This window comes from Euleptes europaea, chromosome 11 (assembly GCF_029931775.1).
Source record: "Euleptes europaea isolate rEulEur1 chromosome 11, rEulEur1.hap1, whole genome shotgun sequence".
Classification (NCBI taxonomy): domain Eukaryota; kingdom Metazoa; phylum Chordata; class Lepidosauria; order Squamata; family Sphaerodactylidae; genus Euleptes; species Euleptes europaea.
This window is the reverse complement of record NC_079322.1, coordinates 72,219,403-72,507,760: the sequence shown is the minus strand read 5'-3', so window position 1 is coordinate 72,507,760 and position 288,358 is coordinate 72,219,403. Positions and strand designations below refer to the sequence as shown.

Sequence of the window (288,358 nt, the reverse complement as noted above, 5' to 3'; positions counted from 1 at the left end):
AAGCTCCATGTAAGCTGCTCTGAGCTTGCTCAAAGACGAGTTGGAACAGGGCAGACCCCATTTTCTTTCCATCTGTTCCTCTCTTCTCTGCTCTGAGCCAGCAAAAGAATTCTCATGTACATATAAGTCCCTTCAACTGGACTACAGCAAAGATTACCTTCTTTGTTTTCCACAGCAGCCAGCAGGATGCCCCTAGGAAACTCATCCAAGCAAGCCCTAGAGAGCCAGCGTAGTGTAGTGGTTAAGAGCAGTGGTTTGGAGTGGTGGACTCTAATCTGGAGAACCGGGTTTGATTCCCCACTCCTCCACATGAGCGGCGGAGGCTAATCTGGTGAACCAGGCTGGTTTCCCCACTCCTACACATGAAGCCAGCTGGGAGGCCTTGGGCTAGTCACAGCTCTCTCAGCCCTGCCTACCTCACAGGGTGTCTGTTGTGGGGAGGGGACGGGAAGGTGATTGTAAGCCTGTTTGATTCTTCCTTAAGTGGTAGAGAAAGTCGGCATATAAAAACCAACTCTTCCTCTTCTATATGGTCTGGGGCCATTGTACCATTGGGACCACCCCTCCCCATACAAAGAGCTCTGCGGGGAACAAATTACTGCTCGTCCCTGGCCCAAAAAGCATCCGTCTGTCCTTGACCAGAGTCAGAGCCTTCTCGGCTCTGGCTCAGCCTGGTGGATAGGGTTGCCAGGGCTCCAGCGTGGTGTAGTGGTTAAGTGCAGTGGACGCTAATCTGGAGAACCGGGGTTTGATTCCCCACTCCTCCGCATGAAGCCTGCTGGTGACCTTGGGCTAGTTACTCTCTCAGCCCTACCTACCTTACCCTAGGTTTGCCAGCTCCGGGTTGGGAAAGATTTTGAGGGTGGAGCCTGAGGAGGGCAAGGTTTGGAGAGTGGAGGGACTTTAGGGTTGCCAGCCTCCAGGTACTAGCTGGAGATCTCCTGCTATTACAACTGATCTCCAGCCAACAGAGATCGGTTCACCTGGAGAAAATGGCCGCTTTGGCAATGCGACTCTATGGCATTGAAGTCCCTCCCCTCCCCAAACCCTGCCTTCTTCAGGCTCTGCCCCAAAAACCTCCTGCCGGTGGCAAAGAGGGACCTGGCAACCCTAAGGGGCTTAAGTGCCATAGAGTCCGCCCTTCAAGGCAGCCATTTTTTCCCAGGGGAACTGATCTGTGTCACCTGGAGATCAGATCTCCAGCTACCATCTTACCTTGGCCAGTAGGTTTTTCCTGTTAATTTGTAAATATTTTATGTACTGTCTGTTGTTTTTGTATTCACTTTGCACCTTCTGTGCTTAATATATATATTTAATTTGCATTTGAAATTTTGTGCTGTTTGTTGTTTTCCTCAACCACCTGGAGGTTGGCAACCCTGCCTCACCCGGGTAGGAGAGGAAGGGATTGTGAGTTTAAGCCTTTGAGACTCCTGGAGGTAGAGAAAAGCGGGTATAAAAACTAATTCTCCTCCTCCTCCTTGGTGTTTGAATGCACACAGCCCCTCCCTGCGCATGGCTCCCTCACACAGGATTGTGCCCCGGAGAAGGAGGCTGCCTCCTCAGCCCCACAGGGAAATCCGTGTGGATTTCAGGTAAATGCCTCCCATTTTCCCCTCGCCTTAGGATAGTGTTTTAATCCTTTTTGTTTGGTTTTATGTTTCACTGGATATAGTTAAGCTACTTATAGGAATGAGGGGAAAATGTTTACGGTCAGGCTGTGGAGGCTGTGTGGATCAGGAGGAGAAGCATTGTCACCGGCGATATGGGGGGTGGGTGGGGGGAATGCAGATTTGTTTCAAGCAGAGGCCACAATCCTTTACACAGGTCTTCATTCTACTGAACCCAGTGGGGCTTCGGTGCTAATTCAGTGGTAATCTTGGTAATTTCAGTACTGCTGGCTCTCAGTACTGGAATACACATTACGGAGATTAAATGAAGAAGAAGAAGAAGAGTTGGTTTTTATATGCCCACTTTCTCTACCACTTAAGGGAGAATCAAACCAGCTTGCAAGCACCTTCCCTTCCCCTTCCCACAACAGACACCCTGCGAGGTAGGTGGGGCTGAGAGAGCTCTAAGAGCTGTGACTAGCCCAAGGTCACCCAGCTGGCTTCATGCATAGGAGGGGGAAAACCAATCCAGTTCACCAGATTAGCATCCTCCGCTCATGTGGAGGAGTGGGGAATCGAACCTGGTTCTCCAGATCAGACTCCACCACTCCAAACCACCGCTCCTAACCACTACACCATGCTGGTGGCCAATTCATGCATGGGTACTTTCACTCAAGTTTGCCTCCGGTCTGACTTGGTTATTCCTCGAAATTATGCATGAGTTTTCTGCCCATTGGAGATGACCCCGCGGCCAGCCCTCGCAAATCCCCGTTCCTCCCGTTCCTGTAGTAACCCGATTCTTCGATCTCCTCAGTGGACTATAATGTCATAGTGTCCACCTTCCAAAACAGCCATGTTCTCCAGGGGAACTGATCTCTATAGCTTGGGGATCAGTCAGAGTTCTGGGATACCTCCAGCCACCACCCGAAGGGTGGCAACGGTACCTGTCATGATTCTGTGAAGAGAGTTCTTAACTGAAGTTGTACACCCTAAGTCACTCCTGTACCTGACTAGGGTTACCAACCTCCAGGTGGGGCCTGAGGTTTTCTCAGTTGTAACTCTGGGGGTATTCCAGGCCCACCTGAAGGTTGGCAATCCTAATTCTACTGTCTCCCTGGTGAATAGGGTTGCCAGGTCCCTCTTCACTACTGACGGGAGGTTTTTGGGGTGGAGCCTGAGGAGGGCGGGGTTTGGAGAGGGGTGGGTACTTCAATGCCATAGAGTCCAATTGCCAAAGCGGCCATTTTCTCCAGGGGAACTGATCTCTATTGGCTGGACATCTGTCGGAATAGCAGGAGATCTCCAGCTGGTACCTGGAGGTTGGCAACCCTACTGGAGAACAGGGTGGACTGAATTACCAGCTCCCACATCCTGATAGATCAAATCAAGCCTGAATTGTCCCCAGAAGCGAAAACAACTAAACTGAGGCTATCATACTTTGGTCACATTACGAGAAGACAAGGCTCACTGGAAAAGACAATAACGCTAGGGATAGTGGAAGGCAGCAGGAAAAGAGGAAGACCCAACATGAGATGGATTGACTCAATCAAGAAAGCCACAGCCCTCAATTTGCAAGATCTGAGCTGGGCTGTTATGATAGGAAATTTTGGAGGACATTGATTTATAGGGTTGCCATGCGTCGGAAGAGACTTGAGGGCACTTAACACACACAACGCACACATTGGAACGCATCAGGGGGAGCTCACCACCTCCCTGGAGACCAAGCCCTATGAGGAAAGGCTAAAGGAGATGGGAATGTTTAGTCTGGAGAAGAGGAGGTTGAGGGAGGACATGATTGCTCTCTTTCAGCATTTGAAGGGCTGTCACTTAGAGGAGGGCAGGGAGCTGTTCCTGTTGGCAGCAGAGGATAGGACTCGCAATAATGGGCTTAAATTGAGGGTGGAAAGGTACCAGCTGGATATTAGGGGAAATCTTTTTACAGTAAGAGTTGATTGTCAGTGGAATCTGTTGCCTAGGGAGGTGGTGAGCTCCCCCTGACTGGCAGTCTTTAAGCAAAGGCTGGACAAGCACTTGTCAGGGATGCTCTAGGTTGATCCTGCATTAAGCAGGGGTAGGACTAGATGGCCTGTCTGGCTCCTTCCAACTCTATGATTCTGTGATTCTATGAATGCATAGATTTGCTCAATGTGACCAATCTTGCCTTTACTCTTTGCATTTGCATGGCCCCTTTAGTGTTTCTTAGTCATGCTTTGGGACGAAGGTCCAGACCTCCCGTCCCTGCCGAGGGATCACTTTTAGCCCAAGGTGTCATTTGATAATCCTCGCCGAGTGGGATGCGAAGATTTCTCGGATGCCTCTCGCCTTTGCGGGGAAAGGACAGCTGCGGTCATGCGAGATGGGACCAGCGTCTTTTTACGGATCAATGGCGGTCATGTTGCGAACGATGGCATGTGTGCGTGTGTGTTTGTGTGAGCGTGCGGAGCAATGCTGAGATTCTGCTGAGTCAGACACAACCCTCTGCTTCATTGCTGGAGGCTCCAGAGCATGATTGCAAGGAAAGAGAATATTTGCAATGAGTGAGTCACTGAGTCTTTCGCTCGCAAGAGTACCCAGCCTCAAGCATTTTACTGGTTTAGTCTGATTAGGTAGCCCTCATAAGAGCGTAAGAAAGGCCATGCTGGATCAGGCTAAGGTCCATCAAGTCCAGCAGTCCGTTCACACAGTGGCCAACCAGGTGCCTCGAGGAAGCCCACAAACAAGACGACTGCAGCAGCATTCTCCTGCCTGTGTACCACCGCACCTAATATATTCGGCATGCTCCTCTAATCCTGGAGAGAATAGGGATGCGTCATGACAAGTATCCATTTTGACTAGTAGCCATGGATAGCCCTCTCCTCCATGAACATGTCCACTCCCCTCTTAAAGCCTTCCAAGTTGGTAGCCATCACCACATCCTGGGGCAGGGAGTTCCACAATTTAACTATGTGTTGTAGGAAGAAATACTTCCTTTTATCAGTTTTGAATCTCTCGCCCTCCAGCTTCAGCAGATCACCCTGCGTTCTAATATGAGAGCGGGAGAAAAGTTTCCCCCTGTCCACTCTCTCCAAACCATGCATAATTTTATAGACCTCTATCATGTCTCCCCTTAACTGCCTGCTTCTCGTGAGTAGCAGAAGCAAAAGGAATTATGTAAAGTGAGTTAAATATGTAAATCTGTTTAATTTATACAGAATTCAGCTTTTCTTGGCCCAGAATTACTCAGCTGCAGATGCTCCTGTATTCCTTAAAGCGCAGAGTGAGGAACAAATGGATTTCCTTTCTTCTTCTCCTTTCTCGTTCCGGAATGTAGACACACGCCGTTTTGCTCCTTTGACTACCAGAGATCCACACGTCACTGGATAGTATGCTGTTGTGGATTTCCCTGTCAGAAAACCTGGGAGAAGAATGATTACAAAACCGCTACGTCTTTTGATACACGGATTCCCCCCAGGTCCAACGAGGAGACATTTATAAAATTATGTCCGGAATCAAATCCCTTACTGGTTGCAGTTGGAGATACTGAAACTTTGAAACAAAAGTGACCGACGTTCAGACTGAATTGTCCATTTACATGTTAATTGAACGTCTTCCAGGATCACCTTGATATGTTTGTTTAGATCAAGTACCATGTTGAACAGTTTTGACCAGTAGGGGTACCCCCCTTAAAAATATAGAAAATTGGAGCAGAGAGGTGGGGAGGTAGACCATGATGACAGGGTAGAAGCCCACGGGAACGCATTTTGATGCTGCACATCTGCTATCAGGTCCATAAAGAAGAAGAAGAAGAGTTGGTTTTTATATGCTGACTTTCTCTACCTTTTAAGGAGAATCAAACTGTCTTACAATCTCCTTCCCTTCCTCTCCCCACAACAGGCACCTTGTGAGGTAGGTGAGGCTGAGAGAGTTCGTGAGGTAGGTGAGGCTTTGACTAGCCCAAGGTCACCCAGCTGGCTTCATGTGGAGGAGTGGGGAATTGAACCCAGTTCTCCAGATTAGAGTCCACTGCTTCTAACCGCTATACCACACTGCCTCTCTTAAACGTTTCCAAATTCTGTGAACATTGGTGAACAGTTTGTTGAGTATTGGGCTGTGCTGATCAAGACTGACAAACAGACTGCAAAGTGACCCTGCTTGCTAATTTTTTTAGTCTCTTTAACTCATTTGCATTCTTCTCCTTCTATATTGCTGAGGAGTGTTTATGAATTGCTAACACTGAGTTTTTCTGATACATACATGTGAACCTGAGCATGCACAAAACACCAAACTGAAAGAACCTGGTTTAAAAAAAGAAAAGAATGTACAGTCACATCAAAGCTATTTATTACCATCTTCTATTAGTGTGCACATTCACCAGTAATGGGGTGTGTGTGCATGCATATGAATGTAAGGTTGTTGCAAACTATAAATGCACAGTTTACTAATTTTTAAAATTATGTTATTTTATATAATTTATTTAATTGTATATATGAACACATGAAGCTGCCTTATACTGCATTAGGCCCTTGGTCCATCAAAGTCAGTAGTGTCTACTCAGACTGGCAGCGGCTCTCCAAGGTCTCAGGCAGAGCTTGCTGGGGGTAAAGCGTAGACAACTGGGGAAGGCACTGGCAAACCACCCCGTAAAAAAAGTCTGCCTAGTAAACATCGGGATGTGACGTCACCCCATGGGTCAGTAATGACCTGGTGCTTGCACAGGGGACCACCTTTATCCCTAACCACCCCCCCAAAGCAGGAGAGCACACAAGGCAGGTCTGTCCCCAACTACTAACCTCAAGCAGAACCTGCTGCTTCAGCCACGACGAACTATGCTGAGAAATAAGTAACGGTTGCTATAATGAGAGAGAAATGCATTAATCGTTAGAGAGCTGCCAGCAGCGTATCTTTAGGCCATAGGAAAAAGGCAATTTCAAACGTTGCAGCACCCAATGTGAAGGAAGCAGAAAATAATTTCCCTGCAGTGGCAGCCTATACAGTTGCTGTAGAGTGTCTGAATCCGGGGACTCAAGAAGAAGCACCCTCTTCTCTGCACCAGCATCCCAGATTGCTGGAGGAGGGAACCGCTGCCTGCTCTGCACTATAGCGCCTCCACTGCAGATGGCCAAAGGGTGGTATTGTAACTACTGATGCAACAGAAATCAGGTGACATAAGGTTCCTATTGGGTTCTACCTGGATGTATAACTGCTGATTGTGGCCTGTCCCCTCATTACGAGCTGCTCATTACTGAAGAAGAAGGAGGAGGTTTTTATACACCTCTTTCCCCTACCTTTAAGTAAAAATGGCTTACCATTGCCTTCCCTTCCTCTCCCCACAACAGACACCTTGTGAGGTAGGTGGGGCTGAGAGACTTCAGAGAAAGCTGTGACTAGCCCAAGGTCACCCAGCAGGCTTCATGTGGCAGAGCGGGGAATCAAACCTGGTTCTCCAGATTAGAGTCCACCGCTCTTAACCACTACTCTATGCTGGCTCTGAAGAACGGGTTAAGCTGTTTATGGACATCCTCTTTGGCCTTAACAATACTAGCCCCAACAATAAGATCTGAAAGCTGCTTTCCACATTGTATAGCTGAATTACATGCAGATTCTCAATGTCAGTGCCAGAGAGGCCACGTTGGATAGTGGTTAGAGTTTCAGGGACTGGAGTGGCTAGAATCAAATCTCCACCAGTCATGAAACTTATAAGGTGACCTTGAGCCGGTCCATCTCTTTCAGCCTCACCTTCCTCATAGGGTTGGTGTGAGCAGAGGTTGGAGCAGCAGAGAATCAAGTGTGCAGCCTGGAGCTCTTTGGAGGAAAGGGGTGATCAAATTAGTCGGGGGGGGGGTTTCCAAAGCGTTTCCCCCCCCCATGCTTCCTTGTGAGCCCCCAACTTGTCCAACCACTAAACAAAAGCACTGGAAACTTTGCTGTGTTCCAGGGCACAATGGTGTACCAGGAGAGACATGTGAGTGTGCTGGAGAAATAAAACTAATCCTGCAGGGCTCTGAGCGCACCCCTGCCTGTCAGCCTCCTCTGGGGCCAGGGCATTCTGCCAACTCTGTGCATTGATGGGGCTGCCAGGTCCCTCTTTGCCACTGGCGGGAGGTTTTTGAAGTGGAGCCTGAGGGTTTGGGGAGGGACTTGAATGCCACAGAGTCCAGTTGCCAAAGTGGCCATTTTCTCCAGGGGAACAGATCTCTATCGGCTGGAGATCACTTGTAATAGCAGGAGATCTCCAGCTAGTACCTGGAGTAGGGTTGCCAGGTCCTTCTTTGCCACCGGCAACCCTAATTGATACTAATGAAACGATTCAATCAAAGCAAGAAGAAGAAGAAGAGTTGGTTTTTATATGCCGACTTTAGCTACCACTTAAGGGAGACTCAAACCGGCTTACAATCACCTTCCCTTCCCCTCCCCACAACAAACACCCTGCAAGGTAGGTGGGGCTGAGAGAGCTGTGACTAGCCCAGGGTCACCCAGCTGGCCTCATGTGGAGGAGCGGGGAAACCAATCCAGTTCACCAGATTAGCCTCCGCCGCTCATGTGGAGGAGCGGGGAATCAAACCCGATCCTCCAGATCAGACGCCACTGCTCCAAACCAACGCTCTTAACCACTACGCCACGCAAGGCATCTGTTCCACCTGCTTCCGGAGGTTCCCTGTTGGGTCTCTGCATGATTCCCTCTGTGGCACGCACCTTCTCCTAGCTGTTCCAGGAACAACAGTCAAACACCTCTCCGCTTTTCATTCAGAAAAAGAAAAGGCGTGCTTCCAAATATCAGAATCCGGTGACACAGGGATCGGTCCTAATCCAGACCTGTGGATGTTGAAACTCTCCCGAGTCATTTGTCTCCTGACGGCTGTGTTAATTAAAGCAAGTGTTACCAGCCTAGGCTTACCCGATTCGTATGTCAAGCGACCATTTTAATGGAGACCCGTTTTCTGCAAAGGTGTCGTTTGTGGACTTAGTCTAATTAAAGGCCTGATAGAGGTGTCACTTTGCCTTAGGTGGGCATTGGTAACAAAGCCGACTTCCTGCGGTGGCTGTGAAAACGAGGGCAGGGACCTCTTCCTTCCAGCTCTATAATTCCCCAATTCTCTGAAGTCAGGCTGTGGGGGGTTGGGGTTGGGGGGGGGGGAGGCTTATGGGGAGGAATCCTCTCTAGTTGCCTGGGCTCAGGTCCCAAAGGGTTAATGTAGCGTGGCGTACGCTGTGGCTTGTGGCGCTTGATTGCTTTTAATTAAAAAAAATTAAAGGATTTGTGTCGGGATTAAGTGGGATAATTATTGATTGATCTCTTGCCTTGTAAATTGAAGAGCATTTGGATTAATCACTTTTTAAGTAGGAAATCGCTCTCTGCTCTCTGGACAAGCGAAGGGGCTCTCGTGGGCCGCTTGCTCATTTCGCCGGCGCTGAAAGAGAAATCCAATTCCTAGGCTCCGTCACTGCTGCAAAACCCAGACAACCATGGCCGGCTCCTGAGATCAGGGGAGAGGCTGTGGCTCAGTGGTAGAGCATCTGCTTGGCATGCAGAAGGTCCTAGGATCAATCCCCGGCATCTCCAGTTAAAGGGACTAGGTGAGTAGATGATGGGAATAGACCCCTGCCTGAGACTTGGAGAGCCACTGCCGGTCTGAGTAGACAATACTGACTTTGATGGACCAAGGGTCTGAGTCAATATAAGGCAGCTTCATGTGTTCAGCATTGCTTTCCAATGTAGGGTTCCCAACTCTGGGCTGGGAAATACCTGGAGATTTGGGGGTGGAGCCTGGGGAAGGTGGGGTTTGGGGAGGGGAGGGACCTGATTGGTAGATAATACCATAGAGTCCACCTTTCCAAAGAAACCATTTTCTCCAAAAGAACTGATCTCTGGGGATCAGTTGTAATAGCAGAAGATATCCAGGAACCACCTGGAGGTTGGCAACCCTATTGGCAGCCTTGCTCAACATGACTTTTTGTGAGAGAAAGGATTTTTTTTGTAGTTCTTCCTCTGGCTTGTCCTGGCAATCACAAGATCCTCTACTATCATGACTTAAGTGATGTCTCCTTAAAAACCAACAAAGAAGTAAAAGCCCAAAAAGACGCAGAGGGAATTATTGTTGTTGTTGTTGTTGTTGTTGGTTTTTATTTGCCAACTTTCTCTTTCCCCACTCCTACCCATGAAGCCAGCTGGGTGACCTTGGGCTAATCACAGTTCTCTTAGTGCTCTCTCAGCCCCACCTACCTCACAGGGTGTCTGTTGTGGGGAGGGGAGGGGAAGGTGATTGTAAGCCAGTTTGATTCTTCCTTAAGTGGTAGAGAAAGTCGGCATATAAAAACCAACTCTTCTTTTTCTTCTTCTTCTTCTTCTTCTAAAACCCTCTGTAAATCAACACCCATACATGGCTTGCAAACAACCATTTGAAGTCTACGGTTGGAGAGATCCCCTCCCCTGCCCTTCTCTCAAGGAGCACAGTTCGCTCCATTCCCTTTGCTCTTGCTCAAATAGCATCTGCTTTCGGGCCCTCCTCTGCCTTCACTCCTGGAGGCGCTGTGCCGTAGTTGGATGGAAGCCAGCATAGCCGAGTGAGGAATCTGTCCAATGTCTTTGGCTCCTAAGGGGGGGCCTTCTTCAGTTCAGTTAAAGATAATGTAAGCTTGCAGCAGGCACTGACGGCTCCGGCCCAACCGATCCCAATGCAACCCGTTCTCCCTGGCCCAGGGACACCAGCTCACCCACCAGCTCAACCACCTGCCCCGCCACCAGCCCAGCCACCAGCTCAGCCGCCAGCCCAACCGCCAGCCCCTGGAGCCCCGGTTTTATCAATTCCCGGGGCACCCATGCAACCCATGCACCCATGCAAGATACGCGGCTGTGGAATTACTTTGGGAGCCATCCTTGCCCTGATACATTTCGGCAGCTTTGGCAGAGCTGTTACAAAGCCTCACCCAGTCTGGCTGCAGGGGATTGTACTGGGGAGGGGTTGGAGGTCTTCCACGGAGAGCCCTCGCTCGGGCTGCACATACACATTGCTGCTGGCCCGGCCTTGAAATGTAGAATCATAGAGTTGGAAGGGACCACCTCAGGTGGAGGTCTTTCACATTATTTACTGCCTGGTCCTTTTAACTGGAGATGCCAGGGATTGAACCTGGGACCTCATGCATGCCAAGCAGATGCACTACTACTGGGCCATCCCCGATAACATCTCCCCCCACCATTAAAAGGCACTAAATGCCTAACATGTGACAAAATACCCAGGTCAGATCCTGCTTGAGCTAAGCCTCTCTAATAATTTATCTCCTGGAGGAGGGGAGAGAGGAATATCTGGAAAAAATCAGTGAAATCTCTTGGGAATTTTGAGAGATTTGGATCTCTGCTTATTAAGAACGTAAGAACCAAGGCCCATCAAGTCCAGCAGTCTGTTCACACAGTGGCCAACCAGGTGCCTCTGGGAAACCCACAAACAAGACTACTGCAGCAGCATTGTCCTGCCTGTGTTCCAATGCACCTAATAGAATAGGCCTGCTCCTCTGATACTGGAGGGAACAGGTTTGCATCATGACTAGTAGCCATTCTGACTGGTAGCCATGGATAGCCCTCTCCTCCATGGACATGTCCACTCCCCTCTTAAAGCCCTCCAAGCTGGCAGCCACCACCACATCCTGGGGCAGGGAGCGCCACAATTTAACTACGCGTAGGGTGAAGAAATGATTTGTAATGATTTGTAAGGGCAGAATGAGGGCGAGGTGGCCTTTCCGATGAAAGAACACATAGTGCAATGTTATAATTTGTGTACATAGCTCCGTTTGCACCCTCTCTGCTAGTGCCGGTCACTGCCAGAAGTCCTTCTGCAGATGGGAGGCAAACTCCGGAGTGATCCCCCTTTGGTGTTTCCATCCTATTGGCGCATGAAATCCGAGAACAGCTGCTGCTGTTTCCACCTCCGCAAGCAATGCACAGTGGAGAATCCCTTTTTTTTTTCATTGCTGGGGATGATTTAATCCTCTTTGAACTCCTAAATATCCAATGGCTGCTCTGCGAATGAAGAGTTTTTGTATTATCATTGTTGGTTCGTTGTGGGCTGTTTTATTTTTTTTTCTTTTCCTGCAAGGTGACACAGAAGTCAGGAAACCAATCCTTGGGAGCCGGGGCGGAGGGAGCGAGAGAATGCCAAGCAGAGAAGGTTGGCACGACCCTCAGAGAGGAGGGTGCTAAAACTCGTGCTGTATCAGCTGTCGAAATGGCAGCAGTGCCCAACACATCCTGTGAAAACCCTGGCAGCTGAAGGAAAGGGGTACGGCAAACTGGAGTGTGACAACGCCCTTGTTTCTTTACTAAACAAAGTCACGGCTGCTGCAGCATCCACATGAAGGAGGCGCTCGGCCAGTTCTTGTGACCCTCAGCTGCTCACACGAAGGTGTGGCTTGATTTTTGGTGCATCATGTGCTTAGCACAAAATCAGGAATACTCTGGTGTAAGGGATCCCAAGAGCAAGATCCACCAAGATCAAGTTAATTCATGCCATCGTATTCCCTATTACTATGTATGGGTGTGAAAGCTGGACATGGAAGAAAGCTGATAGGAAGAAAGTAGACTCCTTTGAAATGTGGTGTTGGAGGAGAGGGTTACGGATACCCTGGACTGCCAAAAACAAAAAAACAAATCAGTGGATTATAGATCAAAGCAAGCCTGAACTGACCCTAGAACCTAAAATGACTAAACAGAGGCTGTCGTACTTTGGTCACATCATGAGACGACAAGAGTCACTGGAAAAGACAATCATTCTAGGAGAAGTTGAGGGCAGCAGGAAAAGAGGAAGACCCAACAAGAGATGGATGGACTCAATAAAGGAAGCCACAGCCCTCAACTTGCAAGATCTGAGTAAGGCTGTCAAAGATAGGACATTTTGGAGGACTTTCATTCATAGGGTCGCCATGAGTCGGAAGCGACCTGACGGCACTTCACACACACACACACACACACACACAAGGGATCCCACTGCCTGAACATTCAAGCTTTTGAAAGAGCTAAACTCCATATTGGGGCGGAGCCTGAGGACGGCAGGGTTTGGGGAGGGGAGGGACTTCAATGCCATAGAGTCCAAGGGCCAAAGCGGCCATTTTCTCCAGGGGAGCTGGTCTCTATCGGCTGGAGATCACTTGTAATAACGGGAGATCTCCAGGTAGTACCTGAAGGTTGGGAACCCTAATCCGGTAGCACCTTAAAGGCTAACAACATTTCTGACAGGGTAGGAGCATTCATGAGCCACAGCTCCCTTCTCCAGAACATTTGTAGTAGTGGATTTGTTTCTTAGGCTCACTGCAAAGCAAAGTCCAACCAAAGCACGAGGAAATGGTTGGGAATCCAATTGTAATGGTCAGGATAGCCATGGCCCCAGAAATGGGAATTGGCTGTCTTCAACTGAATGAAGAATGTTGAGAAAGCTCGCGGGAAACTAGATACAGGAACAAACTAACAGCACTTAAGCTCAAAAGAGATGAGATGCGGGGAAAGCCATCATAGGATTTGCGTGAAGTCTTTTTAAGCTGCTTTTAAGGGTGGGGGGTTGCTGATTTGAGCCAGGTGGGACTAAGAAACGAGGCTTAACCCTTTGCACCCCACTCATAAAGAGTTTTGCGGATCAAAACCAGGTTGTCTGTGCGGCCTTTAAAGAAAAAAGACTGGCAAGGACTGCTGCCGGTCTTTTTTTCCTTTAGAAGACGAAGACCCACACCAGGTGTGTGGGGGCAGGGAGGCCAATTTCATTTTGTGTGACCCTGCAAGAATGGGAGGGGTTAAACGTCTTCTACCCTCCCCATATTGAGAGCCAGCATGGTGTCGTGGTTAGGAGCTGTGTACTCTAAACTGGAGAACTGGGTTCAATTCCCCACTCTTCCACATGAAGCCTGCTGGGTGACCTTGGGCTAGTCACAGAACTCTCTCAGCCCCATCACCTTCCTCACAAGGTGTCTGTTGTAGGGAGAGGAAGGGAAGGTGATTGTAAGCCTCTTTGAGACTCCTTAAAGGTAGAGAAAAAGTGGGGCATAATAACCAACTTTTCTTCATATTCCCCAATCCTAATCAAGGGCATGCACTGCTCAGATTTGTCTTTAAAAGACAGACAGAGATCCATGATGAATAGGGTTGCCAGGTCCCTCTTCGCCACGGGTGGGAGGTTTTTTGGGCAGAGCCTGAGAAGGGCGGGGTTTGGAGAGGGGAGGGACTTCAATGCCATAGAGTCCAATTGCCAAAGCGGTCATTTTCTCCAGGTGAACTGATCTCTACTGGCTGGAGATCAGTTGTAATAGCAGGAGATCTCCAGCTAGCACCTGGAGGTTGGCAACCCTAGTCAGAAAGACAAGGGGAAGGTTTATTATTTGGCAGGGAAAGGGATGAGAGGCACTGAGACTTTATCTTGCCATTATTAAAGTCATAACGTTCGCGGAGCTCGATAGATGTGCCAGTCCCAGGTTCTGCGTCTGCAGCCTCCTCCAAGAGAGAGCCACTAAGCTTTCCTCTTATACTTCTGACCAATTCAGGGGCTATAACTCCTTTTCTGCGGACTATTATGGTTTGGGTTCATCAGGGGCTTTCAGAGAGGTGGGTCACCCAACGCGGCAGAGACCTCCTCCTCCTCCTCTCCGAACTATCAAAATTCAATTTCGCCTCCCAGTATTTCTGTAAACTCCAGATGCAGGAGAAAGCCGAACTTGGAGGTGAAAATTGCCGTCTGGCTTCCCCTTTCATCAGGCCCGTTCGTTACTCAGTGTTCTGCGGGGTTATTACCTTCAATATATCGATCCTGCCACAGCACCATTTCCCTACGGCGCAGTTTGCTCATCAAGAAGACGGCACAGTTCTTTCCAATCTATTTTAAACAACACTTACCTGAACGTAACTCCTTGTACGGATCCCGTAAGCCCCTAGCTGTTTACAAATGTTTTATGGATTTCTGGTAGAGCATCAAAGCGCAAATGTGACCCGGTGCATTTTTTCTTCTTCTTCTCCCCGAGTCTTTAAGCTTTAATCAAGTGTCGCAGCAGTGGCTCAGGGAGGTTAGTTTTTAGGCTTAGTTTTTTAATGCGAGGGAGGCCCGTCCTCTGAGCAGAAGGGTCTGCCTCGCTACTAAATAGCCCCTGGGATCCTGTGCCCCCAAAGGGTCACCTGTAGGGTTGCCAATCTGGAGAAAACAGGTGCTTTGGAAGGTGGGCTCTATGGCATTACAGTCCCTCCCCTCTCCAAACCCCGTCCTCCTGAGGCTCCACCCCCAAAATCTCCATGTATTTCTCAACATGGAACTGGTAACCCAAGACACCTGTGGGTATGGCTTGAGAGGTGAAATACAGCCAGCTGGTGTTCTAGGCACCTTTGACCCCTGCTTCCTTCCACTGATTTTTCTCTCAGTGGTCACTTTGAACACAGTCTATAGCAGGAGACCCCACAGTTAGAGCAGAGGACCCCAACCTTTTTGAATCATAGAATCATAGAGTTGGAAGGGACACCCAGGGTCATCTAGTCCAACCCTCTGCACAATGCAGGCAATTCACAACTACCTCCCCCCCACACCCCCAGTAACCCCTACTCCATGCCCAGAAGATGGCCAAGGTGCCCTCCCTCTCATCGTTTGCTTAAGGTCATAGAATCAGCATTGCTGACAGATGGCCATCTAGCCTCTGCTTAAAAACCTCCAGGGAAGGAGAGCTCATCACCTCCTGAGGAAGCCCGTTCCACTGAGGAACCGCTCTAACTGTTAGAAAAATTCTTCTTAATTCTTGAGGAGGCTAGGGTTTGGAGTCCCTTCCCTTCAATGGAGTCCACCTTCCAAAACGGCCGTTTTCTCCAGGTGAATTGACCTTGGGCTAGTCACAGCTCTCTTAGAGCTCTTGCAGCCCCACCTACCTCACAGGGTGTCTATTGTGGGGAGAGGGTGGGCAGGTGATTGTAAGCTGGTTTGATTCTTCCTTAAGTGGTAGAGAAAGTCAGCATTAAAAAAGCAACTCCTCCTTCTCCTCCTCTTCTTCTTCTTCTTTTTCCCTGTTGCTCTCCCTGTCATCTCTGAATGTCGAAAAAGCCAATGAGATTCCATACTAGAAAGATGCCCATCATGCGACGAGGGATGGTAAAGGCACAACAGAGGAGTCTCTCCTCCCCGCACATGTTTACAACCACCGGGCATAATAAGCAAATCTTGATCCACATAGTTCGTTGTCGTGCTCTTGACTGCTGGCCAGAAGCGTCTCTGCAGAATGCGCCCTAAGTGGAGCTGATAAGATTGGTGCTCCAGAGTGTGTAATCCCGAGGAGGCCTGCTGGCTCTCTTTATCAGCCCGCTGAAAAACTTTCCAAAGTTTCCAGGCCATCTGCCCCAACACCCTGATTGAGACCAGATGACAGAGAGACACGATACCCAGCGGCTTTCGTGCCTCCGGGTGATACCGAAGAGGCTGACAAAAGAAAACAATTTATCAGGCTCAAAAGACAGGAGGCAATCAGTTACACGCATATTTTTTTTACTGCAGGGTTTTTTAAAAATATGCAAAATTTGCAGGCAGCTAGCTGAGTGTGGGAATGGCTTGGGATGGGGCGAGGGATTACTTGGCCCTTTTCCTTTCTTCCCTTTGCTCATCTGGAGTACTGTGTTCAGTTTGGGGCACCACAATTTAAGAAGGATGTAGACAAGCAGGAACGTGTCCAGAGGAGGGCAACAAAGATGGTGAGGGGTCTGGAGACCAAGTCCAATGAGGAAAGGTTGAAGGAGCTGGGTATGTTTAGCCTGAAGAGGAGAAGGCTGAGGGGTGATATGATAACCATCTTCAAGTACTTGAAGGGCTGTCATATAGAGGAGGGTGCCAAGTTGTTTTCTGTTGCCCCAGGTCAGACCAGAACCAATGAGTTGAAATTAAATCAAAAGAGTTTCCATCTAGACATTAGGAAGAATTTTCTAACAGTAAGAGCATTTCCTCATTGGAACAGGCTTCCTTGGGAAGTGGTAAGCTCTCCTTTCTTGGAGGTTTTTAAGCAGAGGCTAGATGGCCATCTGTCAGCAATGCTGATTCTATGACCTTCGGCAGATCATGAGAGGGAGGGCATCTTGGCCATCTTGTGGGCATGGAGTAGGGGTCACTGGGGGTGTGGGGGGGTGAGAGGTAGTTGTGAATTTCCTGCATTGTGCAGGGGGTTGGACTAGATGACCCTGGTGGTCTCTTCCAACTCTATGATTCTATGAAAAGCACCTGCCCCTGGTAGTTTCAGAGGGTAGCCATGCTGGTGTACAGTAGAAGAGCTAGATTCGAGTCCAGAAGCACCTTAGAAACCAAGGCCTTTTATGCAGGGACATGTCCCTCATGGTCACCCTCGCTGACTGCTCCGGTACTACATTTTGATTATGCATGCCTTTCCCGACTGTCAGAGGTCGCCTCGCTCTCCCAGTGCGTTTCCACATGTTTTGCCCATGTTTTCCAGATGCGGCTTTAGCCAGAATCTGGAAAATACAGGCAAAACTTGTGGATACACTTGGGGAGAGCGAGGCGACCTCTGATGGTCAGGAAAGGCATGCTGAATCAAAAGGAAGCCCTGAAGCAGTCGGTGGGGGGCGACCATGAGGGACGTGTCCCTGTGTAAAAGGCCCAATAAGATTTTCAGGGTATAAGCTTTTGAGATCTGATGAAGGAAACTTTGACCCTCCAAATCTCACACCCCAAAAACCTTGTTGATCTCTAAGGTGCTACTGGATTCGAATCTAGTTCTGCCCCTTAGGGTTGCCAGCTGCCTCCTGACCACTGATGGGGGATGGGGTGGTAGGGTTGCCAGATCTAGGTTGGAAAACTCCTAGGGATTAGGGGATGGAGCCTGGGGAGGACAGGAACCTCAGGAGGGTACAATGTCATAGAGTCCACCTTTCAAAGCAGCAGTTTTCACCAGGGGAACTGACCTCTATAGTATGGAGATGGGCTGTAATTCTGGGGGATCCCCAGGTCCCACCTGGAGGTTAGCATCCCTATCTGCTCCACAGATAAAAGAAATACAGGGGATGTGGTCCCCTCCAGGTTTGAAAATGATTTGATTTTGGGTACAGAAATGGCAGGAAAAGGAAGAGGTTAAAAATACATGCACACTGTTCTGGGCCGAAGCCTTTCCTGTCTTATTTTAATTTTAAAAAACTATTTGTATGGGTTTCCCAATACTTCTCCCTCTCAGGGAGGAAATTTGCTGAGGCCGGGTGGATTTTGGAGTGGAGAAACAGCAGGGAGGGAAAAACATTAAACGATCCCCCTCTCCCGTCAGTTTCTCAATTTCAATTGCAGCTTCCTAGGATGTAGTGCAGTAAAAAAAAAATGGGGAAATCACAGTCTCGGTATGGTTTACTTTGGAAATAGCTGATTAACTGGCTAAGCAGGAGACAAAAGAAGTTCATGAAGAATCAGGGATTCTTCACGCTCATTCAGACAGCTGCGAAGTCAAACTATGGTTAGCCATTTTGTTTGTGTGTGTTAAGTGCTGTTAAGTTGCTTCTGACTGATGGGTCATCCGATGAATTAAAAAGGTAAAGGTAAAGGTCCCCCGTGCAAGCACCGGGTCATTCCTGACCCATGGGGTGACATCACATCCTGATGTTTACTAGGTAGACTTTGTGTATGGGGTGGTTTGCCAGTGCCTTCCCCAGTCGTCTACGCTTTCCCCCCAGCAAGCTGGGTACTCATTTTACTGACCTTGGATGGATGGGAGGCTAAGTCAACCTTGAGCCAGCTACCTAAAACCAACTTCCGTTGGGATTGAATTCAGGTTGTGAGTAGAGCTTGGACTGCAGTACACCACTCTGCGCCATGGGGCTCCTATGAATTAATTACCTCCAAAACATTGTACTATCTTTAACACCCTTGCTCAGGTCTTGCAGACTGACGGCCGTGAAGTTCTCATCATCCTGACCTTTTTATGCAACTGAAATAGGTATCAAGAACCTTGTTCTCGATGACAGTGGTTATCCTAGCTAAGGTGACTAGGATACATGGCTGAAGTTTTGATTGCACACCAGCTCTCTTTGATGGAAGGCCTGTTTGAATATCCACATAAACTGCCATTTATCATTACTTTTTGTTTACAAGCTTCCATCCAGATCTCAGTTCCTGAGATGGGACTCAGATCCAACCCCATTTGCAGTAATTGTTATAAGATTTTGCGAGGCATTAAATCAATAAAGTGTTTACTGTTTAACTTACTTATCTAATAATATTTTACATTTATATAGAGCCTTTCATCCTGAAAGATTTTGAAGCGCTTCACAAACTATGCTAATACAATTGCAGCACCAGTAAAAATGCAGAAGTAGCTGAACAAACAGGCCGTGGGTTCCTTCATAGAGTGGATCCATCTCTTGTTGGGTCTTCCTCTTTTCCTGTTGCCTTCAACTTTTCCTAGCATTCTTGTCTTTTCCAGTGACTCTTGTCTTCTCATAATGCTACCAAAGATCTGTAGCCTCAGTTTAGTCATTTTAGCTTCCAGGGAGAATTTGGCCGTGATTTGTTCCAGAACCCACTTATTTGTCTTTTTTCATAAAACTCTCCTCCAACACCACATTTCAAAGGAATCAACTTTCTTCCTGTCGGCTCTCTTCACTATCTAACTTTCACATCCATACATAGTAATGGGGAATATTATGGTATGAATTGTCTTGATCTCGGTCGCTAATCACAGCTCTCTTAGAGCTCTCTTGGCCCAACCTACCTCACAGGGTGTCTGTTGTGGGGAGGGGAGGGGAGGGGAAGGGAAGGGGATTGTAAGCCAGTTTGATTCTTCCTTAAGTGGTAGAGAAAGTCAGCATATAAAAACCAACTCTTCTTCTTCTTCTTCCTCTTCTTCTTCTTCTTCTTTGAACAGCTCTGTTTCAATGCTATTAGATTTTAGCAGGACCTGACCTGCAGTAGCCCAGGTTAGCCCAATCTCATCAGCTCTTGGGAGCTAAGCAGGGTTGGCCCTGGATGGGAGACCACCAAGGAAGTCCAGGGTTGCTATGCAGAGGCAGGCAACGGCAAACCACTGTTTGTCTCTTGCCTTCAAAACCCCCATAAGGGTCACCGTAAGTCAGCTGCGGCTTGACAGGGGGGAACAAAGATCATAACAGAGGGAGCTTGCTTTCAGTTCACTCAAAGCGTCCCTTGCCTTCCAGATTTCATACCTCATCTTCTTAGCACGGGTATCAACATTTTGAAAACATTAATAAAATAATACCAAAATATCACATCCAGGAAAAAGAAAAGAAAAAAGCAATTTAATGGAGCTAATCCCCTGCTGCAGATGTTTGCTTGCTTTACTCAGGAACTATTTCCCACATGCATATTCATGGCAAGATGTCTGCGGAATCCGGGGCAGAAGAGACAATGTCTCCGAATGTCAGTTGCCGGAAGGAAGCAGCCGGGGGAAGAAGGCTTTGGCTCCAGCGCCGCTGTTACGAGTGGACTTCCTGAGGCATGCAGTTGGCCCCTGTGGAGAACAGGATTCTGGACCGATCCAGCGAGGCTTTTCTGAGGTCCTGATGATTGATATGAAGAGCAGTCACAGATAGAGCTAACTTCCGTGGGCAGAACTTTCCCATCGCGTGGTGTAGTGGTTAAGAGCGGTGGTTGGGGGTGGTGGATTCTGATCTGAAGAACCGGGTTTGATTCCTCACTCCTCCTCATGAGCAGCAGGGACTACTCTGATGAACTGGATTTGTTTCCCCACTCCTACACATGAAGCCAGCTGGGTGACCTTGGGCTAGTTTCTCAGCCCCACCTACCTCACAGGGTGTCTATTGTGGGGAGAGAAAGAGAAGGTGATTGTAAACTGGTTTGATTTTTCCTTAAGTGGCAGCGAAAGTTGACATATAAAAACCAATTCTTCTTCCTCATCGCCTTCCATCATATCACAAACAATGCACACCTTCAACTTTGAGACATTAAGAAGGAGGGTTGGTTTTTATATGCCGACTTTCTCCACCACTTAAGGAAGAATCAAACCAGCTTACAATCACCTTCCCTTCCCCTCCCCACAACAGACACCCTGCGAGGTAGGTGGGACTGAGAGAGCTCCAAACCACTGCTCTTAACCACTACACCACACTGCCTCCCTTTCTCTATTTTATCTTCAAACCATCCTCACACCATCCAGCATGGTGTAATGGTTAAGAGCAGTAGACTCTAATCTGAAGAACCAGGTTCGATTCCCCACTCCTCCACATGAGCGGCAGACTCCAATCTGGTAAACCGGGTTGGTTTCCCCACTCCAACACATGAAGCCTGCTGGGTGACCTTGGGATAGTCACAGCTCTCTTAGTCCCACCTACCTCACAGGGTGTCTGTTGCGGGGAGAGTAAGGGAAGGAGATTGTAAGCCGGATTGAGCCTTCCGTCGGTAGAGAAAATCAGGGCATAAAAACCAACTCTTCTTCTTCATCATCATCCTCTGTGGTAGGTTAGGCCGAGAGTGCGTGACTGGCCCAAGGTCACCCAGCAAGCTTCCATGGCAGAATGGGGATTCAACCTGAGTCTCCCAAATCCAGTCTGATCCTCTCACCACTACACCACACTGGCTTCCCACCTTCCCTCACAGTAGTGTATCTCTGCTTTCACACACATTGGATAATGCACTTTAGCAATCGTTCGTGACTGGATTTTCCTGTTTGCACAGGAAAATCCATTTGCAAACAATTGGTGAACTGCATTGAAAGGGCATCATACAATGTGAGCGAAAGCAGCTGTAGTTTCCTTCTTGAGCCCTGCACTAAGAACCCCTCCTACATCAGACCAGGTAGGACTAGGGTTGCCTGGTCCCTTTTCGCCACCGGCGGGAGGATTTTGGGGTGGAGCCTGAGGAGGGTGGTGTTTGGGAGGGGAGGGACTTAAATGCCATAGAGTCCAATGGGCAAAGGGGCCATTTTCTCCAGGTGAACTGATATCTGTCGGGTGGAGATCAGTTGTAATAGCAGGAGATCTCCAGCTAATACCTGGAGGTTGGCAACCCTAGGTAGGACCTAACATTTGCAGTGGCAATGAACTGTGCTATTGGACCAAAAAGCAAGAGGGCAAGGAAACCCGCAAGGCACCCATGCCAAGCCTTGGCATCCTTCGACGCTGGCCTGCCCAGCTCCTGCATGCCAGGCCATCACACTCTTACCGCGGCCTGGCAACAACTTGTTTTTGTGAGCCCAGCTCAAGGATGTCAAACTTGACGGCCGCGCGCTTGACAGGCCTGCTTTCAACACCTTGTTACCAAACAGCGCCTTTGCAGAATCTCCCCCCCTTCCCCGTGGCTTACGCCTGACCCCCTCTCCCCCTCTCCCTCCGGCTTGTTCACACTTAAAGGTCACATAACCTTCCATCTCAATAATCACAAACCTTCTCGCAGCAAGGGCCCAGGTGGAGGAAAGGGGCACATTATGCACAGGAGCTGTGGCAATGTGTGTGTGTGTGTGTGTGTGTGCATGAATGTGTGTGCATGGGGATCTTTGCTTTTGTAAAGCATTACTTTTGAGGCGGGACCCCACGAGCCCGGGCATCAGACCAACAAGTTATGTGGCAGGTTCCTCATAAAGCAATGTACCGAAAGTATGTGTGTGTTAAGTGCCGTCAAGTCGCTTCCGACTCATGGTGACCCTATGAATCAGTGTCCTCCAAAATGTCCTATCTTTGACAGCCTTGCTCAGGTCTTGCAAATTGAGGGCCGTGGCTTCCTTTATAGCACTGGTTCCCAACCGGGGGTCCGTGGACCCCCAGGGGTCCGCGAGAACTAAATTAAGGTCTGCGAAACAAAGTTATAAACCCATAATAAATTAATATTTTCAATTAAAATTTCTCAAATATTATTCTAAGTTTAATGTTTAACTAACAGTTATGATTAAAGTTTATTTTCAAATTCCCAGAATTTTTATTTTGAACCTTGGGGTCCCTGCACCGAACAAAGAAGTCCTAGTGGTCCCTGGTCAAAAAAAGGTTGGGAACCACTGCTTTATAGAGTCCATCCATCTCTTGTTGGGTCTTCCTCTTTTCCTGCTGCCTTCCACTTTTCCTAGCATAATTATCTTTTCCAGTGACTCTTGTATTCTCATAATGTGACCAAAGTACGACAGATTCAGTTTAGTCATTTTAGCTCCTAGGGTCAGTTCAGACTTGATTCGATCTATAACCCACTGATTTGTTTTTTTGGCAAACCACGGTATCCGTAACACTCTCCTCCAACACCATATTTCAAAGGAATCTACTTTCTATCAGCTTTCTTCAATGTCCAGCTTTCACACCCATACATAGTAATAGGGAATACGATGGCATGAATTAACTTGATCTTGGTGGCCAGAGACATATCCTTACACTTCAGAATCTTTTCTAGCTCCTTCATGGCTGCCCTTCCTAGTCTCCATCTCCTTCTGATTTCTTGGCTGCAGCCTCCCTTTTGGTTGATGATGGAGCCAAGGAATAGAAAGTCTTCAACAATTTCCGTTTCCTCATTGTCAACCTTAAAGTTGAGTAATTCTCCTATAGTCATTATTTTTGTCTTCTTGATGTTCAGTTGTAGTCCTGCTTTGGCACTTTCTCCTTTAACTTTCAGCAGTAGTTGTTTCAAATCTTCGCTATTTTCTGCCAGTAAGATTCCACCCAGGGAATCTTGAATATTTACAAATATTTTAAGAAAGTGAAATATAGTTTCATTTTAAGGTGGTTTTTAAACTGCCACATGCTTGTGAAACCTCAGTGTCTTTGCACTTAGAATCATAGAGCTGTAAGGGTCCATAGAGGCCATCTAGTCCAACCCGCTGCTCAATGCAGGATCAGCCTAGAGCATCCCTGACGAATGCTTGTCTAGTCTCTGCTTGAAGATTGCCAGTGAGTGGGAGGTTACCACCTCCCTAGGAAGCCGATTCCACTGCTGCTACTCTTACTGGAAAAAAACAACACCTAATTTCCAGCCGGTACCTTTCCACCCGCAATTTAAACCCATTATAGTGAGTCCAATCCTCTGCTGCCAACAGGAACAGCTCCCTGACCTCCTCTAAGTGACAGCCTTTCAAATACATAAAGAGAGCAGGATGCTCAGTGTATCTGGGCACTCCCGTGCTTGCACAATGCATCTTGGGAAAGTGCATGCCATGAAACTGTACACTCCCCCCACCCAGAGCCAACATTTCAATTAATTCTCAAGTTCACCAACATTTCATCATCATCTAATCAAACCATACAGGCATTCTTCTTTTCCCTGTGTACAACAGGCTATAGGGCATAGGAAAAGGAGGGAAGAAGAAGAAGAAGAAGAAGAAGAAGAAGAAGAAGAAGAAGAAGAAGAAGAAGAAGAAGAAGAAGAAGAAGAGGTGCTTTTCATATGCTGACTTTCTCTACTACTTAAGGAAGAATCAAACTGGCTTATAATTGCCTTCCCTTCCCCTCCCACAACTGACACCCTGTGAGATAGGTGGGGCTGAGAGAGCACTAAGAGAGCTGTGACTTGCTCAAGGTCACCCAGCTGGCTTCACGTGTAGGAGTGAGGAAACCAACCTGGTTCACCAGATTAGCATTCGCGGCTCATGGAGGAGGGGGGGGATCAAACCCGGTTCTCCAGATCAGAGTCCACTGCTCCAAACCACCACTCTTAACTGCTACACCACGCAGGCTCTCCCTGTGGGAAGCATCCCTCACAGTGTTTTCCTGCATGCACCACATTTCCATTGTGGACTAGGACGCCTGTCCTTCATAGGTATAACGCCCAAAAGGGCATAGATTTGCCAACTCCCCACTGTTAGCTGGAAACCTCCTGCTCCCCACTGCCTGTGCCCACTGCCACTCAGTTGGGCAGCAGGAGGAAATTGGTGGACGACAAAGGGGTGCAATCAGCATCCCCAGTGTGATGACATCACTTCCTGTGCAACCCAGAATTGACATGATCATATCAGTTGATGCTCTAGCATTTACCCAAAACTCTACAGAAGTCGCCACCGCCACCCAAAAAAAAACATTTAGCAGTGTTTAAGTTACAGGAAATGGTAGCCAGCAGTACTCGAGAGAGCATGCGCAGACATATACCTGCTAGAAGTTTTGCCAGAGTTGCCCACAGGTCCTCCTAGTAATCACATCCCAGGCACAGCACATTATGCACGGAGGCCAGGCAGGCAGGCAGATGATAGCAGGATGCGGGAAGAGACAGAAAGGCATTCAGAGATAAAGAGGGATTTGTAAATATTAAATGTGAATCTTAATGGGTTCGAACTCTGCCAATGCATTTTACAAGTCAGAGGCATCGGCACGCAGCTGGAAAGAAAACAAAGGCCATCACTTGCTATATAATATATACAGACAACAGGAAATCCAATTTAATTCCACTATGACTGTAAAAAGCACTTTATTAGATATTTGTGTGGGGTCAAAGAGATGCCAGTTTAGTTATAAAAAATCATTTAAAATAGATATGAAATTGTTGAAGTATTATTGTTTACAGTATGAGAATGGAACTAAAGCAGGATAGTATCAAAGGGTCATGATTACCAGTCATGGGGTCTGACAGGTACCTGATAATTCATTCATACACATTTCCCAGCATGGTGTAGTGGTTAGGAGTGGTGGACTCTAATCTGGTGAACCGGGTTGGTTTCCCCACTCCTCCACATGAAGCCAGCTGGGTGACCTTGGGCCAGTCACAGTTCTCTCCAAACTCTCTCAGCCGAACCTATCTCACAAGGTGTCTGTTGTGGGGAGGGGGAGGCGACTGTAACCCACTTTGAGACTCCTTAAAGGTAGAGAAAAGCGGGGTAGAAGAAGAAGAAGAAAAGTTGGTTTCTATATGCTGACTTTCTCTACCTTTTTTTAAGGAGAATCAAACTACCTTACAATCTCCTTCCCTTCCTCTCCCCACAACAGACACCTTGTGGGGTAGGTGGGGCTGAAAGAGTTTGGAGGGAACTGTGACTAGCCCAAAGTCATCCAGCAGGCTTCATGTGTAGGAGTGGGGAATCAAACCCATACCGGCTCACGCACAGCTCCACTGAAGTCCCTTCCCTCCCCAAATTGTGCCTTTCCCATTCTCTACCCCAAAATCTCCAGGAATTTCCCAGCCTGGAGTTGTAGGGTTGCCAGCTCCAAGTTGGGAAATATCTGGAAATTTTGGGGGCGGAGCCTGAGGAGGGCAGAGTATGGAGAGGGGAGGGATTTCAGTGCCATAGAGTCCAATTTAGCCAGCGTGGTGTAGTGGTTAAGAGCGGTGGTTTGGAGTGGTGGACTCTGATCTGGAGAAATGGGTTTGATTCCCCACTCCTCCACATAAGCAGCAGAGGCTAATTTGGTGAACTGGGTTTGTTACCCCACTCCTACACATGAAGCCAGCTGGGTGACCCTGGGCAAGTTACAGTTCTATTAAGAGCTCTCTCAACCCCACCTACCTCACAGGGTGTCTGCTATGGGGAGGGGGAGGGAAGGCGATTGTAAGCCGGTTTGAGTCTCCCTTAAGTGGTAGAGAAAGTCGGCAGATAAAAACCAACTCTTCTTCTTCAAAGCGGCCATTTTCGCCAGGTGAATGGATCTCTATCGCCTGGAGATCAGTTGTAATAACAACCCTATGGCAACCCTATGGAGTTGGCAACCCTACTATGAATCCAGAGGAGGATATTGGCCGCCCCTCTGTGGTGTCAGTCCAAGGGCTACTGAGCATATGTCTTCCCCTGCCCAACAAAGCGCCAGCTTCAATCCCCGGCATCTCCAGTTCAAGGGACTAGGCAAGTAGGTGATGTGAAAGACCTCTACCTGAGACCCTGGAGAGCCGCTGATGGTCTGAGTACAAAAAATAAAACACTTTATTACGGCCTTGCCAGAAAAATACATATAGTGCTGCTCTGAGTAGACAATACTGACTTTGATGGATCAAGGGTCTGATTCAGTATAAGGCAGCCTCATGTGTTCATGTGTGTTCATGTGCTTTACGAGTTCCTAGAATAAGCCACTTTGACAGGCAAGCGACTTTAGCATTTCTGCTGAGTCACTGGACTCGTCTCAGCCATATTGCGCATGCAGACACAGAAGATGTTGCAGTAACTTCCCGATCAGGCAGTGGCCCCGTCAGGTTGCTGTAGCAACCTCATTAAGGTCTGCCTGAGTCATGCTGATTAGGTCCTGAGACACCAAGGAAGCAAACGCCCAGCCTGCTCCAAAGGGATCTAGCATGCATCGCTGAGATGATCTCCAGCAACTCTTCACAGCTCGGGTGCAGACAAAGGCTGCCTTCAAGGAAATCCTTACAGTTGTGCCGGTCAGAATCAAAATCACTGCTGCAAAGTCTATCATATTTTCATCTCACCATTTCTCTAAGGAGCACCGAATGGCATATGGGGCTTTTCTCATTTTAAGATCATAACCACCATTGGAGGTTGGTTAGAACTTGATCAGGGTCACCCCTGTGAACCTAAGGGTCAATGAGGATTTGAACCCAGATCCACCAGTTCATATTAAACCCTACGAGTTGTCAAACATGACCTCCCTTATATTACTGAATTTAAAAAAAGGTAAAGGTCCCCTGTGCAAGCACCAGATCATTCCTGACCCATGGGGTGACGTCACATCCTGATGTTTCCTAGGCAGACTTGTTTACGGGGTGGTTTGCCAGTGCCTTCCTCAGTCATCTTCCCTTTACCCCCAGCAAGCTGGGTACTCATTTGACCAACCTTGGATGGATGGAAGGCTGAGTCAACCTTGAACCGGCTACCAGAAACCAACTTCCATTGGGATCAAACTCAGGTCGTGAGCAGAGTTTGGACTGCAGTACTGCAGCTTACCCCTCTGCGCCACGGGGCTCTTACTGAATTACTGAGAAGAAATAGTGATTGTTAAGATAAGAAGTAGTTTTCCTAAACAATCCCAAAAGGGTCCTACGATCGTGCAGCTTTTATAAAAGATGGATAGGGTTGCCATCTCCGGGTTGGGAAATACCTGGAGATTTTGGGAGCGGAATCTGAGGAGGGCTGGGTTTGGAGAAGGGAGGGACTCCAATGCCATGGAGTCCAATTGCCAAAGGGGCCATTTTTCTCCAGGTGAACTGCTCTCTGTCGGCTGGAGATCAGTTGTAATAGCAGGAGATCTCCAGTCTCCACCTGGAGGCTGGCAACCCTAAGGATGGAATATCGACATGTGAGGTGAGGCTCATACATGTACAATTATTACCTGAGGACTGGATAAGGTTGCTATCTCCGCCTGGAGGTTGGCAACCCCCACAGTTGTCAAGGACTTGCAGAGGGATTTGGCTGTCACCACTCATACAGAAGTGTTCATATCTTCTGCTATCATCTCAGACACAACATTTTTCAATGGAAGCTGTTCATACATTCAACTGCAAGTCCCTGACTGATGAAATAATAAGCGATAACAATATCTGAATCAGTTGTCAGCCAAGGAATATAAATCCAAGGAATATACCGAATTAATATGCATAGCTTTTCACAGCTTCACAGAACTGAATTACCATTGGATCATCTAAAGAGATGGGACTTCCGAGATATGAGAGGCGCGCCTCTTGCGCAAATCAAAGTAAGCAAATTGAATGTATTCAGGTCATAGAATCCTGCTTTACTTAGAACCAGGTTTGGTTTACTTTGGTGCAGACTTGATCTCTGCAGAAACCTGGGTTTGCTAAGCAATAAAGCTCAGTACATTTTAATGAAATTCAGCGCAAAGATGTGTTTGGAACCCTGGAGCGGTAAGCTGTTAGAAGGACTTTTTGCCTAGCAGCACGCCACGATAGAACTGTCCCCTCTATTTGCACAACTTGCTATGCCAACCCAAAAATCAACTTCCACAAGCCTCACAGTTCCATGCCGACCAAAGAAACACATATCCCGTGCCTAAGCAAGCTCCAGAACTGCTCCCCCTGGACTGGGATTTCTTGCCATGTCTGTGCAGAGGAGAAATGAGGTGGATACATCGTCCTTGGAAGGTTTAAACTTTGCAAACTCAAAGCTTCCAGTAAACTCCTTAAAGAGGGGAGGGGCCGTAGCTCAGTGGTAGAGCATCTGCTTGGCATGCAGAAGGTCCCAGATTCCATCTCAGGCATCTCCAGATAAAGGTATCAAGTAGTAGGTGATGTGACAGGCCTCAACGTGAGTCCCTGGAGACCTCCCACTTGTCTGAGTAGACAATACTGACCTTGATGGATAGGGCTGCCAACTTCCAGGTAGCTGGAGATCTCCTGCTGTTACAACTGATCTCCAGCCGATAGAGATCGGTTCACCTGGAGAAAATGGCTGCTTTGGCAATTGGACTCTATGGCCTTGAAGTCCCTCCCCAAACTCCTCAGGCTCCACCCCCCAAAATCTCCAGGTATTTCCCAACCTGGAGCTGGCAACCCTACTGATGGACCAAGGGTTTGATTCAGGATAAGGCAGGTTCACAGGTTTATGTTTATGGATTTCCTTGGTGGTCTCCCATCCAAGTCCTAGCCAGGGCCGACCCTGCTTAGCTTCAGACGAGATCTGTCTATCTGTCCAGGTCAGGCCAAATGCACTGTACCTCCTATTAATTACTGGGAGGGATCTTTATTTGGGGTGGGGGGTTATTGATAGTGTTGCCAGGTCCTTCTTTGCCACCAGTGGGAGATTTTTGGGGCGGAGCCTGAGGAGGGCGGCGTTTGGGGAGGGGATGGGCTTCAATGCCATAGAGTCCAATTACCAAAGCGGCCATTTTCTCCAGGGGAACTGATCTCTATCGGCTGGAGATCAGTTGTAATAGCAGGAGATCTTCTGCTATTACCTGGAGGTTGGCAACCCTAGTCGTAATAGCAGGAGATCTCCAGCTGGTACCTGGAGGCTGGCACCCCTGCGGAAGAACCTGGCAACCCTTTCAAGCCACCACCACTTAGAATCCTTACCCTGAGTGGGACGAGGTTGGCTCTGTACCCTTTGTGGGACAATTGAAGTTACCTACATTATGTTAATGGAATATGTAGAAAGTTATGCAGGAGATTGAATGAAGGACTGAAGAAGAATTGCTTTATAAGCTAAGAATCTGAAACGGCCGTATCGTCCACAAACTGATGATCTCTAACTCACTACCTGATATTTGCCTTCAATAAGAAGATTTTGTACTCATTATTGAGACAACTTCGTTAAACAACTTTTGTACATATGTATATATGGAACTTTGTGGGTTTTGATGTACACTTTGTCTTGAACTATATGTGGTAGCTTATAAAGATTTTTGCACTTTTGTTTAAATTGGTTTCGCTCCTGTACTGATTTCCAAATCCCTTGATACTTGTACAGTGGTGTCTATTTCGTTCTCCCATTATCTGGAGGTTGGCAACCCTAGTCGTAATAGCAGGAGATCTCCAGCTGGTACCTGGAGGCTGGCACCCCTGCGGAAGAACCTGGCAACCCTTTCAAGCCACCACCTGGAGGTTGGCAGCCGTACTTACAGACAATATATTGCAATATTCTGGAAAAAAGAACAAACAGGAACATCAGACAAAGGACAAAAGGAGTCTGGGTGCGCTATCAATTGCGTGTGTAGGCCTGCTGTGTTAAAATGGATCCCGGGGCCAGCTGTACCACGGAATAATGACCTCAGGAGCAAATTGAAGATTTTCCTGCTTTAAATGACTATTCACTGTTCTCGGGCGTGGGGGTTATTAGCTGAGCCCAGAGTGTGGATTTGGGTGGGGGGGATAAGGGGGTGCGATCCTGATGTTTTGCTTCAGGTCCGGCAATGTTGAACAGCAACAGAGCGACAACATCGTGCCTTAAGCGGAAAACGAAGTTGGGAACCACAGCGCCCGACTCCGTCCACTAATGGTTCCAGCTCCAGCAGGAGAGAGGCTGCCAAGTGGAAAAGCTCCACCTCAGCGAGGGGGAGAGAAAGGTTCCCGGCGAGAAAGGCTTTTCAGCAATATCTGAGCGGCTTAATAATAAAAAGCAGCGATAAAGCACAGCCCGCAGACAAAGCAATTTTCTCATTCTCTCTACCTTTCCCTCTCCATTAGCACAGTGCCCTGGTCTCTCCCCACTCCTCTTTTTAATAAATAAATAAATAAATAAACACGCAAGTTAATTTTACACCCCCTCACCAAAAAAAGCCCTTCTTTCCCACCCCTCCCTTTGTGAGTTTTGCCAAACGGCACGAAAAAAAAGAAAGCAATTAAAACCAATACGATTTGGAATTACGGGGCCGGGTGAGGAGAGATTAAGGTGTGGGTCAAGGGCCAGATCCACAGAGGGTGTAAACCAGAGTTGGTGGTCTGACTCCTAATTTACATTCTCCGGCCCGACATGTATGTCCAGATTTTAGAGGCACCAATTTCTAAGACTGCCCTCCATGGCCTGCCCTCTATAGTTCAGGTCCCAGCCAACCAATATTTTATGGAGGGCCCAACCAGACGTGACAGTGGCCACGAGGCTGCCCCGATGCCATTTTAGAGGAGAATTGAGCCATTGGTCCATGGAGGCAACATGCTTTCTTGTTTCCTCCCTCCGCACCTTTTAAAGTGCCGAACCAGGGCTCTCCCACACCACCTTCAGAGCCAGCGTGGCGTAGTGGTTAAGAGCAGCAAACTCTAATCTGGAGAACTGGGTTCGATCCCCCACTCCTCCACATGAACGGCGGACTCTAACCTGGTGAATCGGGTTGGTTTCCCCCACTCCTACACATGAAGCCTGCTGGGTGACCTTGGGCTAGTCACAGTTCTCTCAGAACTCTCTCAGCCCACGCAGAGGCAGGCAGTGGCAAAGCACCTCCAAACGTCTCTTGCCTTGAAAGCCCTACGTGGTCGCCATAAATCAGCTGTGACTTGACACACACACACACGAAGTACAAAGTACAAAGAGAGCCAGAGTGGTGTAGTGGTTAAGAGCGGTGGACTCTAACCTGGAGAACTGGGTTTGATTCCCCACTCCTCCACATGAAGCCAGCTGGGTGACCTTGGGCTGGTCACAGCTCTCTCCAAACTCTCTCAGTTCCACTTACCTCACAAGGCATGCATGGAGATGAGGACGATTTATGCTAGGAGATGGAAAATGACAGATATACCAAATAAATCAGAGTGGATTGTAAAAATGATGGAATTAGTAGAAATGGCAAAACTTACGGCGTCGATAAATCAAAAGGATGATAATGAATTTGCAAAAGAATGGGAGGCATGGATTAATTATTGCAGAAATGAACTTAAATGTGATATTAACAAATGTATTTTGATCTAATTCAGAACGGATGTATTGGGTATTGATGGTTTTTGCTATAATTGAATTAGAAAAACAATACAAAGAGAAAAAATGTCAACTAAAGGATCAGAGGAGGGGGGAGGGGAAGTTAAAGAATTATACTTTTTAAAATGTGTAATGAAATGCATAATGATTGTATGGGAAAAAAAATATTTAAAAAAGAGAGAGAGAGAGAGAGAGAGAGAGATGAGGACGATTTGACCAGGGCTGATATCACAAGAGATCGAAGAACCGGGTTTTAACAGCATTGGAAGACCTGGACATTGTGAGGGCTGGGTGCAAGGTCATCTCTGAGGGACAGAATACTCATGCATAACTCCAAAGAACAACTGAGTTAGTCCAGGGGCAAACGTGAGTCAAAGTACCCATGCATAAAGAACGTCTGTCTCCTATCTACTTTTCTCTGTATATACTGGCTACGGAAAACTATATATCATAATGCAAAACAAGATTTAATCAGAATGGTGTGTGTGTGTGTGTGTGTGTGTGTGAGAGAGAGAGAGAGAGAGAGAGAGAGAGAGAGAGAGAGAGAGAGAGAGAGAGAGAGAGAGAGAGAGAGAGAGAGAGAGAGAGCGAACACACACATATTACAGGGCAACATAAAAGAGGAGCATCCAGGCATGCGCACAGGTTCTTATTCAGAAATGCTGTCTTCCTTGTGATTTGCAAAAAAGGCTTTACAAAGCGCCTGGTAAGAGGCTTCCCCCTTTCACGCTATTCAGCTCATTGCTTGAAGGACTTTTAAGGAGGAATTCCCGGCAGGTGGTTCTTGTGCGCTATCGAAAGCCAGGGCTTCAATTAACACCTACATCAGGTCTGCTTGCAATAGGAGACACCCCCTCTGCTGGGTGGAATCCAAGAGATGCTGGGGAGATGAGCTGTCAATCGAATGCCCCACCTACAGATGAATTATGTTCCTTTAGGTCATGCCTACATTATGGACTTTCAACCAGGGAGGAGTTGTTCTAAGGGAACCCTGGGGGGGTCCTCTGGGACAGGAGGCCTAGAAAAAACTGAATGAACCCCTACCAAATTACAATTCCAAGGATCCCTTGAGAGGGAAACCATGCCAAGACAGGTGGCATAAAGCTAAGGTTGTCAGGTACTAGCTGGAGATCTCCTGCTATTACGACTGATCTCCAGCCGAGATCAGTTCACCTGGAGAAAATGGCACCTTTGGCAACTGGACTCTATGGCATTGAAGTCCCTCCCCTCCCCAAACCCCACCCTCCTCAGGCTCCGCTCCCAAATGTCCCGCTAGTGGCAAAGAGGGACCTGGCAACCCTACGTGTGAACACTGTGAACCACTGTGTGAACAGACAGCTGGACTTGATGGGCCTTGATCCGATCCAGCATGGCTTTTCTTATGTTCTTACATAAAGCCAATATACAGTTGCTCTATAGTTGTGCCTACAAAGCAATTGAAGCTTGCTGTCTGTTCCTCCCTCTGCTCCTTTGGGCATCCTCTATGTTCTCAGGTTGACCTGTTCAAAGGCAACTGGGATATTCCCGTGAGGACCATTTAAGGAAGACTGAATAAGCCAAGTCTTCCACAAAAAGGTCAGTCTATTGAATGTGCAGACCACAAAGGAGGATGTAAACCCTCTCCCATCTGTTGTGGCCTATCGGGAGCTTATCTATGCATCGCTGCAGACAGGAGACCGGTTGAACATAGTAGTCTGGGCTGGCCAAGTTTTCATCTATGGCTGCCAAGCCCCCGGTGGGGGCAGGGAAACTCCCACCCCCAGGTCCCTTTGCCTATTGTGGCTGAAACTGGCCGCAGGAGAAAAAATTAAAAAGAAAAACCAAGGTGTTGTCTACATACAGGAAGTTCTTACCATGGAGTTCCTGGTGATTCCTAGAGTGACACGAACATCTGGTTTTACCATAGAGTTTTTGGCAATTCCTAGAGCTACATGTCACTTCCCAGTAACTCAGGCAATCACCAAGAATTCTATGGTAAGAACTTCTTGGAAATAAGTATTCTGCTACTCGTGGAATACAACTTGTGGATCCAACCCATTATTTTAAAAGTGGGACTTGACCCCTCTAGTTGGCCATCTTTTATTCAGGTATACCAGTACACCAATAAGGTTGCCAGCCTCCAGGTGGGGCCTGGAGATCCCCAGAACACAGAGATCAGTGCCCCTGGAGGAAATGGCTGCTTTGGAAACTGGACTCTATGGCATTATACCTTGCTGAGGTCCCTCCTCTCCCCAAATCTCCAGGAATTTCCCAACCCAGAGATGGCAGCCCTGTCAATGGTTCTTAGCCTTCAATCCACTACTGAGTGTGGGGATGAAACTATCATCGAGAGAGCCGGCGCGGTGTAGTTGTTAACAGCAGTGGTTTGGAGCGGTGGACTCTGATCTGGAGAATTGGGTTTGATTCCCCACTCCTCCACGTGAGCGGCGGACGCTAATCTTGTGAACCGGGTTTGTTTCCCCTCTCCTACACATGAAGCCAGCGGGGTGACCTTGGGCTAGTCACAGCTCTCTCAACCCCACCTATCCCAAAGGGTGTCTGTTGAGGGGAAGGGAAGGGGATTGTAAGCCGGTTTGATTCTTCCTTAAGCGGTAGAGAAAGTCAGCATATAAAAGCCAACTCGTCTTCTTCTTCGGCCTTGGTCTGATCCAGTATGGCTTTTCTTACGTTCTTATGCTTATTATATTAGGTGCCGTGGGACACAGGCCGGATGGTGCTGCTGCAGTTGTCTTGTTTGTGGCACCCGGTTGGCCACTGTGTGAACAGACTGCTGGACTTGATGGGCCTGGGTCTGATCCAGCATGGGTTCTCCTATGTTCTTATGCTCTTATGAATAGACTCCAACCATTTTCCATACTCCTTTCTGTAGGTATTTAGATGGAGGTTTCTTCGATGTACACGTGACCCAGAATATTCCAACCTCTTTTAAGTTCTCCCTTCCCTCATTAACTTCTCAGATAACTGCACCAATAGACAAATTTTTTTCTGCCCTTGATATATGCGTGTAATTCCCATCTGAGTTCTCCGAGCGTTCTGACAGGAGAATAGACCCCTATTAGGAAAGGTGGCAGCAAAGAACAACACAGTGATTAAATGCAAAATTGAAATTATAATGAAAATTGGGGCCACTGAAAAGAAATTTAATTAAGTAAGCAACTGCAAATCAAACAGAAATGTATTCATTATTTAATCAAGTAGTGAAGTGCAAAATCTCTTCTAATCAGGAAAAGTCTTGGGGAGCAGATAAAGAAAGAGCGAGAGAAATCAAGGAACCAATTTAAATCCAGGAGAAAATACCACACAGGCACAGTACAAAAGAGCATTTGTCTGAGAAACAAAAGGTTAGCTCCGGGTTTGGGTTGTGTGTTTGCGTGGTGGGGTTTTTTTTTTTTTTTTTTAACCCAAACACCATGTCTGTGCTATTAACCTAGCCTCGCGGGCTTCGGTACAGTATTTGAAAAGCAAGATATATCATGCTACTTGACTACCTCCCCCACCACCACCACACAAATAAGCGAAAAATGTCTTGCCAATTAGGGATGTGCTCGAAGAATGTAACTAATCAAAACCCGATCTGAACACGTGCTGTTTGTTAACCTCAGAAGGGTAACTAATCTGAAAGGAAATTACCTCCACCTTTGGGGAAGGAACAAACAGGCCACATCTGCAGGTTGTTTTTGACAGCGCCACCATTTCTGTGACTAAAGCGTTTAGCTCACATTTTCGTCTCCCTCGTGCTTTGGGGATGTCAGGTGATCCTTGGCGCTTTCCATTTCATCCCCACGGCAATGCCACTGGTGAAACAGCTTAGGATGCGACAACGACCAGCCCAAGGTCACACTGTGAGCTTTGTGATTGAGTGGGGATTTGAACTCAGGTCTCCACGGTCCTAGTTTGACTCTCTAGCCACTCACCACGCTAGTGATCTGCTTTCTGGGAGCCAGAGTGGTGTAGTGCTTAAGAGAAGTGGTTTGGAGTGGTAGACTCTGATCTGGAGAACCAGGTTTGATTCCCCACTCCTCCACATAAGCAGCGGAGGCTAATCTGATGAACTGGATTTGTTTCCCCACTCCTCCACATGAAGCCAGCTGGGTGACCTTGGGCTATTCACACTCTCTCAGCCCCACTTACCTCACAAGGTGTCTGTTGTGGGGAGGGGAAGGGAAGGTGATTGTAAGCCGGTTTGATTCTTCCTTAAGTGGTAGAGAAAGTCGGCATATAAAAATCAACTCTTCTTCTTCTTCCCATTTCACATGAGTGGGTATATGCTGCATGCATAAAAGCCTTGAATGCTTCCTCTACGCCTCTCTCTGCTTTCAACAGGCAGGAATTCAGTAGAGGCAGATCTTCTGAACAAGGAGATGCAGTTATTTGGAATGCTGCACCTGTTTAATTTCTGCCCACTGAGTTTACTTGCTTATTTATGTATTTATTTCAAGTCTGTGGCATACCGGTAGCTCAGTTTGAAGCAGGCAGAAAGTTGGCTGGAAAAGGTACCAATTGGTCAGCAGCCTTGCCATCACCAACCCTAGAGCAGTTTTGCAACTTTTTTGAAAAGTTTTGTTTCTTTAATATCACGAACAGTAAGTTTATAAATAAATGTACATAAAAGACTTTTAAAAGTAAAGGCAAAACATGTCTGAAGCTTTTTGCGGGGAAGGGGGGTCAAGACTGACGGCTAGCCCCACATTCGATTTCCTGACAAGCCTGCCTGCCATGCAAATTGTGATGCCAGGTACACACCGTGGGTGGAGAACCCACGGTAATTGCTCTTTAAATACTATGCCTGTCTTTCCCTTAATGAATGTCTACTGAAAATCAATTAAAGTCACATCAGGCGAACACACCATTTGAACTATACCATATATCAAAAGAATAAGCAGAAGAAATCAGAAAGAAGTGTCAATGTTTAATCTCCAAAGGCCGGCGTGGTGTAGTGGTTAAGAGCGGTGGTTTGGAGTGGTAGACTCCGATCTGGAGAACTGGGTTTGATTCCCCACTCCTCCACATGAGCAGTGGAAACTACTCTGGGGAACTGGATTTGTTTCCCCACTCCTACAAACGAAGCCAACTGGGTCTCCTTGGGCTAGTAACACTTTCAGCCCCACCTACCTCACAGGGTGTCTGTTGTGCGGAGGAGGGGAAGGGATTCAGGGAAGGGGATTGTAAGCCGGTTTGATTCTTCCTTAAGTGGTAGAGAAAGTCGGCATATAAAACCAACTCTTCTTCTTCGACAGGTGGGCTTTATAGAGCTTCCATAAAGATGTAGACTGTCAGAGTTCCTGGGGAAGCTTATTGCAAAGCCTGGTTGATAACACTGGCAGTCGTTCGACCTTTTCTCTCCTCTGCCCTCGGGCTACTTCTCACTAGGAGCAAAGGAGAAGTTAAACCTCTTGCTGAGCTGTACCATTTCATGCTTCAGGTGAGGAATTGCGTGAGAGTGATGCTCACCTCTATAGAAAAGGCACTTCCCTTCGATGTGAAGGGAAATGGTCCCAGCCTACACTTCTCCCAGTGCAGCCCTCCCAACGAAGATCTCCAGGTGGGGTTTGGAGATCTTCTGGAATTGTCAGTGATCTCCAGACTGCAAGGATCAGTTCCCCTAGAGATGACAGCAGCTTTGGTGGGTGGACTCAATGGCATTACCCAACTGAGGACCCCCCCATCCCCATCTCCATACCTCACCCTCCCCAGTCTCCACCCCTAAATCGCCAGGATTTTCCCAGCCCAGAGTTGGTAACCCTACTCCCAACACAAGGGTGGAGGAGTTCATACTTTGCTCTTCTACAGGGTTGTCAACTTCCAGGTACTAGCTGGAGATCTCCTGCTATTACAACTGATCTCCAGCCGATAGAGATCAGTTCATCTGGAGCAAATGGCTGCTTTGGTAATTGGACTCTATGGCATTGAAGTCCCTCTCCTCCCCAAACCCCGCCCTCCTCAGGCTCTGCCCCAAAAACCTCCCACCAGTGGCAAAAAGGGACCTGGCAACCCTACTCGCCTAGTATGTAGGTACCACTTCATGAAGGGCTTTGAAGAGACCTAACCAGGGGGGGGGGGATAGCTACCCCAGTAATAAGCTGGATCCCATCCATATAGATTTACCAACCTCCAGGTGGGGCCTGTTGTTCTCCCAGAATTGCAGCTGATCTCCAGACTTTTCCTGGAGGAAATGGTGAATTTGGAGAGTGGACTTATTGGCATTATACCTCGCTGAGGTCCCTCCCCAAACCCCACCCTCCCCAGGTTCCACCCACCAAATCTCCAGGAATTTGCCAAACTGAAGTTGACAATCCTAATTACAACTGATTAGGGTTGCCAACCTCCAGGTACTAGATGGAGATCTCCTGCTATTACAACTGATCTCCAGCCGATAGAGATCAGCTCACCTGGAGAAAATGGCCGCTTTGGCCATTGGACTCTATGGCCTTGAAGTCCCTCCCCTCCCCAAACCCTGCCCTCCTCAGGCTCCACCCCAAAAACCTCCAGCCGCTGGCGAAGAGGGACCTGGCAACCCTACAACTGATCTCAAGACTAGAGTGATCAGTTCCTTAGTTTAGAGGATTATGACAGCTTTGGAAGATGGACTCTATGGAATTATAACCCTGCTGAGTTTTCTCCCTTCCCCCAACTCCACCCTCTCCCGGTTTAGGGTTGCCAGGTCCCTCTCTTTGCTACCAGCGGGAGGTTTTTGGGGCAGAGGCTGAGGAGGGTGGGGTTTGGGAGGGGAGGGACTTCAATGCCATAGAGTCCAATGGCCAAAGCGGCCATTTTTTCCAGGTGAACTGATCTCTATCAGCTGGAGATCAGTTGTAATAGCAGGAGATCTACAGCTAGTGCCTGGAGGTTGGCAGCCCTATCCTGGCTCCAACCCAAATTACCAGGAATTTCCCAATCCGGAGCTGGCAACCCAAGCAGCCAGTTTTCTAAGCTGCTGTAGCACAGCCTGATGAATTTCACATGGCAGACCGAAACTGCATACAAATCGAGAAAAAAAGGAAAAATCCCATTTCAGCATAACAAACCAGGAGCGCAAAGTCCAAAGAGAATTGGAATCTGTGCCTATACAAGTGAGGGCTTGTTTTCGGCTCAGTCGAGCTGAATGAAAAGATTTTTGGTTGAAGAAGAACGCGAGCAAATAATAATTTAGCGTGCTGTTTAAGTACAGCATGTCTAGAGCCTGAACAAGAAAAAAACACCCATATTTAATTAGCAGCTTAATTTAGTGTTGTGTGAATAGTGAGTCACTGTTATTAAGCAAGGGAAGATGAGACTTGTACAGGCTGCCTGTAGGAAGGAAGATTGACATGGAGAAATAAAGAGAGACAGAGAGAGGCAGATGTTTCTGTCTCGAGCATGGCTGAACTTGAGACCCAGCATGGTGTAGTGGTTAAGGACGGTGGTTTGGAGCAATGGACTCTGATCTGGAGAACCAGGTTTGATTCCCCACTCTTCCACATGAGCGGCGGAGGCTAATCTGGTGAACTGGATTTGTTTCCACGCTCCTAGACATGAAGCCAGTTGGGTGACCTTGGGCTAGTCACAGCTCTCTCAGGGGGTGTGCCAAACAAAACAAAAAATTCTTCTCCTGCTGGCAAAAGACAACCGTAGCAGGAGACTCACCCAGAAGAATATCTCCTTCATTATTTCCCAAAGGTCTTAATGTGCTTTAGTATCTTTTAACAGAGAATTTGCAGCAACCGCCACCAAACTATATTTCCCAGGATTCTCTTGGAGGAAGATGTGGTGAGATGTTCTGTGTGCATCACTTACCTTCTCTTCCCTTCAGATCAAAAGCAAACCCAGAGACTCCTATTCTCTCCAGGACACTTCCTGAATTCCCACAACCTTGAAAGCCAGCGTGGTGTAGTGGTTAAGAGAGGTGGTTTGGAGCGGTGGATTCTAATCTGGTGAACCAGGTTGATTTCCCCACTCCTACACATAAAGCCAACTGGGTGACCTTGGGCTAGTCACACTCTCTCAGCCCCACCTACCTCACAGGGTGTCTGTTGTGGGGAAGGGAAGGGAAGGTGATTGTAAGCCGGTTTGAGTCTCCTTTAAATGGTAGAGAAAGTCAGCAAATAAAAAAACAACTCTTCTTCCTGTTACAAGTTAGAGTGCTTTAACCTTCTGTTGGTAGGGTTGTCAACTCCAGTTGGGATATTCCTGGAGATTTGGGGATGGAGCCAGGGGAGGGTGGGGTTTGGGGAGGACCTCAGCGGTGTGTAATGCCATACAGTCCACCTTCCAAAGCAGCCATTTTCTCCAAGGAACTGATCCCAGTAGTCTGAAGATCAGTTGTAATTCTGGGAGATCTCCAGGACCTACCTGGAGGTTGATAAATCTATATGGATGGGGGTGGGTAGTGGTGGAAAGTGCAGTCAAGCTGCAGCCAATTTATAGCAACCCTATAGGGTTTTCAAGGCAACAGAGGTGTTTTGCCATTGCCTGCCTCTGTGTAGCAACCCTGGAATTCCTTGGTGGTCTCCCATCCAAGGCTGACCCTGCTGAGCTTCTGAGAGATGACTATATTGGGCTAGCCTGGGCCATCGAGGTCAAAGCTTTCTGATTTTACCTTATTAAATACTTAAGGGTTTCATTTTCCCAAGTGCTCATTCAACCAAACCGTCTCAGCCCTGTTAAATAGACAGCAGGCATTACACCATCTCGGGAAACGGTCTTGTTAATTGTTTACAGACAGGATTTGACTGAGATACAAATTGCATTGAGCCTGGGGTGGGGTGGGAGAATCAGGAAAGAAGGAACAGAGCTGAAAAAGAAAACAGGCAGCCGGCAGGCAAGAGGGTTAGGCCAGACAAGGGCTGGCATTACTTGTGGTGTGCAAACACTCGCTTCCCCCAGTGCCTCTATTGTCTTTATTGTCTCTGGTCAAACAGGGCTTATATGTTGTCAGGGCTTATATGTTGTCATGGTGCATCTGGAACCTGCAAAACCTGTTGAGCCATAGGACAAGGGGAGCAGTGTGCTGCAGGGCTACTTCCTGGTGTTTGCTGCCTGCCCGGGATGCAAATGCAAATGTGCTGGCAAGCATTCGATCCCATCTGAAAGGTGATTGGCTGTTGGAACAGCACTCCTAGGGGCTCCTCTGACTGGCTGTTCCTCCCTTCAGGGGCAGGACAGACTCCTGTCCGTCACACTGTGCATTGGGGTTGCCAGGCCCCTCTTCGCCACTGGCAGGAGGTTTTTGGGGCGGAGCCTGAGGAGGGTGGGGTTTGGGGAGGGACTTCAGTGCCATAGAGTCCAATTGCCAAAGCGGCCATTTTCTCCAGGGGAACTGATCTCTATTGGCTGGAGATCAGTTGTAATAGCAGGAGATCTCCAGCTAGTACCTGGAGGTTGGTAAGCCAAAATAGACACCTCTGTGTATAAGTGTAGTTACTCCAAATCTAACACAGAGCAACCATACAAAGTATAGCTTAACAACAGACTGTATTATAGAATAACATTGACAAACACATACAAAAAGTCTTATTTCTTGAGCATAAAGACACAAATATTCCAAGGTTTCCAAAATTCATTATCCTAAAGACAGACAAAAAGTCCAACAAATACCAATTCTAGGTTTTTTTCTTCTCTCAAGGTGTGGATTCCAGGTAAGTATTACTCAGTCCCAAAGCAGGGGATCAAAAGTGAAGAGGAAGACGGCCGTTTCAGTTCTTCATCAGTTCCACCTCACTAACCTTATATATCTCATCTCTTATTTCATATTAAAGAATCCATATCCAAGAATCCTTCATAAGGTTCCTTCCCAGGATACCAACAATTTTATTTCTTAACAGTCTTCCAACAGGTTCTTTCTCAGGATACCATTAAAAACAAGTTATATGCCTTTAAACACTAATGAAATACCTGACTTCCACCCCTGTAGCACATTTGGATTTCTGTAGTAAAATAGGAGATTCTGAGTCAGCAATTTTTAATGGTATCCTGAGAAGGAACCTGTCTTTAGGATAGTGAATTTTGGAAACCTTGGCATATTGTGATGTTTTGTGTCTTTATGCTTAAGAAATAGGACTTTTTGTATGTGTTTGTCAATGTTATTGTATAATACAGTCTGTTGTTAAGCTATTCTTTGTATGGTTGATCTGTGTTAGATTTGGAGTACCTGGAGGTTGGCAACCCTGTGTGCATGCAGATGGCAATGAAAGCATAAAGTTGAGCCTCTCCACAAGGCTGGAGAAAGGTGTTTGCTTTTAGAGCAGAAGGTGTTTGGAAAAAGGAATGGCTTTTCATGGTGGGGAGCCACTGGTCCTCGGGAGCAGCAGATAGGAACAGTGCATTAGGGTTGCCAACTCTGGGTTTGGAAATACCTGGAGATTTATGGGGTGGAGCCTGGGGAGGGCAAGGTTTGGGAATGGAGGGACCTCATTGGTATATAGTGCCATAGAGTGCCACCCTCCAAATGAGCCATTTTCTCCAGGGGAACTGAACTCTGTTGCCTGCAGATCACTTATAAGTCCTTGAGATCTCCAGGCCGCACCTGGAGGTTGGCCACCAGTACTGGAGCCCTGAAGTTGGCTTGGAGTTCTCTGAGGAAGCTGGACAAGACCCAAAGAAAGACGCACAAGCACAGTCTTCGCTTTCACTTTCCTCTTCATTATGACTCTGTGACTAAAGATCTGTGCTAGAATGCAGACTTAGTACACATGACACTGCCTTATACTGAATCAGACTGTCACTCCATCAAGGTCAGTATTGTCTACTCAGACTGGCAGTGGCTCTCCAGGGACTCAGGTTGAGGTCTTTCACATCACCTATTACCTGGTCCTTTAACCTGGAGATACCAGGGACTGAACCTGGGACTTTCTGAATGCCAAGCAGATTATCTACCACTAAACCAGGGCCCCCTCCCTAAATGAACCTTCCTTTTCCTGCATTCCTTTCAACTGGAGATGCTGGGGGTTGAACCTGGGACCTTCTGCACCCCAAGCAGATTCTCTCCCACTGAGCCATAACCCTTCACTAGTTATCAGGTTGCAATCCAGAGATTTGCTTTTCACCCTAAAATCTTTAGCTGTAGATGGTGGGGATTGAACCTGGGACCGTCTGCATGCCAACCAGATGTTCTACCACTGAGCCACGGCTCTTCCCCTTATAACCACAGTCCCTATCCTAATGAAACTGCCCTTCCATTAACATCTCCAAGAGCTGGAAGGTGACATTTCCCCAAAAAAACTTTGGCCCATGGCTTGGCTTGTTTGCATGAGTCAGCAGATTTGGTGATTCTGGGGTGTGCTTTATTTGTCATGCTCCATCCTTGACATATGGTTTAGGGGTTCCCTGGTGGTCCGCCTGGCCTCTGACAGGCAAGTTTATACACAGTTTCTAAAGTCTGCAGCAGCTTTTCAGGATGGAAGAACTATGCACAGAGAGTAGCAACTTTTGACTCCCGTCTAAACTCTTTGGCCATTTATGCATGGGTACTTTCACTCACGTTCACCCCCTGTCTGTCTCGGTTGTTCCTTGGAGTTATGCATGAGTTTTCCCTCCATTAGAGATGACCTCGCTGCCAGCCCTCACAAATCCCAGGGCTTCCCATTCCTCTGTTAACCCGATTCTTCCACCTAGCTCAGCCCAGGTGGAATCCCCATGCATAAGGCAAAGTGTGCGGCATGCAAGCTTGGTTTCTCTCACAGCCAATTACAAAGCAGTGTGTAAAGAGGTGGGGATTCAAATACTTCTAGCTTCCTGAGAGTTCTTTCTGGGCAGAAGAATTGACTTTTAAAACGAGGCTTGGGACCCCACCCCCCACCGGTTCCTTTTAGGGTGCTCCGTTTTGTTTTTGTCTTTTAAAATGCATTTTGGCTGGGCACTATGATTTCCGTGGGGGGGGGGGGAGGACTTCTATGTCAAAGAAATAACTTTACTCTGCTCTGGTTAGACCTCACCTAGATTACTGTGTTCAGTTTTGGGCATCACAATTTAAGAAAGATGTAGGCAAGCAGGAACGTGTCCAAAGGAGGGCAACAAAGATGGTGAGGGGTCTGGAGACCAAGTCCTATTAGGAATGGTTGAAGGAGCTGGATTTGTTTAGCCTGAAGAGGAGAAGACTGAGAGGTGATATGATAACCATCTTCAAGTACCTGAAGGGCTGTCATATAGAGGAGGGTGCCGAGTTGTTTTCTGTTGCCTCAGAAGGTTGGACCAGAACCAACGGGTTGAAATTAAATCAGAAGAGTTTCCATCTAGACATTAGGAAGAATTTTTTAACAGAGCGGTTCCTCAGTGGAACAGGCTTCCTCGGGAGGTGGTGAGCTCTCCTTCCCTGGAGGTTTTTTAGCTGAGGCTAGATGGCCATCTGTCAGCAATGCTGATTCTGTGACCTTAGGCAGATCATGAGAAGGAGGGCACCTTGGCCATCTTCTGGGCATGGAATAGGGGTCACTGGGTGTGTGTGGGGGGGAGGTAGTTGTGAAATTCCTCCCTTGTGCAGGGGGGTTGGACTAGATGACCTGGTGGTCCCTTCCAACTCTATGATTCTATGAACTACAGCCAATCACAAAGCGGCATTTCAAGGGGTGGGCTTCTTGTTTTGAGCTTCGGGACTGCTGGTGCCTAGCTTCTAAAGAAGGGTGGGTCCAGCGAGCAACGAACCTCCGGTAAAACTCCCATGCATAAAGGTCCTTTGTCTCCAGCTGAGATTTTTGTCCCCCAGCCTTTGGAAACACACTTAATGTCAGCTTCCTCTCCAAGGTGGTTATATCGGGAGCCAGCATTATGTGGTCTGGCAGTCCCGTTGGCACAGCCGTACCCCCGGACTTGGCTCGCCTCCCTAGCCAAGGGCTGACCTGGCAGGGGAACAAGAAATCACAGGAAGCAAACAACGATCCTGACAAATGGATGGGGGTTCAGCGGGCGTATTGATTTGAGATGGAGAGATTACTGGAGAAGGGAGAGGCTGGGAGGATACTGTTACAGCCTCTTGGTCGGTGCCATTTCCCAGAATTTGGACACATTTGCAGTGGTGTCCTCTTACTAATCCAAAGGGGAGGACTTGATCATCCTGCAAAATGGGCTAGATCACGTCTCCAGCAGCATCCCTTTACACCCCATGCAGGCCTGGCATTTGGTCAGGGAAGCGAGAAACTTGCTGTTCCACATTATGAAAGAAACACAAAGGAAAGGGGGCAGCGTGATCCATGCGGTGGACTGGACAGAAGCCCTGTTCACAAGTTACAGTGAACGCATTGAACACATAAAGCTGAACACAGAATGCATGAGGAAGAAGAAGTTGGTTTTTATATGCCGACTTTCTCTACCACTTAAGGGAGACTCAAACCTTCCCTTCCCCTCCCCACAAAGGACACCCTGAGGGATAGGTGGGGCTGAGAGAGCCCTAAGAGCTGTGACTAGCCCAAGGCCACCCAGCTGGCTTCGTGTGGATAATAGTCCCTAGTTTCATTTGTACAGTGAACACACATTGGCTCTTTCTAACAAAGGGATGCGGACAGGTACATGCTGGATGGATTGTGGCTCAGTGGTAGAGCATCCACTTGGCATGCAGAAGGTCCCTGGCATCTCCAGTTAAAGGGACTATGCAGGTAGGTGATGTGAAAGACCTCTACCTGAGACCCTGGAGAGCTGCTGCCGGTCTGAGTAGACAATACTGACTTTGATGGACTAAGGGTCTGATTCAGTATAAGGCAGCTTCATGTATTCATGTATGTTCAAGAGATGAGCAGAGGTGGTTTGCCATTTCCTTCCTCTGCATAGCAACCCTGCCTTTCCTTGGGGATGTCCCATTCAAGTACTGACTGTGGCTGACTCTGCTCATCTTCTAAGCTCTGCTGAGATCAGGCTAGCGTGGGCTATTAAGCTAAGGTAATTGATTTCAGTAAGGAAGGGAACACGAATGTTTAAAAATCAATACAGTTGCTTAACTTCAGCCGGATTTTACCTGTTCTCTCTCCCTCTTTTTAAGTGAAACTACTGTAGACAGTTTGGTAACGTACCTGTTTCCGAAGCCGGTGGAAGACAAATGGCTGCAAAGTAAGTATAAGCAGCCTATACGAAAAGGCAGGGATTCCCATGCAGTGGCCCTTGACATGCCAAGATCAGGGGTGTTGGTAAGAAGACAGGAGCACCCCTGTTTTATCTGGGAAATACCATAGGGCATGAACAGGACCATGGAAACTCCCAGGGCCAGCTGTGGTCTTGCCCCATATGTAGAAAATTCAGTGGGGGATGGGGCCATGGGTACATTTGACCCAAGAATCTCAAGCAACCATGCATGGGCAAACGGCGCCCTCTGGCTTCCGGAGAGAGGAGACCGGCTTTGGACTCCGCTTCCCTAAATGCTAGGACGGTGAAACAGAAATCCTCCAGCCGTTCTTTTGTAATGCAACCCTTAATCACTGTGTCAACTGAATCAATCTAGGTCAAATATTGAAGGAAGATCTACATCTCCGAAGCTGGGCCGTCTTTCTAAGAACTCGACAAACACGTCTTGTAAAGAGCTTGGTTGCACTTAGGCTTCAGTTAGTTAAATTCATGGAGGATTGATTGATTGCTAGGATAGTAGTGAGGCTGTGTACTAGATGCTGTCCGGAATCATTAGATTGGAAAGAATTATGAGAATAAGTCCTCTAAAGTCCCCTGACATAAAGCAGTGATATTATACTTCCGTTAGCTCCCCAGAAATCAGCCGAGACAATTCAGTCCCCGGCATGACACAAGCAGAGACATGGTACACCCAGGGTTCCCTCTCTCTAGGTAGGGCCTGGTGATCTCCCAGAATTATAACTGATTTCCAGACGAGAGGATCAGTGTCCCTGGAGAAAATATCGGCTCTGGATAGGGATGCCACCTCCAGGTTTGGAAATACCTGGAGTACTTTGGGGGTGGAGCCTGAGGAGGGCGGGGTGTGGGGAGGGGAAGGACTTCAATGCCATCGAGTCCAGTTGCCAAAGCAGCCAGAACCGTGAGAGGTGGACATACATCATCTTAAGAGGTTGAATACCCAATATCACTTCTGGGCAATTTTAAAAATTAAAAAAGAAGGAAGACCAACATACTGACGAAGTATAGAAACGCGCACCAACCTAGGGTGGCGTCTGAGTTGGACTTCATTACCGCCAATTATTATTTTTTCTGCATGCTGTGGTGCCCTCTTACGGGAGATATCTGGGAGCTCCTGTCCATCGGGAGGCGCCGCGGAAGATAGCGGATTCTGAGAGCCCGGAAACCTCTTCGGGGCATTCTGCCTTTTTCATTCTTTTTTCCTCGTTATGCAGCCGGCTTGTGAATTAACACATCGCGCTGTGGAAAGGTGGTCGCATTGTGACTTTTGATTTGTTTTGAACTTTTTGTGGCTGTGTTATATTTCATTGGGGACCACAGTCAACTCAGTTTGAGTGAATAATTATTTTGGGACATTGCTTTATTTCAGTTGGAACATTGCTTATAAGAAGAATTGAATTCGGTATTGCATATTGTGTGATTCAACACAATGAAATGGTTTCTTTTGTATTTATTAGTAAAATGAACATTCAAGTACCTGGCAGTTGGCAACCCTAGCTCTGGAGGGTGGACTCTATTGCATTTTCTCCTGCTGAGGCCCCACCCCTCTCCAAACTCTGCCCCCCTCCCCAGGCTCCACCACCAAATCTCCATGAACTTCCCTGTCTGGAGTTGGCAACCCTAACGATACACCACATTCAGGGTTTTGCTTTTTTAAATTTTAGCTCAAAGAAGAGGAGAATAGCACATGTTTCTCTATGTCCACAGTAACCGTAGACCCCTCCACAATTCTGCCTTTAGTAACAGGGAAATCGGATCCAGTTTTTCATTGTAATTTTACTATTCTCAGATTTAACTCCCCTCCCCTCCCAACATCTATTTGTCCGTCTGCCTGTTTTTTGATCTCCTTTTCATCCTTCCCCCAAATACCTTCAGGCAGTTTACGTGGTTCTCTCCTCCCCTAACATAATGTATGGTTAGAACAGAACTCTCTAAATAGATAAGAGTCTTGTTATTTTGGGCTCAAGAGAGTATGATTCACAATTCTGTAATACTAATATCTCGTTTCAGCAACGTCTTAAAGGTTGAGCAGATACCTTTGAAAGAAATCCTCCCAACTAGTACATATAAACACCCAACCCCATAACAGTGTTTCTGCGCAGGAAAAAACATGGAGCTCTTCTTCTTAGGGTTGCCAACCTTCAGGTACTAGCTGGAGATCTCCTGCCATTACAACTGATCTCCAGCCGATAGAGATCAGTTCACCTGGAGAAAAAGGCCGCTTTGGCCATTGGACTCTATGACATTGAAGGCCCAAACCCCGCCCTCCTCAGGCTCCGCCCCCAAAACCTCCCACCGGTGGTGACGAAGGACCTGGCAACCCTACTTCTCCTTCTCCTGACCTTCCCATTGAGAGAGAGGCCATCATAGAGAGACGGGCAGTCTCCTTTAATTTCCGATCTTTAGCTTCTTTCTTGCCATAATTTTGCAAACGCCATGGAACGCCAAGACCTGGTTCCCCAAATAATCTTTTCAGAATTAGTCCTCTGGTGGTAATCATCCATTGGGAGACCCTCCATAAGAACATAAGAAAGGCCCTGTGGGGTCAGATCAAGGCCCATCAAGTCCAGCAGTCTGTCCACACAGTGGCCAACCAGGTGCCTCCAGGAAGCCCCCAAACAAGTCGACTGCAGCAGCATCTATCTTGCCTGTGTTCCAAAGCACCTGATATAAATAGGATGCTCCTCTGATCCTGGAGAAAATAGGTATGCATCATGACTAGTATTCATTTTGACTAGTAGCCATGGATAGCCCTCTTCTCCATGAACATGTCCACTCCCCCTTAAAGCCTTCCAAGTTGGCAGCCATCACCACATCCTGGGGCAGGGAGTTCCACAATTTAACTATGCGTTATGTGAAGAAATACCTCCTTTTATCTGTTTCGAATCTGTCACCCTGCAGCTTCAGCAGATGACCCCACGTTCTAGTATTACGAGAGGAGAAAAGTTCCACCGCACCCAAAATAGTAGGCATGCTCCTCCGATACTAGAGAGAATAGGTATGCAGCATGTCTAGTATCCATTTTGACTAGTAGCCATGGATACCCCTCTCCTCCATGAATATGTCCACTCCCCCTTAAAGCCTTCCAAGTTGGCAGCCATCACCACATCCTGGGGCAGGGAGTTCCACAATTTAACTATGCGTTGTGTGAAGAAATACTTCCTTTTACCTGTTTCGAATCTGTCACCCTCCAGCTTCAGCAGATGACCCCACGTTCTGGTATTACGAGAGAGGGAGAAAAGCTTCTCCCCGTCCACTCTCTCCAAACCATACATAATTTTATAGACCTCTATCCTGTCTCCCCTTAACCGCCTTCTGACCCTGACATCTCCTGCAGGAACAAGCCGCGGCCATTTTGTGAGGGACCCCTTTCGGCCAGTTCACAAGGCAACGGCGGTGTCAACTTTTCCATTCTCCCAACAGGCCAATAAAGTACTTCCACGGCACTTCAAGAAGAGGGTGTTAAGGTTGCATTACAACAGCCACCAAACAAGCCACTAATCCTTATCTTTTTGAGATAAGATAACACATCAAAGTGATTGATTCCTAGCTGCATATGTCATAGCTAACCATCATCAGTCGGCCCTGCCAAATGAAAACTCACTCCTCGGCTGAGTGAGACTGAGGGTGGGGAACAGATTGTCAAATTCTCGACGTCCTTTTTTGGTCAACTTTATCTTCGCGCTCTTCACAATAATTCCTATGAAGGAACACTGAGTTCTCCTTCCATGTGCTGAATATTGCATTTATATGTAAGCATGCGTGTGCATGTTTATAGCAGACCCAAAAGAGGGCCCATCAGTGAATGTGCCTTAGAATGACAAATGACAAGTATGTGGTAACAACAAAATGGCGGCCACATGGTTAAACCAGTTAGCCGTTCGTTAAATTGCACGTTCTCTTAAGGTATGGTCTCCTAGGCTCTTTCCTTTTTTCCACCAGGGAGGTTTCTTAGATTAATCAAGGTCAAAAACACCTATTCAACGTGGTGTAGTGGTTAAGAGCGGTGGTTTGGAGCGGTGGACTCTGATCTGGAGAACTGGGTTCGATTCCCCGCTCCTCCCCATGAGCGGCGGAGGCTAATCTGGTGAACTGGATTGGTTTCCCCACTCCTAGATATGAAGCCAGCTAGGTGACCTTGGGCAAGTCACAGTCTCTCAGCCTCACCTACCTCACGGGTTATCTGCTGTGGGGAGGGGAGGGGAAGGGGATTGTAAGCCGGTTTGATTCTCCCTTAAGTGGCAGAGAAATTCGGGATATAAAAACCAACTCTTCTTCTTCTATTAATCCAGAGAGATCATATTAGACCAGGGGTGGGGAACCTTTTTTCCGCCAAGGGCCATTTGGACATTTACAACATCATTCGTGGGCCATACAAAATTATCAACTTAAAAATTAGTTTCTTGGGCGGTCCTAGCTGCTTCATAGCTGGCGACTCTTCTGCAAGGGGGGAAAATGTTCCTTTTCTTGGCAAAACAAACTCACATCTGCCTTGAACAGTGGCTATTCCTGTCCGCAGGAGGGGGTGGATCACCAGTCTCAGATCCTTCTGAGCTAGAGATCTGCCAGGACCCACGAAGGGCCAGACCAATTGATTTCATGGGCCTTAAGCGGCCCCCGGGCCTGACGTTCCCCACCCCTGTATTAGACAAATGTTTCCCTCAAGGTAGTACGGATGTAGCGACGGCAATTTGCCTCACGTGAAGGAGGCAATGAGAACAACATGCCACCACTGGCCTTAGGAGAAGAAATGCTTCCTTAAGGCTGAATCCTGCAATATTAAGCAATTTTGATAATATTAAGAATTAAGCAACTGCATCTTTGTGGATAAGACAATCACACATAATGAGCCTTATACTGAGTCAGACCATTGGTAATCTGTGTGAGGAAAAACTCACCATATGGTGGAAGCTCCTTGCTGCCTTTCAGCGGTGAAACTTGCCTGTGAAGGTACACAGATGTGGCCTGATATTATATTTAATCGCCTTTAGAGGAACAATTTAAAACTTTAGCATGTTTTAACATTGTCATGAGAGCCAGTGCGGTGTAGTGGTTAAGAGCGGCGGACTCTAATCTGGTGAACCGGGTTGGTTTCCCCACTCCTCCACGTGAAGCCTGCTGGGTGACCTTGGGCTAGTCACAGTTCTCTCTGAACTCTCTCAGCCCCACCTACCTCACAAGGTGGCTGTTGTGGGGAGGGGAAGGCAATTGTGAGCCAGTTTGATTCTCCTTGCAAGGAAGAGAAAATCAGCCTATAAAATCAGTGGGGTACAATGCCATAGAGTCCCCCCTCCAAAGCAGCCATTTTCTCCCAGGAAGATAATTCGCAGTGGGTAGCCGTGTTAGTCTGTCTGCAGTAGTAGAAAAGGGCAAGAGTCCAGTAGCACCTTAAAGACTAACAAAAATATTTTCTGGTAGGGTATGAGCTTTCGTGAGCCTCAGAAGTGAGCTGTGGCTCACGAAAGCTCATACCCTACCAGAAAATATTTTTGTTAGTCTTTAAGGTGCTACTGGACTCTTGCCCTTTTCTATATTTTCTCCCAGGGAACTGATCTCTGTAATCTGGAGAATGGCTGTAATTCCCGGGGATCCCCAGGTCCCACCTGGAGGCTGGCATCCCTATGTGGAATTTAGCCTGCGCCTCCTCTGCGTTGTAAACCATCGAAGCTGGAGGATTAGCACCAATTAATCTTCTTGTGACACTGTTGCCCAGTTATTCCCGTCCCCGTGCAATGTCCCATTGCCTGTCACCTAGCACGTGTCAAATCGAGCTTTTCTGAAAGGAGCAGGACGTCACGAGGCCAACCAACCACCCTTCAGGAGAATAAGAACATTCCCTTATCTGAGCCAGGAATGGTGTGGAGAAGGTGCCGGCTGATGGGAGATACCGTAGGAATTGGCTTGTCCCAAAGACTTCTGAAGGATCTTTGACTCGCTAACCGTAGGTGTCGTGGCAGCGGATTTCTCCTTCCCAGCAAGTTGTTTCAAGATTTAGCCTGAGCGATAGCAGCCAAAACAAGCACGGTGGTTTCAGAAAACTGAAGTGGTGAGCACAAAGGATTTATTGACAAGAGTGATGTCCTGTCAAGTCTAGACCACGTGGCAGGCAATATCTGTGTGTGCGTGTAAAGGGCCGTCAAGTCGCAGCCAACTTATGGTGACCCCTTATGGGGTTTTCAAGGCGAGCGACTAACAATAATAATGTTTATTGGTACAGTCAATCAGACCAGTAAAAACTATACATCGAGCGACTAACAGAGCTGGTTTGCCTTCCTCTGGATAGCAACCCTGGTATTCCTTGGTGGTCTCCCATCCAATTATTAACCAGGGCTGACCCTGCTTAGCTTCTGAGATCTTATGAGATTGGGCTATACCATGCTGCCCTCCCTTCACACAGGCAACATCTACTCTTTGTCAATACCTGGGCAAGTATCTGTCCTTCAGGGTGTTACAACTGGAATATGTGCCTTCATGGTTCTCTCCCCACCCCTATAAGAACATAAGAAAGGCCATGCTGCATCAGACCAAGGTCCAAGTCCAGCAGTCTGTTCACACAGTGGTCAACCAGCTGCCTCTAGGAAGCCCACAAACAAGATGACTGCAGCAGTATTGTTAGGGTTGCCAACCTCCAGGTAGTAGCTGGAGATCTCCTGCTATTACAACTGATCTCCAGCCAATAGAGATCAGTTTACCTGGAGAAAACGGCTGTTTTGGCAATTGGAATCTATGGCATTGAAGTCCCTCCCCTTCCCTCCCCAAACCACGCTCTCCTCAGGCTCCACCCCAAAAACCTCTTGCCGGTAGCGAAGAGGGACCTGGCAAACCTAAGCATTGTCTTGCCTGTGTTCCACAGCACCTAGTGTAATAGGCATGCTCCTCTGATCCTGCAGAGAATAGGTATGCATCATGACTAGTATCCATTTTGACTATTAGCCTTGAATACCCCTCTCCTCCATGAACATGTCCACTCCCCTCTTAAAGCCTTCTAAATTGGCAGCCATCACCACATCCTGGGGCAGGGAGTTCCACCATTTAACTAATGCGTTGTGTGAAGAAATACTTCCTTTTATCTGTTTTGAATCTCTCAGCGTCCAGCTTCAGCAGATGACCCTGCATTCTAGTATTATGAGAGAGGGAGAAAAGCTTCTTCCTGTCCTCTCTCTCCATACCATGCATCATTTTATAGACCTCTATCATGTTTCCCCTTAAACACCCATATTTCTCTGGGAAACCCTTAGAAGCTGATTAGGTTGACAATGGCACACAAGATTGTCTGAATGACAGCAAAAGAAATCCTTTTCCTAGACGTGGAGAAAGGAGAGGGGAAGCCAGGTGAGTTAACAAGTGTATTCATTGATTTGTGGTAATGAAAGGGAGGGAATTCCCACGTCCTGTAGATATTTCCCAATAAAGAATGGGAAGGAGGTCTCAGAGCATGGAGCTATTTGTGTGTGTGTGTGGGGGGGAGCCTTAGGCCTTTTATGCATGGCTGTTTCCCTCGCGGTCACCCCTCCCATGGCTTCGGGTCTTAGTGTTGATTATGCATGCCGTTTCTGACCATCAGACGTCTCCTCGCTCTCACCCTGCGTTTCCCCACGTTTTGCCCATGTTTTCAGACACCTCTTTTATCTCAAATTTGAAAACGTGGGTGAAACGCGGGGAAACGCAGAGGGAGAGCGAGGCGACCTCTGACGGTCGGAAACGGCATGCATAACCAACACAAAGACCCAAAGTGGTAGGAGGGGTGACCGCAAGGGAAACAGTCATGCATAAAAGCCGTTAAATTACCTTTCTGAGCAGGGATTTTTGCTGGGAAATTCCATAATCCAACCTGAACCCAGAAGGTAACAGTTGGTGAAGGTGAAGGTCCCCTGTGTGCAAGCACCGGGTCATTCCTGACCCATGGGGTGACGTCACATCCCGACGTTTTCTAGGCAGACTTTGTGTATGGGGTGGTTTGCCACTGCCTTCCCCAGTCGTCTTCCCTTTACCCCCAGCAAGCTGGCTCCTCATTTTACCGACCTCGGAAGGATGGAAAGCAGAGTCAACCTTGAGCCGCCTACCTGAAACCGACTTCTGTTGGGATCGAACTCAGGTCGTGAGCAGAGCTTTTGACTGCAGTACTGCAGGTTAACACTCTACGCCACTGGGCTCCTAGAAGGTAACAGTTAATGTGGATTTTAGTTCTTTCAAAAGCTTGCATGTTCAGGCAGTGAGATCCTTTACACTAGAGTATTCCTGATTAGGTAGTGAGAGGTCCTGATTAACAGTGAGGGCTAGGTTAAGAGGGAGGCATGTTTATCTCGGAGTCTTGCCCTTGTTCCTGGTAAGCTCGATGAAATTGTGCAGAATTACGCACGATCTTTCCTTTGCTGGCTTTCGGCTTCTGAATTGTAAAAGGTCTGGGGCTTGTTTTCTGGTCCTCGTGTGATTGGCGGATCTCAGCACGAAGCTGGAGTGGGAAAGAGAAAGGCCGACAAAATGGAGGCTTGGCGGCACAGCGCAAAATCAATTTTTCTAACGGGCACCAAAATATTTCTTCTAACAATCAAAGCTGCAAAAGATAGAGGGGTCGATCAAAGCAACCAAAACTGGATCATCCAGATGCCTGGAAGAAAGGAAATTTTTTCACTTGACACCAGGTGAGCCAGTGTGGGATGGGAGTGCCAAATTTAGGGTACTCCCATGGAAGAGACCCTATCTCTAGTCACAGGAAAGGAGCGTGGTTTAAACTAAAGAAAGGGGAGGCTAGGGATGGGGCCAGCTAAAATAGCATGTTTTTAGCTCAGACTAGGTTGATTTCTTAACCTGGAGACCCCTGGAGAAGAAAGAACACTTTACCGGCAGTAAGCCCATCTGAGTAGAACTGAGTAAGATTTAGAGTAGAGCTGCGTAGAATTGCCCTTTAGAAAACTAAAACTGTAGGTCATTCCTTGAGAACCAGATGTTGATGTCTCCGTTTAGTTCTAGAATTCATGATATACAAGCTATCGCTGCTCCTAGGAGCAAAATCTGGACGCAAAGTTAGATGTACGTTGAATGGCGTGATTTATGTTCCGGAGAGTAGAAAGGAAGACAGTGGAAAATGCCTAAGTTTCTGAAAGGCATCTGAAAGAGTATGCTCTGTCTTTCTCTCAGGATTATGTTATGGAAAGTGGTTTCAGACGTAGACATGTTGGTCTGCGGTAGAAGAGCTAGATTCGACACTAGTAGAACCTCAGAGTCCAACAAGATTTTTGGGGTATATGTTTTCGAGAATTTCTGAACGAAGGGAGCTCTGACTCTAATCTGCTTTGTCTCTAAGTTGCTACTGGACTTCAATCTACCTGTTATGGAAACTGTCACTTGTTTCCTATTTCTCCAGTAATCCATAAACTGTAGCTGTTAATTAGATTTATAGTGAAGCTTTTGCATCGAGGTATATTTCCCACTGGATTTGCCACTTTCTTTTCACTTTGCCATAAAGTGGCCAGAAATGAGCCCCCAATTATTTAGCAAGTGAAGGAATTAAAGCTGTATAGTTTCCCTCCCATTGAAGGTGGCAGGAAGAAGAAGAAGAGTGGGTTTTTATACCCCAATTTTCTTTACTTTTAAGGAGACTCAAACCGGCTTACAATCACCTTTCCTTCCTCTCCCCCATAACAGGTAGGTAGGTGAAGCTGAGGGAGTTCGGAGAGAACTGTGACTAGCCCAAGGTCAACCAGCAGTAGGGTTGCCAGGTCCCTATTAGCCACCGGTGGGGGGTTTTGGGGGTGGATCCTGAGGATTGGGGAGGGGAGGGACTTCAATGCCATAGAGTCCAATTGCTAAAGTGGCCATTTTCTCTAAGTGAACTGATCTCTATTGGCTGGAGATCAGTTGTAATAGCAGATCTCCAGCTAGTACCTGGAGGTTGGCAATCCTACCCAGCAGGCTTCATGTGTAGGAGTGGGGAAACCAACCCGGTTCACCAGATTAGAATCTGCCACTTATGTGTGATTTTATTATTGCGGCAATAGCCAGATAAACTACAAACTTTATCAATTAAAATCGATTACAAATTTAAATAATTAAATTAAATTAAAACCTCTCTATACCAAATATAGATAAAGTTATGACAATTAATAATCACGATATTCACAAGGCATAGAGCGATTAAAATCAATTAAATTCAATTAAAATAAATTAAAATCACTAATACCCTTCTCCGACTGAATTTTAATAGGAACGGGGACTCAAACCTGGTTCACCGTTCTTGACCACTACACCACGCTGGAAGGGGGGAGATTTATTATTTAAAAAGTGTTATGTTATTGTATAAGGTCACATTGACCTACAGATGATGTGACAAACTATTGGTCAGCTCTTCTGACCAATAATGACGACTGCGTTTTGGGTTCGATTGTTCAGAAACACGAAGTGCCAGAGAAGCGACATATCGAAGGCCGCCTCTTTGGTGCTTCAATCTACTCAGTTAAATAAGGCTCTTTGAAATGGTGATGAAGCCAAGGACCGCCAAAGAACAAAGGAAGGATGATTAATTTACTGAAGTAATTACTGCGAGGTATGTCAATGGCTAACAGCCCTAAAATCAATTCAATGGATTTGTGAAGGATGGTGCTTCCTATGGCTAATAGATATGATAGTTAAATTATGGCACCTCCGTTTTCACAGGTGAATACCACTGATTAGCCCAGGCAGGGCGTGAAAATTAAGACTTTCACCTAAACCCAGCAAGATAATTATTATTCTCTTAACCTCCCACTATACTGAAAGGGAGAAGCACGTCTGTCTGTGGGAATAGCACCTGAACAATGAGGGGCAGAGGGCGTCTGTGTGGGCTTCCTGCAAAATACCAATTATCCAATTGTCATCTAGATCATTTGCTCAATAAGACCAAAGAGGCTCTTTCAGTCTCTGCCAATAGAACCACTTGAAGTTGTAGTAGGAAATCAGCACATCTCCATGCTGACATATCTGATCACTACATCTATCCCACAGAATAAGATACATGGAACGGATAATCCATTTTTTATCCTCCCCCCAAAATGTTAGGGTTTAGATATGGGAAAAAAATGTTTCACACATGGTTAGGATTGCCAGGTCCCTCTTTGTAACCGGCAGGAGGTTTTTGGGGCGGAGCCTGAGGAGGGCGGGGTTTGGGGAGGGGAGGGACTTCAATGCCATAGAGTCCAATTGCCAAAGCGGCCATTTTCTCCCGGCGAACTGATCTCTGTCGGCGGGAGATCAGTTGTAATAGCAGGAGATCCCCATCTAGTACCTGGAGGTTGGCAACCCTATGTCTGGGGCCATTTCAGGAGGGTATGCTGAATTCCCCTCTCCTTGTGCATCATGGTCCCGATCTGAATCACACTTGGGAAGCACACAACTTTCCCACTTCCTCCCTTCCCTCCTTCACCACACATTGGGCCGTTGTCATTGCATGCTGCCCGGCAGCCAATTGTATAAATAAACCGTGAGCAAAGCAATCAGGGCTCCTGCCAAACTACACATTCTGGTTTTTAGCGAGATGGGGCCAGGAAATTCGGGCTCCCCACTGTCACACAGCACCTGCAGGAAATAGTTTTTTAAAAAAATAAATAAAAATGAAGGCGAGCCCAAATGGGCTCAGAGTGCCACCAATGGGGAAAGAAGGGCTCCTTCCCCCTCCCTAGGGTTGCCAACATCCAGGTACTAAGCAACAAAACATAGGGCACCTCCGTGCCTGTACCAATAGGTTTGGAAATTAGCACGGGATTATAGTACATAAATGCATATAAGCAGGTAGTAAATAACAAGTGTATAATAAATGCTGAAAGACAAGACAAGTGCAGAACACAAAAACTAAGCAACTAATTATGTACAAATTCTCAGGTAAATCTGAAACAGTCCTTGACATGTATCTGAGAGTAACAGTCCTCTTCTGGATTTCAAGAATGTCAGTTCCACAGGATATCCAATATCGGTATAAATCCAAAGAAATGGGGGACGGCCGTTGGGAACTTGCTGACAATACTGCTGCAGACTGTCGAATTGGAATTGGATTATTTTTCTATGTAATTGATTTACTTCAACATGGATGACGTATTTTGGGGCTGAAGAAACTTATGTGAAACGGCCGTCCCCCATTTCTTTGGATTTATACCGATATTGGATATCCTGTGGAATTGACTATCTTGAAATCCAGAAGAGGACTGTTACTCTCAGATACATGTCAAGGACTGTTTCAGATTTACCAGAGAATTTGTACATAATTAGTTGCTTAGTTTTTATGTTCTGCACTTGTCTTGTCTTTCAGCATTTATTATACACTTGTTATTTACTACCTGTTTATGTGCATTTATGTACTATAATCCCGTGCTAACATCCAGGTACTAGCTGGAGATCTCCTGCTATTGCAACTGATTTCCAGGCAATAGAGATCAGTTCACCTGGAGAAAATGGCCACTTTGCCAATTGGACTCTATGGCATTGAAGTCCCTCCCCTCCACAAACCCCGCCCTCCTCAGGCTCCGCCCCCAAATCCTCCCGCTGGTTGTGAAGAGGGACCTGGCAACCCTAGTGCCGCCCCCAGCTGCAAAGAGTCTACATAAGTTCATAACAATAGCTGTAGGGCGTGGCTTTAGCTAGGGTTGCCAGATCCCTCTTCGCCACTGGCGGAGGTTTTTAGGGCGGAGCCTGAGGAGGGTGGGGTTTGGAGAGGGGCGAGACTTCAATGCCATAGAGTCCAATTGCCAAAGCGGCCATTTTCTCCAGGTGAACTGATCTCTGTTGGCTGGAGATCAGTTGTAATAGCGGGAGATCTCCAGCTAGTTCCTGGAGGCTGAGAAAAATATGCACAAGTACTACTGGGATAGTAGTGAAAATATAGTACTAGGCTCAAACCAATTAATTTAAATAATACACAAGCAAACTATGCAAACATATATTGTGAACAATGTGTAACATCTACAGACAAGTGAAAACAGCAGTGATAGTATGTACAAGCAAATCTAAGATAGAAAGTCTTTTTCAAGGTAAGTAAGAGTCTTATCTCTAGGTTGTTTTCTTCAAAAAGCAACACGAGGAAGGCTGAAAAAGTCCACAGTAACGCGGCCTGGATGCACACTAGCAAAATTGCAGCTTCATCAGCTGGAATCTTCATACATATTAATTGGTTTGTCTTTGTAGATGCAATAATAGCAATCTAATACAGAGAGAATAATTCAGTCTTGTTGCACCAAAAAGGCTGCTCAAAATGGCTATGGTTCCTGGAGGCCGGCAACCATAATCTGAGTGCTAATAAAATTTCCTCCATACACCACTTGTCTGATGCCAAAGTTTTCCAACACACTTTGTGATGCAGTATTTGTTCCCCTCTTCCTCTCCTACTCCCTGGGAGATTTATTTAGCCAAACTGGGAACTGCGTATACGCTAAACTCTGACGATCCCCTGGAAGCTGTGTCCTGCTTTACACGTGTAAGGGATGCTAGTGTAACCCATGCCATTTGCATGTTGCATTTTATTTCCCTTGGAAGGTTTGGACTTAAAGTTACTTCGGGTTACCAGCTCCGGGTTAGGAAAGACCTGGAGGTTTTCGGGGTGGAGCCTGAGGAAGGCGGGGTTTGGGGAGGGGAGGGACTTTAGTGGGATATAATGCCATAGAATCCACCTACCAAAGTGGCCACTTTCTCCAGGTGAACTGATCTCTGTCGCCTGGAGATAGGGTTGCCAGGTCCCTCTCCACCACCGGTGGGAGGTTTTTGGGGTGGAGCCTGAGGAGGGCAGGGTTTGGGGAGGGGAGGGACTTCAATGCCATAGAGTCCAATGGCCAAAGCGGCCATTTTCTCCAGGTGAACTGAGCTCTATCGGCTGGAGATCAGTTGTAATAGCGGGAGATCTCCAGCTAGGACCTGGAGGTTGGCAACCCTAGGCCCAAGACAGAGAAAGAGCCCCAGAAAAGCAGATGGGGAAGAAGCAGCCAAGCACTTCCCATTAACATTTTGGACGTTCTCTTTTTCTTTGTATTACTGGGCACTGTTTGCTATATGCCATTGTTCTCCTGAGTGTACTTCCTGAAGGGCACTGAAGATCTTGTCACCTTCAATTGTGCTATGTTCATAGACATTATGATTTAGTTATGCCTGGCAAGAGTACCGGCCAGGAGTTTTGATCATTACCAACAATGGTATGCATTGTGCTGGGTAAAGGATTTTTTTTGGGGGGGGGGATATTTCCATCGCAATATTTCCCTCCCTCCCTTTATTATTTATTCTTTATTATTTTCAATTTCTATCCCACCCTCCCCAGCCGAAGCCAGGCTCAGGGTGGGTAACAACATTAAAACCAGCTGACAGGCACAATAAATATTCATTAAAATACACCTATCACTAAAACAACCGTAGATCATTTAAAAACAGCAGATGACACCAAAAAAAAAAGACGGTTATCGCTGAACTATTGCAGCCGGACAATTCCCCCATAGGTCATAAACCTAACTAAAATAACATGGGGGGAGAGATAGGGAGGCCGGCACAGATGACAATGTGGCTGTCCTCAGCTGTAGGCCTGGTGGAACAACTCTGTTTTACAAGCCCTGCGGAACTGTTTCTTGGAGCTCTGGAGGGTCCATATCTCATGTAGGGTTGCCAACCTCCCGGTACTAGCTGGAGATCTCCTGCTACTACAGCTGATCTCCAGCCAATAGAGATCACCTGGAGAAAATGGCCGCTTTGGCAATAGGACTCTATGGCATTGAAGTCCCTCTCCTCCCCAAACCCTGCCCTCCTCAGTCTCCACCCCAAAAACCTCCCACCTGTGGTGAAGAGGGCAAATCTCACGAGTCATTTCTAAGTATGTAACAAAAGGTGTAAAAGCCATTATTCTGATGGCAAACCATATGCGCACAGATGGCTAGATAGTCTATGTGTAAAGGAAGTGGTAGAAACCATTACTATCTAATGGTGAACCATGCACATACAGATCCATGCTTTTACATGGTTTGGAATCAGAACTCTATGGTCAACAGATACTAAATGCCTTCCTGAGGAGCAAAATGTAAATGTTCTAGTTCCCACAGACAAAAAAAAATCATGTACATTCATGGAATTTTTCAGGTGGATTCCTGAGGTAACAAGCTAACCATAGAATCATAGAGTTGGAAGGGGCCATAGAGGCCATCTAGTCCAACCCCCTGCTCAATGCAGGATCAGCCTGACAAGTGATTGCCCAGCCTCGGCTTAAAGATTGCCAGTGAGGGGGAGCTCACCACCTCCCTAGGAGGAGGAGGAGGAGGAGGAAGAGGAGGAGGAGGAGAAGGAGGAGGAGGAGAAAGAAGAAGGAGGAGGAGGAGAGTTGGTTTTTATATGCTGACTTTCTCTTGCACCTTCCCCTCCTCACAACAGGCACACTTTGAAGTAGGTGGAGCTTAGAGAGCTCTTAATAGAACTGTAAGGTCACCCAGTTGGCTTCATGGGTAGGAGCGGGGAAACAAATCCAGTTCACCAGATTAGCCTCCGCCACTCATGTGGAGGAATGGGGTATCAAACCCGGTTCTCCAGATCCAGATCCAAACCACCTCTCTTAACCACTACACCACGCTGGCTGATTCCAGATGCACATGGCATTCTTTCTAAATGAACAAATATGTCACGGGAAAAACAGAAAGCACTTGTGGTGACTATATCATGTAGATACACCAGAGATGGTTGCTTATCCACACCGTACCAGAAGCGTGGACACCCCAATCTATCCACACATTTCCCCTTCCCCACTCAGTGTTTGATCTGGCTGAATTTTTCTCCCCATTTTCAGGTTGTCAAATTAACATTTGCATCCAGTTAATTTCCGCATGAGTCACTGCTAAATGATTCAGTCTCTATTTGAACAGTCTTGAAATGGAACTGACCTTTCTTTTCAGCTGTGGGCACAGGTAGAGGTTTTAAAGCGAGCGAGGAGGGAAAGCTGTTCACACACAGAGCCCGAGATTCAAACAGCTTCAGGAGCCAGCATGTAGCTCATAAGGTGGAGAGCTGCCCATACACCGTTGATCTCTTGCAACGGGCTTTCTGCTTTCAAAGTGAAATTCCTAAATGCATTTTAGACAAACACAATTGCAGGCTTCAGAATGTTAAAAGTCTGCCTTGGACAAGGTCTAGCACAACACAAAGCAAGCAGAATGTAAGATTGGCATCAAATTATGAAATGTGGTCAAAAATTATAACATGGGGCTATTTGTTTCTCCTGCCTTCCCTTTAGTTTGGGGGTGGGGGTTCTCTCTCTCCCTTTCTGAAAAGGCCACTGCATATGAGGTTGCCAGGTTTTCTAAAAATCTTGAGAAGTTGAAGCCCACAGGGTTATTTTTTTTAATAAAAGATAAAGCACCCAAAATTATATACTCCATTGTAAAGTGATTGAATGTGTCTGGGAAAACAGGCAGCAATCGGTTTCGGGTATGAATTGCAAGAAGATGAGCAGTCTAGCTAGAGTGAATAGCTTTCCTGAGGTCACTGTGGTTATGCTGAAAAGGAAGGGATACCTCATCCACTAGCAAAGGTACAAAAAGCATTCTATAAAAATTGTTTTACTAGGGATGGCAGCTTCCAGGTGGGGCCTGGGGATCCCCCGGAATTACAGCTCATTTCTAGACTACAGAGATCCGTTCCCCTGGAGAAAATGGCAGCTTTGTGAAGGTGGACTCTATAGCACTGTACCCCGCTGAGGTGCCGCCCTTCCCCAAACCCCTCCTTCCCCAGGCTCCATCCCCACACCTGCAGAAGTTTCCCGGGCCAGAGTTGGCAACTCTATGAAATAGGGATGCCCGCCTCCAGGTGGGACCTGGGGATCCCCCAGAATTACAGCTCATCTCCAGAGATCTGTTCCCTGGAGAGAGTGGCAGCTTTGGAGGGTGGACTCTGTGGCGTTGTACCCCACTGAGGTCCCTGTCCTCCCCAGCCTCCACCCCCAAATCTCCAGGAATTCCCCAAACCTGGAAGTGGCAACCCTATGTTTTACACATTTTTCATATCCTGTGTGGTTTCCCCTTCCAACGTGGTGCAGTGGTTAAGAAAAGTGGACTCTGATCTGGAAAACCAGGTTTGATTCCCCACTCCTCCACATGAGCGGTGGAGGCTAATCTGGTGAACTGGATTAGTTTCCCCACTCCTACACATGAAGCCAGCTGGGTGACCTTGGGCCAGTCACGCTCTCTCAGCCCCACCTACCTCACAGGGTGTCTGTTGTGGGGAGAGGAAGGAAAGGTGATTGTAAGCTGGTCTGAGTCTCCCTTAAGTGGCAGAGAAAGTCAGCATATAAAAACCAACTCCTCTCCTTCCCCATGTTATCGCCAACCCTGTGAAGCAGGTTAAGATGAGAGAGAATATCTGGCCCCAAGGTCATCCAACAAGTTGGATGGCAGAGTGGGGATTCGAACCCAGAGCAAACCACTCCACCCCACTGGCTCTCCACTCCTTACCCCTACACCGTTCTTTAATGAGAAACAATTATAGCTCCAGCAAGACCCTACCTAAAGGTGCCCTTTATGGGGAATCCTAATGCAAACGTTAGATACTGAGAAAATTCAGTGCGTGTCTTGATGTTGCTACAGCTGCATCAAGTAGATGAAACCAGACCCTCGGGGTGGGGAGAGGTGGACAGAAATGTGCCGTCTTTGCAAGTGTTCCAGACTGAAAACAAAACCAATAAATGTGCACTTCAAGTCTCTCTTCTCCAAGTTTATTGGGGGCCAAGGAGAGTTCAAAGAGACACTGCTGAGTACCTCCTCATTGTCAGTTCAAGCAAGAAGACTTCAGTACTAGTCTAGCCGTGAAACAGATGACATCTGCCTTTTATGCAAGGACGTTTCCCCGCGGTCACCCTCGCCGACTCCTTCGGGGCTTCCTTTCGATTATGCATGCCTTTTCCACCCGTCAGAGGTCGCCTCGCAGAACGTTTTGCCCGCATTTGTGAGATTCTGGCTAAAAAAGCATCCGTAAAACCCGGGCAAAACATGCAGGGAGAGCGAGGCGACCTCTGGCGGGTGGAACAGGCATGGATAATCGAAAGGAAGCCCTGAAGGAGTCGGTGGGGGTGACCGTGGAGAAATGTCCCTGCATGGAAGGCCATCTTGAAGAAGAGGAAGAGGAAGAGGAAGAGGAGGAAGAAGAAGCAGCAGCAGCCTCCAGTTTTTGCCGAGATCCTTTTGGCTCCATTTCAATGCCATTGGCCTTTTACCTCTTGGGCTAGGGTTGCCAGGTCCCCCCTGGCCACAGTGCCATAGAGTTCCCCCTCCAAAGCATCCATTTTCTCCAGGGGTCTGAATCTCTGTAGTCTGGAGATGAGCTGTAATCCCGGGTGATCCTCAGGTCCCACCCAAAGCCTGTCTTGGGCCCATGACCCACCCACCTATTCTGCCAGACTCACAGTCTGGCTTGACCTCAGAGGGTGTATGCATAGAGAACCTTACAAGCCCTGGGTTTTTTTCTTTTCTTTTTTTTGAGGGGGGATTTTATCTCATAGTAAGGTCTACAAAGTAAGCCAATTACAAAGCAGCATTTAAAGGGGCGGGGACTTGATTTGAGCTTGGAGACGGCTGGTGCAGAAATTCCTAACAGGAAAGTGTGGGTCCAGAGAGCAACAAACCTCGGGTAAAACTCCCATGCATAAACGACCTTAAAGACTGATTCAATTTTCAGGGTGTAAGCTTTCAAGAGTCGAAGCTCCCTTTGTCAGATATGAGTAGGGTTGCCAGGTCCCTCTTTGCCACCAGCGGGAGGTTCTGGGGTGGAGGGCCTAAGGAGGGCAGGGTTTGGGGAGGGGAGGGACTTCAATGCCATAGAATCCAATTGCCAAAGCGGCCATTTTTCTCCAGGTGAACTGATCTCTATCGGCTGGAGATCAGTTGTAATAGTGGGAGATCTCCAGCTAGTACCTGGAGGTTGGCAGCCCTAGATATGAGTCCTTATAGCCCAGTCAGAAGGTGGGAGTTCATTCAATTCAAGAATGAACTTGAGTCCATTCATAAATTCAGAACAATGGAACAATGGGATACTTGCAGGAAAACTAGGAGGCATGAGCAAAAGAACAGGTGAGAGGAGGCAGCTTGGAGTGATCAAATCAAGGACACGGAAACAGTGGCCATTTATGCAGGGTCAATTTTGATGCTCGCTCAAAGCTATTTTTTTAATGCGACCTTTAAAATGCTTATTCACGGTCCCGACGCAAAAGGAGAAATTCCACACCCACCCACTCGCCTGCTCCTTTGTTCCTTCCATTAGCAACCTCCGTTTGCATAGCTAATGCGCGGCTGTGAATTTTGCATGCTTCTTTGAGGGAATGCTCCGCACAAGGGCGGAGCAATCACAAAAGGTCACGTTAAAGGGGCTCTTCAGAAATGTGAAGTAGGTATGCAGTCACTTCCTGAATGACAGTTCAGCATGCAAAACTCAAAAAAAGCTGTGGAGCACTTCCGCCTGGAACACGCTGCTAATTACCAAGCATAAACAGCCAGTGCCTAGAACAGGCAAGCCTAGGAAGAAAGGGTGCAAAGGGAAGCCCCAAGAGAAGCAGATGTAATCTTCATCTGATGGCTCTTGCATTATTGCCTAGGATATTTTGATTTAATCAAGGTGCTTTTATGCAGGGTCCTCTGGCTGGCTGCTTTCCTTTCTACTGAAGAGCTCCCGGTGACATCACCTTCTAATTAATAAAGAATTGCACTTTATTGGCATGATCTAGCTGCTTGCCAGTGCAGGTGATGTCATGGACGTACCTTTTCCCTGTCTCGAAACCGACTCTCCTCCTTGATATGGAAATACTCTCACGCCGGGGAAACTCCCCTGGACCAGTCAGTGGCTTCCCTCTGACCTCGCCAGAATTCCCCTCTCTAGCCTGGGAATATGGAATATTTTTGTTCCTGTGAGTCCCAGCTCCGATATCTAGAGCCAGCATCACCCCAACCTGCGGTTCATTTTTGGATGATGAAGAAGAAGAGTTGGTTTTTATATGCCCACTTTCTCTACCACTTAAGGGAGACTCAAACCGGCTTACAATCACCTTCCCTTCCCCTCCCCACAACAGACACCCTGTGAGGTAGGTGTGGCTGAGAGAGCTCTAACTTGCCCAAGGTCACCCAGCTGGCTTCGTGTGTAGGAGTGGGGAAACAAATCCAGTTCACCAGATTAGCCTCCGCCGCTCATGTGGAGGAGTGGGGAATCAAACCCGGTTCTCCAGATCTGAGTCCACTGCTCCAAGCCACTGCTCTTAACCACTACACCATAGCGTACCCTGTGGCCTAGTTTGTTTGCTGCCCAAGTCCTGATCCACATGCCTTCCCCCCACCCCAGAGTCAGGAGTGGGTGGAAAGATGTGGAGGGTTCAATTCAGGAAGGGAAGCGGAATAGGAAAAGGAACGAGCAGCCTCCGCTTGACTTGTCAAGGAAGTCCAATGATCTCATTGTCAGTGGTGAAGTTTCAGGAGCAGAACCAACTATTAAAAGAGGGGTACTGGCAAGCACTTCTGATGCACCGGGATTTACTTGCGCTCAGATAGAAGAGGGGATGCTATCGGGGAGGAAAAGATGTATGTGAATGAGAGTAAATTGACAGTCCAAAACCACAAATCTGATATCATTGCAGTCTTTAAACATCATCTTATTACTGTCCTACAAACTATTTGTTCGTTCGTATTCGTTCGTACTAACACAAGAAATAGAAACCCCCCAATCCTCCTTATGCAGAAAATTTGCTTGCTCAGTTATCTAATGGGGAGCCAGTTTCTTCTCTCCCCCCCTCGCACCCGCACATATATAATCCCCCCCCAAATGGTATACAATTATGTCTTGCAGTGGTGTCATTTAAAAGTAATCCCGTTCTGCTGGAAAGCTGTTAACAGGCCGATCTGAAACAGCACAACTGTTTAAAAATCCATCTGGGAGCAAAGAATCTTAATCCACGGTAATGAAAGGAAAGGTGATGTATTTCCTTTCGCAAATCCCTCGTGTTCGTTGCCCTAATTGTTTGATGCACTCAACTGGACAGCAGCTCATCACCGACTGTCTCCTTGCTTTTCCGTAGGCAGATATTTCAAAGGCAAAGGAAGTACCATTTGGATCAATGTTGCTGCCCAGCATACAATTTGGCATAGACTCTTGACGTACAAGGGGGGATTTGTCGGGGCGGGGGAAATAGGGCCAAGGAAAAAAGAAATCTGGACATTCTTTGGGAATAAAGGAAGATTTCTTTTCTTGTTCTTGTTTTAAAGTGAATATCCTGCCTTATGCTCCGAATACTGAGAGCTTATCAAAAACATGATGGCGAGGGGTCTGAAGACCAAGTCCTATGAAGAAAGGCTGAAGGAGCTGGGTACGTTTAGCCTGAAGAGGAGAAGATATGAGGGGTGATATGAAAACCATCTTCAAGTACTTGAAGGGCTGTCATTATAGAGGATGGTGCCGAGTTGTTTTCTGTTGCCCCAGAAGGTCGAACCAGAACCAATGGGTGGAAATTAAATCAAAAGAGTTTCCATCTAGACATTAGGAATAATTTTCTGACAGTCAGAGTGGTTCCTCAGTGGAACAGGCTTCCTCGGGAGGTGGTGGGCTCTCCTTCCCTGGAGGTTTTTAAGCAGAGGCTAAATGGCCATCTGTCAGCAATGCTGATTCTATGACCTTAGGCAGATCATGAAAGGGAGGGCACCTTGGCCATTTTCTGGGCATGGAGTAGGGGTCACTAGGGGTGTGGGGGGGGGAGGTAGCTATGAGTTTCCTGCATTGTGCAGGGGGTTGGACTAGATGACCCTGGTGATCCCTTTTAACTCTATGATTCTATGAAGCATGGAGGCCCCAATCCCACTTCTTTGCAGTCCCAAATAAGTAGACTCAAGTGGTGTAGTCTTCAGAAGCTCCTTAAATCTGTCCCAAGGAAATTAATTGGACTTCAAAATGTTTAGTTTGGACTGGATCGTATCTTTAGTGAGAGCCAGCCTACCTTCGTTTTTATGGTGTTTGGGGACACCAGGGTACAAATGCCCACTCTGCTGTGAAGCTGATCAGCTGACTTGGCCACTCATAGTGTGTTGGTCTGACCTACCTTACTGGGCTGTTGTGAGAATAATGTGGAAGAGATAGGGTTGCCAACCTCCAGGCGGTGGCTGGAGATCTCCCGGTATTACAATTGATCTCCAGGCAATAGGAATCAGTTAGAGAAAATGGCCGCTTTGGCCATTGGACTCTATGGCATTAAAGTCCCTCCCTTCTCCAAACCCCGCCTTCCTCAGGCTCCACCCCCAAAATATCCAGGTATTTCCGAACTCAGAGCTGGCAATCCTGGGAAGAGAGGAGATAAGTATTTGCTGTCCTCAGAAGAAAGATAAAGCAGGATAAAGCAAAACGATTCACAGAATTACTTGAACAAATTATTAGGGCCTGTGGTCTTTACTAGTGTGTATAGTTTGCTGTAAGTTGGATCCTACTATGTAATTTTGCATTGTTTAATGTGTCGCATTCACATTTATGCTTTGCTTCAGTTCTGTTTTTGTTTTTTGTTTTTTTAGATTTTTGGTCGGTTCTACAACCCAGACCCTATTTCCTTGTTTATCGAATGCCCCATCCTGTTGATTGTATTGAGTCACTTTCTGTAAGCCACCTTGGGTCCCTGTGAGAAAGGTGGACTATAAATAATGTAAATAAATAAGTAGATCAGTAGCACAGGACAAAAACAGAAATTGGCTGCATAGAAAACAATTTTTTTTAGAAGAAGAAGAAGAAGAAGAAGAAGAAGAAGAAGAAGAAGAAGAAGAAGAAGAAGAAGAAGAAGAAGAAGAAGAAGAAGAAGAAGAAGCAGCAGCAGCAGCAGCAGCAGCAGCAGCAATATTCCCGAAAACAGCTAAGGGCCACAAATACATTTATAAACAATGGAGATAGATCACGATGGGCAGCCATGTTTGTCAATCCCAGTAGAAAAGAGCAAGAGTCCACTAGCACCTTAAAGACGAACAAAATTTCTGGTAAGGTGTGAGCTATCTACATGCCTCCAGCTACCATCCCAACCATATCGAACAGTCCGTTGTCTATAGGCAAGCCTTACGCTATGCTTTCTCCTGGATTGAATAGAGATCTGAGATTCCTGTCTCATAGCCAATGCTAATGTCTCCACGCCTACTACCCTTCTGCATATCACACCTAATCCAATCCCGTCTGCTAATGTCATTTACTTGCTTTTGACATTTACATTGCCATTGTATATCTAATTCATTATTCTCTACTTAAGAACAGATGGACTCACATTCTAGCTGTATCTGAAGAAGTGAGCTGTGGCTCACGGAAGCTCATCCCCTGCCAGAAATTTTGTCTTTAAGGTGCTACTGGACTCTTGCTCTTTTCTAGTCATAAAGAATAAGGGTGTTTTAATATGCGTGTGTGTTTGTGTCTGTATTCAGAGGGGGGGGGAGTGTTGTATTTTAAATGGGATTTAAAACAAAATAATAATAAAGTTTCCTTTTCAGCTCTGTCATTGGCATCTGATACAGCCAAAAAAATTCATTACATTAATGCAAAGCTGTTTTAGGAGGGATTTTTGGTAAGGATGTGTGAAATGAACTGGAGTAACTCTGTCGTGAAATTCTTTTTTCATGGATCAGCGTTTTGGGATTGTTCTGAGAAGGCTGTTAATGAACAATTGTTCACTTTAAATAAATTACAGGCCGCAGATACGCTGTGCATGTATATTTCACTCGGTCGCAGTGCATCGTGAGGTTCGTCGTGGGAGGGTTATAAAATTCCCATTCCTGAAGAACGGGAATACTTTGCTCTTCCTTCTTTGTGTGGACTACTTTAGCAACACAGCACTTCGAAGAAGAATGCTCAGCCGACTACAATGCATACTTGCTTAGCTCAGATCCGTGCGACATTCTTTTACGAAGTGCTTTACTATTAATGTCATCTTAACCCTACTAACTCCGTGACACATTCTGACCGCAAGAACTATGTATGGGCAAGAATTGGTCCTTTGCAACCTTGAATCACATCCTGGGTTCACTGTGGTACCCTTCCCTTGTAGAACCGCCCCGTCCCCCTATTTTGCTCCATGTTCTTGTTATACATGGAATTTGCAGCCCCTCCCAGCCTTTTATGACTAGGGTTGTCAGGCCCCTCTTCATCACCGGCAGGAGGTTTTTTGGGCGGAGCCTGAAGAGGGCGGGGTTTGGGGAGGGGCAGGACTTCAATGCTATAGAGTCCAATTGCCAAAGGCGGCCTTTTTCTCCAGGGGAACTGGTCTCTTTCGGCTGGAGATCATTTGTAATAGCAGGAGATCTCCAGCTGGTACCTGGAGGTTGGCAACCCTAGAGTAAACATAACAGCCCAATGTCTTTCCAGCAGCTTAATAATATGCACTCAGATACTACGTGTAACAGTGCAGCGTGCATGTCACACCTCCCTCCGCCTCTGCCTCCAGTTCCCAGATCTGGCATGTTCTTCCTCTTTTCCAGCCACACCCTTTGCACTCCTTAATAAATCTCGATTGAATTAGGCAAGCATTTCATGCCAGACACAAAAACATACGGCTAGCCCCATTTCCTCTGCTCTTGGGTAATCTGATCACAGCCGGGTAATTAACCCTTCTGCTTTCTAGCGTGCGGAGCTTCACACGTGTCCCCATATGCAGAAAAGTCATTGGCTTCCTCTTAAACTGTTTGCAGCTGTACTGGACACTGTCAAGGGTTTTGTGTCTGTGAGCATAATGGTTTATGCCTTTTCTTGTTGTTTTTGTAAATGAAAGCAACACAGGGAGAATTGTTTCAGGTGGGTAGCCATTAGGGTTGCCAACCTCCAGGTACTAGCCGGAGATCTCCTGCTGTTACAACCAATCTCCAGCCAATAGAGATCGGATCACCAGGAGAAAATGGCTGCTTTGGCAACTGGACTCTATGGCATTGAAGTCCCTCTCCTCCCCAAACTCCGCCCCACAAACCTCCTGCCGGTGGCGAAGAGGGACCTGGCAACCGCCTGGCAACAGGCAGGGTATAAATGAAGTAAATAAGTAGCTAAAGGACCTGCCCCTGCTGTACGTTGTACTACTTCCTGCTGCTGGACTGGCAAGAGTCAGGTTGAAGGCAACAATGCTGTTGTTGTAGACACCAGCTTAACATAAAACCAGGGGGGTTGTTCTTTTTTATTCTGCTTCTTTACTACAGCAAGCCTGCCTCTCCCCCTGCCCTATGGCTAGGGCTGCCGGGTCCCTCTTCACCACCGGCAGGAGGTTTGTGGGGCAGATCCTGAGGAGGGTGGAGTTTGGGGAGGGGAGGGACTTCAATGCCAGAGAGCCCAATTGCCTAAGTGGCCATTTTCTCCAAGTGAACTGATTTCTTTCGGCTGGAGATCAGTTGTCACAGCTAGAAGATCTCCAGCTAGTACCTGGAGGTTGGCAACCCTAAATGCAAGGCATGTAGAAATCACATGAATACATATGAAGCTAGAAGCTAAAATGACTAAACTGAGGCTGTAGTATTTTGGTCACGTCATGAGACGACAAGAGTCACTGGAAAAGACCGTCATAATAGGAAAAGTTGAGGGTAGCAGGAAAAGAGGAAGACCCAACAAGAGATGGATTGACTCAATAAAGGAAGCCACAGCCTTCAATTTGCAAGATCTGAGCAAGGCTGTCAAAGATAGGACATTTTGGAGGACTTTCATTCATAGGGTCGCTATGAGTCGGAAGCGACTTGATGGCACTTAACAAACACAACATATGAAGCTGCCTTATACTGGATCAGACCATTGGCCTATCAAGTTTTATCTACTCAGAGTGGCAGTGGCTCTCCAGGATCTCAGGCTGAGGTCTTTCACATCACCTCCTGCCAGATCCTTTCAATTGGAGTTGCCACGGATTGCACCTGGGACCTTCTGCATGCCAAGCAGAGGCTCTTTTGCTAAGCCACAGCCCTCTTCCCTTATGCCCTGGGGATAGGGTTGACATCTGCGGGATGGGAAATACCTGGAGTCTTTTAGGGCGGGGCCTGAGGAGGGCAGGGTTTGGGGAGGGGAGGGACTTCAATGCCATAGAGTCCAATTGCCAAAGCGGCCATTTTCTCCAGGTGAACTGATCTCTACTGGCTGCAGATCAGTTGTCATAGCAGGAGATCTCCAGCTAGTACCTGGAGGTTACAATACAAAATAGGCACCTCCGTGCCAATACCAATGGTTAGAAAATTTGCAACGGAGTTTCCAATACAAAAGTAGCAAAAAATTCTTATTAGGGCTTACACATATGACATCAACAATACAAGAGTGAAAGATACATATAAGAACAATCAAAGTTATATACAGTATGTACAATCTAAGTAAGGTGCAGTCTCAGTGCACCAATTGCCATGTTCTTTCAGGTAAATGTTGTATTTTCTTCAAAAAGTCCAATAGTAGGTACTATCCCAAAAGCACACTTTTTGGGAAAAGGTGGGGGACCTGGAGGTTGGCAACCCTACCTGCAGCTTGTGGCTCAGATCTGGTCATGTAGCTCCACAGTTACCCCTGTTGTTGTTTTTTGACGGCAATGTTTTTCTTCCCATCTTTTCAGCCTTTGGACAGGTGGTTCCCTGCCTAGCTTTTGAAAACGTCCCCCAGTAATCCCCCCTTTGTTAACCGTGCCAGCAATAAACCTGAATGATTGTGCCGCTTCCCAGGCCCTGGCGACAGCTATAATCTGCGAGCTTTTGACATGGCTTTTCTCGGCCTTAGCAGGCCGTACATTTTCAGATGTGATTAAGGAAAGGCCCGTGCAGATGTCCTTTCTGGTTGTGTATTGCTACTGTGGAGTCAGCACGGCAGGGGGGAGAAGGAAGGCCTCCCCCCCCCCACAAAAAGAAATACAATTTAGCAAATTTCTTTCTTTAATACCCTTTAATAACTGCATTATTGGGGGGGGGGGGGGAGTTTGGACAAGAGTCTGAACCAGCCATGTCAACCTGATGGGACTTTCCTGAGGCTGAAATAAACGGTCGGACAATTATGTTAACAATTATGTTAACAGGTAAAGGTTTTTTTCCCAGCAACCTCACTGGGGCGGCCAGCTACTAATGCTTTGCCGCTGGTTGTTGACCGACGAGTAGAGAGAAAGAGAGCCAGGACCCCTAGAGTGGGGCTGTTTGTATTGCTTCAGCCGCATAAAAGGAGCCTGTTTTTCATCACAGCTGGTCAGCGATCGAGGACTTCATCAGAAGAGACCGCTTAGCATGGTATTAAGGCTCTTTCTGCAGCCAGCCATTTGTGATACCCAACAGAGAGGGGCATGGAAAACTACTGGGCTGGACCAGCTCACACCTGGCCTTTGCTGGGGTTATTGTTAACCCCGCCAGCAAAGCTCCTGTGAGAAGAAGCAGGTCTCGTACAAAGTGGCAGTTATGGGTTCTTTCTCGTTCTTTCTTCACATGAACCCATGAAGCTGCCTTCTACTGAGTCAGATCCTTGGTCCATCAAAGTCAATATTGTCTACTCAGACCGGCAGCGGCTCTCCAGGGTCTCAGGGAGAGGTCTTTCACATCACCGACTTGCCTAGTCCCTTTAACTGGAGATGCTGGGGATTGAACCTGGGACCTTCTGCATGCCAAGCAGATGCTCTACCACTGAGCCACAGCACCTCTCCATGGCTCTCCAGGGTCTCAGGCAGAGCTCTTTCACATCACCGACTTGCCTAGTCCCTTTAACTGGAGATGCTGGGGATTGAACCTGGGACCTTCTGCGTGCCAAGCAGATGCTCTACCACTGAGCCACAGCACCTCTCCATGGCTCTCCAGGGTCTCAGGCAGAGCTCTTTCACATCACCGACTTGCCTAGTCCCTTTAACTGGAGATGCTGGGGATTGAACCTGGGACCTTCTGCGTGCCAAGCAGATGCTCTACCACTGAGCCACGGCCCCTCCCTTCTCACCTGTGATGACTGAATTTTAAGTATTTGAATGGCTGTCACTTAGAGGAGGGCAGGGAGAGCTCTTCTTGTCAGCAGCAGAGGATAGGACTAGCAATAATGGGTTTAGAGTAGTACCGGCTGGATACTAGGAAAAATATTTTACAGCAAGAGTTGTTCCACAGTGGAATCAGCTTCCTAGGGAGGTGGTGAGCTCCCCCTCACTGGCAGTCTTTGAGCAGAGGCTGGACAAACACTTTATGGGGAAAGATCAAATGAAGGGTTGCAATCATGGAATCAAAGAGTTGGAAGGGACCACCAGGGTCATCTAGTCCAATCCCCTACCTCCCCCACCACACACCCCCAGTGACCCCTACTCCATGCCCAGAAAATGGCCAAGAACAACAACAAGAAGAAGAGTTGGTTTTTATATGCCGACTTTTCTCTACCTCTTAAGGGAGACTCAAACCGGCTTACAATCACCTTCCCTTCCCCTCCCCACAACAGACACCCTGGGAGGTAGGTGCGGCTGAGAGAGAGGTGACTAGCCCAAGGCTAACCCCAGCTGGCTTCGTGTGGAGGAGTGGGGAAACAAATCCAGTTCACCAGATTAGCCTCCGCCGCTCATGTGGAGGAGTGGGGAATCAAACCCGGTTCTCCAGATCAGACCCCACCGCTCCAAACCACCGCTCTTAAACCACTATACCATGCTGGCTACACCAAGATGCCCTCCCTCTTGCGATCTGCCTAAGCTCATACAATCAGCATTGCAATCCTACATGCAGTTTCTCTCCTGAGTGGGGTTGCCAGCTCCAGGTTTGGAAATGACCGGAGATTTGAGGGTAGAGCATGGGAAAGTGGGGTTTAGGGAGTGGAGGGACCTTGGTAGGGTATAATATCATGCAGCCCATTTTCCAAAGCAGCCATTTGCTCCAGGAGAAGTGAAATAAACATTTTAAATAAATTAATAATCAAGTGAGTTATGTAGTCTGGGCGTCGACTGTAATTCCGGGAGATCTTCAGGTACTACCTGGAGGTTGGTGACCCTACTCCTGAGGTCCCATTCAAGTCACAAGGATTTAAGGAACTCCACCACCGCCTGTTCCTTCTTTCAAGTCAAACTGCTAAGGGAGGCGGTGGGAGTGACGTTAACTCCCCACCTCTCGCTTCTGAGGCCGGCTCAAAAGCCCCGGGGGGGAGTCTAGGGGAAGACCCACTGTACGAGCCTCAGGACCTGCCATGGGGGGGGGGTGAGGAACAGGACGGACCCGACGCCGACAGCCCCACCGTCGCCCTCAGGGCCCGAGGGCGTACCCAGAGCATCACAGGTATAGTCTAACAACGTTCTGGTGCTGTTTTGAGAAATGCTGTCGTCGTTTTCCTCTGGTCTCACAATGTCTTTTGGAGTAGAAAAGGGCCAGAGTCCAGTAGCACCTTAAAGACTAACAAAAATCTTTTCTGGTAGGGTATGAGCTTTCGTGAGCCACAGCTCACTTCTTCAGGTATCTGAAGAAGTGAGCTGTGGCTCACGGAAGCTCATACCCTACCAGAAAATATTCTTGTTAGTCTTTAAGGTGCTACTGGACTCTTGCCCTTTTCTACTACTGCAGACAGACTAACACGGCTACCCACTGCGAAATGTCTTTTGGAGCTCCGCAGCGGGGGGCTTTAATCCAAACAGCTTGGTTGTGCCAGAATCGGCATGGGTGGCACTAGGGTATTTGGGTTTCGTTCTTCCCACACCATGAGTTTTGTGGCTCCTTAAAGAACAGCAGGGCATTACACTTCCATGGAGTAGAGTCTGCTTAATTGGAGGCGTGAAGTATTACACATACAGGTATAAAGAGAAAGGACGTAAACAGCAGAGGCAGACAGTGATGAAATGAAAGAGGTCACGGCCTCCATCCGATGGACGGGAGAATAGCAAAATGATCCTTCACGACAGCAGATAATTAGCAATATCACAGTCTTCCCAGCTTTGACTGGCAGTGCACAATGAAACTACTGTCCTCATTGAGGCCTAAGCCATCCAACTGCCTGATCAATTCTACAAAATGGCTGCTTGGAGGGTAGAACCTACGTAGGGTTGCTAGGGATCCCCCCTTTTGGGCCTGCTTCTCCGGTGCCATTCGGCTGGGTGGCAGGGATCTTACCAGCCCTAAACTGAGCCCTCGGCCTGGTTGCCGTCAGTGCATTGACATCACTACCAGAAGTGATGCCATCACGTCACCGACGATATCGGAGACGCTCTGGTATTCGGGCAAAACTCTATGGTAAAGACAGCTTCTACCATAGAGTTTTTGTCCAAATACCTATTTGGTCTCCTATGTTGTCAGCGACGTGATGATGTCACTTCCTGAAGATCTGGAGATCTGCCAGCTGGGTGACCTTGGGCTAGTTACACTCAGCCCCACCTACCTCATAGGGCTTCTGTTGTGCGGAGGGGAAGGAAAGGTGATTGTAAACCAGTTTGATTCTTCCGAAAGTTGAGAAAGTTGGCACATAAAAGCCAACTCTTCTTCTTCTTCTTCTTCTTCTTCTTCTTCTTCTTCTTCTTCTTCTCCTCCTTCTTCTTCTTCTTCTCCTCCTCCTCCTCCTCCTCCTCCTCCTCCTCCTCCTCCCATCCAAGTGCTAATCCGGGTGGCCCTGCTTAGCTTATGAGATCTGATGAGATCGGGCTAGCCCGGGCCATCCAGATCAGGGCTGGGGGAAGGGAATATACCCCGCCACAAAAATGCTAACGTAAAATCACTTTTCTGAGCAGCTACACAATTTTTAACCAAAGGAAAAGACATACTGTCCCTGATCAAGGTTGGGTTCATTGCACGGAGTGGGACAAAAGCCAGATTGGGAAGGGGTTTGTGTGTGCATTTGCCAAGATGGGAGTTCCTCGTCTGATGGTCCTCAGGGACTTATAAATCCAGCTCTGCTACAGGAAGACAGGATGTCTTGTACTTCACTTGCTGCCAAAACCTAATTTGAACTCAAATTAGACGGGCATTACTAATGTATACAGTAACTCAAATTGATTAGCCAACTATTTGGAATGGTTTGGCTCTCGCTTGGTGGCTTGGGGACACCATGGAGCATTGCCTCAAGAGGGCCTCATATGGGGAGGGGAGAAAAAACAATTCTCAGGTTTATTTTTAACATTAAGACTGAGTTGGGAAGGACGAATTCGCGAGCGCCAAATTCTTCTGCGTCCACACTTACCACTTCCCAATAGAGAATTTGATGCAGTACTTGCTGCAATTGTGGGAAAGGAGAAGCAGCATCTGCAAAAGGTCTGGGGAGCAGTGACAGGCATTTGCCAAAGAGACGCAACTGTCTGGGACTCATGCATAGGGTCGCACTCTGTCTTAAACACAAGGAGCATAGTTTAGAGGGTCAAATCTCATCTGTTCATAGAATCATAGAGCTGGAAGGGACCACCAGGGTCATCTAGTCCAACCCCCTGCACAATGCAGGAAATTCCAAGCTACCTCCCCCCCACACCACCAGTGACCCCTACTTCATGCCCAGAAGATGGCCAAGATGCCCTCCCTCTCATGATCTGCCTGAGGTCACAGAATCAGCATTGCTGACAGATAGCCATCTAGTCTCTTCTTAAAAACGCCCAGGGAAGGAGAGCTCACCACCTCCTGAGGAATCCTGTTCCACTGAGGAACCGCTCTGTTAGAAAATTCTTCCTAATGTCTAGATGGAAACTCTTTTGATTTAATTTCAACCTGTTGGTTCTGGTCCGACCTTCTGGGGCAACAGAAAACAACTTGGCACCATCCTCTATATGACAGCCCTTCAAGTACTTGAAGATGGTTATCATATCACCTCTTAGTCTTCTCCTCTTCAGGCTAAACATACCCAGCTACTTCAACCTTTCCTCATAGGACTTGGTCTCCAGACCCCCCACCATCTTTGTTGCCCTCCTCTGGACACGTCCCAGCTTGTCTACATCTTTCTTAAATTGCGGTCCCCCAAACTGAACACATTACTCTAGGTGGTGGAAAGTACCATTAGGGTTGCCAGGTCCCTCTTTGCCACCTGCGGGAGATTTTTGGGACGGAGCCTGAGGAGGGTGGGGTTTGGGGAGGGGAGGGACTTCAATGCCAAAGAGTTCAATTGCCAAAGCGGCTATTTTTCTCCAGGTGATCTGATCTCTATCGGCTGGAGATCAATTGAATTAGCAGATCTCCTGCTACTACCTGGCAGTTGGCAACCCTATGCACTGGTAACAGCCAGACTTGACTACTAAAATGCTATGAAGATTGCTCAGAAAACGTAGCAGGTCCAGAATACGGTGGTCGGATAGTTGATGAGAACTAGCGTGGTGTGCTTGTGAAATTGAAGGCTCTTCCTCAAGCAAAACATTGGAAAAATTCTGAAGAAAACGATAATACAAAGTTTCAGCATGACTAACGCCATTCCTGAGGGGGTTTCCACACACCCCTAATTCTCTGAGTCGTGTCACAATAGCACTTTTCTTAGGGCCTCATTACAAGTGACATTTCCCCCCAGGTCTGGATACACATGCTGGGAAACACCTTGAGAGCCAGTGTGGTGTAGTGGTTAGGAGCGATGGACTCTAATCTGGAGACCTGGGTTCGATTCCCCGCTCCTCCACATGAGTGGCGGACTCTAATCTGGTGAACCGGGTTGGTTTCTCCACTCCTCCACCTGAAGCCTGCTGGGTGACCCTGGGCTAGTCACAGTTCTCTCTGAACTCTCTCAACCCCACCTGCCTCACAAGGTGCCTGTTGTGGGGAGAGGAAGGGCCGATGATTGTAAGACGGTTTAAGATTCCTCAAAGGTAGAGAAAATTAGGGTATAAAAAAACTCTTCTTTTTTCTTCTTCTTCTTCTTTTCCTCCTCTTCTTCAGGAAGCTAACATGTCTTCCAGCTTTTTTTTTTACAGCAGACGGGTTACCTGGAGCTTTGCTCACATCGTAGAGATGAATTTCCATAAATCAGGGCAATTTGCATAATTTGCACAATTTGTTTCAAGGAGCAAAGAAAAAAAAGAAGGCAAATGCTCCGGCTCCTAGTGTCTCATTGGCTTTGCTCGAGGGGGCTTGTTGCTGCCTATTCGTCTGTGGAAAAGCTCCTTTGCTTCAGCACGATTCCAGCACAGGAGGGAAGGGAACCAGCCAGACGACCTGCCTGCCTTTGCCCCGGGCTCTCCTCTGCAGCCAGAGGTCTTCTCTCTCTTGTCTCACTGTTCAAATGCACCCATCTAGATGAAAGCACCCTATCAGATCTGACCGGCACCTGCTGGCCTGCTTCCCCATTCCTGCTCGGAGCGAACCAGGTCAAATCAGTCTCGCTTGCGCAGGTAAAGGCTCGGCAAGAAGTCCCTAAAGCATGCAGCATCTAGGGTTACCATAGAGTTTCTGGCCATTTCCCATTGTCACGTCCAGGTTTCCCCCAGAAGTGATGTCATGATGTCACATAACACACACCCCATCAATGTCCCTGCTCCCCAGGGTCCTGCCTGGCAACCCTATGCATTAATCTAAATGTCAGCAGAAGTTCAAATCAGTCTCGCTTGCACAGGTAAAGGCTTGGCAAGAAATCCCTGAAGCACGAAGCAGCGCTAGGGTTTTATGAAAGACATGGCCACCTACATTCATCCCTGCTTTATCTTGGTCATTGGGCCAAGGCAAGGAAGATGGATGTTTAGAAAGCCATGTGATGGGACTGGCCATGACCGGCATTTAACCATCTAGGGGCTGGTCGGGATGCTCAGTTCGGGGCCACTGATCCCAGTAGCGCATACGGTGCTTAGCTCAGCTTTAAATGTTGATGCAGGGCGAGCGTGTGCCTTATGGCCACTCTGCAGCAGCTGCTTTAAATTGCTGCACGATGGAACATCCATGGAGAACATCCCCACATCTGTGTGCTAAAGCGCTAGCTTTCTGTGTGCAGTTCTCTTTTTTTAACAGGCAGAAGTGTTCAGACATGTAAATATATACAGATTGTCCTTTTAGCAGGATTGCTTCTTTATATGTTAATAGCATTGCCAGGCATGTAACCATGATGTTACTTCCGGGGAAAACCTGGAAGTGACAGCAGGTAGCTCTAGGAATTGCTAGAAACTCTACGGTTACCAGAGTTTCTAGACATTGCTAGAGCTACCCGCTGTCACTTCCGGGTTTCCCCCAGAAGTGTTGTCATGATGACAGACGACACCCCCACCCCGGGTTGCCAGCTCCAAGTTGGGAAATAACTTGAGATCTTTGGGATGGAGCCTGAGGAGGGCGGGGTTTGGGGAGGGACTTCAATGCCATAGAGTTCAATTGCCAAAGCAAACATTTTCTCCAGGGGAACTGATCTCTATCGGCTGGAGATCAATTGTAATAGCAGGAGATCTCCAGCTAGTACCTGGAGGTTGGCAACCCTGCCCCCCATGAATGTCCCTGCTCCCCAGGGTCCTGTCTGGAAACCCTATGTGTTAATCTAAATCTAGAAACCTCTAGTCCAAAGAGCCTTCTAAATTGCCTCTTGCATCCGTGGAATTTTCCTTGCACAGGAGAAAAGTAATACCACGCTCCTATCCTGATTTGTTTCAGAAACCAGCTATACTAGATACATGTAAATATGAGAAGCTAGACAATGATTGGCTTAATCCAGGGGTTAAGCTCCTTTGCTGTTTCTTCCTATTCCAAGGGGCGTCTGCACATCTAGCAATCAAGCAAAAATGCCATCCATGCTGTCCTTCTGAAGGGTCAACGTGACATCAATTCACTTATTTGCCACTTGGCCATCTATGAGATTTGAAGCAGGTTATAGTAAAATCATTAACACTATTCCAACAAAGCCAGATCCAAATTTAACACCCTTTTTAAAAGCAGCAGGTAAACCCATTAGTTTGATTTAGCTGCAAGTTTTACATCCCGTCCTTTTTATTTTTTTAAAAAGGCACTCAAGATGAAATGAAACAATGTGTGATGTGTGCGCCGTCAAGTCACAGCTGACTTATGCGACCCTGTAGGGCTTTCAAGGCAAGAGACGTTCGGAGGTGGTTTGCCACCGCCTGCCACCACGTGGTCTGAGAGAGTTCTGAGAGAACTGTGACTGGCCCGAGGTCACCCAGCAGGCTTCATGTGGAGGAGCGGGGAATCGAACCCGGTTCTCCACATTAGAGTCCACCCCTCTTAACCACCACACCATGTTGAATAAACCCGGAAGTGACGTGATCACATTGTGTGAAACTGTGTGCGCATGTGATCCCCGCTCCAAGCAGGCCGATGGATTGGCATGCAATTGCCTGCCAATCCAAGCAACCTGGCAACCCTACTACCTGTCCAAATTTGCTGGTGGTACGCTGAATATCTACCCAGCTGCCCTTCCATTATAAGGGAGACTCAGACTAGCTTACAATCACCTTGCCTTCCCCTCCCCACAACAGACACCCTGTGAGGTAGGTGGGACTGAGAGAGTGTGACTAGCCCAAGGTCACCCAGCTGGCTTCATGTGAAGGAGTGGAGAAAACCCCTTCATGTGTTTGGGAGGGGCTGTGGCTCAGTGGTAGAGCATCTTCTTGGCATGCAGAAGGTCCCAGGTTCAATCCCCGGCACCTCCAGTAAAGGGACCAGGCAAGTAGGTGATGTGAAAGACCTCTCTCCCTGAGACCCTGGAGAACTGCTTTCGGTCTGAGTAGACAATACTGACTTTGATGGACCCAGGGTCAGATTCAGTATAAGGCAGCTTCATGTGTTCATGTGGAAACAAACTCAGTTCTCCAGATTAGCCTCCGCCACTCCTGTGGAAGAATGGGGAATCAAACCTGGTTCTCCACATCAGACTCCACTGCTCCAAACCACTGCTCTTAACCACTACACCATGCTGGCTCTAACCCTGTCCCCCAACTAGACCAGGGGTCTCAAAACTGCGGCTCCAGAGCCGCATGTGGCTCTTTGGCCCGTTGAGTGCGGCTCTCCAAACTTGGTTCGGAGCCCCTGCTCTTGCGCCCGCTCAACTGTTGGGCGGTGCGGGCTTCCTTTGGTAGACCTGGCCTCCGGCTGAGTCCTATTGGGAGGCCATGTCTACCCACTGGCTTTCTTGGCGGTAGACCTGGACTCCGAGGAGGGGAAAAAGTCCCCCTTCAGAGGCCAGGTCTACCAATTGGCTTCTATGGGCCTCCGGAGGCCAGGTCTACTGCCAAGAAAGCCAATGGGTAGACCTGGCCTCCCAATGGGACTCAGCCGGAAGCCAGGTCTACCAATAGGCTTTTATGGCGGTAGACCAGGCCTCCAGACAAGGACTCCGGACGGGGAGGGGAAAATGGCAGGGACTTACAATTTAATTTTTATCAATAAATAAGATCACTATTAAGTATGATATCAAGTTTTATTCAGTGTTCCTATAGTTTAATTAAGACTTAAAACTTTAATTAAAGTTTATTAAGTTAATAAACAGTGTACCTACCTATATAGTTTAAGTTTAAGAAATTTGGCTCTCAAAAGAAATCTCAATCGTTGTACTGTTGATATTTGGCTCTTTTGACTAATGAGTTTGCCGACCCCTGAGCTAGACAAACTGAGTGGGTTGGATCCAAAACACCTGAGTGGAGCAAAGCTCTCAGAACGGGACGATTCTGGCATTTCCAAAGTAGCTTCCCAAGCAGGGGGCGGGGAGGGCGCAACTGTTCACCAAATGTTAGTCTAGGAGCTGGTTGGAGGTGCCGGTTCCGTGACGCCTGGGCCCCTCCGACCCAATGCCCGGCTCGGAGGCGGTATCCTTCTGCCGTGTCCTTTCCGCTCCTGGACGCGGATGTGACTCGGGCTTTCTAGTCTCGAAGTGACTCAGCAAAAATGGCCGGGTTTACTGGAAAAACCGCTCTTGAGGTCTTTCCAGGAAAGAAATGGTCTATTGAAAGTTGCTGCAGCCATTAAGGGTCAAATTACATGTAATGGCTGCAGGCCCGGGTCTTTAAGCGTGCAAGAGCGGGCTGGGGGGGGGGGAGAGTTTAATTTAAACTGGAAAAGGGACGTGAGGACAAGGGAAATCCTGCCATTCCCTGCCTCTGGCAGTTTCTCCCCCAAGGTCATTTCCTTCCTGCGGTTCTGACACTGGAAGCTGAGGAGTGAAAAGGGGCAGGAAAAGGAGGGTGCTTTTGCACCCCTGTTTGTTGCAACCCCCCAGACTTTTCTACACAGAACTGACACAGACCTGTATTTACTTTGACCCAAGATGCAAAGGATTTATTCCAGGTTAGGGTTGCCAACCTCTAGGTAACTAGCTGGAGATCTCCTGCTATTACAACTGATCTCCAGCCGATAGAGATCTGTTCCCCTGGAGAAAATGTCCGCTTTGGCAATTGGACTCTATGGCATTGAAGTCCCTCCCCTCCCCAAACCCCACCCTCCTCCTGCCAGTGGCGAAGAGAGACCTGGCAACCCTATGCACATGTGAAGGAGTTGTGGTTTTATGGAATTGTTTTTACTTGTAACCCCCCCCCCCCCATGCAAGACTCTGGAGTTGGATTATCCTCCAGGTGGGGCCAGTAGATCTCTTGGGATTACAACTGATCTCCACACAACTGAGACCAGTTCCCCTGGAGAAAATGGCTGTTTTGGAGGATGGCTTCGATGGCATTATGCCCCCTGAGGTCCCACCCCTCCCCAAACCCTGCCCTCCCCAGGCTCCACCCCCAACTCTCCAGGCATTTCCCAACTCAGAATTGGCAAGCCTACTCTGGACACGTGGCATATACATTTTGGAAGGAAGGAAGGAAGGAGGAAGGCAGGCAGGCATTGGTCTTCTTCCCTTTCCCCCAGTTGGCAGTATTGCCTGCCTCTATAGCCTGATCTCTGAAGAAGAAGAAGAAGAAGAAGAAGAAGAAGAAGAAGAAGAAGAAGAGGAGGAGGAGGAGGAGGGGGAGGAGGAGGGGGGGAGGAGGAGGAGGAGAAGAGTTGGTTTTTAGATGCCAACTTTCTCTTCCACTTAAGGAAGAATCAAACCGGCTTACAATCACCTTGCCTTTCCCTCCCCACAACAGACACCCTGTGAGGTAGGTGGGGCTGAGATAGTGTGACTAGCCCAAGGTCACCCAGCTGGCTTCATGCGTAGGAGCGGGGAAACAAATCCAGTTCACCAGATTAGCCTCCGCTGCTCATGTGGAGGAGTGGGGAATCAAACCCGGTTTTCCAGATCAGAGTCCACCGCTCCAAACCACTGCTCTTAACCACTACACCATGCTGGCTCGCAGGGTTGGCCCTGGTTAGTACTTGGATGGGAGACCACACAGGACGTCCAGGACTGCTATGCAGAGGCAGCCAATGGCAAACCACCTCTGCTCTTCTCTTGCCTTGAAAACCTTACAAGGTCACCGTAAATTGGCAGTGGCTCGATGGCCCTTCCCACTATCTACGTTAGAGCCAAATGAATGGACTATGAATACAAACAAAAGTTTCCCACACCCCTTGTATCTAGATGGGCTCTAAGAGTTGGGCGGGGGGAGGCTGTGGCTCAGTTTGTAGAGCATCCGCTTGTCATCAGAAGGTCCCAGGTTCAATCCCCGGCATCTCCAGTTAAAGGGACTAGGCAAGTAGGTGATGTGAAAGACCCTGGAGAGCCACTGCCTGTCTGAGTAGACAATACTGACTTTGATGGACCAAGGGTCTGATTCAGTATAAGGCAGTTTCATGTGTTCATGTGTTCAAGATGGCTTCTGATATCCATGTAGCACAAAGCACAGCCATTAGCAGAGACCCTTCGCTCCTCCGTCTTCTGTCTTGGTTTCTCCATCCGGACCACCTGCCGCTCTTCTGCCTCGTGTTCTTTGCTCTCTGGAGTGGCCCTTGAGCCAACCTCTTGGGGCGACCGTGTGATTCATCATTATTTTTAGCTGTGGCTTTGCATTTCTCAAATTCTCTGCATAACAGCCACCCTGGGTGCAAAAGGCTTATCTCTGACGCCCGGTGACGCATGGGTGGCACTGGCAATGCCTACGCTGTAAACATTTGACAAGGCTGAAGTGTGTTGTGAAATGATGGGCTGGTTGTGCCTCAGGAATAACAAGGGTTCCCGGCTGCCCCACCATGACTCTTTACAGCACATCTCCTTTCTTTAGGTTTGCCAACCCGGTCCTAGCTGGAGATCTCCTGCTGTTACAACTGACCTCCAGCCGATAGAGATCAGTTCCCCTGGAGAAAACGGCCGCTTTGGCCATTGGACTCTATGGCATTGAAGTCCCTCCCCTCCCCAAACCCCACCCTCCTCAGGCTCCACCCCAAAAACCTCCTGCCAATGGCGAAGAGGGACCTGGTAACCCTATGTTCCACACACACACCATTTCAGAATATCGAAACCAGCCTACAGAGGAACGAAAGACGGAACGGTCTGTCACATGCTGTTTGGCCCTCAATTGGTTCAAATTCTCCCCCCAAATTCAGGGTGTTCAGTAACCCTGTTTAAAAAAAAAAAAAAAAAATATTTGGAAATCCATTCCCTTTTCTTAGATCAGATCAGATCACACAAACCCTGCTTCTGAAATGACATTTGGATATTGCCTTGCAGGTCTCCGAGACACCTAGCGACATGGTTTTCTTCCAGCTTTCTTGACGCGATTATTCCGGGACTGTTACGGCTGCACAAGCCCTAATTTTGTCCGCGCCAGGCGAGGAAGCACCTCGGCGCAGCTGATTGAAGCGCACGGCGGGGGGACACGCCACCTTTCGCCACGACGCAGGACCAGACCGTAGAGAGCAAGCCCCTGCGTGCCTTCCTGCGCCACCCTGTCGGCCTAATCCGTCCAGGTGGACACCGGAGGTATTTTTAGACAAAGACCTGAGAAATCATTGTTCGGAAGGTTCTCGCAAACGGATGCGAACGCCGGGCAGTCCATTAATTACATCGGTGGACGGCTATTAGGAAACGGCACCGCGAGAACGGTGCGTAGGCGGGGTTGATTAGCCAGACCTGAATCGAAGGCGGCGCATTTGCTCCTTCCCCGCTGATTGCTACACTTCTGCAGAGTGGAGAGGAGAGCTTTTCCCGGGCACGGGCGGGAGGAGCTCATTCAAAAATAACACGCCAAAGAGTCTCTCCAGCATAGAGCACTTTTGGTGTGTGTCTCTCTGTGCGTGTATGCATAATCTCATGTACACATTGCTAGGCAACAAGCACCGCCACGGGAAGCACTCTCGAGCGATGCACAGGACACTTCGGTACAGATGTGCGGCTCAGGCTGGCAGCCTCTTGCTAGGGTCGCCAACCTCCAGGTGGTGGCTGGAGATCTCCTGCGATTACAACGGAACGCCAGGCGACAGGGATCAGTTCCCCTGGAGAAAATGGATGCTTTGGCAATTGGATTTAGGGTTGCCAGCTCCGGGTTGGGAAATACCTGGAGATTTCTGAGGCGGAGCCTGAGGAGGGCGGGGTTTGGGGAGGGGAGGGACTTCAATGCCATAGAATCCAATCTGTGCATCACACTGGCTGCTCATATTTAACTTATTCCACCGTTCGGTTTGGCAAAGTTGGAAGCCTTCCTGCCAATGGTCTCTTCCACCAGAGGAAAGTTTGGTTGTTTATGCATGGGGACTTTCACTCATGTTCGCCCCCGGTTTGTCTCGGTTGTTCCTTCGAGTTATGCAGGAGTTTTCCCTCCATTAGAGATGACCTCACTGCCAATCCTCACAAATCCTGGACCTTCCTGTCCCTCTGTTAACCTGACTCTTCCCTCTCCCCTGAGCCAGGCTGGGTGAAATCCTCATGCATAACCAAGACACCCAAGCTTGGTTTCTATCACAGAAAGCATGAAGCCAATTACAAAGCAGCGTGTAAAGAGGCAGGGATTCAAATGCTTCCTGCTTCTTTGGAGCTCTTTCTGAGCAGAAGAAAGGCTTTTTAAAAACGAGGTTTGGATTTCTCCCCCCCCCCTTTCAGATTGCTCCGTTTTTTGTTTTTACTTCTTAAAATGCTTTTTTATTTGGCAATTGGATTTGGGGGGGGCGGTTTCTCTCACAGTAAGCGCTACAAAGTAAGCCAATTACAACGCAGCATTGTAAGGGGTGGGGACTTGATTCAAGCTTGGAGACTGCTGGTGCAGAGATTCCCAACAGGAAAGTGTGGGTCCGTCCAGCAGCGAACCTCAGTTAAAACTCCCACGCATAAACACCCTTCCTTGGGGTGGAGGAAGGCTTCCAGTGCCACTGAGTGGTAGGATACAAGCCTGTGAGTCTTTGCTCGAGTACTGGTTTCTCTTTCTTCTCGAGAAACGTTTCACATTTAAAATTAACATATTTCCCCGACGTCTTTTGCATCAGTTGTTTTACCCAGCTTTTTTCCCCCGGAGGGGTCTCCTGCGGCTTGCAGCATACAAAAGTACAATTAAAACGGACAGACGGAAAAACAACAGTGGCAGCGCAATAGACCACTTCCTGGGCTAGTCCTCAGTTCTGTTTCTCAGCTCGCTCGGGGCCACGGGCAGCAAGCGAGAAACCAGGAGCCCCTTGGCATTCATCCAAGGCTCACGCTGCTCATATTCAGGATGGATCCCTGCAACGGAGGAAGACCTGAAGCTTAGCCCAGAACTCACCTACTTTCCCTCCCCTGCTAAATAAACAAATATATTGGAAAAGATATTATGAAAGAAGGGCACACAAATGTCACCCTATATTAATTTCACAAACAAACAAAAATACCCCCTCGGGTGCCTTCTCCGTGCTGCCATTTCGACAGAGTTGCTGTCGAAATGTGAAGCTCTGCCTGCCCGGCCCCCAAATCTGACCAACAGAGAAAGTCTCGATTCCTTTCGAAGGAGCCGCGTTTGAAGCCTTATGGTTCTAGAAACAGATTTGAAAGCGGGGTGTGTGTGTGTGTGATAAAATCTCACAAATTAGATGCCAATAGAAGAAGGTATCGTTCCATAATTCTCGTAAGCCTTACAGCAAACCTGTTGAATTAGATGCGAAGAAGAAGAGTTGGTTTTTAGACCCCGGTTTTCGCTACCTTTTTAAGGAGACTCAAGCCAACTTACAGTCACCTTCCCTCCCCCCCCCCACCAACAGACACCTTGTGAGGTACACATGAACCCATGAAGTTGCCTTATACTGAATCAGACCCTTGGTCCATCAAAGTCAGTATTGTCTACTCAGACCAGCAGCAGCTCTCCAGGGTCTCAGGCAGGGGTCTTTCCCATCACCTACTTGTCTAGTCCCTCCTCCCTCTCTGCCTTTCCCCCTGCCCAGCTGGGCTCCCCTTGCCCACATGAATGCCATGCCCCCACCCCACCGGTGAGGCTTCCCTCTCCTCATCCACTCTGGCTTCCCTCCCCACTCCTGCCTGACCATTTGCTTGCATCTCATAGAATTGAATCATAGAATTGGAAGGGACCACCAGGGTCATCCAGTCCAACCCCGTGCACAATGCAGGAAATTCACAAATACCTCCCCCACCCACCCACATACACAGTGAGCCCTACTCTATGCCCAGAAGATGGCCAAGAAGCCCTCCCTCTCATGATCTGCCTGAAGTCACAGAATCAGCATTGCTGACAGATGGTCATCTGGCCTCTCATTAAAAACCTCCAGGGAAGGAGAGCTTATTACCTCCCGAGGAAGCCTTATTCTTCCTTAAGTGGTAGAGGAAGTCAGCATATAAAAACCAAATCATCATCATCTTCTTCTTCTTCCTCCTCCAGTAGCACCTTAGAGTCCAACAAGATTTCCAAGGGCACAAGCTTTCAAGAGTCAAACACAAGTAAGAATGGAGATCCCTGATTCCCTAAGGGTCCTTTGACTTTCAAAAGCTTTTATCCTGGAAACCTTGTTAGCCTTTAAGGTGTTACTGGTTTGGAGTCTCAGACTTTGGGAAAGCCCGTTCTCTGCCTGACACTCTGGAGATTCACCGCCAGCTAAGAGTACATGATGCTGAACTAGAAGGAACAGGGATCTAAATTAAATAAATAAATAAATAAAGCTGCTTCAATGTTAGAGGAGCCCTGTGGCGCAGAGCGGTAAGCTGCACTACTGCAGTCAAAAGCTCTGCTCAAGGCCTGAGTTCGATCCTGACAGAAGTCTGTTTCAGGTAGCCGGCTCAAGGTTGACTCAGCCTTCCATCCTTCCGAGGTCAGTAAAATGAGTACCCAGCTTGCTGGGGGTAAAGGGAAGATGACTTGGGAAGGCACTGGCAAACCACCCCGTAAACAAAGTCTGCCTAGTAAACGTTGGGATGTGACATCCCCCCGTGGGTCAGGAATGACCCAGTGCTTGCACACAGGACTACCTTTACCTAATGATAGAGGAGATGTCACATCTCAGTTATAGAAAAATGGTAACGCTCAAATCCCTGGCATTTCTAGTTAGGACGATTTATAGATTTGGGAAAGGCCCTTGCTCTCCCCAGGGCCTGAAAGTTCTAACAGAGTGGTTCCTCGGTGGAACAGGCTTCCTCGGGAGGTGGTAAGTGCTCCTTCCCTGGAGGTTTTTAAGCAGAGGCTAGATGGCCATCTGTCAGCAATGCTGATTCTGTGACCTTAGGCAGATCCTGAGAGGGAGGGCATCTTCTGGGCATGGAATAGGGGTCACTGTGTGTGTGTGTGGGGGGGAGGAGGTAGTTGTGAAATTCCTGCATTGTGCAGGGGGTTGGACTAAATGACCCTGTGGTCCTTTCCAACTCTATGATTCTGTAAGTACCACTGCTAGTCCAAGCAGCCGATGCTGAACTTGGCGGCCCAGTAGTCTGATCTGGTATAAGGCAGCTTCGTATTTTCGTACGTCTCCTGGTAACGTTAATTGAAGATGTGTGGAGTAACATCCCATTTGGCATTCCCCCACCTTCCCTGGCAAGTGGCAGCTAATGGGAACGGAGCTGGTGCAGGGAAAAACTGAGAATGACGCGGCGTTATGTCATGCATCTGCTCGGAGGAACATTGCTGGGACTCCTGCACCGAGCGTTGAAGCTAATGGCCGGTTTGGTCCTGGAAATTGTTCCGACGGGCACCCTAAAACAGATAGTGGAAAGGGCTCCTAATTACTGCAGTTCTTGTGCGCCCTCTAAAGGCCAAGTGCGTGAACTTCTCACAAAATGGCAGGGGGAAATTCGTCTTAACTTTTTTCGGCCCGAGCGGCGGCACTTTTAAATTTATTAAGGAAGTGATGATTTATTAAGAAAGTGATAATGCAATTTTTATTGAGCTGTTTTATAATCCAGTGTGGAGCCAGTGTGGTGTAGTGGTTAAGAGCGGTGGTTTGGAGCGGTGGACTCTGACCTGGAGAACCAGGTTTGATTCCCCACTCCTCCACATGAGCGGTGGAGGCTAATCTGGTGAACTGGGTTTGTTTCCCCACTCCTGCACACGAAGCCAGCTGGGTGACCTTGGGCTAGTCACAGCTCTCTCAGCCCCACCTACCTCGCAGGGTGTCTGTTGTGGGGAGGGGAAGGGAAGGAGATTGTAAGCGGGTTTGAGTCTCCCTTAAGTGGTAGAGAAAGTCAGCATATATAAACCAACTCTTCTTCTTCTAATTTTAAGTGTATTTTGAATTGTTCAAATGTTCTAATGTGTGTGTGTTTTTTTTTAATGTTTGCTGCCTTGGAAACCCAGATTGGATAGAAAGGCGGAACAAAAATGTTTTAAATAAATAAATAAATGCACGTTTAAGAATATGCACAGGCTTACCGTTGGAAAAGAAGAAGAGTTGGTTTTTATACCCCAATTTTCTCTGCCTTTAAGGAGTCTCAAACTGGCTTACAATCGCCTTCCCTTCCTCTCCCCACAACAGACACCTTGTGAGGTCGGTGGGGCTGAGAGTTCATAGAGAACTGTGACTGGCCCAAGGTCAGCCAGCTGGCTTCATGCAGAGGAGTGGAGAAACCAACCCGGTTCACCAGATTAGAGTCCACTGCTCCTAACCACTACACTACACTGGCACTGAGATATGGGACAATTTCACAAGGGTAGCTGTGTTGGTCTGCAGTAGAACAGCTAAATTTGAGTCCGGTAGCGCCTTAGAGACCAACAAGATTAAAAGAGCTTAAAATCCCCAAAATTGAAAGCATACAAAACACAGTAAAACCCCGACTATTCCCCTTGCCAATGAAATGCCAGCAGGCTTAAACCGCATTAAAAGCCCTCGCAAATAAAACTGCCATACGTACCCTCTTAAAAAGTTGTGAAGATGGCTCCCCCCGCTCACCTTTTCAGGGAGTCTGTTCCACGTGGTAGGAGCCACGCCACAAAAGGAATGGACCCTAGCAGATGCCAAGCAGGCCACCTTAACCAGGGGAATGACCAACGGTAGCAACCAGCAGACCATAGTTGACAAACAGGGATGTATGGGGAGAGAGACCTTCAGATATGTGGGTCCTAGGCTGTAATATCTTTCAGAGGTCATAGGCCTTTGAATTGAACTCAGAATCAAACTAGCAGCCAACGTAGCTATTTCAAAACGGGCAGCATGTGCTCCCGTCGGCTAACCCCTGACAATAGGCTGCCGCATTCTTGTCCAGCTGCAGTTTCCAGGTAGTCTTCAAGGGCAGCCCAACTTAGAGTATGTTACAGTAGTCCAACCGCAAGGTTAAAAAATCATGGATTAGTCAGGCTGAACATAAGAAAGGCCCTGCTGGATCAGACCAAGGCCCATCAAGTCCAGCAGTCTGTTCACAGTGGCCAACCAGGGGCCTCTAGGAAGCCCACAAACAAGTCGACTGCAGCAGCATTATCCTGCCTGTGTTCCACAGCACCTAATACAATAGGCATGCTCCTATGATCCTGGAGAGAATAGGTATGCATCGTGACTAGTATTCATTTTGACTATAAGCCATGGATAGCCCTCTCCTCCATGAACATGTCCAACCCCCTTTTAAAGCTTTCCAAGTTGGCAGCCATCACCACATCCTGGGGCAGGGAGTTCTACAATTTAACTGTGCGTTGTATAAAGAAAATACAACTGAACATCAAGACCAATAATAAGGGCATGCTTAATCTTTCCAGAATTAAGCAATTTTATTCTGCATGCTTTAGCAGGAGATAATTTGTCCCCCTGACATTTCTTGATGAAAGACAAGTCCTTCGACCTTTGAAAATCTCAATTTTTATTAATTATTAATAATAATACAGGCAAGTGGTGCTAACTTCTGAGCTTTCAAGTTTCTGGAGTTTGACACGAGGTAAATATCAGTCAGTCTCAGTAATCTTTGCTATCTTAAATGAAGTGTTCCAGTTTTTGAACAGTTTAAATAGCTTCCTAACGTGTCAAGATGAGACAGATGAAAGGTATTTTAAGGAAGGCATTTTAAGCTCTTAGTGGCCTTGGCATAAGACTGTTTTATGACCTCCTCTTCCCCCTCCCCCTAAATTTAAAGTGGTGGTTTCTAAACCTTTTGTAATGATCTGCTTCATTTTCCAGCGGATAAAAAAAAAACTTCTGTTCAGTCAAGACATTCTTAACACAAAAAAACAATATGTTATTATTTTAAATGTATTAGATGTATTCTGTATTATATGACTCTGTCAAGAGGAGAACGTATTTTCTTGCGTTACCATCGGGATGCTTTCTCTACATAGGGCAGAAAATAAGTGGCCCTTCCCGTGCAGTCCTAAGCAGAATTACACCCTTCTAAATCCATTGAAACCAGCAGGCTTAGAACAGTGTGACTTTTCTTAGGACTGCAGTTAGTCCTGGGATTTAGGATGCAAAAGTAGGTTGTACTAACAAATCACTTGAACAAAAATCCAGCTGCCAGTCTTGGTTCTATTTAGTTTTATTTAATTTCCTTAGTTTATACCCCATTTTTTCTCCCAACAGGATCCAAAACGGCTTACATCATTCTCCTCTCCTGCATTTTATTTCCATAACAACCCAGGGAGGTTGGTTACTGGGAGAGTGTGACTGGCCCAAGGTCACCCAGCAAGCTTCTGTAGCAGAGGGGGGATTCGAACCCAGGTCTTCCGGATCTCGTCTGACACTTTAACTATGCCGCCGCTCTGGTTTACATGGTAAAATGTGTTGAAGAAAAAGTGTTTTCAAAAATGTATTGTTGTCTTGGAATGTTTCCTCTACAATATTTGAAACTCAAGCACAGAATGTGTACACAAGAACCGAACAGCATAGATTCAGAAGCATGCAGGGCAGAATTTGAACACACAACAACTCCTTTTCCCAAAGGATGACTTCCAGTGCTCCAGCATAAATTTATAAAGCAACCTGAAACGTGGCAAGAGGGTTGCTCATTGAGCAGGTGCTCTGCCCTAAAAAAAAAAGCTGAGGCTATATTTCCTAAGGGGGAGGAGAGGTACAAACCAAAATCAGAATTAAAGCCTTGGGAAAAAATGTTCATTAAAACTCACTTGAAATAACTGAGACTGGGTTCTCACCCCATGATCTGAAAACGAAATCTGAAAACACCACTTCCAATTCAACGGGTTTTTAAAATAAAGATTATGAATGAAAAAATAAAAGTACTGATAAGCTTGAATGCCAAGGGGCTTTCCCAGTGCAACAGAGAAACTTTATTTGAAAAGCCAAAACCTTTCCAGAAACAATTTCGTTGAGTTGTCAGGAGGTAACAGGGCTCTTTTATAACATTAAAATTACCACTAGCCTACAGATAATGAGAATGTTATTTAGGAGTATTATTTATATACTGTTATGCATATCCACACTGGTTTCAGAGTGCTGTCACTTTTGCATAGCAAGATTATAATGAAGACAATTTGAAGCTGTGCTGAAGGAGAACAGAAAATTAATAGAAAGGTATCAGAGAAGTTAATTTTATTTATTTCTAACAATAACATCAGGAGGAAAACAGTTAGTCATGTACTTCCAATATCTTAAGAGCCCAAAAAGAAAATGGAATATCACTTTTAAAGCACCATGTTAGAAAAGAGAAGTTCCCTCCAGACCAGTTCCACTTGTATCACCCCAAGGTAACCATTTCCAATGTTTGCAGTATCCTTAGAAGCAATTGTGAATAAACTGGTTTCCAAAAGGGCACAGATCAGTCAACGTACGCTCTATTGCCACCCTGTACCAAAGGGGATATTATAATTCTCACACCAAAGAACCAGACTTCTACTCCAGGAGCTCCGTCACTGCAGAAACCTGACCAAATTAACCAGCTTTCCCTTCTCTGGCTTCCGTCGTCTTCTGCATTGCTAATTCTTCCTCTTTCTTCTTGTAAACCTTCAAGAGATATTCATCGGGCTCGATCCCTTTCTCCTGCAGCTCCGACATGATCTTCCCCAACCTTTCTAGCGTCCGAGCGCTCTGCAGCTTCCGCGCGGCGATGTACAAAGTGAACTCGTTTAAGCTCATCAGTCTGCACGTGTCGATCTCACAGATATCCCTGACGTCCTTGTCTTTATTCACCCGCGGGAAGAAGACGAGGCCTGACATTTTCTCCAGCTCTTCAATGCCGACTTGGAATTCCGGCAGCTGATGGTCGAAGCCGATAGGATTGTTGGGTACGACGAAGGCCCCTAGCCCCAGAGGACTGGGGGACGCCGCACTTCGCCTGGCGAGGATCACTTTGTACAGATGCGAAGGAACGGCCACGTTGTCTTTTCCAATTACCTGTCAGCAGAGCAGAGAGATTGTATCACTCAAACTCGTACAAAACTAGGCCATAATCCCCCCACTTCCACAGCTAACACTTTCTATGTAAAGAGCAAGCACCGAAGGATCTGTTGCACCACACCAAAGACTCCTCGGCTCCAGCATCAAGCCAACTGTGGTTTTCTCGTGCAAGCTGTCAAAAACAGGCACATGCTAACTGACTACCAGTGGCCCATTCTCTCTCACACACACACAAAGCACACACATGCAGAAACACAGCACAGAAAAACATAACAGCTTTCATCCTTGCCGACAATCTGCACAGAGACCAGAACTGGCTTTCTAGAAAGCCTGTAAGGGAACGTATTTCTTCCTTTCCTTTTTCAAGCTCCCTTGACCCAAAGGTCTTGAGCAGTAAAAGGGGAGCCTTTATTTCTTTAAAGAAAGTATGGTGGAGAGATACTTGGCTACTGTTCTTGGATCTCTATCCACCAGCAAAAAGGGGAGTATTTTATCTTTTGTTACGGTGGCAGGTAATTTGATTAAAATAGGGGAAATCCATTGATCACGATAAGAATTGTACTAGGAACATTCCAACATCGTATGAAGTAGTACGTCAACTCTCTTCGGATCACATGGATAAAGTCTATCTGAATAAGGTAGCGTATCTTCCATTTAACACTGCCGAAGGAGCGGCATTCAAACTAGCGAGCATAAAAGCTCTGCAGTAAGAAGGGACTGTTAGGTTGCTAAAATAAGCTGGGTTTCGCAGAGATGGAAGGACACCCAAAAATTGGGTAGAGCATACTCTCTGAGCACGCATTATAGAGCTGGAATAATCTATTTTTTAAATATAATTCTTGATGGTTAATACAGATTCTCTTTTTCCCATACTTAATAAGGTATCCTTAGATAAATGTGTTTCTTCTATGAAGGAGTGACTGAGCTGAAAACTGAATTCAGAGTTGGATGGCCACGCTTGCTGAGAGCCAGTGTGGTATAGTGGTTAAGAGCAGTGGTTTGGAGCTGTGGACTCTGATCTGGAGAACCGGGTTTGATTCCCCCACTCCTCCACATGAGCGGCAGGGGCTAATCTGGTGAACCGGGTTGGTTTCCCCACTCCTCCATATGAAGCCAGCTGGGTGACCTTGGGCTAGTCATAGATCTCTCAGCCCCACCTACCTCAGAGGGTGTCTGTTGTGGGGAGGGGAAGGGAAGGTGGTTGTAAGCCGGTTTGATTCTTCCTTAAGTGGTAGAGAAAGTCGGCATACAAAAACCAACTCTTCTTCTTCTTCTTCCAGGGAACCCTGGCAGACAGTGCTTCTCAAACCTTCTGAAAGGGAACTCGCTTCTAAACTTACTCGAGTTTTTTGGAAGCCGTTTGCAATGTCCCTCCATGCTTGCCCACTATTTCACCCCACAATGAACAAGTTTATATTTTATTTTTTTCACTTTTAGCATTTTTAAATATTATAGCATTTATGAAGAATGAACAGCTTTGAAAGAAAACAGCAATTCTGGGGCTGGTTTTAAGGTAGCCGGAGCAGTTATACCAGTGTGAAAGTGATTTATGTTTGTACCATATGTCTTGGTGAAAACATTCTATCAACAGCCAGTTAAACAGATGCCGGACAAAAATGGCTTTGATGACTTTTGCTGAAAGATTGTCCCAGAACCTCTGATTACTCAAGTTCCCTCTTGAGCCCTATACAACTGATTTGCCATTAAACTGATCAAAACAAACAGTTGTCAAATTTACTGTGATTGCAAGAACAGAAAATATTTACTAAAAAGAGATGGATTTTAATGCCTGACACACACATACACACACACACACACACCGCTTTCTTTACAATTGCAGAAAGGTACTGTGAATTTCTTAAAAACAACCATTTTTAAACCAACACCTCAAGGGCTTATGACCAACACACGCCCTCAGATTTAAGCCATGGTGATAGATCACGATGCGTAGCCGTGTTAGTCTGTCGACAGCAGTAGAAAACAGCAAGAGTCCAGTAGCACCTTAAAGACTAACCAGATTTCTGGCAGGGGATGAGCTTTCGTGAGCCACAGCTCCCTTCTTAAGATACCAAAGTGTCTGAAAAGCTGTGGCTCACGAAAGCTCATACCCTGTCAGAAATCTGGTAAGTCTTTAAGGTGCTACTGGACTCTTGTTCTTTTCTACTAGATTTACCGTATTTTTCGCTCCATAAGACACTTTTTTTCTCCTCAAAAGTGAGGGGAAATGTCTGTGCATCTTATGGAGTGAATGTGCGTCTTATGGACCCTAGCCCGGTCCATCTGGGACTCCCAGAGCCGGGCGGAGGGACCTCCGCCCCTCCCGCCAGCCAGCTGGGCGCACCGGAACAGCACAAGCTGGTGTTCCCCGCCCCGACGGCCAGCTGGGAGGCGGGCGGGGCGCACAGAACTGGGAGCGTCGGGACGGCGCGCTGGGAGGCTGGCGGGGCGCACAGAGGTGGGTGCGTTGGGACGGCGCGAGCCGGCGTTCCCCGCCCCGACAGCCAGCTGGGAGGCAGGCCGGGCGCAGAGTTGGGCGCGTCAGGACAGAGCGCTGGGAGGCTGGCGGGGCGCACAGAGGTGGGTGCGTTGGGACGGCGCAAGCCGGCGTTCCCCGCCCTGACGGCCAGCTGGGAGGCGGGTGGGGTGCACAGAGCTGGGAGCGTCAGGACAGCGCGCTGGGAGGCGGGTGGGGCGCACAGAGCTGGGTGCTTTGGGACGGCGCGAGTCGGCGTTCCCCGTCCCGACAGCCAGCTGGGAGGCGGGCGGGCCACACAGAGCCCGCTGGGCGCGTCGGGACAGCGCGCGCCGGCGTTCCCCGATCCGACGGCCAGCTGGGGGGGGGGCGTCTTATGGTCAGGTGCGTCTTATAGAGCGAAAAATACGGTAAGTCATATTAGATGTTGACAAACATGGGCTCTAGTTGTTGGCTCAGGTCAGGAAAATCCTTTTATCACAGCCACTGTATCAAGCAGGTAGTAGACAGAGTAGATTCAGACCTGATAGATTGAAGTCCAGTAGCACCCTGAAGATCAACTAGATTTTCAGGGTACAAACATTTGAGAGTCAAAGCTCCCTTTGTCAGATAAGCTTACATCCTGAAAATCTTATGGGTCTCTAAGGTGCTACTGGACTCGAGTCTCCCTGTTCTACTACAGAGCAACACGCCTACCCTATGAAACTAGATTCATACAACTCTGTAATGTAGCTTCTGCAATGAAATCTTAACTCCATGTTATATGTATGCTGTAGATTTGTGTGCATGGATATAGAGCAGTGTGAAGAGGGAAGGAGCGCACACACTTCTTCCTAAGGGAGGATTCAGCATTGCCCTGATTGGTTCAAACTGCCTGTTAAAAATTCACTCAGGTCGATCTCTCTTATGGCGGACTAGTCTTGCAAGTTTGAATCCAACACAGGCCTCTGAAGGTACAAGGATCTCCTGCTCTCTTCAATGTTACAGAACGTGTGTGTGCGCACTATGTGAAATCACAGCTGCAAATCTGGAGAATTCCCAGGCTCACAACAACTGAACAGCTGCTATTTGCACAGTGCTACAGCTCCTTGATGGAAACACCAGAGCTTTTGGATTTGGGGCAAAGGTGACTATGGATTAGGTCTTACAATCTTGTTTTAAAATTAATTTTTAATTTTTAAAATTACAAATTACAAAAACACCAGCCTAACACACAACATACACTACATAACATTTAACATATTACAAACTATGCCTTGCTTTAATCTTTAACTAACCATCCATTATAATTTTCATTTCTACCGTCTACTCCACACTATATCTTGTTATCTCCAAGTTTTCTACTTATGGCTAACCATAGGGCTTATATTGTATCCGCCTAGAAGTATAAAAGAACTTTAGTTATAGTATACCTACAGTTCTTATATTTCTATATTAACTACCAATATTATTTCTACATAATAATCACCTATATTTCTACATAATATTCACCAGGTTGGCCACTATGTGAACAGACTGCTGGACTTGATGGGCCTTGGTCTGATCCAGCATGGCTTTTCTTATGTTCTTATATATTTTTAACTTACAATCTTAATTATTTAAAATAAACTATTCGTCTGTTCTCTAGATCTTACGATCTTTTGATTCCCCTCTACAAGTGGGGCTGTAAAGGGAGGGGGCAGCATCAGTGCTTAGGAGAGGAGAATCTAGCTACTAACATACTGACCAATGCGGCAGCGAGAAACGACTTTTCCATCACAAGAACACAACTAAAACGAACTTTGTTGATTATAGTACATTCTTCAGCCTGGTAATAAGCTATGTCTGTATTGGTTTGAAAACCCTGTCTTCATTCTGCAAAAATGATAATATACAAAGCACCAAATAACTGATGCCCTAGTGCCATCTAGCGGAAGAAGGAACCTCGCCCCTCCGCGCTCCCACATCAATCTCTATTATTTCGCCCTGACACACATTTCTCTCCCCGCTTGCCTAAGAAACACCGTGAGCATGTGCCCTTATTGCAACTGAACAGAAACCATCTGAGGGCTATCCAAGTGCACATGTCTCCTTTGATTTGTGACAGCCTCTCCGCATGCGGAGAATGATCTTTAAAGAGCTGGTGTGAGCGGAAGCAGCGACTCGTCCCTTCTCTGAGAACAGCAGTGGCCCTTTTATGGTATCGCTGGCACGCTGTGATTAAAAGCCGGCACGCTTTTAAGGAAAAGGCAGCGCTACTTGGTACGAGTCAGGGGCACATCGTGCTCTAAGAGGCACACCGGAGTTCAGCCGGGGTTAAGCAACCAAACAGCATGTTAAGATTCTTGTTTCACAAGAACTTGAAGGGGTTTTGTTTTGTTTTTAGGACCATAGCTAGTTTGAGAAATTTTGAACCCAGGCAGAAATGACCGGCATATATTAACCTAAAAATAAATCTTTTTATTATCTTTAAATGACTTTCTCTCTCTCACTCTACAACTCTGAGGTGTTTGGGATTTCCAGCCAATTTGAATTCATGCCGCGCATCTCTGCTCCAAACCAATCTACATGTCAGCCTAACCAAGTGTGTAGCATTGAGATGTCTCTGAACTTCTGATTATTCACATATCTTGGATATTCTGATAGGTTATTAGGAGATACAAGGCTGCATTTATTCTGGTCTCCTATACAAAAAGATTCTACATTTACGGCAAATCAAAAACCAAAACACTGTTAGCTGAAAGGACAAGTTCTGCACATCTGCCATACACAGAATAAACTGGGCATTATCTAACTTATACATATTCCATGTGGATGTATCATTCTGCATTTTAAAAGGTGAGTTTCAAGAGATTGTCCTCAGTCCTGGTAGTTATTTACTTGTGTTCTTCAAGCAAATAGTGGTGTAGTGGTTAAGAGCGGCAGACACTAATCTGGTGAACTAGATTTGTTTCCCCACTCCTGCACATGAAGCCAGCTGGGTGACCTTGGGCTAGCCACAGCTCTCTGAGGACCTGTGACAAATAAAGTAATCCCTGGATCACCGAATCTATCCCCAGGTGCCATAAGAATCAAGATCCCCCTTCTACATCCTTGAGGATTAGAATCAGGTTCCCTTGGGATACAGAGTTCCCAGGTGCCCAGTTTCCACTTTGGAAACCACAAACTGAAATTGGTGGAATAAGAACGGCCACGCAGATAACCAGCACCCCTGCCTGTTCTTTGCATCCAATATGGGCAGGTGTATTTGTAGAGGAGGGGAAGGTACCTAGCATAACATCAAAGTTCCAAGTTGAAGAAGAAGAAGAGTTGGTTTTTATATGCCAACTTTCTCTACCTTTTAAGGAGAATCAAACCGATTTACAATCGCCTTCCCTTCCTCTCCCCACAACAAACACCTTGTGAGGAAGGTGAGGCTGAGAGAGTTCGGAGAGAACTGTAACTAGCCCAAGGTCACTCAGCAGGCTTCATGTGTGGGTGTGGAGAAATTAGCATTGGTAATTGGTCTAATTCACTCTTCTCTACTTAAGGATAGATGGACTCCCATTCTAGCTGTATCTGAAGAAGTGAGCTGTGGCTCACAAAAGCTCACACCTTGCCAGAAATTTTGTTAGTCTTTCAGGTGCTACAAGTCTCTTGCTCTTTTCTACTGCTAAGAACATCTTGTGACGGAGGGGAAGGTTCACCGTTTAAAACAAACTGTTTCCCAAAATCCTAAGAGGCTGTGTGGGTCCACTCAGTGGGTAGAAAAGGCCTGTGACAAACAGGTACGATAGAGGAATGGCGCACTGCTAGAGGCAGCCCACTCAAACTGAGTAGGTTGATCTACAAAAATGAAATAAACAGCCTTCAGCTGCTGCTAAATTGTACTTTTTTGCACTCACGGAGCCTTCCAAAGGCTGGTGCGGTGGTTGAGAACAACATACTTCCTCCAGGAGCGCCAACTCCATCTTTAGCCACGTCTCCCTGAAATCGGCTGAGAATTTAATACATGTTCTGGCTCTGTTATGTTCTGGCTCTGCTTCTTGCTTTGAACACACTCTTATTTCCATTTTTCAGCTGGCCCAATTAAAATAGCTGCAGCAACTTAGTGGATCAATGAAGAGAGGGGGGAAAGCCAATCTCTTATGACAGATAAGTTTGCAAAGCAAATAATTACAATGCTTGGGAAACAGCACTGTGTCTGCTTATCAGCGCCACTGCCAATTATTGGTCGCGTACATGGAACAAAGGTTAAGTGTAATTGCTTCTCCCACTTCTGCTGTTCCTGCGGGTATCTGGGGCTGATCGGGTTTAATTTATTTGGCGATGTATTTCCAGCTAGTGTAGTGACCGAAATTCCTAACTTTAAAAAAAGAATGTGCTGTCAATCACCAACAACTCATGGTGACCCCATCCACAGGGCAAGAGATGAACAGAGGTGGCCTGCCATTGCCTTCCAATACATAGTAAACCCAGTCTTCCTTGGTGGTCTCCCTTCCACGCTGAGTAAGCATGGAGATTGTAAGCCGGTTTGATTCTTCCTTAAGTGGTAGAGAAAGTTGGCATATAAAACCCAACTCTTCTTCTACTACTACTACTACTACTGATCGTGGCTCTATTTTTCAAAAGATTATTTTTAATATGGTGAGATGGGGAAGAGAAGAAAGGCCACTCTGGGTGACTCCTTTTCCTCCGTCCCTTTCCTAAATAAAAAAACCTTGGTGACTTTGCCAGCAATCCAACCAGTATGACGAAGCAGCTTCGCTAGTGCCAGACTGATGAAAAGAAAACCAATACTGACCTGGCTGATATTAGTAGGACGCAGGGGACCGAGACAGGCAAAGTTAGACTGTGTGTCCACCTGGGTTCTCAGTGACAACAAAGGCTAGACTGATAGGCTCCACGAGTTATGCTCTAATGAGAATTTATCCTCCTAACCATGTGCCCTGCCCAGCCCTGGTTACTCTTAACACAGTTTTTAAAACTGACACAGTTATTTCTACCAGGATGATGATGATGATGAAGAGTTGGTTTTTATATGCTGACTTTCTCTACCACTTAAGGAAGAATCAAACAGGCTTACAATCACCTTCCCTTCCCCTCCCCACAACAGACACCCTGTGAGGTAGATGGGGCTGAGAGAGCTCTAAGAGAGCTGTGTCTAGCCCAAGGTCACCCAGCTGACTTCATGTGGAAGAGTGGAGAAACCAACCCGGTTCACCAGATTAGTCCCCGCTACTCATGTGGAGGAGTGGGGAATCAAACCCGGTTCTCTAGATTAAAGTCCACCGCTCCAAACCACCGCTCTTAACCACTATACCACGCTGGCTAATAGCAAGTTTGTTTAATTTACGCAACTTATCCCAGTTACAAAATGTGTTTCTAAGCGGTCACCTGGGGTTGTGGAAGATATGGGCAAAGAATACACAGACCTATTCAAAGGAATTACGTTTGGCCATACAAAAACCCCTCTGGGTCAAACAGGTAAATGGTGTCACCAACTACTACGAAGAAAGGTGAAAAGCCACAGAGAAACTTATCCTTCTGACCTTGGAGAGAAAACTCATTTTTTACCAAGCCGTTTCCTAAAATTGGAGAGCTCGAGCGTGGCAGCAAAGCTTTGCCTGACAATCTTCCCCAAGATAAAGCGTTTTTGGCATTTTAGCCACGGTACGCAGCAATATCTGATAACCCTTCTCTGCGGAGGGTGACCTGAAAAAAGACAAATGAAGAGCGCAGCCTTAAAAGAGACGTTTTGGCTACCTTTTCAATAGCAGAAATGAAGAAAGGGAAGAAACGTGCCAAGGTCTTAACGGAGTCAGTGCCCTCTAGCGACCGGACAAGGCAACGTGGCCACGGTCAACAAAATCAGAGGAAAGCACGTGCCTTTTGTCACAGGGAGCTCTGCCCCAGAGACGGCAAATTACCTGAGATTCCTGCAGGATACGGTCAATAGAAATCAAATTCCATCAAGACTTAGCTGCTAGCACACATTACCCAGCCCTGCACAGCTCTCCTTGCTTCAGAAGAAGAATTATCAAATTCACCGCAACGGCAACCACGAAATGCTCTCTGTGCCGCGGCAACCCTTTCCTTCCGGAGACAGCATCAGAATCCCAGAGAAGGGTTTTTTCCCCCATTATTTTTATTTATGTTATTTATAGTCTCGCCTTTCCCACTAGGACTGAAGGTGAATGTGCACAGAGTGAGTCAACACAATCAACAGGATGGGATGTTCGATAAACAGCGAAACAGGATTTGGGTTGTAGAACCAACCAGAAATCTAAAAAAAAGCAGAACTGAAGCAAAACACAAGTGTTAACAAGACCCGTTAAATGATGCAAAATTACATAGTCTGAGCCAACATACAGCAAACTATACATAGTAAAACAGAACACAGTCCCTAATAATTTGTCCAAGTATTTTTGTGAATAATTTTGTACAGTGCTACCCTATTGCCTGCGTAGAAAACCCTTCTTGAATAATTCAGTTTTGCACGTGTGTGTTAAGTGCCGTCAAGTCGCTTCCGACTCATGGCAACCCTATGAATCATAGAGTTGGAAGGGACCACCAGGGTCATCTAGTCCAACCCCCTGCACAATGCAGGAAATTCCAAACTACCTCCCCCCACCACATCTCCAGTGACCCCTACTCCATGCCCAGAAGATGGCCAAGATGCCCTCCCTCTCATGATCTGCCTAAGGTCATAGAATCAGCATTGCTGACAAATGGCCATCTAGCCTCTACTTAAAAACCTCTAGGGAAGGAGAGCTTACCACCTCCCTAGGAAGCCTGCTCCACTGAGGAACCGCTCTGTTAGAAAATTCTTCCTAATGTCTAGACAGAAACTCTTTTGATTTAACTTCAACCTGTTGGTTCTGGTCTGACCTTTGGGGCAACATCGGCACCATCCTCTACAGGACAGCCCTTCAAGTACTTGAAGATGGTGATCATATCCCCTCTCAGTCTTCTCCTCTTCAGGCTAAACATACCCAGCTCCTTTAACCTTTCCTCATAGGACTTGGTCAGTGTCCTCCAAAACATCCTATCTTTAACAGCCTTGCTCAGGTCCTGCAAATTGAGGGCTGTGGCTTCCTTTATGGAGTCCATCAGTTTTGCATAGTCGGAGGAAAGCCGGGAGAGCAGGTGCCTTCCTGACCTCCTCAGGCAGACCATCCCACAAGGTGGGGGCCACAACAGAGAAGGCACATCCATGAGCAGTTACTGATTTTCCCTGTTTGCAGGTTGGCACCTGCTCAGGTGAGCGAAGCTGTCGCTCATACCCCCCAACATCTTGTTGGTCTCTAAGGTGCTACTGGACTCCAATCTAGCTGATGTTCAGCTGTAATCCCGCTTTGTGGGAGCAACGATTGAATTGAAAATACGCGGCCTAGTAAGGAAGCAGAGGAAAAGGCAGACAGGCTACTGGACTCAAATCTAGCTGTTTATCCAGGACAGTTTTTCCTGAGAGGCGTCACGGATCGAGGGAGAGATCAATTTTTCAAAACTAATATGACCTTCAGAAATTGATGGCACCCGAGAGGCTTTGTGAGGCACACATTTAAAACAGCAGATTTTATTTTCAACAGCAACATAGGACGAGGTTAAGAGCAGGCAAGCTAGGATTCAGAAAAGGTATATGGCTGGTCACAGACAAATAAAGAGTAGGCACTTCATACATAAGTGGAGATAACAAGAGATATTTTGTGGTTTCAGATGGTACTGCTAAGTTTCACTTATAGCTGCTTGACACTTGATTCCACACCGAGGTCTTTTGGTTGACAGTTTTGGGTTGGTTTTCACTCAAAATTTACTTAAGCACAATGTTTCTTCAGTTTTTAGGAGTTAGGAACTGTAAAAAGAGAACAACACTTCACCAGTTTATTCCTTAAACTGGACTGGGATCACTCTGGACTCCAGAGGTATTTCTCCGAAACCTTTTAGGGATCAACTCCTCAGGAGAAAATCCTCTCCAGACAGCTCACGGGTCTACCTAGCTGCTTCAAGCTCTTTCTGTGCTTCACGGACTCTCAGCTCACTCTCTCCGTTCCAAACTGTTTCAACAGCCCCTCTGAGGCCATTTATGCAGGTTCGATTCTGCTCCTCGCTCAATGCTGCTTTTTTCAATCCGACCTTTAAAATGACTATTCACGGTCCCGATGCAAGAGGAGAAAAACAAATTCCACCCCCCCACCACTCGCCTGCTCCTTCATCCGCATAGCCATTCACAATAGTGGTTTGCATAGCTAAGCCGTGGCTGTGTGATTCTGCATGCTTCCTTGAGGGGATGCTTCGATGCGGGGGCGGAGCAAATACAAAAGGTCTCGTTAAAGGGGCTCGTAAAAAATGTGAAGCAGGTATGCGCCGGCTTCGCGGTGACGTCTGGGATGAGGTTCAGCGTGAAGAAATCTAACAAATATGTGGGGCACTTCAGCCTGGAATGCGCTGGTAATTACCAAGCATAAACGGCCCCAGAAGTCCACAGCTGTCAATCAGGTGGCTCCAAGGCCAGAACAGCTCCCTGGAATTTAGCAGTTCTTCAAAAGCTGTTACCTGAGGGATGACACCAACCTCTCAGTTGTCTTCCTACAGAAAACATTATCCTACCTGATACCACCTCAGGCCTAGCTCACTTGCTGGAGCTTTATTACAACCATCTTTTATGGAACGAGGAATAGCAGCAGAGCTGTGCAAAATTCTCCACCTCATTAGACTTTGTTGCTTTTAGGTTGCCGTTCTACGCGGGAGAGCCAGCGTGGTGTAGTGGTTAAGAGCAGTGGACTCTGATCTGGAGAACCGAGTTTGATTCCCCACTCCTCCAGGCGAGCAGTGGAGGCTAATCTGGAGAACCAGGTTGGTTTCCCCACTCCTACACACGAAGCCAGCTGGGTGACCTTGGGCTAGTCACAGTTCTCTCACAACTCTCTCAGCCCCACCTACCTCACAGGGTGTCTGTTGTGGGGAGGGGAAGGGAAGATGATTGTAAGCCGGTCAGATTCTTCCTTAAGTGGTAGAGAAAGTTGGCATATAAAAACCAACTCTTCTTCTTCTTCACTCTTTTCAGCAATATATGGTGTTTGCCACGGCAGACCCATTATGCTACCGATCACAGTTGTTCTCAGGTGCTTTGTACAGTGTACCTCCTGCTGATGGATGCTCAGCGTTCCCATCTGAGAGGGCTTTGTTGGCAGATGTCTCTGCTAAGCTCCAAGTTAACACCTGGGGAAATCCAAGTCCCCAAGGGGCTTCTATATTCTGCTTCATGAGTGTTCTCATCAAAGCTGAAGCAAAGGCATGAGATGTATAGAGACAAGGAGACAGTTCCCTGACCTGGATGGTCTCAGCTAGCCCAATCTCATCAGATCTTGGAAGCTAAGAACATAAGAAAAGCCCTGCTGGATCAGACCAAGGCCCATCAAGTCCAGCAGTCTGTTCACACAGTGGCCAACCAGGTGTCTCTAGGAAGTCCACAAATAAGACGACTGCAGCAGCATTACCCTGCCTGTGTTCCACCTCATATAATAGGCATGCTCCTCTGATCCTGGAGAGAATAGGTATGCATCATGATTAGTATCCATTTTTACTAGTAACCATGGATAGCCTTATCCTCCATGAACATGTCCACTCCCCTCTTAAAGCCTTCCAACTTGGCGGGATTGGCCCTGGTTAGTACTGGGATAGGAGACCACCAAGGAAGTCCAGGATTCCTATGCAGAGGCAGCTAATGGCAAACCACACCTGAACGTCTCTTGCCTTGAAAACCCTACGGGGCCACCATGATCAGATCATGCTTAGTGAAAAATGGCCATAGCCGACCTATCAGTCAAAGCTGACAAAAGACACAATGGGCCATGGAGGAGACCTGATCCTCCTGCTGTAGGCAAGGATCCAGCCACAAAGCTTTTCCTTCGGGAGAAAACAACACCCCCCCAGGACAGACTGATGCCTCAGTCCTCAAGAAGATCTGTCACTGATCAGTAGCACCTCAGTCTTGTCTGAACGGAGCTTCTGTTGGTGGTTTGAAGTGATGGACTCTAATCTGGAGAACTGGGTTTGATTCCCCACTCCTTAACATGAAGCCAGCTGGGTGACCTTGGGCTAGTCACAGTTCTCTTAGAGCTCTCTCAGCCCCACCTACCTCACAGGTTGTCTGTTGTGGGGAAGGGAAGGTGATTGTAAGCCAGTTTGAGTCTTCCTCAAATGGTAGAGAAAGTTGGCATATAAAAACCAACTCTTCTTCAATCATCTACAGGAGTTCCACATTTTTAAAACTTAGTGAATTGGCTAATTCAACATATTTGGCACCGAAAGACGAGCTTAACTGAATAGCTATAATTAAATAACAGGGCAGAAGATATTAATTAATGTGTGTGCTTAATAAGCTAATTCAAAAACTCTTACATTCAGGCTCTTTGTTATGGAGAACTACTAATTCTAAAGGTAGTGTAGCAACAGAATAAACCATCCACAGAGGCTGCAGAATTTCCTTTTTTTTATATGCCTTGTTCAGTGAACTTTAAAGCTTCCAGGAAAGACAGGAAGAGGCAAAAGGGACAGATGTAGTGAATCAAGGCAACCTCTGGCTAACCCCAGAGGAAGAATAAGCAGTCTGATCCTTGATTAGTGAAGAAATCCAATCTAGGAAGGCAGTTTTTAAAGAAAAAAATGTTTTCTTCAATGTACCTTCATGCTGTTGGGGAACCTCTGAAAACTTGGATTTGGCTTGCATATTAAAAGCCAGATATCGTAGCAGTAGGGTGTCATCAAGAAAGATATTTACCAAGCAAAATGAACAGGTTAAAGTCACTTGATGGTGCTTTTCCATGCCAAATGGAAATGTGAGAATCAGCCTTAGGATACTATAGCAGAAGTATCTGTAACAATGACCTGTCTCTCCTCCAAACTGCATTGTACATGGTGGTGGAAAGTGCCATTAAATCACAGCTGATTTATGGTGACCCCATAGGGTTTTCAAGGCAAGAAACAAACAGATGTGGTTTGCCAGAGTGGTGTCATGGTTAAGAGCGGTGGTTTGGAGCGGTGGACTCTGATCTGGAGAACAGGGTTTGATTCCCCACTCCTCCACATGAACGGCGGAGGCTAATTTGATAAATTTGATTTGTTTCCCCACTCCTACACATGAAGTCAGCTGGGTGACCTTGGGCAAGTCACTCTCTCTCAGCCCCAACTACCTCACAGGGTGTCTGTTGTGGGGAGGGGAAGGGAAGGTGATTGTAAGCCGGTTTGAGTCTCCCTTAAGTGGTAGAGAAAGTCGGCATATAAAAACCAGCTCTTCTTCTGCCATTGCCTGCCTCTGTGTAGCAGCCCTGGACATCCTTGGCGGTCTCCCATCCAAATACTAAGCAGGGCTGACCCTGCTTAGCTTCAAAGATCTGATGAGATCAGGCTAGCCTGGGCCATCCAAATGCTTACTGAGAATGAACCATATATTAAAGCGATCCTGTTAGCTTTATTAAACACTTTCTTTTTAAGTCTTGATCCAACTACTTGCAATTTTTGTTGACTAGATTAAACATGGGTAGCTAAAAATGCCCCTGGTTGTCCCTTTAAACATTCCAGCAATTTAAAAAAACAACATTTTTCACTGAGGGATAAAGCAAGCACAGGAAAACTCGACATTGTGGCAACTGCTGGCGATAAAGTTCTAAATTATGCATTTAGTCTGTGTTCAATTTGAGTATTGCGTAGGAGGGGGGGGGAATGACTGCGAAATGATGCATATAGAAACAAAAATCTGCTAGCGGACAAAAGTCTCCAAACTGACATTCTCTGGAGAACCGCAATGTACAAAACATGACGCTGTCATTTTGATTTGCCCTGGACAAAGATGGAGAATCTGCTTCTACCTCTCCAGTGACACAGAACAGATTCTTCCTGCTGGCATTTTATTGCACATTTCCGGAACATATATTTATATTCTGCAAATGCATTTCTTAAATTATCAACCTGCGTTTGCAACCAAGGCCTTTCCCAAGGCAGACAAACGGACAGCATGTGACTACGGAGATACTGAATTTGAGCAACAGATCAAATTTAGATCCACGTATATGAAGCTTTAGGTTAATGCCCTTAGCTTTAGTGCAAGAAACAGAAAGGAAGAATACTTTGATTAACAGTGTATCCCAGGGTCTGCAACCTTGTTAAGCCTATGGGCGCTTCTGGATTCTTGAGAAAGTTCATCACCGCAAAATGACTACTGAGGCCGGCAACTGTTTAATAGTTACTATGGGAGGACGGGAGCCAGTGTGGTGTAGTGGTTAAGAGTGGTGGTTTGGAGAGCTGGACTCTGATCTGGAGAACCGGGTTTGATTTCCCACTCCTCCGCATGAGCGGTGGAGGCTCATCTGGTGAACTGGATTTTTTTCCCCACTCCTACACACAAAGCCATCTGGGTGACCTTGGGCTAGTCACACTCTCCCAGCCCCACCTATCTAGGGTGTCCAGGTCCCTCTTCATAGAATCATAGAGTTGGAAGGGACCCCCAGGGCCATCAAGTCCAACCCCCTGCACAATGCAGGAAATTCACAACTAGCTCCCCCCTCCACACCCCTAGTGACCAGAAGATGGCCAAGATGCCCTCCCTCTCATCATCTGCCTAAGGTCACAGAATCAGCATTGCTGACAGATGGCCATCTAACCTCTTCTTATACACTCCGGCCACTGGCCGGAGGTTTTTTGGGGCAGAGCCTGAGGAAGGTGGGGTTTGGAGAAGGGAGGGACTTCAATGCCATGGAGTCCAATGGCCAAAGCAGCCAGTTTCTCCAGGTGAACTAATCTCTATCGGCTGGAGATCAGTTGTAATAGCTGGCGATCTCCAACTTGTACCTGGAGGTTGGCAACCCTACACCTACCTCACAGGGTGTCTGCTGTGGAGGAGGAAGGGAAGGTGATTGTAGCCAGTTTGGTTCTTCCTTAAGTGGCAGAGAAAGTCAGCATATAAAAACCAACTCTTCTTGTTTGATTTGGGGTAGAGGGGCTTTTTTCCTTCAGTTTCCCAAGAAAAGGGAAGACACTTTTGATTTTACCCCCAAAACTCAAGAAGCAAGTGGGAACTAGGGAACATATCGGTAGAAAAGCTACATTCAAGTCCAGTAGCACCTTTGAGACCAACAACATTTCCAGGTTAAAAGCTTTCGAGAGTCAAACTCCCTTCATCAGATTTTGGTATCAAAGGAAAGGAGCTTTGACTCTCGAAAGTTTATACCCTGAAAATCTTATTGGTCTCTAAGGCACTACCGGACTCGAACCTAGCCACTCCAAGTAACACGTTCATTCCTAGTTCACAGGGTGTCAAGCACTTGCCTGATAGGTGACTCTTTTCTTCCCATCCTCATCAATCTGAGGTAACGTCAAAGGCCCCGAAACGATCCACACATCTTCAAATCTCTCTGTCAGTTCGCGGCAATACATTTCCATTCTGTAAATATTCCAAACAGGCAACGTCAATAAAAGGATGGGACTGCGGAGAGGATAAAATGCAACAATCCCAGAAACAAAGGAGGACATGCAGGCATTTTGTAGAAAGTGAGCCTATTTTCCTACATTCATTACATTTAGTTTAATGGATAAACATATGGCAGACATCAGTAGAGAAGTTCATTTTGTTTTGTTTTTTTCCTACTAAAGGGACGCACACAGCCTCCTAAGATTTTTGGGATCTGGGTTCGTTTTGAACTATAAACTTTCCCCTCAGCTTCCAGGTGTTCTACAGGTAGGTAGCGAGTGTATAGGCTATGGGTTTGCAGCTGTGAGGTAAATTTTGTGGCGCACGAGGACATTACTGAGATCACTGAGGCTGGATTAAGATAACTAAGAAGATTTATAGGTTGGTTTTAAAGGAACAAACTGGCAGCACACATGAATACATGAAGCTGCCTTATACGGAATCAGACCCTTGGTCCAGCAAAGTCAGTATTGTCTACTCAGACCTACAGCAGTTCTCCAGGGTCTCAGGTAGGGATCTTTCACATCACCTACTTGCCTAGTCCCTTTAACTGGAGATGCTGGGGATTGAACCTGGGACCTTCTGCATGCCAAGCAGATGCTCTACCACTGAGCCAGGTAGACAAAGTAGAAACTTGGCCGAGGCACAAAAATTTAAAATGGTAATGACCCTGGAGGGGATTTTTTTTTTTTGCCATCTTCTGGGCATGGAGTGGGGGTCACTGAGGGTGTGGGGGGGAGGTACTGGTGAATTTCCTGCATTGTGCAGGGGGTTGGACTGGATGACCCTGGGAGGTCACCTGACCTACCTGGGCAAAAAAAAGCTCCCTTAGCTAGGGTGTAGTTGGGTGGCCAAGAGCCAGTGTGGTGTGGTGGTTAAAGTGTCGGACTAGGATCTGGGAGACCAAGGTTCGAATCCCCACTCTGCCATGGAAATTTGCTGGGTGACTTTGGGCCAGTCACACACTCTCAGCCTCGACCCTGGCAAGTATTTGGATGGCTGACCTCCAAGGAATACCAGGGGCGTGACATGGAGGAAGGCAATGGCAAACCGCCTCCGAATGTCTCTTGCCTTGAAAACCTCACCAGGGATCGCCATAAGTCAGATGTGACTTGACAGCAAAAAATAAAAATGCTTGCACATCAAAGGAAGCCTTGAACAAGCAACTTGCTACCACCAGGTAAGTTCAAATATATTATTCTTTAATGGTCACAGAGTGATTTATTCACAATGGCACTTTCTCTTCTACGTCTGCTACTTCCCTCGAGTGCTTCATGCTCGTATTAATGTTTTGGTTTGCAATTTGGTGGCGTTATCAGTAGAGATTTATCATCTATATCTTGCCGAATTGCTGGATTAGAGAAGACAGGGCTTTATTTGGCGATCTGTGGGAAATGTGTGCTCTGTTTGCACCAGGCCAAGCGCGTGAAGGTGAGAATATTTGCGAACAATGAGTGGGAGGAAGCAGGGGACTCATTCACAGGACTCGCCCACCAAAGCCGCCGCAGAATTAACAGAAACTATTATCATATGGTGCACTCTGATTGAAGTAAGCTAATTTTATTCCTGTGGCAGTGTGTGTCTAATTAATTGAATTTTATTCAATTTCACTGGATTTGTGCTTTAAATTGTTATCTACCCCCAACCTTCAGGAAGGGACAAGTTATAAATATAAATACATATATGAATGCCGTGCGGGCTTCTGCACAGCCAGGCTTAACGTTCCTGCTGCTTGCCCTCCCGCTGCATAAACAGGTTTTGGGATAGATCTCCTGAGCAGCAATTAATGTTGTGCTCGTTCTCTGCTCCCCTTTTGCTTTGCCTACTCTATTTCTTCTGCTTCAATCCGTGGTTTTCAATGCTCGTTTTTATTTTCTCCAGTTTGGGATGGATCATAACAGAAGGGCTGTGGACTGGTGTAGGATTATATTTAGGGCTAAACCAGATGTGACGTTCTACACGAGTTCGTTCAAGTGTACAGAATTCCACGTCGTTGTCCTCCTCCGGCATGCTAAGCACTCACTCTTGTGGTCACACGGCTATCACACCCATGCATAAGCAGATGGGGATGGGGTCGCACTCCTGAAAAACAGGTTTGCCATTTGGGAGCGCTCTGGGACTTTTCTGTGTCATGTGCTTGGCATGCAGAAGGTCCGAGGTTCAATCCCCAGCATCTCGTTAAAGGGACCAGGCAAGTAGGTGATGAGAAAGACCTCTGCCTGAGACCCTGGAGAACCGCTGCCGGTCTGAGTAGACAATACTGACTTTGATGGACCAAGGGTCTGATTCAGTATATGGCAGCTTCATGTGTTCATGTGCAGCCATCTCTAAACTTTGGAATTCCCTCCACCTGGAGCTTCATATAGCCTGCATATTGGATACCATTGGGCCTAATTCCTGAAGGCCTTTGAATAAGCATTTTAACCTTAGGTTAACCTTAGGTTTTCCGATTTATTAGGCTGCTGTTTTGATAACTGAGGTTATACTGAATTTATTGATTTTATTTTGTCAGCTGCTGTCTATATATTTTTTATTTACTGAAAACATTCATACACTTGCCGTCTCCCAAACTTCTCAGAAACTAAGGTGGGCATGTTTTTCCTGGAACAACAATGTTAAAATACTCTAAATAAATAAATGTTAAAATATATTGTAACACTGAACTGGTTTTGACATTGTAATAAGTGGCTCTGGTGACCACGTACCTATTCCAGAATCCAGCGTTATTCTCATAGTTCTGAGGTACAATATTGGAGAGGTAAAATGTTTCTGCCATGGCTTTCTGCAAATCAAAGAGAATTGTAACTAAATTTTGGATGTGTGCCTAGGACAGCTTAAACACTCATAAGCAAACAAAATCAAATATCCAACTATCAACGTATTGCTGTTTTGTAAGCAGCAAACACATTGAAGAACAATCTAGAAGAAGAAGAAGAGTTGGTTTTTATACCCCGGTTTTCTCTACCTTTAAGGAGTCTCAAAGCGGCTTACAATCGCCTTCCCTCCCCCAACAGGCACCTTGTGAGGTAGATGGGGCTGAGAGAGTGTGACTAGCCCAAGATCACCCAGCTGGCTTCATGTGTAGGAGCGGGGAAACCAATCCAGTTCACCAGATTAGAGTCCACCGCTCATGTGGAGGAGTGGGGAATCAAACCTGGTTCTCCAGATTAGAGTCCACCACTCCTAACCACTACACCACACTGGCTCTCTAGCCCATTTACACACAAAACAATAACCGAGCCATCATGCAGGCATAGTACATTCTAAGACCCGAATCTTAAATGTCAGTCCCCTGTTTACATTATTTATTTAGTGCATATTTGTGTGTGTAAAGTGCCGTCAAGTTGCAGCCGACTTATGGCGACCCCTTTTGGGGTTTTCATGGCAAGAGACTAACAGAGGTGGTTTGCCAGTGCCTTCCTCTGCACAGCAACCCTGGACTTCCTTGGTGGTCTCCCATCCAAATACTAACCAGGGCTGTCCCTGCTTAGCTTCTGAGATCTGATGAGATCAGGCTAGCCTGGGCCATCCAGGTCAGGGCAGTGCATGTTTACCCACTCCTTATTCCAGAAAGCTAAGGGCAGCATGTCTCACTTTCAGGGGCAAACTGGGAGGAGAAAATGGCCTTGAACCATCCACCCACCCACATACACCCAGGCTTCAGCCTACAAAGGAGGGAGGAAAGGAGAAAGAGACAGCTAGCCCTGCATCTTCCGTGGTTCGGCTGGGTGCCTCTTGCGGCTCTGCCTGGCCCGGGTACGGCCATCTGCAAGCTGCGCCCAGCACATGAACACATGAAGCTGCCTTATACTGAATCAGACCGTTGGTCCATCCAAGTCAGTATTGTCTACGCAGACCGGCAGCGGCTCTCCAGGGTCTCAGGTAGAGAGGTTTTTCACATCACCTACTTGCCTAGTCCCTTTAACTGGAGATGCTGGGGAATGAACCTGCGACCTTCTGCATGCTAAGCAGATGCTCTACCACTGAGCCACAGCCCCTAGGCGCAGCTCGCCTAGGCCAGGAAACTCCAGGATGCTTATTTACTTTTAAAGTATCTACCCATCTCTTGGAGGTTAACCGATGGTCAGTGAAAATGGACCCTCCATGCTAAAAGACTTGTATTACAACACGGGAGAGATAAATCAATGGACTGAGGGCCTTGCAATTTTATAAATATTTGAATGTATGGCATATAAACAACAGTTGCAAACTGACTTACTTTTAGATCAGAAACCTCTTATAGAAACTTATGGGTAGATCTGCCAACACTATCGTTACATTTCTGTTTCTACTTTTTAAATACTTTTTTCATAGTTGCTGGATTTTGATGTTTTCCTCCCCTTCCCTGTTCCTTTTTTCTGACTTTTTAAAAAGAAATAATTTTTAAAAGATGGAGGGGGGGGAGGTTAGGCATGACCCTTCTACCTCGGGCTGGACTAGCCTAAGGTGGGAGGGAGGGTCACTGGCCCAACAGGAAATTCCCCAGTGGCTATGATGGTCATTCTTCCCGCCATCATTTGCCTGTCATTCATTTGGCATGCAGAAGGTCCCAGGTTCATTCCCCAGCATCTCTAGTTAAAGGGACTAGGCAAGTAGGTGATGTGAAAGACCCTGGAGAGCCGCTGCCAGTCTGAGTAGACAATACTGACTTTGATGGACCAAGGGTCTGATTCAGTAGAAGGCAGCTTCATGTGTTCATTTTACCCTCCAAACAACCCTGTTGGCTAGGTTAGGCTGAAAGAATGTGACCAGCCAAGGTCATAAGAAAGTAAGAACATAAGAAAGGCCATGCTGGATCAGACCCAGGCCCATCAAGCCCAGCAGTCTGTTCACACAGTGGCCAGCCAGGTGCTTCTAGGAAGCCCACAAGCAAGACGACTGCAGTAGCACTATCCTGCCTGTGTCCCACAGCACCTATATAATAGGCATGCTGCTCTGATCCTGGAGAGAACAGGTATGCATCACGGCTAGTATTCATTTTGACTAGTAGCCATGAATACCCCTCTCCTCCATGAACATGTCCACTCCCCTCTTCAAGCCTTCCAAGTTGGCATCCATCACCACATCCTGGGGCAGCGAGTTCCACCAATTAACCATGCGATGTGTGAAGAAACACTTCCTTTTATCAGTTTTGTATCACCCTCCAGATTCAGCAGATGACCCTGCGTTCTAGTATTAAGAGGGAGGGAGAAAAGCTTCTCCCTGTCCACTCTCTCCATACCATGCACAACTGTATAGACCTCTATTCTGTCTCTTTTCCTTGCTCTTCAAAGACACAAAGAACCAGAAATTAAGCGAGAGTCCTACCGGAGAGTATTTGTTATCTCCTGCCGGTGCCATATGGCCACGCGACCAGCCGCTCCCAAGGTAGTCTTCATTCATGGCGCTGAAGAGAGGAGGGATGCCAGGATCCGGTCTAAACTTACAGTGTTTCCTGTCTGCTTCGCCTGAGGAACGGAACAGCAAATGGGAGACGAAAGGGTATCTGGACAATAAATTGACTAGAAACACTGTACTCAAAGCAACTTGCAAAAGGACAAAACAAATGAGAATGCTGGGACGTACACTCAGCGTTCTGCCAGGCCTCTGGAGGAGCACCTTCATCCTGTGCAAAGTGAGAATAGCCTGGCTATATCATTGCCAGCGTGGCGTAGTGGTTAAGAGCGGTGGTTTGGAGCAGTGGATTCTGATCTGGAGAACAGGGTTTGATTCCCCACTCCTCCACATGAGTGGCAGAGGTTAATCTGGATTTGTTTCCCCACTCCTACACATGAAGCCAGCTGGGTGACCTTGGGCAAGTCACACTCTCTCAGCCTCACCCACCTCACAGGGTGTCTGTTGTGGGGAGGGGGAGGGAAGGTGATTGTAAGCCGGTTTGTGTCTCCCTTAAGTGGTAGAGAAAGTCAGCATATAAAAACCAACTCTTCTTCTTCATATGTTAATCATAGAATCATAGAGTTGGAAGGGACCACCAGGGTCATCTAGTCCAACCCCCTGCACAATGCAGGCAATTCACAACTACCTCCCCCCTCCCACACCCCCAGTGACCCCTACTCCTTGCCCAGAAGATGGCCAAGATGCCCTCCCTCTCATGATCTGCCTAAGGTCATAGAATCAGCATTGCTGACAGATGGCCATCTACCCTCTGCTTAAAAACCTCCAGGGAAGGAGAGCTCACCACCTCCCGAGGAAGCCTGTTCAACTGAGGAACCGCTCTGACTTTTAGAAAATTTTGATTTAATTTCAACCCATTGGTTCTGGTCCTACAAAGTTAACTTTGTTTTCACTGCCCCATAACTTCGTATTACCAGGCTGGTCCCAAGACTTGCATGAGCGGTTGTGCTGGTAGGCCGTGCCACTATAATGGCAAACAAAACCAGGAATTGACCCCTGCAGTGACTTGGGGGGATAAAATACCTGCATTTAGAAGCGCCATACATTTTGCCCATGAAATCAGGGCATAAGGACAGCAAGATGAAGTGCGTCCTAGCCACATCAATAGGATCAAAGATCTCATTTTAGTGGTACAATGTGGGAATCACAACACATGAAAGGACGGGGCTGGGGCTCAGTGGTAGAGCCTCTGCTTGGCATGCAGAAGGTCCCAGGTTCTATCCCCGGCATCTCCAGTTAAAGGGACTAGGCGAGTAGGTGTTGTGAAAGACCCTGGAGAGTCGCTGCTGGTCTGAGTAGACAATACTAACTTTGATGGACCAGGGGTCTGATTCAGTAGACAGCAGCTTCATGATAGTTATTCACTCCCCTCCAACTGGCAAAGTTCTTAGCTCAGATAGCTTTAACTGGGAGCAGGACGGCACAAAAGGGACAATCTTACAACTCCAGGCCAAACCATACATTACGCACAAATGCAAATTAACAAGAGTTGGCACTTTGCTTTAGAGAACAGCTGATCAGGATGGCTATTGTGGGCAGAGATGTGGAATGCAAGGAAAACACTGAGCCCCTCTCTCTTTTCTGCTTTCAGTTGCCCACTCCCGAAACGGTTTATCACTTACAAAACAACAACCTAGACATGAAGGCATCCACTGGTCAGACCTGTGGATGCCGTCACATCTAGTTTCACCCTAAATGATCCCTGGAAGACTGGGAAAGATCTTTAGAATTACGTCAACCACTCAGGCATCACTTGTGAAGTACCTCTAACCCAAAAAGAATTATAACACACACATCTGGAGTTTACTTACCCACAGTCTTGTGTTTGGAAATGTGTTCAATCACCCACTTAGGTACCCGTTTTGCTTGGTCATAAGACAGCACGTGATTGGTATAATATCTTGTTTGCGTTCCATCAACGGGAAATCCATACTTTCCCAGCACAGACTCAGTCGCTGGTTCTAAGAGAAAAACAAATACAACATAACGCAAGAACAGCCCTGCTGGATCAGACCAGTGGTTCATCTAGTCCACCATCCTGTCTCACACAGTGGCCAACCAGCTCCTCTGGAGGGCCAACAAACAGAGCATAGGGGCCGAGGCCTTCCCCATTGTTCCAAATTTCTGGATGCCACCATCATATTTCTGTGTGCCCAGGCAGTTAAGTGTATGAAAATTTTAAATAAAGGAGACAGGCTGTAACAGATCATATTCAACTAATGTGTTGGATTGGAATCCAATGTGTAGGGCTGTCAAATTTCTTTTTCTGGTAAGCAGAAATCCAATAGCTGTATTTTCTTCTTCTGTGTTGGGTGTCATGCCTTGCTTGCATGCTTCCAGAAGCATCTAGCCCAAGGGACACCAACACGTTTCTTATGGATGCTATGGTGACATGGGAGGGGCTGTGGCTGTGGTAGAGCATCTGCTTGGAATGCAGAAGGTCCCAGCTTCAATCCCGGGCATCTCCAGTCAAAGGGGCCAGGCAGGTAGTTCTGCGATAGACCTTCTGCCTGAGACCCTGGAGAGCCGCTGTCGGTCTGAGTAGACAATAATGACTTTGATGGGCCAGGTCTGATTCAGTATAAGGCAGCTTCATGTGTTCAAGTGTTTTTTTAGAAAGTGGGTGGGGGTTTTGCCCAGCAAGGCTTCTGATTGGCTGCCCAGATATTTAAAAATGTTGCTTTGGGAGTAGCTGCAACCACAGCACAAGGATCTTCACTGAGTGAAAGAAGGAGCTGTGCACATCTAAGAATATATATCCAAGAGGCAGCATGGTGCAGTGGCTAAGAGCGGTGGACTCTAATCTGGAGAACCGGGTTGGTTTCCCCACTTCTCCACATGCAGCCTGCTGGGTGACCTTGGGCTAGTCACAGTTCTCTCTGAACTCTCTCAGCCCCACCTATCTCACAAGGTGTCTGTTGGGGGGGGGGGAGAAGGGAAGGTAATTATAAGCCGGTTTGAGTCTCCTTGAAAGGTAAAGAAAGTTGGCATATAAAAACCAACTCTTCTTTTATTTTAAAACAGTACATTAATTTTAAGTCATTCTGTTAAACAGAGCTTCTGCCTGAAGTGTTGAAGAGTTAATATTAGAGTTATGTCTGCGGGCTTTAAAACGTTGATGATCCCCGATCTACCCAATCATTAGATGAACCCCTGAAGGTCTTAACTAGAGTTTTTTACAATGTAAATAGCAGCTGTGGAGCTCCCAATTTCGACTGCGGCTGCCTAGCAAAGGGAGAAGGAACTTAGCCACATCCTCTGTGCCATTTTAATAATCTCACAGCTCTTACCTTGCCATCATACAAGTAACTTGCTATCTATGTATTTATTATTTTGTTTTCATCCTGATCCTCCTCCAAGGAGCAGGGTGGTATACATAATTCTTCCTATCTCCATTTTTATCCTCACAACAGCCTTGTGAAATAGGTCAGGCTGGGAGAGAGCAACTGGCTCAAAGTCACTCAACGAGATTCATAGTTGGGTAAGGATTTGAATACAGGTTTGACCAGTCCGTGTCCACCACTCTAACCACTAACCACACTGGCTATGCGTTTTTCTTGGCTGGCGGGGGATTAACACAGTGAAAATTAGAATTGCTTCGAACAACACGGAGCAAACAGGAAATGGCCCTAATCTGAATACTAATATGCATAATTTTTAAAAAGAAGGTGTGTGTGTGTTAAGTGCCATCACGAAGCTGCCTTCGACTGAATCAGACCCTTGGTCCATCAAAGTCAATATTGTCTACTCAGACCGGCAGTGGCTCTCCAGGGTCTCAGGCAGAGGTCTTTCCCATCACCTACTTGCCTGGTCCCATTAACTGGAGATGCCGGGGATTGAACCTGGGACCTTCCGCATGTCAAGCAGATGCTCCACCACTGAGCCACAGCTCCTCCCACTCCTCTGAATCAATGTCCTCCAGAACGCCCTATGGTCAACAGCCTTACTCAGGGCTTGCAAACCGAGGGCTGCAGCTTCCTTTATAGATGGTACGGGTAAAGGAAAACACGGTGACCTTAAGAGATTGCCCAAACACAGATAATTTGAAAGAGAAAGCTTTATGAGGTCTCACTTCATTTATCATGTACCCACATCCAGAAGCATTCAACGCTTGAAAGCGGAAAACAGACAACGGGCTGCATACCGTAACCTTTCGCCCACCACTCCAGATTGATTTTTATGATAACAGTAATACAAATACACTTAAGCCACTCTAAAATGAAAAAATATGACACTGCTAGCAATTAACTACTGGTGTGATAAAGCCAGGGGGAAACCACTTTCTCAATACAGTGCTGATTGATTTTCATTGTGTGTGGGGAGAGCGAAGGTGGATGTTATTTTTAATTCAATTTGTATTTAACTATTTATGAACCAACCACAGGTTGCTTTGCTGGATTCCCGTGCCACAGTAAAAGGTTTTGTTTGAGCTTTTTAAAAAAGCGTACATTATTGCATAAGCAAGGGCGGGTTAAAAGTAACTTATTTCAATAGTTAAAAACAGAAGGAAATACAAAGAAGAAAAGGGGGGAATTATTCTATTATGCACAATTATTTCCATGTATTTGGTAAAGCATAACTACTTCAATTCCCAAGAGCCTAAAATGCCATTTTAATGCAAGGAGTAATAACAATTGTGTTTTTTTTTAAAGTTTGTTTTTAATCTTTGAATAGAGAAGCCGCAAATCTCCTGCATTGCATGGCCTCCTGGCTTCCGTTATTTATGGTTTTTATCCTTTGTACCCATGTTTGCACGTGTTTATAAATCTGCCAATAACTCTGCATGCATCTGCTGAAGCAGACCCCAGCCCACCAAAAGCTCCTGCCACAATAAATGCAGGAGGCCTGATTTCATACATGCGAGGTCAGAATAAACAGACTATGGCTGCCAACTCTAGCGTGGGAAATTCCTGGAGATTTGGGGGCAAAGCCCGGGGAGGGATCTCAGTGGGTTATATTGCTATCGGGTCCACTCTCCAGAGCAGCAATTTTCTCCAGGGGAACTGATCTCTTTTGTCTGGCCAACAGTTATAATTCTGGGAGATCTCCAGGCCCCACCTGGGGGTTGGCAACCCTACAGTGCAGATGGAAGGGGCATATGTTGCAGTCTTCCCCTCTGTTAAATCTCTCTGCAAACAAACAAACAAGAAAGCCCATCACTGTAAAAGAGGAGGAGAGGGGGTCCTTTCCCCCTATTGAGTAGTATTCTACTTATAGGGAGGGGTGTTTTTTTTCTTAACACAAAGGAACATTTGAAGCTAAAACTCAAGTAACAGGGGGGAAAAACACGGAAATGTTGGGGGGAACTGAAATATGTGCAATACACGCTGACCTATCAAACCTAAACTAATTTTACTGCTTTAGCAACATCAAATGCATCATTTATAATTTACTGAGCATATAAAACTGCAATACTTGAAATGTTTATGGAATTTAAAAGTTATAAATGGCTTAGTTTTCTATAAGCCCTAAACTCGACCCAGTGCCCTAAAAGAGAGAGATTGCTGAATTATAACTAATAATGAGACTCAAAACTGTGCATTCTCCTGGACTGAATAGAGACCTGGGATTCCTGTCTCATTACCAATGCTGATTTCTCCATGCCCACCACCCCTCTGCACATGACACCTGATCCGATCACACCTGCTAATGTAATTTGCTTTTGACATTTACATTGCCACTGTGTGTCTGAATTCACTCTTCTCTACTTAAGGTCAGATGGACTCACTTTCTAGCTGTATCTGAAGATGTGAGCTGTTGCTCACGAAAGCTCACATCCTTTAAGGCACTACTTGACTCTTGCTCTTTTTTACTAACAACATTTCTGACAAGGTATGAGCTTCTGACATCAGAAACTACAACACTCAGAAGCTGGGGGAGGGGGTGGCATTTTAACCTTCCAGGACATTCAGTTGCTGACTTAAGAGAAGCCCTTCTCTTACAAAAGGATTTCAAAGGGAGACTAGAGAGACTGCTGAATTACAACTAAAAATGAAGCTCAAGACAATGCATTCTCCTGGATTGAACAGAGACCTGGGATTCCTGTCTCATTACCAATCCTGATTTCTCCACCCCTATTACCCCTCTGCATAACATACCCAATCCAATCATGCCTGCTAATGCCATTGACTTGCTTTTGACATTTACATTGCCACTGTGTGTCTCAATTCACTCGTCTCTACTTAAGGATAGATGGACTCACATTCTAGCTGTATCTGAAGTGAGCCACGGCTCACGAAAGCTCACGCCCCTGCCAGAAATCTTGTTAGTCTTTAAGGCGCTACTGGACCCTTGCTCTTTTCTACAGTGCCCTAAAGACCGTGCATGCTCATGCTCCAAGACTCTCGCTGCTCCTCTGAAAGCTCGCTACCAGCCCTTCTAGTCTCTAATAAGTGGGTTGCAGTCCCTGCTGGGGGGGGGGACTTTTTTCTTCTGCCCGCTTTAAGAACATAAGGCCATGCTGGATCAGACCAAGTCCAGCAGTCTGTTCACACAGTGGTCAACCAGGTGCCTCTAGGAAGCCCACAAACAAGACGACTGCAGCAGCACCATCCTGCCTGTGTTCCACAGCACCTAAGATAATAGGCATGCTCCTCTGATCCTGGAGAGAATAGGGATGCATCATGACCAGTATCCATGAGAACATAAGCCCTGCCGGATCAGACCGAGTCCAGCAGCCTGCTCACACAGTGGCCAACCAGGTGCCTCTGGGAAGCCCCCAAACAAGACAGCTGCAGCAGTGTTATCCTGCCTGGGTTCCACAGCACCTAGTATAATAGGCATGCTCCTCTGATCCTGGAGAGAACAAGGATGCATCATGACCAGTACCCATGAGAACATAAGAAAAGCCCTGCTGGATCAGACCGAGTCCAGCAGTCTGCTCACACAGTGGCCAACCAGGTGTCTCTAGGAAGCCACAAACAAGATGAGTGCAGCAGCACCATCCTGCCTGTGCTCCACAGCACCTAAGATAATAGGCATGCTCCTCTGGTCCTGGAGAGAATAGGGATGCATCATGACCAGTACCCATAAGAACATAAGAAAAGCCCTGCTGGATCAGACCAAGTCTGTTCACACAGTGTCCAACCGGGTGCCTCTAGGAAGCCCACAAACAGGAGGAGTGCAGCAGCATTTGTCCTGCCTGTGTTCTAAGCACCTAATATAAAAGGCCTGCTCCTCTGAGACTGGAGAGAGTAGGTATGCAGCATGACTAGTATCCATTCTAATTAACAGCCATGAATACCCCTCTCCTCCATGAACATGTCCACTCCCCTCTTAAAACCTTCCAAGCTCCCACCCCTCTCCAGCCAGGGAAAACGGAGAGAGAACCCCCCCCCCGCGCGCGCGTGCGCTCTCTCTCTCTCCCCTTTGTGCGGCATCTGCGCCTGCGCGCGGATCCTTACCCTCCCGAGCGGGCTCGGAGGGGCCGGCCGGGGCCGGGCTGAAGGATCCGGGCCCATCCCGGCGCTGCGCGGTCGCCAGCCCCGCGGCGGCGGCGCCCAGGGCCGCCCCGCACACAAAGCCGCCCCAGAAGCGGCCGCGGGCGAGCCGGGAGCGCAGCGCCTCCGCCATCGCCGGGGCAGGAAGGGGAGGCCCGGCGCCGCCGCCGCCTCCTCCCCGCTCAGGCCCGGCGCCTTCTTCGGAGCAGCAGAGTCGCGAGCGGCTCTCCTTGGCGCGCGTGCGCGTGCGTGCTTAGCAATCAAAGGCCCTGCAGCTGGACGCATGCATCCTCCCAGCTAGGGTTGCCCCAGGTCCCCCTCCACTCTTTTTCACAGGCCAGATAAAAAGATTGCTTTGCTCTTCCGTGCTCCTGTGGACTGACCTTAATTTCTCTCCCCCACTTTCATCCCTTTTTTTCTTTAATATAAATTTTTATTGGTTCTCGTAGGCTATCCGGGCTGTGTGACCGTGGCCTTGGTGTTTTCTTTCCTGGCGTTTCGCCCGCTGCTGCGGCCGGCATCTTCAGAGGAGTAACACTGAAGGACAGGGTCTCTGTCCTTCATATCGTGAAAGCCTTCAGCAATAAAATTTTTATTATTATAACATCACACAACAAACAAATACAACAAAAAGAAATAACATAAAAAATACAAGAGTACCTTATATACTTATCCATACACTTATGATTAGAATAGTATATAAATCAAAAAAGATACCCCTTCGACCCTCCACCCACCTTAAAAAAGCGACCCATCACCCGACTTCCGAAGAAGTGTCTTTTAACAGTTTTAAAAATATCTATTAACAATAAAATATAAAAATATTAAAACTAGTTTCTATAATTCACTAATTAAAGTAGTGAAATCCATTTTTGCCAGTTTATCCCAATATGTGGCGGCCTTTGCCCAAGTTTTTTTATATTCTTCCATATCGTTTCCATGTAGAAATTCGGTTAGTTTGGCCATCCTCATATACATCCATAATTTCTCTCTCCAGTCCCCCCCCCCTTTCATCCTGTGCTGTCATACTCTCGTTATTCAGGGTTTTTTTATATTGTATTCTTTTAAAATCATGATTCATTATTGTAAGCTGCATTACAGAGGAAGACCCAACAAGAGATGGATTGACTCAATAAAGGAAGCCACAGCCTTCAATTTGCAAGATCTGAGCAAAGCTGTCAAAGACAGGACATTTTGGAGGACTTTCATTCATAGGGTCGCCATGAATCAGAAGCAAATTGACGGCACCTAACACACACACACATTACAGGTTTAAATAGAAGGGGGAATGTAACTGTTTAAATAAATAGCATTGTAAAGGAGAATTGTTTGCTGATGTTTCCCAAATCACAGATAAAACGCGTCTCACCAAAGACTTAGACCCAGAATTTGTTTTTGTTTGAAAATATGTATAGCTCGTGCTCCCTTAAAAATGCCTTGGGTAGCTCAGATTATCATCTGAGTAGCCTTAGAAATGAAATGTCTCTGAGCGCATGCAGAGAAACTTATAACCGAGTAACTACAGTTTTTACCAACACACTTGGGACTTAAGAAAGACCTCAGAGTAGGTCAGATTCTGAAGTGGAAACGACATTTGCAAATGCCAGCTGGGTTCACCATATCTGTTTTCTTTCATAGCTAACTTCCCTCTTCTGTTTCAGGTGGGAAATTATTCCTTTTCTTTATGTAGCTGGTGCGTAGTATATAGCGAGTCCACCCTGGACTGTGGAGCAAGAACCAGGCAAATCCATTTTAAATTAGCTGGGCAAGATTTACAGTACAAATATTTCTCTTCCAGGCAAGTTCTGTGTGCAATCCATAACCATTAAAATTAATGGGGGATTTCCCATTAACTTCTCAGTGAAAACAAACAGATTATAGATGATGGTTGTTGACTGTGTGGAGTTAAGTGACGGACCATCTCTTGCATTTGTTCGGGTCAGCTGTAGCAATACAGAGGAGCATTTTATGCTGCCACCCCGTCTCTGGGTACCTGTTCACCCCACACAAATGCCCAAAGCATAAATGCAAATGGGTGTTTACAAAGCATTATGGCTGAATGGGTCAGAGTCACCCTTCTCCCCACCCAATCATTTTCTGCCAAAAGGCAACCACTGGAACAATGTGCAAATGTATCACCCGGATCACACTACACCTTCTGCAAGAGGGATATTTCAGTTAAGGGTTAAAATCTTACCAGGGCAGACTTCAGCATGTATACTTAGAAGTAAGCCCCAACTTCAGTGGGACTTACTCCCTAGTATGTGTGTTTAGGATTGCAGCCTATAGCTAAGTCAATGCTCAGATTTTGACCTTTGTTGGCTGTGTAGCCCATGAGCCATTCTAGAAGATATAGGAAGCAAGGTTACCTTTAGGGTTGCCAGCACTGTTGAGAAATTCCTGGAGATTTGGGGGTGGAGCCTGGGGAGAGCGGGGTGTGGGATCGGGAGGGACGTCAGCAGGGTATAATGCTATAGAGCACACACCCCCTTCAAAAAGCAGCCATTTCCTGCAGGGGAACTGATTGGTCTCTCTTGTTTGGAGATTAGTGCAATTCCAGGATATATCTAGGCCCCACCTGGAGGTTGGCAACCCTAGACTTACCTCTGAAACTCATAAAGACACACAGTAATTGTAATTTATTGTTTATTTTAATATACAAAAAAGATAACTTTGAAATAGTTCTTTCTAGTCCCACCCACCCCGCCCCCGATTTGTTGGAGTGGAGGCTGCTTCAACACAGGGCAAAAATACTACATTCATACTGGTTTATTCAGGTACCCTGTGCTCAACTGAAGCAACCGTACCCAACCTTGGCAGATCTAATTTCAAACATGAGATTCATTTCTAAAATACCACAGTAAAAAGGAACAAAGATCCCTTGCAAATGTATGAAGTATGATACAATGTCTCAAAACATTTTCATTTCATAACTGCAGTACAGTGGATGTCTTCTTTAGGCCATCTTACATATGTATATATATATTTATATATATAATATATATAAAAAATCAGCACACTTTTTCAATCAAAAGGGTTACAGCAATGAGCTCAACTCTGTATACTTTTTTTCTTTTAACTGGATACTTAGCATAAGTTTTGTTAACTCAGTAGTACAAGCTATGTCTGGTCTACCTTTTTTTTAATAGCTACAAGAGTGAAATATAACCCACAACATTTACATTTCACATATCTTGGTATACAAACAGTACATTGGAATCTGAGCCAGGGACCAATAATCTTTTAAATCATTTCACCATCTGATAGAGCTTTCTGCATTTAGCATGTTCCCAAACTGGTTTCTTGCACCTCAAGGTCTTGAGTTAATTGAGAATTTAAAATGGAACTCTTGCAGAAAGCTGGTTACTGCAAACTCCTATCTTTACCTTCTATGTACAAGTTAAGGAACACAGCTTGAACACGACATAGCTATTCATCCTAAAACTGATACAGACATCTCACTATTCTAGAACAGTTTCAGGACTTTACTTCAAATTTTCTTGTACAAAGCGTACCATTTAGAAGTAGCTGATAAAACAGGCAACGTCCCAAAAGAGGGTTTTTTATTTCCTTTTTGTTATTGGCAAAACATTTCATTTTCCTGAATTTTGTCCTGTGCTGTGTTGTTTAACTATAACCATCAAATGGTATTAACAATGCAGAAAGCTCTTTCCACAAGAACGGACAAACTGTACTGAAGTCAACTTTACAGCAGAAAACTCACCAAACCTAAGGACTCAATGTGACAAGTATTCACAGGTGAAATAGACTGCAGGGCTTTGCTTCCCACTGTACATGTATGTGGTGGGGGGGGGGAGTAGGTCATTACAAATTTAACAGCAGGTAAGATTGGTGAGATGAATGCCACAGCACAGTGCAAATTTGGGGAATATAACTAGCGACCAAGAAACATATTTTGAAGTCTGCAGTGACCACCTTTCTTAAAATATCTCAAGCATCATTAAGTTGTTTCATGATACCACAGGACAGGGGAGAGATATCAGGGTCCCTCTATAGCCGCCAAGAGCTTCACAACTATTCGGACAAACACTGATGCTTTACAAAAGAGGAGTTACTGGGAAGGGGAAACTGATCTCCGCCCAAGTCTTAATAGAAAGGTCACTCGTGGTAAAACTGCAGACTTTTATTTTGATCAGTCAGGTGCCAGGAATAAAAGTTGAGCGACCCAACTTTTTTTAAATCCAGTTTTTCCCAAATAATGAGTAAACAAAAATATCCAAATTAGTTTTTAAAAATGCAACCAATTCACATTTCAGAGAATGTGATAGTGCTCGAAATCGCTGCATATAGGGTAAAGGGGAAGCTCCGCCTCCATTTGGGGGCTCAGTAAGTAGTCCTGTGCTCTGACCTTTGAAATGACCCTTTCTGTAAATGATCGTGACCACCGTTCGCCCCTATTTTGCTTAGTCAGAAGTTCAAAGTGACGTTGACCAGATCATCGTAAAATCTCTCAATAAAACACTGAAAATATAAAAAAAATCCAATGATCAGTGAAAGGAAGCACTTTTTTTTTCAGTTAACACCTTCTTGCTGTACATACATCCAACACGATTCTATAAGAGAGCTTGTCAAAGAAGCTCTTTTGGTTTAATCTTTGAAACAAAACACACAAGCATTTTCTTTAATTATTACTTAACTTCAGTCATTGGGGTTCAATTTCCACATATATATATATTATATATATAAACACACCCATGTTGTGTAGCATGGTTCCTTTTCTGCGCATGTTACAGTCTTGCAGTACGAAGAAGAATCCGGAGAACAACACTGTTTTAACGTGACATTTGAGGTAATTGGTTCTTGAAATACCTGGATTACAGACTGCATCCAGAAATAACAACTGGGTAATGAAAGCATTCCCACCCACCCCGCACTGGAAAAAAAAAAACACAGTTAAAAACCAAAGAGTTTACAGCAGTTGCTTTGCATGAAAATAAAGAAAGGCACAAACAAACAAGTGTTCGACTTCAGAACGAGAGGGACCTAAAGATGTCCTAAAGATGTCCAGAGAGACGTGCCCTTGCAGAATGAATTTATTTAGGATTAAAGGGCACAGGATCCAGAATCAGTTTTCTTTTTTTAACGGAGAAGTAAAAAAAAAAGTGCTGTGTCAGAAAGAAAGCAGAATGACAAGGCTGTTTTAGAAAATGCACAGGGACCCTTCTAAATGATGGATCGGTGAATGCTGACGCAAGTTAATGCTCATTGCTTAAGGTTAGCAGAAAATGGAGCACCGGAGGAGCCCAGAAGAGCACAAGGGGACTTCTGAGCATCAGACCCAGAGTACTCTGAGACTGAAGCACTTTGTTATGCTGGAGAAGGCGAGTTCAGCTTGGCAAGGACCAAGTTCTCTAGACGGCCCTCTGAGCTTATTCATACAGAAACAGGCAATAGGAAACCACATCGCTTCTCCAACTCCCTACTGCTCTTCAAGCCTGGTGACAATTGCGTGGGGAATACTCGTAGGGCTGGCCCCACTGCATCCAGGGGTGTGCTTTGGACTGCATTATGGGGGTGGCTACCCTGTCTTAGGATGTTGAGCAAGAATGGCCAATTCACCTCGGAATCCCACATTTACCTAAAACAGGATTCTTGATTTAGGAACGGAGCGTTGACCCAATAACTCCAGATATCCACAATAATGAAACCAACCACCTTGGATTGGAAAAAACAACAACTCCGGGGTAATTTATCGGCCACAAAAGCATATGCTAGAAGAAAATCATTACTTTTCAAAATGTGACAAGATCACTGTGTATTTTTGACTCCTTAACCATAGACGAGAGTGGGAATGCCCACTGGCTTGCAAGATCTCTCCTGCTTCTACATTAACCCCTTTTCCTTTTTCATTATTAACCATGGTGTGGCATTACATCTGCGCCGAGGTTAGAGTTAGCTACGGTTAGCTTAACCAAGGTTTGCAAGCCAACTTCCTACCTGGGTTTCAAATGGTTTTCAAGCTAACTATACAGGGCAAAAATGATATTGCACTATAGTTAACACTGAAAAGGGAAAGATGAATTGACACAGGAGGCAGAAGCAGTGACCGTATGAATATATAGGATGCTCTTATAAACACGGTTAGGAGATTAGGAGTACCCCACAGACTTGCATGCTCTTGGTCTCCTAACCATGGTTAAGAGACTGGAAAATGTCACCATCACATCAGGAAACTGAACAACCTAAAGCCAATGTGCCATTTTAAAGATCTACTCATTTCTTTCAAAGGGATTGCAAGATTGGTAAAACCACATACGAAGGCAAGGTTTTCAGCACCTTTTCATTTACTACATGGTTTGAAACATGTCAGAGACCCATTAGCATCATCTGAAACCGAAAGAAATGTCCTTTACATTACCTACCAAGTTTTAGTTCAGGAAAAAAAAAACCAGCTAACCCAATGAACCTCAATTTGCAAACGCACATTTCAGGAGGAAAAGAACTGTCAGGGACCTGTTGCCAACAGAATGCTAACAAAGCAGCTCTTTACAGATCATATTGTCAATGCAGGACACACGGTCGGTATAAGCAGAGCCATTCCTAAATTTGCAAAAAGAACTCCAATTTGTTACAAGATTTCTGTAGATAGGTCAGGCTCCACAATACATCAAAGAACACATCCAAATACGTTTTCTACAAGGAATTTGTATGAAGATGAAAAGTTTTTTTTTTTTGCAATAGAATCTTAGGATAGCCATGGAAAAGCAGTCAAGCTTCTGTTTTGGAAGGGATTGTATTCAAGATAACTAATTACAATTACCCACTGCAGTTCCCAAAGCATGCTGCAATTCAAGAGTTCAGGTCAAACTTCAGTGTGGCGGACAGTTAATTTAAAATCTGATTATTATTATTATTTTTGCTGAGGTTACAGCACATCTTTTTTTTTCCCTGCAGAAACATATTAGCCTTTACAAAAATAATCTGTGGTATAAAAACAATTTTCACACAATGTAAAAATTTTACTCTTGACGTGTAACTAAATATATATATATATATATTGAAAAGTAAAAAAGTCAAATGTCATTTCCCCCTTCATTTATATAGATAATATTTTAGTTTTAAAAAATATACATCTCTAAATGATAATGCTCATTATGCAAAACCGATGGATAGGATTGGACATTTTCTTCCCAACCTTGCAAGTGAAATGCTCTTAGGAGAGAACTGCAGTGGTATTGTGATCATGCTTTTCAACTGCTGGAGCATCCTGCAAAATTTGGATTTCTTAACTTCATAAATCAGAGAACAGAAGGCAGACCACCAGGAAGGATAAATGGATGAACAGATTATGGAATATCCTTAGACAATTAAGAGCCCAGCCTTGCAGCAGAAGTTAATTCTGCATTTCCACAGACGGCGCACATCTGGCTTGATCTGCACAAGTCTGCCACACCCTTGATACCGGTGCTCAGTTTGAGTTCCATGTGAGCAGAGGCTGCCTGTACTCCTCGACATTAAATAATACATTCACAGAAGCTTCTCTGATGCTGAAAAGCATGGTTTAGCCCATGTATGCATGACGCTCCATGGATACATCAGAGCTTCAAACCTTTAGAGGTGTCTGGAGATTTTAACCCAGACCAAATCCATGCTCATGCCAAGATGCATTCTTTTCAGTGTGTACCAGGAACAGCCTACGGGGCCATATATAGAATATTACTTCCACCAATGCATTATATTTTGTTTGTTTTTCTATACACCTTAATCAAATCCCAAGATTGAAAACAGGCAAGGCTGAAAAGACTGGGTTGGATCCAGTGGTTCGCTAATAGAAGGGTGTGTGTGTGATTTTCACTGATTCCTCCTTTCCCTTTCAGATCTCTAGCACACATTTAACAGATTTTTAATTTTGTTTCAGGGGTCAAGACTGGATTACGGACTGTGATTCAATTCCCCTAAACTTCTAGGGTTTTGACTGAATTAACTCAGCACGGGATTGCACTGTTACGTTTCCTTCAACACAAACCGCAGTTTACAGTTATATCCACACCTGCAGCAGCAGAAGGGAAGCGTGCAGCTCAGTCACATGTTCCCGACTTATGTTTTGACATTACATCTGAACCCACACGAAGAGACACTGATGTGAAGTGGGGAAGGCTGAATAAAATTAAACGTAGGTGACTTTTCAGCAAGTGAAGTATTTCAGAATGAACACACGGGTTGACTTATATGTAGGCAGCAGGTAAACCAAGCCATATTGGTGGTGGTGGGGGAAATACTTTTATGCATAGCTACTGCCTGGGTAACAATCTTATCGCTACACCAAGAAGCTTTGAATCTGGAGTATGGAGCCCATTGAGGGCTAGGAAGACTGCAAGCTACCAATGTGGATTGTGAACTCTTTCAACAGAGAAGGAAATCTGCCAGGACTCCACCATTAGCCAGCTGAGAAAGCTGCCTCGATCGAGCTTTAACACAGTTCAACATCATCTGCTGGTAAACGTGGAACCCAAATGATCTGAAACATGGAACCCAAACAGCAGATAGGCAAGAGTTATAGGCAAGAGCCACTCCCAGATAAGTGGGCACAGCAGTAAAGCTACATTGACTTGTGATCTGCCAAGTTTTGTTTGCATAACAAAATGATCTGTAAGGATCTGTGAACGAGGAGAGGTGATCAGTAATTGCAAGAGAGTTAGCATTCAGTTGGAAATTGGTAAAAGACATTTTAATGCAACCAGGAGTAATGTGTAGGTGTGTTTCTTCCCACCCCTTGTAAAGGGAAGGTTGAGGAAACTCTCTAGCAGGCTATAAAACTCATATGGCACTTTCAATACATACTTTTAAAGCTTGTTAAAGAAACCAGGGGGTTGTGTCTGTTTCTAAGAGAAGAACAAAGGCAACTGCTGTAACAAGCCAGATTTAGCCATTACATCAACAACGCCGCAAGAAAGGGGGGGAGGGAGGACATATTTAAAAGCAGCAGAGCTATTACAATAATTAAAAGACCGCACATCTTTCCCCGCCCTCCGCTAACTACCTGGATTGTTAAGCTTCACATTGAAGAAGATAGATCACCATAGGTTTATTTGAATCTTTGTTGTTTCACGTCAGCCTCCCTGAAGCTTGGCAGCAGTCCTCTTTCCAGCATCCTCTTTTTCAACATCAATCACAAAGACGAAGTTGTGTATGTTATCACCAAGTGTTAGAATATCCCTAAGTGAAGCTTGCCTTACTTGGGACCTACCAAGCGCAATGAAGTCTGCCAGGCACGTGTGGGGGTCTAGCAAGAAAACAACCTCCAGTTTCCACTAACTCTTGGAGACTGCAAAAACCAGGGGCAAGCCATCATTTGTCTTCAGCTTGGGGGCCTGCCCTCATGGGAGACCTTTGCCGAGCGCTCTTAATTCATTCAACAAATCTCCGTCCAGCATAAGTGCTCTTTTTGTATTTTTTTGTGTTTTTTTATATGTGATTATAATGTGTTGTTGTTTTTTATTATAAAAACCTATATATATATATATATATATATATATATATATATATATATATATATATATATATATATATATTACTTATTTGTCACCATGGGTTTTGGCCTTATTTTTTATCTCCTATGACTGCTGCGGCTCTTTTATATCACCTTTTAAAGCCAGAACAAACTCTAGACTCTCAAAGGAACCATTAAAACCTTATTTCTTCAACACAAATTCAAAGAGGTCTGCTTGTTTCTTTTCCCTCATCCTTTTTCTCTTTTGAAACTCTCCCCCACCCCCGCACTTCTCTTTCTTCCATTTTGGGGAAGAAAAACTAAAGATTGAGAAAATAAGGTTCTGCATAAATGTGTATTATTATTAATAATAGCCATTTATATATGAACTTTTAAAAGCCAACTTCAAGAACAGTTCTATCAAAAATGATCGGCCATGTTGGCTAAACTGAACCTTCATATTTAGAGGCAGTTTACCTCTGAATACCAATGGGTGGGGAGAAACAAGAAAGAAAGGCTGTTTATGGGCTTCCCAGAGGGATCAGGTTGGCCACTGTTTGAAAAGGGATGCTGGACTGGATTGACCCTTAAACTGATCCAGCTTGCGGGCTTACCTTGCTACAGTCCTCACAACAACCGTGTAAGGTAACTCAGTATCATTCACTATATTCAAGAGTGGCTTGCTTAAGCCATTTAGCAAGTTTATGACTGATTCAGACCAATGGTTGTCCAATCAGTGCGTTAGCTAATAAGGCGAAGTTGCATGCCCTCTGTTTTCAGTTCCTGAAGCCAACCCATTTGCATGGTTATCAGGATTTCTGCTTTGCTTCTCTAGTGAATAATGTTGTGCTTCCCAGTGGCATCTGACTGGGACATGCCCTGCTCCTGAATCCACTATTTATTCCAAGGAACTCTGTGTAAAGGAAGAAATCTAAAGTTCATTTTTTGCCGTAAGCTTTTTATCAGGGCCGTGGCTATCGGGTGTCACGAACAGCTGCAGCCTTTCAAAATTTACTACTAGACAAAGGAGGACGCCGGTTGCTTGCGTCTCTTTGGCATGGTTTCTTTCGAACATCAAAAGCGATTCCCTGCTGCCTTCCGAAGGAAAAAGGCCGATCCTTTCGGGAACATCTAATCCAACACAACCAACCTGTGATCTTCCCCCACCCCCAATAATATCCTCTCTTGATATTTGTAAGGACTGTACCCAGACTATTGTAGACTATACCCTGGTGCCAGGAGGCGATATCAGGGGAAGACCTTGGCCTAATCCAGCACAGCTCTTTTTGTGTTCTTATCCCATCTACTCCAGAGAAGTCCAACCATAGTTGGCAGAATTACTTTGGAGTAAATGGGTTTTGAGAGTGGAAGTGTCAGCCTTTGCATGTTTCTTGGAGGATCATTTTTACCACATTAACTGTGGATAATTTTGTCAATTAAAGAGATGGCAAGAGTTTCAACGAAACGAAATGGGAAAAAAGGATAAAAGGAAGACTTGGAGGGGTTACAAAAGACTCCTTTCTTCTGTCTTGCTGCCACGTGCATATTCCTTTGAAATCTGTCAACAAAGACAACTTTCTTTTGTAGATTGATGTTGTACTCAGGGGACAATAGAAAGGTTTCAAGAAAAAACGATGCGCTGGTCTTTTACGAAAACTGCTTGTGCCCCCGCTGCCCCCGCAAGAAACAGAATGGAAACAGCCTTCAAAAACAAGAGCGAATAATGCCCAGGAACCTTCTACAGGCAGTTATTCTAAAATTGTTTACACTTATTTACAATGGTGCTTTATAAAACAAACAAACAAACAAAATGGTAGCACTTCCTAAAAGATTTTAGAACTTTTTTTCTTTTTTTTCCTTTTTTTTTAAAAAACTCCCTTGTCAAAAAAGCCAACTTACATTAAAATATACGTACCACAAGACAACACAACTAACAAAATATATAATAAAACTCATACAAGTAGAAAATTCTGAGGTATTTCTGGTTTGAGGTGGTCTGTGGTCATGAAGGTTTTTTTCCCCGCAACTTTTTCTTTAATAAGTTTAAACCTCGGAAGCCACGTAATGTGTATGTGTGTTCTATTTTTTTTTCCTTAAAAAAATCATTGCATGTTTTGCAAGTTAAAAAAATATTTAAATGTTGAATCAGCAGCATTAGGAACATTCACTGACTAGAGCGAGTTTATGGCATAAGAGAATTAACGGTATTTTGGAATATGTACCACTGTGAAGACGAAAGAGTTGGGTGACGGAGTTCAGAGAAAGAAGAATTAAAAAAAAAAATTCTCAGCAGAGGCTGCAGTCCCAGGCAAGACTTAATCCACTGCCAGAAATGGGACTTACTTCCGAGTAAACATTCAAAGGCTCAGTCTGTGATAATCACTGGACAGTTAAACTCCATTACAAATACAAATAGCTTGGAAACTAGTTTCAAACTGGTTTAAGTGTCACGACTTCCAATAAAGAACTCTGGGAAATGCAGTTTTCCCGGGGGGCAATGATCCATTTTTTACTAGAAATTCTTAGCCCTTCTACGCATCCTGGAGTTATTTATTCATAAACAGTTAAACAGGTTGAAACTGGTTTCACTTTGACACGTTAATATGGCCTGTGTACAAAATCATCTGTGGGTGAGATCCAGAGCCTTTATGATCAACAGAATTTCACCAGAGACAAACCTTGAATATATTTACTGGGAAGTAAGTCTCTCTGATTTCAATAAGAGTCAATTAGAATGGACATGTGCTTCAAATTGCGTTCCAAATTGCTTTTCCTACTGTATGCTAGCAATTCTTCTGTTGATCCTTGAGAGCTGTGATATATTTTTAAAACTTCCGGTCACAAGTGTTTTGCTTGGCAATTTGTTTTCTTTCATTTTTTTAAAAAAATACTAAACATCTTAAAGAACTAAGCTTTTAACACTGCTCTCTCAGATATCTTTTGGGAAATCAGGACTCTTCAGGAGTTTTGGCCCAAGATCTTTTTCTGTCAACTAATCATCTAGTGACAAGACGTTGGTAGGCCGTCAATCTTTACCTCCCGCATAAAATGCAAGCAGAATGCAGTTTTGCACAATTTGAGACCCAACAAAAATGGATGCAGCCTACCGGTCACGTCCTTTCACCCTTTTTCAAATGCCAGTCAGGCCCCAAACAGGCGGGCAGCAAGACATGCTGGGGAACAGTCTGCATTCAGCTACGTGAACTGCAGAGGTTTAGCTGTTGCTTTTTAAATTGTGCAATCCTAAGTGGAGTTACGCCCCTCTAAATCCATTTGAAGTCACTGGGCTTAGAAGGGTGCAAATCTGCTTAGGACGGTGCTATCAAATGCATTAAACAGTTTAAAACCAGATTAGACCCTGGGAGATCTGCAACTGGATCTTCCAGGTATTTTGTTAACGGTAGGTTGCAGCTGTAGGGGATCCCCAATTCATCCTGGAGAAGCAGCATAACGAGGAAAAGAGGTTTAACTTGTGCTCTTCCAGTGTCTTGCCTGGTCTGACCATAAATATTTTCCTTTAAACAAACAAAAAACAAACAAACAAACACACACAGAAGCCTGAGAAATTAGTGAAAGGACTTCCTTCTGTCTGTGATTCTCCGTGACCCAACTTTCTCCGAACTCGGCAGCAGCTTGATACTCTGCCTTGAAACTGGCTCTCCCTCTCATTAAACGGTTTACCTGAGAAGTAGCTCCGTAGCAGATGTTTCTCCAGATGCTGCAAAAGTCCAACGTCTCTTTCTCCCCCGCCCCAAATACTAAACTTTTCCCTTTCGATTCTACCATCAAAGAATCAACATTCTCTTCTCATTTTCTTTCCCCCACCCCACCCCCGTCTTACAACACCCGTTAGACCCGTAAAAGACGCATCTGCTTTTCTTTTCTTTTTTAAGCTCACTGTCGACAATAGAAAAGAATTTTTTTTAAAAAAAAGTAAAAGGAAAAGGTTTTTTAGGGGGGGGAAAGTTCCTTTCTGAGGTGTGAACTTATGTAACAGTCTTAAGTTTCCTCCGAATTTTGCAGCATGTCTTGTAGATGGGGGAGGTGGTGTCCTTGATATCACAGACGCTCTGGGTTTTTAAAAAAAGACATACCAGGAAAAGAGAAAACCCAGAAAAACAGGATCGAAAAGGAAACAAAGCGAGTCCGTTGAGGTTCTGAGGTACCGGCATCAGGCCTGCATTCATAAGTCGGCACCCGAATGCTTGCTGAGATGTCCTCTCTTTTTTTTCTTTCCCCCCTCTTTTTTAATACAGTAGAACAATGTGCTGGTAAAATTGATCCAATCCAAAAAAAAAAAAAAACCCAACAATAATAATAACAACAACAATAACAACAGCAACAGTAAAAAGTCAAGATTAAAATAGCAGCTGCATTCATGTGTGTGTGTGTGTGTGTGTGGTTTAACTTTAAAAAAAAATCCACTGAGTCTGGAAAGACACCCCCCAAAAAAATAAGGGAACCAGGATCTAGATACTTGACTCTTTGGGCAGCAGGTCCATGTTGGTGACGGAGGTCACGATGGAAACGAGGCAGTCCGAGGTAGGGCCGTTTACCAGTTTGCGTATCTGAGAAATCCGTTCCTCCACACAACCTGCGGAGAGGCGTGCCTCGGCGTCGTGGTCCCAGCACTCTTCTACGGTGATGCAAAGTTGCGCCAGACCCTGGATGGGCGAAAAGAGAAGGAAACAGAGGTGCTCAAGAAGGTTGCTCCAGAAGGTTGGACCAGAACCAACGGGTTGAAATTAAATCAAAAGAGTTTCCATCTTGACATTAGGAAGAATTTTCTAACAGTTAGAGCGGTTCCTCAGTGGAACTGGCTTCCTTGGGAGGTGGGGAGCTCTCCTTCCCTGGAGGTTTTTAAGCAGGGGCTAGTTGGCCATCTGCCCTGACCTGGATGGGCCAGGCTAGCCTGATCTCGTCAGATCTCAGAAGCTAAGCAGGGTCAGCCCTGGTTAGTATTTGGATGGGAGACCACCAAGGAATACCAGGGTTGCTGTGCAGAGGAAGGCACTGGCAAACCACCTCTGTTAGTCTCTTGCCATGAAAACCCTCAAAAGGGGTCGCCATAAGTCAGCTGCGACTTGACGGCACTTTACACACACAAACAGTTGGCCATCTGTCAGCAATGCTGGTTCTATGACCTTGGGCAGATCATGTGAGTGAGGGCACCTTGGCCATCTTCTGGGCATGGAGTAGAGGTCACTGGGGTGTGTGTGGGGGAGGTAGTTGTGAATTTCCTACATTGTGCAGGGGGGGGTGGACTAGATGACCCTGGTGCTCCCTTCCAATTCTGGGATTCTATGATCCTAAGTGTCCTACTGGAACCCACTGCAACCCACTTCTCTTCCCTCTCTGCCTTAGCTACCGCCACCTGCCAAGAACTCCTTCCTGAACTGAGCTCAAAGCTGGTGAAAGGACAGCAAAATCACCTGTGTGCAGGGTCCTAAGTCTGAAGGGGACACTTTGGCCATTTACGCACGGGAGGTTTTGCCTTGGATTTGCCGCTCTCCAGACGCATTTTCCCCATCAGAAGTCTCAAAACTCTGCATGGGGGTTTATTGTTGAGTTTTGAGAAGGTGGATGGGGAAAATGTGCATCTAGAGAACGGCAAATCCAAGGCAAAACCTCCCATGTATAAATGGTCTTTGTTCAACCCCTCACTAAATGCAGGAAATCTCCCACAGATGGCTGTCTAGTCCAGGGGTCTCCAACCTTTTTGCGTTTGCAGGTACTGTTGAAATTCTGACACCATAAAAAAAAAAGCAAGAAAATATTGGGAAATGATACATGATGAAATGCAAAAAATACAGAACATTTTGAAATGATACATGATGAAATGCAAAGAATATTGAAAATTAAGTTTGTGTTAGATCCAAAAAACACATTGCTAAATATTTTGCCAGATAACATACCAAAATATATATAATGAACTATTTAAGTATATGGTGATAGTGGTAAGAGTAGAGTATGAAAGAAAGTGGAAAGATTTTCCAGATGCAGTTGGATGGGCAAATAATGTAGCAGAACATGCAACTATGGCTAAACTAGCATCTTTAGGGCACAATAGATCAGCCTCTGAATTTTATGATAAATTGAAAGTGTTATTTGATTATATAGCTGATAATTAAAAAATAATAATGGAATTTAAGAATTTAAGTTAAAAAATCTATTGTAAAATATGAAAACATAATAATCCAAAGAATGTACAGTTGAATTGAAACTATAGAGTAAGTTCCAGTATAATGCAAGAATCTGATGTGTATGTTCGTTTGCATGTTTTGTTTAACTGTTTGAAATTTTTTAATATATATATATATTTTTTTTTAAAAAAAAAACTGACACCGTCTGGTGAGTGCAGCCACAAAATGGCGCCCCCAGATTACTTTCAGTCACACAATGAAGATGGTGGCAGCAGCTACCAAAGCCACCTTTAAAAAGTCTGCACAACTAATGAAATCTCCAGTGACCAATCAGAAGCCTTGCTGGGCTAAAGCCCCACCTGGCCCCACCCACTTCCTAAAAACGCTTGGCTGCCACCATGCTGGAGACACCTGATCTAGTCTCTGCTCAAAGAACCTGCTTTCTGGGGTAACTGCTTCCAATGTCAAGGTATTCTTACAGTTCGGCATTTTCTCCCAATATTTAACCAAAGTCTCCCCTCCTGCAACTTAAGCCTCTTCAATCTGGCCTTGCTCTCTGAAGCAGCAGAAAACAAGCCCTTTTTGCCTTTTCCGGCGTGACAGCCCTTCCGGTGTGAAGCCAGGTGGGTGACCTTGGGCTAGTCACAGCTCTCTCAGCCCCACCTACCTCACAGGGTGCCTGTTGTGGGGAGGGGAAGGGAAGGTGATTGTAAGCCGGTTTGAATCTCCCTTAAATGGTAGAGAAAGTCAGCATATAAAAACCAACTCTTCTTCATCATCATTAAACCAGCTTACAATCACCTTCCCCTCACCTCCACACAACAGACACCCTGTGAGGTAGGTGGGGCTGAGAGAGCTGTGACTAGCCCAAGGTCACCCATGTGGCTTAATGTGGAGGAGTGGGGAAACAAATCCAGTTCACCAGATAAGCCTCTGCCGCTCATGTGGAGGAATGGGGAATCAAACCTGGTTCTCCAGATCAGACTCCAGTGCTCCAAACCACCGCTCTTAACCACTATACCACGCTGGCCCTCAGGCCGGTAGTTTTCAGAAAACTGATCGCAATTTGTCCATATTGGATCTGCCATTTTAAACAAAAAAAAGAGAGAAATCCAGATGCCTACGGAACCTGTTTCTCTCCTCCTTGCCAGTGCCTTCTGAATAGCTCCTCGGAGCAACAGCAAAAGAAGAGTACAAAAAAATTCAATATGGACTTTTGTTTATTCTTCACGGCGGTTCCTTTCTAGAAAAAAATGCTGCGGATTTTTAGTTTGGGAATTGACTTCAAAAGGGGCATCCGGTTCTGCTTCACTGTACTTCTGAGCCCAGCTGGTAGTTGGGTTGCCACATTGCCCACTCTGGTGGGCAACATCCAGCCACCGGCCTCCCCAAATGAGCAGCAGGAGCAAAAAGGGAGGGAGGAATGGCATACCCGGATGTGACATCAACGCAACAGGCGATGCTCTAAGAATTTCCCTAATCTTCTATGGTTTTTACCATAGAGATAGGGGAATTCCTAGAGTGCTGCACTACACAGTGATGTAGCGTAGTCAATCTCAGTTTCCCCCACGCTCCCGCTGACTGCCAGCAAAAGGCTAGCCGCCTTAGCTGCCCGAGAAGAGATTAATGATGAAGGACCTACAGGATGTTTAAGCCAGTGTTCTTTGAATGCAGGACGGATCTTCTTGTGAACCACCACCTCCTGGAGGTCCTCGAGGGATGGATGCTGCCCGATCTCTTCCTCAAATGGCAGCATGTATTCATCCACTGGACCTGAGTAAGCACAAAGAGGGGAAAACGTCATTCGAGAGCGGAAATCAATGGAAACCGACACAGAGCTCTGATCTGGTTCTCGACAGTGAATCCCACAGTCCACATCATAATCAATATTGGGAGTTAGCGTAGCACAAAGACAAAGAGCTGTGGTCGGGAAGGTCACTGGTTCAAATCTCATCTCAGCCATGAACTCACTAGGTGGCCCCCAGGCAAGCATCTGTCTCCCTCCCTCCCAACTCTGCTGTGCCAATTCTGCTTGGCTGATCAAGGTTTTGCTAAAATACCACCTCGCAGACAACTCAAAGCGGTTGTATGCACACTCCGGATCTTTTTCAGTGATGACCTTCCACGTGTTATGGAAGAATCAAACCGGCTTACAATCACCTTCCCTTCCCCACAACAAACACCCTGTGAGGTAGGTGGGGCTGAGAGAGTTTGGAGAGAACTGCGACTAGCCCAAGGTCACCCAGCTGGCTTCATGCGGAGGACTGGGGAATCGAACCCGGTTCTCCAGATTAGAGTATGTGCTTCTGTTTGTCCTGAACCTATTTCCCAACAACTTCATTGAGCGCACCCGAGTTCTAGTGCTTTGGGAGAGGGAAAAGAAGCTCTCCACCCTACATATAAAGAGGCGAGAGAGAGACTCTTCAAGATATTCAAGTCATTTGAATTGCTTTCAAAATGTGATCATTATGATTGGGAAGGGATGGGTTGGGGGAAAGAGGAAACCTTCTGCAGCAAGTAACGGAGGAACAGAGGCCAGCCTGTTTCTTGCAAGCAAGAACTGAATTAATTGTGCCTTCCTCCTTCTTCACCTCAGAGGTGTCCTAGGTCCCCAAAGACGGCAGAAGGAACATAATGTTGAGTCTGTACCTGACAGCAAAGGCATGTCTGACTCAGAGGGGTGTGGTAGGGCTGGGAGAGGCACACAACAGTCAATTCTCCTGACTTATTCATTTACATTTAGGTATTAGGTCCCATATATTTTCTTCTGCAAGGCAGAATGGCTCAGAGTCATCAACTAAGCCATTGGAACCATGTAACGAAAGATCGTAAAAACCTATTAAAATTAATCAGTTCCTTAATCAGAATATAATTTCTTAAAACTGACAGACAAGAATGGTTCCCATCTACATAAGGTCAGTGGGTTCAATGTCCACAGAGGATTGCCCCCCCCCCCCGCCCAAAAAAGGTAAGTTTTAACTACGGATGTCACCCAATTTTTAAAAAATCTAGTTGATGAATCATATGTGTTTTAGTTCATTAACTGATTACCTAGGCTGTAATATTTGCAATTGAGTAAAAATAGGACCCCGAAGCAGTTTTGAACATTTTCAGATAACGTCCATGTGCATTATAACAGGTATTGTATTAGAAGAGGCATTCTTCCCTGTGTGATACAGGGTCACTGCCCTTGCTAAAAGAAGTCTTGCCTGATCACCTGGTCATCTAAATTGGCAGGGTTTCTTTAAAGACTAACAATGTTGATTTCAGCATGAGCTTTCTCCCAGTTAGCTAACTAACCCAGTCACACTCTGCTGCAGAAATGGTACAGAAACGCCTTCGTTTTACAAGGGCAACCCATAATGTCTCAGAAGACTACCAGCGGTAGAATTGCTCCTGACGCTGGGGCACAGGGGAGATGTCAAGACTTACCATCAGCTGCTCGGCACCTGGAGACCAGTTCCCACAAAACCAGCCCCATGGCATACATGTCTATTCTTAGGAAGGCGTCTCTCTGGAAGTTTATCGCCCCCTCTAATACCTCAGGAGCCATGTATCTTCTCGTTCCCACCTGAGACAAAAAGAAGAATCTGTTTTTGATACTGAAAGGCAGCAAATGGAGAATCAGGTCTATGTTGGAGTCCAGTAGCACCCTGGGGACCAACAAGATTTTCAGGGTGTGAGTTTGTGAGAGTCAAAGCTCCCTTTATAATTTTATAGTTTTATCATTTTATAGCTTTGTTATATTTTTACTCAGTTTCCATTGTGTGCATGGCATATAGTATCTATTTACTTTCCAAACTAATTTGTGAACTGTAAATCGAGATGGACCAGGCTACCCCGATCTCGTCAGCTCTCAGAAGCTAAGCAGGGTTGGTCCTGGCTAATACTTGGATGGGAAACCACCAAGGATTACGAGGGTCGCTATGAGGAGGAAGGCAATGGCAAACCACCTCTGTTAGCCTCTTGCCTTGAAAGCCCTATGGGGTCAGCTGCGACATGACGGCACTTTACACACACAAACTGAGGGTGTGGGAGGTTCATATGTTACATAAGCAATTACCATCCTTTAATGACACAACCGTATTCACTCTCAGTAGTGAAACAGGTAAGTAAGATCGTTATTCCTGCCCTCCCAACCCACAGTATATGAACACATGAAGCTGCCTTATACTGAATCAGACCCTTGGTCCATTAAAGTCAGTATTGTCTACTCAGACCGGCGGCGGCTCTCCAGGGTCTCAGGCAGGGGTCTTTCACATCACCTACCAGCCTAGTCCCTGTAACTGGAGATGCCAGGGATTGAACCTGGGACCTTCTGCCTGCCAAGCAGATGCTCTGCCACTGAGCCACGGCCCCTCCCATATATGGGATATGACAAGTGGGTATCCTAAACCTGCAGAGCTTGCCATCCGCCAAGATGAAGGTCGCCACCAGCCACGGGATGTAGTCTTCCAGATGCTTGGCATGCCAGCTCCGTGGTTTTGCTCTTATTGGCAGGAAGAAACCCCCCCAAAATTATCAAGTCCCTCAGAGAGGATGCCACATATGGACTGATGAACTTTATTCAGCTTGTGCTAGCTTGGGGTATATTAATTTGCATTTGTCACAGAGAGGATGGAACTGGCGAAGGGCATTTGCTCTGGATTAACTGAGAGTCAATCTCATATCGATATGTTCCCCAGAGAAGCTAGTATGTTCCCCAGAGAAGCTTGTGTTCACGTAATAACAACCTACCGGTGGTCTCCGGCCCAAGGAGTGTCCATTTGGCCTTGACCAGGGCCGTTTCTGCCCTGGCCCGTCTGGTGGAATAGCCTCCCGAGTGAGATCAGGGCCCTGCAGGATCTTCAAGAATTTCGCAGGGCCCGCAAGATGGAGCTATTCCGCAGGGCTTATGGTTGAGGACAGCGGCGGTTTCTCCCTATAAATACTAGCCTCCCAAATCTCTTTTCCTTCTCTACTGCTGAGCCCCCCCCCCACTTAAACCTTCTTGGAGGTGATTACATCTAACTGCCCAACTGTAGACTGTTATTTTTTATTCTAGCGCCATCGGGGGCATTATTGACCTATTATTGAAACGGTTCGGCTATTTTAAAGTGTGTTTTAAATTGTATTTCAATATTTTATTGTTTTTAGTGTAATTCTGTTTGTGAGCCGCCCTGAGCCCGGCCTTCAGGCTGGGGAGGGAGGGGTAAAAGTGCAATAAAATAAATACAATAAATAAATATTGGGTGGCCCAGGCTAGCCTGATCTCATCACATTTCAGAAGCTAAGCAGGGTCAGCCCAGGTTAGTACACATGAACACATGAAGCTGCCTTATACTGAATCAGACCCTTGGTCCATCAAAGTCAGTACTGTCTACTCAGACCAGCAGCGGCTCTCCAGGGTCTCAGGCAAGGGTCTTTCACATCATCTACCTGCCTAGTCCCTTTAACTGGAGAGGCCAGGGATTGAACCTGGGACCTTCTGCATGCTAAGCAGATGCTCCACCATTGAGCCACAGCCCCTTGGAGGGGAGACCACTGTGGAAATTCTATGCGTAGGCAGGCAACGACAAACCACCAGTTTGTCTCCTGCCTTGAAAACCTTATGGGGTCTCCGTAAGTCGGCTGTGACTTGACGGCCCTTTCCACCACCAGTCTCATGTTGTGTGGCTCTTGCAGGACTGTACCAGTTCGGGAGAGAAAAGAACACAATTGCTCAAAAGATGGTCAGGACGTTGAAGTTGAGCATGTTAACCTTATAACCTTACTGTCCAGACTGCATGGAAACGCAGCAAACACAGCAACGGAATGACCCGCCCAACCTCTACTCAGTAATTAGGCAGAGCAAAGCAGCCAACTTGTCTTGCTTCCTTCCCCACTAATTGCAATGTTCATCGTACCAAGCAAATGCTGCTGTTCTCTGTCATTACAGGCTCTGTTACTAAATGAGGTGGGACACACCAACTCCTCTTTTGGCTAAGCTTCAGACGTTACCTGTCCGTGGGTATCTCCTGGGGGTTTTCCAGGCTCAAACCGCACAGCCAGCCCAAAGTCAGCTAGCACGGCTGTCAAGTCATTCTTCAGCAATACGTTTTTACTCTTGAAGTCCCTGCAGCCCGACAGGGGAGGAAAAAAAGAAAGCAGACTGGTGATTCACATAGCACAGATCTTGAACTCATGAAGCTGCCTTATACTGGATCAGACCCTTGGTCCATCAGAGTGAGTATTGTCTACTCAGACCGGCAGCATATCTCCAGGGTCTCAGGCAGAGGTCTTTCACTTCACCTAATTGCCTGGTCCCTTTAACTGGAGATGCTGGGGATTGAACCTCGGACCTTCTGCATGCCAAGCAGATGCTCTACAAACTGGTTCTCTGCATAAACCAGGGGTGTCGAACTCATTTGTTATGAGAGACGGATATGACATGAATGTCTCTTGGTTGGGCTGGGCCGTACCTTGCTAGCCCAGATCATAAGTGGGGGGGATAGCTTTCTCGGTTGGCTCGCAGGTCGGTTAAGAGTTCTCAAGGGGCTGGATGCGGGCCCTCTCCTCCCCACAACAGACACCTTGTGTGGTTGTTGGGGTGGAGAGAGCTGTGACTAGCCCAAGGTCACTCAGTTAGCTTCATGTGTAGGAGTGGGGAAACAAATCCAGTTCACCAGATTAGGGTCCTCTGCTCATGTGGAGGAGTGGGGAATCAAACCCGGTTCTCCAGATCAGACTCCACCGCTCCAAACCACCGCTCTTAACCACTACACCACGCTGGCTTTAAGTTCCCCAAATAAGGCTGCCTTGGTGAGAGCCAGCGTGGTGTAGTGGTTAGGAGTGGTGGGCTCTAATATGGTTAATCGGGTTGGTTTCCCCACTCCTCCACATGAAGCCTGATGGGTGACCTTGGGCTAGTCACAGTTCTCTCTTAACTCTTTCAGCCCCACCTACCGTGCAAGGTTTCTGTTGTGGGGAGGGGAAGGGAAGATGATTGTAAGCCAGTTGGAGACTCCTTAAAGGAAGAAAATTGGGGTATAAAAAACAACTTCTCCTCTTCTTCTTCTTCTTCTTCTTCGAAACCTGATCCTGACATCCCTTACTGTTTTATGCAATTTCAAGCCCTAAACCTGCCCTAGATAGCTTTGCTAGGCATTCGAATGCTAGCTGTTGGCTTGGCTCCCTTCATTGAAACTTACACAGGGTGAGCTTTCGTCCTTACCTAAGACGTAAGTAAAATCCCTGCTTATTAAGTCGCTCCCAGACTTTCCAGCATTTTCAGGGTGGGGAGGGGAGGGAAACAGGGGGAGGATGTGGGTGAATATAATTAAATTACAGACCTTAGGCGGCAGATGGCAAACCCGTGTGTGCTTAGCATTCGAATTCTCCTGCCAGCCATTCAACTCGCTGTGGTAACCCTGCCGGTTGGACGGCAGGACCACTGCCGGGCTGCGCAATATAATTAATGAGGGCAGATGCAATTGTTTTCTAAACCATCCTGTCAGAATATGTTACGAAGAGAGACACCGCGACAGAAAGGGAGAGCAAAGGGGGGTAGGGGAAGAGTTCAGCAAATTCCCAGGGTGCAGAACGCCCCGCAGAAGGACGGCTGAGCCCAAATCTCTCTTCTTTTGAAGGGGGGGGGGGAAAGAAACAAGTTTGGAGAAATAGTAGAAAAGGGCAAGAGTCCAGTAGCACCTTAAAGACTAACAAAAATATTTTCTGGTAGGGTATGAGCTTTCGTGAGCCACAGCTCACTTCTTCAAAGCTCATACCCTACCAGAAAATATTCTTGTTAGTCTTTAAGGTGCTACTGGACTCTTGCCCTTTTCTACTACTGCAGACAGACTAACACGGCTACCCACTGTGAGTTTGGAGAAAGAAAGGGGTCTTCCTTATGCCGGAGGCACTAGAATATGGGTGCAGGTTGGCTGGGAGTAACAAGAAGGAGAGAGTCTTCTACGGGCTGAAATCTCTGGGTCATATTTCATCAACTTTTGATTGGATTTTAAATTGTGATTAGTGACTTACTTTGTTACACTTTAAAAACTGCCCGCTGCCCTCCCTTCAATATGGGTTTGCAGGGTTTATAAACTTGCTGCCGGTTATGGGACATCAAAAGTGTTGCCCACAAGTCGTTCAAGCGCACTCACAACTGTAACTTCTATCAGGAACTGAGGAGACCATTACCACACCTAGTCACCTTCTGATTACTCCCATTGTAGCTACCCAAAGTCAAGGCACCCATCTTGTGTGAGACTAGGGGCTCTTGTTATGACCCACTAGGAAGTTTCTCCTTTGCATCTTAAAATGAAGGGGACTCATGCCAGAAGAGTCCCAGGAACTACTGATGGCTCTTGTTCCAATTTTCTTGAAGAAGAAGAAGAGGAGGAGGAACAGGAAGAGGAGTTGGTTTTTATATGACAACTTTCTCTACCACTTAAGGGAGAATCAAACCGGCTTACAATCACCTTCCCGTCCCCTCCCCACAACAGACACCCTGTGAGGTAGGTGAGGCTGAGAGAATGAGACTAGCCCAAGGTCATCCAGCTGGCTTTGTGTGGAGGAGTGGGGAAACAAATCCAGTTCACCAAATTAGCCTCCGCCGCTCATGTGGAGGAGTGGGGAATCAAACCCGGTTCTCCAGATCAGAGTCCACCGCTCCAAACCACTGCTCTTAACCACTACACCACACTGGCTTTATTCCTCAGTAGGGTTGACAACAACCTGGAGAGAGAACGAAATCTTGCCCCTTTGACAGAGGCTTAAGGTATGGAAACAGCAGGTGAATCTTGTTGTGGCAGGAGGCAGATAACATCCCCTGGCTAATAACACTTCATTAAGCCTCTGTTAAGGGGCAAGATATTTCTCTCTCCAGACGGTTGGACACCCAACTCCCAGAGTAAATGACCAAGCAAACAGGATACGGCCAGGTGAGTAGTGTATTCCTAAAGAGCCAGTGTGGTGTAGTAGTTAAGAGTAGTAGACTCTGATCTGGAGAACAGGGTTTGATTCCCCACTCCTCCACATGAGCCGTGGACTCTAATCTGGAGAACCAGGTTGGTTTCCCCACTCCTACACATGAAGCTAGCTGGGTGACCTTGGGCTAGTCACAGTTTTCTGAACTCCCTCAGCCCCACCTACCTCACAAGGTGTCTGTTGTGGGGAGAGGAAGGGAAGGAGATTGGAAGCCGCTTTGATTCTCCTTAAAAGGTAGAGAAAGTCGGCGTATAAAAACCTACTCTTCTTCTTCTTCTAACATAGAAATCCTCTCTGATCAATTATCTAGTACAGCTGTACTTGACGCCTGTTAATATCAATATCTTACATTAAAAACAATGAATAAGAGACATTTCGTTGAACAGTAGACGAACACTGTAATCCTATTAAGAGTTATTCCACTCTGTATCTAGACTGCAGAAACTCTGCATAGGACCGTACTGTAAAACACCTCGCTTATCAGTATGGAAATGTTATATAAACTGTGGTTCTTCTTTGTTTGGAAAACTCCAACTCTGTTTCTCCAAAGAATTCAGTGATATAATGAATGCTTTAAGGGATCACAAACAGTAAAAAAAAATTAAAAAGCCACTTGCTTTTCTTTTGTGGTTAGAATAGGGAAAAACCACCAGAGGAAGGAAAAATCAATGGTAGGTTGCTATCTCGAAAAAGAGGGCAGCTGCCGATGAAAACAGTAATTATCTCTTGCGTTCAATGTATTCCTCAGCATCTGCCACTTCGTTCCATTAGGGGGCAGTGTGGCACTGAAAAGCAGGGAGATTTTCGGGGAACCCCTTTTCACACATACACCCCGACTCCACCGAGGAATCCGGGAGCCCTGCCGCAAAGGACTCTGGGACATGCCCGTGACACAGACATTCAGCATGTTGGGCCATACTATCCCCCAGATTGAAGGAGAGCTTGTTTCTGAAGATGCTCGATGCTCCCTTCAAATATGGGTTTCAAGGGAAGGCTGGGAGGGAGCGTGCCAATGGCATGCACCAGGAAAGGCCATGGGGAAGCTGTGAAAATCTTCCAAGGATTCCCCAGAATGCAAGTTTGCAAATGAATGACCTAAGGCAATGCCAAACATTGTTGTGGACGGTCATAGTAAGAAGGAGCCTTTAGATCAGGGGTGCCAAACTGGCCCCTTGAGAGCTCTTATCCGGCAGCTACACACACCCACAGTCCCAAACGGGGCTGTACAATAAGATGGTATACATTTATATGCATGTAATTACAGAGGCTTTTATGCCCATGTGATAAACTCTTTGAGAATCGACTGAAGAAGCTCCTCTTTGCGAAACGACAGCAGATCTAGAGGGGTTGTCTCTCCGTTTTTCTCCGTTTTTCTTCGTTCTACGTTTCACTTTCATTTGGACGGCCACTGCCCTCCTAAGTGGATTTATCGTCATCCGGACCATTTGGTTTTGATTTTGAACTTACCGCCGTGAGGTGACGCAACATTATTTGGATTTACAATATCAGGGCGGCGTACCCTGCTACAAATGGACCTATCCCTTCCGGACTTGGGTGATATTACCCCGATTAGGGGAATTTTTTTTTCTATTTTTTTTTTTTTTGAAATTATAGATATGCTTGCATTGGCTTCATAATTGTATCTTATTAGCATTTCTAGTTGCATAGTAAATTTGATGTTATCTAATACGAGCCACGTGCTGTCTTTGTTTGCTACAACCTCCAGGTACTAGCTGGAGATCATCTGCTATTACAACTGATCTCCAACCGATAGAGATCAGTTCCCCTGGAGAAAATGGCTGCTTTGGCCATTGGACTCTATGGCATTGAAGTCTCTCCCCTCCCCAAACCCCGCCCTCTTCAGGCTCTGCCCTGAAAACCTCCCGCGGGTGGCGAAGAGGGACCCGGCAACCCTATATCCAGCCCTCGTAACAATTGAGTTTGACACCCCTGCTTTAGATAGTTTGACAAAAACACCACATGACTTTAAAATAGGGCTGCCAGGTGTTCTGGACTGGTGGAAGACTTCCCACTGGCTGCCCTCTTTCCCCACAATAGCTTAGTGGGTCGCTGATGGGAAATCACCAACACTGGCAACATGGTGACATCACTTCTGGCACAACCTAGAAGTGACATCACTATGTATGGACGATACTCTAGGGTTCACTCAAAACTCTATGGTTAAACCACAAGGAGCCCCCCCCCCAAAAAATGCTGGTAAGTCTCTGGCTGGTTGACAACCTTGGGCTGGCAACCCGACTTTAAAACATGCTATTTTATATGTTGTCCTTTTTGTTGTTTTAGGGCTGGCGTTCATCAGTCTCTGTCTGGGATTGCATGAGCTCACTGCACAGGAGAATTTTCAACTAGCTCACCCCAGCATTTGTTTAAATGCAGGCTGACCCTAACCTGCAGGGCCCTCAACCTTCATGGCTGTGGCCTGTAGCCATCGCTCCAATAGTGAAGTGGCTAGCCCCTGTGTGGATGACAAAATAGGCTAGGCACAGATAAGTATGACTGCAAATTAACCAAAAGAAAAAGAAATTCAGAATAGTCCAAGGAGGACTACTGTGCTCCAGAAAGCACTGAATGTCATACTTTAGATTGCAAGTCCCACAGGGCAGGGACCTTTCTTCTTGTAACGTGTACCAGAGACAGAGCCTTCTTGGTCATGGCACCAAAACTGTGGAACTCCCTTCGCAGGGATATTTATTTGTCCCCTTCCATCACTGTCTTCCACCAGCCGATGGAGACTTTTTGTTTTGTTTGTTTCATCTGGAGTTCCCTCAACGACCTCTCCTTCCTGCCCTATGTTTCATCTGCTAGGTCTGTGTTTTTATATACGTATTTTACTTTTTGTTTTAAATTAGATATATGATGTGTTTTACAACATTCTGCTTTTAATTGTTAGCTGCCTCGGTGGTCCTGATTGGGCAAAATAAATTCTTTAAGTAGATAATACATTGAGGATGCCAAACCAACAAAAATGGTTGTTATTAATTATTATTATTGCACAGTGTCATTATTATTGCATAATGTCCACTGTGGCAGACATTAAGCAAGGCTTGCTGGTGAGAACTGGATTCCCTGTACCCCAGTTCAATAGTTACCAAAAGCAGTAGGAACAGTGTCTTCCTATACAAACAAGCAAAAACTTAGTGCAGCATCTTCCCAACACAGTGCCTTGCTACTGCATGCTCTTTATATAACATTGTCCTGAAACCCAACAACATTAATTTAATCATATTTTACAAGAAGAGTTGGTTTTTATACTCCACTTTCTCTCTACCTTTAAGGAGTCTCAAAGCAGTTTACAATTGCCTTCCCTTTCTCTTCCCACAAAAGGCGCCTTATGAGGTAGGTGGGGCTGAGAGAGCTCTGAGAGAACTGTGACTAGCCCAAGGCCACCCAGCTGGCTTCATGTGTAGGAGTGAGGAAACAAACCCAGTTCACCAGATTAGAGTCCACCGCTCGTGTGGAGGAGTGGGGAATCAAACCCGGTCCTCCAGATTGAAATCCGCCGCTCTTAACCACTACACCACGCTGGCTCTCCATACCACACCAGCTCTCTCCACTTTAGGTACCACTTTTCCCAAGCCTGAGAAACATTGCTTGCTTCAGGTTGCACAATGATACCTCCTAGCTCAGATGGACTTGAGCCAAGCTCTCCCCAAACCCAAGGCCAGCTCGATATCAACGGGACTAGGTTGATTCACTGATTGCCTCCACAGCTTAAAAATGGGAAAATGCATATTCCTTCCAGATAAGGCCGCCTAAATTGCCATGCATCTTCCTCTTAATACTTTGGCCTCTTGTAGAATGTCTGCCATTGCTATTATCCCGCAGGGAAATTGGCAAAAGAGCAAAATATCACAGTCAACACTGCAGTTGGTTTCAGATGGAGAAATGCAGAATGGAGCCTTGTTTACTCATGTGAGGGCTCCTTCTGTTCTGGGGTTGGAGGGCATCTTGCAGCAGCAGGTTTTGCCGTCACGTGCCCAGGGAGGCAGGACTAAACTTAACTTCCTGACTCTTGGACGGGAAAACCGCCTGAGCCAGTTTGCGGACTCACCGAGCTAATGAGACAGGTAAGTATAGAACAAACAATACTACGAGAAAAACAGCTTGAAACAATAAACACTAAGTGAGAATTAGAAACCACATGAAATAACTAAGAGACTCCCTTGTCTGTGGAGGAAAACAATGGACTTGGGAGAACTATGACCCCTGGCTTGGGTTAGATTGGGTCCAGGTCGCCCAGTGGGGCAAGGTTGTACAGTCGTCTTGTGGATGAATACTCTTGGGCGGGCAAGATGCCCTCCGACCCCAGAACAGAAGGAGTCCTCATGTGAGTAAACAAGGCTCTGTTCTCGTTCTGGGGCTCCGGGCATCTTGCAGCAGCGGGATCTCCAAGAGCTAGACCGTCTGGGTGGGCCTAGGATTCATCCAAGACGTGCTGCAACACCCTTCTTCCGAAGGCTGTGTCAGCAGAGGACATAGCATCTATTCTGTAATGTTTTATGAAGGTGGAAATCGTGGACCATGTGGCCGCACGGCAGATCTCCTCCACTGAAGCTTGCCTATCGAATGCTGCTGAGGTGGCAGCACTGCGTACGGAATGGGCAGTGATTCCAGTTGGAACCGTAATTTTGCTGGCCTTATATGCCTCGGTTATGCACTGCCTAACCGCATAGCTAATTGCTGCCCTGGACATTTTTAACCCTTTAGATGGGTTAGTCAAGGAGATGAACAGTGAATCAGACCTTCTAATAGGGGCTGTGCGTTTTAGGTATACCCTAAGAGATCTCCTAAAGTCTAAGTTGTGCCACTCTTTTTCTCTGGGATGACCTGGGTTCGGGCAGAAGGAGGGGAGATTAATTTCTTGTTTGCGATGGAAAAGGGAATTCGAATTCGGGATGAAGGTAGGATCGGGTCTAAGGACCACGTTGTCCCTATGAAAGGTGCAAAAACCCTTGTGGGCCAATAAGGCCCCAAGTTCAGAGACTCTCCGAGCAGAAGTGACCACTGTTAGGAAAATTGTCACCATTCTCAGCAGTTTCAATGGAATCTCCCGAATGGGCTCAAATGGAGGTCGTGTAAGGGCCGACAGAACCACGTTTAGTCACCAGGTAGGAAAACGGTGTACAGGGGGAGGTTTGGTCTGAAGCACTCCTTTTAGGAAGGTTTGGATATGTGGATGTCTAGAAGGAGACGTGCCATCAATAGAGGGTATGACCGTTGACAGAGCAGCTATCTGCCTGCGAAGAGTGGCCACCTTGAGGCCTCTCTCCGCTCCCTCTTGCAGGAAGGCAAGGATTTTGTGGAGGCCGGGAAAAAGAGGGTCGACATGTTTTCTCCTGCACCATAGGACAAACGTCTTCCATGAGAAGTCATATATTCTCCTAGTGGAGGGCTTCCTGGAATCGATCATGGTGTTTATGATCTACAAGCTTTAGCCGCAACTCAGGAGTCTGCTCTGCTCAATTTCCATGCGGTCAAGTGAAGGCATTGGGGCTCTGGGTGGAGAAGGGGCCCCTGGAGAAGAAGATCTGGGGTAGGAGGGAGTTCCCACGGTTGTTGGACCGAGAGTTCCTTGAGGCTGGGAAACAAGGGCCTTCTCGGCCAGAATGGGGCAATTAAGATGACCATAACCTTCTCCCTCCTGATTTTCCTGATTACCTTTGGGAGAATGGGAATAGGGAGAAAGGCAAAGAGTAACTCCCTTGGCCAGGGAGACATCAGGGTGTCCAGAGCTTCTGCTGTTGGATGGAAGTAGCGAGGAAGGAGATGGTTGCCGATTTCCTGGGTCGGGACCGGTTCTATCGCCTGTATGAGGGCCAGATGGTTTATGGCCTCTAAGGTCCTTAGGTGTTTTTCCCTTTTTAGGGATGTTGGAGACCGAACTAGACTGTCTTTTGGAATGCTGGTGCATTCTATTTGCTAGCCTACAGACACTACTTGGGAAACCCATGAGTTGGTATAGGAGCGAGCCCACATTTGTTGAAAGTCTAGAAGTCTCCCCCTCACTGGCAGTGCCCTGGCGTCATTGTCTGGGATTTTTAGAGAACTTGTCTCCTTTGTTGCTGCTAAACTGCTGTTGTCCCTGTTGGGGATGAAAAAACCTACCTCTTCCTCTTTGAAAGGAACTTCTATTGTTCCAGTTTCCCCTGCACTGGTCAGGTCTAGAGCACGCAAGAGCGTGAAAGGACCTGAAGCTGGGAAAGGAAGAGAAGGAGGCTGACTTGCCTTCCTTCCTATAGGATTTTGGAAGGACCTTTTTTTTGTCCTTGTCCTCTACAAGGATCTTTTCAAGTCTTTTCCCGAATAGCTTTCCCCTGGAGAATGGGTAAGATAATGTGAGTGACTTCGTCTTAAACTCATTTTTCAAAGGGCATACCCAGAGGGCCCTTCTAACTGCCACGTTGTAAGAGAGGGCCCTGGTGGCAAACGTCATAGTGTCTAGTGAGGCATCTGCCATGAAGGTAACCGCTTTTAGGAGCCTGCTGAGCCCATCAGCTATCCTACATTTTTCTCCTGTATACAGTTGGGCTATTTTTCTAGCTCATACGATTGAGGCTCTGGCCTTAATGGAAGTGGCTGCCGAGGCCTGGATGGCTAAGGCCAAGGAATCATGGCCCTTTTTGGATAATATTTCAGCTTTTCTGTCCATGGGGTCCCTTATACTGCCCATTCCGTCTTCAGCAGGGAGGTCTGGGCAGTGAACTGCTGTTACAGGCGCGTCAATTAAGGGCATTTGAAGGAGTTCCATAGCCTGGGGCACCATGGCGTATAGCTTCTTGGTGCTAGCTGGGAACTGTCTGTTTGCTAAGGGCTTATCTAATTCTGCTTTAACCTGTTTCTCAAAAAATTCTGGAAACGGAAAAGCATGACTCTGGATTTGGGACCTAGGAAAAAACTCCTTAGTTCCCTTCTTTCTGGAATTTGGGTTGGAGTCTGATGTTGGTTCAGGGACCTCGTCTAGATCTAAGGCCACTAGAGCCTTGCTTAGTAGGGTCTGAAATTCCTCAGCAGGAGTCGAGGCTGCTGTTCCTCTAAGATGACCGGACCTTCCTCGTCGGAGTCAAACTCCCCCTCCTCCCTGCTTCCTGCATCAGAGCCTGCCCCCCCCCCCCCGGAGGCAAGATCTTCGCTGGATTGGGTGGTGAAATTTTGGAAGGGGGTCTTCATGGCTGCCTTAGTGGGCCATCTGGTGTCTGACCTGCTGGGTTCAGCCAAGGTGTCTCCACTAAGTTGGGCAACGGCCTCGCCTAAGGACGAGGTGTTCTCTATGGATTTGAAAAGGGGGGAAAGGGAGTCCCTAAAGGTCTGCAACATTTGGGACTGCCTGTCTAGTACCCCACTAAATAGGTCAAAGGCTTCCCCTCTAGTCGGGATCTATTACGTTACCCTCCAGCCGGCCTGCTGAGCTGGTTGTAGTGACGCCCTTCCCCGCCGAACCTGCCGGCCCGTGAGTTGTGCTTGCTGGGGCGGAATGGCGCCATTTTCGCGCCATTTTCAAGCGGCCCCCCGGGACGCGCTTTCTTGGGTGCGCTGGGACCGTCTGCAGTCGGCTCCACGGCACCGCAAGAGTGGCCGTTGGAGTCCTCCCGGCGATCTTGCCCTGTTGAGGCTACGAGGGCTCGCTCGCTGTCCTCCTCAGAGAGGAGCTCCTCTTCCGACTCCCTCCTTACATCCACCATCTTGCTCCAAGAGCAAAGAGGGTGGGGGGGAGAAAGATCTTAAGGCCGGGGCTGGGAGAGGAGGGGAACAGAAGGATTGGGCGTAGCTAGGTAGGAGAAGGTAAGGACAGAATTAAAGTAAGGAAAATAGGTTTAAGAGCTCTTCAGTGATGGAGCTCTGCGACGAAGCCTCCTCCCTAAAGCAAGGCAGGACGGAAACTGGCTCAGGCGGTTTTCCCACCCAGGAGACAGGAAGTTAAGTTTAGTCCTACCTCCCTGGGCACGTGACGGCAAAACCCGCTGCTGCAAGATGCCCGGAGCCCCAGAATGAGAATGTAAGATGCTACATATAAGGCGTCCACTTTTTTAAATACCTCCTGGCCGTGCGGGATACTGATTCTTTGGCTCTGAATGCATCCAAGCCAACAGAATGGTTACAGAATGGTACCTGGGAGCCGGAAAACAAAAAAGGGCCTCCTCACCTGTGTGCTATAGCAGGCTTGTGTCCTTCTCCCTTGCACCAGGGGACGTCTTCATGCAGATAAGAGAGTCCACGCGCCATTGTTTCAGCAACATGACAGAGTTCATTCCAACTGATGATATTCCCTTTAAGATAGTCGGTCAGGGAGCCCTGGAGAGAGACAAGAGTATCTGTTCAACTTTTCTCAAATACTCTGGTTATGCAGCTAATGGCAGCGGCCCGAAAAAGCACTTTCGATTTACAATGGGCATGATCCGGCCAAAGTAAATCACTTTAAGCACTGTTCATTTCATAAGACAGCATGTGTTGCAATTAAATACCACTTTTAAGGTGCTTAAATTTTGCCAGAGTGTTCTCATTGTGGGAGCATGGAAGGCAGCATGGTATAGCCCGATTTCATCAGATCTCGGAAGCTAAGGAGGGTCTCCCCTGGTAATTATTTGGATAGGAGACCACCAAGGAATACCAGGGTTGCTATGCAGAGGAAGGCAATGGCAAACCACCTCTGTTAGTCTCTTGCCTTGGAAACCCCTTGTGAGGTAGGTGAGGCTGAGAGAGTTCGGAGAGAACTGTGACTAGCCCAAGGTCACCCAGCAGGCTTCATGTGGAGGAGTGGGGAGTCGAACCCAGTTCTCCAGATTAGAGTCTGCTGGTCTTAACCACTACGCCATGCTGGACATGATTAAGCCAAGAGGTGTTTGTTCGCTGTGTGCACACGCACGTTGCTTGGCCCGCCTCTCCTAACAGAGTTTGATCGATCTGTGTTCATGCACGGTGCTGGCAGACCTCTGTTTAATTACAGTTTCTCATGACATTTGAATGCAGCCCTAGAAGTACAGGCTGGCAGGGAAATGGTAAACATAATTATATGAAATAAAGTGGTTCTGAGAAACATAGAAACATAGAGCTGGAAGGCACCCCAAGGGTCATCTAGTCCAACCCCCTGCGCAACGCAGGAGATTAACAACTACCTTCCCCCCCCCCACTCCCCCAGTGACCTCTGGGAAGACTAAGACCTGAAAGGATGTGAAAGGGCCAGAACACGACAGTGTGTTTGCACAGGCCAAACTGCATACATTAAAATAAACCTCTCTAAATTTTCCTAACTTCCATACTTTGATCAATTGTGATCAATTCTAGATGGTTTAGTCTGCTGCAAGCAAATTGACACAAGATACTGTTGTAATTCGGGTGTTTGTTCTCATTTTTAAAAAGCTTAGAAACAAGAACCGTGGATGGAACTGATGGCTGGTTCTCTGATCCGAGCCTCTATTGGTTACCAAGTCTGTAGTGGACATAACTTGTCAAATCAGTCACACAGCCCAGATAACCTACAAGAACCAATGAACTCTGACCATGAAAGCCTTCGACAATATGTCAAATCTTACTTTGACATTGATAGAAACTTTCCTCTTAAAAATAGCGGAGGTTACCTTGTTTTTGCCCTGATCTGGCCAGCCCAGGTTAGCCTAATCATCTTCGAGCTTGGAAGCTAAGCAGGGTTGGCCCTGGTTAATACTTGCATGGGAGACTGCTGAAGAAGTCCATGGTTGCCACGCAGAGGCAGGCAAGGGCAAACCACCTCTGTCCACCTCTTGCCTTGAAAACCCCGTGGGGGTCGACATAAGTCAGATGCGATTTGATGGCACTTTCCACGACCAGCTTGTTTTCATTTATTATAGAGGTTACAGTAAGTACACAAAAACTCTCTACTGCATCACTTTTACTTTTCTGTACAAAAGTCGAACAGACTGCAAGCAAGTTCTGCTATGGCTTCCACTTCATAGTTGCGCTGCAAGCTCCTCCTATACATAACAGGGCTTGGAATGAATGAATGGCAGTGAAGCACCATTCTGGTTTTTGTCATGGCTTCTCCTGTTGGAGGTAAATATTGCTGGGGTGGGAGGAAAACGGGACATTGGCTACTTACCGTGAAGGTTCCTTCTACTCTAAGGTAAGGAGGGCATCTTGGAGACAAGATGCCCTCCACCTCAGAGTGAGAAAGAGAGTGGAGCTGAATCCCAACCTTCAAGGGGACCAAAACAGAGCGTGTCTTTTTCTATCCCCATCTCCTACCATCTCATATAGGGGAACGAGGTAGGAGGAAAACAGGGATGGGCTGATTCTGCTCCAGCTGTGGTTTAGATCTTTCTGCACCTATCAAGAATGGCAGCATGTATCACACACACACACACAAGCTAAATTCAATTTCAGTAGCACTTTAGAGACCAACAAAATTTCTGGGCTATGATCTCCCAGGAGCTTTGACCCTTCAACGCTCATATCCCCAAAAACTTGTTGGTCTCTAAGGTGCTACTGGACTCAAATTCCAGTTCTTCTACTGTAGTCCAACATGGCTCCCCTCTGAAACTGCCAACCTATACATACACACGTCTTTTACCTTGTCGTGGAAAGCTGTGATCAGCCACAGTTCTGCCTCCAGGTTCGTTCCTCGCTTCTCCGCTGCAATGAACTGTAACAGATTTTCATGCTTCATGCCCGGGGTGTTGAAAATCTCCCTCTCGCTCTGCCAGGATTGCTTATCCTACAAGGACAGAGAGAAGAAGAGTTGGTTTTTATATGCCCACTTTCTCTACCACTTAAGGGAGAATCAAACCAGCTTACAATCACCTTCCCTTCCCCACAACAGACACCCTGTGAGGTAGGTGGGGCTGAGAGAGCTCTAAGGGAGCTGTGACTAGCCCAAGGTCACCCTGCAGGCTTCATATGTAGGAGTGGGGAAACCAACCTGGTTCATCAGATTAGCGTCCGCAGTTCATGTGGAGGAGTGGGGAATCGAACCCAGTTCTCCAGATCAGAGTCCACTGCTCCAAACCACCGCTCTTAACCACTACATCATGCTGGCATAGAAGTAGTTACAATTTTTTTAAAAAGCAGTACTGCATGAGCAGCGCTATTGCTATACATTCATTATGTTGTCCTGTTGTAACAGTTAATATAATTCCAAGGATTTTTGCAAACTGGTTTGGTGGAGTGCCGGGAGTTCTTTGTTATGGGGCTCGAGATTTGGGAATGTTTGGCTTGCTTCAGCTGTAAAGTTCTTCTTGTCTCACAATACAGAGTAAACCACTTCTACCTGCTTTGATGTGCAAAAATACAGAAAGGAAGAACTTTGCTTCTGGAGTGGGCCACTGCTCTTTCAAAGGGGACAATTCCCGGGGGGGAAACGGCTGATCTAAATGAATTTATCTGTAATGGGAACCGACCTTGCTATTTGTTACTTATCCCAGAATGCAGTCTGAGATAGTTAAATCCCCCCCTGCACGTCTCCACATTTTCATCTGATGAGCATCAACTATTATCATCAAATTTAAATTGAGTCTTATTGACTGTTCGTCACCTTGGGAACCTTCTCTGGCAGAAAGGCAAATCATAGATTTTATAAATAAATAAACATATGATTAAATTCTTCCTTCCGTTCGGCAAGCTGCAAACAACACGCCGATGTTCCTATCATGAAGAATCAGCCGGAGAAAGTTTAGTCAGCTCACTTCACTAGAAATCAGAGAGAATGACGATAAACTGATATTCTCTTATGTTGCTTTCCACTCACTTCAAAAGGGGAAAAGAAATAAGGAGGCCACATAAAATCATTAACAGGCAGAACTTAGTTAAAGGTTTTCCGAGAAAGCGCAGAAAAGAACAAGGACTCTGTCAGACATTAACCAGATTTAAACCCTTTTGTGTATAATCTTAACAGTTACAGGTTTCTAAATCTGGGTTAGGATAAAATATCCAACTAGTTAGTCAGGGCTGGCCTGGAACAGATGACACGGAAATCATCTTCTCTAAATCCACAATGTCAAATGAATCGTGGAGGATTACAGAATAAGGCACAGCGTCTACAGGATTCTCAAGGCCTATCTAAACCATCAACTTAAACTGGTTTAATAATCATTCTGCCTCCGTGCCAGAGAACCCTGGGAACTATATTCTCTCAGGAGAGCTCTCATCCTCTTTACCATTCTGCAAAACCATGCCCGTTAATACCCAAACTCATCTCAAAATGCATGTCGGCTTGATCTGGCTTCTCCACTTGGTAATCCAGGACATGTAGGGTTGCCAGGTCCCTCTTCGCCACCGGTGGGAGGTTTTTGGAGCGGAGCCTGAGGAGGGTGGGGTTCGGGGAGGGACTTCAAAGCCATAGAGTCCAATGGCCAAAGTGGCCCTTTTCTCCAGGTGAACTGATCTCTATCGCCTGGAGATCAGTTGTAATAGCAGGAGATCTCCAGCTAGTACCTGGAGGTTAGTAAACACTAAACAATTGTTACGTATGCTGGATAACGTTAGTTGAGAGTAACAAACAGCACCACAGCTCAATTTAATTAAAAATAGAAGCTATTTAGTAGTATTCAAACACAAATCAACAAGGCAAAAATCAAGCACTGAACATAGCCTTAAAGTGATAACGCAAATATGAGAAACAAAACTCAGGCCCCTATAATAAAGTCCATGCTGAGGGGACGGACTTTATTATAGCATGGACTTTATTATAGGGGCTTGAGTTTTGTTTCTCATATTTGCGTTATCACTTTAAGGCTATGTTCAGTGCTTGATTTTTGCCTTGTTGGTTTGTGTTTGAATACTACTAAATAGCTTCTGTTTTTAATTATATTGAGCTGTGGTGCTGTTTGTTACTCTCAAGTACCTGGAGGTTGGCAACCCTAAGGATATGAGAACGGTCAGACATTCTGTGTCAGGGCAAGCAACTGTGGCTGGCCCAAGGTCACCCAGCAGGCTTCATGTGTAGGAGTCCACAGCTCTTAACCACCACTCCACGCATGGGGGAGAGAGATGGCACTGATGCTTTTAGGACTTTTCAAAATATGCCCCCCATTCAAAACTAGTTGCTGAGAAGCAACCCAGAATGTCCCTGCAATCCAACCTGCAGACGGCAGGTGATTCTGAACAGCAGAAAGGGTCCCCGACTCACCTGTATGGGGAATATTTTCACTGCTACATAATCATTCATCAGCTGAGCCTTCCAGACACAGCCGAAGCGCCCCCTAGCTTTGATCTCCAACAACTGCAGAGGCTTCAGTCCAACCAGCGGGGAAGGGGGCGGTGGTCCCGGATCCTAGGAATGAGACATCAGTGGAGAGGATGTGAATGACAGGGTTAAGACAAGTACGTTTTCACTCCATGGATGGGCAACAGGCAACCTATGGGATGGATCTGGCCCCAAGGGCCTCAGGACAAAGATTATCTCTGCCCCCAACCCCCCCACTACATAAACCCAAGCCAATCAGATGCAAAATTTAGCCATGGCACTTACAGAATCATAGAGGTGGAAGGGGCCACACAGGCCACCTAGTTCAACCCCCCGCTCAATGCAGGATCAGCCTAGACTCACAGCATCCCTGACAAGTGTCCGTCCAGCTGCTGCTTGAAGACTGCCAGAGAAGAGGAGCTCACCACCTCCCTAGGCAACCCATTCCACCACTGAACTACTCTCACTGTAGAAAAGAAAATTCTTAATGTCCAGCCAATATCTTTCCACCTGAAATTTATACCCATTATTGTGAGTCCTAATTCATGACAAGCAATATATTTTTGAGCTGCAGTGACAAAACTTATATACTGTATTCCAACTTTGACCATGCCATAGATCTATACAGGCAGTATTTAGGGATGTAGGAGGAGGGCCTTGAGTTACTCTTCTGAAGCCCTAGTCATGTTCACACTTGACACCAGGGTTCCCCAATGTGGTACCCATGGACAACTTTCCTGATGCCCACCATGTGTTTTTAGAAAGTGGGAGAGACTTTAGAAAGTGGGAGTTCTGGTTGTCCACTGGAGATGCAATTGGCTGTGCAGACATTTAAGATAGAAGCATAGAATCATAGAGTTGGAAGGGACCACCAGGGTCATCTAGTCCAACCCCCTGCACAATGCAGGATTTTCACAACTACCTCCCCCCTCCACACCCCCAGTGACCCCTACTCCATGCCCAGAAGATGGCCAAGATGCCCTGCCTCCCATGAACTGCCCAAGGTCATAGAATCAGCATTGCTGACAGATGGCCATCTAGCCTCTGCTTAAAATCCTCCAGGGTTTGCTTTGGCAGCAGCTACCTCTACAGCACATGAATCTTCACTGTACGATGGAAGATATGCTGTGTGTATGCAAGAAAGTATTTTTAAACAATATGTACGTTTTAAAAGGCATTTTATTAAACAAAGCTTCTGCCTGAAATGTTGAAATGTTGAAGTTACCATTATTTATTCATTTAAGTAATTAATTTGATTCTCCTTAATGGGGACCCAAAGTGACTTACATCATTTCCCTCCATTTAACCTTCACAGCAGCCCCATGAGGTAGGTTAGGCTGACATTGTGTGACTGGCCCAAGGTCACCCAGTGAGCTTCCATGGCATGAGGGGGATTCAAACCCAGGTCTCCCAGATACTAGTCTGACACTCTTAACACCACACTATGCTGGCTCCCATGCAAGATCTCAATTCCTGAGATTTTTGTGGTTGGCTCCGCCTCTTGTGGCAGCCCTTTTGTGTCCACTCAGTGTCAGAATTCCCAAGGTGCCCACAGGCTCAAAACATCTGGGGACCCCTGATTTACATGCTTAGTAATATACTTAAGATATTGTACATCAAACTAGCCTCCCCCCTCCCACACACCATTACAACCTTGATCCAATGGGGAGGGGCTGTGGCTCAGGGGCCGAGCATCTGCGTGGAGTGCAGAAGGTCTCAAGTTCAATCCCTGGCATCTCCAGTTAAAGGGACTATGCAGGTAGGTGATATGAAAGACCCCTGCCAGAGACCCTGGAGAGCCGCTGCCGGTCTGAGTAGGCAATACTGACTTTGATGGACCAAGGGTCTGATGCAGTATAAGGTAGCTTCATGTGTTCAATTCAGCCCCCTCCCGCGACTTGGAACTAAAACAAACAAGCGTCTGCAGGAGACGCATTTCAAGTCTCCCAGCGTCTCTAGCCTATCAGTCAAGTGTGCATCTACATGCAATATGTGAAATGCCCCCAATCCTCCCACGTTATGAGTGTTCCTACCAGAAAGTTTAACCTTGATTTTTTTTTACATGGTATGACATTATTCTGCATCTGAAATGGCAATAAAAAAATGTTGACTACAATTGAGGTCAGCAACTTCAGCACTGTTCCTATTGATACAATGCCAAAGCTGACTTTTTTTAAAAAAACAGGGAGTATTAAGGACCTTAATGTCTTCCCCCAAAGTGTGTTTGAATATTTTAAGACAAAAGCAGTGACATATTTTTTCCCCTCCCTTGAATTTCAATTAGAATAATATATGGTCAAATTCCAAGGTAGCTAAAAGGCATTACTCAGGAAAGCAAAATCAGGCTAATGCACTCCTGTAAAAACGAAATGTAAGTAGGGGATTCAGCAAACTTTGCATCCCAGCAGCGACAGAAGTTTTTAGAAGTAGTTTTCTGTATAACATTCTCAAGGGGTTTTTCCGGCACTTCTCTGCTCCCCTTAAAATTTTTCCATTTTTCACAACGCTTGTGGGAAAGCGCAGAAAACCATTACAGAGCATGAGAGCAGCCATCACGGACAGCCCCGACCTATTTCCAGAACCGGAAAGCCCAAATTCCTCTGGGAATCTCAAAGGCAGCTCTTCCTTGGCAGTTCGCACTGGCATCAAGTGCTCAGAGAGCCTGAAGAACAAATTTATTTTATTATTAAATTTTATTAAATTTGTATCCCACCCTCCTTAGCAAAAAGCTGGTCCCAGAAAAATTGTGATATACCACTTATTCCTGTTTGTGTTCGAGGTGGTTCATAAATACTTCGAATAAAATACGTTTTATTGAATAAATACAATGTCTAACGCCCTATATGGTTTGAGACCAACATAGCTGAAGGACTGCCTACTCCATTATGCTGCTAGATTACTACAGTCATCTTCTGCGGCCCTACAATTGTGATATACCACTTATTCCTGTTTGTTTTCAAGATGATTCATAAATACTTTGAATAAAATACGTTTTATTGAATAAATACAATGTCTAACGCCCTATATGGTTTGAGACCAACATAGCTGAAGGACCACCTACTCCATTATGCTGCTAGACTACTAGTCATCTTCCGAGGCCCTACAATTGTGATATACCACTTATTCCTGTTTGTGTTCGAGGTAGTTCATAAATACTTTGAATAAAATACGTTTTATTGAATAAATACAATGTTTAATGCCCTATATGGTTTGAGACCAACGTAGCTGAAGGACCGCCTTCTCCATTATGCTACTTGACTACTATAGTCATTTTCCGAGGCCCTACAATATGTTCCCTCACTTCTCACATACCTCGCTGATGTCGACGTGACCGTACGGGGGCTTGCGGTGACGATACATCCAGAAGGCCAGCAGAATGGCGATGGAGAGGGCGATGATCGGAAGCAGAGAGTAAACCATAATGTTGAGCAGCGATGGGGTTGGGGGCGGTGGTTCATACACCACTGAAAGGAGAAGCAACAGTAAAAATGGTAAGAACGTACCCACTTCTTCCTTGCTGAGTTTGACCAAAAGACCCATCTTTGTCTAAATGCATGGTGGAGACCTAGAGAGATACCTCCCATGTGTTTCCAGCATCTGGTGATCAGAAACAAGAGTGCTTCTGAACAATACATAATACTAGATAATACAACAATATATAATACTAGAAAGCGGGGTCATCTGCCAAAGCTGGAGGGTGAGAGATTCAATACAGGTAAAATGAAGTATTTCTTCACACAATGTACAGTTAAATGGTGGCACTCCCTGCCCCAGGATGTGGTGATGGCTGCCAACTTGGAAGGCTTGAAGAGGGGAGTGGACATGTTCATGGGGGAGAGGACTATTCATGTCTTCTAGTAAAAATGGATACTAGTCATTATGCATACCTATTCTCTCCAGGATCAGAGGAGCATGCCTATTATATTAGGTGCCGTGGAACACAGGTAGGACAATGCTGCTGCAGTTGTCTTGTTTGTGGGCTTCCTACAGATACCTGGTTGGCCGCTGTGTGAACAGACTACTGGACGTGATGGGCCTTGGTCTGATCCAGCATGGCCTTTCTTATGTTTTTATGGATACAGGTCATGATGCATACCTGTTCTCTCCAGGATCAGAGGAGCATGCCTATTATATTAGGTGCTTAGGAGCTCAGGCAGGACAATGCTGCTGCAGTCGTCTTGTTTGTGGGCTTCCCAGAGGCACCTGGTTGGCCACTGTGTGAACAGACTACTGGACGTGATGGGCCTTGGTCTGATCCAGCATGGCCTTTTTTATGTTGTTAGGATGCTATCATAGAGCACGACTGGATCCAGTGTAACGATCATTGACTTGTTCTCCACTGAGGGCTCTGCATGCCCATGAACACAGGAAGCTGCCTCATACCAACTTAAAGCCATCTAGCACTGTACTGTCTATTTTGACTGGCCGTGGTTCTCCAGGGTCCAAAGGCAGAGAGAAAAACCCTTTCCCAGCTTCTGCTACCCGGTAACATTTAAGGAACCGAACCAGCTACCTTCTGCATACAAAGCACACGCTCTAACCATTTAGCCACAGCCCTTCCCAACCACACCCTGAATACCTACCATGGGTAGAAGGAATCATAGCTACTGTCAGTAGTTTTTCCTACATGCATTTAATAAAATCTTCAAGTATTTGTGTGGAGGATGAAGAACCTCAGCTGCCAAGTGAACGCTTGTTCCATAGCGTTCAGAACTACACGCACTTTGCATCTCATTTAAATGGGGCTGATGTGCACGCATGCTAAAATGGCTAGGTGCACAGTGTCAGCACACCAGCGTGACAATCACTTGGGATTATGGGCCTCCAGAATGCTATGTTTGCAGCCTTGGTGGCCACGGGCCCAGTTTAAACAAGATGTGGGGAGCGTGCAAGGTCAACACACGTTAACTCCTTCTGTCTCACCAGTATCATATTTAAATCATGTCTCAGATCAGCTTGATCTGGATTTTGACCCTTGGCCAGCTGACAACCAGTCCCTGGACACCAAAGCTCAGCAGAACCTTATATTTCCTGCTGCTTGAAGAGCTCCAGTCCTACAAAAAAGGTCCTTGATCCGAACTAATGCTCAGTGGTCTGTGAAGCTTTCTGAGAAGCCCTGGGAAGAGACAGGCAAAATTGAGACTTTGGGTCTGTCCTGTCAACTATCTTGCTGATGCGAAAAGAGACTGACACAGCTTGGCTTGCCTGTAAAAAGGGGTGCCTCTGCCTAAGATTTCGGAACATGAAGCAATCCAAAATACACACTTTGCAGGGAATACCTCAGACTCACCAAGGTGTCGCTGAACTAGACTCCTTTACTAAACAATGCCACAATTCCCGGCGGCTGCCTCACTCGGCTTATGCTTCTCCCTCCCTCTGTTCCAGTTGCCATTTCGATACCAGCTAATTGAGATATTTAGCTCAATCTGCAGAAAGATGGCCATGGTATTCTCCTCCCACAAACATTCTGTCTGCAATGATTCCCCCCCCCCCCCAAAGCATTCGGGGAAGAAAAAGGAATATATATCTTTCACTTTAGGCCTAGGAAGCTGCTGCACAATCACTTCACTTGTGCTATTGGGGGGAGGAGAAATCTAGCTGTATTCTATAACAAACGAACAAACCTAACTTCGCAGAACTTCCCAAACTTCAGAACCTGAAGGACATCACTGTTCTAGCAAGGCTTTCTGTACTCTTGCATCCTGTCTAGGAATTCAAGGTTAGCAGAACACAAAAGCTTTTGTTCTTGACGAACACGAGCCTCACCTTCCGGTCCTGAAACTTCAGGTAAGTGAGTGAACTTTTCGTTGCAGTAGTTCCCTTCGCAGCAGCAGAAAAACACTTGTGGACTCTCTTCGGTGGCCACACACTCCTGCCTGCAGCACAAAAGAAACAGAAATAGAAAAAAATATATCAGCCAATCCTTACATTATCCTTTGAAGAGTAGTACCAGGGTACAAGTGAATTGTCTTTTCTGTTTATTGCCGGCTCCTATTGTATGTTGCTGAACCACGACACCTTTTGTTACGAGAGACTTCAGACACAGACGCCCCCCCCCACATGCAATCTCAAGAGCCCTTTTAAGTCTACAGAAGGGCAAGTTATAGCTAGTAATATACAAGTTAAACGTAGCTGTAATATACTTGGGTTTCAACCACTTGTACCCACGCTTCGGCTTTAAAGAAAGGAAACGGAGAGGCAAGAAAATTTTCCAGACAACGACCAATGGAACCACATCAGAAACACATTTATGACGGGCCATGGCTAAAACACCTGAAATATTGGGGCTTTCATATGCTGATAGGAAGAAAGTAGATTCCTTTGAAATGTGGCATTGAAGGAGAGTGTTACGGATACCGTGGACTGCCAAACAAAACAAACGAACAAACAAAACAAATCAGTGGGTTATAGATCAAATCAAGCCTGAACTGACCCTAGAACAGGGGTGTCAAATTGGCGGCCCAGATCCGGCCCCTGGAGGGCACCTCACCAGCCCGCAAGCCAAGCCTGGCCTCCCCGCCACCGCCCGCACTCTTCCAGGCACGCCTGGCCCTGGCGGGGGCCAAGCCCACCTCCCTGCCCCCCCTCACTCTCCCGGGCACTCCTGGCCCCACTGGGGCCAGGATCACCTTCCCCACCATCCCCCCCTCTCCCAGGCTGGCCCTGCTGGGACCAGGATCGCCTTCCCCGCAATTCCCCCTCACTCTCCTGGGCGCTCCTGGCACCGGTGGGGCCAAGATCGCCTTCCCCGCCGCCTTCCCCGCCACCTCCCCCCCTCTCCCGGGTGCTCCTGGCCCCAGCCGATAGAGATCAGTTCCCCTGGAGAAAATGGCCGCTTTGGCAATTGGACTCTATGGCATTGAAGTTCTTCCCCTGCCCTCCTCAGGCTCCACCCCAAAAACCTCCTGCTGGTGGCGAAGAGGGACCTGACAATCCAAACATGGAGGGACAAAATTGAACAAGAGAGTGGAGTTTGATTAAGAAGATGGTTATTGGATGACCGGCTGGGCCAGAAAAAAATAAGGGGGTGAGCCCATGAATTGACTGAAGAATGCAAAGAAGGTGGCTTGACATGTCCAGAGGAGGGCAACAAAGATGGTGAGGGGTCTGGAGACCAAGTCCTATGAGAAAAGGCTGAAGGAGCTGGGTATGTTTAGCCTGAAGAGGAAGAGGAGAAGACTGAGAGGGGATATTATAACCATCTTCAAGTACTTGAAGGGCTGTCATATAAAGGATGGTGTCGAGTTGTTTTCTGTTGCCCCAGAAGGTCGGACCAGAACCAAAGGGTTAAAAATAAATCAGAAGAGTTTCCATCTAGACATTAGGAAGAATTTTCTAACAGAGCAGTTCCTCAGTGGAACAGGCTTCCTCGGGAGGTGGTGAGCTCTCCTTCCATGGAGGTTTTAAAGCAGAGGCTAGATGGCCATCTGTCAGCAATGCTGGTTCTATGACCTTAGGCAGATGATGAGAGGGAGGGCACCTTGGCCATCTTCTGGGCATGGAGTAGGGGTCACTGGGGGTGTGGGGGGGAAGTAGTTATGAAATTCCTGCATTGGGCAGGGGGTTGGACTAGATGACCCTGGTGGTCTTTTCCAACTCTATGATTCTATGACAATATGAATAGGAAGAGTCGTCTTGCCAACCTAGAGGGGAAAATAGATGGAGAAAAGTGTAGGTGAAATACAATAAGTCTTGTCTTCTGCGTACTGAGTTTGCAACTCTTGAGAATCTTGAACAGAATAGCTGGAAGACAGCTGGAAACGTGATTAAGAACAGAGGGAGAGAAGGAGGGAGCAGAACAACACAGTCGAATATTGTCAGCTCAACTGAGATAGCATAGGCCAAAAGAGGGCACAGCGGGGAACCAAGATTGCCTGGTGCCGCTGCACCCCTTGCGGCAATTTTAAAACTGCTAAACTCTTGTCTAAAATGGTGTTGGCAGCCATGAGTTGTTCCATAAACCCCTGTAATGTGTAGTTTGGATGATAGTCAGTCTGTATCAACTACAGCTCCTCACTGGAGCAAAAAGGAGAGAACGGGGGAAGACGGTGCCCTTTCCCAAAGGGCACCCCACGTGGAAGCAAGCCCTCCTGACACCACCCTTTCTCAACTGGGCAGTCACCTGTCGTAGCAGTTGAAATCATCCAGCCAGCATCCTTTCTTCACCAGCTCGATAGAGCCCGAGTTGTTCCTCCAGGAGGCGTAGCAATGGAGGCGCTTGTCCTTCTCCCCTTCGCAGCGCTCCACGCCGCTCTGGTTCGTCTTCTCCAGCTCCCAGTTGGCGTTGTAGTAGATGCATTCCCTCGTCTCTGCCTCACCGTGGCCTGGCCCTGAAAGTAGTCAGTCAGTCAATCAGAAGTAGAAGAAGAGTTGGTTTTTATACGCTGACTTTCTCTACCACTTAAGGGAGAATCAAACTGGCTTACAATCACCTTCCCTTCCACTCCCCACAACAGACACTCTGTGAGGTAGGTGGGGCTGAGAGAGCTGTGACTAGCCCAAGGTCACCCAGCTGGCTTCGTGTGTAGGAGTGAGGAAACCAACACGGTTCACCAGATTGGCGACCGCCACTCATGTGGAGGAGTGGGGAATCAAACCCGGTTCTCCAGATCAGACTCCACCGCTCCAAACCACCGCTCTTAACCACTACACCATGCTGGCTCTCATCATTATAAAATTACCATTATAAAATTGATAACCTATGTAAAATTTCAGTATACAGCATTCATTCTAATATATCTAACAGTTCTTTTTCTTTTTCTTTTTCGCCTTTTGAAGGATGCCTTCATGCAGTTTTGTCAGTGTGAATTTTGCCAGAATTGTCATTCTTCAAGTGGCCTAAAAAATAATACATCTTTTCTCTCCCTTGTATCCACATAAATGTATGCGCATGAGCCCGAAGGCATCAGGCAGCATAAACTGGCTTTTTCACATGCTGTCCTTGCTGAGTCATAATTTGAACTGTTGGCAGGAGTAGGACAATAATGTTTTTTTCTTATACTGGAATTTTAACCTGAATTTTAACCTGGAATTTCACCCTATTGGTTCTTTTTTAAAATCAGTGGAAGACAGAAGAACTGCACAATAAATAAACGGAGCGCACAGTGAACAGTGAAGAGTTTAAGATGTGGTCAGAGACCACAAAGCAAACCTCAGTATAAGAACTGGGCGGGGAGGGGGTATTGTCTACCAAGCACGTTGCATCGTTGAACTGTGAGCTTCCTATGATTGCACACAATCCATCTGTTACTTCGGTATTTCAGCTCTGATGTTATATCACCATGGCAATAGGGGGAATGATACCACTGACAAATTACCTCAAAGGTACAACAGGTTTGAAGGCATTTCCTTTATTTCCACAAAAGAAATGCAGAACCCCTTACAATTAAAGAAAAACACATCTCCTCACAAGTGATAAAAATAAGAGTCTTGGCAACCACATTGTGACGCCAGACTTTCAGCTTGGGCTGAGATTCCAGCTATCAATTAAATCAACAGAAAAGGAAGGCAGAATTTTGCTGATTTCACTGCTCCCACTGCAGACGTCCAAGTCACCCCAAAACTGTTCCTGGGGGTTCCCTTGCCCCGCACAGGAGCATAGGGTTGCCAACCTCCAGGTAGGGCCTGGAGATCTCCCAGAATTACAACTGATCTCCAGACTACAGAGATGAGTTGCCCTGAAGAAAAGGGCTGCTTTGGAGTGTGGACTCTATGGCATTATTCTCCACTGAGGTCCCTCCCCTCTCTAAACCCCACCCTCCCCAGGCTCAACCCCCACCCCCAATCTCCAGGAATTTCCCAATCCAGAGCTGACAACTCGATGGAGCAGTATTTCAGGAAGATCAGTGGGATACAGAAACGGGAGAAGCAAGGAAGTTCTGTTCTGCAAACAGAAGCAATTTCCGTTAGCGAACATGATTGGTCAGATCCAGCCCATGATGGGGTAGATTCTCTTTTGTATTCCCCATCACAATCTGATCTTTAAAAAGATAAAGAAAGAAAACTTCATCTTAAGTGATTAAGAAAATCATTCACTGAGAGTAAGACTGTTGTTATTATATCCCTTTGTCCAAACTGCTAGTAAAACACAGCCCCTAGAATACGTTTTAAGTTGGATGTATCATAACCAACTTGACAGGGTAGGAGAATGCAATCAAGATTCAGCTCCTATGAACAATCTCAAAGTACTTGTGGAGAAAGAGGACTTGTTTCTTTTACAAAGGAAATTTAGAACAGAAATCATTTAAAAAATATTGTAGCCAGCGATCTGGTAACCCCTGTAACCACAAAGAAACACTATACAAATCAATGAAACGACTCTTGAATAAGTTGGTGTCAAAATGCCAGCCTGAAATTGCTGGGTAAACAAACAGAATAGGAGAAACAGATTACTGGGAAATCACACATACAAATCAAAGGTAATTAGCAGAGCAGCATAAACACCCAACAGCCAGGCTGGGTAGCTTCTCTGTTACCAAACACAGGTCAGCAAATTCAGATCTCATCCCAGACACAAAATTCATTTGACAATTTCAGGGACAAGGCACTCTCTCAATCTTAGTGAGAGACCAACATGGCTAAAGGGAACCCCAGTGTTCAAAGGCAGTGTACCTCAGTATGTCATTTGCGGGGGGGGGGGGGGAGAAGGTAACGACAGGAGGGGCTTTGGCCCCTCTGCTCCAATTGCAGACTTTACAGGGGTGATGTTGGTAACAGGATACTGGACTCAGTGGTCTTTTGGTCTGATCCAGCAAGCTTGTTCTTCTGAGGTTCTCCCAAAGAAAGGGGCACAATCAGGAACAGACTCCATTCCTCAATGAATTCAGAGGCTGATGTCTGGAAACCCCCCCCCCCATCTAACCTACTTCTCCACATCGTTTTGAGTTTAAAAGGGTAAAAATTACAAAACAAGCTCCATCAAATGGTCAGGAAAGGAAGGCAGGAAACACAGAGAGAACTCACACTCAAACTTCTGGTTATTTAAACAGAGGGGGGTGTTGCATATGCTTTCAAGGACTGTGATAGACGTTGAGCAGAGGAGGGTGTAAGTTGCAGCAAGAGGTGTTCAAGAACAAAAACACAACAAAGAGGGTGGGAAGTTTTGAGTAATGGGCCACATCTCAACCACTACATATTTGCAGTTTTCACTCCATACCAAGGAGGGCCAGAAACTCCCTTGTTCTCAGCATGTAATGGCAGATTAGTGCTAGTCAAATTCCTTGTTCCTATTTTAGGGTTCTGTGCCACGATGCTTAAACTGTCTGCTTATACCTGGAAGGCTTCCAGGGTAGGATACTTACACTGTTCTGATGAGCTACTGGAAGACTTAGAGCAATATTTCCCAAACAGTGTGCCAGATCCATGAGAAACAAACAACCCCAGTAAGCCCAGAGTCTACCAGCCCACTGCAACTCAACATGATTTACTGTTCTGGTCTCCACTGGAGGCAGGTAAATTGTGCATTGGATGCAACTAGATCATTCAGTCAAAAGCAATGCAGAGATACAGAAGAACTAGCAGCCCTCTGGGGAGGCTGTCTGTTGCATACCTGTGCAAGTCACTGTTCTGGTATTGCTCCCATCCAACCACAAGGTTGGGTGTATGTAGATATGGCTCACTCTCTCAATTTAGTTACCATTCCTTCCGTATTGTGTAATAAAGTTTAAGCTTTGTGGAATCCCATTTGGAGGAGAACAGACCAAGTAAGAACAGTGAAGGCGAAGGATGACATTGGGCAATTCAGTGTCACTGTCATATACTATTTATATAAGCATCTAAAACACACTAGGCACTTTACATGCATACAATGCTCAGGTCCCTGCAAACTCATGATGTAGATAAAAGCATGCGGGGGGGGGGGGGAGAAAGGAAATTTAGGGAAAATGTCACGCTAACTGGATGAGAGCCGAATTGTGCAGTCTTTTAAAAAGAGAATTGATAGCCTGCTTTTTGTTACCGAAAACGAGGCTCTAAAGGGTTGATACTAGGGCAGGAAGAAACAGTACTGTAATACAGCATTCTTAAGAGGGAAATGAAAGAGAGAAGAGATGAACTTTAAATAATCTCTTGGTGGACAAAGAAGAGATCTGTCATATATATCTAAATGGAGAGTTCCTTGCCCGAAGGGCCACATGGATAGGGTTGCCAACCTCCAGGTACTAGCTGGAGATCTCCTGCTATTACAACTGATCTCCAGCCGATAGAGATCAGTTCCCCTGGAGAAAATGGCAGCTTTAGTAATAGGACTCTATGGCATTGAAATCCCTCCCCTCCCCAAACCCCGCCCTTCTCAAGTTCTCCCTAAAAACCTCCCGCTGGTGGCAAAGAGGGACCTGGCAACCCTAGTTATGTTTTTCCACCTTCTCACTTGAATAAATAGGTTGTCCCCCATGCAAATGCATGTTCCAATAAACCAATCAGAAACAAGGTAGACTGTCAGATGACCCACACAACGTGTCAAATATATTCTAAGCAAGCTGTGCCTCAGCAGCAATGCCAACCCATGGGGGCTCAACTTGGAAGAAGAACCAGACCTGTGCACCAAGTAAAATGGTCTGCCTGGCCAATGGAAGACTGCCTACTTTTGGTCTATGCAAATATATAGCACTGTAATAGGCATATGTACAGCAAACTTCTTCATAGCAGATCTTTTCTAAACAGTTATCAGAAGAAGAAGAGTTGGTTTTTATATGCCGACTTTCTCTGCCACTTAAGGGAGAATCAAACCGGCTTACAATCACCTTCCCTTCCCCTCCCCACAACAAATACCCTGTGAGGTAGGTGAGCCTGAGAGAGCTGTGACTAGCCCAAGGTCACCCAGCTGGCTTCGGGTGTAGGAGTGGGGAAACAAATCCAGTTCACCAGATTAGTCTCCACCTCATGTGGAGGAATGGGGAATCAAACCCGGTTCTCCAGATCAGACTGCACCGCTCCAAACCACTACACCACCCTGGATCTCTCATAAAGCCTCAGGTATATGGTGGATATTCATCATTTGGGCTCTTGGGTGAGGAATCTTTCAAGACGTTTCACGAACGCATTACAACCTTCCTTCCTATACTCAAAACCTCAGCTTCACCTATTGATGCAACAGCTTGGATCCCACAATCTGTGGATGCTAGGATCATGGATTGCCCTGTGTTTCCCCTTCTCCCGGGGCTGTGGGATCTGTGGAGACTAAAAGCCATGCAGGTTGAGAGGGAGGCAAAGGCAAAATCGCCCCCTCCTCAGTGCAGTCCCCTGACCAGTGTGGCTATTAGTCCTCACTGGACCCAAGACCACAGGGAATTATCTTTCCTGAGGCCAGGACTGCTGGTGGGAGGGGAATACAGGAAATATCCATGACCATCAGCACCTTCTAATGACATATCATGGGATCTAATTCATCGTTTGGTCATGCAAAGGATTCTAGAACCCTACTTTATTCAGAAAACAAGTCACAGCTACGCCTCCCTTCATGATACCACCTGGAGCACATCATAAAATCCTTAATCTACAACTGAGCAATAAAGCTGTAACTGTTCCTGATTAGATCTAAGTGACCTTAAGTGAACTAACACTTGGAAGACTTTAGACAGGTGAGAGGGAAAAAATATTTTCTGTAGGGTTTTCAATACAAGAGACATTCAGAGATGGTTTGCAATTCTATGCACAGTTTTCTTGCATTCCTGGTGGCATTTCTTTGGCTTACACTTGTCATGGCTGACAACAGCAATTCTTGTTAATTTATAAGACATAATGAGGAACTTGGAATAATGTGTGTACACCAACTAAGGATTCCAAAATGAAGAGGAAAATTCAAATTCACAAAAGGTTAAGAGGGGAGGAATCTCCAGTCTAGGAGGAGGGTGAAGGGGTGACTTGCAGGGCTCACAGCTGGACACAAAGGCCATTTATGCAGAGTCAATTCTGCTCCTCGCTCAATGCTCATTTTTTAAATCCGACCTTTAAAATGACTATTCACGGTCCCGATGCAAGAGGAGAAAGTCAAACAAGTTCCACCACGCCCATTTGCCTGTTCCTTTGTTTGCATAGCCATTAGCAATAGTAGTTTGAGTAGCTAAGTCATGGCTGGGATTCTGCACACTTCCTTCAGTGAATGCTTCGATGCGGGGTGGAGCAAATACAAAAGGTAGCGTTAAAGGGGCTCTTAAGAAATGCGAAGCAGGTATGCGCCGGCTGGCTTCGCAGTGATGTCTGGAATGACGGTTCAGCGTGAAGAAATAAAGAAAAATATGCGGGGCACTTCAGCCTGGAACTCACTGCTAATTAACAAGCATGAATGGCCAAAGGCAACGTACTGCTGCTGCCACCCAGCCAAAATGCAGAGGTGGTTTGCCATTGTTCTCCTCTGCATTGCAACCTGGACTTCTTTGGTGGTTTCCCATCCAAGTACTAATCGCCATAAATTGGCTGCAACTTGACAGCACTTTACACACATGCACACAGTAGTAATTTAGACATGATCCCTTTGTTTTTTTTTTTTTACTGTTAAAAAATTAACTGACATGTAAGGTCAAGAACCCAAAGTATCAATTAACAAAAGATTAACTCTGGTTTCAGAATTTTTTAAAACCACTTAAGGCTCTTGGTAATCCTCTGGAGACGCCGGTAGCATCCTTTCCAGGTTCTGTCCCCATATTCTGAAAAGGGTCAGTATTACAACATGTCTTCCTTAACTAATTCAGCGGATCTTCCTCCCTCACCCAAGACTCTTGACATAAAATTAGCCTTGGACTAACAAAGGGGGCCGGAATTAAACAACCATTACGAGGTCTAGCCTTTGTCCCAGCACACTGGCCTCAAGAGGACCAAAAGGAAACCGAGGATGCATTCTTGAAATTCTTCAAGAGACCGAAAAGGCGCAAAAAAACAAAACAAAAAACCCAGTAAAACAAGAAGCTGGTGTTGCCAACGTTCTTATTCCTGTTGGAGAATTCCAAAAATCCCCCCATTATAACCGAATAAGCTTCTCAATCAGCACAAGACACCGTACTCCAATGACCTTGTGAAGGAATGTTCGCACAACGGCACCAATGGGACGTTTCCAGGGATTGTTCCCGCTACAATACAGTCACCATGAGCAAAAGGTCAAAGAAGAAACTAGAACTTGTTTGTTTTACAAAGGTATATCAATCCAGCACTTAAGAATATAAGAAACGCCATGCCAGATCAGACCAAGGCCCATCAAGTCCAGCAATCTGTTCACACAGTGGCCAACCAGGTGCTTCTAGGAAGCCCACAAGCAAGACGACTGCAGCAGTACTATCCTGCCTGTGTTCCAATGCACCTGATATAATAGGCATGCTCCTCTGGTACTGGAGAGAATAGGTATGCATCATGACCAGTATCCATTTTGACTAGCAGCCATGAATAGCCCTCTCCTCCATGAACATGTCCACTCCCCTCTTCAAGCCTTCCAAGTTGGCAGCCATCACCACATCCTGGGGCTGGGAGTTCCACAATTTAACTATGCGTTGTGTGAAGAAATACTTCCTTTTATCAGTTTTGAATCTCTCAGCCTCCAGCTTCAGCAGATGATCCTGTGTTCTAGTATTAGGAGAGAGGGAGAAAAGCTTCTCCCTGTCCACTCTCGCTATACCATGCATAATTTTAGAGACCTTTATCACGTCTCCCCTTTCCTGTTATACTCCTGGCTGGGACCTCCTCTCTTCCATTGCCTATAAAGTCTCCCACTCCCACCAATCCCTCCTCCCTTTCTGCTCCATATGTCTAGAAGATCTCCTCCACTGCCACCCTCAACCCAAGTTTCAAATCTCTGTTCAAAGCCCCTTTTCTATGAAGCTGTGGATTTAACCCCTTAGTCTTTACCCACCCACCCCCTTCCCACCCCCACTTTTATTATTTCCTGATATTGCAATGAGGAACATCCTCCCATTCTGTGGAGCTTGTTCTCACCACCTAATAAAAAGATTTCCAGTAATGAGATTTCCAAGTACATACTGAGTTACACATTGAACAGGATCCTACCAATTCTTTCCGACACTTTCCTCTGGCACAAGGAGACTTCCTCTGAAGCAAGAGGCTTTCCTGTTGACAGAAGAGCCTCTTGCGCAAGCAGGATTTGAGTCCAGTAGTACCTTTGGGACCATATAGATTTTCAAACTTTTGAGAGTCAAAGATCACTTCATCCATGGGCTCCTGGGCTCCTGAAAGCATATACCCCCAAAGTCTTTTTGGTTTCTAAGGTGCTACTGGACTCCACTTATGCAAGATAATTTCTGAGGGTAGCCGTGCTGTTCTACTGCAGACCAGCACGGCTACCCTCAGAAATCATCTTGCATAAGTGGAGGCTCTTCCATTAGCATGTAAGGCGGAGACAGCAGGTGTTCAGCTTCTCCAGGCCTAGGGAGGAACACAGGAAAGGTGCAAAGAGAAGACATGGAAGGCAGGAAAAGAAGGGACCGAGAGGGCTGAAGAAAGCAAGAAAACAAGAAGGAAGACACTGCAGAGGTGTATGCACATAGACACATGCATGAAGCTGCCTTAGTTCTGAATCAGACCATAGGTCCATCAAGGTCAGTATTGTCTACGCAGACTGGCAGCAGCTTTTCAAGGTTCTCAGGCTGAGGTCTTTCACATCGCCTGATAAATAAACTTTTTAAGTGGAGATTGAACCTGGGACCTTCTGCATGCCCAGCAGAGGCTCTTCTCTGTGTGCAAGTGAATAGGGCTTTCAGAGGGCTGCTACTGGAGCCGTTCACTATTGAGTGAACATTTGGTGGATCCAAGTCTGCTGCCTCCTAATGGGTGAAGAAGCCCTTGAAACAAAACAAAAAAAAGCAGCATGAAGCAACTGCATCAACAGGAGAGAATGCCAAAGCTGGCAGAAAAACACACGGCTTGACTGAACTGGAGTGAGACAGGCATTAACATAGGAAGTGCCATCAGACCATGGGTTCACCTAGGCCGGTAACATCTACTTTCTAAGGTCTTTGAGCAGATTTTCCCCCCGTTTGGCTGCCTGAAATCCTTGGGAGCTGGAGCAACTGAACCTGGGATTTTCTGCCTGAAAAACTTGACCACTGAGTTATGGGCCCTCCCAGATACACTTTTTTTGCCGTCAGGTCACAGCTGACCTATGGCGACCCTTGGTGGGGTTTCCAAGGCACGAGACTTCAGAAGTAGTTCGCCATTGCCCTGCCTCTACATAGTAACTCTGGTATTCCTTAGTGGTCTCCCATCCAAATACTGACCAAGGCCAACCCTGTTTAGCTTCCGAGGTTTAACAAGATTAGGCTAGTCTGGGTCATCCAGGTCAGGGCCCCAGGTACTCTGAGAGCCAGCGTGGTATAGTGGTTAAGAGCAGTGGACTCGAATCTGGAGAACCGGGTTTGATTCCCCACTCCTCCACATGAGCGGTGGACTTGAATCTGGAGAACTGGGTTGGTGTCCCTACTCCTACACATGAAGCCTGCTGGGGCTAGCCACAGTTCTCTCTGAACTCTCTCAGCCCCACCTTCTTCACAAGGTGTCTGTTGTAGGGAGGAGAAGGGAAGGCAATTGTAAGCTGCTTTGAGACTCCTTAATGGTAGACAAAAGCGGGGAATAAAAGCCAACTCTTCTTCTTCTTCCACTTATAATCATGGCTGGCCAAAGTGACTGATCACAGGGACACCTAATCATTTGATGCTGCCTCTGGGGGCGGGGAGAGAGAGAGCTCCATCTCACTCACATCTCGGCGCAGGGTTCATCCTAAAATGGTGGGTTCATCTTTTGAGCACCGCATTTTAAGAAAGATCTAGGCAAGCTGGAACGTGTCCACAGGAGGGCAACAAAGGTGGTAAGGGGTCTGGAGACCAAGTCCTATGAGAAAAGGTTGAAGGAGCTGGGTATGTTTAGCCTGAAGAGGAGAAGACTGAGAGAGGATATGATAACCATCTTCAAGTACTTGAAGGGCTGTCCTATAGAGGAGGGTGCCGAGTTGTTTTCTGTTGCCCCAGAAGGTCGGACCAGAACCAATGGGTTGAAATTAAATCAAAAGAGTTTGCATCTAGACATTAGGAAGAATTTTCTAACAGTTACAGCGGTTCCTCAGTGGAACAGGCTTCCTCGAGAGGTGGTAAGCTCTCCTTCCCTGGAGGTTTTTAAGAAGAGGCTAGATGGCCATCTGTCAGCAATGCTGATTCTATGACCTTAGGCAGATCATGAGAGGGAGGGCACCTTAGCCATCTTCTGGGCATGGAGTAGGGGTCACTGGGTGTGGGGGGGGGAGGTAGTTTGGAATCTCCTGCATTGTGCAGGGGGTTGGACTAGATGACCCTGGTGGTCCCTTCCAACTCTATGTTTCTATGGTGATGCTACCTTCTATGACTTTGCAGTCTACTTTTTAGTCTTTCTTCTAAAACCTCAGCAGCATGGCATTTACAAACCATAGATGTCACTACTGTAGATTAAAGTAACTGCACTGCTAAATACGTGCACATCCCTGCAGACACGGACTGTTCTGGAAACCCAGATAAGAATGGGTAAACTGCAGCTATATTTTCACTTCTCTCTCTCTCTCTCTCTCTCTCTCTCTCTCTCTCTTAAAAAGCATGTTTTATGATAAAAAAAAAAAAAACCTGTAAGAGTTTCAGGGCAGAGACCTTGTTGCGCAATACGAACTCAGCAGGACAGTTTTTCCATTCAGTGTTGACCAGATGTATCCCAGGAGAATGCTTTAAAAAATTTTTTTTAACATCCCCATTCCAAATGCAACTTCAGATTACACAGAGCAATACACAGAGGCACTCACCCCACATCAACAGCTAGGGTTGTGCGCTTTCCAGCTGGCTTTTGTGAACTTTGGTAACGCACCACAGTGAACCAAGGACAAAAGACAGCAAACCGGTGATAAGATTTAACACGGAACATACACACATGCATAGCCTGAATTGGCCATCTGCTTCCAGTGTTTTAGCGGGCATGGCTAAACTAATCCTTTCAACCTTATGCAAGCCAGCCGGTCTCCAAATTCCACGCACTGAGCAGCATCCCTGAAAAGAAAGCTTGAAGAAGTAGCTTCACAACAGGCTAGTCAACCATCAATAACTTGCCTTTTCGAAAAGGGGAACAGAGTAATGGAGATGGATCTCTTCCTGAAGCCCCTGTCCAAATGGCCTAATCTAAGGTAGCATTGGACCTTAGCATCAACCATCTCTTTACTAATTTAAACAGCTTCTCTGCCCTATCCCAAGGGTTCAGAGTTGGATACATAGAATCATAGAACAGAATCATAGAGTTGGAAGGGACCACCAGGGTAATCTAGTCCAACCCACTGCACAATGCAGGAAATTCACAACTACCTCTCCCCCCCATGGCCCCAGTGACCCCTACTCCATGCCCAGATGGCCAAGATGCCCTCCCTCTCATGAACTGCCTAAGGTCATAGAATCAGCATTTGTTGACAGATGGCCATCTAACCTCTGCTTAAAAACCCCCAGGGAAGGAGCACTTACCACCTCTCGAGGAAGTCTGTTCCACTGGGGAACTGCTCTAACTGTTAGAAAACTCTTATTTTAGTATTTTTAGTATTTAGTATATTTTAGTATTTAAAAGACTAGAAATACAAGTTTTCCAGGGTAGGCATGTTGGTCTGCAGTAGAACAGCTAGATTGGAGTCCAGTAGCGCCTTTTGGAGGACATTGATTCATAGGGTTGCCATGAGTCGGAAGCAACTTGACGGCACTTAATACATCACACCCACAGAGCCTTAGAAACCAATGAGGAGAGGCTAAAACACTTAGGGCTGTTTAGCTTGGAAAGAAGACGGTTAAGGGGAGACATGACAGAGGTCTATAAAAATATGCATGGTATGGAGAGAGCAGACAGGGAGAAGCTTTTCACCCTCTCTCATAATACTAGACTGCGGGTCATCTGCTGAAGCTGGAGGGTGAGAGATTCAAAACAGATAAAAGGGAGTCTTTCTTCACACAACACGCAGTTAAATTCTGGAATTCCCTGCCCCAGGAGGTGTTGATGGCTGTCAACTTGGAAGGCTTTAAGAGGGGAGTGGACATGTTCATGAAGGAGAGGGCTATCTCTGGCTACTAGTGAAAATGGATACTAGTCATGATGCAGACCTATTATGTCCAGGAACAGAGGAGCATGCCTATTTTACGAGGTGCTATGGAATAGAGGAAAGATAATGCTGCAGTCGTCTTGTTTGTGGGCTTCCTAGAGGTACCTGGTTGGCCATTGTGTGAACAGACAGCTGGTCTTGGTGGAACTTGGTCTGATCTGGCATGGCCTGTCTTATGTTCTTATGAGATTTTTGGGGTATAAGCTTTCGAGAATTAAAGCTTTGCCTCTTGAAAGCTCACACCCCAAAATTCTTGTACGTCTTTAAGGTGCTACTGGACTCAAATCTAGAAATAAAAGGAAATCAATAAGCTCATCTAGATACTAAAGAGCTGGTCCGCCTTTCTGTCCTGATAGGACATTACTAGACCTACAGTAGCAGCAGACAGCTGTGAGAGGTTTGTTTAGTTATATTTTGTTGAAATCTAACCACTAACATTTACACTTCTTGTATTTGTATCCCACCTTTATCAAAAGAAACTCAAGGAAACTAACAAAAGGAAATGAAACACAAATGAACGAATTAATTGAAGGAAACTCGAGGAGGTCAGAAAGGCCCTCGCGCTTCTATCATTGCGCAGAAAGTGCAGAAGAGAAACGATCAGGAGGGCATTTTTTAAAAGACAGGGATCAGAATTGCAGTATAATGGAACAATACAGGAGGACTGTGGTCTGTTGCAATGTATTTACCATCTTGCTTTTGCTGCATTGTCTTCTGATTTCGTAATCCACTTTCAGCATGTCGTGCCTTAGACAGTGTTGTTTGCATTGCTTTCTAATTCTGAAATACTGGTCCCATTGCACTGTTTATCCTTGGGCTAGTCACACTCTCTCAGCCCCACCTACCTCACAGGGCGTCTGTTGTGGGGAGGGGGAGGGAAGGAGATTGTAAGCTGGTTTGATTCTTCCTTAAGTGGTAAAGTAGGCATATAAAACCCACCTCTTCTTCTTGATGTGCCTTTTTTAACACCATGCTGTCTAGCTAAAAAGTGCAGAGCTGGTTTATGGCACAGGCAACCAGGGCTTGGAGCAGCGCCCTGACACAAGATATTACGTTTAACCTTGCTAGTGTAGTCATGTCATTAACTGGAGACAGTCTCATTGGCACCCTCGTGGTGTCTCCAGCCAGGGCACTGGCAATTAACCCCCTTGTTGCTCCAACCCTGTCATGCTAGACAGTTGCTGGGGCTACACAGAGGCTATGGACAGTGACGGGCAGAGGGCCGTGGACTCTCTTCCACAGTCAGTTTTAACACTCTAAGAAGCAGTTCAACGGTGCTCGGAAAACGCCCCCTCCGAACTCACTTCAGCCTCTGATTTGTTCAAACATTTGAGGGTCTGGAGATTAAAAAGGAGCTGGCAGAGTCAAGTAGCTCTAGTAAGATCAGGTGCTTGTGACCGTATAATAGCAAGATTGCTGGCGACGGAAATTCACAGATCTATCGAGAAACACCTGAGTTCTTCGCAACTGAAAGCTCCAGGATAGTCACCAAGGATGACTGGGGAGTCCATGCCCCCATTTACAAGCGTCATTAACAGATTCACTTACACAGAGAATCCAGGAGTCAGTCAGCATACTCCTCTCCCTGAATGAGATGGGGATTGTGTCATCCTTTCCCCAGGGCCAACGTGGAGAATTTTTGACCTGCATCAGGAAGATCCAAGTTCAAACCCAAGGAACAAACCTTCTTTGCAAAATGGGTTCCAGGAGGTGATTCATGGAGACTACTTCAATACTCTAATGACACGTAACTCTTTCTCCTTTAAATCAAACTCCAGGGAGACTGCTATCACTTACTCCACCCATCTTGGGGGAGGGGCCGTGGCTCAGTGGCAGAGCATCTGCTTGGCATGCAGAAGGTCCCAGGTTCAATTCCCAGGCATCTCCAGTTAAAGGGGCTAGGCAAGGAGGGGATGTGAAAGACCCCTGCCTGAGACCCTGGACAGCTGCTGCTGGTCAGAGTAGACAATACTGACTGAGGGACCAAGGGTCTGATTCAGTAGAAGGCAGCTTCATCTGTTCATGTTTTCTGCTTGTGGCAGCTGCTGGTACCTCATTGAGACACACTTTTTATCCTTACAACAACTCTGAGGTCGCTTAGGCTGAAAACATGTAACTGGCATAATGCCATCCTGTGAACTTCCACAGTAGAACGGCAATTCGAACCTGGACCTTCCAGATCCTAGTCTGGCATTCATACAGCGGCTGCTGTTGAACAGTAGCAAGAAACTGGGCTTGAGTAATGCCAAATCAGGTGGTAGCAAGTCGCCTGGTGGCTGCTTCCAGGACTGGCCCTGATGCATCCTCCCTCAAAAAGCAAAACAGCCCTGGAAGGGGCCCTGTCCCCTCCCCACCCCCAACTGAAAGGTCTCACCTGGCAATGCTATTGTGGTTGCCAAGCAAAGGCCAACCATGAAGGCATTCATTTCTTAAAGCTATAGGTGCTGCTTCTAGGGTTGCCAGGTCCCTCTTCGCAACCGGCAGGGCCTGAGGAGGGCAGGGTTTGGGGAGGGACTTCAATGCCATAGAGGTCAATTGCCAAAGCGGCCATTTTCTCCGGGGGAACTGATCTCTATCGGCTGGAGATCAATTGTAATAGCAGGAGATCTCCAGCTAGTACCTGGAGGTTAGGAAATCAGTACAGGGGCGACAAAAATGTACAATAACAATTACTGTTAAGTGCAACCAATGTTTATCCTATGGTGTCTAAATACAACTATACATATAAACATACAGTGTTATGTACAAGCATACAAAAATAACAAGCACAACCAAACAAGTCCACATGGATGGTGACACAGACAATAACAAAATTCACAAAAAAGCAAGGTCTTTAGCAAGGTAGTTATCATTAAGGCAGCCATGTATGCAAACATGGCTGTCTTAATGATAACTACCCTTTGTGGGAACTAACATGCATCCAGCATTTTGAAATTTAATCTTTAAGATGTGCAATATAAGAGGAATCTGTATGAAGGACTGATGAAGAATTCTACCCATAAGAATTTGAAACGGCCGTATCCTCCATCAAGTTACTCCTCTAAAATTGGTATTTCTGCTAGAATTGCACACTTACCTGCATGGGACTTATAGAAGAATGCAGCACCTTGCTAAAGACCTTGCTTTTTTGTGAATTTTGTTATTGTCTGTGTCACCATCCATGTGGACTTGTTTAGTTGTGCTTGTTATTTTTTTATGCTTGTACATAACACTGTATGTTTATATGTATAGTTGTATTTAGACACCATAGGATAAACATTGGTTGCACTTAACAGTAATTGTTATTGTACATTTTTGTCGCCCCTGTACTGATTTCCTAATCTCCTGATAGTAGTACAGTGGTGTCTTTTTCTCCTAGTACCTGGAGGTTGGCAACCCTAATCATGGTGGGCAGCGTATTTAGACGTTCAGATTTTTCCTAAAAACTTGGGGGCTTTTCTCAAGTTTGTGTAGAGATTTGTCTCGTCTGTTCATGGCTCCAATCTCAAGATTTAAATAGCCACAAATGGGGCCATGTTAAGAATTAGAAACATTAATGCAGTAAATCTTTCTGTGTACCTCTGCCTCAAAAGCATACTCTTCCAGCCCTTTATAACCTGTGGGGTGTAATTAGACTAGGACCTGAAAGAGTGGGGATCAAATCCTGTTATCTATCTTTTCTTGGGAGAATTATTTTTAACCAAATACAACATTATTTTCATACAAAGAACAATTCATCAATTGACTAAAAATACTTTACCGGTGGCAAGGATTAACAGACTTGGACAAACATGCAAAACTATCCTTCAGCTTGGAGCGTCATCTGAGCACCATAAGAGCACGGAATTCCAATGAAAACAGGTACCCCAAATATACCATAAGAAGCAGTTCCAGTGTACCTTCTTCATTATTCCAGCCCATACCCTGGGATATCATTTTCATGGTGGGATTTAGCATTTGCTAGTAGATTTTTGACCAAACACAAGAATTAAGAAACAAAACTGCGAGCCTGTTAACTTCATTGCTTCTGCCTGACCAGGAGAGAACACACCAGCTTTACTTTACTCACAAAGGTAGGTAAACAGACGTTTTAAAGAAACGTAAGCACAGTGTGTGCGCGCGTGTATGTTCAAAGCGAAACATATGGCTCAGGTAGGGAATGTTGTTCACTTAATCGTTAAGTGTTCCTCCAGATGCTGGCCTTGTAAAATGTCATAGTAAATCCAGGCTCTTCATTTATCTCGGGCCGTGGATAATTTTCTGATAATGAATCAGGTGCAACCCGGAAATTTCATCTGGACAAGGCTGAATCACAAAGAGGTGCAGTGTCAAATTCAAAGTCAAAAACAGACTAAGAAAAGGCTTCCCTCATCAGAAAAGATTTCTGGAAAAATGATTCTACTAGATGGTCAGGGATATACTTGGGCCCTGCTCTCTAGCAAGTATCATTCTGGGCTGTGTGCTTGAGTACACATGAACACATGAAGCTTCCTTACACTGAATCAGACCCTTGGTCCATCAAAGTCAGTATTGTCTACTCAGACCGGCAGCAGCTCTCCAGGGTCTCAGGCAGGGGTCTTTCACATCACCTACTTGCCTAGTCCCTTTAACTGGAGATGCCGGGGATTGAACCTGGGACCTTCCGCATGCCAATCAGATGCTCTACCACTGAGCCACGGCCCCTCCCCATCTGAGTCTGTATTAGTTTGGATGCAGGTCAATATTAGGGTTGCCAACCTCCAGGTGGTAAACCAAAATAAAAAAGGGGCTAAGTGCTGTAGAGCAATAAGAAAAAACAGCACCAAAATCACAATGGTATTAAATATACTCACAAATTGTAATAAATCACTTGGGCAAATATACAAATACAGACCAACAGGAACAAAACAATAATGGACAAACCAACATCTACAAGAAAGAAAAGTACATGCACAAAAAGCTAGGGGGGGAAATCCCTTTGTTCCAAACCTGATAAGATGAACAATATAACTACTCAATGAATAGTAAGTTCATACAAAAAGCCCATAATAGACGTCCATAAATGAATGGAAATACTGAATGTCGTTGTGCTATTCCGTTTCTGTGCTCTTGCACGGTTTGTAGAAAAAAACAACTTCTTATTGTTATTCTTCAGGTTCAGAAACAAACAGAAGATCAGTACGTGTTGTCTAGATCGTTTTTAGCCGGTTTTGCTATGGGCTTCTTCTTCAGCCCAAACACGAGGTGTGTACCTCACTTGCTCAAATGGATGGCATAGTAAGTCTTGGTTACTTGCCAACACAGCGGGGGGAGGGGGAGTAGCTCAGGATATTTTTCATTACCCAGAAGTAGCTGCCTTGCCAAGGGAACTTATTATAAAGACCACTTCATTGGAGAGTATTAGGAGACTGATGAACCCATTTCTATTTTTAAAAAATCAGAAATGCTTTTAGAGCAGGGGGTACTACTGATAAGATTTTCCTGGTCTTGCTGAAGACTTTACAGATTGTGGTTTAAGTACATTTCAGTTTAATTAGGTGGCATGAGGGCCTATTGTTAGAACGAACGGGTTGAAATTAAATCAAAAGAGTTTCCATCTAGTCATTAGGAAGAACGTTCTAACAGTTAGAGCGGTTCCTCAGTGGAACAGGCTTCCTCGGGAGGTGGTGAGCTCTCCTTCCCTGGAGGTTTTTAAGCAGAGGCTAGATGGCCATCTGTCAGCAATGCTGATTCTATGACCTTAGGCAGAGGGAGGGCACCTTAGCCATCTTCTGGGCATGGAGCAGGGGTCACTGGGGGGGTGAGAGGTAGTTGTGAATTTCCTGCATTGTGCAGGGGGTTGGACTAGATGACCCTGGTGGTACCATCCAACTCTATGATTCTATGACTCGGCACAGGGTTTTTTTTCTATGACTAGTTTTACAGGCTATAAAACCAGCAGAAAGTCATTGGTGGTGGAGAGTGTCCTCAAGTCACAGCTCACCTGTGGCAACCCCCTTAGGGTTTTCAAGGCAAGAGAGGTTCAGAGGTGGTTTGCCATTGTCTGCCTCTGCCTAGCTACCTTGGACTTCTTTGGTTTTCTCCCATCCAAGTACTAACCAGGGCCGAACCTATTTAGCTTCCAAGATCTGATAAAATCAGGCTAACTTGGGCCATCCAGATCAGGACAAACCATTATCAGGGGAATTCAAGTACTTATTTAGAGCATTTATACCACCAGTACTGGTACCTAAGGCCTGTGATAATGCTGGGGGGGGGGGGTTGTGTGTTTTTTTTTAAAGTATTTTATGGCTCAACTGTGTTTTGAAGCAATCTTGTGCAACCATGTGCAGTTCTGGACAGATTTTGTTGAAATATTCTAAGCGAAAGGGTCTTTGTGAGCCATGCCTGTCTTTTCTATCCGTTTTCCACTAAGTTCTTTCAGCCAACTCAAAAGGCATTATTGTAAAAGCCAGCTCTGGTCTATATGAAGAGGAACAAGTCAGGAAAGAGAAAATAGACATCTGCTCCCTCCATCTTCCACACATTCTTCAAACAACCTAGGAATATCGTTGACCCTCAATCCAATCGGTGACCCTCAGTCTGTGACCCTCAACCCAATCCTCTGCTCAATTTAGGAAAGTCTGTTCCACCTCTTGCTCCCGTACTAAAAAAGCCAGCAGAATACTTGAGAAGACACACAAAAAATGGAGAAGGGATAGGGAAATGAAAGGAATCATGCACCCAACAATTATTTTTGAAAGGCACAAGAATACCAAGAATCTACTTGCACCCTAAAGTTTTAAATACACCAAGGGCAAACTTTGGTGCCAATTTATTTTCAAAAGGTGCCATTTCTTCTTACAGAGTCGCCCTTCCAGTTTGAGATTTGCAACATTAATGTGCCAGATCACGAACTGATAAGCTGACAAATCCTGCTGTTCCACATGGTAATACAAGCTGTTTCTTTTTTCTTCAAAGGGCTGTTCTTAAGGACGTTTCTGCTTTTTGAGTTGTACAGGAAGCCTCTTGTGATAATTCTGTAGATATATGTGTGTCGTCCCCCCACTGGTAACTCCAAGTGAATAAAATTTAAGACTAGGAGGGAGAATGGAGGGATGAAAATGCATGCAGAACACGAGAAGGAACTACCACAGAGAAAGAGGTACCCCAGAATTCCAACACACATCCATGATAGTCATCAAAAAGCAGAAGGAATTTAGATGCTTCATATTTGGTATTCTTAAATTTTTGTCATTCTCCAGATGCAAAATACAATGAGTAGCCCACTGAAAAAAAGAGCCTGTGTTTTACAAAATCATTTTTAAAGTATTTAAACAAGAATTCAGTAGCTCTCATGGCTGGAACTTATTGTTCATTATCCTATGATGCTTTCCTACTTTTACAGGACAGTCAATGCCAAGTCTCCACTTTATACAGGACAGTATAACAGACTCGGTTCCAACTGAAGTTAGTTTTAAATCCCCACTGGTTTCAATAGGACTTGAATGCAACCAACCTTGGATTGGAGCTGTAGCGTAGGAAATAATCCTATTTGTCTCTGCCTCCTTTTGACAAACAAAAGCTGAAAACCTGGTAGAAGCTTTAGTGCAGCAACGATAATCCACAATTTTGCAACTCAAGGCTAGACTACTATTAACGTGTTTTGCCTGGTTCTGTCCTTGTAGATTTTTTGGAACTATCCACAGATTCAGAACACATCGGCCTGTCTCTTTAGGTGATACACATTTTCAAAGGCCAAAAATATCTATGCTAATTTACAGTCTGCCACCTGGTAGGACTGGGATTAATATCAAGTGGATGTTGCATCAGTCCCCAACACCTTCACTGGCTCTTTGTTGCTTTCCAGGTACAATTCATAAAAGTATTGGCTTTGTCCAAGAAAACCTTAGATGCGGTCTTCAAGGCTATTTTTAATTGCTATGCCTTGAGTTTTGGAATATCTTCAGGAGGTCCTGCTCTACCTGCAGAAGTTAGTTGGGCAATCACCAAGAACTAGGGCTTCTCAGTTGTAGCCCCCTGGTTATGAAATTACCTCCACTCAGAGATGCCTCTGGAACTTAACAGTGCTTTAATCACTAATTGAACAGACATTCTCATTTTCTCAAGCAGGCTCTCTCTTGATATGGGAAAGGAGTGATTTCTTTCCTTTTCCCACAGGGAGCAAATTTATTTTACTATGCTTCCCCTTTTATCTTCCTGTTCCTGCACTTATATTGTTTTTATGCTTTGGGATTTCATTTTTATCATGAACGGTTTTTATTTTTGTTTCTGATTACTTGTATTGGTCCCTCATTAATTTTAATTGACTTTTTTTCAAGTTCAGTACCACCATAGTAGGGCCCCGTGGCATAGATTTTGGGACAGACCGTTCTCTGCTTGAGACTCTGGAGATTCACCGCCATTTAAGAGTACATGACACTGAACTAGAAGGACCTGGGATCTAAATTAAATAAATAAAGCTGCTTCAATGATAGAGGAGCCCAGTGGCACAGAGCAGTAAGCTGCAGTACTGCAGTCAAAAGCTCTGCTCACGACCTGAGTTCAATCCCGATGGAAGTTGGTTTCAGGTAGCCAGCTCAAAGTTGACTCAGCCTTTCATCCTTCCAAGGTCGGTAAAATCAGTACCCAGCTTGCTGGGGGTAAAGGGAAGACGACTGGGGAAGGCACTGGCAAACCACCCCGTAAACATAGTCTGCCTAGTAAACGTTGGGATGTGACGTCACCCCATGAGTCAGGAATGACCTGGTGCTTGCACAGGGGACCTTTACCTTTTTACCACCATAGAGACCAACAAGATTTTCCAGGGTATAAGCTTTAGAGAGTCAAAAGTCCTTTCATCAGAAGCATATCTGGTTGGCAGCTCTGGAAACTAGACGGATTTTTGATCTGATCTGATAGAGTGGTTGTTAAATTGTAATCAGCTTGCTGATTTCTAAATTCCTCTTCGAATGAAAGGCTATGCGGACACTGGGACACTAATCAAGGTGACCATCTCTAACCTCAACTGAGAATTTAACGCAGATGAGCTATCTTGACTTTTCATTCGATATAACAGACTCTTTTGCCATTCTGAAGAGACGCTTAAATCACACTTCCAGGCTGAACACTTTGCTCTTTTTTTGGGTTTTTTTTTTTTTTTTGCTCCTTTCTACAAAAAATTTGCAGCCCACTCACAACAGATGCCAACTTAATTGTGGGGTAAAGGTTAAAGAAAGAATTCTAGCAGCTCCATTTTCAGTCGAAAGAGCAAGGCATACGCTCCAGAAGGAAATAAAAAGAACAGCTCCAAAGTGTTAAAACACTGCGAAGAGATCAAAAGGTTGCCACTGTGAGTCTGCAGAGTGAACTGAACAAATTTAATATTTCAGGATCACGACCCTCAATGTGCTTGGCCCTGTACAAAATAAGCCATCTTGGAGTAAAAAGTATGTGGACAGAATGGAGCAGGTGCAGAGGAGAGAGGATGATCAGGGGCCTGGAAACCAAGCCCTACGAGGAAAGGCTGAGGGAGTTGGGAATGTTTAGTCTGGAGAAGAGGAGGTTGAGAGGGGACATAATTGCTCTCTTTCAGTATCGGAAGGGCTGTCACTTAGAGGAGGGCAGGGAGCTGTTCCTGTTGGCAGCAGAGGATAGGACTCACAGTAATGGGTTTAAATCGTGGGCAGAAAGGTACTGGCTGGATATTAGGGGGAAATTTTTTTACAGTAAGAGTTGTTTGACAGTGGAATCAGCTTCCTAGGGAGGCGGTGAGCTCCCCCTCACTGGCACTCTTTAAGCAGAGGCTGGACAAGCACTTGTCAGGGGTGTACTAGGCTGATCCTGCATTGAGCAGGGGGTTGGACTAGATGGCCTCTATGGCCCCTTCCAACTCTATGATTCTATTCTAACCACTTGTTGAAACTCATCTCCTTCCATCCATTCCAATTTCACATACTATAGAAGAAAACAAAATCTTCTCAGGGGACAAAAAAAAAGGAATTTTCTCCAATCCCTCAGGTATGTTCATCGATAGTCACCTACTTTGGGGCACTATGAAGCTTTAAAATTGTATTCCTTAGTCTCTATTAAGCCAGAAAGCCAGCATGGTGTAATGTCTGGACTAGAGTCTCAGACAAGGAACGGGGACATCTAGTTTTAAATCTCTGTCATGAAGCCTGCTGCTTGACCCTGGGCCAATTACACACTCTCAGCCTAGCCTGCCTCACAAGGTTGTTGTGAGGCTAAAATAGAGAGTGGAGAGCCATGTGTACTGCCTTCAGTTCCTTGAGGTATGGGTGAATATAAATGTACTCAATAGATGAGGCAATGTGACCCCAGCAAAAAAAGTATTATGAGGGTTGTAAATGGACTTTTAGACAAAAACAATGGAGTTTACTAACACAAGATATGGTGACAACCCTATGAGGTGACCACCCTTAGCTTAGACACAACATGAGAATAATAATACTGATGAAACATTGGTATTTGTGAGAATGAGTGCAAAGTGCTTTAAATCCTATAAAATGTTTATTAGCATTTATTATCATTAGTTATTATTTATTATTCTTACTTAATATCAATGATTGCAGTGATAAAACCAGTTGTAAGTGCCTCCCAGTTCCCACGCTCCCAAAGACTTTTTTTCCGAAGTCTTCATAAGTTCAGACGAGCTTTCTTATTGGTGAGATGTAATGCCCTAGACTTGGCCGAGACAAAAGGGCGATACAATAAAATTATTGCAGATGAACGAAAATGCCCATTTTGTCTGGATCAAATAGACTCCCTAGCCCACATTGTTTTAGCATGTCCACAAACTAATATTGCACAAAATAAATATATCACTCCCTGGACGAAACAGCTAAAGACACTTTCTGAGAAGTGGATACTGCGTTATCTGCTGTCAAATATATCAGTCAATTGCATGAGAGATGAGGCAACTTTTCTCTTTATAGTGTCAAGGAAAAATTAAATTTCATTTCCCCCTTTTTAAAGTGTGAAATGGTTGATGGATAGCCAGTGGCTGTCAAATCTAGGAAAAGGAAGTCTCACCTGTGGCTACCTCCAAACTCAAGCCTACATTAGCCTTTTAAGCAGGTGCATTTAATCTTTAAATGAGCTTGCCACTTCTGTTTTAAAGTTCATACCAGTAGCCTCTGGCAAGGAATGTTTTTTTAAAAACGTTTATCAAATCCCAGAGAAGGTCTTTGTCTCTTTCGATGCGGGCACACGACACCTCTCTTTCCATGTTTTCTTGGCTGTGAAGTTCCCGTTGAGGCGAGTTGCAGCCAAATTCACCCAAAGCCAAAGTTAACTGGATTGTCTTGCTGTATGTGCTCCTTTGCTGTCAAAATGCCTACAAACGCGAAGGTTTTCATTGGCTGAACCTTTAGTACTTTCCCGTGCTTTCCAAATACAGCCCGGAAGAAAGTGATGACGAGTTGAAAGAAGAGCATGATTTAAAAGGGGTGTGTGTGCGAGCGCACTTGTGAGTAGGTGGGAGAAATCAGCTCGAACATTTCACATTTTTACTTCTCAGGAGCAGAAAAGGCATGATTTCATCTCATACACAAACCAGAAAGAAATGCCACATGCATCAAGCCATTTCAAAGACTATGGAAGATGAATTAAAGTTACAATGACCCATCCTCTTCCTCTTTTCAACTTTAATTGTGTTAACCACCTACATTATCATCGTATTCCTTTTATACCTGTATTTAAAAGGGGGGAAATTTTTAAACAAGAACTTGTAACAAATATTATGCCCTCGACTACTAGTGCTGTGATTTTAGTTTTGTTATTTTTTTTCTTTTCTCTCTTGTGATTTTGTGTTGATGATTGTGCTTGTATTTATATCTGTTACTAAAAAATTTCAACACATTAAAAATAAAATAAAAGGTATTTTAGCCACACGTTTGATGAATGCCAGCTGGTTTGGATCAAATATACAATGAAATCAAACTTTAGGAAGACTGTAAAGTTGTTTTTGTTTTATTGATGGGAAAAGACACAGAGCGACATATTGCCCTTCTAGATAGTCTAGCAATTTTTATCAACAAAGGTCAAAGTAAACAAGTGCCGGGAAATTCATAGAGTACCTTGATGTTTTCCTCAGCAGGGCACATAGCAGCCCTGGCAGAATGATTGAAATCATAAAAGTAGCATGGGGAAAATGGGTTTTAAAACCCCTCCTCTTACACCAAAGCTCAGATCTGAATCAGCAGTAAAAAATACAAGAGAAATCTATCTAGTCTGATCTCAAGACATCGTGCTGTACTGTCAGCTTTTATTTATTTGGAAAACAGCTTGTTCTTTAAGTGCAGAAAACAGTTCATATTTTCCTTCTGTGCCTGACTCTAATTACCTTTTCATCTTCAACTTTAAAATGAATTAATTCAAGTTTGCAAAAAAAAAAAAAGTTTCTTGTTAGATTATAGCTCTGGTTTAAAATACCCATAACCCTAACATTTACATCTGTGATTTCCCAACTTTAGGCATGTGGTGGTGGAAATTACCATCAAGTCACAGACAACTTATGGCAACCCCGTAGGGTTTCCAAGGCATGACACAAACGTAACAACCCTGGACTTCCTTGGTGGTCTCCCATCCAAGTACTAACCAGGGCCAACCTTGCTTAGAGTCCAAGATCTGATGAGATTGGGTTAGCCTGGACCATCCAAGTCAGGGCTTAGACATGTACAGAACCTTTTCCACCTGGGTTCAGCAGCTTGCGAACACTTAAAACTTTACAGTAGATTGCAGAGGATTTCTGCAGGATCAAACCTTGTTTTTCATCAGTATTGTACCAACTGCATGGTTTATGGATCTGAGCTTAATTCAAGTGCTGTCATTGACTTTTAAAGATCTAAGGGTAACAACCTAACCAGAGTTACACCCTTCATAGATCCAATTCCTGAGCTGGGAGGGCAAAAGTCCTCAGGAGGCACGCAAGGACCCACGCCGGAGTCCAGGCCATTTGCTCCAGCGCCCATGCCACTTGTGTCAATTCCCTTCTCCTCCACATGAGCAGCAGACTCTAATCTGGAGAACCGGGTTTGATTCCCTTTTCCTCCACATGAGCAGCGGTCCCTAATTGTAGAATCGGGTTCAATTCCCTTCTCTTCCATATGAGCAGCAGACCTGGTGAACTGGTTTCGATTCCCTACTCCTCCACATGAGCGGTGGACTCTAATCTGATGAACCGGGATGGCTTCCCCACTCCTACACATGAAGCCAGCTGGGTGACCTTGGGCTAGTCACACAGTTCTCTTCAAGCTCTCTCAGCCTCACCTACCTCACAAGGTGCCTGTTGTGGAGAGAGAAAGGGAAGACAACTGTAAGCCAGTTTGATTCTCCTTAAAAAGGTAGAGAAAATCGGCGTATTAAAAACCAACTCTTCTTATGAAATTCTCTTATCTTCCACAGAACAATGAATGAATGGCCATTCCAAAAATCCCCAATAAGCCATCTACAATGGTGCCCCTGCACACACCTGCCTTGTGCACTCTGCCTACAGCTGACCACATGCCCCGACGCTCTTTCTTTTCTTCTGCCTTAAGGCCATTCCCCTGAACTAATTACGTCCAACCAGTTAATGGTTACAACGCTGCAGCTGCAGGAGCTGTTAATTCTTTCCTTAAGCTAAATCTTCAACTCCAAAGGCTCAGCTTGACCTCTGCCCCCGCCCCCAGTCCCTTATGGCTGAAAGCTGGCAGGCGGTCCAGATTTAGCTGGTTCAAGAAAGGTTAAATGCAAAAGAAGGGGGGAGCAATCCATGCTGAGGGGTTATTCTGGAGCCAAACAAAAGGCGCAAAGACCCATAAACCACCCCATGTGAACCACCATTTCCTCTGGCTTGCACAAAGATGGTATTAAAAAGCGTTGCTTTTTCCTTTGAAAGGCAGTTTCAGAGGGGAGCCCATGTTGGTCTGCAGTTACAACCACTAAATTCGAGTCAAGTAGCACCTTAGAGACTAATAGGGTTGCCAGCCTCCAGGTGGTATATACAAAAATCACAGCCACTGTGGCCACACAGTACGTGTAGAAAATAATGAAATAAAGGTCAATAAAGCAGTCTCATGTTTGTGTATTTATGTCTCACCACCGATGGTGTTTTGTAATGCTTTGATATTAGTTAGGCTAGCTTAACAGGGATCTAGATAGGGCACTGAGACTATATAAATGTTGAACACAAACATGAGACTGCTTTATTGACCTTTATTTCATTATTTTCTACATTTATTGTAAGCCACAGTGGCTGTGATTTTTGTATACTCCAATTGTGCAGCACAAGTTTTCTTGTTTTATTAACCTCCAGGTGGTGGCTGGAGATCTCCTGCTATTACAACTGATCTCCAGCCAATAGAGATCAGTTCACCTGGAGAAAATGGCAGCTTCGGCAATTGGACTGTATGGCATTGAAGTCCCTAACCTCCCCATACCCCGCCCTCCTCAGGTTCCGCCCCAAAAACCTCCCACCAGTGTCAAAGATGGACCTGGCAACCCTAGAGACCAACAAGACTTTCAGGGTATGTGAGAGCTAGTGTGGTATATTGGTTAAGAGTGTCAGATTAGTATCCAGGAGGCTTCTGTGGACTAGCTTTTACAGATACTCATTAGGTCTTCCCAGAGTAGAGGGCAGGGCTGCCAAATTATCTGAAGCTGTTGAAGAAAAAGCAGTAGCTTGTTAATGAGGTGCATGACTGTACACATGGCTCTCCCTTCTTCCACTTTGTCCCGCTGAATTAGTATTATTATACTGATACCCCACATTTCCTCCATCATGAAACTCAAAGCAAATCACACAGGATTTCCAGGGTCTCCCATCCAGGCACATAACCAGAAAAAGCCTGCTTAGCTTCAACTACAACATGTCATAACTGAACGCTCCTAGTTTGTTGATTGGAGAAAATTGGAAACCCGAGTCAGTGTGGTGTAGTGGTTAAGAGCGGTGGTCTCTGATCTGGAGAACCGGGTTTGATTCCCCACTCCTCCACATGAATGGCGGAGGCTAATCTGGTGAACCAGGTTGGTTTCCCCACTCTTCCTCATGAAGCCAGCTGGGTGACCTTGGGCTAGTCACACTCTCTCAGCTCCACCGACCTCACAGGGTGTCTGTTGTGGGGAAGGGAAGGGAAGGTGATTGTAAGCCAGTTTGATTCATCCTTAAGAGAAAGTCGGCATTTAAAAACCACCTCTTCTTCTTCTACCAACATGAAAATAAAAAGATGCGTCACATCGGTGAATTACTGGTGGCATACTGATCACTGAGGATCATGTTGTAGAAAGAATGTTAGCTGAATATTTCCTCCAAATCCTCATTCAGAATTCAACATACAGTCCTAGCTAAGACATGGTCTGTGACTCCGTTTCCCTATGTGTAGACTGGGAGTATAAATGCTCTATACCTCATAGGTACCATAATGAGGTAATCTTACCTAGTAAATTTTTATCTCCCTCCCCTTCAAGGAGCTCGGCACAGGGTTCTTCCTTCCCCATTTTATACTCACAACAACACCCCTGTGAGGTAGCTTAGGCTGAGAGATAGTGACAGGCCGAAGGCATGGCAGCATGGGAACATGAACCCAAGTCTCTTGCACTGTATCTCACACCACACTAGATCAGTATATCAATGTAACTTGCATGTGTAGCATAATTTACACAGAAATATTAAGACATAATGCCAGTGGTCTCCTGGGAAAATCTTTTTTTTTTTCCTCCTTCATTTTTTAAATGTTTGTGACATCTAACTGGATGAAGAGTTTTGATGAGCTTGAAAGCTGGCACAACGTTTTGTGTCATTTTTGCTGGCTTTAATAATAGGAAGAAAGTCGATTCCTTTGAAATGTGGTGTTGGAGGAGAGTGTTAAAGATACCGACGACTGCCAAAAAAACAAATCAGTGGGTTATAGATGAAATCAAGCCTGAACTGACCCTAGAAGCTAAAATGACTAAACTGAGGCTGTCGTACTTTGGTCACATCATGAGAAGACAAGAGTCACTGGAAAAGACAATAACTTTAGGAAAAGTTGAAGGCAGCAAAAAAAGAGGAAGACCCAACAAGAGATGGATGGACTCTATAAAGGAAGCCACGGCCCTCAATTTGCAAGACCTCAGCAAGGCTGTTAAGGATAGGACCTTTTGGAGGACATTGATTCATAGGATCGCCATGAGTCAGAAGCGACTTGATGGCACTTGACACACACATTTTTTAAAAAGTATTGTGTGGATTTTGTTTGTTGGTTCTAGATATTGGGTGGGCCAATACGTCTGTTTACTACTCTTTCCTCTCCTCTGCCGCCTACTCAAACCAGGGAGACATTTCAGGGTTAAAGCAACAAACTATACAAGATTTTATTTTGAGACAGGGGTAAGAAAGGGGGTGGAATTTCCCTTTCCAACTCTCTTTCTCCTTTAACCTTTTGCCATTGTGTCCTGCTGGCATTTGATCTTTCACCTCGTTCTTGTCACTGCCATCCTCCACTGATTTTGTTCTTGGGAGGGACTGGAAACCCCGGTCTATCAATGGCCTCTCAGTTTCCCACGCCCACATGACCGGACCGCCAACTCTGATCTCCAAACCAGGCCTTGCCCTCGATGCAAATCATGACCTTTAAGTGGGATCAGAAGGTTTCCTCTGACATTTATCATACATGGTAGTCCACTGATGGAATTTCCATGATTGAAGGGTTCAACCTCAGACCTTCTTCCCATAAGATCAATTTCTTACAGTCACGGATATATAAACAACAGAATGACCAGACACATGGCTGTTTTGCTGCCGGTACAGGGAAAAGGAACCCCCATCTGACAAGGGGTCCCACAAGGTGTTCAAATGGAGAAAGAAAAAGGCCTTTGGGACCAACAGAGTAAGTATTTTACAAATTGGGCACCGCTGTAGTGTGTTATAAGCCTGTGTGTGACATGGGTTATGTGCCTAGGGTTGCCAGGTCCCTCTTCACCATCAGCGGGAGCCTGAGGAGGGGGACTTCAATGCCATGGATTCCAATTGCCAAAGTGGCCATTTTCTCCAGGGGAACTGACCTCTATCGGCTGGAGGTCAGTTGTAATAGCAGAATATCTCCAGCTAGTACCTGGAGGTCGGCTACCCTATATGTACCATCAAGTCGCTTCTGACTTTTAGTGACCCTATGAATTAATGGGGAATTACACAACTTTAAGGTTGACAATAAAGAAATTGAAATTGTTCACAATTTTTTGGCTCCATCATCAACCAAAAGGGAGACTGCAGCCAAGAAATCAGGCTGAGACTGCGAAGGGCAGCCATGAAGGAGCTAGAAAAGATTCTTAAGTCTAAGGATGTGTTGCCGGAGAACAAGATCAAGATAATTCATGCCTCAGAGTATTCCCCATTACTATGTATGGACGTGAAAGTGGGACAATGAAGAAAGCTGACAGGAAGAAAGTTGAGTCATTGGAAACGGGGTGACCTTGGGCTAGTCACACTCTCTCAGCCCCACCTACCTCACAGGGTGTCTGTTGTGGGTAGGGGAAGGGAAGGTGATTGTAAGCTGGTTTGATTCTTAAGTGGTAGAGAAAGTCAGCATATAAAAATCAACTCCTACTCCTCTTCTAGAAATTGGGGAGATGCCTGTGCTATTGACAGGGCGGTTCAGTTCCCTTTGGAATGGTGAGGTCTACCAGAATTTCTTCTGTTCCCTGGACTACAGAGCAATACCTTCTACACATTGCTCTTTAGATTTCAGATTCTCCAGCTAAAATCCACATTCAGGTAGGGCAGCCCACTAACATGGCCCGGCCCTGAAAGAGATTGAAGAACTTCCCTGATTTGGCTGTCTTGTTCATAAATTGTTCAGGCCTGTCCTAGATGGTACTGGTTTCCCTTCCCCATTGTGTTTGGGGTTTGGCAGGCTAAAGAGAAAATCCCAACTAAGAATACTTTATTTTCCCACTAGCGGCATTTAAAAAGAGATCTTTGCCTTTTTTTTTTTCAGTGACACTTTCATTCTAGACAGAGATCAAAGCCAACATTAGCCATTAAAAGAGTTGAAAAGACTTGTCACAAGATTCATGTTTCACTGTTTTCATACCTAAAGTAGATGTCAGGGGCCTGTTAATCTGCGTCTTTTAAAGGGGAAGGGAAGTATTAAAAAGAAATTCAAATGATAAAAGTGCCATCTCCAAACTATTTTTAAAAAAACTGTCAAAAGTTTAGCTTTTTCAAATGGTTGCCAAGGGTCTGTGCCCTTTACAGAACCCCAAACTTCAATGACATTTAAATGACCCAGCAGAATAAAATGCTATTTCTGCAGTTTGAACATCACTCAACGACATAAAAGATTATCTGCCTGCTGTGTGAATAAAACGGCTGATCAAAGCAAGCAACCCATTTTTCTTATCCACGGTTGCGCCGTCTCTAATAACCACTGAATGGCAGAGTTAAAGGGGACCCAAAGGCTATCTGGGCCAACCTTCCCCTCCACAAAGACAAGACTGTAAACATACCAAACTCTGCAATCTCATTATTCCACACAGAGAGCAGGTATGCCTGCAAGCTGTGCTTACAAAGCATCGGTATCAGGCAATTCACGCCAGCAGACCAATAGGAAGCAAGAGTCCCCTGCCAAATAGCCATAGGAATACTAGACAATATAACATGGGGAAAATGCCTTTCCAAACCTAGATATGGCAGCCATCTGTGGGCATGAGCAAAATCCAGTATGATAGATCATGCAATTAAGTTCTAGTAACATTTGCTAGATGGATTAGTTTTTCCTCTCAAAAAGGAAGAAAATGCTGAGTGGCGCACACACAAATTCCCAGAGCTGGGAAAGAGCTTTCCCTCCAGGGAGTGCTGTAGAGTGCATGTTAAGCAATGGCAATGGCATTAGTATCTCTGTATTATTTTCATCTGAGCGCAACATCCTTCGGGGAGGGGGCGTGGCTCAGTTGAAGAGCATCTGCTTGGCATGCAGAAGGTCCCAGGTTCGATCCCCGGCATCTCCAGTTAAAAAAAGGGACTAGGCAGGTTGGTGATGTGAAAGACCTCTGCCTGAGACCCTGGAGATCCGCTGCCGGTCAGAGTAGACAATACTGACTTTGATGGACCAAGGGTCTGTTTCAGTATAAGGCAGCTTCATGTGTTCATGTGTTCCAGGAGAGGTGGTCCCATTTACAAAAACTGTCCCTGCCTGGCTGCTCAGAGCCAACTTGTACTGGTGGGAAAGCATGCAGCAATTTGCCAGCCTACGTACAACTCATCCCAGTCCCACCATTAAAAAATCCAAAGATCAAGAGCTGCTATCAGGGGTCTGGGGCTATTTATACATTAGCACACAATTGTTTTGCTTTCATTTTTTCCTCCTGCCTCCCTCGCTGCCCGTGTTTCCTTACAGCACTTCACGAAGCTGCTACGTTAAGCTCTTGTTATGAAAGTGTGTGTGTGGGGGAGAGAAGACCCTGCCCAGAACAAAAAAGGCACGCACACCTCTGATGTTATCTAGCCAGCCAAAGAAAGACCATCTCTTTCGCGGTCCTGTCCTTCCCACGCTACCTCAAAACACTCATCTGCAGAAACAACGTGTTTGCTTGGCAGCCGGCCAGCTGGAAACCGAAAGGGGCTTTCCTTTCCTGCCGCTCAGCCTCATTCAAGTGCTTCTTTTCTCCGTACACAAGGCTATTTATAGCTGCCGCCGCAGTTCAACCACAGAACCACAGGTTTAACACACACACACACACAATTATTTTCCTTATGTTATTTTTGTACCGAACAGCAGGATGCACACAGATGAGATCCGACCTGCAAAGTGTTCAGAAAGCAAGGGGAGAAGGCATTTGCAAAGGGGTGTTAAGTTTGTTGTCCAACGTTCTTCACGCAAGGATGCAGACAAGGGAGGGCTTAATGTTACGTTTTATGTGCCATCAAGCTGCTTCCAACTTAGGGTGTCTATGTGGATTTATTTATTTAAAACATTTACTAGCCGCCTTCTATAGGTAGGAACTGGAGAGCTCCTGCTATTACAACTGATCTCCAACTGATAGAGTTGAGTTCCTCTGGAGAAAATGGCCACTTTGGCAATTGGACTCTGTGGCATTGAAGTCCCTCCCCTCCCCAAACCGTGCCCTCCTCAGGCTCTGCCCCCAAAAACCTCCTGCCAATAGTGAAGAGGGGCCAGGTAACCCTAGCCTTCTACCTTATAGGAACTCAAGGCAGTTTAAATAATGTGTGTCTTTTGCCGTCAAGTCACAGCTGACTTACGGCGGCCACATAGGGCTTCCAAGGAAAGAGATGTTCAGAGGTGGTTTGCCATTGCCTGACTCTGCATCACGCCCTTGGTATTCCTTGGAGGTCTCCCATCAAAACACTTGCCAGGGTCGAGGCTGAAGGTGTGTGACTGGCCCAAGGAAAATACAAAAATGAACAACCGAAATACATAAAAACCACTAGATAAAATCAATAATTTTAAACCATCAGCAAGCAGAAGAACTAATCAATGCTGTCATGAATAAAACTGTCTTCAGCAGCCTCCTAAAGAACAACAGTTAGGGTTGCCAACCTTCAGATACTAGCTGGAGATCTCCTGCTATTACAACTGATCTCTAGCCGATCGAGATCAGATCATCTGGAGAAAAAACAGAGTTTCACTTACCTGTAACTGTTGTTCATCTGGTGGATCTTCTATGAAGTAACACATTGGGGGGACTGCGCAGGCCAGCCACGGATAAGATTTGTCAGCATCTAGCAAAATCTAAAAAGAGAGTGCTACCTCTCCCCTCGGGGCATGCAGCCTTCCCGCCCAGCGGTTATGACCCAGGGGGAGGGAGCACTCTTCCCTCCAGTTCTCCAACCTGCCGCCACGGAACCAACAACCACATGAAGCGGAGAGGTCCTTTGGCCATTGGACTCTATGGCATTGAAGTCCTTCCCCAAACCCCTCCCTCCTCAGGCTTCGCCCCCAAAACCTCCCGCCGGTGGCAAGGAGGGACCTGGCAACCCTAGCTGTAGCTAGCATTTATATTATACAGCCAAAGGCAGTTACAATCAATCCACACAGAGCACAAAACCAAACTCGAGAAAGAATTCTGGAGAATTCAAAAGTTTGCAAAATATTTTGTGACATTTTGATTGGTGTTAAAAAACCCATTACTGCGTCGCCTTCACGTTTGGATTTTGCTTTGAAATAACACAGCTATCTACCTGCAACTTCCAGGGATGAGAAATGATTCTGGCTACATACGGTATCACCTTCACCACTGTTTGCTTCCCCACAGAATCCTTTAGCGGCTGAGAGAGCTCTAACAGAGCTGTAACTTGCCCAAGGTCACCCAGCTGGCTTCGTGTGTAGACAAACCCAGTTCACCAGATTAGCTTCAGCTGCTCATGTGGAGGAGTGGGGAATCAAACCCAGTTCTCCAGATCAGAGTCCACCGCTCCAAACCACCGCTGTTAACCACTACACCATGCTGTAGGAATAGTCCACACTACACCAGGTTGTAGGAACAGCCCACAGAAAATGTGTGGAATTGCCTCTCGCCATCCTAGCAGGCTTTGGCTTTTCTTGGCGTAAAGGCTTGGTTACCTCTGTATATTCAGAAGTCATGAATACAACTCAGAATTGCTTAACCAACACAGAGAGCTTCTGTTTTGCAACTCATATTCCCTCTCCACCCATTTCCCACAAAGTGTGAATGCTTTCAAAAGAACACCTTACAAGTCATTTCCTATTGTGTATTGTAATTATCTGTTATAATAGGGAATAAAGGCTTAATTAGCGTTCAGGCTGAAGATACGATTTAATTAGCTTTAAAGCCATACATGGAACACCTGCCTAGGTGAAAACCAAAGCTCGTTGGTTCAATTTTAAAAGGAAGGTCAGACTGGTGGGTTTGCATCCCTAAAGGTCTATAAGCAGTTGGATTTTTAAAACTTCAGTATACTTTCTTCACCGGCTTAATTAACAGCAGATTGATTAAGTGTAAGGGCTTGCCAGGAGTTGGAATTTTTGGGAGGGAATGTGCTCCCAAAATGAAAAGGGATTTTTGATGAAGCTGTGATCGTTTACTGCAGTTAGCAGAAAATGCTACCTCTATGAGACTTTACAAAGTTAAACTTTGGAACTCCCTGCCCCAGGATGTGGCGATCGTGGTCAACTTGGAAGGCTTTAAGAGGGGCGTGGACATGTTCATGGAGGATAGGGCTACCCATGGCTACTAGTCAAAATGAATACTAGTCATGATGCATACCTATTCTCACCAGGATCAGAGGAGTATTGTATTGTATTGAGTAATGTGGTACACAGGCAGGATGGTGCTGCTGCAGTTGTCTTGCTTGTGGGCTTCCTAGAGGCACCTGGTTGGGCCACTGTGTGAATAGACTGCTGGATAGACCTTGGTCTGATCCAGCATGGCCATTCTTATGTTCTCATGTACTGGGGGTAGAACAGGGTGGACTTCCCACCTGAAGTTGCAGATACTGTGTTCAGAAAACTATCTGCCTTCAAGGAAATGCCCTATTTTGCCTTTGTGCCATTTGAGAAGCTCAGATAATTTTTCTTCCCACCTTACAGCAAGACACTGATAACTTTATAACTCCTGCTGTAATCAGAGAAGGATAGAAGGCGGCATGGTATAGCCCAATCTCGTCAGATCTTGGGAGATAAGAAAGGTAGGTACTTGGATGAGGGACCATCAAGGATGGCTCTGCAGAGGAAGAGAATGGCCAACCACTTCTGTATCTTCCTTGCCTTGAAGGCCCCTTGCTGGGGTCACCATAAGTCAGTGACAGGACCATAACAGGACTTATTTATGCGTGTTTGATCAGAGCAACATTTCACAGTATTTTAAAAGGAAAGGTGTTTTCTTTTTCCAGATTGCAGCACAAACTCTACACCTTCTTCCCTATTGCCAAAATGCTTCTTTTAAATTAAGCAGTTCCTTTTTTTTTAAAGGGACCTTAATGAAACAGGACACATATCATCTGCTCACTGAAGATGCCTTTCGAATGCCTCCTGCTGCCTAGAAGCCATTCATGCTAGCGGCTCCTGATCAAACTTCTGTGTATGGAGGTTTCATCCTCTCCAATTACATGCCGCCACTATATACAGCAAATGGTTGACATGAGTGACAAAATCTTGCCCTTACACCACTTGCCAACTTTAGGATATAGAAGGAATCAGGTTCATCTATAACTAGCGGCTAAAAACATCCTTTGCCCGAGGAGCAATAGGAAAGAGGCGCACAGAAGCTGAAGGCAGGCAATCTGTAGGAGCAAGAAGGAAAAACTGTGCAGGAGAGCCATTCAGGACAAGTCAAGTCCCCATCGTGGTATAGTGGAGCCAGCGTGGTGTAGTGGTTAAGAGCGGTGGTTTGGAGTGGTGGACTCTGATCTGGAGAACTGGGTTTGATTCCCCACTCCTCCACATGAGCAGTGGAAGCTAATCTGGTAAACTGGATTTGATTCCCCACTCCTCTCCATAAAGCCAGCTGGGTGACCTTGGGCTAGTCACAGTTCTCTTAGAGCTCTCTCAGCCCCACCTACCTCATAGGGTGTCTATTGTGGGGAGGGGAAGGGAAGGTGATTGTAAGCCGGTTTGAGTCTCCCTTAAGTGGTAGAGAAAGTCGGCATATAAAAACCAACTCCTCCTCCTCCTCCTCTTCTTCATCTCTGACCACCAGGAATTGCTCAGCAAGTCCTCACGGAAAGGCTCCAAGTCTAATGCCGTCTGATTGGCATTTTAGGCTCCATTTGCGTGGCAACCAAAGTCGTGCCAAAGTCGCTCACAATGAGAAGGATACAAGGGTGACCCAACTTCTCGGTCTCTTCCATTTCCCCACGACCCAAATGGCAACTGCCCTTTGTGGTATATGCCAACAATGTTGGGGAAATCCCCGGCTGGGTAGCCTTGGCATTTGCCCACCAGTGGCAAGGAATACCCTGCTATTGAGAAATTGAGGGGAGACAAAATGGCCAGAAAATTGCTTCCACAGTGATGCTCTAGGAATTTCCCCATGACTCTACTGTCTCTACCCTCCCCAAGCACTGTGCTGAAAATATCCCAGCTGAGGCAAAGCTGGCAATGTTACCGCGCTGGGTTTCTGTTGGGTTTCTATTGCTCTTGCTCTTATTCAATGGTGTGTTGTTGTTTTTAACTTCTCGGCAAAGGCTGGCTTTCAGCACTTGATGCTGATTCTTTGGAGCCTGGAGTATTTTTTGTTGCCTCACCCCTTTAATGTCTAAGCAAGAAAACACAGAGATGCACAGAAAGGGGAGGGTGTGTGCCTATGCAAGACACCAACACTACATCCTAAACGTCTGAGCAGCAGAAATGAGGGTTCCAATTATGCAGTCCTGCCCCTTAACCACCAGTCGAGAAACGGCTCCAGATTTACACATCCGCTGGGAACGCTCAGCAAGAGGAAGCAGCCTTAAGTTCTTTTTTTTTAAATATGGTCAGAGTATGCCGGCTGCATGATGAAGGCAAGCAGGTGATTCATTAAGGATATATGGGGAGCCGGGGAAGGAAGGTGCCGCGGAATCCAGGATGCAACATCTCCGAAATGACAGCTCTATCTGCGCTTCTGCTGGTATATTGCGTTTAGATTAAAGCGTCTATTTTTAGAACGGTTGAGCATACATAAATAGAATGAATGAAACCTAAAAGCACACGCGTGCCTGAACTTCCCAGCAGCTAGCAGGAGTGTAGGCTTCCATCATACCCAGAGCTGGATTAAGAGGCACAAATTTTTTTGATAGATAAGATACATAAGACAGACAGATGCCGCCAGCCTCTGTGCTGGGTAGGACACTTCTGGGTAGAACCCAGAAGTAACAATGGAACCACCAGAAACTCTATGGTCACTGACATCACAAACCCCAACATGTTCCTGTTCACCAACCCTCCAGCTGGTTTTCAGGCTCGGCTTGGCAACCACAGCTTTAGCATTTTGGTAGTCTGTAGGGGGGGGAATACATTAAGTTCTTGAAAATTATATATGTAACTCACTGGTATCTGGACCCAAATGGCTGAGGGTTGTGTATGACACTACTCACATTTCATCCTCACAACAACCCTGCCAGGTGGGCTAGGCTAAGAGATAAGAAACCAGTTCAGTGAATTTCATAGCAGAGAAGGGGTTTCTTCCATCCTCTGGAGACACACAAGAGCTGTTACAACCAAACATCTCACTCTGGCATAGTCCGTCAAGTAACAACTTTCTCATGTCAATTCTAGCCAGGAGTTCACTCACCGCTCATCCTTCGTACGCAACCAGCTAGATTACACGTTTGTTCCAAGGCATAAGTTTCCCACAGGAGAATACTTAACCAGATATGACATGGTACATGAAACAGCCACCAAAGATAGGGTTGCCAACCTCCAGGTACTAGCTGGAGATCTCCTACTATTACAACTGATCTCCAGCCAATAGGGATCAGTTCCCCTGGAGAAAATGGCCACTTTGGCAATTGGACTCTATGGCATTGAAGTCCCTCCCCTCCCCAAACCCTGCCCTCCTCAGGCTCCGCCCCCCAAAACCCCGCTGGTGGCGAAGAGGGACCTGGAAACCCCAGCCATAGTGTTGGGACGAGGATATGAAACACCCAGGTTCGAATCCTTACAACTACCGCTAAGCTCACTGGGTGACTTTGGGCCAGTCAGACTCTCTCAGCCTCACTCTTCCTCAAAGGGTTGTTGTGAGAGTAAAAGGGAGAAAGGACGGCTATGCACACTGCACTGAGCTCTCTGGAGTAAGGACAGGATAAAAAAATACATTAGACAGGTGAGCAGTTGGGGCCGCCATGTTTCCCTGGTTACCCTTGGTAAAAGAAACCAGTTTTGTGATATTGTCACATTCGGTATTTCCCCCCTCCCCGCCAGCAAGCCAGTGGATTAGAGTGAGGGGTGGAGGTGGGAGAGGACAAATAGCGTGATGATGTCCTGCCCTGGTTTCTCTAATTGAGCATGACCAGAGAGGGAGGTGAGTTGGCAACGGCCACCTATCCTCAGAAGGCCCTTAGAGTCATTTGGCAAGGACTGGATTGGTTAGATAACAGGAAAAACAAACACTGAGACTGACGGAGAGCAAAGATTCGTAGCCGCAGGGGAGGGGGCGAAGTGTTTTGCTGAGCGCCACTCCATCCTTCTGATTGCTCAAAAGCCTGCTCACTTCTGGGATTTTATTCTCCAGGGGTCTCTTGCAAACTCCGTCACCATACGCCGGGGTGGCAAAGACAATTTGCCTGGAAGTTCACATCAGACCAAAACATACCACCCAGCCAAATTCCACTATATATTTTTCTCACTTGTAAACAAGATACATTTAGAAGAAAAGTCTTTGAAACAGTCTCCCTTTAGAGCAGTGGTTCCCAACCTTTTTTTGACCAGGGACCACTAGGACTTTTTTGTTCGGTGCAGGGACCCCAAGGTTCAAAATAAAAATTCCGGGAATTTGAAAATAAACTTTAATCATAACTGTTAAACATTAAACTTAGAATTATATTTGAATATATATATTTTATAATACAGAACTTTTAATTGAAAATATTAATTTATTATGGGTTTATAACTTTGTTTCACAGACCTTAATTTAGTTCTTGCAGACCCCTGGGGGTCTATGGACCCCTGGTTGGGAACCAGTGCTTTAGAGGAAGAGGATGAGGAAGAAGTTGGAAAGCCAAGTTTGAATTCCTACTCTTCCATGGAAACATGCTTGGCCCAGTCACACTCTCAGCCTCGACCCTGGTTAGTATTTGGATGGGAGACCTCCAAGGAGTACCAGGGGAATGATGCAGAGAAGAAGAAGAAGAGTTGGTTTTTATATGCTGACTTTCTCTACCACTTAAGGGAGAAACAAACAGGCTTACAATCACCTTCCCTTCCCCTCCGCACAACAGACACCCTGTAAGGTAGGTGAGGCTGAGATAGTGTGACTAGCCCAAGGTCACCCAGCTGGCTTCATGTGTAGGAGTGGAGAAACAAACTCAGTTCACCAGATTAGCATCCACCGCTCATGTGGAGGAGTGGGGAATCAAACCCGGTTCTCCAGATCAGACTCCACTACTCCAAACAACTGCTCTTAACCACTACACCATGCTGGCAGAGGCAGGTTACAGATTTGCAGCCCAAAAGGTCTACAACTGTTACAGTGCCATCCTAAACAGGTTTGCACCCTTCTAAGCCCACTGACTTTAAATTTTAATCACATGCTTTCATTTCCCTCTTTTCCCCATTACTAAAAATAAAAGGTCCTACTCCAGAGCTTCCATTTAGTACCAAATCCTCACAACACACACGCCTCCACTAAATTCATGCCCCCATTTTAAGAGATAGGAACAAACTAATTATGCCACCCACTGGAGATGGCAACCCCCCTTCTAAGAAATAACCCCATCACAGAACACAGTAATAATGGCATCTGAGTTGTCTGACGAACATTGAAGAGAATACACTGAGTTCTGCCACACTGTGTGTGTATTAAGTGCCGTAAAGTCGCTTCCAACTCATGGCGACCCTATGAATCAATGTCCTCCAAAACGTCCTATCCTTAACAGCCTTGCTCAGATCTTGCAAACTGAGGGCAGTGGCTTCTTTTATAGAGTCGATCCATCAATTGTTGGGTCTTCCTCCTTTTTTGCTGCCTTCAACTTTTCCTAAAGTTATTGTCTTTTCCAGTGACTCTTGTCTTCTCATAATGTGACCAAAGTATGACAGCATCAGTTTAGTCTGAGAGTGTGTGCCTGGCCCAAACTTCCATCTCAGAGTGGGGTTTCAAACCTGGGTCTCCCAGATCCTACACTGAGAACTGTAACCACAACATCCCACCGGCCCTCTCCTAGCACCAGGCAACAAAACAAGTCCAAGAAAACAGGCAAAAAGAAAAAAAATACAAGTTTGCTAACTTTCCCTCCATCTGCACGTTGAGGGTTTTCATTATGCCATGTTGAGCTACCCCTGGAAGAAAAGGGAATTAAAAGGAAGCCTCCACTCTCAATGCAGCCCCTGTGGCTCTGTGTAATCTCCATTCTGTTCTGAGGAGCCTGATCTATTGACATAGCAACTGGGGGGGGGGCAATTTAAAATTTAAATAGCATTTTCCCACCCCTTGTCTGAATGCCAGCAGCAAAGCCCCCCTTCCCCAGCAGCAGTTGTTTCAAAAATGCTTTCACTATACGACCCCCCTTCCCAACAGAATGCCTTCAGACACAACTGATCTCCTTAAAAAAGAGGCGGCACAACTGAAGGGGGGGGCAGAGAGCACCTCCATTTTAATGCAAATGTATATTATCCTGTTGTGAAGCAGCAGGTGTTTGGCCAGGCTTCACACACACACCCTATTTTTCCCCCCAAAAGACAGCTTGGGCCCCTGCTAGTTTCGCCTGTCAGTTCTCAGCTAGCCATTTCCAATTTAAAATCTGTGCACACATTTGTAGGGGGGGGGGGAGGTATGACAACATAAATGACACACAGACTTGCATAATGCAGGAATGTTTGTATTGTGTCCCACCATTGTATAAATACAACTTTCCGCAGCAAACACTGGACGTTACAGGGCAAGATTCCAGGCAGCTTTTCGTTCCTGCTAATATATCGATTGCACAGATTTTTCTCAACAAAAGGGAGGGTTTTTTTTTTTATCTTTTGGAGCTACTCCAGCGGGTGGGCTTCTTTTTTTTCCCTGTCCCCAAAAGCCCTGTTCTAAATTCCCATTCCGGCGCCAATCCATGCGACCACTGAAAAGCCTGGATAGTCTTTTGCTGCCTATTGCAAGGAACCACAAACATCAACATTTTATTCACAGAGTCGGAAGGTCTGTTATCCTGTACGTACAACAGAATGTGCATACAAACATCCTACCAGCAGGGGGAGCACAAGGCACTCTGAGAACATGAGCCATCAATATAATCAATGATGCTGTTAAACAAAGGAAATTAACAATACCTCTCCAGATGGAAAGCAATACATTATTCATTAGCCTCGTAGCAGCTATGCCCACAGGGCATAATCTGAATCAGGTCCCAAACACTGCACTATTCCAATAGGCATGTGTGGGCACACGCACACAAGCCCAATAAGTAAGGCCCCCTTTGAAACTTAAAAGGGTGAATCGCCCAACCTCACATCAGGACACAATAAGCAGATGCTTAACCTGTGGCGCAGAGTGGTAAGCTGCAGTACTGCGGTCCAAGCTCTGCTCATGACCTGAGTTGATCCCCACAGACATCGGCTTCAGGTAGCCGGCTCAAGGTTGACTCAGCCTTCCATTCTTCCGAGATTAGTACCCAGCTTGCTGGGGGTAAAGGGAAGATGACTGGGGAAGGCACTGGCAAACCACTCCCTAAACACATTGGGATGTGACGTCACCCCATGGGTCAGGAATGACCTGGTGCTTGCACAGGGGACCTTTACCTTTTTTTTTTTTTTTTTAAACTCTAGGGAAGATTGGTTCTTGTAGGTTATCCGGGCTGTGTAACCGTTGTCTTGGAATTTTCTTTCCTGACGTTTCGCCAGCAACTGTGGCAGGCATCTTCAGAGTAGTAACACTGAAGGACAGTGTCTCTCAGTGTCAAGTGTGTAGGAAGATATAGTCAGAAAGGGGTTGGGTTTGAGCTGAAACCCAGCTCAATCAGCTCAAACCCAACCCCTTTCTGACTATATCTTCCTACACACTTGACACTGAGAGACACTGTCCTTCAGTGTTACTACTCTGAAGATGCCTGCCACAGTTGCTGGCGAAACGTCAGGAAAGAAAATTCCAAGACCACGGTTACACAGCCCGGATAACCTACAAGAACCAATGAACTCTGACCGTGAAAGCCTTCGACAATATCTAAGGAAGATTATTAGGTGCAAATGCTACAAGGCTAGGTTTGCAAGAGAACATGTAAATATGGTCTGAATAACCATGAACAAGAATGTGTACTATCATCCAAGCTGTGTGTGTGTTAAGTGCCATCAAGTCACTTCCGACTCATGGCAACCCTATGAATCAAAGTCCTCCAAAATATCCTATCTTTGACAGCCTTGATCAGATCTTGCAAATTGAGGGCTGTGGCTTCCTTTTATTGAGTCCATCCATCTCTTGTTGGGTCGTCCTCTTTTCCTGCTGCCCTCAACTTTTCCTAGCATGATGGTCTTTTCCACTGACTCTTGTCTTCTCATAATGCGACCAAAATACAATAGCCTCAGTTTACTCACTTTAGCTTCTAGGGCCAGTTCAGGCTTGATTTGATCTATAACCCACTGATTTGTTGTTGTTTTTTGGCAGTCCACGGTATCCGTAACACTCTCCTCCAACACCACATTACACAGTAAGTAAGCCTCCCCTTTGAAATTTCAAAGGGTGAATGGCCCCACATCCCATCAGGACACAATAAGCAGATGCTTAACTCAAAGGAAGACTATTCGGTGCAAATGCTACAAGGCTAGGGTTGATCATGTAAATCTGGTCTGAATTACCATGAACAAGAACGTGTACTGCCATCCAAGCTAGGGCTCCAGAAAGGATGTGGACAGAATGGAGCAGGTGCAGAGGAGAGCAGATGGTCAGGGGGCTGGAGACCAAGCCCTACGAAGAAAGGCTGAGGGAGTTGGGAATGTTTAGTCTGGAGAAGAGGAGGTTGAGGGAGGACATGATTGCTCTCTTTCAGTATCGGAAGGGCTGTCACTTAGAGGAGGGCAGGGAGCTGCTCCTGTTGGCAGGAGAGGACTCGCAATAATGGGTTTAAATTACGGGAGGAAAGGTACTGGCTGGATATTGTGGGGGGGGGGACTGTACAGTAAAAGTTGTTTGACAGTGGAATCAGCTACCTAGGGAGGTGGTGAGCTCCCCCTCCCTGGCAGTCTTTAAGCAGAGGCTGGACAAGCGCTTGTCAGGGATGCTCTAGGCTGATCCTGCATTGAGCAGGGGGCTGGACTAGATGGCCTGTATGGCCCCTTCCAACTCTATGATTCTAAGTCTGAAGTGTTGAGATGCAGCATGAACAAGCTTTAACCACAATGCATACTCACAATGTGATTTTCATACATCCTTACCAAGAGCCCTACCTATATACAAGGATTGGAACTGATATATGAAAGCCAGAGTTCAAGAACTGGTCAGATCCTGGCAATACTAACTACGTACATGCAAAGCTGCCTTATACTGAATCAGACCATCAGTCCCTCAAGGTTAGTCTTGTCTACTCAGACTGGCAGCAGCTCTCTAGGGTCTCAAGCAGAGGACTTTTGCATCACCTAAATCCTGATCCTTTTAACTGGAGATGCCAGGGATTGAACCTGGGACCTTTTGCATGCCAAGCAGTTGCTCTGCCACTGTGCCATGCCCCCCTCCCCAATACTGCCTCTCCTTTCTCCCATGTCCTTTTCTGCTGATCTGTCTTTCTGGGAATCCACCTCCTGGCAGATCTCTGGTACCTGGATGCGAGCGGGGGGGAGGCCTACCAAAAAAATTCATAAAATAATGACTCCAAGCTTTTGAACTCTTCAGAACTCTTCACCTGGCTGAATATTAAGTACAAAAGGAGAGGGGAAGAGAAGAAGAGATGTTCCAGGTCACATTGGAAGAGACCAGGAGCCTGCTGCTTGTCGCTGCTTTAAAATGGAGACTTAAGATTGCTTGATACTAGAAGCAAATCAGGTTTAAAGACGCCCCGAGGGCTCATGGGATGAACAAGCAAAAGTGAAGTCTCTCCTTTTTATAATATCAAAGTTAGCAGTTAATAAGAAACTTTCCCAATGCTATCAAAAACCACAGTTCCCTGTAAAGCAACAGAAAAAACACGGTAGTCCTTCTGCTGAACTGCCAGTGTGGTGTAGTGGTTAAGAGTGACGGACTTTTATTTGGAGAATCAGATTCGATTCCCCACTCCTCCACATGAAGCCTGCTGGGTGACCTTGGGCCAGTCACAGTTCTCTCAGAACTCTCTCAGCCCACACGGAGGCAGGCAATGGCAAATCACCCCTGAACATCTCTTGCCTTGAAAACCCTACGGGGCCACCATAAGTCACAGCTGTGACCTGACGGCACTTTACACACACACACACACACACACACACACACCTTCTGCTGATTAACCTGCCAAATAATTTTAGGTGATGTTCTACGTAGCAACACAAGAAAACCAAAACTAGATAACAAATGTTCTTCTGTTTGCCAGATTTTTCTCAGCTACTGAATTCTGACCTCCAATAATCTACATGCATTAGCATTTGTTTCCCTCATTAAGGAAAGGAAAGGAAAGGAAAGGAAAAGGAAGATTTGAAACGTTACACATTTTAAACTATGCACAGAAACACACACACAAATGTACAGCTGTTAAAACCCACGCTGCTTATTCCACTTTGTATGAGGTTTATTTTGCACGTGCGTTTAATTATCTGGTCCTACTCCTGAGCTGTGTGAACAAGCAAAATAAAAGAAACTTATCTAAAAATAATAAGTTCAGATTCATAAGCTATCTACTCCACTCATACACCCCCACCCCCACCCCATTTTCTTCTGCAAGCTAACTTTCTTTTTGTTTGGAGCAGCTTGGCCTAGAAACCCAGTCTGAGAGCAGAAAGCTGAACTCCGGAGCTCCTTAGCACAGATGGATTAATGCACTTGGGATTTACCGGCCTGAGCAGCAGTAATATGAAAGGAGGCTGGGTCAGACTTTTTTATTCAATGGGGTTTTTTTTTTTTTAAAGAAAACCACTTGAAGGATCTCCCCCACCCTTCACCATATGGTTGTAAACCACAAAGGGTGAAGGTTAACCACATAGTTTTCGAAAGAGATGAAAAAGGAAGATCTACCAAGGTTTTTTCTATCTTGCTCATGCCCAGAGTATTTCAAGCACTTCCGCTCATCCTTATTTCAGGTACCACTATACGGTTCTGGGTTGTGTAATGAGGCAGAGCCTGGTTTATTTTCTCGCCCTCCTCCCTAGCCTGCAGACAGAGAGTCAGGAACAAAGATTTTCCAGGTTTAAGACATCTTCATTCATTTATTTATTATTTATGCATTTCTCCCTAATGGGGACCCAAAGAGGTTTACAATGGTCTCCCTAGTGGGGACCTAAAGAGGTTTACAACTATCTTCCCTTCTCCATTTTATCCTCACAATCACCCTATGAGGTAGGTTAGGCTGACAGTGTGATTGCCCCAAAGCCACCTGGCCAGTTTCCATCGCAGAGTGGGGATTTGAACACAGGTCTCCCAGTAGCTGGGGAGGGGCTATAGCTCAGTTTGTAGACCATGCAGAAGGTCCCAGGTTCATTCCCCGGCATCTCCAGTTAAAGGGACTAGGTAAGTAGGTGATGTGAAAAGACCTCCACCTGAGACCCTGGAGAGCCGCTGCTGGTCTGAGTAGACAGTACTGACTTCGATGGGTGAAGTGTCTGATTCAGTATAAGACAGCTTCATGTGTTCATCCTAGTCTGACACTCTAACCACAATAGCACACTGACTACTGAACAAACATGTTTTTCCACTGAAGCTCCTGTAACTATTCTCCCAGGTATCTGATGAAGGGAGCTTTTGAAAGCATATACCATCTTGTGGGTCTTTAAGGTGGTCCTGGACTCCAGCTCTACTACTTCAGGCCAACACAGATACCCATCTAAATTATTCTTCCACCTGGCACTGTTTCCCCACCTTCATATATATGATACGAGTGAGGAAAGGATGAACTACTGAGATCTATGGTTTGTAGGAGCAAAGATGGCATAGAAGGAGCTTATTAACAGAAGGCTCAGAGGTGTTTGTCCCATGATAATCACGCCTTTAAAAAAAGGCATGTTTCAGGACACCTGCTTGCTTACACTGGTCATCCCGGTTGCTTGGTCAATACCTGGAGATTCTCCCAACCCACATCTTTAAATTGGCTATTCCTCTGGTTTAAATTTTAAAAGGAACAGGAAAACCTCCAGGTTGTGAGCTGGCAACTCTACAGGACTTTAATCTCCATGTCCTTAAAATAACAATCTCTCATCGTTATTGTTTTTTTCATGCTTGCTTATCTGAGGCCTAGAGAGAGGGTCGAGAACCCCGGATCCTTCCAGCCTTGCCAACTTACATTCAAGCACTTCAGCTTCTGACTCACATTTTGAATGTTTAAAACAAATCAGAGGTCCAGGAGAGAGAAAGGAGAGAGGGTGGGAAATGCGGCTTCTTAATTGCCAGCAGATGAAGACTGTTGTTTTTTTGGCATACCCCGAATACTGGTTACTGGTCCTCCTTGCTGGTTCTGGTGGTGTTGTTTTTATGCATTTTATTGAATTATTTTATAATTTACATTGTGTTTTTAATTGTTCAAATGTTTCAATGTCTTTTATGTTCGCTGCCCTGGGGACCATGATCAGGTGGAAAGACAGCCTAAAAATGTCTTAAATAAATAATTTTGAAAGCTACACTTCCCTTGAGGAGTGTGTTCTAGCTGTAGGTATTTTCTCTCTTGCAACGAGAACACACACACACACACATGGAACAAGGAAGGATCAAACTCCCCAAGGGGCTTGTTACTGAGAATAAATGATCATGATTCCAACACACCTTGTATTATACCCAAGTGCTCTCGATTCAGATAAGAAAATTCCCTCTGTGCACGGGCCATCCAAACTATATACATTGAGAAGAGATTCCGTGGCCTATATGTCTTCAGCAAATTCGACACATCTGGCAGAACTTCTCACGTTTGGCACATTTTACTTGCTGTTTCGTACTGCTTAAATTAAGCCGCTAACTTAATCTGGTTGTGCTAATCAAGAAGAAAGGCAAGCAGCCAGGCCGAAGCACGCCTGTCCACAGTTACGGGCTTTCATATTCAGCTTCCCGCCCCCACCTTGAGATTTCCACAGGCGTTGCCCAAACACTTTCAATTATATCCCCTCTCCCGTAAGAAGTAGAAACTTGCCAGTTGTTATGAGAGAAAGCAGAGAGGCCCAGGAAACTGCACCGACATGTTCTGCACTCTCTAAAATCACCACATTCACATGTAATGGCCCTTATTAAATCTCGCCCAGAGGTAGTCAACCTTTTTGTGTGTGTGTGTGTGTGTTTGTGTGTGTGTGTGTTAAGTGCCATCAAGTCGCTTCCGACTCATGGCGACCCTATGAATCAAAGTCCTCCAAAATGTCCTATCTTTGACAGCCTTTCTCAGATCTTGCAAATTGAGGGCTGTGGCTTCCTTTATTGAGTCAATCCATCTCTTGCTGGGTCTTCCTCTTTTCCTGCTGCCTTCAACTTTTCCTAGCGTTATTGTTTTTTCCAGTGACTCTTGTCTTCTCGTAATGCGACCGAAGTACGACAGCCTCAGTTTAGTCATTTTAGCTCCTAGGGTCAGTTCAAACTTGATTTGATCTATAACCCACTGATTTGTTTTTTTTTGGCAGTCCACGGGATCCGTAACACTCTCCCCCAACACCACATTTCAAAGGAATCTACTTTCTTCCGATCACCGTTCTTGAATGTCCAGCTTTCACACCCATACTTAGTAATAGGGAATACGATGGCATGAATTAACTTGATCTTGGTGGCCAGTGACACATCCTTACACTCCAGAATCTTTTATAGCTCCTTCATGGCTGCCCTTCCCAGTCTCAATCTCCTTCTTATTTTTTGGCTGCAGTCTCCCTTTTGGTTGATGATGGAGCCAAGGAATAGAAAGGTGTTTTTTTTAGACAAGTATATAAAAAAAAAACCCAGGTAAGCAGGTGAACACACATGATGAGGCAACAGCATATGCTATGGACAGCTCCACCTGCGGAGTCTGATCTGGAATGTCTATTTCTGGCATGAAAGTCAACATCCATGCATGCCCTGGGTCAACTCCCCCAGAGCCAATGTAAAATTTTAGACTAACCAGCATTTTACGTGTTTTTTCTCTCTTACTCAGTACTCGGTGGAGGCAAGCTTCCCATACAGCCAGCTGACAGCCTTGCTAAAAACAAACATCCAGAAGAAAGCATGCGAAGCATCCGTCTCTCCTTGGCACCCTCTCCGATCTTTGCCCCAGAACGATGCAAACGATAGTTGAGGCAGGCAGCCATCGAGTCATTACGGCTTGGCACAGGCCTTAAACCAAGGGCAAGGCAGACGACGGCAGGATACTTACCCCGACAACGCTGCTGACCGTGAAAGTGGCCGATGTGATTAACGGCAACCCAGCTTTCGAAAGCTACTTGCTGAATGAAATCTCAGCCAGTCAAAAAGGAGAAAGTGCATGCTCTAAGAAGAAGAGTTGGTTTTTATATGCCGACTTTCTCTACCACTTAAGGGGAGGGGTTGTGGCTCAGTGGTAGAGTCTGTGCTTGGCATGGAGAAGGCCCCAGGTTCAATCCCCAGCATCTCCAGTTGAAGGGACTAGGCAGGTAGGTAATGTGAAAGACCTCTGCCTGAGACCCTTGAGAGCCGCTGCTAGTCTGAGCAGACAATACTGACTTTGATGGACCACGGGTCTGATTCAGTATAAGGCAGCTTCATGTGTTCAAGACTCAAACTGGCTTACAATTACCTTCCCTTCCCCTCCCCACAACAGACACCCTGTGAGGTAGGTGGGGCTGAGAGAGTGTGACTAGCCCAAGGTCACCCAGCTGGCTTCGTGTGGAGGAGTGGGGAAACAAATCCAAGTCACCAGATTAGCCTCCGCCACTCATGTGGAGGAGTGCGGAATCAAACCCGGTTCTCCAGATCAGACTTCACCGCTCCAAAGTACTGCTCTTAACCACTATAGAAAGCTGGCTCTCTTGCCAGCCTGCCAAATCAGAGCCCAATCCGTCTTCTCGAGGCTCAGTTCTGACAAATGCATGCACCGTCAAGCGGGCTCCTTATGCCTCCTTTAAAACCAGCTGCTCAAGAGGCCGCTTCGCAGTGACTTGCCATTGCATACAACCGCTAGTCCTTGGCACCCCTGCCAATTTTTGGCCTAACGCTGCTGTTTGGAGGAGGAGTGCTGTTTGCAGCTGGTTGGTAAACAAAAGGGGGGCGCTAGGCTGAGCTAGCCCCAAGGCCACTCGGTTAAGTCCACGACTGAACAAGGATCCTTTGTACGAGAACTGGCTATTTGCCACCGAGATGACAATAACTAATGGCTGATTTGCACACCCTATTTTCCTACTGTGTTTCTGCAATTGCTACACTGTGTCATATGTAAAGATCCAAACAGGGTGTATTTGTTTGTTTGGAAATGTAGATCCCACCTTCCCATAGTGCAAAGCAGATTTACAAGTCTGCTTTGATTTACAAGTCTGATAGAGGCCTATAAAATTACACATGATATGGAGAGAGTGGACAGGGAGAAGCTTTTCTCCCCCTCTCGTAATACTAGAACTCGGGGTCATCTACTGAAGCTGGAGGGTGAGAGATTCAAAACTGATAAAAGGAAGTAATTCTTCATACCCATAGTTAAATGGTGGAACTCCCTGCCCCAGGATGTGGTGATGGCAGCCAACTTGGAAGGCTTTAAGAGGGGAGTGGACATGTTCATGAAGGAGAGGGCTATCCATGGCTACTAGTCAAAATGGATACTAATCATGATGCATACCTATTCTCTCCAGGATCAAAGGAGCATGCTTGTTATATTAGGTGCGGTGGAACAGAGGCAGGATGCTGCTGCAGTCATCTTGCTTGTGGGCTTCCTGGAGGCACCTTGTTGGCCTCTGTGTGAACAGAGTGCTGGACTTGATGGACCTTGGTCTGATCCAGCATGGCCTTTCTTATGTTCCTATGTTCTTAATTTGCAAACAAAACAGACCCATAAATCTCTACATGGGGGAAACATGTTTTTAACCCCCCACTCCTCAAAATGGCCTGGCCAATAAATCTACAGCAAGCTCAACAAAACAGAAATGTCTCACAAGCCCTTCAAAAAACAGAAAGGATGCTTCGCATTCCTCCTTGGGAAGACAGCTACCACTGAAAAGCCACATGATTTAGCCATTGCTGCATGAACTTGATAATCAGACCTTGTCTGATAGACTAGTATGCAGATCCTAGATCATGAAGAGCTTTACTGGGGAGGGACTGTGGCTCAGTGGTAGAGCATTTGCTTGGCATGCAGAAGGTCCCAGGTTCAATCCCCTGGCATCTCCAGTTATAAGAGGCTAGCCAAGTAGGTGATGTGAAAGACCTCTGTCTGAGACCCTGGAGAGCCACTGCTGGTCTGAGTAGACAATACTGACTTTGATGGACCAAGGGTCTGATTCGGTGTAAGGCAGCTTAATGTGTTCAACTAGAACGATTAATTGTACCCACAAGAAAACTGGGAGCGAATGAAGTTGATTCAAAATGGGTTGTTGAAATTTGAAAACATACAGACTACCCAACACTGGCTAAGATGCTGGCGCCCAAAGCTGGCACAGGGATGCAGAACTGCTGCAGCGCGAAGAGGGTTGGATCTATCGTTTTGTTTTTCCTGCTTCTCTCCTCTGCAGATCTCACTGGACCGACTGTTCGCAGCAGAACTACAGAGAACATGCGCAGCGCTCAGTTTTGTTGCATTAATCTCACCACAAGATTTTTAAAGGTCGGCATAAAAGCTGTTCCTTTTTCCTCATTAGGATTATATTAAACTGAGGCTCAGCATCTAATGCACACACACACACACAAAAGACCTTGCATGCTGCAAAGTTTTTTTTTAAAGCACCACAAACACATTTCTTCAGTACAACTTGAACAGCTAAATCGCTGCATGTAGTTTTGAGGTTGAAGCAGCTACGTTGTCTAATTACAAAGTTAAAAAAACACACCACAACACACACCTTGTGTGTGCCAAACCTTGATACATGCATTATGTTGGACAGCCTACTAGACACAGTTCAATCACGCCCCACGCACAGTAGATGGCCTTTGTAAATAAGAATATAGCCATTTTGGGGGCTGATCTTACAAAATACAGCTGCCTCTCCAATTTGGAGGTGCACAAACAGCAAAGCTCGAATGTTACAAGAGCAACGCAAACTGACTGAGTTACTTCTAACTCTTCAATCTGACCAAGGAAGAATTCTGCAGGGGGTCTGGCAACAAACCACTGGGCTGGTGCTCATTACCTGGTGGCGAACTCTTGCATAGGCTATTCTGCAAGGCTAGAACTAGTTTTTTGGCTACTGCACGAAGATCCCAAGCGATTCCCTCCCCCAGCCTGGCTTTGAGGCTGGGTTGTTTAGTCAGGGGAAAGGGGCCAGAAGGAGGGGTCTGCAGGTGTTGGGGGGAAGGGAGATGGATCAAGTATCCTCTCCCCCTTGCAAATGCACTCAGGCATCCACTTTGCACATTAAAGGCACCCATACCTCCAGGTACTGGCTGGTGATCTCCTGCTATTACAACTGATCTCCAGTTCACCTGGAGAAAATGGCCGCTTTGGCCATTGGACTCTATGGTATTGAAGTCCCCCCAAACCCCACCCTCCTCAGGCTCCACCCCAAAAACATCCCGCCAGTGGCGAAGAGGGACCTGGCAACCCTATCTCACCTGGAGGTTGGCAACCCTATTTCCACAGTTATGCCTGTTCTGTCCTAAGCAAGCCAGTACTGTTAAAAAGCCAGTGTTGTTCTCAGAAACGAAGTTGGCATCAGCTTGCCTTCTTCCCCAACCCACTAACCAACCTCTGGTTCAGTGCCTTCCAGAGCGGTCTTGTCTCTACAATCTCATGGCATGCAAATTTGGAACGAGGATTAAACAGAAGTCTTGGTTCCTGTCTCAACAATCTTGGGCTAATCTAAATCTGCTATTAAACTAGTACAAACCAGGAGCGGCTAAACCCTCAAAAGAAAAAGACTGTAATGTTTACAAATTCCAATCTCAAAAGTTTCTTACTGGTTGTGAAAGGCTGTCAGAATCTATGGCATTATGCAAAGCAGCTTACCCAAGGAATCTTCTCTAACTCTTCACTGTGTTTCACAAGTGGGTGATGCACTTCCTGGTTTTTAAAAGCCCCTCTTGCTTTGACATTACCAATTTTAAAAAAAAATGATTTATGTGTTTGAGCATTTTATTCTTGTTTCCCTATGATTTTGGGTTTATTTTAAGTAGTTCCAACAGCTGAGTGGGGGAAAAATAGAGAAGAAATAAATTCTTCTGGTTGAGTAACCATTTTTCAAGCTATTTTTTTTTGGGGGGGGGGAGTTAAAAATTGCCTTTCTACAAGTTTCCTGAAAGTAGCATAGAGCAAAACAGTAATGCAAAAGCTGTCTAAAAATCATTCTAAGTAATCCCCCCCCAAAAAATTTTTAAAACCCACAACACTCAAAAGTATAAAAATCTCAGAAGGAAACAAGACAGCTGCAAGTCTAATTTCATCTAAACACCCCGAACTGATAAGATTTCAAAGCCAGGCGATTGGATTCTGCTGATGAGTCCCTTTAATAAGAATCCTGGGAATCACCATAGTGAAAAAGGGCCCTTCCACGCAACGTCCTAGATAAGCCACGATAAAAATTCTGCACCGAGTGAATTATCCACAGCTCCATCTTCTGCTAACCCCAAGCACGGCTTATCCTATTTCAAAAAGACTTGGCTCTTTCTCTGAGTCGAAGCTGGCCCTTGGCTTGTCGTCTCTCCCCCCAACCCCCAGCCTCTCATCACTCCCTACAAAAGAGACCCAGCAGCTGTACTCCTTCAGAAAACTGAGGAGAGAGGTTTCCAGACCAAATAATGGGGGGGAGAGAGACTACAGTTGGTCTATAAGCGCCACAGACACCACTGTAGCAGACAGAATTAAGCAGCCGTCTTGGGCTGCGATGGGTAGATCAACGGGGGGGGGGGAGGGAGGGCATGCACAGAAAGGCAGATTTTCTAAGAAAAAGGACAGCATTATTGTCTGTTTGGTGTGCCTGAAAAAGTAGGATTTAAGCTGATCCAATGTAAGCAAAAGTGGGGGGGGGGAGAGAAAGAAGGAGAGGTCAGAAGAGTTGTGGAATTATGTCTCAAAGGTCCTGTTGGTATTTTGTGATTTTGCTGTTTCAATTAAGAAGAAGCAGCAGCAGAAGAAGAGTTAGTTTTTATATGCTGACTTTCTTTATCACTTAAGGAAGAATCAAACCAGCTTACAATCCCCCCTTCCCCTCTCCACAACAGACCCCCTGTGAGGTAGGTGAGGCTGAGTGAGTGTGACTAGCCCAAGGTCACCCAGCTAGCTTAATGTGTAGGAGTGGGGAAACAAGACCAGTTCACCAGATTAGCCTCCGTTACTCATGTGGAGGAGTGGGGAATCAAACCCGGTTTTCCAGATTAGAGTCCACCGCTAAAAACCACAGCTCTTAACCACTACACCACACTGGCCACCTTAATGGCTTTTTTTCAGTGCACAAAGACGGGCTGAAAATGGCTTAAAATACAATACATAAGCCTCCCTTCACCTACAGGTTGTTTACCTGGCTGCCTTTTGCTATCACTGCATAGTCTGCATAGCGTGTATATACCCTTGTCTGAAAAATCCAAACCTTTTAATCTTTGGGGAGAGGGATGTCAAGTCAAAACATTCCTATTAACAGCTTTTAAGGGGCTTATCAGACTGCAGGGGAAAGTATAACCTGAAGTCAGTGCCTTAGCGATTCTTGGCCAATCTGCAAGCGAGCCAGATGGAGAGCAGGCTCCGACCTCCTCCCTGCTTTAAGGGGGGGGGGAGTGTGCCCATTTTCCAAAATCACAAGGTTTCACGGGCACACTTTATTGGCAAATACATTTCAAGTCTACATTGCACCTGTTTTCATATATTTCTCTGACTCCATCTCCACTCTGGGGAGGTTAACGCTCACTACAGTCCCACGGAGAGCATTTCCAATTTCTATGCCTACCAGTTTACAGTTTCCCTAAAAGCCTTCCCCCCTCTTGCAGAACTGCTGTCTCTATCTTTGTTGGCATATTAGGGCTCTTGGCTTACCGGTTATACTGGGCCAGTGCCTTGAATACAGCACACAGCAGGGTGCCTTGGAAATAAATACTGGGCCAATTTTTTTAAAATCCGGTATGCTGGAAGGGATGCAACTGTGGAATGTCGTAAACTGCAGAATGCATAAAGGGGGCCAGAGCTTACAGTACGCAACACGGTTGGCATTCTGCAAGAACAACTTCCCACCCTAATCGGGCATATTACAACCGAGGAAAGGATAATTGATACTCCCCCCCACCCTAGCATCCTGCTCCCCCCACCCTCCTAGATTTTTTCTTAATGGCATTTTAATCTTCTTGGGGAGGGGCAAGTCAAATTGGCATTTCTGTCTACGGTATGTGTTATCCTTTATAAAATTAATTTATAACCCCATCTTTCCCCACAATGGGGGAACAAAGTGGCTTATAACATTCTCCCCACCTCCATTTTATCTTCCTAAGAACATAAGAAAGGCCATGCTGGATCAGACCAAGGTCCATCAAGTCCAGCAGTCTGTCCACACAGTGGCCAACCAGGTGCCTCTAGGACAGGGGTGGGGAACGTCAGGCCCGGGGGCCATTTAAGGCCCGCGAAATCATTTGATCTGGCCTTTCGTGGGTCCTGGCAGATCTCTAGCTCAGAAGGATCTAAGACTGGAGATCCGCCCCCCTCCCGTGGAATAGCCTCTATTCAAGGAGGATGTGAGTTTGTTTTGCTGAGAAAAGGAACCTTTTCCCCCCCTTGCAGAAGAGTCGTTAGCTATAGAGCTGATAGGATTGCCCAGAAAACTGTGTTAATCCTTTCCCACCTGGGCCATGGAGAAACGTATTGGTCGGCTAATTTTTAAGTTGATAATTTTGTATGGCCCGCAAATGATGTTATAAATATCCACATGGCCCTTGGTGGAAAAAAGGTTCCCCACCCTTGCTCTCGGAAGCCCACAAAGAAGACGACTGCAGCAGCATTAGCCTGCCTGTGTTCCACAGCACCTCATATAATAGGCATACTCCTTTCTTAAAGCCTTCCAAGTTGGCAGCCATCACCACATCCTGGGGAAGGGAGTTCCACAATTTAACGATGTGTTGTATGAAGAAATACTTCCTTTTATCTGTTTTGAATCTCTCACCCTCCAGCTTCAAAACAACCCTGTGAGGTAGGATAGGCTGGGAGAGTTTGACTGGCCCCGAGGTCACCCAACAAGCTTCCATAGCAGAGCAGGGATTCAAACCTGGATCTCCCAGATCTTTCACATCACTTACTGACAGGTCCTTCATCGGCGACATCGGGGATTGAACCTGGGGCCTTTTGAATGCCAAGCAAATGCTCTACCACTGAGCCACGGCCCCTCCCTGCCCTGCTGTTAGTTTGAAAGAAGCAGCAACGGATGAGCTAAGGCCCACTGCTGGCTTCAGTGGGACTGCCGCCCTGGCTTGTAGCGTCACAAGGGCCGCTCGGTTTGGTTTGTTCCAGGGCCATTTTCACTTCCCATTCTGCTCCTACCTATGTTACAAGATAACATATTTTAAAATGTTTTGAATACTCTAAAAAGCAATATAAATGCTAAGTAGCATCATCATGAGACTAGTATGCACTTATATACATAGACGCTACTGTCACACAGAACTTCAGCTTACATTTAAAAAAACAATCTTTGAAACACCCTTACAAAGAAAGTTAGATGTCCTAACCTACCCAGTGAACTCCACAAAAGAACATGCCTTCGAATCTGGATTTCCCATCTCTAAGCCACTGCAGCACACCGTTAAAAGTTACTTCCCACCACTGCAGAATGAAAACAAGTACATCTTTTATTAAAGAGCTGTAGTTTATCACACAAATGGTAGGAAGAGACCAGGATGAATTGAACAACATTCACAGCGTGTCCTGGTGAAAGTTTTATGGACCATTGTCCAAAACATGCATAGGCACAAGTATGTCAGCACAAGAAGAAATATTCAGCATTGCATTTTGTAATGTGTGTTGACTTCCTTTGCGATTTCAGAAAGCCACTCTTATGTTTGCAATGCCATAGCATCCCTCAGAGACATAAATGAAGGCTAAGCTGAGAGCCAGCGTGGTGTAGTGGTGAAGGTGTCCGACTAGGATCTGGGAAACCCAGGTTCGAATCCCTATTCTGCCATGGAAACTTGCTTGGGCCAGTCACACACACTCAGCCTCGACCCTGGTTAGTATTTGGATGGGAGACCTCCAAGGAGTACCAGGGGCATGACGCAGAGCAGAAGAGTTGTTTTTTATATGCCAACTTTCTCTACCACTTAAGGAAGAATCAAACAGGCTTACAATTCCCTTCCCCTCCCCACAACAGACACCCTGTGAGGTAGGTAGAGCTGAGAGAGTGTGACTAGCCCAAGGTCACCCAGCTGGCTTCATGTGGAGGAGTGGGGAAACCAACCCGGTTCACCAGATTAGCCTCCGCCACTCATGTGGAGGAGTGGGGGAATCAAACCCGGTTCTTCAGATCAGAGTCCACCGCTCCAAACAACCGCTCTTCTTATGTACTCACTTGGGCATCTAGAGGTGAGGTTCTCATCTTAAAGTGGTCCTTATGTTGATTATAAGGTGGTGGAGGGTAGAGTCTTATACCGAATTTACGTTCTGGCGATTTAATTCCCTCAATGCCCGCAGGACCGGCATCCAAAACTCCGGGGGACTTATGAAAGCTCCCTCAGAGTATTTAGGAGGTCAAACTGCATAATGGGCTGCAGGGAAGTCCTGCTGTCCAACCCACTTGCAAGGGTCGGGTTGGGGTGCAATAAACACCCCAAAATTAACGCAAACCTGGATTTCCCCCAGGAGCCCTTGGGAGAACGTAGCACTCACCCCAGCGACACCACCGGAAGTGGCCAAACAACCGCTCTTAACCACTATACCACACTGGCTCTCCAAGCAGGCAACGGCAAACCACCTCTGAACGTCTCCTGCCTTGAAAACTCTCTGGGGTTGCCATAAGTCAACTGTGACTTGACTGCAAAAAAAAAAAAAAAAAGCCCAGGGTGCACATTTTTTCTATCACATTATCCCATTATTCAGTTCTTCAGTAGGTTGTAATGACCAACCCATTGAGAGAGACCATCAAGGCTGGATACAGTGTGTGAAGGACCAGGAGTTAAAGTGGGACTATCTATATTGTAGCCTCCATGGCCCTGGTGTTCTTTACAACTGTGCATATTTCATATTCAATACAACAGACCTTCTGACCACTTTGGGTTCTTTCTTCAGGAAAAAAAATCATTACAAATAATAATAATAATGGAATTTCGTTACCTGGCCAAACCTACATTCAAGGATTGCAGGTCACTGACTAACCCACTTTTTATCCTACCATTATGAACTACAAAAAAAAATTATTATTAAACTCTTGTTAATGTAGATGTACAACCTGTGGTGCAGAGTGGTAAGCTCTGTTTACTACCTGAGTTCGATCCCAACGGAAGTGGCTCAAGGTTGACTCAGCCTTCCATCCTACCAAGGTCGGGAAAATGAGTATCCAGCTTGCTGGGGGTAAAGGGAAGTTGACTGGGGAAGGCAATGGCAAACCACCCCATAAAACATAGTCTGCCTAGAAAACGTCGGGATGTGACATCACCCCATGGGTCAGGAATGACCCGGTGCTTGCACGGGGCTGCCTTTATCTTTACAACCCCAATGGGTGTGGATAAGGACAGATCAACACATTCTAATATGGACTAAGGAGCCTAAGGAGTTTGGGGAGGGGAGGGACTTCAATGCCATAGAGTCCAATTGCCAAAGTGGACATTTTCTCCAGGTGATCTCTATCAGCTGGAGATCAGTTGTAATAGCAGGAGATCTCCAGCTAGTACCTGGAGGTTGGCAACCCTACCAGAAGTCTAGTCAGTTGCTACATTTACTATATGTTTTCAGACACACAAACACCCTTCAAACATTACCAAGGAAAATGTAAAGGCGGAAACACAGCCTCTCTCTTTAACTACGGTGTATGAAGGGGCCCCTAAAGAAAGGCTGAAAACACTTTAATTTTTTTTAAACTTACTCTGGTAGCCAGCCTTTCCTGAAACTGAAGTCTTTGATCTTTCATCTCTGTACATAAGAAAGGCCCTGCTGGATCAGACCCAGGCCCATCAAGTCCAGGAGTCTGTTCACACAGTGGCCAACCAGGTGCCTCTAGGAAGCCACTAACAAGATGAGTTCAGCAGCACCATCCTGCCTGTGCTCTACCGCACCCAAAATAATAGGCATGCTCCTCTGATACAAGAATAGCATGACTAGTATCCATTCTAACTAATAGCCATGAATACCCCTCTCCTCCATGAATATGTCCACTCCCCTCTTAAAGCCCTCCAAGCTGGCAGCCATCACCACATCCTGGGGCAGGGAGTTCCACAATTTAACTATGCGTTGTGTGAAAAAATACTTTCTTTTATCTGTTCTGAATCTCTCACCCTCCAGCTTTAGCAGATGACCCCGTGTTCTAGTATTATGGGAGAGGGAGAAAAACGTCTTCCTGTCCACTCTCTCCAAACCATGCATAATTTTACAGACCTCTATCATGTCTCCCCTCAGCCTCCTTCTTTCCAAGCTAAACAGCCCTAAGCGTCTTAACCGCTCCCCATAGGACAGTTGCTCTAGTCCCCTAATCATTTTGGTTGCTCTTTTCTGCACCTTCTCAAGCTCTGTAATATCCTTTTTTAGGTGCGGTGACCAGAACTGTACACAGTATTCCAAGTGTGGTCTCACCATAGATTTGTACAAGGACAGTATGATATCAGCAGTTTTATTCTCTATTCCTTGTCTAATTATGGCCAGCATGAAATTTGCCTTTTTTACAGCAGCCGCACACTGGGTTGACATCTTCATTGAGCTATCCACTACTACCCCAAGATCCCTTTCTTGGTCTGTCACTGCCAGCACAGATCCCATCAGCGTATATGTGAAGCTGGAATTTTTTGCCCCAATATGCATCACTTTACACTTACTCATGTTGAATCTCATTTGCCATTTTAATGCACATTCTTCCAGTATGTAGAGATCCTTCTGGAGCTCTTCACAGTCCGATTTTGTTTTAACCACCCTAAATAATTTGGTGTCATCTGCAAACTTGGCTACTTCACTGTTTAACCCCAACTCCAGGTCACTGATGAACAGGTTGAAAAGCACCGGTCCCAACACAGATCCCTGAGGCACCCCACTGCTCACATCCCGCCATTGTGAGAACTGACCGTTGATTCCTACTCTCTGCTTCCTATTTTTCAGCCAGCTCTCAATCCATAAGAGGACTTGTCCTCTTATCCCATGACTATGAAGTTTGTTTAGAAGTCTTTGGTGGGGGACTTTGTCAAAAGTTTTTTGGAAATCCAAATACACAATATCCACAGGCTCATTCCTGTCCACATGCTTATTGACGCTTTCAAAAAACTCTAATAGGTTAGTGAGACAGGACCTACCCTTACAGAAGCCATGTTGGGTTTTGCCCAGCAAATCTTGCCCTTCTACATGCTTGACAATTCTATCTTTAATAATGCTTTCCACTAATTTACCCGGAACAGACGTTAAGCTAACTGGCCTGTAATTTCCTGGGTCCCCCCTGGAACCTTTTTTATAAATGTGTGTTACATTGGCCATCTCCAGTCCTCTGGTACAGAGGCTGATCAAAAGGACATATTACATATCTTTGTTAGAAGTTCAGCAATTTCCCATTTGAGTTCTTAAAGAACTCTAGGATGAATACCGTCTGGTCCCTGTGACTTGTTAGTTTGCAGTTTGTCTAGACGTTCTAGGATTTCCTGCCTTGTTGCCACTATTTGCCTCAGTTCCTCATTTTCCCCTCTCCAAAATCTCTGTTCAGGAGAAGGAATCTGCCCTGTATCTTCAACAGTGAAGGCAGATGAGAAGAATTCATTTAGTTTTTCAGCAATCACTTTATTTTCCCTTACAGTTCCTTTACTCCCATTGCCATCCAATGGTCCAACCGCTTCCCTAGCTGGTTTCCTACTCCTAATATACTTAAAGAATTTCTTATTGTTTGTTTTGATGTGTTTAGCAATATGCCCCTCAAAATCTTGTTTTGCATCTCTAATTATCTGCTTGCATTTCCTTTGTGCAAGTTTGTGTTTGCTTCTGTTTGCCTCATTTGGGCAATCCTTCCAGTCTCTGAAGGAAGACTTTTTTTCTCTAATTGCTTCCTTCACCTTACCCGTTAGCCATGGTGATGACCTCTTGGACTTATTACTACCTTTCCTGACCTGCGGTATACAAGCTAGCTGAGCCTCTAGTAATGTGGACTTGAGTAACCCCCAAGCCTTTTCAAGAGATTTAACCCTCCTAACTGTTCCTTTCAACTTTTTTTTACCAGTGTTCTCATTTTAGAGAAGTTCCCTCTTTTAAAGTCGAAGGTAATTGTGTGAGATTTCCCAGTCACTTTCCCACTTACATATAAATTAAATTTGATGCCATTGTGATCACCATTGCCAACTGGCTCAACTACATCCACATCCCGCACTAAGTCACTGGCAGCACCACAGAGTATTAAATCCAGGATCGCCTCCCCTCTGGTTGGGTCTATGACCAACTGTTCGAGGGCAAAGTCATTTAGGATGTCTAAAAAATTTATCTCTTTGGCTTGACTGGAGCATACATTTATCCAATCAATATGAGGGAAGTTGAAATCTCCCATTATTACTACTTCATTACCTTTACATGCTTCCCTAATTTCATTCTCCATCTCAAGATCACCCTGAGCCATTTGCTCAGGGGGCCGATAGAACGTCCCCAGTACTAAATCTCCTTTGGGGCCCGGAATTGTCACCCATAAGAATTCTGTGGACAAGTTTGCCCTATTTATGGTCTTTAGCTTATTAGACACTATGCCTTCTGAGACAGCAAGGGAAAAAAGTCTTCTGCAGTACAAGACAGCTCTGTGTGTTGAGTCAGTGGGGGGAAAGTCATGGTGAACGATAAAGGGGACTGGATTGAACCACTGTGCTCCTGACTCTGTGAAACTACCAGATAAGCACCAAATGGTGACGTGTCATGTCTTACCATGGAATTAGGATAAAAGTTGTTTCCCCAGTACAATCGGGGCTCAGTCTTTTTATGCTTATTAAGGCGGCTGGGCCACAGCTGCAATAAAACTGTTTTCTCGACTAACGGTCTCGGGTCTCTCTCCTCCACGAACCCGTTTTGCCACAACATTTCCTTGATATACATAGCAATACCCCCTCCAATACGCCCTTTCCTGTCATTTCTATACAGTTTGTAACCAGGGATGACTGTATCCCACTGGTTCTCTCCCCTCCACCAGGTTTCTGTAATGCTCACTATATCTATGTTTTCTCTTAAAACCATGCACTATTTCCCCATTTTTGCTTGGAGGCTTCTAGCATTAGCATAGAAACACCTCCACACTGTTTCTCTTTTTCGACTTGCTTGGCATGTGCCTTTGGGCATCTTTAAGTGGCTATCCTTCATTTTTTTCCCATTCCCTTTCATGTCTAAGTAATTCCTATTTGGGCAATCTGAAGCAATTTTCCCTTTGTCCGTGTGCACTAAGTTTGCCCGAACCAGATGCTTCTCAGCTCCTGTCGGCTTTCCCCCCAAGGTTCAGTTTAAAAGCTCCTCTGCCACCTTTTTTATATTACGCGCCAGCAGTCTGGTTCCATCCTGGTTCAAGTGGAGCCCATCCCTTTTGAATAGGCCCGGCTTGTCCCAAAATGTTGCCCAGTTCCTTACAAATCTAAAACCCTCTTCTCTGCACCACCGTTTCATCCACGCATTGAGACTCACCAACTGTGCCTGCCTAGCTGGTCCTGCACGTGGAACAGGTAGCATTTCTGAGAAAGCTACCTTGGAGGTCCTGGCTTTGAGTCTCCTGCCTAGCAACCTAAATTTGGATTCCAAGACCTCCGGACTACATTTCCCCACGTCATTGGTGCCAGCATGCACCACCACCAGTGGCTCCTCCCCAGCACTATCTACCAGACTACCTATATGACGGGTAATGTCCGCAACCTTCGCACCAGGCAGGCATGTCACCATGCGGTCCATGCACCCGCCAGAAACCCAGCTATCTACATTCCTAAGGATTGAATCCCCCACTACAAGAAGCCCTCCTCCCCTCTGGGCATATCCTCGGTACGAGAGAATATCAGTTCATCCACCAACGAAGAGGTCCCTTCTAAGGTACCACATCCCCTTACCTCAGTGAGATGGCCTCCTTCTCCAAGGGCTCCATCATCCGTGACTGGCAGGTTGCTGTCACCTTGGGACTGGGATGTGACTTTCATCCTTGGAGTCCTTAGTCACCTCTCTCTGCCTGCCTCAGCTCATCCAGTTGAGCTACCTTGGCCTCAATGAAGTGAACTCGCTTCCTGAGAGCCAGGAGCTCCCTGCACCAAGCACACACCCACGACTTCTGTCCAGCAGGCAGATACATGTGACACTCCATGCAGTACACTGGGTAGCCCCCCAACTCCTGATGGCTGTCTACCTTCATAACTGGTATGAAACAGTGAAGAGCAGTGATACAAAAGCAAAGAGAGAGACAGGATACCAATGAGCAGAAATGTAAGAGGACCCTGCAGAAGGGTGTGTGTGTGTCCCCCACAGTGAGATGAATTACAGTCATTGGACTAGAAAGGAGTATTCACCACAACAGACCACAATCCTCCAGCTGCTTACAGCAAGGCAAACCCATGACTTTCGATGTAGCTACTCAATACGGTTGCCAGCTGCCAGGTAGTAGCAGAAGATCTCCTGCTAATTCAACTGATCTCCAGCCGATAGAGATCAGATCCCCTGGAGAAAAATGGCCGCTTTGGCAATTGAACTCTATGGCATTGAAGTCCCTCCACTCCCCAAACCCCGCCCTCTTCAGGCTCCGCCCCCAAAATCTCCCACCGGTTGGCAACCCTACTACTCGAGCCTATACATCTGGAGCAATATGGGCCACAAGAAGAAGTTGTATCACCACTACCTTTTCAACAACAGTAGTAGGAAGGGCAAACAGATCCCCCCCCCCAATACATACACAACAACCCCCCCACCCCATTGCTGTCTAGGGTGGCATGTAAACACTGTAAATGAGAATAATCAAAATAGCCCAGAGGCACACTTTTAATAACTTTATTAAATGTGTATAATTAAACAGCAACATTTGGTACTAAACATATTCGGCAGACAGATGCTGCAGCTGCTCCGCTCCGTCAAAGTGCTGCTAGAGAGTGGGAGGCGAGGCATGCAGGACGCATTCCAGAATGGTGCAGGAGAATCGGTCTCCACCATTCCATGGCATGACCAAAGGCATGCTCGGAGCTGGGCCGTAAACAGAAGCCTCGGTTCCCGTCCCAACAATCTCGGGCTAATCGAAATCTACCATGAAACTCGTACAAACCAGCAGTGGTTAAACCCTCGACAGAGGAAAAGACTGTCGCGCCTACAAATTCCAACCTCAAAAGTTTCACACTGGTTGCAAAAGACCGCCAGAGTCTACGGCATTATATAGAAAGATTTATACGATCTGAAAAGAAACCAGAGTATATAGGATAGTCTACCCAGGGAGTCTGGGTAGGAAAAGTTGAGGGCAGCAGGAAAAGACCCAACAAGAGATGGATTGACTCAATAAAGGAAGCCACAGCCCTCAATTTGCAAGATCTGAACAAGGCTGTCAAAATTAGGACATTTTGGAGGACTTTAATTCATAGGGTCGCCATGAGTCCGAAGCGACTTGACGGCATTTAACACACATATCCAGGGAGTATTCTCTGACTCCCCACACTTTCATAGGAGGGGGAAACACCCTGGTTTCTAAGCGTTGATGTAGCTCTTTTAAACGATTTCTAGTCTTAAGAAGGTTCTATTGTTGTCTTTCAGAGATTTTAAGTTATTTTTCAGTGTAAGTTGTTTTTCAGTTAAAGCCATTGTGGTGTAATGATTAAGAGCGGTGGACTCTAATCTGGAGAACCGGGTTTGATTCCCCACTCCTACAGATGAAGCCTGCTGGGTGACCTTGGGCTAGTCACAGTTCTCTCCGAACTCTCTCAGCCCCACCTACCTCACAAGGTGTCTGTTGCCGGGAGAGGAAGGCAAGTAAATTGTAAGCCGGTTTGATTATCCTTTTTTTTAAAAAAAAAAAAGATAGAGAAAGTCAGTATATAAAAACCAACTCTTCTTCTCCTTGTTCTACTTTTGGCTTTTATGGTAAGCATCTCTGAGCACCTGCTAGGTAAAATTTATGAAGTAAATAAAAAGGCCAAATTCTGTGCTATATTCCACTTGCACAAGATTTTTGTGGGTTCCTCCGTCCTACTGCTGACCCCCCCCCATGCTGTTTGCAAGGGTTGATCCCCTTCCCACAGAGGATTTCAGGGAGCACAGCAGGCCATGGTGGAGAAGGGATGGGGAGCACAGTCCTGTTACATGAGCCCTCCCTTAGGCTGTTGTGTTTAGGATCTCCCCCAAATTACTTTTCCTCAACCAACCATTTCCCAGGTAAAGAAGGGGGAAATCTTATAAACAGCTTCTCCACAATTTTCTTGAAATGGTGTATAGAAACAGTAACATATTGTGTCTGTATGTGCCATCAAGTCACAACCAACTTACAGTGGCCCCAGCAAGGGGCTTTCAAGGCTAATGAGAAGCAGAGCTGGTTTGCCATTGCCTTCCTCTGCAAAGTCTTCCATGGTGGTCTCCCTTCCAAGTACCAAACCTGATTAGCTTCCAAGATCTGATGAGATCAGGCTATACCATACCATTCCACATCCCCCAGTAATATAATACCTATCTAAAAATCATTCAAGCGAGCCCTGCAATAAAACCACAACGCTCAAAACTTAAAACAAGCACAAATTTCTGAAGGAAGCAAACAGATGTAGGACTGATTTCATAAAAGGTAAGAGGTTAAGGTCCCCTGTGCAAGCACCGGGTCATTCCTGACCCATGAAGTAAACATTCCGACGTTTACCAGGCAGACTTTGTTTACGGGGTGGTTTGCCAGTGCCTTCCCCAGTCATCTTCCCTTTCATACAGACTGATTTCATACAAAGGTCTAAACTGATAGATTCCAAAGCCAGATGGGTTGGATTCTTCTGGTGAATCTTTTAACAGGAAGGGTGGGAATCCTTATGATAAAAGGGCCTTATACACAATGTTGCATATAAACTGTAATACACACAAGACAACTCTGCACCAAGCAAATTAAGCTGCCTGAATAAATTATGCAAATACAACATGCACTGAGCATTTAGCACCTAAGGAAGTACTTCTGAAACAGCCGTATTTATAAGGCAATTAAGAAGCTCTTTTGTTTCTACCCAATCCTGGCCTAACATTCCTTAAGGTAGGAGAAGCTCATATAGGCTTTAAGATACATGAAGCTGCCTTATACTGAATCAGACCCTTGCTCCATCAAAGTCAGTATTGTCTACTCAGACCGGCAGAGGCTCTCCAGGGTCTCAGGCAGAGGTCTTTCCCATCACCTACTTGCCTAGTCCATTTAACTCGAGATGCCGGGGATTGAAGCTGGGACCTTCTGCATGCCAATAAGATGCTCTAACACTGAGCCACAGCCCCTCCTTTAACTATGGTCATTTATGCAAGGTCACTTTTACCTCCTTTAATCCCTGTTTCAGCCAGAATCAGCAGGTAGAATAATGATTTTTGGATCTGCATTGAGGGGCATATTGCTAAACACATCAAAACAAACAATAAGAAATTCTTTAAGTATATTAGGAGTAGCAATGCCACAGTGCTCATGAAAACAGAATACAAAAAGAAGATTGAGGAACTTCTGGACCCTGCTACATACAAAAAACTAAAACGAGATCCAACTTGCAAAATTACCAGGAAAACTAGCATTCTGATCAAGAATTCCACTCTTCATCCCGACACACACAGAAAACTATGCAAGACAGAAGCACAACCACCACGATTATATGGGCTACCTAAAATTCATAAGGATTCCGTCCCACTCCGACCCATCGCGAGCGCCATTGGTTCCCCAACATATGAATTAGCTAGATATTTGACCACCCTCCTACAGGACCACATTGGAAAAACCACTTCCTACATCAAAGATTCAACTCATTTCATCAACAAAATCAGTCCGTTGAGACTCAATTCACAGGATATATTAGTCAGTTTTGATGTTGTATCCCTCTTTACCAAGGTTCCAGTAAAAGACACAATCTCATTGATTAACCAGATTTTTCCAGAAGATATAACAGCCTTATTTCACCATTGTTTGACAATAAGTTATTTCCTATGGGATAAAGAATTTTATGAACAGATTGATGGAGTAGCTATGGGAAGTCCACTCAGTCCAGTAATAGCAAACTTTTACATGGAATATTTTGAAAAGACAGAATTAGAATCGGCACCTTACAAACCTACAGTCTGGTTCAGGTTCGTAGATGATACATTTACTATTTGGAGCCATGGTGAAGAAAAATTAATGGACTTTCTAAACCATCTTAATAATATCCATCCATACATTCAGTTTACCATGGAAAAGGAAAGTGAGGGTAAACTCCCATTTCTTGATACCCTTGTCATCCGTAAAACAAACTTTCAGTTAGGTCACAAGGTCTACTGGAAACCAACTCACACAGATCGCTACTTACACAAAAACTCCAACCACCAGCCCCGACAGAAAAGAGGAATAATCAAAACATTAATGGACCGTGCAAGACGGATCTGTGAACCACAGTTTCTCAAGGAAGAAACTAATCATCTAAATCACGCACTGCTAGCAAACGGCTACTCCAAGAATGAAATCAGAAGGGCCATTAAACCAAACAAAAATCAGAAAACTCAGGAAAAACAGTCTCCCATAGGAAAGGTATTCTTGCCATTTATTAAAGGAGTCACTAATAGGATGGAGAAACTTTTGAAAAAACATAACCTACAAACAGTGTTTAAACCCACCAAGAAAATACAACAGATGCTACGATCAGCAAAAGACAAAAGAGACCCCCTCACCTCTGCAGGAGTATATCGTAGACCTTGCAGCTGTGGACAAGTTTACATCGGGACAACAAAACGCAGCATACAAACAAGGATAAAAGAACATGAAAGATACTGCAGACTTGGCCAACCTGAGAAATCAGCAGTGGCTGAACATGGACTGACACAAACAGGACACAGGGTCTTATTCCAAGACACTGAAAGACTGGACAATTCTACCAACTATTTTGTCAGGTTGCACAGAGAAGCCATTGAAATTCATAAACATCAGCACAACTTTAACAGAAAAGAAGAGAGTTTAAGAATGAATAAGGCTTGGCTTCCTGTCCTGAAAACCTCCAGACTAACAAAGACTACAGTCCACAATAGCCATGCGGATTAGCTTTGGATTTCACACATTAACAGATCCTTCAGGATACAATGGTTCCATATTAACATACCACACCCTCATTAGCACATTATCTTGCTACTTACAGGACAATGATTAGCACATTACCTTTGATACTTTTTGCAGGACAATGATTCAGCTCAAACCCAACCCCTTTCTGACTATATATTACTCTTCCTACACACTTGACACTGAGAGACACTGTCCTTCAGTGTTACTCCTCTGAAGATGCCTGCCACAGCTGCTGGTGAAATGTCAGGAAAGAAAATACCAAGACCACGGTTACACAGCCCGGATAACCTACAAGAACCAAAGAATAGGACCCTTTTCCTAGTTTAATTCTGGCACCTGATCTATGCACTGGATTATGCAATTTTTTTTTCACTGGAAGAAGAACTATAGAAACCCACAAAGCCATTGGTATGCTGTCCTTAAAAACGAGGTCCAATGTATGAAAACCTTGTGTTAGCAAGGAATATAATATTTTTTCCAGATACTTGCAGAGTTGCAGCATTTAATATCAAAGGTCAACTTTGTTAGCAAACTCCAATCTTTGACTCTGACATTGAAACCTGTATCTGGAACGCATCTCTGGAAACCGTGCTATCTCTGGAAACCTTGCTCGTGTCATTTCAACATCACTACGCTTTTTTTAAAAAAACACTGAAAAGATTAGATCCCCTGAACAATCAAATTGTTTGCTTCTTGGCCTCAGCTGTGTACATAAGCCTGTCTACTTTTTAGGACCTCCATAAGATTATGTAAGGTTAGAAGTATTCATTGACGCCACTAGTTTCACCTTTCGGCCTAGTTCGTATATGAAATTTTAAAAAGTGACAACCTCTTACAACACAACAACTTGGAACCTTCTTGGGTTTGCTAGCTCTGGGTTGGGAAATGCCTGGAGATTTGGGGATGGAGCCTGGAGGACAATGGAGTGCGGAGAAGGGAGAAACCTCATTAGGGTCTGATGACATGGAGTCCATCCCCCAAAACAGCCATCAGAGGAACTGACATGCATAGTCTGGAGAGCCGTTGTAATACCAGGCGATCTCCAGGCCCCACCTGGAGGTTGGAAACCATAAACCTGCCCCATGTAGCCTATTCATGTGAGTCAGTAGCAACATTTCCCCCCTGAAACATTGCAATCAGGTCACTGTCTGCAGCTTCAGTCCACACAATAAAAAGTTACCAGAGCCATGTGGAGAACTTCCATTTTGCATGTGTGAACTGCAACTTGGAGCAACCTAAGGTGTGAATGTGCAGATTCAGTAATGCTCCTGTGTGTTAACAAAATGCCACAGCCAGCATGGTGTAGTGGTTAACCTGTTTGCAATCCAATTAAAGCTTCACTTTCCCCAGCTCTTTAGGGCATTCTTGTGGCCCTAAAGAGCCAGGAACCCTTCAAAGCTAGGAAGGGACCGTTTCATGTACACCCACCATAGAGGTGTGGGAGCATGGGTGTGCAAGGGTGAAACAAGGGAGAAAGAGCAGTACACACAAGAAAAGCCACTTTATCCCTGTTTTGTTTCTGCCACTCGGCCTGCTGAGTGGTGGTGGAAAAAGCCGTCCAGTTGCAGCTGACTTACAGTGGCCCCTGGTAGGGTTTTCAAGGCAAGAGAGGTTGGGTGGTGGTTTGCCATTGACTGCCTCCTTGTGGGCTGAGAGAGTTCGGAGAGAACTGTGATTGGCCCAAAGTCACCTAGCAGGATTCATGTGAAGTGGGGAATCGAACCCGGTTCTCCAGATGAGAGTCCGCCGCTCTTAACCACTATAACCACGCTGGTTCTCAGTCCAGCTGAGTAGGTGGCAGGAATCTGGACAGACGTCAACCCATTTTACACCACTCAGATGATGGCTTGTGAGGTGTTTGTGACACACTAGGGGAGGGGGAGAAATAAGAGCGACGGAGTAAATGCTCCCTTTCTTTTCTTTCCCCCCCTCCTTAACTGAATATCTTCACAGAAGGAACGAAAAGGCTGCAATTACTCTGACAGTGTTTCGAAAGCTTGCAGGAATTCGGGGGTTGAAATAAATGGTTTCTTTCTCCTTTAAAAAAAACAACACTCCTGTATCTAGGTTTAAAGTCTGAGCAGAGAACACAGTTGAGATAAAGCAGTTTGAAACATTTTTTTTCCATTTGAACTCTTCCCTGCCACTAGACAGGCAAAAAAAAAAAAAAAAAAAAGACACATATTGGCAGAGCTTAGCCAATAAAATTTGTGATACAGGGAGTGGGAACAGTGCATTTTATTCAGAGTATCTACAAACTCCTACACACAGAATACGACTGCACCATTAAAAAAAAAAAATACACACATAAAGAATGACTTTATGACTGAACAAGGGCTTCAGAAGATAAAATTAGGCATGTTTCCAGTATCACTTTTTTTAAAAAAGATGGGAATACCCAACCCCACAGGTTCCAAGTCATTCCAAAAATCCTGAGTTGAGCCTGTGTCTTTCAAAATGCATTTTCCACCAGACCGATAATCCTTAAATGTGTGCAATTTGAAGCTATTTTGCTGCGTTAGCATAATAAAAGGAAGTTCCATATTCTCCAACTTGATTAATAAGAAAATACGAAAGACCTTTCATTCAAGCAATGAGCAATAAGCTTTTTGTTCATTAAATCCTTTCTTTCTGAAGAATCAAAATCCTATTTTCACCAAGGCTTTGCAACATGAAAATGATTTGAATTTGCTAATCAATTAATTGGCTAAGGGCAGAGCAAGATTTGTCTTTTAAATAGATCAACACCCCCCATTAAAATAAGCTTAGAACATAAGAAAGGGCCTGCTGGATCAGACCAAGGTCCATCAAGTCCAGCAGTCTGTTCACACAGTGGCCCACCAGGTGCCTTTAGGAAGCCACAAACAAGACGACTGCAGCAGCACCATCCTGCCTGTGTTCCAGCGCTTGTGAGGTGGAAGCTTCTCTTTTTCCTTAGCTACAGCAACCAAATACATGACCCAGAGAAGATTTTGCACCATTTTGGATATGTGCTAAAGGTAGAGCTCTAGTGAAAAATTTCTGGGGAAGTGATCCTGTGAAGGTGGAACAGCTAGCATTTCATGTTGGGTCTTCCTCTTTTCCTACTGCCTTCAACTTTTCCTAGCAGTTTCCTTCAGCTACTGCAAAATATGGGGTATGCAACATCATTTGAAATGTGGTGTTAGATGAGAGTTTTATGGATACCAGGGACTGCCAAAAAGACAAATAAGTGGGTTCTAGATCAACGGAAGTTGGTTTCAGGTAACCGGCTCAAGGTTGACTCAGCCTTCCATCCTTCCGAGGTCAGTAAAATGAGTACCCAGCTTGCTGGGGGTAAAGGGAAGATGACTGGGGAAGGCACTGGCAAACCACCCCGTAAACAAAGTCTGCCTTGGAAACATCGGGATGTGATGTCACCCCATGGGTCAGGAATGACCTGGTGCTTGCACAGGGGACCTTTACCTTTTTTAGATCAAATGAAGCCTGAATTCTCCCTAGAAGCCAAAACAATTAAACTGAGGCTATTGTACTTTGGTCACATTATAAGAAGACGAGAATCAGTGGGAAAGACAATCATGCTAGGAAAAAATGAAGGCAGGAGGAAAAGAGGAAGACCCAAGATGAGATGGGTTGACTCAATAAAGGAAACCTCGGCCCTCAGTTTGCAAGACCTGAGAAAGGCCGTTAAGGATGGGTCATTTTGGAGGACATTGATTCATAGTGTTGTCATAAGTTGGAAGCAACCTGACAGTACATAAAGCACACATCATACCTCCTGCCAGCTGAATTTCAAGTGTCAGCTTTTCCATCTCCTGCCACTGACTTTACAGGCCCTCTGCTGAGTAACACACAGTGCCCTGGCCTGCTCTAACTGTAACAATGAACACATGAAGCTGGCTTATACTGAATCAGACCTTTGGTCCATCAAAGTCAGTATTGTCTACTCAGACTGGCAGTGGCTCTCCAGGGTCTCAGGCAGAGATCTTTCACATCACCTACTTGCCTGGTCCCTTTGACTGGAGATGCTGGGGATTGAACCTGGGACCTTCTGCATGCCAAGCAGATGCTCTATCACTGAGCCAAGGCCTTTGCCCTCCGCTGCACCTGGGACATCTAGCATGGCTTCCTCCATGGATCCTCCTAAAGAGTTTTCAGCACAGAGCCAGATGTTCCTCAAGGCATCCCTGACACAGAAACTGTTCCTGTGAATGAGCAAATGCACGGTGCAATCTGAGCTGGACATTACAAACATGGCTTAGGAAAGTTGCCCTGTGGAAACCTCTTGCCAGATACTGCACAGACTGACCCATAACTGCATTTCAGAGGGCTTAAATAATCTGGGGGGTGGGTGGGATGTCTTGCCATCACACAGCGAAGTTTGGAAACCCCAAACAAGATGGTGTAGAGCCCTGGTGCATGATACTAAAAACCTAACAGCTAGACAGAACCCAGTTTAGATGTTCAAGCTAAAATCTTATACATGATTACTAGGAAGCAAGGCCCGTTGAATTCACTGGCTTTTTGCTTCTGACTAAATCTGTTTAGGATTTGATTACTGGAAGACCCAAGTATCCAAGCAGAGGATAAACGGAATAGAATCCTCAACAGGGGTTGCTATGAAATAACACTTTTGTTTAATTATTAAGAGCCGAGTAGGCAAACATTAGATCCCGATGGACAGAGAACAGCTGTTCGCTCGAACAGAAAGTCATTCATGTTCCATTCTTGGAACCCTGAAATACTATCAACAATAACTGTAAAACGACTCTAGTGCAGCTTAGAGTTTTCAACTGGCTTTCATATTTAGAAGAGCTATTTTTAGCTAACTTTGGTTTGTCAAACTGCAGCTTTGAAGAGTTTTACACTTCGGTTAACGCTGGAAGACATCAAGAAATAAATAAGCCAAGGGATCTCTCTCTTTTCTTTTCTTAAAAAAAGTTTGTATGAACAGTTCGTCTGTCTCTCTCGACTTTATCCTTTCATCATCAATTCATTCAGAAGCGGTTTTGATCCCCGTTCAGTGCCACATGCTTGCAAAGGTAGATTTCAGAAAAAGATGATGATCACATCTAACCCCTAATCACATTTACCTTTGCCTTTCACCGTAGCAAACTCTTACATTATTATCATCAATACGGAGTTTGCATAATTGACTCTGGATGCTTTACCTCCTCTGAATAAAAAGGCTTTTTGTTTCACTCAGCAAGTATTTCGGTTTAGCTGCACTTTTATCAGTCCACATTCCAAAATCTCTTCACCTGAGAACTGTGGCGGGGTTTTAAATCTAAAATGATATATTGTAATAACTGGCTAGCTGTCAGCTTCCAAACAGAAACTATAATATGATTTTGCACCACTTAAGGATAATGCTGCAACTTTGGTAAACTTCCCCCCAAAATGGGAGCTCCGTAACTGCAAAATTCTCACAGTATACTGTTGGTATTCTCATACACTGTACTAGCGACTCTGTGATGTCCATGTAAGTCCACATTTTCTCTCTATGAAACACACACAATCAATAACAAGAGGCTATTTCAGAGATTATGTGTGTGTAAAGGGAAGTCTAGTCACAGCTGACTCCTGCCACTGACTTTACAGGACCTCTGCTGAGTAACACACAGTGCCCTGGCCTGCTCTAACTGTAACAATGAACACATGAAGCTGGCTTATACTGAATCAGACCTTTGGTCCATCAAAGTCAGTATTGTCTACTCAGATCGGCAGCAGATCTCCAGGGTCTCAGGCAGAGGTCTTTCACATCACCTCCTTGCCTAGTCCCTTTAACTGGAGATGCTGGGATTGAACCTGGGACCTTCTGCATGCCAAGCAGATGCTCTACCACTGAGCCATGGCCCCTCCCCAGGCAAATTGCCAATAACCATAATACGGAGCTCCAATGTAACAAATGGTAAGGCCCTTCCCCAAGATGCGGCTTCTCACACTCACTGACCCCATTTACACAGAAGAACCTGACCCCGCCTCTCTCCAAATGGATACTGACTGTCACATTGCCTCCCAAACCAGATTCTCCTCCAGCAGCCCCTACCTCTAACTGGTGAAGACCCCCCACCCACCCACCCCTTCTGGGGCCAGCTCCTGCCTCTCCTCTTATAGGGGGCACAATTTCAGACTCTGACCTAGAATCGTAGAATTGGAAGGGACCACCAGGGTCCTATAGCCCAACACCCCGGACAATGCAGGAAATTCACAACTACCCCCCCACATCCAGTGACCCCTACTCTATGCCCAGAACATGGCTAACCCCCCCAGGACCTCCTGCACTTCCTATACAAGCTCCTCGACCTTCCCAACCCACCCCTCCCAGTTGCTCCGATATTGACTCCCTATTTCCAGGACAGCAAGGAGGGGACCCAAATCCAGCCACCCCACCCGACCCCCTGCCCCAGGGGGCAGCTCCCACCCTAGCGAGGCCTGGTCCCCACCCCAACCCCTCCCGCTGAAGCAGACCCTTCCCGCCTCCCCCTTTCCTCTCCCACCTGCAAACTCCACCTGCAAACGACACCCCCACAAAACCCAGACTCCGCAAACCGAGGCCAATCCCCCCCCCCGCGAGCCACTTGAGCCACCGCTCTCCACTCGCCCAGCCGCCCACCAACATCAAAGGCCAGCGGCAGCCCCCGCCCCCAGTTTGTATGCTTAGTTATTCACTCCTGCCTATTTAATTATATTTGCACCTGAAACCCTGGTTTCACAATACAGGACTTCTTTAGGTGTCAGCCTAACCCCACCCCCACCACCCATTAGAACTTTGATTGAGTTTTCAGCATCATCCTTCAACACTACCTAGCAAAATACTGAACAGATTGCCAGCAACATTAAAATAAGGGGTGGGGGAATAAAACAGGGGTCTTGTGGCACCTTAGAAACTAACAAAATTTAATTGCAGCGTGAATTTTCATGGACTGCAGCCCACTTCTTCAGATGCTGTGAGTGGATCTGATGGCATGTGCTCTGTTATTGGGGGGGGGGGTTGGGGATACATTTCTATGCCTCCTCTCTGAGGAACCTGCCTCTAGAAGGCTACCCCTTCCAGAACTATTAACGATAAAGTATATGAATCTTATTTTCCAGCCCCATTTGCCCCTTTATTACCTGGCTAACCCACCTACTTCACTTCTTCCCCACACTCTTTATTGTACCACTGTTTTTGATCTACCTCAGTTATTATACCCAAAATGTAATACAAGAATGTGATAAAAGGTTGCTCCTATAAACAGCCTTATAGCCAGTCTAGCTGCTGACCCTTATGTATCCAAATGGTCCCAATTCATAGAAAGGAAAATCAGCTCGCTTGGTATTGATATAGGGACGTTGCTAACTTCCAGGGAAGTCTATATTCTTCGGACAATTACAGGGAGAATCTGGGACATGGAATTGCAGGGAATAATTGCCTGAGCGAACAGGATCTGTTCACCTACTTTTTTTGGCCTTTCCAAAAAAAACAATGGCCGAATATTTTTCCAATTTAGTCCATCCCTCCCAGCGCAGAGCCTTTATGCTGGCCAGACTAAATACATTCCCATCAACTATGGTTTCTGGTAGATATAGAGGTATTCCCCGGAATAAAAGACTATGCAGCTGTCATTTGAAAGAACCAGAATCAGTAGAGCATATTTTCTTATACTGCCCCTTGAATCATAAACAACGGTTAGAACTAATTAACCCTCACCTTATGTCTTTAAAAGACTCATCATGTAATGGCATCAAATTTTTACTAGCAGATAGGATACCTTCTGTTTCCGAACATGTGACAGAATTCCTGGCGATTGTTATCAAAAACAAAATAAAGGGTAAAGAAGCAAATAAATAATAAAACCAACTGAGGCAATCTATAGATTCTGGGAAAGAATACATAAATGGGTGCTGGTGACAGCTGTGCTGGACATTAAGTCTTGGTTTTTTACTTGTCGCTCAGGAGAACGCATTATTACAGCATTTAATGCCGACGAGTTCTAAATTGATGGTCATGTTTTAGTTATACTATTGAATTGTGAGTATGGAATATGGAGATTTATGTATTTTTGTTACTACTATTTTTATTATCATGCCATTAAAGGTGACTGAAACTGATAAAAGGTTGCCATAGGGTTTCCCCATCATAGAGCTTGCACTGGTTGCAACTCTCTATCAAGGAGAGGCTGTAGCTCAGTGGTAGTGCATCTGCTTGCCATGCAGAAGGTTCTAGGTTCAATCCCTGGCATCTCCAGTTAAAAGGATCAGGTACTGGGTGATTTCAGCCAAAGACCCTGGAGAACCTCTGCCTCTCAGAGTAGAGAATACTAACCTCTACGGACCAATGGTCTGATTTAGCATAAGGCAGCTTTATGTGTATCCACTATTTAGCAAACCCAGATTTACTGCTCTGAACATGAGGTTCTGTAATCTCATGCGTGAGCACACACACAACCGAATGTCATTTGACAATCCCACTGCTAGAAACGTTGCACATTTTGTGTGTCTCACTTCATTTTCTGCCCTTCCTGCTTAAGAATGACAATGGAAGAGGAAGCAACTCAAGGCAAAAATAGGGAGATCAAAGACATGTCCGTCAGCAGGAAGTGACGTCAGCAGGAATGAACCCTGCCCACCAGAAACAGAACACTCTATCATGTAAACAGCCAAAGGTCATTCTTGAACCATTTTTTCCCTGGGAGCAAGAGACTGAGAGTCATAACCTCTGCTACAACTAGCTGTGCAAATTAATTTGTGAGATGTTTGCCCGCCATCTTGTTCAGGTTACATGTGAATCCGCCCTTCTTAACCTGCTATATAAATACTTATCTCACTTAAACACACTTGAATCATCACAGGATCCATTGAGGTTGTAGTAAAGTGCTGTTATTCTGTCTTCTTTAAAATAGGGTGGAATAAGGATAAGGTCTATCATACTTCATACACCCAACAACAACAAAAAGACACCTCACAATCCCCATCATCCTGTTTCTTTCTAGCAACAACTGAGATGTTTTCATCCCTCCGTAATGAAATGAATTAAAAAAAACAACAACACCTTGCAGAACCAGATCTAGTATCATTTGGTCTAGTACCCTGTGTCCAGCATTGGTCAGCCACATTCTTACATGTAATTCACAATCAGCCATGCAGGCAACAAGTCTGTTCTCAGCATCTGGTTCTCTCAAAAGCTTTCACATCTCCTTGTCAACAGATTTCTTGACACTCACCAAACTTCTACAATAGTTTGAGAGCCAGAACTCGCCTTGGCAGAAAGCTTGCTGATTTTCCTTAACCAAAATCTTTCACTGTATAAGGTTAATATTTCTAGCCCTCTCTACTGTTTTACCTGGGACAGAAGTCGGGATGATGCTCTGCAATCCCAGCCCTCCCCCTTTAAACCTCCTAGTCTGGTTGATTTTAGTGATGAATTTACAGATTTTTGTGAGAAGATATAACAATTTCACATCTGAAGCATTTAAGAACATAAGAACATAAGAAAAAGCCATGCTGGATCAGACCAAGGCCCATCAAGTCCAGCAGTCTGTTCATACAGTGGCCAACCAGGTGCCTCTAGGAAGCCCACAAACAAGACGACTGCAGCAGCACCATCCTGCATGTGTTCCACAGCACCTCATATAACAGGCATGCTCCTCCGATGCTGGAGAGAATAGGGATGCATTATGACTAGAATCCATTTTGACTATATGCAATGGATAGCCCTCTCCTCTGTGAACATGTCCACTCCCCTCTTAAAGCCTTCCAAGCTAGCAGCCCTCACCTCACCCTGGGGCAGAGAGCTCCACAATTTAACTATTTAATAAAGGCTGAGGCACATTCAGGCTCCGATGCCTCCAGTTAAAAGAGGAATTGATAAGCTCTCCGCTCCGCAGCAGGGACACCAAAATGAATTTATGCCAACACAACATTTGAACTGGCAACTTTTTGGTTTGCAGACCATGACTTAAGATATTACACGCAGATATACATATGCTCGCTTACGCATACAGCTACAGAATTCCCAGCTGTGTCCTAGCTCAGAAATCTTAGCTTTAGATCAGAATGTGGTGATCGAAAACTGCCATCAAGTCACAGCCAACTCATGGCAACCCCTTGCAGGGTTTTCAAGGCAAGAGACGAACGGAGGTGGCTTTCCATCGCCTCCCTCTGCGCAGCAACCCTGGACTTCCTTGGTGGTCTCCCATCCAAGTACTAACCAGGGCCGACCCTGCTTAGCCTGGGCCGTCCAGGTCAGGGGGACCAGAGCATGGCATCGGGCTTTTGCAGAACTCCCGTTGGAGGCAAAGGTTAAATTTATTCTGGGATATGGAGATCAAAGCTCTGTGAGAAAACATTCCAGCATGGTGAGCAGGAAGCCCAACGAGAAAGGAGATGCTGAAACAGAGCCCATGCCGAATGCTTGGCGCATTTGATTATAGAATGTCCAAAGGTGGCAACCTGTCCTGATACCAACACCGCGGCATCTTTGCAACTTTAATAATGCAGTATTAAGTTTCTTTATTCGAGAAGTGCCTTCGACATCATCCGTGTTAGTGCTTCGCTGCCCTAGCTATCAATAAAAGATATCAGTAACAAGCAGAGCGGAGGGGAAAAGAAGCACTGCATATACACCCTTCTCTCTCCTTCCAGCTCACCACTCTCCTGAACAGGAATTAAAAGATTCTGATTATTCTTCTTAACACCCATGAATGCATAACGTGTATGGTAGTTATGGACACCACACTTTGCTCTAGGAAGAAAATGCAACTCTGCTTGTTTCCTCTCCTTCTGCTTCCATTATATTTTTAAAAAAAAAAACGAGCTACAATTTACATTGCTTCATAAGCATCGTGGATCAAAACCCAAAGCGGGCACTAAAGAGTAAACAAAGGTGCAAAAGACGGTTGGATCAGCGAAGAGGCATTGAGGAAATAATTTTTAAAGCTCTCACCTCTCAGCATAGCCAGTGGAAAGCCTAGGAGGACCGTGACGTAAATCCCAGGAGATCAGAAGAAGAGCACATCTTTTGTATGCAGAAGGTTCCAGGCTTTATTCCCCAGCAACTCGGGTTACAAGATTCCAAGCAGAAAGGCTAGGAAAGACCACGGAGGCCTTGGGAAACGGCTGCTGAATAGAGCAAGCATTAACGGGCTTGCTAGACAAAAAGGTCTGGCTCAGAATAAGGCAGCTTCATATTTTATTCCCCAGCAAATAAAAGTTCTCGCCCCCTCCAAAGGCGCACACTGCTATTGTCTTTGTAGGTAAAAGGTAATGGTAGTTCCCCTGTACAAGCACCAGGCCATTACTGACCCATGGGGTGACATCACATCACAACATTTACCAGGCACACTATGTTTTCAGGGTGGTTTGCCACTGCCTTCCCGTCGTCTACACTACGCTACACCAGTGTGGTGTTGTGGTTAAGAGCAGTGGTATGGAGAGGTGGAGTCTGATCTGGAGAACCAGGTTTGATTCCCCACTCCTCAACATGAGCAGCAGACTTTAATCTGGTGAACTGGATTGGTTTCCCCACTCCTACACATGAAGCCAGCTGGGTGAACTTGGGCTAGTCACACTCTCTCAGCCCCACCTACCTCACAGGGTGTCTGTTGTGGCGAGGGGGAGGGAAGGTGATTGTAAGCCGGTTTTATTCTTCCTGAAGTGGTAGAGGAAGTTGGAATATAAAAACCAACTCTTCTTCTTTACCCCCAGCAAGCCAGGTGTCTTTGCAGAGAGGTGCAAAAATAAGTTCTTCCTTGTAGTCATTTCAGAACATCGATTTTTTTTTTTAACCTAAGCTTGAAACAACCCTGATCTGGATGGCCTAGGCTAGCCTGATCTTGTAAGATCTCAGAAGCTAAGTAGGTTCAGTCCTGGTGAATATTTGGATGGGCGACCAGGGCTGCTTGCGCAGAAGCAGGCAATGGCAAAACCACCTCTGTTCATCTCTTGCCTTGAAAACCCGACACAGTCACCGTAAGTCAGCTATGACTTAATGGAACTTTCCACTGCCAAGTTTTTGAAGCAAGGACTCTGTGCCCCAGTCGGGAGAGTGCGTAAGTCACATGTTCAGTCCCTGATGCCTCCAGTTAAAACAGGAATCGATAAGATCTCTGCTCCCCATGAGGGTGTATAGAGTTAAACCACTGGTCTTTCTCATCCCTACGACAACTCTGTGTGTGTCCTAGACCTATTAATCTTGTACACAATTTTTAGCAGAAGTACTGACCTAGAAGCATTCAAAGATACTGGAGCAATCTGACCAAAACTGCAAAAATGCAGCTCTTGAAATAACAACACAAACAAACACACACAAGAACATAAATACAATTTTAAAAACTGAGTTATTTAGCCAGCTACCTCATGCTTCATTCATAACCAAGGAAAGGCCGCTCCAGGTCACAGATGAACTTGGTTCAAACATTAAATCACGGTTTGGTACTACATTAACGTGCTCTGGGCTCCCACAATTTTTCCTCCTTCTCCTGAATGCTACAAGACAGTGTGGTATAAGTTAGGTTCAGACTGACCAGAAAGAGGCAGGCTCAGATCCACACTGCCATGAAGTTCTCCATTTGACCATGGGCTAGTCACTTTGTTTTTATTTCTTCAGCACTTGTTAAAATCCTGCCATTCTTCCAATGTACTCCCCCTCTTCTACAATTGCAAACTACAGTTTGCTGGCTTACATGTCATAGTTAACTATCACTGCTGAAAAACATTAAGTAACTAATTCATTTGCAGTGCCCAACTGCACCAAGAATTCCAGGAAGAGATTGCGGGTTCAAAGAGATCCCCAAGGCTTCGGCCATTTATGCATGGGAGTTTTACCTGAGGTTCATTGCTGGCTGGATCCACACTTTCCTGTTGGGAATCTATGCACCAGCAGTCTCCAAGCTCAAATCAAGTCCCTTTAAATGATGCTTTGCAATTGGCTAACTTGTAGTGCTTACTATGAGAGAAAATTCCCCACAAACCCAATTGCCACATAAAAAAGCATTTTAAGAACAACAACATAAAAAAATGGAGCAACCTGAAAGGAGGGGGGGAGAGAAATCCAAGCCTTGGTTTTAAAAAGATTTTCTTCTGCTCAGAAAGAGCTCCCAGGAAGTATTTCCATCCCCGCCTCTGGACATGCTGCTTTTTAATTGACTGTGAGCGAAACCAAGCTTGCATGCCCCGCACTTTGCCTTAAGCACAGGGATTTCACCCGGGCTTTGCTCAGGGAAGATGGAAGAATCAGGTTAACAGAGGAATAGGAAGACCTGGACATTGCGAGTGCTGGCAGCAAGGTCATCTCTAATGGATGGAAAACTCATCCATAACTCCAATGAACAACCGAGCCAGACCGGGGGCAAACGTGAGTGAAAGTACCCATGCATAAACGACCTTTCTTTTCACACTGGGTTCACACCATCTGATCAGACCCACCATCTCGTACAAACAGGATGCATACTTAATTTCCCAGTTTTCTGGTTTACATTAAGCTCATTCACAAATCATGAGAGTCTAACCTGAATTTCAACCACAGACACTCTTTAACTTTTTGCAGAGAACATTTAATATATAGGATTATGGTTTATAACAAATCTGGATGTCATTACAGTATTCATTTGCCTTGTAAGAAAACGGCTAGCATGTTTTCAACAATTTCTCCTCCTCCTGTTTGTCCCAAGAGAACTAAAATCAGACTCGCCAACCCGCAAGGAAGAGGTGGTACACGTGATGATCAGGAGCATCTGAAAGTAACTTTCCCGTTTATATGACCGCACCCTATCATTGTTTGAGTGGGAATAATAAACGGGTCTGTCATGGCTGATTGCAAGGCAGACATCACGCTGCATTCCAGAAGCACAGAGGAAGCACAAAAGCAAACGCGAAGTTAAAAACTCCTCTAACACCACAGAAGATCAACAGGCTGGGTTAATATGACACACATCCGTAAAGACGATTACAGCATTACAGGTGGTTCTATTTTATTAGGCTGGGGGTGACTTAGGATTGTACTGTTACTGGATGTTTTCAATTATGTATTGTAAGCTGCCTTGAGCCATGCGGCAAGGTGGGGTATAACTGTTTTAAGAATTAAAATTAAATACATCAATATGAGTAGTGGACGTTTGCAAAGAAAGCACTCGGATGAATGGCTGATTCACATGAGCAGAGTCAGCACCAGAACTAAGACTGGGAAAACCACAACATGATTTGCTGATTCCTGGAAGAGGCATTACAATCTTGTGAGAACTTGTTGTTACATTTGAAAAGACAAAACTATCTATTAGAAGCTGGCCACTAGAAGATCTCTGGCACCTGTTCTTAGTTACTAAGCACAGAACTTCCTACTTCCAGCAATTCTTTATGAAGAACCATTATCAAGTTTTTTTTGGGGGGGGGAACCCAAGTAGTTCAAAAGATCCCAGGTAGCAGGGCTCAGAAAAACCCATCTGCTGGAGTCTCTGCCCAATAAAGTAAACCCAAAGGGCGGGGGGGTGAAGAGACTACTAGGCTATGGACCAAGGTTCTGACTCCATGTAAGGCAGTTTCACATGTTTAGTTGTAGGCATGGTACATCCAGTTAGCTATGATGTTAAAAACCAAAGATAAAGCACTAATAAACAACATCTAATATTGCACAGTCTATTTAATTTCCAACATCAGACAGAGGTGGAGGGGGGAGATGAAGGAGATAATGCATCTACTGAAAGCAAAGATTACCGTCCTTCCCCCAACCCTATTTTCCCTTGCCTTTTCCCCTCAACTCCCTCCATAAGGTGTTGTTAGGCAGAAAATGACAGACAGGCTGTAGCAGAAACGCCAAAAAATTCTCTCTCAAGCTCACAACTGCTTCTTGTAGCTGACCAAGAACTTTAAACACATCATTCATTCAGCTACAGGCTTTTGAAGTGGGCTCCCCCAAACAAGATTTAAAAAACAACAACACTCTGTGTGTGAAGTATAACAAAAAAAAATACAAAACACAAAATCAGCAGTGTCTTTGTCATGTGTAAAACAGTTCTATAATTCTAGGAGAAGGGGTTTGTAAAGATAAACCCAGTTGAAAGATCAAAGGATTTGTTTACATGAATTTCTTTTCAATCCACCAGTCCCACAGGAGGGTTTGCTTTTCACCTGAGTAAGAATTCCAGTGTGCTTGTCTAAGGCCTGTACTTGCAGAATGCAATGTAGGCTGTGGGAAACAGCGTATCCTTCACAAACCACAACCCTGGAATAAATCGTGATTAAGGATCACATCGGAATAAGGTTAAACTGGAGTATGGTAAACCTGCTTCACACCCAAATTAATATGGGAGCCACATGGTTAAAGGAAGCAGAGAGAAATGTATATCACAGAACAGAAAGTCTAGGGGGAAGGTAAAATGCAGTCCCATGATCAACTAATAACCATGAGTAAGTGACCTGGTACATCTATATCAGCAATGAATAGTGATCAAGTGTATTTTTTACAGAAGGAACAATTTTAACTAAATCTTATCCCTCAAATGCTAGTTTTCAGAAGGTAGGTTTTTCTTTTTAAAAACAATCTGAATGAATTGTGCATTGAAAAATATAATACCCCAAATGCATTCCAAAGTGACACAGCCAAGGATAACTTTTTAGCTTACAGCAAGCTATTTGTCTCCCAAGTTTGCATTGTAACCACCAGCAAACATTTATTTTCTCACTACTGACCCTAACTCCCTGGCACATGAATTGTCATATGCATACCCTGTTACTATCGACTTTAAGAAGAACAAAAGATCACAGGAATTCTTTCTACATCAGTACCATCATAACTCAAAAGATCATTCGTAGGATATTTCTTCAAACTGGAAGGTTACATAGATAATTTCATTCCAGTGTCAGCCCTGTAGCTGACGAAGTGATCTCTTGACTATGAACGAGTGTACCAGAATAAACAGACTGCTCTTTAAAGTGCCACAGAACTCTGTTATACACACCCTGACATGTTTATATGAACCAACCCCCGACAAACTGCTGTGCTTGAAATGGGAATGGCCCTTAATTTCTGAATAAATCACAGAGGGTACTTGCAACATTTCTTGGTTTTTTGTTTGCTGCAAGGACAGTCCAGCTTTCCCCCCTGTTTAGATGTACATTTGATAGGGACCTGCTACTTGACCTAATCCTTTTCGGATGGATGAAGGAAGAGATCCAAAAAAACAATATGCAAACAGAGGAGATGCTCATTCAATATTTTTTAGGACAGAGTGTGGGAAGCTCTTGCGTTTTGTCATGTAGACCACCTACCAATGTGAAACAGACAAATATGGTTTCCGGCATTTCTTCCTACTTGCCTCCACACTAGCTGGGGCAGGCGGGAGGACCAGAATTTATGGTGGGTCAGTGTGGCAATGGGACACTTTTTGAGAACAAGAGGAAGAGAGGGAGAACTCCCTGACCACCAGGACCACTTGCCATCTACACTCCGCACAGCTTCCACTGCACTCCAAATTCCCTGCTTAAGAAAGCAGCCACATATAGGGATTACGGTAATCAGAACATAACACGGCTTTCTGAAGTACACAGTTAAATAAAAGTTAGAGAAGGTAGAGCTCTGCAGATTTTTTCTGTTAACTCCTGGAAGTGAAACACAGGAATTGATCTTCATACATTTCCAAACCTAGTTCATAAATGTATTTATTTGCCCTTGGGAAAATTTCAGGGTTTTTTCCCCAGCTTCAGTTTCCGCCTAAGCTTTAAAATGGTGACGCATCTCAAAATGCAACAGATGTTTAAACATCATTCTGGCTGGATCCAAAAACAGCAAATGCAACTACGTACATGTTATCTCTCTGACATACATACTGTGAGAGCCAGTGTAGTGGTTAAAAGTGGTGGTTTGGAGTGGTGGACTCTAATCTGGAGAACCGGGTTCGATTCCCCACTCCTCCACATGAGCAGCGGAGGCTAATCTGGTGAAGTGGATTTGTTTTCCCACTCCTCCCCATGAAGCCAGCTGGGTGACCTTGGAGTAGTCACAGCTCTCTTAGAGCTCTCTCAGCCCCACCTACCTCACAGGGTGTCTGTTGTGAGGAGAGGAAAGGAAGGCGATTGTAAGCCAGTTTGATTCTTCCTTATGCGGTAAAGAAAGTAGTCATATAAAAACCAACTCTCCTTCTCTTTGTAAATGCAGATGTTCCTTATAGGTGTAACTACTGATAGTCCTACCCTCTTTGAATTATGTTTTAAAGGCACCTGAGCCTTATATGTCTATTATGAACATTATCATATTTGTTTATATCATGCGTTTCTTCCATCATGGATCTTGGGAATGCCATGCATGTAGTTGCCAGGAGGTTGCCCACTCCAGCACTAAGGAGACCTGGAAACTCCTAGTTTCAACAAGGTTGTCTGGGGAGTGGCTGTGGCTCAGTGGAAGAGCATCTGTTTGGCATACAGAAGGTTCCAGGTTCAATCCCCAGCAGAAGGCCCCAGGTTCAATCCCCAGCATCTCCAGTAAGGACCAGTGATATGAAAGACCTCTGCCTGAGACACCCTGGAGAGCTGCTACCGGTCAGAGTAGACAATACTGACTTTGATGGACCAAGGGACTGATTCAGTATAAGGCAGCTTCATGTGTTCATCTGTACATCCTCCTGTGAAGCCCTGAGTCCCAGATTAGGTATACAACATGTTCTAAATCTAAACTGCAGCACAATCCTGACCATTTTTGCTCAGATGTTTGAGGTCAATACGGCTTATTCCTTAAGCATATATGTTTAGTAGCACCTTAAAGACTAACAAAATTTCTGGCAGGGGATGAGCTTTCGTCAGCCACATCTCACTTCTTCAGATACAGCTAGAGTGTGAGTCCATCTATCTTTAAGTAGAGTCTCTACTTGAGGACAGATGGAATCACATTCTAGCTGTATCTGAAGAAGTGAGCTGTGGCTCACGAAAGCTCACACCCTGCCAGAAATTTTGTTAGTCTTTAAGGTGCTACTGGACTCATGCTCTTTTCAACTGCTCGTGACAGACTAACACGGCTCCCCATCGTGATCTATCTCAAATATGCTTAGGATTTTGGTATGCCCGAACACCCTTTTTACCGTAAGCATTCCTACCAGTCATGAGTACTGATATTTAGAGTGGCGTAATCTTTATCTAATAATAGATCTTTGTTAATAAGATCCTGGACACTAGTTCAAGAGTTTTGTGTTTTTAAAGACCAGCACCATTAACCTTGGCACAAGCACTTCATTGTGTTTAATTAGCAGGCTAATGAATCTGGTCTCATTCCTTTCCTCAACCACAAGAGGATAAATGCAGAGCTCTGGGAAAAAGTCGACTTATCTCTTTGGAATTCAATTCATTGCTGTAAAACGCTTACAAAAAAGGGGGGATGAAGCATAACTTTTGCATTGCTTCACCAAGATGTGCCTTGTACAACAGCAATCCTTTCGATATTAAAAAAAACAAAAAACACGACAACACAATAAAAAATGAGAACGATTCCTGAACATTTGGGCTGCAGGAAATTTGTAAACAAAACAATAGAAATGAACATAATGTTTTCATCAACAAATCTTCACACTCCAAAAATGAAAGTACACAACAGAATTCTTTCTCTCTCTCAAAGCAATAGTCTGTTTTTATTTCAACTACCAACAGCCAAAGTACCACTAGAAATCATCCACACACGTGCAACTAAGGTCAGGCTGTTTTTTTAAAGCCTCTCTTTCGCACAGCGCTAAAAACTCTTATATACAACACACACACACAAAGCCTTCTGATTATCACCACTGACAGATGCCTATCAGTACCTTATAGCATTATTGCATTTTCCTAACTGAATGTTTCAAGGGAGCGTCAAGAAGGGTACCTTGCAAACCAAATATAACAAAAACCACATTGGGAAACACAGCTGTGGACATTCATAAAAGCAGATGTGAAACACAGCCCCTTCTTGTTTGCTCTGAAGTGATTGTCTATCCTCAGAGGATTCTCATAATTCACGTGACCTATGCGTGCTTTCTTTTCTTAAAAATTAAATTTCAAAAAAAGTCAATATAAGCATTCCAGTCTTATGGAGCATATGAGCAACCTGCAGGGGTGATTTCTAACAAGCAACTTTCAATTTGATTTCAAAACGTGAGCATGATTGCGCATTTAATAAAAACCAGGTTACAATAATTAAAAAGGGAAGGTCTTTTTATCTATGGGCAGGCTGTAAGGCTGGAGGCTTAAAAAAAAAGAATGCCATGGGGGGGGGGGGGAGAAGTGGCTACAAATAGCTTCTTTATACAAACCCTACTTCCACAAGTGGAACAGTTTGTGATTATAGGTGTACCGAATTTCATGACCGGTGGTGCTAAACACAAACACACACAGGAACCCCTGGCGTTGTCCTATCCTCCTCCTTCCAAAAATGCCCCATTTTGCAGAGGACTCTCAATAGGATCACTCAAAAAACCCTTACAAGAGACAAAGATCTATGCAAATACACCATCAGGTTAGACAACTGCTTGGTTGCTTTGATCAGTACCACATATTAAGGGTTTTTTAAAAAAATTTTTTAAAAAAGGCAGGCATCCTCCCTTTCCAACTTTCAGCTCAACTGAACAGGAAGGGGGGAAATAGCATTGTTTACAATACAAAAGAAGGGAGAAAGGGAGAAGGCAATGTGACAGTGAATATATAATGGGTACCCTGAACAAAGAAACATCAACCAAGCAGCATCAGTAGCAGCAAGCAAAGACGCCGCCACCGATGCCGCCAAAGCCTTCTGTTTTGCTGGTACTTTCAACCCCTCCCCAGGATTTCAGAGAAGATTCCAAAGCAGACCTAGAAAGATGGGGAGACATTAGTTGTCTTTTTATTTTATTTTTTGAGGGGGGGTCTAAAAAGGGAAATGGTTTAACAGGGAAGGAAGAGGATAAAGAGACAAGGCTATTTCAGTGTGGAATCTGTATCATGGAAAAGGAAGCAGGGGCTTTCCCCCCTGCCCCTCCTCCAGTTATCACTGCCTATATATAATTAAAATGCAACATTCCCCCCCCCAAAAAAAAAAGAAAGTTAAGAAAGGAATGCACACTACCTAGTGTGCATTGAGAAAAAGGGCCCCTGCAAAAAACCTCTTCTGCTGCTGTCATCTTATTCTACAAGATGCATCCGCACACATTAACCACCCCCCAGCCAAAAATATTTTCTCTTCTCCCCCTACTTGGTAATGGATACTGCGTGACCGGTGAGATCCAAGAAGGGTTACTCTAAACAAGAGCGCCTGCGTGAGAGACTGTATTGTGTTGTGGGGCTTTTTTTTTTAGGGGGGGGAAAGAGAAATTAGGAGACTGGGTTGCTGCCCCACCAGCAAGATTCCTTTTCTTTCTTTCTTCCTCACACCACAAGCCCCAGTATCAAAAGCCTGAAGGGGGAGAGGTTATACTATGGGGCTGGAGACCAGCGTGCAGCTCCCGTGGGGGATCTAGCAAATCAATCACTCCACGCCATGCTATGGGGCCGGGCCCTTACGTCAGGGCCTGTTGTTGTTATTCCGCGGCCACGACCACGGGATTGGTGTTGTGCTTGTGTGCGTGTTGCGTTGGGGTCTACCAGCCGCAGCTCTCCAATCCCCCCAAGGACGAGATTGCTCCCTCCTTCTCCCAAGACCCCTCCCCCCCCCAAGTCATCAAAACAAGGAGGTGGGGGGAAAAGCCGCCAACAACAAAAGCTAGCACACAATGCCGAGCCCGGGCTGGCTGATCCATAGGAGAAAGGCAGGACGCGCAATGCTCCCCCCCACCCAGCTCCAAGCCCACCACCCTCTCCTCCTCCTTGCTCCGGGGAGGGAAAAGCAGATTTGCAGGGGATCAATGCGGTGGCAGGATTTCCATAACAAGAGAGATTGGGGGCTCTGGACAAAAGTTCCAGCCCTGGGCTGAAACATCCTTTGCGCGGTGCTACAATATGCATCCCTTTTCTCCCCTCCGCCCCGTATATATAACGGGGTCTCTCCTCTCTCCCTCTTGGAGGGGGGGGGATTAAAAGCCAGACACCGTCCGAGCCGTCTCGAATGTAAATGAAGCGGCACCCCCGAACCAAAGCCTTATAGTAATGTTTTTATGCCCTCAACAGTAACGAAATCCAAATGCAACTCTTTTAAGGGGAAGCCACTTTGTAGCGGGGGCTTTGCCAGAAACTCTTCCGACTTCTTCGTCCATTTGTTTACCACGTGCAACTTCCATGGTGCATTGCTTAGTTGTTGGGGGGGGGGGGGAGAGAAGGCTTTAAAAATAACAATTAAACGAGAAAGATGAGAAGAGGGAAAGTTTTTAAAGGGCGCACAAAGGCCGGGAATAGTCTCACTCTCCCCCCACCCCACCCCCAAATAGCCGACAATTTTTAACCCTTGGTGTGCTGTAATGAGTTGCAGGGGAGCGGTCCCCACACATGGTTGCAATCCACAAAAGCCATGCCGTCGGAGCACGACTGGTTTAAAAGAAAACAAACCTGGTGGAAGCAAAAAAAAGTCGAGGTTGTGTTTTTTTTTTAAAGAAAAACAAAACTGTTGGAAATGAAAGGACACAGGGAAAGAGGCGGGTTTTAATCGTGTGGCCCCGCCTTAGGCGCACAACCGCAAAATAATGCTTTTCAAAATAATTTTTTTTAAAAAAAAGTTGCATACAAGATCTACACCGAAAGGGGCTTCCAAAGCAATCGCGGAGGGAGGCTTTTCGAGTCTAGGTTTCTGGCACCCCCAAGGAAAAGGTAACCTTCCAGGGGGAGAGTAAATCCCAGGCCTCGGCTGACCATGTGGTTCCATCCTGAGCGATGGTTCTCACCCCGGGCAGAAAACACATGGCCGCTCGAGACGAAGGGGGGGGGAAGCCTCCTCACGTTTTCCTCCGGGCTCAAAAAATAATAATAATAATAAATTTTAAAAAATGCCTCTTTCCAAAACCGATCTCCTCTTTTGTTTTCCAACCGCACGCCTCCCTCCCCGGCCAGACCCGGAGCATTGCGAGCACACACAAAGCAAGCAAAGACCCCATTGCGGAGCCGCTCCGCTTTCCCAAGAGCCCCCCCCCCCAAATAAAAACCTTCCGGGGCTGCAACGAAAAACAACACGGCGAAGGGGGCCAGAAAGCAGCGCCGCCAACGCCACCGCGGCGCACAAAGTGGTGTTGTTTTGCTCTCTCTTCCCCACTTGGAGGGGGGGGGGGCAAAGCGAACCGAATTAACTCCTTCTGTTTCCAAGCAGTTCGGGCGCTTTCAAGGTTTCCTTTCTTCGGGCTGGGAGCCGGCGGGATCCCCGGCCGTCGCGCTTTCCAGCAGCAATAAACGCACATGCTATGGGAAAAAAAATATATACAAAACAACCGCGGAGAACTTTCTCTCCCCCCCCCCCGTTTACTTACGAGCACAGAAAGTCCCCCAGAGGAAGGCGAAAGTTAGCCAGGGCACCAGCATATTCCTTTTTGTCCTCGTGTCTCTTGTTGACCGTACCCCCAGCGAGAGCGTGGGGGGGGGGGAAGGAGGAGGGAGGAATGAATGGGATCGAGGAGCGAAACCCAGCAACCCGTGGCAAGGTCCCTCTCGAAACGCGCGCACGGCTCGGAGGAGAAATCCTTCCCAGGTCCCCGGTAGTAGATCCAAGTCTTCCAGAGAGCGAGGCGAGAGAGAGAAAGAGGGGTGTGTGTGTGTGTGTGTGTTTTTAAATCCTCCGGGCAGGTGACTCTCCCGCGGCCCGGCTCCGGGGCGCAGGCTCGCCGCTCCAGCCGCGGCCCCCGGCAGGGGAGCGCCAGCCCCCGGCTCCCTCGCCCGGGCCCTTCCCAAAGCCCGCCTTCCCTCCCGCGGCAGCCGGGAGAAGGACGAGGCGGCGAAGGCGAGGGTCCGCGCGGCATAAAGACCCCCCCCCTCACGCCGGGGCTGTCGGGGGGGTTGGAGAGGGAGGAGGAACCGGCGCTTTGTCTGGCTTCAATTCAAGCGCCCGGACTCCGGCGCGCCCCCCTCAGAGGCAGGCAGGCAGGCAGGCAGGGGCGCAAAGTTTGCCAGGCGAAGCCAGCTCGGAGCCCCCGAGGGAGAAGCGGCGGCGGAGGCGGGCGGAGGAGACGGTGGGGCTGCTGCTGGTGGTGGTGGTGGTGGTGGTGGTGGGGCGGGAGGGGCGGCCGGGCAGGGCGCGGGGGGCTGGCGGGCGGCGAGGTCGGCAATGAGGCATGGCGCGCTGGCCGGGGCGCTGGGGGAAAGGGCTGGGGGCGCGCCGAGCGCCAGGAGGAGGGGGCCGAGGAGGAGGAGGAGGAGGGGGCGGAGAGGCCGGGTCTGCAGTTGCCATGTACACACGCCCCCGCGCGCGCGCACCGCCCGCGCCCCCCTCCCCAAACCAGAGGACGCCAGGGACCCGAGCGGCGTCCAATATGGCTCCTCGAAGGGGGACCCTCGGGAGAGGGGGGGGGGGAGCAGGGGAAGAGCGCCGCGTAAACATATCGGGAGAGGTAGGTCTGTGTGTGTACACACGAGAGAGAGAGCCAATGGAGGAACCCCGGATGTTTGGTACAAAGAGAGAAAGGCGGGGAGGGGGGGTGGGAATGGAGGAGGAGGAGGGGGGAATGGGGCGGGGCCGGGGGAAGGGGCTTCCGAGGAGAGCTGGCCGGGGAGTGGAGGGAGGCGGCTGCCCGTCAAAGGCGCGCGAGGGGAGGGGGCGGGAGTCCGGAGAGAAACAGGCGAGAGGGCAGGGAGAGGAGTCCGGCCGGGAGCGCGCGCCGGAGAGGAAGGCTGGGGCTCGAGAGCTTGTCGCTTTCCCCCCCCTCCTCCTCCTCCTCCTTCCCCGGGCAGCCGCGTGCTCGTGCCGGTGCGCTGCTGCGCGGAAGCAAGCCTGGGGTGCGCTTGGCCCCCTGCTCTCCTGGGTGCCGTTCGCGCGTTTGGGTGTCTTCACACTGGCGTGGCCGGGGATGCCAGGGGGGGCGGGAGGAGCCGTCCGGGGGCGGTGGGGAGGCTGCTCTCGAGGGATCTTTGCTCCGAGCCTGCAGGGAAGTTCTTCACAGGGAGGCCTGGGCCGTGGAGTTTGCGCTGGGGCTGTGGGGAAGCGTGCCCCGCGCACCTTGGGGAACATCCCGTGCGCAGCTACCTAGGGTGGCCCCAAATCCCGTATCCTCACAACAGGCCTTTCGGATGCGCAGGAAATGAGCCCGGTTGTTGCACAGCATCCAGCAGTCGCCTCGCAATGGCATTTTCGCTGCACTTAAGCCTCAGTTAGAAGTGGGCACATGAGGCTGCCTTCTACTGAATCAGACCCTCGGTCCATCCAAGTCAGTATTGTCTACTCAGACCGGCAGCGGCTCTCCAGGGTCTCAGGCAGAGGTCTTCCATATCACGTACTTGCCTAGTCCCTTTAACTGGAGATGCTGGGGATTGAACCTGGGACCTTCTGCATGCCAAGCAGATGCTCTGCCAATGAGCCACAGTCCCTAGTCCCTTTAACTGGAGATGCTGGGGATTGAACCTGGGACCTTCTGCATGCCAAGCAGATGCTCTGCCAATGAGCCACAGTCCCTCCCCACTGAGTGTTGAGGAAATACAGTTAGAAGCAAAATACACTGTTGCATGTAACACATAAGTAATGAAGCCGGAACTTTGAGTCCATTGGGGACTCAAAGGGGCTTTCACCCTTAACCTCTCCTCCATTTTATCCTCCCAACAGCCCTGTGAGGTAGGTTAGGCTGAGATGGTGTGACTAGTCCAAGGTCTCCCAGCAAGCTGCTATGGCAGAGTGGGGATTTGAACCTGGGTCTCCCAGATCCTAATCCAATGTTCTCACCACTACACCATGCTGAATCTCGGGGGCTGAGGCTGAAACTTAGTGACAGTTCAGTTACACTGGATATTGGGAATCTGTGATTAGATCCTCTGATGCCAGCATGGTGTAGTGGTTAAGAGCGGTGGTTTGGAGCAGTGGACTCTGATCTGGAGAACTGGGTTTGATTCCCCGCTCCTCCACATGAGCAGCAGATGCTAATCTGGTGAACCGGGGTTGGTTTCCCCACTCCTACACACGAAGCCAGCTGGGTGACCTTGGGCTAGTCACAGCTCTTAGAGCTCTCTCAGCCCCACCTACCTCACAGGGTGCCTGTTGTGGGGAGGGGAAGGGAAGGTGGTTGTAAGCTGGTTTGATTCTTCCTTAAATAGTAGAGAAAGTCAGCATATAAAAACCAACTCTTCTTCTTATTTAGCCTCAAGAAAGACATGAGGGAGCCATATGGACCAGAGTTGCTATATTAGGGGACAATATAGGCTGCTTCGTTACCACACTCCCACAAACACATGAACACACATGCAGATTAACATGGGGAATTAGCTTGCATGTTTGTGCAGGGCGAACCAAACCGGGATCTTTTACCTAAAGAGGTGGCTGTGAGTAGCAAGTCTTTAGTAGGAAAAGAAGGATGGAGATCTGATTTAAAAGGCATATATCGTTTATTGAGGGATTTGGTACAGTATTGGGGGGACGGAACTTATCCTAAACAAATACTAACCATACTAAACCAAGGCACAAACACATTCCTTATCTCAATTAATATAGCAACATTTTACAAATATTGAACAGAGTGGGGAACTGAGTGGATTGGAAAATGGGGGGGGGGAGCAGGGGGAGAGCAAAGATTACCTGTCCTGTTCTGCGAAGAAATCAAATGGAAGAAAGAGGGATCCCAGTATGTGTAGGGACTCTGTTGCAGTTCAGCTGATATCCAGGATCAGAGACTCACTTTCTTGGCTTTAAAGTCAGGTTAGTTATACAGTTTTGGGCCCAGAGAATAAAATGGATTCTTTTCAGAAAACAAAAGATTACGGCAGAGGATAAAGGAAGACTTGAAAATAATCAAGATAAAAATATATATAACTGACTAAACAGTACCGGGAAGGGCAGTTTTTGATTGAATTATAATTCAGGATTACAAAAACAAGATATTAAGGTGAGTCATGTATAGGGCAGGAGCATTGGGGACATGGGGAAGTTTTGAATCGGAGGTTCCAGATTGCCACAGGGCACTTCACGGCCAAATGTTGTTAATGGTCCATGACTGCATATCATGTAAAAGACAATACAAGATCCCGCATCTGCATCTTTATCTTCTTGCCAGGTGTGACTTAATTGCTGTCGGCACACCCTGATTTCGCCCAACAAGGCTTCCTTGGAAGTTGTTGCTGTGGTTGTTGTCCTAGGATCTTCTGCTGTTGTCCCAGGATCCTCCAGCCGGTAGAGATCAGCTCGCCTAGAGAAAAAGGCCGCTTTGGCAATTGGACTCTATGGCATTGAAGTCCCTCCCCAAACCCCACCCTCCTCAGTCTCCACCCCAAAAACCTCCCACCGGTGGTGAAGAGGGACCTGGCAACCCTTCGGGGGAGGCAGAAATTTCTGTTCAATTAACATAAGTGCCTTCCATTAGTAGAAAATTTAGTCTGGATTCTACCCAATAAATCATAAGGCGTTGGCTGCCAAATCACAGTATTACATACTCATAGTAATATAAACATATAGGTGTTAAAGCAAAGAGATAATTACTTTAATTCTATCTCACTTAGCATTACAGGAATTTCTGTTAATGGGGTTGGGGGGCTGCATTTCTTCTATACACTCATACACACACAATTTTATTCATGATAGCAGACTCTTGGAATTGTATAAGCCATACATTCAAATGTGATGTCTCTTCAATTTCCTAAAACTTTGCATAATATAGTCTGGCTGGTGGTACTAACTTACAGAAAATACTTCTATGAGTGAAGTCAAGAACTAAAATTGTGGATCTGATGCAAGTTTCACATATTGATAGATATCTATCTATCAATATACATACTCATATTTATATATATATATAGAGAGAGAGAGAGAGATTTCTATATATTTAGATTTATTATATATTTGTGTGTGTAAAGTGCCATCAAGTCGCAGCTGACTTATGGCGACCCCTTTTTTGGGGTTTTCATGGCAAGAGACTAACAGGTGGTTTGCCAGTGCCTTCCTCTGCACAGCAACCCTGGACTTCCTTGGTGGTCTCCTATCCAAATACTAACCAGGGCTGACCCTGCTTAGCTTCTGAGATCTGACGAGATCAGGCTAGCCTGGGCCATCCAGGTCAGGGCATTATATATTTAGATTTCTATATATATATATATACACACACAAACATATGTGATAGATAGATAGAGACTAGTTGGAAGCTGTTGCTAAATTTCTTGCATGTGTTTTTAAGTAGTTGCAATATTCAATTATTGATTGATTTCCCCCCCCTTTTTCCAAATCCTACCAACCTATGGTTGAAGGGATAGGAAATAATAACATTATAATACAAAATATAAAATTCAATATATTATTATTATTCCATTGAGTTAGCATGTAAAATTGTTTAGATTAAATATAGATGCAGGAAATACATTTACACGTTCGTGGGTCCCAGCACCTTAACTTGAGAGCACACCAGAAAACTTCTCTGTTGTGGCTCAAAAAGAAATAAAATAGAATACAGCATTCCTTAAGGGAATAGAATACAGCATTCCATAAGGGACTGGGCTAGTGGGCTGCCCCCCCTACGTGAGACATGGCTTGGAAGTTCAGGGCAGGGTTTGGATGCAGAATATGAAAACAACCGTAGAGACAGAAATACTAGAGTCACAGACGAGCCAGAAGTGAAAGAAAGTGGGGCACTTTAAAATGCAGGGTGAATTTTAAAAATATTTATTTGATCGAAGAATTTAACCAAGGATGATATTCACTGGGCAGGCATGATGTTCTGCCAAAACCTTTTTTTGATACGAAGAGAAGGATGTGCTATTCTCTGATCTTAACATACTACAAAATTTCCTTTTCTTTTTATAAAGACCTCTCACAATGCAGAACACCACTTTCAGCTATAAATATTTATTTTTAATCAGAATTTAAATAATTTAAAAATAATTTTAAAGTCAGCATTTATACACTTTACAACGGGGTGGGGATTTGCATCCTTGTAGTGTTTGAATGTAGGACGGTGTGTTTTCTGGGGGAAGGATGAAGCCAGGAGCTATCAGGCGGCTTGAGGGACACACACAAACAAACCCTTACTTGAAAGAGCTTTCAAACTCTTCCTGTCACATTGGAAGGGCCTGAAAAATTTCACACTTGGAGCAGCTGAAGAGAAACTATAAACAGCCGAGCCCCAGACAGGCCTCTATTGACACTGGAGTTTGCCCCCATGTTTAATCAGAGTCACTACACAACAGCTGCCCGAGAAGTTCTTAGTGGTGTCTCACACCTATCTGAGGAATACTTTTGATCCTTCCCCCATCTTGCTTTCCACAGGCTACTGTGGAAACCTGCTCTTCCCCACACATTTCCTCAAAAGGATCACTGCCAGCCAGGTGGAACCATCTTCTGTGATTTTCCAAAACAATTCTTTGAGACTCTCTCATAAGTTGTGGAAGACAGGCCGGATGGTGCTGCTGCAGTCGTCTTGCTTGTGGGCTTCCTAGAGGCACCTGGTTGGCCACTGTGTGAACAGACTGCTGGACTTGATGGGCATTGGTCTGATCCAGCATGGCCTTTCTTATGTTCTTAATTGAGCAATTAATTCCCACATAACTCTATGATACTCCGAAGAGCGCTTAGGATTGCAGCCTTAGTTATTTATGGATGAGTAACTCCACTTACACTGTGTAATGTGTTAACGGTTTGCTATATGTATTATTCTACTCTCGCTGCATCATTTTCTACTTATGTAATAACATTTTCTGCATTTAACAAATCATGTTTAATACTCTATGCTTTGTTTCAAGTGTCTATAATCTAAGTCCTATCACACTGCTTATTAGATGCCCCATCCTGTTGATTGTATTTGACTTACAGTGTGTAATCTGCCTTGAGTTTCAGTGAGAAAGGCAGACTACAGATAAAATAAATGAAATACTGCCACTGTTATAGCATCATTCAGAACTCTTATTTTTAGGGTTGCCAGGTCCCTCTTCGCCACCAGCGGGAGGTTTTTGGGGCAGAGCCTGAGGAGGGCGGGGTTTGGGGAGGGACTTCAATGTCATAGAGTCCAATTGCCAAAGCGACCATTTTCCCCAGGTGAACCGATCTCTATCAGCTGGAGATCAGTTGTAATAGTAGGAGAAAAGAGCAACTAAAATTATTAGGGTATTAGAGCAACTGCCCTATGAGGAGCGGTTAAAACGCTTAGGGCTTGGAAAGAAGGCGGCTGAGGGGAGACATGATAGAGGTCTATAAAATTATGCATGGTTTGGAGAGAGTGGACAGAGAGAAGTTTTTCTCCCTCTCCCATGATACTAGAATGCGGGGTCATCTGCTGAAGCTGGAGGGTGAGAGATTCAAAACAGATAAAAGGAAGTATTTTTTTCACACAACACATAGTTAAATTGTGGAACTCCCTGCCCCAAAATGTGGTGATGGTTGCCAACTTGGAAGGCTTTAAGAGGGGAGTGGACATGTTCATGGAGGAGAGGGCTATCCATGGCTAGTAGTTAAAATGGATACTAGTCATGATGCATACCTATTCTCTCCAGGATCTTAGGAGCATGCCTGTTATATTAGGAGCTGTGGAGTACAGGCAGGATGGTGTTGCTGCAGTGGTCTTGTTTGTGGGCTTCCTAGAGGCACCTGGTTGGCAACTGTGTGAATGGACTGCTGGATTTGATGGGCCTTGATCTGATCCAGCAGGGCTTTTCTTATGTTCTTATGAGATATCCAGCTAGTTCCTGGAGGTTGGCAACCCAACTTATTTTGCCGTTGATGGGGGAGAGAGAAAGAGAGAGAGAAAAAAAGGGCTAATGTGTCTCAAAATATAATAATAATAATAATAATAATGTAGCTAGTGTTATTCCTTAAAAGGTAATATTTAAGGATGGAAGGAAACAAAGCAATAATGAACGGTGCAAACCTAAGCAGAGTTACACTGTTCTAAGCCCACTGACTTACACTGATTTAGACGGGTGTAACTCTGCTTACGACTGCACTGAAAGTATTGTAAGGGGAAATTTTAATTTGACTTCACATCTTAGAGGTGGGAGGAATCTTCTTTGTGCAGCACCTGCAGCCTACAGCCAGATCAGAGAAAGAAGCAAGATGGAACTTATAAGGCGAAAGAATCAAAGCTTGCCCTGTGGAAGATGTAAGAAGAAATACAGCTGCAAGAACCGGTTTGTTTTGATGGATAAAATGTGAGCAAGGAGACCCGAAAGCCGTGTAGGATTGTAAAAGGAATTCATACAAAGAAAGTGTCGATGCAACAGCTGGTTGTCATAGAGAAAGATGAAATTAATTAAGTGCACCAATACATCAATAAACATTTTGATGAAAAATATCTTTGACCCCCCCCCCACAGCCTGTGAATTCTCAGCAATCCTAACCAAAAGCTGAAAAAACATCTGCAAACACCTGTCGATGCATTTTTTAAAATATATACAATGCCATTCTTTGTTAGCTGCGGCTGGAGAAAGACAGACAAACACATGGACAGAACACCGCTGGTGTTCACAACTACCTCTGTGGGGGGAGAGGTAGTTGTGAATTTCCTGCATTGTGCAGGGGGTTGGACTTGATGACCCTGGTGGTCCCTTCCAACTCTGATTCTGATTCTATGGAGATTTCTAGTGACTCCAAGCCGACTGAGTGAACGGATTCCACCACCATCCCAAAACAAACATTATTTGGGGCCGACACAAAATAATACGAATGTTCTGTCTGTACTGATGGATTAAAATAATAGCTGGGTAAAATGGTAGCTACCATGATCAAACAGCCATGACTTTCTGCTGTGGTCAAAAGGCCATGTATGTGTGAACAGCAATTTCAAGCATTTGTCCACTCGATAAATGCAAGGTGACCTGCCCATCAAATTTATTTATTTGTCTCATTTATACCCCACCTTTCTCCCCAGTGGGGACTCAAAGCAGCTCATATTCTGTTTTTCCTTCACAACAATCCAGTGAGGTGGGCTGTGTGACTGGTCCACGGTCGCCCAGCGAGTTTACATGGCACAGAGGAGATCTGAACCTGGATCTCCCAGCTCCTGGTACAACACCCTGACCACTATACCACACTGTGGGGTGAAGCTGGCAAATCAGAGACAAGAGAGAATGAAAGTCACAGCAGTCAGCTGACCAGCTGTTAGGTTTGCCAACTCCAAGTTGGGAACTTCTTGATTTGGGACCTGGAACCTGGGGTGGAGAGGGACTTCAGTAGGGAATAATACCATAGAGTACACGCCCCAACAAGCCAGCGTGATGTAATGGTTAAGAGAGGTGGTCTGGAGTGGTGGACTCTGATCTGGAGAACCGGGTTTGATTCCCCACTCCTCCACATGAGCGGTGGAGGCTAATCTGGTGAACTGGATTTGTTTCCCCGCTCCTACACACAATGCCAGCTGGGTGACCTTGGGCTAGTCACACTCTCTCAGCCTCACCTACCTCACAGGTAGTGGGGAGGGGGAGGGAAGGTGATTCTGTTGTGGGGAGGGGGAGGGAAGGTGATTGTAAGCAGGTTTGATTCTTCCTTAAGTAGTAGAGAAAGTCGGCATATAAAAACCAATTCTTCCTCCTCCTCCGCCTCCAAAGCATCAATTTTCTCCAAGGGAAGTGATCTCTGTCGTCTGGAGATCAGTTGTAATCCCAAGAGCTCTCCAGTCCCCACGCAGAGGCTGGCAACCCCAATGGCTGCTGGCTTCAGATGGTCTGTTTTCCAGGGCCTAGTCTAGCCATGCGAGACAAAGAAACAGTAAAAACCTGAATGGAACCGTCAACCAGACAGAGGGTGCCATTTTTTACAATGCTCCTTTTTACATTGGAAAAAACTGCTGCCCAGCCGATGCCCTCGGGACTTGCACAGTGAGGGAAAGAGACTGCTCCCCATGTGAGTTCAAGGACTGCAACTGTCCATGATTGATCCTGCTGCGGAACACATTTCAGTTATAAGTAGGTATCTACTTATACCTCCAGGAATCAACTGGCGATCTCCTGCTATTACAACTGATCTCCAGCAGACAGAGATCAGTTCCCCTGGAGAAAAATGGCCGCTTTGGCAATTGGTCTCTATGGCATTGAAGTCCCTCCTCTCCCCAAACCCTGCCCTCCTCAGGCTCCACCCCAAAAACCTCCCGTCGGTGGCGAAGAGGGACCTGGCGACCCTATAGATCAGCTCTTTGATACTGCCTTGCCTCTTCCACACAGAATCCATTCTAACTAGGGTTGCCAGCTCTGGGTTGGGAAAACCTGGGTGGTGCCTGAGAAGGGCGGGGTCTGAGGAGGGGAGGGACTTCAATACCATAGAGTCCAAGCTCCGCCCCAAAAACCTCCCCCCGGTGGCAAAGAGGGACCTGGCAACCCTAGTTATAAACATCATGTAGTATCATGTGTTTGTATGGCCTGATCCACATTTTGCTCTATTTTTTTTCTTTTTACAAAAAGTCTTCTTAATTAGATTTTCAGAAAAGAGCCTTCCCTTGGGTGAATGTTTCTTTCACTGCGTAGCCACTAATAAACAAAGTTCGTTACCAGATTGAATGGCAGTCAACCAGGAGATGTCATTTTCTTTCTCTGCCTCCCCTTCCCCATACCCACTCTCTCTTCATTTCTCATATTGCTGTTTACAGTCCTTCTTTGCATTTCAGAGGTACGCGACGAGCTCTGCTCGTTTGTATGAAAAATGTGGTAAACAAACACCATGGTGTGCTCCATAATTAAATATTTTTAATTTTCCCAGTGGCACTTGGAGTTCCCGTACAATTATGTTTATTGTTCCGTGTTCCTTACATTTTTTTTTTAACTAACTTAAAAATGAATTTGGTGTTGGTGAGAGTTTAGGCACCCTCTCAGGAACAAGAAACAGAGCTTTGCAGCAACATCATATCAGGTTTGTAAGTAGGGTTGCCAACCTCCAAGTGGTGGCTGGAGATCTCCCCTATTACAACTGATCTCCAGCTGATAGAGATCAGTTCCCTCGGAGAAAATGGCCGCTTTGGCAATTGGACTCTATGGCACTGAAGTCCCTCCCCTCCCCAAACCCCGCCCTCCTCAGGCTCTGCCCCAAAAACCTCCCACCAGTGGCAAAGAGGGACCTGGCAACCCTACAGAGGATGGCGGGGTTTGGGGAGGAGAGGGACTTCAGTGCCGTAGAGTCCAGCTGCCAAAGCAGCCATTTTCTCCAGGGGAACTGATCTCCATCAGCTGGAGATCAGCTGTAATAGCAGGAGATCTCCAGCTAGTAATTGGAGATTGGCAACCCTACTATGGCATCACATCCATGCAAAGCTCCCTCCCTACCCAGACTCCATCATCCCCAGGCTCCTTCCCTAAATCTCCAAGGATTTCCCAACCCGGAGCTGGCAACCCTAGTCTGCTGTCAAAGACGAACATGCAAGACTATTGGCCCAGTGCTGCTTATTTACTAGAGAGGACAATTTCATCCCTTTCTTTCTCTCTCCTCACATTTTGCAGTGATGTCTGCCTGCATGCCAGTGTGTGTAGGCAAAATGGCTGTGGCCCATAGGTAGGCTACTACAACTGATCTCCAGCCGATAGACATCAGTTCCCCGGGAGATAATGGTTGTTTTGGCAATTGGACTCTGTGGCATTGAAATCCCTCCCCTCCCCAAACCCCACCCTCCTCAGGCTCCACCCCAAAAACCTCCTGCCGGTGGTGAAGACTGACCTGGCAACTACGATTGCCAATCTCCAGGTACCAGTGGGTAGGGTTGCCAACCTCCAGGTGGTTACAAACTTATAAACTTATATTTTCTGATAATATACATATACATTCTGTCAATCAGTTGTTCATTGTTATCAGTATAACATTGAGAAAGTAGCTTACTCCATAAGAACCACCCTAAAAAATTTTCGTGGTTCTATAAGCAGATTAGTCATGTTATAAGCATTCAAATATTATATAAATAAACTGTTATAATAAACTGTTATAATAATACTCACTTTAAGGCAGTTAACATGTCTGCTCTTGTAGGGTGGTTCTTGTGGAGTAAGCTACCTTCTCAATATTATATTGATAACAATGAACAACTGATTGACAAAATGTATATGTATATTATAGCATATTGTCTGATGAAGACCTCAGGTCGAAACTGGGCGTTAATCCGGACACCTGTTATACACCTTGGACTGTGAAATTTGTATGACCCCAACTTCATATTGTCAGTGCAATCAACAGGATACAACTCCGTGATGCACTTCAACAACAAGGCACCCAAATGTGGCAACCTTGAAAGGATTACTTATGGACAATGACTCCAAAGACACTGGTTCTAAAAAAGAACGTTTAACTTTTGTATATAGTTCTATTTGTTTAGCTAACATCACTCTATATATTTATTCACTGTATTTGACTACTGCACATAGAATATAGCATTCTTTGCATAGTATGATTTATGTGTTTTGTTGTCTTATGCTGCTGTGTTTATAAGTTTGTAACTAACATTACAGCAGACTGATTATTTATTTGCCATAACCTCCAGGTGGTGGCTGGAGATCTCCCGCTATTACAACTGAACTCCAGGCGACAGAGATCAATTCACCTGGAGAAACTGGCCGCTTTGGTAATTGGACTTTATGGCATTGAAGTCCCTCCTCTCTCCAAACCCCGCCCTCCTCAGGCTCCACCCCCAAAATCTCCAGGTGTTTCCCAACTCGGAACTGGCAAGCCTACCAGTGTGAGATCTCCCGCTATTACAACTGATCTCCAGCCGATAGAGGTCAGTCCCCCTGGAGAAAATGGCCACTTTGGCAATTGGACTCTATGGCATTGAAATCCGTCCCTGAACCCCGCCCTCCTGAGGCTCCGCTCCAAAAACCTCCTGCCAGTGGCGAAGAGGGACCTGGCAACCCTATGCTTTGAATTATGCCGAGAAACAGATGTGCGGCCAGTGCAGCTCTCTCAATGCAAGACAGATTCATTTCCTGTGTCCACCTCCCGACAATAGCCTGGTTACCACATTTTGAGCCCTCTGATGTTTCTGATCCATTTTCAAAAGCAGCCCCATACAGAGCGCATTATGGTAATCTGATCTGGAGTATAGGGCCTAACTATACATCACGTTTTCCTCCTGTCTTCCTTGGGTCTGCACAGTCAGACACATGTTGCAGATTTCTTTCTTTTATTCCATTCTTTATGCTTGTGGACCAACAGGTCACAAGCAAAACAAATTCAATACATTCCATAATCCATAAATAACCATACATACAAAAATATATCTAGACAGTACAGTTATAAAGAGGTATCATTAAAAACCATAGATAAAAATTTTGCCACGGCGAGGGTTACATTTGGGTCAGTATCAGGCAATAACTTTGCAACTATATCTTGCTATATCTTGCTTTAGGGCAGGTCCCCACCTCTGAATGTATATTGTGATCCATTTGTCTCTGGCGAGATCATGCTTTTTACAATCTACAAAGAAATGCCAAACAGTGTCTAAACTCCCTGATCCACAATCACAGTGTTGCAAATAACACGCTGGCAACTTGGAGCAGTAAAAATACAAAACAGCAAAATAAACAAATTAGAATTTAACAAAATAAAAAGCAATTAGTGGCAGTAGAAAATTGCTAATGAGAACAGCAGCAATCCTAATTTTATTTTAAATGCAAGCAATAAATTAAAACTAAAACAAAGACATCAAAAGCCACTGCATAATCCACAGAAAGTGAAGCAAATAAGACCATTACTGGTTAAAGCTGAAGGAAGGCAGAATAAGAACCAAGAGAGGAAAAATATATTAGTCTGTGACGTGAGTTGTGGCTCCAGTTTGATTGTGATTTTGCTTTGTCTGGCACTGTACCTGTTAGGTTGCCAGCTCTGGGTTGGGAAATACCTGGAGATTTTGTGGGTGGAGCCTGGGGAGAGCAGGTTTTGGGGAGGGGAGGGTCCTCAGCAGGGCATAATGCCGCAGAGCCCACCATCCAAAGCAGCCATTTTCTCCAGGGAAACTGACCTTGGTCAGGTGGAGATCAACTGTAACAGCTATGGTTGCCAGGTCCCTCTTTGCCCGCAGTGGGAGGTTTTTTGGGGTGGAGCCTGAGGAGGACGGGGTTTAGGGAGGGGAGGGACTTCAGTGCCATACAGTCCAATTGCCAAAGTGGCCATTTTCACCAGGTGAACAGATCTCTATCAGCTGGAGATCAGTTGTAATAGCAGATCTCCAGCTAGTACCTGGAGGCAAGGAAAGCAGTACAGGATACTATATATAAACAAAGTGCAGGTTTTATGAGCTACTGTAGTGAAACAAGGACCATATACATGACACATACAAAGCACAAATATATACAATATATACAATCCACACAAAGCAGAAATGATTCCAAAGGTCTCAGCCGAGTACCAGGTAAGTAATAGTATCCATTGATGATTGTGGCTCTATATGGACTCTATACACAAAGATTACAATACTATTACTTACCTGGTACTCGGTTGAGACCCTTGGAATCATTTCTGCTTTGTGCGGATTGTATATATTGTATATATTTGTGCTTTGTATGTGTCATGTATATGGTCCTTGTTTCACTACAGTAGCTCATAAAACTGCACTTTGTTTATATATAGTATCCTGTACTGCTTTCCTATCCTCTTGGTATTAGTACAGAGGTGCCGTTTGTCTCCCCAGTACCTGGAGGCTGGCAACCCTATTCAAAGAGCTGGTTCTTACCTTTACAACCATAAACAGTTTGGGGATCAGGATACCTGAAAGGCCACCACCTCCTGTACTATCCAGTCCATCATTTAAAATCCTCCTTTCAAGCCCTACTCTCTGTGCCCTAGAGTTGCCAACTGCAGGCTGGTAAATTCCTGGAGATTGGGGGGAGGAGTCTGGGGAAGGCGCGGTTTGGAAGGGGGAGGGACCTCAGCAGGGTATAATGCCCCAGAGTCCACCCTCCAAAGCAGCCATTTTCTCCTATGGTCTGGATCTTTTAGGTTGCTAGATGTTTTCAAGGTCTGGGTTTTCATTGGTTTGAATGTATGGTTTTATCTTGTTTTCCTTTCTGAGCTCTCTCCCTCTCTGAAGAGGTGGCATATAAATGTTTTAAATAAATAAATACTCATCAGTCAGTGAAGGAACAGTCTGAAATAGCGAAAGGGAAAGGACCCAACGTATATTTATGGCAAGAAAAGAAGGAAATACCACATGTGAGGCAGTGGTGACCACTGGATTCTTTACCTATGTATCAGTTTCTTCGCCAAATCGATATCGCACACCTGTTTGTCAGAGTTAATAATTGGTTGCGAGATTCCCTAAGGGTCAGTTCTAGAATTTCATATATATATATATATATGCTTAAAATGTATGTATTAATTTTATTAGTGTCCAAAGTATTTCACATCCATTATTTCTGTAATCCTTACAACACCCTTGCAAGGTAGGTTAGTATTAATCACCCCCAGACTGCACATGGAATGGGAGCTTACCTACGGTCACAGGAAACAAAGGGAGGAAAATACACTTCAAGCAACCCCAGTAGCAAAAAGGACAAAAAACTGCACAAAAACAAAAAAAGGTATACATTTACATAGGAAAGGGCCACACGTTTATATGTTGTTCTTTATACAAATACAGGGAAGCTGGACCTGGTGGAGGGAAACCTTAAAACCCCCCTTTTCCATCTGAATTTTAGACCCAAGGAAGTCTGCTTGCCATGATATGTGGGTTGACCCTCCACCTCACCCCAAAGAAAAAACGCTTCGTTAAGATTTATTATGTCGTAATCCATTTTTGATTAAAATGATAAATCAGCCGCCATTTGATGTCAACTGTTCCCCCCCCACCCCACCCTCCAGCATGCGGCACGTGTCAAACCCAGCAATGCCTGCCAGCAAGGGGCATCCTGGGCAGCGGAGAATCAAAGGAAATGGGCCTACACCATACTTTGTGTGTGCATTTGGGCAAGCCACAGCATATGTGGGGAGAAACCACAAAGACAGGGCCGGTAGCTGCTGCATCTCAGATTCAACATCCTTTCTGGATGTGGCGGTGGAAAGCACTATTAAGTCACAGACGACTTATGGCAATGTCCCACAGGGTTTTCGAGGAGCATCCCCTGTACTTACTTATTGGTTTCCCATTCAAGAACTCACCAGGGCCAACCCTGCTTAACTTCCAAGATCTGACGAGACCAGGCTAGCCTGGTCTATCCAGATCAGGGCAATCCTGAGAGAGTGGACAGGGAGAAGCTTTTCTCCCTCTCTCATGATACTAGAATGCGGGGTCATCTGCGGAAGCTGGAGGGTGAGAGATTCAAAACAGATAAAAGGAAGTATTTCTTCACACAACGCATAGTTAAATGGTGAAACTCCCTGCCCCAGGATGGGGTGATGGCTGACAACTTGGAAGGCTTTAAGAGGGGAGTGGACATGTTCATGGAGGAGAGGGCTATCCAAGGCTACTAGTCAAAATGGATTCTAGTCATGATGCATACCTCTCCTCTCCAGGATCAGAGGAGCCTGCCTGTTATATTAGGTGCTGTGGAGCACAGGCAGGATGGTGCTGCTGCAGTCGTCTTGTTTGTGGCTTCCTAGAGGCACCTGGTTGGCTCCTGTGTGAACAGACTGCTGGACTTGATGGGCCTTGGTCTGATCCAGCATGGTCTTTCTTAAGTTCTTATGTTCTTAAGGTTGCTCAGTATGTGCCTGTAGGGCAGATGTGTTTGAGGATGCTTAATAGGAACTTAAGAACATAAGAGCTCTCTCAGCCACACCTATCTCACAGATTGTCTGTTGTGGGGAGGGGAAGGGAAGGGGACTGTAAGCCGGTTTGATTCTTCCTTAAGTGGTAGAGAAAGTCGGCATATAAAAACCAACTCTTCTTCTTCTTCTTCTTCTTCGTCTGATAACCCCTCAAAATACAACTGTGAAGTAGGAGGCTTCACGATTTCCCCTCTCCTGAAGAAAACCAAGTGATGATGTCATTCAGCTGCATTACATTAATGTAATGTAATCTAATGTAGGAACCTTACATTAGGAGTCTACACATATACAAAAACCATTTATCTTTGTTATATTTCTTATTAAATTGATTCTTTTTTTTTGTCCTTTTAATTTCTATCTCCTTCGCCTCCTCTTTCTCCTCCAGTTTTACAGCGTGAGGAGGAGCTGCTGGCCTCTAGGGTTGCCAGCTCCAGGTCGGGCAATTCCTGGAGATTTGAGGGGGGGTTGGGGGGGACCTCAGCAGGGTGGAATGCCACAGAGTCCATCTGCCAAAAGCAGGCAGTGCCTCCCTCCAGGAGAACTGATTGCTGTATTCTGGAGATCAGTTGTAATTAGGGTTGCCAGGTCCCTCTTCGCCACCAGCGGGAGGTTTTTGGGGCGGAGCCTGAGGAGGGTGGGGTTTGGGAGGGAAGGGACTTCAATGTCATAGAGTCCAATGGCTAAAGCAGCCATTTTCTCCAGGTGACCTGGCCACCAGTAGGAGATGGGGGGGGGGATAGGGTTGCCAGCTCCAGGTTGGGAAACTCCTGCAGGTTTGGGGATGGAGCCTGGGAAGGACAGGGACCTCAGTGGGGTACAATGCCATAGAGCCCACCCTCCAAAGCAGCCATTTTCTCGGGGTGAACTGATCTCTGTAGTCTGGGGATGAGCTGTAATCCCAGGGGATCCCCGGGCCCCAGCTGGAGGCTGGCGTCCTTGCCCTCACTTCACTGGGTAGCCTGTTTGAACACCTGACGCTGCCTTCTACTGAACCAGACCCTTGGTCCATCAAAGTCAGTCTTGTCCTCTCAGACCGGCAGCAGCTCTCCAGGGTCTCAGGCAGAGGTCCTTCACACCACCTCCTTGCCCAGTCCCTTTAACTGGAGATGCCGGGGATTGAACCTGGGGCCTTCTGCATGCCTAGCAGATGCTCTACCACTGAGCCACGGCCCCTCCCCATAGGAGTTTTATAGGAGTGTGGCCATGACAGAACAACTCCTCATTCAAGCTGCCTCAGATCTAACCTCCCTCACGGAGGGGACAGGAAAAAAGACCAGCGAGGTGTGGAGTGTTCTTTTGGGCTCTTAACAGGGAAGGTGGTTCAGGAAGGCTGCGACAACACATTTGTGACAGAGCATCTGCACTGTATTCCTAAGCCAGTGTGATTTAACAGGTTGTGTTTGTTTTGACATCTATCCAACTTCATTCAAGAATACACAAAGTAGGTGGCAATAAATCTCAGACGCGTCTCACTTTTTAAAAAAGGAAATGCCTACAGATATCTAACTAAAACTATCACATTGTCACCCTTCCCCAGGCTATAGGGCTCTCAAATAGGGTTGCCAACCTCCAGGTAGTAGCTGGAGACCTCCTGTTATTTAGGGTTGCCAACCTCCAGGTGGTAGCTGGAGATCTCCTGCTATTGCAACTGGCTCTGAGCTTGGCTTTGCCTGGGAAGAGCGGGGTAACAAATGGAAATAAATAAATAAATAAATCTCCAGCTGATAGAGATCAGTTCACCTGGAGAAAATGGCCACTTGGGCAATTGGACTCTATGGCATTGAAGTTCCTCCTCTCCCCAAATCCCGCCCTCCTCAGGCTCCGCCCCAAAAACTTCCCACCAGTGGCGAAGAGGGATCTAGCAACCCTACTGCTCTAGGTTTGAGGAATTCCTGGAGATTTGGGGATGGAGCCTGTGGAGGGCATGGTTTGGTGAGGGGAGAGACTTAGGGTTGCCAAGCTAGAGATCTCCTGCTATTACATCTGATCTCCAGCCGATAGAGATCAATTCACCTGGAGAAAATGGCCGCCTTGGCATTTGGACTCTATGGCAATGAAGTCCCTCCCCAAACCCCTCCCTCTTCAGGCTCTGCCCCAGAAACCTCCCGCCGGTGGCAAAGAGGAACCTGGCAACCCTAGAGGGACCTCAGCAAGGTATAATGTCACAGGGTCCACACTCCAAAGCATTCGTTTTATCCAGAAGAACTATCTCTGTCAACTGGAGATCAGTTGTAATTCCAGATCTCCAGACCCCACCTGGAGATTGCCAACCTTGTGCCTGGAGGTCTTTGGCACAACTTCTCCCTTCCAACGTGATGTAATAAAGAGCAGTGGACTCTGGTCTGGAGATCTGGGTTTGATTCCCCACTCCTCCATATGAGTAGTGGACTCTAATCTGGTGAAAGGGGTTGGTTTCCCCCCTCCTCCACACGAAGCCAGCTGGGTGACCTTGGGCTCGTCACAGCTCTCTTAGAGCTCTCTCAGCCCCACTTACCTCGCAAGGTGTCTGCTGTGGGGAGAGGAAGGAAGGCAAGGAGATTGTAAGCCGCTTTGAGACTCCTTAGAGGTAGAGAAAAGCAGGGTATAAAAACCAGCTCTTCTTGCCTTTCCTCCTTCCAGCTCTTAACAAAGAAAGAAAAATCCCAGCATCTACACCAACCTGACTTTTCCAAGCCCAATTAAGGCATATGTATTCTTACTGTTAAGCAAGTGACTTTCAATCCATCGGGACGTCTGCCAAGTAAACAAAGATAGTCCTGGCCTGCCCGTCACACAAAATAACCAAATATTGACCCGTTGGCTTGACTTAATCTGGGCTAATAATTTGGGGTTTCTGAGTGAATGATTTGAAATGTGTCTTGGTCGCTGGACAGAGAATGTGCAGCCTTGGATACAATTCCGCCTGTTGCATCTATGCTTTGCCCTTGGCAAAGCTGATAAGATAAGATTCACTTTCCAGTCCCTGAAGGGCACCTGAGAATAGAACAAATTGTGTGTGGACCACACAGAGAAACCTTCCCCCTCCCAGCTCATCACTCTGTAAGTCATTGTCTAAGTGCGAAGGAGAGAAGTATACAGACCTTGGCTTGGATCCAGCCGAGTGTTTTTGAGGGCAGAAGGATTTCCACCCACAAAGCGTGACTGTCTCCTCTCTGCCCTCTTTCTGCAGCCCCCAATAACCCCCCCAAGTGCTGTTCCTGAGGATGGAACAGCATTTTGGGCTGCAGAGGGGAGGGGGGGGGAAAGTCACACTCTGTGGGTGGAAATCCTTCTGCCCTCAAAAACCCTCCGTCGGATCCGTGTCAACAGATTTCCCTCCCTTTCACGAAGCTCTCAAATTAGCAACCCCCAAAAGTGAGTCATTATATTTCCTTGCCATGTGTCACTTCCCATCAAATCAATCAGGCCTTCTGCTCAGCTCAACAATAGTTTTGCAACCATCTCTATTAGCAAGAACACACATTTTCACAGCCATAAGCCCACAACGACCAGCTTTTCAAAGATTGCAAAGAAGAAGAGTTGGTTTTTATATGCCGACTTTCTCTACCACTTAAGGAAGAATCAAACTGGCTTACAATCAGCTTCTCTTTCCCTCCCACTCCCCACAAGAGACACCCTGTCAGGTAGGTGGGGTTGAGAGAGCTGTGACTAGCCCAAGGTCACACAGCTGGCTTTGTGTGGAAGAGTGGGGACACAAATCCAGGTAACCAGATTAGCCTCCGCCGCTCATGTGGAGGAGTGGGGAATCGAACCCGGTACTCCAGGTCAGAGTCCACCACGCCAATCCACCTCTCTTATACCACGCTGGCTCTCTGGAGAATGGAGAGAATGATCACATCAGGCAGAGAGCGAGAGAGAGCGCTAAAGAACTTCACAATACTGAGTCTGCACCCCAGGATACTTCCAGCGTGGTATAGTGGTTAAGAACGGTGGTTTGGAGTGGTGGACTCTGATCTGGAGAACCGGGCTTGATTCCCCCACTCCTCCAAATGAAGCCAGCTGGGGGACCTTGGGCTAGTCACAGCTCTCTTAGAGCGCTCTCAGCCTCACCTGCCTCACAGGGTGTCTGCTGTGGGGAGGGGAAGGTGATTGTAAGCTGGTTCGATTCTCCCTTAAGTGGTAGAGAAAGTCGGCATATAAAAACCAACTCTTCCTCTTCTTCTTCTTCTTCTACATGGGTATAACTCTGATTAGGATTGCAGTATACAGGTATCTTCTGAACTGCTCCCAGGGAGGGGCTGTGGCTCAGTTTGTAGAGCATCTACTTGGCATGCAGAAAGCCCCAGGTTCAATCCCCGGCGTCTCCAGTTAAAGGGACTAGGCAAGTAGGTGATGTGAAGGACCTCTGCCTGAGACACTGGGAGAGCCGCTGCCGGTCTGAGTAGACAATGCTGACTCTGATGGACCAAGGGTCTGATTCAGTATAAGGCAGTTTCATGTGTCATGAGAGCGATAGCCCTGATCCCCAGCCATACTCTCTTTGCTGCTGGATCTTGTCTGGGGAGGGCGAGAGAAGAGGAGTAGCTGTACATTCTGTCCCCACATCGGAAGACCTTTGCTCAAACAGAGGGAGAGAAAGCATGAGTCATTCACACTCCTATAGAATATCTGAAGCAGCTCTGATTGTTAAAGCCACTGGCTTAAATTGTTTATGGACTGCAGTTTTACAACCGCTAATAAAACCGGGTGTCATAAGAGTAGAATAATTTTGTTCTCTGCACCGCTTTTATAATTCCCCGGATGACGGCGCATTAACATTCTGTTTGCCCACCTGTTAGGAAAGACTGATCTGAAGAGTCATAACTGTAAAACAGTGGGCGACAACTTAATGAAAAATTGAGCTCCGCATTTAATTTCCTTTTTAAGCCGTAGCTGGGCATTCAGGGAGATCAAAGAGGCACCGGCATTTGCAAATGATCTACGATATCAGAGAAACAGATTATAGCACCAGCACGCACTTTGGTATTTAAGCAAGCGTCCGCTTTTAAATACCAATGTTTAAAGCAGCGTAATGGAAAGAAAGCGTAACGCGTATTGTTCCCTGATCCTAATCTATAATCCATTTGAATCTATAGGAGCTTTTGTCATGCAGATCAATTGTCAGTTTTCCCCCCATTGGGGAATATTTTTTTTTAACGTACTGGGATTGACCCTGAATATATCCTGAACAGAGGACAGGTGTAGTATAGTGGTGATTTGGGAGACCTGGTTCAATATCCTGTGTTTAATCCTGAAGCTCTCCGGGAGGAATTTTGGTTTATTTGCTTCCTTTATATTTATTCGTTTCCTTTAAACCTAGGGTTGCCAGCTCCGGGTAAGGAAATACCTGGAGATTTGTGGGGCGGAGCCTGAGGAAGGCGGGGTTTGGAGAGGGGAGGGTCTTCAATGCCATAGAGTCCAATGGCCAAAGCGGCCATTTTCTCCAGGCAAACTGATCTCTATTGGCTGGAGATCAGTTGTAATAGCAGGAGATCTCCAGGTAGTACCTCGAGGTTGGCAACCCTATTTATACCCTACTTTTCCAGTTTTCTGTACATTTTTACTACAAATACACGTGGCACTTTAAAAAAAGACATGGTGCTACATATAGAGTCAATACGGTAATGAGTTGCTTGCTCTGAGACCCTTTTTAATGACGTGACTTTGTTACTGAATTAGACGTCCTACTTTGCCGTCCAGATACATAGGAAAGGTACACTCCTTCATGCATTGATTGGTATGATATTTTAATTATTTATTCTATTTATGAACATTTTATAATGAATGGCATACTGTAGAACTATGTACTTTCTTGCAGAATAGTGCACGGAAAGATTGAAGGCTTGAAAAAGTCTACACGAAATGGAATTGTACCGGAACTCCATTGCTCTACATCCTGTTTCTGTTGTTTACTGATGCACTTTATGAAATTGAAATTATTAATACGGACTGAATAAGGACTGAGCATTTTGGCTTATATTTTGTATTGTAAAGCCTTATGCTGAGAGCTGGGGTCTTACTTAGACCAATTGTGATATACATTTCTTTGCTCCAGAATTGTGGTTATTGAATGTTTCCAATATATATCTGTAATAGCATGAGTTGCTATTGTTTGGTTTCTTCATTTTAGAAACAATTGTCTTGTGCTATATTTTGAATTCCAGTACCTTGAGGTTGGCAACCCTATTTATACCCTACTTTTCTTCCCAATGGGTATCAGGCTACAGGGGTTCGGATAACTCCCTGTTTCGACCGATGTACAGGCATAGTTTCAGGGTTCGTGAAAATTACTCAACCTTTTGAGGATCCCCTTTGAGGATCGTGGAAAACTATACCATCACAACACAGTAGTGGCCGATCAAGAAGAACTTTACTGCATTTTTTCTTCAGAATAACCTTTTTGACTTGGAAGTCTGGACACTAAAATATAAGGACCTTGGCACCAATTAGTAATTTAGAATAAGTAGAAAAATTGTTTGTTACTGTGTATGTTTGTTATTATGTGTATGCATGATTTAGAATGTGGTGATAAGCAGTGACAATATAACTGCAGTTCATACACCTTTGGCATTTTGCTGCTGGTATTTTGTTTAAACCTCCAGGTACTAGCTGGAGATCTCCTGCTATTACAACTGATCTCCAGCCGATAGAGATCAGTTCCCCTGGAGAAAATGGCCGCTTTGCCAACTGGACTCTATGGCATTGAAGTCCCTCCCTTCTCCAAACCCCGCCCTCCTTAGGCTCCACCCCAAAAACCTCCCGCCGGTGGCGAAGAGTGACCTGGCAACCCTAGGTATAAGTCATTAGTATTTGTATTAGGCGGGGTGGTGGGTGGTGGTCACATATTCAAAATATACTAGTGAATTTGGGTCAAAGCCTGTCTACATTACACAGTGGTTTTGGGAGTAAAAGGGGACTAAAGATTTTGAAATATTAATAAATGCTGCTATCCATCATAGTGTTCTCTGGAGAAACTCCTGTCGTGCCGAATGGGATCTGCGCACAAGTCTTATTTCCAGATTTCGGTTCATTTCAGCAGAGTTAGTGGTGCTGCAGTGCCCGGTAGATTGTGCCTCAAATGTTGTTGTTTTTTAAAAGGCTTTTCAGAATCTTTTAAAATATCATTGCAAATGGCAAGGAAGTTACTTGTTCTTAAAGACCACACTGGTTACGTATTACAAGTTGGACTGGTGCACCAGATTTGTAGCCTGAGTTCCACACACTTAAAATAATTTGCGTGATATTTTCATAACGTTTATTTTTGTCCCAAGATTTTTAATCCCATGTCTGAAAGGGGAAACAAAAACCAGCTGTTTATTGCTTCTCTATCTGCTCCTATGCAAACAGCTTAAAAAAAATCAGAGCAGGAAACTTAAATTAGAAAAGATCGCCAACATTTACAGTTACAGCTTATACTTTTTAAAAATTTAAGTGAAAAAAGTGGGTCGTAGCATAATATAGATAATTGGCCTGATGCTTCAGACTTCTAATCATTAATCCAGCTACTTTGCTGGGATAAACTACTCAGACTTGTAGTTAATCTTCAAATAAATATGTTTGTAATACTCAAGGGGCTTCAGTTTAAATATTGGATGTCTGTCTCAGTTGGGATAAAGGTCATGCATTTTGATAAACTTAATTTGGATCCTTACACAGGAGAAGTGTTCCTTTTCTAGGGCTATCTAGAAAGAAGGTACTGTACCTTTTAGGGATGTTCTTTTCCTTGCAAGGTGAAAATAGATGCTCGCTTTGGAAAGAGAATGTTCTATAGAACTTCTCCATTTATTGTATTTTTATCCCGTTCTTACTCCAAGCACGTTTGAATGCTTTCCCATGCTTAAAGCTCAATGCAGGTCAGAAATCAGCACAACAGAGATTAAGATTCTGCTCCTTGCAGTGCTAAGTTTCTACTTGTAGGGATTTTAAACTCTAAAATATGATGATACCCCAACTACAGGTGATTTGACCATCTCACCTGGACACATGAAGCTGCCTTATCTGGAGTCAGACCATGGGTCCTTCTAAGTCAGTATTGCCTTCTCTGACTGACAGTAGCTCTCCAGGGTCTGAGGTCTTTCATGTCACCATTTGAACTTTTTATGCAGATATGTGCAGAATTGAACCTGGGACCTTCTGCATGCAAAGTAGATGCTCTACCAATGTGCCAGAGACTCAGGATGCTGCAGAATGTAAGCAATCCATTCTCCCCTGATTCCATTGTATGTGGAGACCAGGCCGTAATGCTTTTATTTATTTATTTATTTTTAAAAAGATCTCTTTCCAGGATTGCTGCTTTTTAACACAGCAATTAACAGGCAAGGCGGTCTTTGAACACGTCAGCAGGTCAAGAGGAGTAGGACTTCAAGGAGCTTCTTGCCTCTTACTTCAGTTCTTTCTTTGCGGCGCAAAAGCCCTATTGAAATAAAAGGGAGCTCAACTTTCTTTTGGCAAGCAGGGAGGAGAGGGCTCCTAGGAAATTTCTGTTATCTACCCTGTAAGAAAGCCGATAGGAAGAAAGTAGATTTCTTTGAAATGTGGTGTTGGAGGAGAGTGTTACGGATACCATGGACTGCCATAAAAACAAATCAGTGGGTTACAGATCAAATCAAGCCTGAACTGACCCTAGAAGCTAAAATGACTAAACTGAGGTCACATTATGAGAAGACAAGAGTTTCGGGAAAAGACAATCATGCTACAAAAAGTCGAAGGCAGAAAGAAAAGAGGAAGACCCAACAAGAGATGGATTGGCTCTATAAAAGAAGCCACGGCCCTCAATTTGCAAGACCTGGGCCAGGCTAAGGATAGGACATTTTGGAGGACATTGATTCATAGGGTCGCATGAGTCGGAAGCGACTTGACGGCACTTAACACACATAAATACGAATGGCTTCAATCTAAAAGCTGTGCAGGTGGGTTTCTACTACTGGCAGCTCAATGTATTCTAAAAAAGAAACGATACGCAAACCAAGGACAGTCACTGTTATCCTGGTGTCAGAAAGCCAGTCTTGGCTGGAGGGGGATGAAAAGGGCTTGAAGTGGCATGTGCCAATTGAGCATTGGTCCAAGCCAGTGGCCCCAATCACTCCTCTTCCTTCCCAGGGTGTTTAACCACACTCCCACACTGACCTTGAGAGTCTTCTGATTTTGCACCCCCACATTTAGGGGTGCCAACCAAGCCCTACGAGGAAAGGCTGAGGGACTTGGGAATGTTCAGTCTGGAGAAGATTAGTCTCTAAGCATTTGAAAGGCTGTCACTTAGTCCTTTTATGCATGGCTTTTCCCCTCGCGGTCACCCCTCCCATGACTTCAGGTCTTTGTTTTGATTATGCATGCTGTTTCCAACCATCAGAGGTCGCCTCGCTCTCCCCCTGCATTTCCCCGCATTTTGCCCACATTTTCAGAGACCTGTTTTATCTCAAATTTGAAAATGCAGACAAAACACGGGGACACGCAGGGGGAGAGTGAGGCGACCTGTGACAGTCAAAAACAGCATGCATGATCAAAACAAAGACCCGAAGTCGTAGGAGGAGTGACCGTGAGGGAAAGAGCCATGCATAAAAAGCCATAGAGGAGGACAGGGAGCTGTTCCTGTTGGGAGCAGAGGATAGGATTTGCAACAATGGGTTTAAATTACAGGCAGAAAGGTACCAGCTGGATATTAGGGGGAATTTTTTTTTACAGTAAGAGTAGTTCAGCAGTGGAATCGGCTGTCTAGGGGGGTGAGCTCCCCCCATTGACAGTCTTCAAGCAGCGACTGAACAAACACTTGAAAGGGATGCTTTAGACTGATCCTGCATTGAGCAGGGGGTTGGACATGATGGCCTGTATGGCCCCTTCCAACTCTATGATTCAGCCTCTAGGTGGGACCTGGAGATCTCCTGGGATTACAACTGATCTCAGGACTACAGAGATCAGTTCCCCTGGAGGGAAAAAAGGCTACTTTGGAGGGTGGACTGTATGGCATTGTACCCCCCCACGAGGTTGATCCCCTCCCCAAACCCTGCCCCAGGCCCCACCCCCCAAATCTCCAGGAATTTCCCAACCCAGAGTTGGCAACCCTAATCTAGTTCAGCCTTGCTTCTAGTTAGCTGGGCTGGTTGGGCTTTGAGTTGCTTAGAAATCCAGGGTCAGTATGGCCGAGAAGAATGCTTAGACTGTTTGGAAATAAAGAAGACCTCTTGTTTACCTGGCTTCTTTTTTATCCAGTTTGCAAACTGGAGCTGCCTCTGGCAATGTGTAATGCATAACACAATTTTCATTTATTGTGAGGCCTTGGAAATGACGCCAATTATCATGTTTCTGTCTGAGCTTTCCTCATACTTAGATATCCTTAACTGATTAATAAATGGCTTGTTCTGCCCTTTTGGTTATTTTGAAGGTGGGTTGTTTTCTATTATATTGCAGTCCCTTTTTGTTTGTTGGTTTGTTCTCTTATGTGAATATCTCTTTCAGTCTTCCCCCCCCCCTCTCCATTTCATCCAGTGCAGAATTTGTTTCAAGGCATTGGAAAGTTTCTTCTTCTCACAGTGAAGTAGGGAAAGTTTCCACATCTCATACTGAAGTGGTATAAGGTCAATGGCAGCTTACCTAGCTGTCTGGCAATGGAAGGTACACCTTTTATTTCAATCCAAGTGGCAAAGGAGCCAGTGTGGTGTAGTGGTTAAGAGTGGTGGACTCTAATCTGGAGAACCGGGTTTGATTCCCCCACTCCTCCACATGAATCCACTTGGGTGACCTTGGGCTAGTCACAGCTCTCTTAGAGCTCTCTCAGACCCACCTATCTCACAGGATGTCTGTTATGGGGAGGGGAAAGGAAGGTGATTGTAAAAGAGTTTGGTACTTCCTTAAGTGGTAGAGAAAGTCGGCAGATAAAACCCAACTCTTCTTCATCATCATCATCATCATCATCATCATCATCATCATCATCTGTAACGTTTTATCCATGAAAATTTACCATTGGTCAGTGAGACTGTGGCCAGAAGTCAACGTGACTACCAATAAAAGCTCAAGCTTTTCATCTCCCTCCTCTCTTCTCTAGTAATATACACTGTTACAAAACATGTTATATGACATCCTCATGTTGCATGTGCTCATCTCTCCACACCTTCTAAAGGGTGGCCAATTAAGTTGAGCAGGACATCTCACACATGTTCTTAACAGAAGACCTTCTGGGGGGAAAGAAGGAGGAGATATGGAAGCTGTGATTTTGGTAGCTGCCAGGGTATCAAACTGCCTTCAACCTTGTGTTTTACGAGACACTATGGGCAAATTCCACCTGTATTAAGATTTCCGCTCACAGAGAGCCCAAGTTAGCCAGATCCTGTCAGCTCTTAGAAGCTAAGCAGGATCAGCCCTGGTTAGTACTTGGATGGGAGACCACCAATGAAGTCCAAGGTTGTTACACATAGGCAGGCAATGGTAAACCACCTCTGAACGTCTCTTGCCTTGAAATCCCTATGGGGTCACCATAAGTAGGCTGCGACTTGACAGCGCTTTCCACCTCCATCACTCATGGAGACATCTCTGAAAATATGAGCAATCCACAAAACTTATGATTAGTTGTTGGCTTTGTTGTCCAGCTGCTCGTAGAAGGTCCACTCTTGGTTTCTTGCTGTGTTTTCATGATTATTTTTTTAAAACATTGGTATTAATATTTCCCTTCAGTAATAACCAAAGAACAGCTACAATTTGGAGAGCTCCCTCAGGTGTGCCCCTTGATTTTTGTTTGTTTTGACCCACCCCATCACACACACCTGTCACATACGCACAATACACCAACCTACTTTACCCAGACTTACAGTGATCCTCTGGATTGTGGCCAACCACAGGATCTTCTGGCTGGCGAAGGATTAAATAAACATTAACTGAATGTATAGAATTGATTTTCAACAACAGTCAATATGACATTTATGTGCCTTAAGGGAGATATTGTCTATGTCATGCTCTTAAACATAAATCTGTACATAATCATGAACACAACCATCCATCTGTCTTGTATTATTTCAATAGAAAGTCCAAGATCTAACTGACAGGTGGATGGGCAGTATTTCGATACAATTTTCATTGGTGTTCTTGTTTTTAATTTCTTTGGCTCTGCTGCCCATTTTAATTTAACTCACAGTGGAATTTGGGGGACAACCCATTATTGTTATGACATATAATGGGTTTGGCAAATTTTATTCAATCACGATTATAAGGGGTTGGATCCTGACCATGCTTTCCGCCAGCAGAAGGCACTTCCATCCGCAGAACATAACTTTCCTGTTTCCCAGTGTGGTGTAGTGGTTAGGAGCAGTGGACTCTAATCTGGAGAACTGGGTTTGATTCCCTGCTCCTCCACATGAAGCCTGCTGGGTGACCTTGGGCTAGTCACAGCTCCATCCAAACTCTCTCAGCCCCACCTACCTCACAAGGCATCTGTTGTGGGGAGAGGAAGGGAAAGAGATTGAAAGCCCGTTTGATTCTCCTTAAAAGGTAGAGAAAGTCGGCATGTAAAAATAAACTCTTCTTTTTAGTACTCAGATGGGAGACCACCAAGGAAACTCAGGGTCGCTATGCAAAGGCAGGGAATGGCAAACCACCTCTCATCATCTTGTACCTTGACCTGGATGGCCCAGGCTAGCCTGATCTCATCAGATTTCTGAAGCTAAGCAGGGTCAGCCATAGTTAGTACTCAGATGGGAAAACACCAAGGAAGCTCAAGGTAGCTATGCAGAGGCATGCCGTGGCAAAAACCCCTCTGTTCATCTCTTGCTTGAAAACCTTACAAGATGGCCATAAATTGACTGTGACTTGATGGCACTTTCCATGATAACCAGGGTTTGATGGAAGTAACTGACCTGAGTCTGAGCCATGTGGCTGCTTAGAGCTAATCGAGCTAGATATACTACTATATACTAGATATACTAGAAGGTCCGACCAGAACCAACAGTTTGAAATTAAATCAGAAGAGTTTCCGTCTACACATTAGGAAGAATGTTAGAGTGGTTCCTCAGTGGAACAGGCTTGCTTGGGAGGTGGTGAGTTCTCCTTCCCTGGAGGTTTTTAAGCAGAGGCTAGATGGCCATCTGTCAGCAATGCTGATTCTATGACCTTAGGCAGTTGATGAGAGGGAGGACACCTTGGCGTCTTCTGGGCATGGCGTAGGGGTTACTGGGGTTGTGGAGGAGGAGGTAGTTGTGAATTACCTGCATTGTGCAGGGGGTTGGACTAGATTACCCTGGTGGTCCCTTCCAACTCTATGATTCTATGATTCTACTGCATTATTTCCATCTTTTCAGATCACATTCCCTGAGTTGCGCATTAAGAGGGAAAGCTTTGATGTTTCAGAACTCAATTTTGTCAGCTCTAATATCAATTAACTTGCAGCTGAACTTTTTCAAAAATCATTGGGCTGAACAAACTTGCCATGCAAGCAGCGTGAGGGAAGCCAGGGCAGCTTGGAAGGTGGCCAGACCCCTTCCTGGCTAGCCCTGCCTTGTTGCAATCAGTATGCGACCCAGCGGCGTGTAGTGGTTAAGAGTGGTGGTTTGGAGCGGTGGATTCTGATCTGGAGAACTGGGTTTGATTCCCCACTCCTCCACATGAGCGGCAAAGGCTAATCTTGGTTTCCCCACTCCTACACATGTAGCCAACTGGGTGACCTTGGGCCAGTCACAGCTCTCTTAGAGCTCTCTCAGCCCCACAGGGTGTCTGTTGTGGGGAGGGGAAGGGAAGGTGATTGTAAGCCAGTTTGAGTCTCCCTTAAGTGGTAGAGAAAGTCAGCATATAAAAAACCAACTCTTCTTCTTCTTCTTCTTCTTCCATGTGAGAAGACTATTCATGTGAAATCCCACATGACTATACAGTGAAATCCCACACATGACAACCTACACCAATCACTCATGACATCACAGTGCTATGTAATCACTTGGATTTAGCTATGTCATGACT

At 46.0% G+C, this 288,358-nt stretch overlaps 2 protein-coding genes across 2 annotated transcripts; both read right to left on the bottom strand.

Moving 5' to 3' along the window:
- Positions 1 to 93,694: 93,694 nt before the first annotated feature.
- Positions 93,695 to 123,024, bottom strand: EXOG (exo/endonuclease G). The gene is made up of 6 exons (XM_056857128.1): positions 122,856 to 123,024; positions 117,264 to 117,413; positions 115,366 to 115,505; positions 112,764 to 112,840; positions 109,917 to 110,031; positions 93,695 to 94,156 (listed from the first exon to the last, which is right to left on the bottom strand). The coding sequence occupies exons 1-6, from the start codon at positions 123,022 to 123,024 to the stop codon at positions 93,695 to 93,697; spliced, it is 1,113 nt and encodes a 370-aa protein (XP_056713106.1).
- Positions 123,025 to 136,750: 13,726 nt separating this feature from the next.
- On the bottom strand, positions 136,751 to 258,189 carry ACVR2B (activin A receptor type 2B). Its single transcript, XM_056857432.1, has 11 exons — positions 258,138 to 258,189; positions 168,728 to 168,935; positions 166,372 to 166,481; positions 163,918 to 164,069; positions 160,549 to 160,692; positions 157,996 to 158,139; positions 155,596 to 155,744; positions 144,465 to 144,579; positions 141,918 to 142,056; positions 140,128 to 140,258; positions 136,751 to 137,006 (listed from the first exon to the last, which is right to left on the bottom strand). Exons 1-11 carry the CDS (start codon positions 258,187 to 258,189, stop codon positions 136,812 to 136,814), a joined length of 1,539 nt encoding a protein of 512 aa, XP_056713410.1. The 3' UTR covers positions 136,751 to 136,811.
- Between the last annotated feature and the right edge of the window lie 30,169 nt (positions 258,190 to 288,358).

Excerpts from the sequence above, each read along its gene's own strand:
- ACVR2B (XM_056857432.1), bottom strand. The coding sequence starts at position 258,189 with ATGCTGGTGCCCTGGCTAACTTTCGCCTTCCTCTGGGGGACTTTCTGT. Across the intron at positions 168,936-258,137 it reads CTGGGGGACTTTCTGTGCTC|GGCCAGGCCACGGTGAGGCA; the intron begins GTAAGTAAACGG and ends GACTACTTTCAG. Across the intron at positions 137,007-140,127 it reads AACACTGGCTTAAACATCCT|GGTCTGGCGCAACTTTGCAT; the intron begins GTAGGTCCTTCA and ends TCGCCCATCCAG.
- EXOG (XM_056857128.1), bottom strand. The coding sequence starts at position 123,024 with ATGGCGGAGGCGCTGCGCTCCCGGCTCGCCCGCGGCCGCTTCTGGGGC. Across the intron at positions 115,506-117,263 it reads TTCCAAACACAAGACTGTGG|GCGAAGCAGACAGGAAACAC; the intron begins GTAAGTAAACTC and ends TCCGTTCCTCAG. Across the intron at positions 112,841-115,365 it reads GAGATAACAAATACTCTCCG|AAAGCCATGGCAGAAACATT; the intron begins GTAGGACTCTCG and ends TTTGATTTGCAG.